Source organism: Lontra canadensis, unplaced genomic scaffold, assembly GCF_010015895.1.
Source record: "Lontra canadensis isolate GAN:19392208 unplaced genomic scaffold, GSC_riverotter_1.0 scaffold55, whole genome shotgun sequence".
NCBI lineage: Eukaryota > Metazoa > Chordata > Mammalia > Carnivora > Mustelidae > Lontra > Lontra canadensis.
Window position 1 is genome coordinate 3837100 of NW_022631049.1, and position 253997 is coordinate 4091096.

The 253997-nt window shown below is 41.2% G+C and overlaps 7 protein-coding genes and 1 non-coding gene across 19 annotated transcripts; 3 read left to right on the plus strand and 5 right to left on the minus strand.

Moving 5' to 3' along the window:
• Nucleotides 1–6930: 6930 nt before the first annotated feature.
• Nucleotides 6931–35359, minus strand: PPP1R36 (protein phosphatase 1 regulatory subunit 36). 4 transcript variants are annotated; one of them, XM_032875205.1, is made up of 11 exons: nt 35228–35359; nt 34387–34451; nt 22643–22729; nt 21983–22080; nt 21826–21892; nt 19488–19586; nt 16602–16736; nt 8831–8873; nt 8342–8520; nt 8060–8251; nt 6931–7491 (listed from the first exon to the last, which is right to left on the minus strand). In XM_032875205.1, the coding sequence occupies exons 1-11, from the start codon at nt 35318–35320 to the stop codon at nt 7305–7307; spliced, it is 1245 nt and encodes a 414-aa protein (XP_032731096.1). In that variant the 5' UTR covers nt 35321–35359; the 3' UTR covers nt 6931–7304. The 4 variants fall into 4 exon arrangements, with proteins under 4 accessions (XP_032731096.1, XP_032731097.1, XP_032731098.1 ...); XM_032875206.1 differs by lacking the exon at nt 22643–22729; XM_032875207.1 differs by lacking the exons at nt 22643–22729; nt 35228–35359 and adding an exon at nt 34869–35010.
• Nucleotides 35360–40769: 5410 nt separating this feature from the next.
• On the minus strand, nt 40770–43450 carry HSPA2 (heat shock protein family A (Hsp70) member 2). Its single transcript, XM_032875214.1, has one exon. It carries the CDS (start codon nt 43162–43164, stop codon nt 41257–41259), a length of 1908 nt encoding a protein of 635 aa, XP_032731105.1. The 5' UTR covers nt 43165–43450; the 3' UTR covers nt 40770–41256.
• A 5007-nt stretch (nt 43451–48457) lies between these two features.
• Nucleotides 48458–48526, plus strand: LOC116878151. Its single transcript, XR_004384783.1, has one exon. It is a non-coding gene; the product is annotated as a small nucleolar RNA SNORD2 (small nucleolar RNA).
• A 598-nt stretch (nt 48527–49124) lies between these two features.
• Nucleotides 49125–75992, minus strand: ZBTB1 (zinc finger and BTB domain containing 1). Of its 3 annotated transcripts, none has more exons than XM_032875213.1 (3): nt 75882–75992; nt 58253–60168; nt 49125–50999 (listed from the first exon to the last, which is right to left on the minus strand). In XM_032875213.1, the coding sequence occupies exons 2-3, from the start codon at nt 60148–60150 to the stop codon at nt 50963–50965; spliced, it is 1935 nt and encodes a 644-aa protein (XP_032731104.1). In that variant the 5' UTR covers nt 60151–60168; nt 75882–75992; the 3' UTR covers nt 49125–50962. The 3 variants fall into 3 exon arrangements, with proteins under 3 accessions (XP_032731104.1, XP_032731102.1, XP_032731101.1); XM_032875211.1 differs by lacking the exon at nt 49125–50999 and adding an exon at nt 73224–73302 and having other exon boundaries at nt 56650–60168; nt 75882–75966; XM_032875210.1 differs by lacking the exon at nt 49125–50999 and having other exon boundaries at nt 56650–60168.
• An 882-nt stretch (nt 75993–76874) lies between these two features.
• On the plus strand, nt 76875–96989 carry ZBTB25 (zinc finger and BTB domain containing 25). Of its 5 annotated transcripts, XM_032875216.1 has the most exons (4): nt 77047–77171; nt 77976–78124; nt 90802–90981; nt 93832–96989. In XM_032875216.1, exons 3-4 carry the CDS (start codon nt 90809–90811, stop codon nt 94964–94966), a joined length of 1308 nt encoding a protein of 435 aa, XP_032731107.1. In that variant the 5' UTR covers nt 77047–77171; nt 77976–78124; nt 90802–90808; the 3' UTR covers nt 94967–96989. The 5 variants fall into 5 exon arrangements, with proteins under 5 accessions (XP_032731110.1, XP_032731107.1, XP_032731108.1 ...); XM_032875219.1 differs by lacking the exons at nt 77047–77171; nt 77976–78124 and adding an exon at nt 76875–76897; XM_032875217.1 differs by lacking the exon at nt 77976–78124 and having other exon boundaries at nt 77060–77171.
• A 14352-nt stretch (nt 96990–111341) lies between these two features.
• Nucleotides 111342–117006, minus strand: AKAP5 (A-kinase anchoring protein 5). 2 transcript variants are annotated; one of them, XM_032875222.1, is made up of 2 exons: nt 116758–117006; nt 111342–113140 (listed from the first exon to the last, which is right to left on the minus strand). In XM_032875222.1, the coding sequence occupies exon 2, from the start codon at nt 112878–112880 to the stop codon at nt 111591–111593; it is 1290 nt and encodes a 429-aa protein (XP_032731113.1). In that variant the 5' UTR covers nt 112881–113140; nt 116758–117006; the 3' UTR covers nt 111342–111590. The 2 variants fall into 2 exon arrangements, with proteins under 2 accessions (XP_032731113.1, XP_032731111.1); XM_032875220.1 differs by lacking the exon at nt 116758–117006 and adding an exon at nt 115640–115798.
• A 3953-nt stretch (nt 117007–120959) lies between these two features.
• Nucleotides 120960–176603, minus strand: MTHFD1 (methylenetetrahydrofolate dehydrogenase, cyclohydrolase and formyltetrahydrofolate synthetase 1). The gene is made up of 28 exons (XM_032875209.1): nt 176436–176603; nt 162034–162118; nt 155035–155094; nt 154570–154623; nt 153610–153746; nt 153370–153470; nt 151251–151387; nt 150271–150382; nt 146233–146360; nt 145562–145659; nt 145220–145393; nt 144455–144591; nt 142445–142491; nt 141741–141848; nt 141530–141604; nt 139529–139631; nt 137232–137308; nt 136463–136603; nt 135186–135254; nt 134781–134892; nt 134540–134679; nt 131989–132030; nt 128989–129089; nt 127773–127950; nt 125188–125295; nt 124500–124652; nt 122432–122525; nt 120960–121211 (listed from the first exon to the last, which is right to left on the minus strand). The coding sequence occupies exons 1-27, from the start codon at nt 176474–176476 to the stop codon at nt 122436–122438; spliced, it is 2808 nt and encodes a 935-aa protein (XP_032731100.1). The 5' UTR covers nt 176477–176603; the 3' UTR covers nt 120960–121211; nt 122432–122435.
• A 121-nt stretch (nt 176604–176724) lies between these two features.
• Nucleotides 176725–230100, plus strand: LOC116878052 (golgin subfamily A member 6-like protein 22). 2 transcript variants are annotated; one of them, XM_032875224.1, is made up of 9 exons: nt 176725–176800; nt 191324–191449; nt 203593–203849; nt 213184–213319; nt 215237–215548; nt 216747–216947; nt 225544–225771; nt 226576–226794; nt 229774–230100. In XM_032875224.1, exons 1-9 carry the CDS (start codon nt 176726–176728, stop codon nt 229933–229935), a joined length of 1716 nt encoding a protein of 571 aa, XP_032731115.1. In that variant the 5' UTR covers nt 176725; the 3' UTR covers nt 229936–230100. The 2 variants fall into 2 exon arrangements, with proteins under 2 accessions (XP_032731115.1, XP_032731114.1); XM_032875223.1 differs by lacking the exons at nt 176725–176800; nt 216747–216947 and adding an exon at nt 181515–181561 and having other exon boundaries at nt 229774–230095.
• Nucleotides 230101–253997: the final 23897 nt, after the last annotated feature.

Here is a 253997-nt window from a genome sequence, read left to right on the forward strand (position 1 = left end):
GTGACATATTCATACCATAGAATACTACATGGCAATTAAAATCATATTTCAGATGAGTACTGGCTATCATAGGAGAATGTTCATCATACATTACATAGAAAGAAAGGAGGGTGCAGGCTACAGCTCACTGCGTGATCCGGTTTTTGTTTATACGTATTTGCACAGAAATGCCTGAAAGGGGATTCACAAAACACTAACGATGGTCAATTATTTTTTTCTTTTTGTGCTTTTCTAAGGTTTTTGTGTTTCTTTGTGTTTTCTAAGGTTTGTTTTTTACACCAAATAAGGTTTACCTATGTAAATGAGGGGGGAAGAGGGATGATGTCATTAAAAAGTATTTCTATCTCCAGAGGAGCCTGGGTAGCTCAGTGGGTTAGGCCTCTGCCTTCGGTTGGGTCATGGTCTCGGGGTCCTGGGATCGAGCCCCATGGGATTGAGCCCCATGTCGGGCTTTCTGCTCCGCGGGGAGCCTGTTTTCCCCCTCTCTATATGCCTGCCTCTCTACCAACTTGCGATCTCTCTCTCTCTCTGTCAAATAAATAAAATATTTTTAAAAATTAAAAAAAAAGAAGTATTTCTATCTTGATGAAGTCCCAATAGTTCATTTTTGCTTTTGTTTCCCTGGCCTTTGAGTGAAATAAGTCAATCAGAGAAAGGCAATAATCATATGGTTTCACTCATATGTGGAATATAAGAAACAGTGCAGAGGATCACAGGGGAAGGGAGGGAAAACAGAATGGAAGGAATCAGAGAGGGAGAAAAAACATGAAAGATTCAACTATAGGAAACAAACTGAGGGTTGCTGGAGGGGAGGTGGGTGAGAGGATGAGGTAACTGGGTGATGGGCATTAGGGAGGGCACGTGATGTGATGAGCACTGGCTATTATATGAAACTGATGAATTACTGACCTCTACATCTGAAACTAATGATGTCCTACATGTTGGCTAATTGAATCTAAATTAAAAATATATATATTTCTAAGAAGTATGGGTTGATATGGGGCATCCACAAACAGGCTTAAAACTTTGATTCTAAATAGCTCTGATGTTCTGACACTGGCCACCAAGGGCAGGAGAGGAGACCCTGACACTGGCCACCAAGGGCAGGAGAGGAGACCCCTGCAAAGGTCCTAGGCTTAGGTGGCCACTCTGTGTCAGGTTTCAGTGTGGCCTGACTTTGCAGGGTGAGGGCTGAGGCCCTTGGCCCCAGGGCATTCTCCTTTGGCTCTGCTGGGACAGCTAAGTTAGAGGCAGGCGAAGTAAAGGAGATGAGAACAAATCATTCGGTACAAGGAGGAGGACAGAGGCCAAGGTGCAAAGGAAGTGATCTAGGACACCAAGTCCCTTGACATGGCTCCCTTAGACTGCCTCGGGCATCACCCCCAGAGGGACAGCCACCAGCATGTGCCCAAACTCGGAGACAGAGAACAACTGTAGGAGCCTGCTTCCCGACACAGACTGCTCTGAGGACCATCTGCAAAGACTCCAGTTCACACTGTGCGCTCAGTTCCCACTTGCTTCCTGCAAACTGAAGCTGATTCATAGGCAGGAGGGGTGAATGAAAATGGGCCTGGAGTAGTCAAGTTTATTTTTTTTCTTGGAATGAAAATTAGCTGAGGGATCAGAATGCCATACATCAAGTCTGAAATAGGACAACAGGGTTGGGCAGGCTGAATCCCTCAACAGTGACGGTTCAAATGCTCTAGAACCCTGAAGCAGGGAGCCTTAAACAAAGACCAAAGAGAAAAGAGTTCTGCAGTCACCAGCAGAAGGTTAAGGTTAAGCAATAAGACCCCTTGTTTCCTGGAGAAGTTCTCACATCGCCAAACCAGCCCCATGGTTTAGCTCAACTGCATGAGGGCCCCTGGTTTCCAGATGTGAACCCTGTGAAAATCTCTAGAAGCATTCTCTGGTTTGTTCCACCCCATCTCGGCCTACCCAGACCCCTTCCATCTTCAAGAACCATCTCCATGCCCACCTCTCACCCCCTCGACCTGATAGGCTCCCTCCCTTTAGCCCCATTGCATTGTTTGCCCCCCCCTTTTAAAGATTATTTATTTATTTGAGAGAGACTGGGGGACCAGAGAGAGAGAGCACACAAGCAGGGGGATGGGCAGAGGGAGACACAGACCCTGCTGAACAGGGATCTCGAGGCAGGGCTTGATCCCAGGACCCTGGGATCATGACCTGAGCCTAGGACGCTTAACCAACTGAGCCACCCAGGTGTCCCTGCATTGTTTTTCTTGACTTCTGACATCTAGTGTCCTTTTAAAACCTGTATTTGTCTTATCCTTCCCTTATGCCCAGAGAGCAACCTGCATAAAGACTGCATGTTGTCCACATACCAGATTATTGCATAAGTATCTGCTGAACATTTTTTTAATCAACTTTTTGTTTTAAGACAATTTTAAATGTAAAAAAAAGGTTGCAAAGATAATATAGAGAATTCCTGTATACCTTACACCTAATTTCCCCTATTATCAACATCTTACATTGGTATGGTACATTTGCTACAATTAATGAGTCATATTGATACATTACTATTAACTACAATCCACACCTTATTAAGATTTCCCTAATTTCTTCCTAATGTCTTTTTTTCTATTTCAGGATCCTTTCTAGGATACTATATTACATTACATTTAGTGGTCATGTGGCAGTTTCTCAGAATTTCCCTTTTTTTTTTTAATTATAAAACTTATTCTTTTAAAGTGTACAATTCAGTGATAGTATAGTCACAATGTGTAACCATTAGCACTATCTAATGCACATTTTATCACCCCCCCAAAAGCAAATTATGTACCTGTTAGCACTCACACCCCATTCCTTCTTCCTCTCCACCTCTGGCAGCCATTAATCTACCTTGTCTTTATGGATTTCCCTATTTGGCCATCTCATACAATTGAAATCACAGAATATGTGGCCTTTTGTGCCTGGCTTCTTTCATTTAGCATAATGTTTTCAAGTTTGTTCACATTGTAGCATGAATTAGTACTTCATTCTTTTCTTACGGCTGGATAATATTCCATTGTGTGGCTATACCACATTTTGTTTATCCATTCATTAACTGTTGGATATTTGGGTTGTTCCATTTTTTTATCTATTATGAATAGTGTTTCTATGAATATTTGTGTACAAGTGTTTGTGTAAACATATGCTTTCAGTTCTCTTAGGTATATGTATAAAAGTGGAATTGCTAGGTCATAGGGTAAATCTATACTTAACTTTTTGAGAAATTGACAAATTTTTTTTCCAAAATGATTGCACCATTTACATTCCTACCAGCAATGTTGTGAACGTTCTGATTATTCTGCATCCTCATCAACACTTGTTCTTGTCTGTCTTTTGTTCATAACCACCCTAGTGGGTATGAAGTGGTATTTCATTGTGGTTTTGGTTTGCGTTTCTGTAATAACTAAAGATATTGAGCATCTTTTTATGTGCTTATGGCCAATTTTATATCTTCCTTGGAATAATATCTATTCATACTCTTTGCCCATTTAAAAATTTGATCATGCTTGATTTGAACATGCTTAATAGAATGAACACCAGGCTGGAAGAAGCAGAGAAATGAATTAATGGCTAGAAGACAGAGTAATGGAAAGTAACCAAGTTGAAAAAAGAGAAAAAAGAATTATGAAAAACAAGAACAGACTTGGGGAACCCAGTGACTCCATCAAATGTAATAACATTCATATTTTAGAAGTCCCAGAAGAAGAGAAAAAAAAGAGGACAGATAATTTATTTGAAGAAATAATAGTTGCAAACTTCCCAAATCTGGGGAAGGAAACAGATATCTGGATCCAGGAATCACTGAGAACTCTGAAGAAAATCAACAAAAGCAGATCCACACAAGACATATTGTAATTAAAATGGCAAGATATTCTGATAAAGAAAAAATGTTAATAGCAGCAAGACAAAAGAAGACAGTTATATACAAAGGAAACCCCATAAGGTTATGAGCAAATTTTTCAGCAAAAACTTTCCAAGCCAAAAATGAGGTATGATATATTCAAAGTGCTGAATGCAAAAAACCAGCAGCCAAGAATATTCTATCCAGCAAGGCTATCATTCAGAATGGGAGGAGAGATAAACAGTTTCACAAACAAACAAAAACTAAAGGAGTTCAACCACTAAACTAGCCCTGCAAAAAATATTAAAGGGGACTGTGAGAGGAAAGTAAAGATAAAAAATGACAGTCCGAAAGTAGGAAACACAAAAGCAGTAAAAATGAATATTTCTTTTTTTTTTAAGATTTTATTTATTTGACACACACAGAGAGAGATATCACGAGTAGGCAGAGAGGCAGGCAGAGAGAGAGGGGGAAGCAGGCTCACTCCTGAGCAGAGAGCCTGATGTGGGGCTCGATCCCAGGACCCCGAGATCATGACCTGAGCTGAAGACAAAGGCTTTAACCCACTGAGCAACCCAGGTACCCATCTTCTAATCTTAGTGGGTCATGATTCCTTATCTCAGCAACTTGAAAAGGCTTTGCTTCCAGCCTCAAGACTTCCATACTATGATGCTCACCTTTTGGTATTCATAACACTATATGGTCTCCTCTCATTGAGAGTAGGCTGAACCTTGTGACTTGCTTCTAAAGAACAGAACACATCAAACTGATGGAATGGCAGTTCTAATATTAGGTAAATGACTAACTTCTGTCTTGCACACTTTCTCTTCCTTCCTTACCTGTTCACTCTGACAAAGCCTACTGATACACTGTAAGCTACTGAGGCACAGGCTCATATAGCAGAGAACTGAAGAAGGCTTTGGGCCAATTGCTTATGAGGGGCTGAGGCCTTACTCCAACAGTCTATGAGGAACTTAATCCTGCCAACAACCACTTGAGTCATACTGAAAGCAGATGAAAACCCACTTGAGCCTTCAGATGACTCTACCCTGCGTTGACACATTGGCTGAAATCTTTTTGAGAGACCAGGAATTAGAACAGATTCAATCTAAGCTGCACGCAGATGCCTGATGCACAGGAACTATAAGACAATAAATGTTACTTACTCTTTTAAGTCACTGTTTTGGGGTAATTTGTTTCACAGCAATAGATTAACTAATACAGTTAGGAGTATTCCCCTCCTCACTTCCCACCACTCTACTCCCATGTGTCTTCAAGTCTCAGATTTATTTACTAATTTATTTATTATTTTTTAAGCATGGAGCCCAAATGCGCAGCTTGAAGTCACAACCCTGATATCAGGACCTGAGCTGAGACTGAGTCAGATACTTAATCAACTGAGCCACCCTGGTGCCCCCTATTATTTTTTTAATTTTTTAAAAACATATATTTTTTTTTAAGTAATTGCTACAACCAGCATGGGGCTCGAACTCACAACCCTGAGATTAAGAGTCAAAGGTTCCACCAACTGAGCCAGCCAGGCGCCCCTCAAGTCTCAAATTTAAATGTCACTTCCTGCGGGGTAAGCTCTCTTCCCCTGCCCATCCTGTACCAGCAAATCTCTGGTTTCACACTCTTGGTATTCTCTCCTCTTATGCAGACTTCATCACCCCTGCAATTAGTTCATTGTCACGATATTTGTTTCCTGTCTGTCACTCTCTAAGACTTGTCAGTTCCCAGAGCTGGCTATAGTTTTTCTACACTGAATTCCTAACATCAAACATGGTGCCCACCATAGAGTGGGGATATATTAAACTATAGAATGAAAAAAATGAACAAACAAATGAAGGAATTAGTAAATGAAGTATCCCAAGACCTCGCCATTCAGAAAGGAAGTAGGAAAAAGCCCAGTGTCCTGGTAAAGATGGTTACAAAAGTCTCATAATTCTCGGGCTTTATTTTTAAATATCAAAAAATGAAAACAAAAACAAAAAATAAAACCATGTCAACATATTCTAGATTTAAATTTGTTATGACAGAGTGCATTATAACCAAATTCTCTACATAAATTAAAAGATGAGAACTTTGAAGTTTTTTTTTTTTTTTTTTTTTTTTAAGATTCATTTATTTGAGAGAGAGACAGAGAGCACAAGCAGGGGGAGCAGCAGGCAGAGGGAGAAGCAGACTCCCTGTGGAACAGGGAGCCCGATATGGGACTGAACCCCAGCAACTTGGGATAACGAACTGAGCCACAGACAGCCATTTAACTGACAAAGCCACCAAGGCACCCCTCTTAGTGACTCTTAGTCATCACCACCTGCCAAATAACATCCAGCTCAGTCCCTAGTGGGACAGTCAGCTGTCTTTTCTAGCCTGCTCCTTAAACGCTCCCTCCGCAGGTACCATGATCTTGCCTTTCCTCAAGCAAATTTTTTCATCTCTGGGACTTTGCACGTGTTCTCCTCTGACTGGAATTCTCCCTTTAGTGCCATCCAATCCCCCCAAAGCCAAATTCAAGTTTGAACGCTCCCGGTCCCCCTAGAAGTGCTTGCTCTTCTGCTCTGTCCTCTTAGGGCACTTGGTTTTTACCTCTTTTATGGCCTCTAACATATTCAATATTGTCTTGTGAGCAGGTGTGTGTTTTGTTTATCTTCTCTACTACCCACATAGGAAGATATGGTCTCTGTCTTGGTGACCCCCTTTCCCTACATAACCGAGCACATGGCTTTGGATGGAGCAAAGGCTTAATACATGTTTGTCGTTAAATGAGTAAATGAAAGAATAAATAAAACATATGTGCTAAGGGGCACCCGGGTGGCTCAGTGGGTTAAAGCCTCTGCCTTCGGCTCAGGTCATGATCCCAGGGTCCTGGGATTGAGCTCCGCATCGGGCTCTCTGCTCAGCAGGAAGCCTGCTTCTCCCTCTCCCATTCCCCCTGTTTGTGCTCCCTCTCTCACTACGTCTCTCTCTGTCAAATTAAAAAAAAAAAATCTTTAAATGAATCAGATATACTTTATATCTCAATGTCAATAATAATAAAGCCACAGAAAAAGATTTCATTTTAAAAATATTTTAATTTCCTTTTTTATAAAATTTAGTTTTCGAATGTCCCAAACATCACCTCTCATATAGTAAAAATGAATGTAGGAACAAATAAACACAGAATGTTTCTTTACTAGTCCACTAGAATACTGGCTAAATGTCCTAATGTTACTCTAAACAGTCACACAGAAGCCAAGGAAGTAAATAAATAACACAGCAAACTAGTAAATATAGGAAAATGAGCTTTTCAAGAGGTTTCTGAGATTGTCTACTACTGAACTTTTAACAAAATAATTTGAACAATTAAAATTGTTTAATAATAATAAATATTAGTCCTATATAAAGTGATTAAATCAAAGTAGTTTACTTCAAATATGGGGACTGAATTACAGAAATGGAAGGTACCCGATCATTTAGGGAATGCTGTTTGAGACGACCGTGTTCTCAGAACTATGTTCAGTGTATCCTGGATCTTCATGTTATTTCTTTCTATCAGGGAAGAATGTTTCCCATCTGCTTTCGTGTTTTCTTCTGGTTCAAGGGGGAGAAGGGTATGGGGGTTGAACAGACATCGAGGCTCCCCCAAGATGCCAACTCTGTGAAAAGAATTATTGGTATAACTGAAGCGGTGAGACCAATGAATAAGGTGTATGGTTATGGTTGTGCCTGCGTGTGTGTGTTTGTGTGTATACACCAAAGCTACACACACACACACCCATATATATACATACACATATACATATACATATACATATACATATACACATAAATATATTTTTAAAGTTTTCCCCATTTCCATGAACCCCCATTGTGGTCTAAAGTATGAGTCCAAAATTTCAGCCCACAGTAAGATTTTGTAACTGGCCTTCCGACATTTCCCAGAGACGGTTCTTCTAATGAAGAAACCTCAGCCTTGTAAAGTCGGCTACCCCTTCCTCCGAATTAGAGCTATTTGAAGTCTAGCATAACTTTCTAGCAATGTTTTCTAGTCTATCTGGGTGTACCAAGAGTTGCTTGGGAAAGGAAATAGGTGGAGAGGTGGAGGGGTGGGTAAGAAGCCGGCTTTCATCTTTGTTCAACTTTCTGGACAAGGCATGGTGTCTGCCTTCTGGCCCAACCTAGGACATGCTGAGTCTCTCCTTTCCCTCTCCTTGAGCCACTTACGTTGGCATAGGCACAGACTCCAGATTTTCCATGTGCTCTTGTATCTGGGCTGGGAGTTTGATGCCTCCTTGATGATTCTTTTTCTCAAAGACATTCTGAGCTTTTTCTCTGAGAGATGGCAGCAGAGTAGACAGGACCGGAGAGCGCATGTTAATGGCTTTTTTAATCGCTGGACGTTTTGCCATCATTCTCCTGGGGGTAGGGGTGGGAGAGGAGACATTTAGGTTATATCATCCTGTTTCTAGAAATGTCCCTGAGCTTTGGGAAGTCACAAGGTCGTACCTGAATTGTACAAAAGTCATGCGTTTCTTTCCCCCTCCTGATTTTTCATCCTCGCGCTTCCTCCGAGGAATGTTGAACATATTGGTACGAAAGAGCCTCCCTATTTCTTCCTCAATCTCTGTGAAGTGTTGACGTCGGAAGACAATCCAAGCTACGTATGTACAGAAAGTATAAAAGGACTACAACAGAAAACAGACAAGAATCACTACCCACGGTGAAGACAGTAAAACTCCCACCTGTCTATGTAACATTGCTAAGCAGACGCAAACCCAGATGACCCCATTTCTCCGCATTCCTGAAAAGCTGTGGAAAATACACAGGTACTCACCTTTGCAGGAGGAAAACGAGACCAAAAATTTAAGATATAGCATACAGCTTGTTAGCATCCTTTTAAGAAAAGATATTCACTAAAAATAAGTGCCTGACAAATGGCTATTGGTTATTCATGGTTCATAGAAAGAGAAAAGTCCCAAAACATAAGTGACTCACCTCAAAGAATTTCCAGTCTTTTTGTGTATCTGATATTTTCTCCCTGCAATACAACAAATCACAACTATAGGTTGAGAAGGAAGCTCAGTCTTTCAGTGATCTAGGCAAGCCCCTATCTTCAAAGACCTCTTGGCAAGACCATTACCGTGGCCCCAAGGCTATTTAGCTACATAAATGCTGTCCAAAGGCATTGTGAGTCCCAACATCTTTTTCTTCAATTTCTTAGGTTATCCAGATCAAAACCCTTACCATGTTCGGTCAAAAGTTAATCAATATAAATTCAGGGGATGCCTGGGTAGCTCAGTGGGTTAAAGCCTCTGCCTTCGGCTCAGGTCATGATCCTAGCATCCTGGGATCGAGCCCCACATCGGGCTCTCTGCTCTGCAGGGAGCCTGCTTCCCCCTCAATCTCTGCCTGCCTCTCTGCCTACTTGTGATCTCTGTCTGTCAAATAAATAAATAAAATCTTTAAAAAATATATATATATATATATATATATATATGAATTCAGGATACACAAGCCAGCAGGAAATGTATTCTTATGAATGTTTTTGGTGATGTGAGAGCTGGGGAGAAAGGAGAGTGGGAAGGTGGTAAAGAGGTAACATGGGGTGTTAATCAGTAGGGAAACAGAACGAAGGGGAAGTCTAAAGCAGAGAAAAAGACAAAAATCAAACATCTTAATCCTAAAAAGATTTAAAAGATCTTAAAATCTGCAGTTGACTGGAGAAGGTACTAGATGCAATACATACGCTGAGCCACAGCTCTTAAAGGCAGGCATCTGCTCAGGAATCCTTGCAACACAAATTCAATGTTAAGGACACTGGACCGGCACAGGCACACTTACTGAACTTGGCCTCCACCTCCCCAACAGAGGCCATTCTAGTTCTGATCCCGGCCTGAGGAGAGCAGGCATGGCCTGCAGAGGACCTGAGAACTGATGGAAAAGGCTGTGCACCTGCAATCACTTGATCACTCAAGGGGCCAAGGCTAGACCCAGGCACTGCCAGGCTGATCCTGGACTTGCTTCTGGTTTTGCTTGGGACGACTCCCAGGACTGGCCCTTGCTATCAGGCTTTCAAGAACCTCCTGAACTCCAGTGGTCTGCGGAAGATGACCTAAACCCTCAGGGACTTCGTGATCTGTGTGGGCCCAAATTAGCCCTCCGTTCGGGGGACACACGGAAGCACTGGTTCAGTTTTTACTGGGGAGGATCCCTCTCCTCCTGCAGCCCCTGCATTCCTACACCGGTTTCCTCGTGCGCAAGTCTTCAACCAGGAAGTCAGGCCATCAGTACAGTGCGCATTTACTAAGTACGGACCATGTGCCAATACTGTGCTAAGCCCTTTACATGATCATATTTAGTCCTCCTAAGATCTCTATGATGTAGTCAGCATTATTATTCCCACTTTACAGCTGAAGAGACCAAAGCCCAAAGACATATGTAATTAGGGACAGAGTCTGTACCAAAACTCGGGCCTGTCAGCTCTCCACATCTGTCACTGTAACCAGAACTCTAGGGAAACAAGCTTTTCCTCTAGATGAGTCTGTGGATTGAACACACTCAACTACGGAGCCAGCAGAAGCTTTCAGGACAGGCCTCTGCGTCCTTCTGTCCTTCTGCGCCACCTGCAGCCTCCACCCGACAGGAGTGCTTATGTGCCCTTTCCACCCTTCCACGGCCTCTGCCAGTGGACACCGGACACCATGCAGACCTGCCAAGCTGAAGCAAATACCAACCAAACTCGGTTTTGGGAAGACTAAGCCAGCCTGCCTTCTGGGAGAAGACGGAGAGTAGCACTTAGGTTTCTGCAACTCAAACTGGCACCATGTCAGCGAGGTTTTGAAATGACAGAGGGCGCAGGAAACACGCACTTTCTCCTCTTTTTCTTTCTCCTTTTTTTCTTTAAGATTTTATTTATTTATTTGAGAGAGAGAAAGAGAGAATGAATGGTGGGGAGGGATAGAGGGAGAGGGAGAAGCAGGATCTCTGCAGAGCAGGGAGCCTGATATGGGGCTGGATTCCAGGATCCTGGGATCATGACCTGAGCCGAAATCAAGAGTCGGATACTAAATTGACTGAGCCACACAGGTGCCCCCCCCTTCTTTCTTTTTTTTTTTTTTTAAGTTTTATTTACAGAATCTCTATACCTAACGTAGGGCTTCAACTCATGACCCCGAGATCAAGAGTCACACGCTCTTCCAACTGAGCCAGCCAGGCATCTCCCGTCTCATTTTAAAGATTTTTTTTTTTTTTAATTTATTTGACAGATCACAAGTAGGCAGAGAGAGAGAGGAGGAGGAGGCAGGCTCCCTGCTGAGCAGAGAGCCCGATGCGGGACTCGATCCCAGGATCCTGAGATCATGACCTGAGCCGAAGGCAGAGGCTTTAACCACTGAGCCACCTGGGCGGAGAAGGTACTATGAACCTCTTCCCCTTCCCCTCAAGTTGCCATAAAACTGGGACTTCTTTCTCCCTTAAAGCCCAAAGCAAACTGATGGAGCCTACCGACAGAAATCAAGTACAGAAACAGGTTTCTTCTTACCATTCTGATTTAACTCCATATATAAACCTGAAATGAGCCCAAGAAATGGAGGCAGAGAAAGCACATTTGGGAACATCCTAGCTTAAATCAGCAAATTCATCTCTGGGTGACTTTTGGGTCAATTTTTCTTCTTTTTAATTTTACTTTATAATTTTTATATTAAGTACCTAATAATTATAAACTGACTATAAATTTTAAAATTTACTGAGCAAAATAACAAATTTAAACACTTCAAATCTTCTGCAAATTGAGTGAGACTTTATACAATAGCAAAATCCAATAGAAATATAATGCAAGCAGGGGCACCTGGGTGGCTTAGTTGTTAAGCATCTGCCTTTGGCTCAGGTCATGATCCCAGGGTCCTGGGATCAAGGCCCACACTGGGGAATCCCTGCTTAGCAGGAGGCCTGCTTCTCCCTCTCCCACCCCCCCCCCACTTGTGTTCCCTCTCTCGCTGTGTCTCTGTCAAATAAATAAGTTTGTTGTTTTTTTTTTTAAAAGAGATATAATGCAAGCCACAAATGTAATTTTAAAATTTCTAGTGGCCACGGTAAAAAGAACAGGTGAAATTAATTTTAATAATATACTTATTGTATGCAAACCCTGAAATATTAATATGTAATCAGCATTTTAGAATGATCAATGAGATATTTTGTTCAATTGTAACTTGTTTGTAAAGTGTATATTTTACATTTATAACACATTTAAATATGGACCAGCTACATTCCAAGTGCTCAACAGACACATGCAGCAAGCGGCTACCATGCTAATGCTAGTCAGCAAAAATGCTGTCCATTTTACCTGTGAGGACAAACTCTGAAGAAAAGGGGAGAAAGCCAGCCTGGCAGAAAACGCAGAGGTGTTCAGTGGCCTGTTATGATGCTTTCTTATTCCTTCTTGCTACCTTAAGACTCTCAGCTCTAAACTACAATGAGGAAAGTAACATATTTTTAGTCATTCCTGGGGGGGGGTGCGGGGAAGCTAGGCCAATGGCATCTCGAGGCCCTAAAGAAAAAAAAGTTTGTTCCCACTTACCCCCTGCTGCTTTTGGTGGTGGTGGGGGGGGAATCCAGTTTAAATGAAGGTCAAGGCCTACTCCGCACAAAGGAACAGAATATCAAAGGAATTTGTTTGGGGGAGGGGAAAGAGGCCTTACTGAACTGTGACTTGGAGGGTGGGGTGGGGAGTGGGGCTTAAGGATGATTTATAAACCCGAGCTTCAAAATATGCTCATCCCTATGCCAGACTCTCTGGTCATCCACCAGGCGACAGCTTGCACTGAGAGCAAAGGAAGAGGTAGAAATCCTAAGACAGAGGTGGGGTTGGAGCCATAAACAAAGAATAGATCTAATTCTACAGCGTATGCCATGAAGAGGTTTTCTTATCTATCCTGGCAAACACAGAGATCTTTTACTGAACACATTCATCAAAATCGTGCCAAAGCTTTTGCATTATCAGGATTTTACAGATGTATTTAGAATAGAAAAGCATGTCCTCCTACTTTTCGAGAAACATGAAAGCACTAAATTAACAGCCCCCAAATTGCTGGTTCTTCTGAAATATCTAATTTAACTCCGGAGACAAATAGCGTAAGGTGTCCTTGTCCAATATTAAGTATGTATATATCAAAAAGTCAGAAAATACACGAGAATTTTCTCAGGGGAATATTAGCTTATTCACACTAGAAGTGAAAGAATGATGTATTAAAATCAGGTAATCACTCCTAACTAGCAAAATAAACTGTCCTCACCTTCTAGATAAAAACAGCCAGAAGAACAATATAAACTCCATTCTAGGACATAATCAAGGCCCATGGCCAATTAACAACTTTTATTGGCAAAAAACATGCTGTAATCTGTTTTCCTTGATATCCTTTGTTGGGCTCAATGACCTGTATGGAATTTGTTCTGTGAGTAATGGGTGGTGAACTCTAAACTGATGCTTTTCTAAACTGCGATCCAATAGGCAGGAGAAAAGCAGGTGATGTTGCACACAACCACAAAAAAGACCAGCACCTCCTGGAGAGGAGCCAGTACTAAACCCAGGCAATTCATATCTTTCAAGCATAATGAGTTCTTTAAAAGTCTGTATAAAAATTACATTGTACCCAGGGGGGAAAAAAAAATATATATATATATATGTTTATAAAAAATAAAATTATAAAAAAAAAATTACATTGTAATAAAAATGTACTGTTAAAAGTATAATAATTTAAGTGTAGGCTCTATATCCAGAGAACTAAAAGATAAAATAAAATCTCTAACTATGATATTATTGTTCAGTTTGGGTTTTTTAGTCTCAAAATTAGTCTGTGCTGCACACGTGCTTTTATTTTTAATGTTTTTAAAGATTGATTTATTTATTTGTTTGTTTGAAAGAAAGAGTATGCACACATGAGTGGGAGGAAGGCACAGAGAGAGGGGGGAGAATTTTAAGCAGACTCCCCGCTGAGCCCAAGGCACTAAATCCCACAGACCCTAGATCATGACCTGAGCCAAAATCAAGAGTCCAACGACACTTGACCAGCAGAGTCACCCAGGTGTCCCTGCACACAGGCGTTTAAAGATTAAACATTAAGGGGCACCTGGCTGGTTCAGTTGGTAGAGCACGCACTCCTGGTAGCAGGGTTGTGAGTTTGAGCCCCACACTGGGTGTAAAGATTATTTAAAAATCTTTAAAAATTAAACATTAAATATTGCCAATACAATTATTTTTTTAGAGTAGGTCTTTTTCTGTTTTGTGTTTTTTTAGAGTAGGTTTTTTTCATTTTTAAATAAAGGTTCTACTTATTTATTTGAGAGAGAGAGCGTAAGAAAGCAAGAGAACAGGAGCAGTGGGGAGGGGTGGAGGGAGAGGGAGAAGGCGGCTCTCTGCTGAGCAGGGAGCCCAACACGGGACTCAGTCCCAGGACTCTGGGATCATGATCTGAGCTGAAGGCAGCTGCTTAACCAACGGGGGCCACCCAGGACCCCTACAGTGTGTTTTTTTAACCTTGCTGTGGACTGAATGTTTGTGTCTCCCTAGCCCCACCCCAAGTTCATATGTTGAAGCCTTAAAAACCACTATCATGGTAACATTTGGAGGTGGGGCCTTTGGGGGGGGCAATTAGGTTCAGATGAAGTCCTGAAAGTGGAGCCCTGTGATGGGATTAGTGTCCTTTTAAGAACAGAAAAAGAGATTGGGATTTTCTCTTTCATTCATGGAGAGACTCAGTGAGAAGGCAGCTGTCTACAAGCTCGGAAAAGGGCTCTCACCAGAACTGGACAATGCTGGCCTCCTGATCTCAGACGTCCAGGCTTCAAGACTATGAGAAAATAAAATTCTGCTGTTTAAGCCATTCAAGCCATTCAGGCTGTGGTAATTTGTTACAGCAGCCCAAGCTGACTAATTCAAACCTCAAATTCTAGTTTTTTCAATCTAAAGTGATACTTAGAAGAAATCAGAGTAATGTGAGAAAAATTTTTTTAATAGGGGAAGGGCAAGGGCAGAGGGAGAGAGAGAATCCCAAGCAGGCTCCATACCCAGCATGGAACCCAACCTGGGGCTGGATCTCACTACCCTGAGATCATGACCTGAGCCAAAATCAAGGTTAGGGCACTTAACTGACCAAGCCACCTAAGCACCCCTGAGAAAATGTAATTTTAAAGTGATTGAATAAGAAAATGTGAAGCTGATGATGAACTTGCATGTTATTGAACAGCATCAGAAACAAGGTAGAAATAGTCAAATTAACAAAGATTTTTAATATTTTCATAAAGTGTAAAAACATAAACATCAAAGGCAAGCAACAAACTAGAAAAACAAATGGCCAAGCTTTGTTATAGGACACATAAATTACACAAATACCCACTTTCCAGTTGATAGATGGTTAAAACTAAATGAGGCAGTAATTAATTTAACAATTAATAGTAATAGTAACAGGCAATAAATTATTTTATACAGAAAAATAGCACAGACCCCACAGTCATGAAAGATATTCAAAGTCAAATAAAGTATCTTTAAGCTTTTTCCTTTTTCTTTTTTTTTTTTTAAACTTTAAGCTATCAAAAATGTTAAACTAATAGAGCTAGGTGTGCTTATTGCTGATGGTGGTACAAAATGTTCTATACTCTTTGGAGAACAATCTGGCAGTATGCAACAAGAGCTAGAAAACTATTGATGCCTTCTAGGTAAATACATTCTGGGTTATAAGCCATAAGTAAAGAGCCCAAATAGACAAAGTAATTTATATGAAGATATCCGACGCAGAAACACCATAAAGCAGAAAAACTGAAATCACATAAGTTTGCACATAAGGAATGGTGAGGCAAACTGGTATGTCACACAGCAGAACACCTATAGTTGCTATTCAAAGTTGTAGGTGAGGTTCTGTAAGCAGAGTAACAGAATGAGGTACACAGAAAATGTAGAACATAATCTGTATTTTGAAAATGTGGGAATGCAGAGAGAAACCATGAATTCTGTTCTTTCCTATAAAGTTAAAAGTAAGAGTTCTAGCCATGGCCATGGTGTGGCTCTTGAGCCTGTTTTAAAAACCACTCAGAGAAGGGAATTGGGGAGGGGGCATTAAGGATCAGAGCTTTTTCTTGATGCCTCCAAATTCTCCTGTGATATGACTTTTTTTTTTTTTAAGATTTTATTTTTTAAGTAATCTCTACACCCAATGTGGGGCTTGAACTCACAACTCCAAGATCAAGATGTGCATGCTGTACTGACTGAGCCAGCCCAGTGTCCCACGAGATACTTAAATTTTAATTACAGTAATACATAAACTGTCAGTCTAAGGAAAAAATCATCTCCCCACAAACAAGGTCATCTTCTCTAATCCCCACCCTCCTAGCTTGTACCCATGGCTATCTATCGTTGCTGTAAAATGAGCAGCGGGAGGGCAGGAGACACACCCAGTGCCACCTTCAAAACCGGCCTACACCAGGCCTTCTGCCCCTGGCAGCCATGGGGCCCTGGTCAGCAACTGGAAGTCTTCCAGGTTGAGAGCAAGATGCCACTGAGCAAGTATACACTGTAGACTCTGGGACTCTTCCCAAACTCAGCTTTCCCAAACAAGACGGCACCTGTATTTGGGGCTGAGTGTCACCCGAGCCCAATTATTTTGTACAATCAAAAAGGAAACTTTCTCAAAGGCACCAAGAGTCAAAGTAAAGGGTCTTCCAGAGAGGACCACACAAGCAAGGAAGGATCTCAAAGAACTCGTAAGTGTGCACTTACTTTCCGCAGCACATGTGATGCTTATCAGGCATGGCCAAGCCCAGCACGAGCATGCAGTACTTCTGGGCCAAGTACTTCTGCGCCGCCTCTAATTTACTTATAACCAGTTCCATCTCTTTTTTCTCCACAAGGCCCCTGAGAAAGAAAATGATCATATGGGTTCATTTGGGCCAGAAGTATAAATTATTTTGAAAGAAATACACAAGTGAGTCAATGCATCTCACCTCCCCCTTTCATTTACTTGATTTTGAGCTAAGGGAGGGCCTCCAAGCCCTTTGACATTTATCATTATAATCAGTATCTCGAATTTTTGGTGAATTTTCACTTTTTTATAGATTCTTTATAGTATGTATCCTTAATCTTACATATAGGCCAACCTAATTTATACAGAATAGCTCAACTAACAAATTACCTACACTGGTTTCTGAGGCAGCGAGCAGCCCATTTCCCTGCTGTTTTGTTAAAAGAGCGATGGAAGTTCTCTCCCTCCAGCATCCCCTGGGTTCCTGATGTTGCTACTAAGTTTGAAGGCTCAATGTTCGACCTTCTCAACGCTTTCCTTCTCCCAGTTCTGTGTTTGCTGAGGAAGCATGTGTGGACCACTCCTCTGGGAACTTTGGCATCAATTATAATAACCTTACTTCCCTGTGAAAGCACTTGCCCAGTTCCAACTGAATTGCAAATGAAAATTTCCAAAAGACAACCTGTTCTTACGTTACAGCATGTCTGAAGCCTAAATAAGAGTTTTTGCGGTACAATATAGTAGGAAACTGTATTTCTTTTTTTTTTTAAGATTTTATTTATTATTTGACAGAGACAGAGATCATAAGTAGGCAGAGAGGCAGGCAGAGAGAGAAGGGGAAGCAGGCTCCCCGCTGAGCAGAGAGCCCGATGTGGGGCTCAATCCCAGGACCCCGGGATCATGACCCAAGCCGAAGGCAGAGGCTTTAACCCACTGAGCCACCCAGGCGCCCCGGAAACTATATTTCTAACAATACACTCCAATGATGGCTATTGAAAAGTGAAGTGTCTTAAATAACCTAAAGTTACTTAAGTCCAGATATCTCAATACAGTCTATATTTATTTTATATTTATTTTATTTATATTTATTTATTTTATTATATTTACTTTATAAGTAAACTGACTGACTACTGGAAGCCTGAAAGTGAAATGTTAGTCTAATTATTTTAGAATCCCACCATAGAGCCAATCATTTTAAGGCTTGGATTTTTCTGTCATTCTGTAACTGATTCCTTCTAAGAAAGTCTACCTTACACCACTGTGCTCTAATAGTTTTAGTGTATTTCAAAAACAACTAAGAAACATTTTTCTCTGTTGTCTATTCCTATAAATATAGAAATGAAACAAAGGTCTCTGCTAGATTAGCAGTAACCCTCAGAATTAGAAAACACCACATAAAATATAAGTTCATGTGCTGTCAAAGTCTCATCAGGTCTTTTTCGGGGACGGTAGGACTCCTCAAACCTTCTGAGCCTCCAGCTGGCTAAACCCTTTTGCTTGCCACCATTGAAACAGTTCATGAGGGGCTCCTGTGTGGCTTAGTCGTTAAGCATCTGCCTTTGGCACAGGTCATGATTCCACGGTCCTCGGATTGAGCCCTGGGATCAAGCCCCGCATCCAGCTTCCTACTCAGCCGGAAGCCTGCTTCTCCCTCACCCACTCCCCCGGCTTGTGTTCCGTTTCTCCCTGTGCCTCTGCCAAATAAATAAGTAAAGTTTAAAAAAACAAAAAAACCTCCTCATGATCTCTGGCTGCCCTGCTGTGAAGGCAGCCCTGAAATAATGCGGATGTGGTATATTATGATGGCTTCACTGCAGTAGCAGTGTCTGAATTATTTATCTGGTTCTTTATAAAACTGCTGTCCAGATACATTTATCTAACCATAAAATGTTTTTCGAACTTCTTGGTTGTACATACGGATTTTGCATTTCAAAAACATTCCACAGCAAGGAACTGATGACTCTGACAGCATTTCTAACAGCTAAATCATTGGGTTGGTTCCACATGTACTGGGGAGGGCAGCCTGGGCACTTGGAAAGTTCCATGGATTACAAAAGGTCACCAAGCCTGAGAGGCATTGTTCTGCTCTGAACTCTTGAGTTTCCAGATTCTTGCCCTGTACAGCTCTGAGCCACCTCTGCCTAAAGCAGTTAAATTCTTCCTATGTAGCCTAAGAAATCTTGTTTGCTTCTGTGATATGGAATATCATTTTGGTTGTATCTATAATTTTTTTTTAATTTTTAGTTTTTTTCACTAGATGCTTACAAAGGCCTAGCAAGAATCTCATAAGCATAAAAACCAGAGAACCAATATCTATATCTGCAGTGTCCAATATGACAGCCATGAGCCACATGTGGCTATTGTGCACTAACTGTGGTTAGTCTGAGCTGAGGTACATTGTAAGTGTAATACAGATATCAGATTTCAAAGACATACTACAAAAAAAAAAAAGGTAAAGTATGTCATCAGTAACTTTCTAATATTGACTACATGTTACAATGGCATTTTTGAGTCACTGCATTAAATAAAATACAGTATTAAAATTAAATAAAATGTATTTTATTAAAAATAAAATACATTTACTTTTATCTCTTACATTTTTAAATATAGCTACTGAAAAATTTTAAGTTACATACACGGCTCTCATTATATTTCTACTGGGCAGTGCTGGTCTATAGTATCTGGAATATTCTGTTGCTAGAAAAACACTTGAATTATTCAGTTAGTTTTAAGAACGGATGACCTCCTCCCATATAAGATGTTTTTGTATACCCCAAAACTTTAAATATTTCCATCATTTCTTTACCTTGGTTTTAACACTAGCAATAAAACAACTTTAAAGTGCACTACAAAATCCTACTTACACCATATAGCTTTTGGGTTTCTTCTCCAGGGAGATTTTTTCCAAGTAATGAGATAAATAGTACAACAATGCCATGAGGAAATTGTCAAGATTTTTATTCCTATGGGGATAGTAAAAAAAGAAGAAATGAATGCTAACATATTTATTTTTTCTTCAAATTTTTATTTAAATTCTAGTTAGTTAACATGTAGTATAAGCATATTTCAAACATAAAACTTATCCTAAGAATACATGGGCACACAACAGAAGAATACGCAGAAATACACATTATCACGCCTATCACACAACTAATTCACCATTTAAAATTCTATCCTATATACTACTGAAGATGTAAGAAATCTGATTTTTATGACCAAACGTTTTAGGGGAGGCGGGTCACACACTAAATTACAATTTTGCTTATCAACTAGTTTTAATTTTTAAGAAGTTTTCATTAATAATATTTTCCATTGTTTAAAAAAATGTACACATGTGTAAAGTAAAAAGTCCTCTCACTCCTTTGCTACCATACTCCTATCCTATTTCCAAATGACAGCCACTGCTAAGAGTGGAATGAATCCTTCTTGAACTTTTCAAAGCACAGACCATTACAGATAAAGCCCTCCCCCACCAACATACATACATATGCATGAATATATGCCTTAAAATTTTCTTTGGTAACGAAGAAGATAATGCTAAAGACACAAGTCTTTACAACTTGCTCTTGTCACTTAAACTGCTTAGCATGAACCTCCTTCCACAATACCATGTTTTGATTTTCCTCATTCTTTTAAAAGCTGGATAAAGTATTCTAAATCTCATAATTTATTTAACTAGTCCTCAATATGATGGATATGCAGGTCTTTTAAAAATATTACTGACATTGCTGCAGTAATTATCCTTATGGCCACATCTCTCAGTAACTTCCTAGGAGTGAAATTGCTAGGCATGGTATATATATGGTATACATATGAAATACGCTAGGGCATATTAAAGCTTCACAGTTTTGCTCTAGGAAAAGGTTACACTGATTCATGATCCCATCTCATCTGTTTTAAACCTAGAAGCCTTCTGGGGCGCCTGGGTGGCTCAGTGGGTTAAGCCTCTGCCTTCAGGTCAGGTCATGATCTCAGGGTCTTGGGATCGAGCCCCACATCAGGCTCTCTACTCAGCAGGGAGCCTGCTCCCCCCTACCACCTCTGCCTGCTGCTCTTCCTACTTGTGATCTCTCTCTCTCTGTCAAATAAATAAACAAAATAAAATTTTAAAAAAACCTAGAAGCCTTTGATTTCTTTCTAAACATTACAAGATTTTTGCTGCTTCCTTTCTAGCAAATGCAAATTTGCTAGAATTTGCTAGAATTCGGCACTCTTTCTTCAACTATACCTTGACAACCGGACGAAGATGAACACTGCAGATTTTTGTTCCACAACATTAGTAACTACCTGTCCTGGGTTGGGTTCTCCCAGAAACAGACTCTGAGACAAAGATGTGAGAGTTAAGTAGTTTACTTAGGAAGTGCCCACAGGAAACATCGGCATCAGGGTGGGGAAGCCGGACAAGAAAGGGAAGGAAGCCCACATAGCAAGCAGTGTTAACAAGTTCATTATCCCGGTAAACAGATGCAGTTCAGTCCTGTGGGGGGCTCTGGGAGACAGTGCAGAAAATTTCTCAGAGTTATCCCGACAGAAGGAAGCTGGGATATTTTGGTACCAACTCTCCATCTAGCACAACTCTGACTGAAGACTGCTTCTGGGACACTGACTCGCCAGTGCTCCCAGCTTGCCCTGTAGTCAGGCTGAGTGTGCTCCTGCTGCAGAATAAAGCTTCAGGCCCCACAAGCAGCCTTCGCTGAATGCTAAGGGAATGTGGGAGGGCTGCCAATCTTTGGGTACCCAGTTTTCATTGAGCACTGACAAGTATGGCGCCATGAGAAGCACTTTCCACGTACAGCCGGACAAAGACATAATTACTTCCGATTTTGTATCTGAGGAAACAGGCTTAGAAAGGTCAAGAAGCTCACCCAGAATCATGCACCTAGTACCTGCTCGGGCTCCAAACATGTGAGTGAGTTCACTTCAGTGAGTGAGTATACCCTCTAACCATTACAGAAATATAACATAGTCTTTATGGGACTTCAACAGCGTACTCTCCATACTCGCCCTGGGGCTTTCTTTTGGGCTCCTGTGACTTCTGGCTTTCTGTCTTTGGTCTCATCTCAGAGACTGACTCCTGAGGGCATGGCTGCATAAAGCCAGTCCCATGTCCTTTCTCCAGAATCATATTTGTCATCATTGATCAGTCAGAATTGCTCCAGATTAAAGATAAAAGGTCTAAAATGTCTCACAAGCATTACATACCTCATAAATGTTGTAAAAGAACAGATCCGCTGCATCTCAGTATCTTGCAGCAAAAACAAAGCAACAACTGAAAGGAGAGAAGATGAACAATTCAGAGAGGGACAAAGGGCTGTCACAGAGGTTCAGGATATGTGAAGATGCCGAGACAGTCACTCACATTTAGCATCATGTAGTGTCACGTTGCCCTGCTGACCTCGTTTCTCTAAGGCTTTAGGTGACTTATCCTCTCTTGAAACAAACTTTTTATCTGTCAACCTGTTTTGGAAGAGAACAGTCTCTAATGGTGGTCTGAAAGGTCTCAAGTTGTATTTAATTGATCCTGAGGTACACGAGGCTTTTACTATAAAGGAAGGAGAGCCTGAGTGTCAAAACCCCAAAATGGGTTTTGTTTAATGGAGGAGAATTCTGGAATGCATTTTATTAAACATTACATTTACCAGGAGAGGGGTAGGAGAAATGCACACTACCTGATATAAAATGTAAATACCAATTCCATCCAAAACAGATCATTTAAATCACCTATTACTCATCTGTTTAGACAATCTATTTATGGTGTAGCTACCATTTTCAGATTAAAAAAAAAAAGTAAAAATGTTGAAAATTTGCTATGAGCCAAATTATCACAGGGATATATCTGCAGGGACTACTGTAACATCTCCCACAATGGAAAAACAGTGCATGTTCTTTCCTTAATGGGTATCTATACACCAACCGCCGATAACGGAAATGATATTTTCTTAGAATTTGTGACAACTTGAGCCATTCTGCTGAGAGGAGCTATGAGCAGCGCTTGTGACCGTTGGGAAGACAGTTATACCTGTCTGAAGCGGGACCGTCAGTTTCAGCAAAGTGTATTGCTTTGCCTTTCTTTCCTTTCTCCTTGAGTTCCACTGCAGGTGTAAAACTGTAACAGAAGGGAGAAAATTAGGAATGTAACCTTTCCCCAGGAGGAAGACTGATCCTAGCAGGAAAGTAGCTCATGGAATCTCAGGACTCGCAGATGTTATGAGTGGCGCCTGAAGAGAATCTGAGCCACTGTAGATACTCGATTCACATATTTACATGTGGAACAACCATCTAGAAAAAGATGAACACTTTAGGCTTTATGTTCGGCCTCTACATATAAGCAGCCTCCAGAACACCACCATACACAAAACATTTCCATCCGAAAATGCTGTAGTAGCTTCACAAGAAAACAGAAAGCTCATGAGAAATCTGGAGAGATGGTTTTATTTATTGAACACTTGTTAACACACCAAGTGCTTTTAGGCACAATCTTACTCAATCACAGCGATTCTGTGAGGAAAATACTACTAGTGTGGCCACTTTTACACACGAAGAAACTGAATCTTAGAAAGAGATAAGTAATGTGACGAAGATCACTGAGGTCATGTCGGAGCCAGGATCCGGGTCTGGGATCTCTCACCGCAGAGCCATGCGTGTACCCACCAGGCAGTCCTGCCTCCTGAGCTGCCATCTCAGTCGTCACTGCTCTGGACTTTTTGACTATCTCACTGAAGGTTTCAGGACCCTTTATTTCACTCAGTCAAATAAACAACTCCGTTCTTAAACTCTAAGGTCACACAAACATTTACTAAGCAGTAACTGGGCTAAGAAGGGACCATGACTGAGCAACAAACACACAGATACTGAGGCCATACTCTGTCACACTTTGCTCTGACAGGAAAAGAAGATGGCATCTGTTCAAGTCCACACACAGCCTCTTGGGAATATCAGCAAATGCTTAATAGAAAAACCAAGAAAAACATTTTGAAGACCAGCAAAATGTGGTTCCTGCCTTTACAGAGAGTACATTTTCTGGGAGAATTGGGGTGTCTACCAAATACATTGGTTTGGAAGCCCAAAATGGATTATGATTTTCATAATCTGTTTCTGTCTGAAACAATGCCAGAATGATAACACGACCCAGAAGTTTAATCTGCCCACAGTTTCATGTCTCTCAGCTAAGCTTAAGTACAAGTGTAGTAACAGAAGCACATTCCCCCAGACTTTACTCATTCTCTAAAGATGGATATGAATCATGTCTACTCTCTTCTTCTCCTTGTCAACACAACAGTTTTGTGTATTTTAACAGTTGGCTGGTTTTGGTTTGTTTTTTTTTTGACACAACCGTTTTAAAACAACTTTCTTTGAAAATTTTCTGGGATTGATGTTACACAAAGTAATCATTTTAGAGAAATACTTTCCTGTGGGCATAGTAAAGCTAATCAGTTTGCCTCTTTCTTCCCCCAGGAGTTTTTGCCAACCTCCTAGCAGTATTCAGATTGCAGAATAGCTTAGCTCCCAAAAGCATGTACATCATGTCACCACAAGGGAATGACCTTTTGCATTTTTCTCCCCCCCCCCTTTTTTTTTAAGATTTTATTTATTTATTTGAAAGAGAGGCAGTGAGAGAGAGCATGAGCAAGGAGAAGGTCAGAAGGAGAAGCAGACTCCCCGTGGAGCTGGGAGCCTGACGCAGGACTCGATCCCGGGATTCCGGGATCATGACCTAAGCTGAAAGCAGTCGTCCAACCAACTGAGCCACACAGGCGTCCCTCCTTCTTTTTCTTTTTTTTTTTTTTTTAAAGATCATTGGCACCACGTTGATCAGTGGATGATTTCTAAGCTTTTCATTCTGATGCTCCCCTTATCGCTGGTGCCCAAGGACTGGGTATTTAGTGGGGGAGGGTATGCCGAAATATTGAGGGGGTGGGTGGGAAAAAAAAAGAAACGGATAAATACCAAATGTTGGTGGAGGCTACCACCAAAGAAAGAACTGGGGATTAGATGGGGCAGAGAGGTGAAATGGTGATAAAGAGGTCTATCTTCCAAACTGTATATTTTCATTTTATTTGAGTTTCTATTAGTAACAAGAATATATGGATTTATTTCCTGCATCACTAAGAAAAAGTTGACAGAGTTGACAGTGACACACAGAAAGCATTATATGGTTGATACGTTATATTGACAGACCATTTGGATAGCCTTTAACAAAATAATCTCCCAAACATCTAGACTTTTTTTTTTTTAAAGTAGTCTCCAACGCAAGGCTCAAACTCACAACCCTGAGACCAAGACCAGAGCTGAGATCAAGAGTCATATGCTTAAGTGACTGAGCCACCCATACGCCCCCCAGACATTTTCTAATGGCTCTCTGAAGATTCCTTTACATAGCCATCTTAAATAAGAACACAAAGTTGTTTTCACATTTCTCCTTGCATCACCAAACCCTTTGGCCACTTATAAGCCACTGGCTATTAACTTTCCTACCCCAGGCTAAGGAAGTCACAGGACACCAGCTCTCCCAGGATTTCTCTTCTCTAGAAGACAAGATAGATACACCCAATCTCAGTGACTGTCAACTGAAACTGCTATCTCCTACCCTTTTCTCAGTCCTATCCCTATAATTCAAAGTGTCTTGCCCTATTTGCCTGAGATGATCTGAGATGAGAGAGCCTTAAAATAAGACACTAAGTGCCTGTCCTTCGCCAGTAGTCTGACATTTACTGCTAAGCTTCTAGTCCTTATTCTCTGAACTTCGGACATGACTTCTCTACTTCACACTTGTTTGAGTGGCTCTTCCCTTGAGTCAAGTTCGCCTGGTGTCAAGTTCGCCTTGAGTCTCTAGCTCGCCTGGTGAGGATTCCTCCCTGCGAGTGCTCCACTGTAGCTCTACAGGCAGACTCCACTCGCAGTGCATCTGAAATCACTAGAAAGTGTCACTAGTAATAACTGAAAGCTGTCCTTAAAATCATACCTCTGATTGGCTCCCAACTATAGTCTGAGCTAGTTCTGTGCCCTCATGGGGTCTCCGCTATCTCCCCCTCCATCTGGCAACCCATTTAGAATCTGGGCCTTTCTCGGAGCACATTTTGTTACATTCCCAGTATTACAATACAATCATGTCATCTCCCTTTGCCCTGAAATAAATGAGGGAAAAGAATCATATTTTCCCCTAGAACCAACCCATCACTAAAATGCAGAAGGCTGGACCATTCTTGGCTTCCACACAAGTTAGAGCTCCTCAATGGTTATTAAAGTCTTCTCTCAGACCATGAGGAAAGACAAGAAGAGCTTGGGACTTTTGGCGGTAGTTTCCTAAACTATATGTCCTCAGGGGAGTCAACGACCTTGGCAAAGACTCAGGAGGGCTGCTGGTTCTCTCCCAGCTGTGAGGAGGGGCTTTTCTTAAAACAAGAAAGGGTAGGACAGCTGACACTGTGTCAGGGGGAAGCCTGCCTCATGAGCCAACCCAGAGGTGGCCTTTGAAGAAAGATATTCCCTCTTTAACAAATAAGAATTGGGCATGCATGCTGATGGATTATCCAACACCCTCATTTACTCCTCACAAAGCATTATTATTCCATTTCATGGATAAGAAAACTGATCTTCAGCAAGGCTAAGCAACTTGACAACCTAGTCAGTGAGAGACCTGGGATTTGAACACAGGTCTTCCCTCAAACTACCCTTCAAAGTCTCTTCTTTAATTGCCTATTAAGAAATAATGACGATCCTTTCCCACCCATTATTGTGTGTTCATTCCTGTGTGGAGGTTATGGGTATCTTGTATTCTGATACAGTTATCCCTCTCAGGCTATAATCTGCAAATGTAAGGCAAGATCCGCCTGTGACACAGGGAGCTAGGTCCTCTATGAAGGGTAGGCGTTCCAAGGTCACTCATTCAGGAAAGATGCCAAGACCTGCAAGGTTAGGAAGAGGAAAGGGATCATCTCTGAGCTCGAGAACACCTATAAGACTGCGAACTCCCATTTGCTAGTGGGTGTAAATGACGGCCTACCCTGTGCGAAAAAGACTAAAATCCCAGACAGGTTTCCCAGGGTCTGAAATTGACAGGTTAAAACCCTAATGCCCTTGAGATCAAGCTTTTACTTTGTGAAAGCAAATTATTTGGATTCATAATACTTCAAATTTTCTCCCCCACTGCTGACTGTTCTTTCTTTCGTCTCCTTCTAAAGCTCCTTTTCCTGGACATGTTCCCTAAATGAGAGCCTTTCTCAGGGTTCCATCTGGTTCCTCTTCTCACTTTCTCTGAGTGATTTCATCTACTCCACTAACATCGGTAACTGACAACTTTATAGTGAAGGTTCAATTCTTTCTGCAGACTTATAAGATTATACATCTGCCTACTGGACACCTTCCCTTGGCCATCCTACAGACAACCTCAAACTCAGTATGTCCAACACTGAATTCATTCCGCTTTAACCTGTACTCCCTACTACTCCTCCCTCTCAGCAAATGGGCACTGCCACCCACCAGTGGCCAAGCTGCAAAATAGTGTCATCCCTGATTTCTCTATCACCTGTGGCCCTTGAAGCCCACTGACACTTAATCCTTAAATACATCTCGAGTTTGTCTACTTCCCTCTCTTCCCATTGCCACCTTCTCGATTTTATCTACCATCACCTGTCAACACAATGTCTGCAGCTGCTTCTTACCTGATTTCCTGCCTCTGGCCTTGTTTCCCTCCAAACTAACTTCCACCCTGCAGCCAGAGTCTTTTTTTCTAAGATGCAGTTCCAAACCCAGTTTAGCTCTCTGTTTAAAACCTTTCAGTGGTGGGGCACCTGAGTGGCTCAGTTAAGCATCTGACTCTTGACTAGGCCCAGGTCATGATCTCAGGGTCCTGGGATCGAGCCCCATGTCAGACTCCATACTCAGTGGGAAGTTCCTTTTTCTTTTCTTTTGTAAGATTTTATTTATTTATTTGACAGAAAGAGAGATCACAAGTAGGCAGAGCAGCAAGCAGATGGGTTGGGGGGAAGCAGGCTCCCTGCTGAGCAGAGAGCCTGACATGGGACTTGATCCAGAACCCTGAGATCATGACCTGAGCCAAAGGCAGAGGCCCAACCCACTTAGCCACCCAGGCACCCCTCAGTGGGGAGTTTCTTAAGATTCTCTCTCCCTCTCCTTCTGCCCCTCCCCCCCACACACACACTCTCTTAAAGTATATCTTAAAAAAAATTTTTTTTAATGTTTTTAAATTTAAAAAAAAAAGCAAAACTTCAAGTGGCTCCCCTGTGCCTTCTGAATGAAGATCAGATTCCTCAGCATGGCATGGAAGACCTTTCATGATCTTACCCTGGTTTAAATCTTCTACTCACGCCTGCCTGGAACCCTGTATCCAGCCTCCTAAACTACCTGCAGTTTCAAATATGCCCTAGGTCCTCTGAGGACTGCGCCTTTACGCGTGTTAGGCCTTCTGCCTAGAATCCACTCTCTTCCTCCCCAACCAAATCTCTCTTTGCCTTTAAGTCTTGGCTTGGATATCACCTCCCCTGGGAAGCCTTCCCCGTACCCCCGTCTCCTGGGTTTCAGAAGACAGCCCCATCTGGGGACTGGGTCTAGGTACTTGGCTGAATGCAATCCTTGGCCCTAGCCCAGTGGCAGCAGTAGTTGATAGTAACTAATGAATGGGGCTTAGAGAGAGCAGCAATCTCAGGGGAAAGAGTTAGGGTCGTAGCACTACTACCAACAGACTCTTTCCAACAGGAGCCTGGAAGGGTCTGGTTTATTCTCAGTAAGAAGGGCAACACAGATACCCAGCCCACCCCAACCCCTTCCAACCACCCCAGTCCTCCTGTCCGTTTCACCTCCTTCCCACCACACTCATGGGCAAGGTGCTCCTATCTTTTCAGTGCTCTTGATCCCACTCCCCACTCCTTCTCTTCTGTTCCATCTCTTCTTTTCTCCAAAACAAACTTGAGAATTTTCCTACCTTGAAAACAAAACCAACAAAAATCCCCTTCCCTTAGAACTGGATCCCCAAAAGGCTACTATCTCTTTTTTTTCCTTCTTCACAGATACTCTCTCCACTCTCACCACTGGTAAGAGTACTCTATTTTTGCTAGGTTCTTGAATTTATCTCAGATGTTCTCTTCAAACTACTGTTACCTGATTTCTACCTTACTGGCTTCCTGCAATGGCTTCTCACCCAGATCCCCTCCAGCAATCCTAACTTATTAAATCCAAAGCCCTGTTTTTTCTATTTGCCTTACCTTCAACTCTCTTTAGCATGTGACACTGCTGACACTCCCCATTCCATCCTCTTATTTTCAAAGGCCTATGTGTCTCGGGGTTTTTTCTCTGACTCTCCTAATTATTCTTCCTCTTTGCTAGCTCCTCCTTCTTTGCCTGTCCACTATTCCTGGGAGCCACGTGAAAATATCCATGAAAACTTTAAGATCTGTACACTTGATTAAGAGACATATCAAACCAATTACAATGTATGGAAATTATCTGGATCCTGATTGGAAGAAACTTATAAAACACTGGACAATAGCAGATACCTGAGTACAAATTGAATATATGATGCTATAAAGAAATTACCATTTATATTTGTAATTATGTAAATAGTAAGTTTTTTTTAAGAGAGCACTTTTTTTTTAGATACATATTGAGATATTTATAATGAAATGATATGATGTCTGGGATTTGCTTAAAAATAATCAAGGGGTAGAGCAGATGGGGTGTGGATGAAGTTGATCTTAATTTGGTGACTGTTGATGCTATGTCAAGAGAATGCTGGAATTCATTATATCATTCTCCTACTTTTGTGTATGCTTGAAATCTTCCAGTATAAAAAGTTTTAAATATTTACAATTATTTTAAAAACTTCAATAATGCTGTTAAGAAAAAAACTAGCAAAAAACCAGACCTGCAAGGATTTTAGATATTGGAATTATCAGTCACAGGATATAAAATAAATGTGACCAGTATGTTAAAGACAAATAAAAATAAGGTGGTAACCCTTAACACTGGTGCACTAGTGCTTTTGGGGGTAGAACAATGGCGGAATCACTTTCAACTTTGTACATTTATGTATGTCTTTTCAATACATATGTACAACTTTGCAGTAAGAAAAAAGATACGGAAATGCAGAATGCAGTAAGTTAAAAGCATGTGTGTGTTTGTATACACATATATAGAAGATTTAGAAGGCTATAGAATAAAATGTTATTATGTTAACAGTTACTTTGGGCGTGGAACTGCAAAGATTTTTGTTTTTGTTTTTGTTTTGTTTTGTTTTGCTTACTGGTATTTTCTGATAAAGTAATATGACTTTTAAATGTTTTTTCAAAATTTTTAAAAGTACATATTTCCTAGGGTTCTGGCCTTTGTCATTTCATACCACGCTCTAATTCTGCTCAGGCCTCTCTCATGAGGGCCAAACTCCTTCCTACTGACCTGGGAGTCCTATGGGCAGGCACCTCAAATTCTGCACATCTACAAGTCAATTTGTTACCTTTTACCCCTTCAACAAACTTACTGACTCACCCGTTGTCCTTATCTCACTGGGCAATATCATTATCCAGTGACTGCAACATTTGTGCTTCCTCGTCCCCTCCTCTCACAGCCAGTCTCACCAACTACTGCCTCCTTCAGCAAGGCCAGATTTACCTCCCAGTACCTGTTCTCCCGCCAGTCTTCCTCAGGGCCCTAGTCCCATCCCCCTTGGATTGATGCCTAACTGTCTATCTCTCTAGTTTTTTTTTTTTTTTAAGATTTTCTTTTAATTTATTTGAGAGAGAGAGAGAGCACACACAGAGGGAGAGGAAGAGGGAGAAGCTGACTCCCTGCTAAGCAGGGAGCCTGATCCCCCTAGGACCCTGAGATCATGACCTGAGCCAAAGGCAGCTGCTTAACCCACTGAGCCACCCAGGTGCCCCTCTCCCCCTGGTTCTCATCTTGACCCTCCCGGGCTACTGTGGGAGAGGCTTTCTAGAGCACAGATGCAATCCCATCCTGCATGCTCAGTCAAGGTTCATGGAGCGAACTAAACAGAACCCGGTAGGAGTGCAGTGACTGAACAGGCTTTCCCTCTGTGCCTCCACTGCTCCTGCCTCTACCACCGGCTCCTCTCAACCTCCGCTGCCTCTGCCCTATACCATCACCAGCAACTGGAGTGGCATAAGTCTCTGAAACAGAGTTTATGGAAGGAAAAAAAAAAAAAAAAGCATGTTCCGCTCATGAGTCCTCTTACATTTTAATTTGTGATGGAATATGCTTAGACTCCAAAAGGGAATCAGTACCTGCATTTCCATCAAATCCAAACACTAATTCTGCTTAAAACATACAAAGGTCTGCTTTCCTCTTCCTTAGTACTGTCCTTAGCAGCAGGACTCCCAAGGGAATTCTGATACTCTGAGACCTGCCACGCTGAGCTGCTTAAACACAGAGCAGCTCCACCACAAACAGGCTGTCACCCATACACTCTTTTCCCTCTCTTTCCTAACGGCTCCCATTTCGTGTATTCCAGTCTGGAGTTCGCATGTTACTTGGTTTGGTTTTTTGCTTTTTAAAATTGCGCTATAATTTAACATGTAGTGAAGTACATGAATCTTAAGGGGCCAGTCTGATGAATTTTTTACTATGTACATACCCGTGTAACCACCACCCAGATCAATAATATAGTCCATTTCCAGCACTAAACCCTCCCCCACCCCGTCAGTTGATAAAGTCCCAAAGGTAACCACTATTCTGACCTCTATCATCATAGTTCTTTTCTGCCTGTTATTTTAAACTTTTATATAAATGGAATTATAAATTTACATTTTTGTGTCTGGCCTTTCAACATCATGTCATATAATCTACCTTTTAAATCATACCATCACACATACATCCTCCAAAATTAGTGGAAATCAATCAAGCCATTTTTAAAGAATAATTTGGTAATAAGCCAAAAGAAACTAATGAGTATTTTATGAGTAAGAAAGTCAGTATGGAATTGAAAATCTGTATATTTATTGGTAGGGTTGTACAGGAAACAGTGACACTTGGGGTGGGTTATCATTAAATTAGCACTGAATATTAGTTTGAAAAATACTGCAAATTAATTTCATTTACAAAGGTCAGTAAAAAAAAAAGCATGGTCCAACTTTCACCATTAGAAGAGAGAATTGAGTGGCACCTGGGTGGCTCAGTCGATTAAGCATCTGACTCTTCATTTTGGCTCAGGTCATGATCTCCGGGTTGTGAGATCGAGCCCTGCATGGGCTGTGCTGGACATGGAGCCTGCTTGAGATTCTCCCACTCCCTCTCCCTCTCCCTCTCTCCCTCCCCACATATGCCTGCTTTCTCTCTCTCTCTCTCAAAAACAAAAACAAAGGGGCGCCTGGGTGGCTCAGTGGGTTAAGCCTCTGCCTTCAGCTTGGGTCATGATCCCAGGGTCCTGGGATCGAGTCCCGCGTCGAGCTCTCTGCTCTGCAGGGAGCCTGCTTCCGCCTCTCTCTCTGCCTGCCTCTCTGCCTACTTGCGATCTCTGTCTGTTAAATAAATAAGTAAAAATATAAACAAAACAAAAAAGAGAGAGAGAGAGGGGATTGAGATAGTCTTTAAATATACATGAAGATTGAGAAATGAAAATGTTGGCACTTAAAATTTATATCCATATTTTCTGGTATTTTAACATATACTTTGACTTCTGTGATTATCTTGGCTGTCTAATCCCAAAGCTCTTCCTGTCTTTCTCACTGTTGATCTCACATTCACTGAATGTGACCTTTCAGGAGCTACACAACAGAATTTTCTGTGACACATCTGCAAACAAAAAACTGAAATGAATCACCACTTTGGAAATGACAAACTACTCAGAAATACTGAAACAAGTACTCTATGAAATATAAACTTTTGATTTTGACCCTAACATAATGCTTAGCCTTTAAACTGTTTGACAATTAATATTACTACATTTATAATATAACTATAAAGTACATCTGCTTAGCCTCTCCTGATCTCCAGCCCCATTTATCCAACAGCCTAAGAGACCATTTGGGAGCACGTCACAGTTAACCTCAAACACATCACCAGTTCTGTTATTCTGTATACTAGTGAAGGGCAACCCCAGCCATCCAATCAACGAGCCGGACATGGGGAATCAGCATGAGCACCTCTTTTCTCCCTCTCCCTTCACATCTTATCAATTCTGTCCAAAATCATGTCAGTTCAACCTCTGACGTATTTCTTAGTCCTGCACCCTTCTCTCTGTTCCTCCAAATACAAGACTTCATTTCGATTCATGGTTTTGTACCTGTATAGCTACCTGTAATCCTCCCACAACTAGCTTTTTAACTGGACCCCTGCCTCTGGCCTTCCTCTACTTGAATCTAGTTGGTTTATTGAAATACTCAGTAAACATCTAGCGAGGGTGTAAAGTTTTGTTTTGTAGACAGCTCCTGGTGACACAAAGCTGAGTAAGACAGTTCCTGCCACTGAGGGGCTTACGGTCTATAGGAGGAAGACACTGTATCTATGGTGGGAAGGGCTTTGGCATCAGACAAACCTGGTTCAAAATGTCAGTTTTGGTACTTACTGGCTGACTTTGGGTGGATCACTTAATTTCCCTGAGCCTTGTTTATTCATCTATAAAATGGAGGTATTAATTCTCACTTTCCACAGCTATTTAAGAATCACAAAACATGCAAATGTCTGGCACATGCTAGGTACACAGCAGACAGTGGCTAGTATGGTTTAGTTATGCACTTTTTTTTATTTTTTAAAGATTTTATTTATTTATTTGAGAGAGAGAGACAGAGATAGCAACAGAGAGCACAAGCCAGGAAGAGAGGGAGAAACAGGCTCTCTGACAAGCAGGGGGCCCGATGCAGGGCTCAGTGCAGGGGCTCGATATGGAACTCCATCCCAGGACCCCATCCCAGGACCCTGGGATCATAACCTGAGCAGAAGGCAGACTCTCAACCGACTAAGCCACCCACACATCCCAAGTTACTCACTTTTTCATACAGTCAGTATTTTCTCAATGGAGATTAAAATCAGTTTTTTCTAATTTAATAATTTTCCCTTGGAGAATTGACTGTCTATTGCACAGCAAGTATAATACAGTCTCATTAATGTAAAACTGTATTTCTGTAACTCCAAGAGGCAATTTTATAAAGTAGTTAAGAACGTGGGCTCTTGGGACACCTGGGTGGCTCAGCCCATTAAGCATTTGCCTTCAGCTATGGTCGTAATCCCAGGGTACTGGGATGGAGCCCGTTGGGCTCCCTGCTCTGCACACGGTCTACTTCTCTCTCTCCCTCTGCCCCTCCCCACTGCTCGTGCTCTCTCTCAAATATATAAAACCTTTAAAATATATATATATATGTATATATATATATATGTATCTATATATACATATATACACACACACATATATATATGGACTCTGAGTTAAACAGACTTAGATTTTAATCATCTTAGTCACCTGTGAGCTGTGTGATTTGGCCAAGTCACTTAGTTTTCTTTAAATTGTTTAACCCTTTGAGTTCAGTTTCTTCATCTGTAAAAGTGGATGAACACACAGCTTTTTCAAAGGGTAGGCAAACTGATTAGCACAGTGTGGGTACACAGGAAGCAGTTGATAAATGTTATTAGAAAGTGGTACCTGGAAGGCTGCTCCCCAAAATGGTTTTCTCTAGATGGTGGGATTTCAGCAGATTTTTATTTTGCTCATTATACTCCTGTGTATTGCTTGATGTTCTTTTTTACCCCAAGCACATGTAATTTTTATAAAAGCTATAATAAAGTTTTAATAAAATTTACCTTCTGAATTCAAGAGTTCTGGTTTCATCTTTCCAGTACCACATCCCCAGTCGCAATCCCAACTGCTATAAAATGAAATGTTGCAGCAAATATTAAAAATTCAGTTTACAGTACATACACGTCACAATGAACGTTTAACAATTCCCACTTGTTGCACTTTATTCAGTAAGGATGTAGATAGAGTCTTCAAGTGTCGTGTTGCGGGGGTTTTTTTGGTTTAACTGAAGCCAGGATTTTATCCTTTTTTGTGTTCAGGTGTAGTTTCAGTAGAAAAATGGAAGAGAAGAAGGAAGAGAAGGAAGGACATTTCAATTAGGCCCAAGGCTCATCAGAGCGATTTTCTGATGAACTGGGTCTCAGACCGCAATAAACCGACACCCAGGGAGCCTCCGCGGGGAAGAGGAGGTAAGACTCGCCCACAGAGGAGCGCGCTCTAACACCAACCCCGCCCTTCAGGGGATGTAGGCAAAGGACAAGCTTACCCTTTCAGCAGTGGGAGCTACCAAGCCGCCAGCCTTCGCAGGCCGGGGATCGCCCCCGGGGCGGGTCGGCTTTCCGCGCGGGAGGGCTATTGACTTTACAGCCAACCAATTCGAGGTGCTGAGGCGGAACTTTCACTAAACATCCAAATACCTCGGTAGGGAGCCAGAACTCAGTTCTGACCTTTGGCTGACTACACCTCTCTACGTCTCGGTTTTGTAGGCAAATAAGGCCACGTCCATCGGAGTGCCGCTCGCCTCGGGGGCTGAGGGCAGGTCGGCGGAGCCAAGGGCCGGGGACGGAACCGCGGGGCAGGCGTGCCCCGGCCTCGGGGGGTGGGAGCGACCAAGGCAGTACTCACCTCCGGCAGGGAAGCGGTCGGCCGGTCCCACCGCCTTCTCCGGGAGTAAAACTCCGGCACCGGATGCTTGTCCGCTCCCAGCCCCGCAAACATGGTCTCCCAGGGAACCGGCCGGCGCCGGCAACCGCGGCTCCAGGGTTGTCCCGGGGGGGCGGGGACCCGGCTTCCGCCGCGGGCGGCGCAGACAGCGCAGGCTGGCGGGTGGGCGCGCTGGCGAACCGCGGGGCTACGCACCCCGCGGCGGCAGACGGCTCCTCCCCGCTCCCAGACCCTCGGGGTTCCGTCCTCCTGAACTACCTCCGGGGGGCCTGTAGGCGTCTGCAGAGTGAAGCTGCCGGGGGGTTATTTCTGTAGAAGTCGATGTTTCATGTTCTTCCCACCGTGAAGTAAACTACTTAATTGGTTTTTGTTCTAAATTGTAATAACAAGTTTCAGTTCCATAGGGAAGATCCCTTTTTCCCAAAATATAATAGCGCTAAATTAATTTCAAATCCTGGTTGGGATTAGGTCGGTGGTGGGGAGGGGGGAGGGTCGGTGAGGTTTAGGGGAGGATGCGTGAGGAAAAAAAAGTTTTCGTAACTTGGTTCTGCTGCGTAACTTAGATGTGTTACCCAGGGCAAGACTACTTTGATCTCATGAAGATACCGAAATCAGGGGTTATGAGGTTTTTTATGGAGTAATGTGTGTAAAGCATCACCCTAAAGTACTCAAAATTAGTGTTGCTTAAAGCAAAGAAACTTGCTTTGTGTCAATGAGTATTCCATTATATTTTTACATTTATGCTTTTCACTTTTCAAATCCTTTGACTTTCTTGCAACTGACTTTCCTTGTCTTTTTCCAACACTGATGTCAGCAGTGCTAGATAACACTGCATGATTGAGAATGCCTGATATATTTTGCCTTTGTTATCCCCACAGCTTAGTTAGGTTAAGAGATGCTCAGTAAATATTAACTATATTCCCATCAATTTTAAAAAGATGGCAATGGCCATCTGGCTGCTTCCCCTTTCTGCACCCACCCCCCCCCCACTACCTAGTAACAAACAACCACTGGTTACAGTAGTATAAAACATCCGCTGGATTCATGTTCCACTGAGCCGACTGCTGTTCAGATGTATGGAAGCCCACCTATACACTGGCAGTGGGGCTTTGAGGCTGTGGCCTCAGGACCGACTGATTACATGAGATGACTCACTTGAAATAGGAGTTAAGAATATTTCAGTCACCAAGAGTTTTTCACCTCACAATGTATATAACTTGGGGTGAGGAGGACAGGGAAATTATGAGCTAATGCTCCATAAAGACCTGAGAAACACCAAAACTTCAGAACGAATCCATTTACCTCACCACCAATGTCCCGGAGACCACACTTCAGTCAACTTCTTCAGTTTATCCCAGTGAGTGAAGAAATGCTAATAGAAAACCAAAGATCTTTTTTCACCATTGTTGTCTAATGTACAAAACTAAGAAAGTAAGAGATGAGAACTGAAAACAATGATCTACATAAAAGTTACAGGACAAGTTATTTCACCTGTGCTAGAGGGACATATTTATAGGAAAACTTCGGTAGCTCTGAAGGGGCCATCTTATACTTCTATTATTATCAGACCCTAACAAAAAAGGGAATAAAAAAGATTGTTTTTATGGCTCTAAGTCATTATTTATTTTAAAAGTGACCTATTCATTTCTTAGGTGAGATTTTTTACCAGTTAGATTTTTTTAGATGACATCAGAATCTCATCATCTAAAATGGAAATATAATTTTACCTTTAAGAAAACAATTCATGGGGCACCTGGGTGGCTCAGTGGGTTAAGCCTCTGCCTTCGGCTCAGGTCATGATCTCAGGGTCCCGGGATTGAGTCCCGCATCGGGCTCTCTGCTTGGCAGCGAGCCTGCTTCCCTCTCTCTCTCTCTCTCTCTCTGCCTGCCTCTCTGTCTACTTGTGATCTCTCTCTGTCAAATAAATAAGTAAAAACAAATAAATAAATAAATAAAAAGAAAACAATTCATGATGTTATAAAGGAGGGATAAAGGTACTGTCTAAATATTTAATTTCAAGTGTCCTGTAATTTTTTTTTTTTTTTTGCCTAAGAATAACTTCTCAAGGTCATATAATTAAGAGCATATAACATAAAACTAAGTTGCTGGTCTCAGATTTTAGGCCCAAGACATTAACTGAATATAATATATGTTTATACTATGAAAACAGATTTTCAAAGTATTATAATTCTACTTTTAAAAAATAACATATTAAGAAAACGGCAATGTCAGTATTTGAATTATCAACTCCATTTATATAATCTCCACCTAATTATACTGAAAGAGGAAAGAGCCCAAGGCTTCTTGGCTTTTTGTTTGTTTGTTTTTTTTTTTAAGATTTTATTTATTTGACAGACAGAGATCACAAGTAGGCAGAGAGGCAGGCAGAAAGAGAGGAGGAAGCAGGCTCTCTGCTGAGCAGAGAGGCCAATGTGGGGCTCGATCCCAGGACCCTGGGATCATGACCTGAGCTGGAGGCAGAGGCTTTAACCCACTGAGCCACCCAGGCGCCCCTGATTTGTTTGTTCTAGAGGAAGGACATTTCAACACTATCACCCTATTAAATTTCAGCACTGCATATACCCTAAATTCCAAGGGCTATCTCTAAAGATCCATAATTTTTAAGGAATGTATAATTTTTCTGAATCTAATTGCAGTGCTTAAGGATAATCCTTCAAAACTCATTTCTATTTAGACATTATACCGAAGCAATTGAATATGCCTGTTGTTCCTTAACCGAAACATATATATTGCCTTAGCAATTGTCTTGTGATATATGGATTTGCAATTCTTTAAAACTTCAATTCCAGTGTTCAAAATCAAAGGGAACATGCCTCACAGCACAATTTTATAAACTACATTCAATTCATAGGTCAAGAAATTCTCATTAAGTCTCCTTGACATGTGCAGGTGATACATTAAGTATCCAATTATTCATGCTAAATTTAAAGATGTGAACAGCATTAATATCTCCTCATGGACAAATGTTAATGAATTACCACTATATACATCAAACTAATACCATAAAAAATTTAGAGTAAGCTTGTTTTGAAATTTCATGCATCTCAAATACTATGAACAACCTGTTAGGTCTTATTTTGGCAGGTGTTTGGATTTATTGCCTTAAAACAGAGACAACTATATTAGACATTTAGGTAAAATTTAAGTGCCCATTCTGAAAAATGTTCTTTTCTAATCCCTTAGCATTCTGTATGTATTGGGTTAGCTTTAGTCCAGACCACTAGGCCCTAGTGTAACATTACTTTCAAGTTCAAGTGATGTTAATTATTCCTTAAGCGGTAATTTAGCCTCATCCTAGTATCAAGTACTTTTTCCATTGTCATTTGACTACGTCTGATCTAGCATCTGTTAAGAAGGAGTTCCCAGGAGTTATCCAATTACCAGTTTCAACTGACCCCTGGAAACACTGAATGGCTACTTTGGTGGCTTTATCTTCACAAAATTCAGATCTAAATTTGAGAAAACAAAATTAAATTAAAAACACTCAAGAAGGCTAGGAGTTTTACAAATTAGTTTTCAGAATAACGGAAAATGAAGTATCTACATAAATTGATATTCCTGTTATAGCAAGTTACCAGAGGCCAGGCCATAGGATAGTCAAAGAGACTACCAGTGGTCATTTTTCTGAGTTTAGAAACTAATCTCTTCTGAACAAAGGTCTAAAATGAATCATACTAATACCAAATTGCACTTGCAGAAAGATTCCATTACATTTTGAAGTTAGAGCAAGAAATAAACACTTTCAACAAATAAAGGACTAATAAAAGGTTACTAGAGTGAGCATTGTCTTGGTAAAAATTCATGTTAAACATCACTCTAAAGCTAGTATTCACTGGATTCTGTTAATACTAAGGTAGTTTGTCAAGTATTTATGTGACATTAATTTATGTTAATTAAACAACCTTAATGATTCCTTGCTGGAAACTCTCTACCAAAGTGGCACTAGCACCAAAAAAACAGAGTTACCATTAGCTTTTCAGAGTGTAAAGAGCAATTACCTTAAAATTTTAAGTTTTGGAACGATTCAAAATTGCCTTTTTATCTCACTCCCACCCACCCAAATGACTCTGCTTAAAAAATAAAATACTTATGTATATAAGAGTCAGCTCTTGTGTGAGAGGGTCATTATAAAGCTCAGTATTTTTAGGCTAATTTGTTCTCTAGTCTTTATATCATTTCAAAAATTAACCTGTCTGCATGATACAGAAAGGTCCACTACTAAAAACATAGCATCTATAATGCACTGTTACCTTATGAACAATATGAAGCACATCTACATTGAATAGAGGGATCAAAATGTCCATATGTGGTGAAAACATTAGGCTAACTATGCATTTTCCAATCAGCTTTACTGAATTTCTCCCAAGTTCCCCTTAAAGAGAATAAATCAGACCAAAGTAGAAATGTCATTCCACTAAAAAATACAAATAGGAACCTCCTTCTCCTAAGGATGTGCATTTTAAAGCTTAAGCCCAGGACGTTCAACCCAAAAGTTTCCAGTATTCTTATCTGTAACAATTTCAAATCAGATACACAGGAAAATGGACAAGTTGTATATTACAAAATATTGGACTATCTTGCAAAATATTGGACTATCTTTGTCTTTTAGAAAAGAAAATCTGGGGCACCTGGATGGCACAGTTGGTTAAGTGGCTGACTCCCGGTTTCAGCTCCTGTCTGGTCTCAGAGTGATGAGACTGAATCCCACATCCCACATAGGGCTCTGTGCTCAGCACAGACTTCTTGGTTTGTCTCGCCCATTTGCCCCTCCTCCCCCCAAATAAATGTATCTTTAAAACAAATATTTAAAAAAGAAAAAGAAAAAAAAAACCAAAATCTATTCTAGTGATTTAAGGCAAGTATTGCAAAAGCATTGTGATTCTCAAATCAGGAAAAAAAAAAATCACTATCTCCCTTTATCCCCAAGTAATTGTAACTGTTGAAAACCTATCCTTATGGAATTTGGATAAGCTCAGAAGTTAAGCTGTTTCACTAGAGAATTAAAGTTAAAACAAGGTTGACTAAATTGGACTCTTAATATAAAGTGACTTTAAAGTTTGCCCTGCTGGCTCTTGTCGCAAGCACTGGCATGCCACAAAAACCAATTTGTTTCATACTGCGTCAGGCTATTTATTATCAGAGGACAACTCCCGCCCCAGCCTTTGTTAGTTTAGAAAAAGAATCATTTCATACTTAACCCCAGAATACGGCTTGCATTTTGCTGGAATATTCAGGTGGATTTTCACTTGGAACACTTAAACCAAGGCTTAGGAGTTTGGGTACACTGGCAGACCTGTCTGGTTTCTTTATTAAAAGAAGGAGGAAAGTTTACCCAGGTCTTCTCCTTTTAAAAGCTGTTGGCAATTCAAAGCAGGAAATCTCATCTGAGAATTAGACAAGACTGAGTTAGATACATTTTGCCTCATACTAATAACATGGGTAAAACTGTGAGAAGGGAAAATTGAAAACTCCAAGACTGTGATTTTGAGATCAATTTCAGCTTTACTTTAACTCTGTATTTATGCATTTGTTAGCAAAAAAAAAAAAAAAAAAAAAATGCCTGTCCTTAACATAACTGCAATGTTCATTTTAGTCTTAAAGTAGTACATAAAAATAAACAATTCAAGCTTCTATATATTTTATTGTTACCAAGCTTCCGCAGAACTTATGTGCAAACTTCAGGTTTCCCAGCTCAAACAAATCTCCATGCACAAACTAAGCTACTCAAAAATGCTCAAGTCAGCAAACCCCAAAACGCATTAAAGAGAAACCTCAAATAATGGTTTTAAAAATCAAACTTTAGAACTAACCTTTTATAATTAAACTAAGTTGTTGCAACTTTCCTTTCCCATGCATACACCTAGCAAAAGACTTCCAACAGATCTCATACTTGGCACAAAGGCATTTCAAAGAAACACAAACAAAAGAGAAAGAGAGAAAGGAAAAGAGGTTTACGCTGACTCGCAAGTTTAGTCCACTTCTTCGATGGTCGGTCCCCCGGAGGCTCCAGAACCGCCGCCGCCAGGGCCACCTTGGTAAAGTTTGCTGATGATGGGGTTGCACACTCTTTCGAGCTCTTTCTGCTTGTGTTCATACTCATCTTTCTCTGCCATCTGGTTTCGGTCGAGCCAGTTGATCACCTCCTGACACTTGTCGAGGATCTTGTTTTTGTCCTGCTCGCTAATCTTGCCCCTCAGTTTCTCGTCTTCCACCGTCTGCTTGATATTGTAGGTATAGGACTCCACCGCGTTTTTGGCAGCGACCCGGTCGCGATTGGCCTCATCTTCCGACTTGTACCGCTCTGCCTCCTGGACCATCCGGTCAATGTCGTCCTTGCTCAGACGACCCTTGTCGTTGGTAATGGTGATTTTGTTTTCTTTACCGGTGCTCTTGTCGGCGGCGGTGACGTTAAGGATGCCATTGGCGTCGATATCAAAGGTGACCTCGATCTGGGGGACCCCGCGGGGCGCCGGGGGAATCCCGGTCAGGTCGAACTTGCCCAGCAGGTTATTGTCCTTGGTCATGGCCCGTTCGCCCTCATACACCTGCACCAGCACGCTGCTCTGGTTGTCCGAGTAGGTGGTGAAGGTCTGCGTCTGCTTGGTAGGGATCGTGGTGTTCCTCTTGATGAGTGGGGTCATGACGCCGCCAGCCGTCTCAATGCCCAGCGACAACGGGGTCACGTCGAGCAGCAGCAGGTCCTGCACGTTCTCTGACTTGTCTCCGATGAGGATTGCCGCCTGCACCGCAGCTCCGTAGGCCACCGCCTCGTCGGGGTTGATGCTCTTGTTCAGCTCCTTGCCGTTGAAGAAATCCTGCAACAGCTTCTGGATCTTGGGGATTCGGGTGGAGCCGCCCACCAGCACGATCTCCTGGATCTGGCCCTTGTCCAGCTTGGCGTCACGCAGCGCCTTCTCCACCGGCTCCAGGGTTCCGCGGAAGAGGTCAGCGTTCAGCTCCTCGAAGCGAGCACGGGTGATGGACGTGTAGAAGTCCACGCCCTCGTATAGCGAGTCGATCTCGATGCTCGCCTGCGTAGACGAGCTCAAGGTGCGCTTGGCTCGCTCGCAGGCGGTGCGCAGTCGGCGCACTGCGCGCTTGTTGGGCCCAATGTCCTTCTTGTGCTTGCGCTTGAACTCCTCCGCCAGGTGGCTCACCATGCGGTTGTCGAAATCCTCGCCGCCCAGGTGGGTGTCGCCGGCCGTGGATTTCACCTCGAAGATGCCGTCCTCGATGGTCAGGATGGACACGTCGAAGGTGCCGCCGCCCAAGTCAAAGATGAGCACGTTCTTCTCGCCGCCAGCGCAGCCCTTCTTGTCCAGGCCGTAGGCAATGGCCGCCGCGGTGGGCTCGTTGATGATGCGCAGCACGTTGAGGCCCGTGATGGTGCCCGCGTCCTTGGTGGCCTGGCGCTGCGAGTCATTGAAATAGGCCGGGACCGTGATGACCGCGCTCTGCACCTTGCCGCCCAGGTAGGCTTCGGCGATCTCCTTCATCTTAGTGAGGACCATGGAGGAGATCTCCTCTGGGAAGAAGGTCTTGATCTCTCCCTTGTATTCCACCTGCACCTTGGGCTTCCCTCCCTCGCTCACCACCCGGAACGGCCAGTGTTTCATGTCCGACTGCACCGTGGCGTCCTCGAACTTCCGTCCGATCAGCCTCTTGGCGTCGAAGATGGTATTGGTGGGGTTCATGGCCACCTGGTTCTTGGCGGCGTCGCCGATGAGGCGCTCGGTGTCGGTGAAGGCCACGTAGCTGGGGGTGGTGCGGTTGCCCTGGTCGTTGGCGATGATCTCCACCTTGCCATGTTGGAAGACCCCCACGCACGAGTAGGTGGTGCCCAGGTCGATGCCGATAGCCGGGCCGCGGGCAGACATACTGACTGAAAGATAGGCAGGCGACGTTAGGCGACAGCACCTAGGACCGAAAATCTGCGGCGTCAACTAACGGTCGCCTCGCACCAGACACCGCGAGCACAAACACTATCTCCCGCTCCCCTCGCTTGGCTCCCCGCTCTTATAGCCGCCTCCCTGCCGCCTTCTGGAAACTCCCGGAGCCAATCCGCTCCCAGGACAGCCCGCCACAGGCTTGCCTGGGTCGGAGTGACCCGCCCGTAGCCCAACAGATTTCTAGCTGGGTGAGGGGCGGGACCCCGGCCGGTGCTCAGAGGCGAAGGGCGGCCGTTATGCAAATGAGGGTCCCCTCAAGTCTCCCTGGCAGCCTCCGACCACCCAGCCTCGCGCTCCGCCTGCAGCTAAGGGGCGTTAGGTTCGCGCCCCTCCGCCAGGTGTAAGCGCTTTAGCCCGATCTTTGCCTTTCCTAAGGCGGGATTCGTCAATGTCCGCTGGATTGGCAGAGAAGGCAACCAATGAGCAGCGCGGACTCCCAAGTGGGTGGGGAAGGAAAGGCTGGGGCGTGGTACAGGGAGGAGACGCGGAACGGGAGCTCGGAGAGGGGAACCACCTGAGCGGTTCGCTCAGTTCCTAAGGCCTTAAGTGCAGTTCAAAGCCGAGTGTCCCAACTAACCTAGCACGCAGGGGCGGGGCAGCTCCTTTGGAGTCGGCTGCTCGGAGGAAATAGGGCCAGAGCCAGCTTTTTTCCCTCCGCCCGCACCCTGCCAATGGAAGGAGCTGGATGGAGTTGGCTTTGCCTGGGCGTGAGGGCGGCTCCCCCGCAGGCGGGGACAAAAAGAAACGACTTTGAAGTTCCTGGTCGGCCTCCTGGAATTTTACTTAGCGTGCTTCGCTGCGTCTCTGTGGGTGTGAGCGCCTGATAAAAACTGCATGGCGGGCGGGGACCACAGGAGCCCGGGGGAGCGCCCAGAGAGGCGGGAGGTGTTTCCGCGCTGCGCGGACGGCCTGCAAAATTGGGAGACTGGGAAGCGACTGCGAGTCGTCCTCCCCGGGTTTAAACTTTCTCCACCTCGCTCTCCCTTTTCCCTGCTCGTCCTCCCACTCTAAGCTTCCTGATTTCGTCTCCCTGTTGTCTCCACTGCTTTCCTTATTTTCCGTTTCAGGTGCTTTATTCGCCGCTTTGAGTTCTTCACTGGAAAATCTAGAAATTAATCAAAACGTGCACGTTGAAGCGCCGTGAAATATGTCAGGCTCACGCCCCACACGGTTCTCTCATTCCCAGCCTGCGCTCACGCACTCGTGTTTATGACCGAGTCATGTTTTATGACCGAGTTCAACTGGATGGGATTATGTTAACTATGCTGAATTTAGGTCAAAGACATAAACCCTCAGAGTAAAAAGATGAAAAGGAGCGTAACGCATTCTATTACGTTTAAGAAGACCCTGAGAATAGGTCTGGAGGTAGTATCTGGCACCAGCTGATAGGGCTCCTGCAGGATGACAACAGCAAAATAGTTGTGACAAAAACAGCGATAACGCTTCACATTATGGGGGAAAGCTGGGGACATTCACTCAATGAGCTTTAACAGGTACCTATTATGTGAGCGTGAAAAGACAAACGGTCAGTTTTTACGAGGTTAAGACTCTGATAAAAAGATAAAGGTAATTTGAGAGGAGGGCTGTGGGAACACAAAGAAGGGGAACATCCAGACTGGGGAGAGTGTGTTGGTGAAGGCTTCCTGGAAACGAGGGCACAAGTGAGCCAGGCGCTGAAGTTTCCAGAGAAGAGGGGAGGAAAGACATTCTTTCTATGGATTGTAGCTTGAGCAAGGATACGAGCAGTGCGTGCGGAGGCAAATACAAGTCCTGTACAGAAGGTTAGTGTCACTGAGGGAGAAGGACACAAGCAAAAATTAGTCTCTTCAGGTGGACAGGATACACCTAAGAGCTTTAGGCGTCATGATTTTTTCCTGAGGCTATGGGAAGCGGGGGTACCCTTTTTTGAAGAAGGCTAATAATAATGTATGGCCTGTATCAGACTTTGTGTGAGACAGTGCTGGAGAAAAGTGGTTGTCTAAGAAACATACAAAGCTGTGTCCAAGAAGTAATGTTGACAGAATCCTGTAAAATCAATCAATAATTTAAGTTTCTTTTATCTAGTGTATGTCCTTTCTAATTTTTAAAAACACATTTGCTATTAATTTGTTAATCTCATTGGCTAAATAGTGTTGGTTTTAACCAGGATTCCCATCTCTTTTTCTGTGAATGAAGCTAAAGATAGGGCACTTGGGTGGCTCAGTCCTTTAAGCGTCTGACTTCTTTCTGCTCAGGTCAAGATCCCAGGGTCCTGGCTCCCTGCTCATCTAGAAACCTGCTTCTCCCTCTCCCTCTAATCCTCCCTGCTGCATGCGTATGGGTGCGTGGTGGTGGCTTGCTCTCTTTTTAAAGGTTTTATTTATTTGACAGAGAGAGGGGGAGAGCACAAACAGAGGGAGCAGTAAAGGGAGAGGGAGGAGCAGGCTCTCTGCTCAGAGCAAGAAGCCCAAAGCTGGGGCTCCATTGTAGGAGCCTAGGATCATGACCTAAGCCCAAGGCAGACACAACCATCTGAGCCACTCAAGCGCCTCAAAAAAAAAGACTTTAAAAAAAAAATTAAAAAAATTTGGACTAGGAAACCTTTTAAAGAAAATATTAGGGAAGCAAAGATAAAACCAAAAAGTTCTTATTAAAGTTGTCTTAAATTTTGAGTACAAATCTCTTGATTTTATTCTTGGAAATTTTGCTTTTTATGTAAAAAGGGAAGCGGGATTAGCCCACTGGAGAGAGCAATACGAATTCTTTGTAGAACTGATGATACAGTGTAATTTAGAGACAGGGTCTCAGCTACAACTGTGAAAGCAAACAGTGAGAAACAAACTCATCAGAACTCCTGTATTCAGACAGCCCTCACACACTTCAAGCAAAGCAAGATTCCATAAAAGCAAATATGCTAGTTCTTACAAATACTAAAACTACAGCTTCAGAACAGAGAGGTTTGTATAGTAACTGTGTACTAAATGTATAGTTACTACAAATCTTACCGTCTAACCACCACATTCATCTTTAACACTGCTTTCTGAACTCACCATAGCAATTTTATCTGCATTTTCATTACTTTTATATATACATATAAAATCTTTTTACCTAGTAAATTGATACTTCATACTTTTTGAAAAAAGTAAATTCTACCCCAAACATGTGGCTTGAACTCAGGACCGGGATCAAGTATCACATGCACTACCAACTGAACCAGCTAGGTGCCCCTGTATGTTTTATACTACATATGGTATCTGAGTTTTTCCCAAAAAGACAGTGTTTGCATTTTGATTTTATACGAAATAAACATTTGCAGCCCTAGAACACTGCCATATACTGACCATTCTTGGCATTTTTTTTAAAAAAGATTTTATTTATTTATTTGTCAGAGAGAGAGAGCACAGGCAGGCAGAGGAAGCGTGACAAGCAGGCTCCCTGCAGAGCAAGGAGTCAGATGGAGGACACTGGGATCATGACCTGAGCCTAAGGCAGCTGCTTAAATGACTGAGCCACCCAGGCGTCCCCATTCTTGGAATTTTTATATTGTTCCTTGTTTATTTTAATTTTTTTTTAAATTTGTTCTTTTCTTTTTGATGATTGTGGCTCATAATTCATTTAAAACACAGCCCATTAAAAATGATCAAATTAGCAAATTTATGATCAAATAATATTCATCAACACCAGCAATGGTGCAGCAAAAGAGGGAAATGCTACTGGTGGGAATATAAATTAGTACAGTCTTTCTGAAGGTCAATGTGACAACATTTTTTTCTTTACCTTAAATATAATCATACCGTTCATTTAGCATCAATCTTTGTGGGATTTATTCTAAGGAAATAATAGAACATATGGGTATATTATTTATAATAACAACAATAACAAAAGGGAAGTGGCTTAAATATCTGGCAATAGGACAATGATTACATAAAGCATAATACATTCCTATGATGAATTATTATGTGGCCATAACATTGTGAACAAGAACTTTTAATGACATAGGAAACGTTCCTGGTATAATTAAGTGGGAAAATAAGATATAAGACTTTTGTATCGTATTTTATATGTAGGACAATCTTTCATATATTGAGTGGATTCAAAACCTGGATTAAAATTGATTATTTCTAGATGGTAGGATTATCAGTATTTTTTCTAAATTTTCTTATACTTTTACAATGATTTTTAAAGCTTGACTATTAACATACAATTGAAACAAAGTTTGCTAATCTACTATTTACATAGAAATTACCACTGAAATCTCTTTGGCAGATTATAAATAGTAGGGTGTTTCAAAATACTTTTAAAATCCAAAGACTGAAGTTCCACACAGTCTGGAAGAAAAAAGAGCTTTAACATATGTCAAACCCTCTAATTAATCCCCAGTACCCAGAAAAGTACGTGGAACACAGTAGTGATTAACTAGCTCAGTGTTTATTAAAAGTGGCGTAGGCACATAATTTAACCAAAAAATTGGAAATAATAATTTCATTTTTTTCCTGTATAAGGGGAAAATTCTCTGCCTACCTCTTCTATTTCTGTATTAAATAATACTTAAGAGACCAAAAATTGAAACAAACTCAAATCTGAAAATACTTTTACTAGAGATAACCCAAGATGAGTAAAATGAAGTCTAAAACTACATGCCTGGGTAGTCAGGCCTACTGTAAGGGGACTGAGTAAGAATGAATTTTTCCAGAATTACTACGGAAAAAAATGTATGGATTTTCTGGAATTCTCTCAATTCCTACCCAGACACAACTTTTACAAAGGTTGTGGATTAAAAACAAGATAACAACAACAACGAAGGGTTGTGGATTGTTTTGAGGAAGCAGTGTTGGCCTGAGGAGAAGTTAAGTGGCAGCTGTAATTTGAGGACCTATGAGCAAACTGGAGTTGAAGATCTCTATAAATACTGCCAAGTTCTATTCTTTAGATGTACCCCGTTACGAAATATTTCTGCAGTCACCTGTCACTATGGGAAAAATTTCACCACTGTTTCTTTTCGTCTTGAAAAACTCAAGTCTTTAAAAATTACAGTGAAACTGTAGACACACAGTGGCCTGCAGGAGGACACTTCCTGGTAAGGAAGGCTAAGACCTGAACCTAGAAGAGGCTTTTCCAGAAGCCAATTTGTGAAAATAACACTAATTGTGCCTACTTCAGTTTTGCACAGCACCAACTTCGAGGATAGTCTTGTGGACTAGTCCAACCCAATATTGTTGTAATTGTTAATATTTACTAAATTCTGTGCAATTATCTCAATCATCTTTGGGAACTGGACTGAAATGAAGAAAATACTCTTTGCTGATCACTTTGGAGGGGGGCAACTTATTAAACTCTTAACCTGAAAATAAACAAAATGAATTATATTGAGAAGGAATTTATTTCTCTGAATAAGTTGTTATTTTGAAAAATAAACCCTCTGAAAGAAATAAATACTATGTCAGTGGATTTTTTTAATATATCTTTTTATATTGTGAGGAAACCTAATTAATTTGTTGCCATCTGTGTTTGTCATGAGATAGTACTTTTCTAATCATTCTACACAGAAGAAACCAGGATTTGGTAATAGGAATTTTAGTTAATTTGTTTTGTGCACTTAAAACAATTTTTCTTTCTTATTTTTAAGTAGGCTCCATACCGTAGTGTGGAGCCCAACATGGGGCTTGAACTCAAAAACCCTGAGATCAAAACCCCAGCTGAGATCAAGAGTGGAATACTTAACCAACTGAGCCATCCAGGTACCCCTGTTTTGTGTACTTCTTAAGTTGCTCAGGAACACCAAAATTCGCTGTATCAGATACTTTATTATTTTTGTATCAGAGAATGGAAGGAGTTGATAATAACTTTTCACACAATTTTGTAAAAGAGCCAGGTTGAAAAAAATACAGTATAAATAAAAGTAATATACATTCTGAACATAGAGGAGGAAATTTTATTAGGTAAAAGCAATGGATTGAAAAAATGTTAACAGAAATTTCCCATGTAACTCAGTAACTCCGTTTTATACTGATATACAGAAAATAATCACATTATAGAATGCACTTATATCACTTATAATTATTGTAATTCATTACATTTGTAGTTTAGTGTAGTCACAATTCAAGTCATGTTCCTTTTCTGAATCTGCTTCTACCAGTCAGTCAAAAATTATTAGTTGAATCTCAACTTATATTGATCTGGCACCTTTAATTATCAGTAATCTTTAATCTTGTCTGCTTCCTACTTTTTAGAAGTCTGCAGTTTTATATGGTTCCCAGAGATTAGCAATAGTTTTTAATTTTGTTTTTGTTTTTTAGAATGTAACACTTTTCTAAACTTATTTCTCTTGAAGCAGTTGAATTCATATGAATTTCAAGTCTTTAGTGGATTTCTCTGCTCCCTTCAGGCCCCTATACCCACTAATCACATTCTAACTAAATTTATCTATTTTTTTGCTAGTCTAATTAGTAGAATGAATATTCAAGTTATTATCCCACTTTATACCTAGAGATTTTAAATGACTTTACTTCTGCATATACTATTATGTATACTGTTAGATTTCTTTGTGTAACTCTTTATTAAAACATTTGAAGAAACAGGCATAAAAACAAAATAAGCATTTCTGAAAATATATAACATGATATTGCATAAGAAACAAAATAATAATGATGATGAATTGGATAGACAGTTAACCAAAAGTAAAACTACAAGTGTATTCACAGTAAGGAAATAATACGGCTATAAGACTCGTAAGGTTCGAGCATATACATATAAAACAAAATATCTGAAGCCAGGTTAAAATCTCATCAAACATTTCATTTCTAGTGAAAGGTTTTTTAAAACATAGCAATTATTGTTTCACTCAATACTTAGTTGAAATTTATCTTGAAATTTGAAAGCTGAGAAATATAATGGTATTATACATTAATACCAAGAATATATATTTAACAGAAACTCATTCTATGTTATTAGATTATATTGCTAAATTCAGAGGAAAATAATGTGTCTTAAGATCCATTCTTTTGGTTGTCTGTGTTTTATGAAAATCTACCACTATTGAAGTAATAACCATTTCTGTTTTTCCTTCAACTTAACAGGCTTAAAAAGGAACTTTGTTAATCTTAATAATCAAGTTTGTGATGGGTATATACAGTGAAAAAGAGGAAAGGCAAATGTTACATTACAGTGAGTAATAACTAGATTATCTTTCCTTGTTAAAATATTGGTCTCACTTTTTTTCCTCTGTACCCACATCTTTTTATTTATACTCTAAACTACAGATTTTGGGGTATAATTTTTTTAACTGTCTAACTATATTTCATAATATATAAACTGTGATTCAAATTATTTTGTTAGGATTATATGTGTTTACACAGATATGTTATTATCCTTTATAATATATTTATAGTAGCCTAGCAAGCCCTTTGATTTCAGAAGGGACCATGGAAGATAATTAGCATATAAATTTTCATTTTAGTGTAGCTTTAACCATTGATGTCATATGAATATTCTAGTTACTTTTCTTTTAGCAGATTTTCCACAAACACTAGGAGAGTCACCATGAATCAATTTTGTCACAGCAAAGTGATTCCAAAGTGATCTTTACTGAGTTTTCTTGGATCCTTGATACTGGAACTTTTGGGATTGATGAGGTTTGTCAGGAAGACAGAAAAGATGGTGTCACTTCAGATCTGATATTCCTGGGTCTGGACTTAAAGATTATCTGTTGAAGATTGATTCTTCCCCATGTCCTCTCCACATTCAGATCTCACTTCTCCAGAGGTTTAGAAGGCCCTATTTCACCACTGCCACACAGAAAAAGACAAAACTCAAGAAAAATAGTATTACAAGTTGACTGCTCTACAAGATGCAACATAATTCTTAGGTCAGAATTCTATGGCTTTTGGCACCAGGCCAGCACAACATCACTACAACAAAGAATGGGAATAAAAGCAGTTCCTGAGACTTAAGTTTATTTACTTTCTTCCTTAACATAACTCATTGTACCTTTCAAATATAAGGTGTTCTTATTACTAATATAATTCTTCACCTTTAGGGGCATTTTCTTTTTTCTTGCATGAGTCAAGCTAGAATGGGTAGGACACATGCCACATGAAAAGACAGGGGGCCAGCCAGGTAGAGGACAGTAGGGAGGAAGGAAGCAATTAAGAGTCTTCCCTCAAATCAAGTAATTTTACAATGTACTTTTTTTTTTTTTAAGTTTATCTGCTTAAATTATCTCTATGTCCAAGGTAGGCCTCGAACTCATGAGACTGAGATCAAACACCATATGCTCTACCAACTGAATCAGCCAGGTGCCCCACAATGTACTTCAACTTGTTAATGGAAAACCTCTGGTTGAAAGATCCAAGAAATTTAAAATTTCATGTTCTTTGTACTGAGTGCCTTCACCCATTAAGCTAACATTGTTTTCTTTAAATAGTAAATGTTGTACACTCTGCAAATGAAAATAAAGTATGCATTACACACATACCGAGGAGTTTTCCTTCCAGTTCCCAAGTTCATAACTCTCCTAAACTGCCCCTGTGATTCAGGGTAGAATTTTATTTTTTGCAACAACACTTTACCCTAATTTTTTTTTAAAAAGTGATTGTCTCTTAAAATATTTTGTCCCAGGGGCGCCTGGGTGGCTCAGTGGGTTAAAGCCTCTGCCTTCAGCTCAGGTCATGATCCCAGGGTCCTGGGATTGAGCCCCGCATCGGGCTCTCTACTCAGCGAGGAGCCTGCTTCCCCCTCTCTCTCCACCTGCCTCTCGGCCTATTAGTGATCTCTCTCTGTCAAATAAATAAAATCTTTAAAAAATATATTTTGTCCCACATTAGGGAATGCATAAGCATTTGAAAGAAAAGATGATTTTCATAATCTGGACAATTATATTTCTGTCATCTAAAAATGAGCTCTACTGATTCTGATTAGTATAAGCAATTGGTTTAAGTACAATAAAAACAAAATAATAACTTCTAAAATAATAGGCTGTCTACCTGACTGTATTCCTTTCTCAAATGGTAAGTACAGAGGATTATGCAAATTTTCTCACATAAAACTGTTAATATTCCTAATTCTGAAATGAAAGGTCTTTTACATATTTGTCATCCCCCTGGCTCTAGAGTTTCCTCTGCCTTCTTATTGAAATGGTGATCAGTATATTGGTACATTCAATTCAAAACCAAGTACTGGATTGCAGTTTTTACACCATCTTTTTTGTCAGCAAATGAGTAAGATAATGAGAAATTATAAAGGCTTCCTGCCCCCTAGTGATCTGTGGTAGATTTTGATAGGAAGGACGAACAATTCTGTCACTACCAAAGAACCTCAATGATTTGGTTCTCCTAAATAAAAGGAGACAAATAGCATTTAAGTTTCTAAATGCTAAACTCAACTAAGCATCTGAATATAAACATGTAAGTGGTATTAAATTCATTCAAAATTAGCATGAGTTCACATGCTGCTATTGTCATTTAGTTAGTAATTCATATTTACCAATACTCACAGACACAAAAATCCTTGCATTTTAAATGATTGCACCTTTGCCTTTTGCCAGCAGATAAATTTGTAGGTGGCTAAATTTCATCTGGTTTTAGTAGGAGACTCTACCCATGTTACCAAGTAATATGTCCTTGAGTTTGAGAAGGCAATGAAAGTGGGCCACCTAAGTGATTATATAGACATCATCTATGGAGTCTTCATTAACTTGTATTTCTCTTTTCACTTAAGAAATAACATTTGGAGATGGTAGAAAGACGACCATTAAAGTAGTAGATTTTAATACAGCGGTAGTAAAACCTGTTGTATAGATTTTAGAAATCAGGCAGTAGATGCATAAAGTTAAAATCAGATTGGGAGGGGGATTGTTTTCACTTAAAGCATTAAATATTCATTTTTTTAAAGTTTGCTGCTAGGTTAGGATGCATAAATGGCTGTCATTTCCTGACATCTTTCATTTCTTTTATGAGTAAGACTGTATAAGTTAACACAAAATATTTTTGGTAAATTGAATTATAAATAGCTAGAATAATTAACTTTTGTTTTTAGACAAACATATTACTCTATAAAATTTAATCAGTCACAATATGGCAATTAGGGATTTTATTTTGTTTTTTACCCAAAGAAATGAAAATCTTCTTACCCAAATCATCTGTTAAGACAAAAAGAGGAAACTGGTTCTTCTGGGGCCCTGATTATTTGGGGGAGTACTTTCAAATGATTTGAATTATTGAACTCATCAGTCTCATAACCAATAAAATGGTTATTGGTTGGAGATTAAAACTTAAAGATCAGGAATAGGGAAAACAGAAAGGAAAAAAGTCACAGAGGTAGAAATAGAGAAGTTGAATTCAAATTAATTTTTAATTGAGCACTTAACAATGGGCCCTCCAAAATGGTTGATAATACCACTAAAGGTTTAAGTTTAAATAAAAAAAATTAAACCATGTCAATATTATTTATTTCTAAAACATCATTCTAAGTGACCCATTCAAATAGTTTTGTTTCCAGCTAAACTATTTTCACATTATCCAACATGTTTACTAGGTACCCACTACCTTACCAGGCACAGCAGATCACAGATGATGAACATGGAGCACAGAGTTTCATAGGAGCTTGATCACATGTGTTCCTAGGCTGAAAAGGCCTTTCTTTGTACCTCTTGGGAGGTGAGGTATGTGGCTTAGTGATTTAAGTACGGCACGCAGAAATCAAATAGGGTTAGGTTCAAATTCCAGCTCTAGTGTTTAATTTCTGTGTGATCTTAGGAAAAACACTCCAGTCTCTCTGAACCTCAGTGCCCCATCTGGAAAATCAGAGTAATACTTACCTCATACAGCTGTGAGGTTAATTAACATTGTGTATTGTAAAGCACTTAGTGGAGCCTAAGGAGTAAATGGATGTCGGGATTACTCAGTGTGGGCTCTAGTAGGATGGACAGACCATGGGCTTCCAAATCTGGGCAGCAGCGTCAGACTCTTAACACCCGTAAGAACCCTATGTGATTCAGTTCACTGGCATGCATCCTGTCTCCCCCGTTCACTACACCTCAAGTATCAAGGAGATGGGGGGCCTTTCTCAAGGAGATGGCCCCACAGAGCTTTTAGGCATCCTGGAATCCTAGGCATTGTTTAGGTTGGGGGCCTGTACAACACTGGCATTTATCACCAAGAAGCACTTGTTACAAAGGAGATGGGGTGAGGAAAGATGAACTGATCAAGTAGATTAATGGAAAAAAATTTTAACTCATAAAACCCATTAGAAATTAAGAAATACACATTTCTTTATTTTCAACAATGTGTACACATACACATTCAGGTTTTTCTTTTGATTGATACTAATTTACCTCTTTGTTAACGATGGCAAAGTTTTAACTGCTAAACTGGTTCTTTTGGGGGGGATTTTCCAGAGATATATGAAATATGTGAAGTTCCTTAACTAGGAGTGTAGAGGAACAAGTATTGTTTAACCCCAGGAAGAAAGTTTCCAATCACCACCAGTCTCCCTTCCCCCTTTTTTTAGAATACAGAAGTTGGTGTATCATCTCGAGTATTTAGGCTCGTCCTTGCCATGTTCACAGCAATTGTTTTATTAGGCATTTTATAGCTATAATTTTTTTAACGTATATTATTTTAACCTATCAAATTGATCTCTAATCTCACCTAGACAATTCCAAGTGTTAATTTTTTTTATTCAACTTTAAATTTTGTTCACATTTTTGTTCACAACTACAATACTTAGATATGAATTTTCATGTCAGTCTTTTTCCTTTTAATGGATGCTCTGACTGCCCTAGCAAAGTCTGTCCTTATTTTAATTCCTTTGATTTTATAACTAGCCCCTGGAATACTTACTTACGTACTTTCTTCTAAGTTTTGTCCATATTCAAACTTCATACATTAAACATTAGCTCTGTATCATTTTATGCATGAGAGTCATTTCTCTGAATTATTTTTTACTTTAAAAATATGGGAGAGATTAAGACAAATTTCTGAGTCCTACTCCATTGCCACCTTATTGTGCTTTATTAATCTGAGATTTTGTCCTGTTACTAAAGAATTCTAAACCTCTGAGTTGCACTGTAACTGGTGACAAGCTTGTTAGGCTCTGACTCCCTTTCTCCAGGATTTCTTGGTGGAGAACAACAGGCCCTTTAAGCAAGACTCTGTAAGACATAAGATCCCACATCTATCTGTCTAGATTCTCTTTTCATTTTTGGATTTGGAGCCTAATTACATAAATTATGAAAGCAGGAGGAGAAGGCAGCTTTCACAGCTTTGGTTCATTGCCTTCACAGCATGGAAGGCAAAAAGCAAGCTCAAGGAGTTACAGCCCTGTAACCCCAGCAGAGAAAGGAAGTCGGAAGAAACTGGGCTGGAGAGAGGTGTCAGCCATTTTTCATTCCCCTTGAGAGGCAGGCAGCCTTTAAATGTACTCTCTACCTTCAGGAGGAAAATTTGTACAATACACTTACAGAAGCCTGTGCTGCCCTGTGGTTAGTTCCAAAACACCTCACAAGGTGTCCTGTGAAATATGAAACTGGGAGGAGACAACATGGTGAGGTGGGGCTTTGTGAAACCATAAACATCTTAGTTATGTAAAGTTAGATCACGTTCAATGTTTATCTATTTGCTTGCTAATTGTTGGTTGTTATCACGTCAAAACATAAATTAACCCCCCCTTTTCCTAATGGAACGTATAATCCTTTTTACAGGGTGGTAGTATTTAGAAAGAACCCTACTCTTTAACAGGGGGAGACCATTGCAATAGATTTTCATGAGGATTATGTAAAAAAGTGATTCCCCTAAAAATTATGTCTACCTAAGATACTATATAAACAGTTTGGAGATTTGGAGTGAGTTTATCTTCTCTCTCTACACAAGTCTCTGATGGTCTTTGGGTTTGTTAAAAACTTTTAGCAGGTTCCTATCAGTAGTAATGTATACACCGTATTTCATTTAAAGTTGCATTTCAGATTGAATTCCTTGATAAACTACTGTCTGCAAGGCTAAGATGAATCACTTTTCCTGCTTTTTGTGCTGTGTGGCTTTAAAAAAATGCCTTACTTCTCATTTAACTTTTAGGGTATTTCCCCCATCTCCATTTCCCATTATTTTGTTCTCATACCACACGCCTCCTATACTGTTCCTGTTCTTAACACCACAGTGCATCCCCACAAATCTCTGAGCTCACACTGTGCTCTATTACTTACTTCCCTTTCAACTAGATCTGTGTTAGTCAATATCTCTCAATTCTCTTGGCAATTTATTCTTTTATGCAAACTATAGAAAAATATGACTTGCATATCTTAAAAATTTGATGTAAACAAAAAGCAATGTTATGAAGTTACTGTTCATAATTACAAAATTATACTTCAAATACAGATGTTATTTAAAATCCCTTTCATTATGAGAAGGGTATTACAATGCAAGTAATTCACATTAAAAGGCATTCTATTCAATAGATGTGTTTATTGGTGGGGTCAGTTTTGCCAGTGTTTTAATTCACATGTAATTCATGTAGACCCTGTGGCAGCAACAGCTAATACTACTACTTTAAAAGTGATAAACTATTTCCACTTATATGCTCTGTGATTATTTTATAGTCCTCAAATTTTGTAGTTCTTTACAGAAAAAAAAAAAAGAGCACAGAGATAAACTGCAATTTGCCACAACACATTTCCTCCAAATCTTAGATAGTATAAAACACAAGACATTTTTTCCACACTCTATACTTTTATAGAACAACCAGATTTGTAATTGATTTCTTTATTTTATTTGATTTATCAATATACATGGCAGCTTTCTCAAATCTCAAAGTTCCAAAAGTATGTAATTTTAAAGGTGAAAAAAAAGTCATTTTTCTTTAGATGTCATATTTCTAGAGAGCTATTAAAGTCTATTTATAAACAAAAATAATTGATAAACTAACACACTTTAGAAATCAAAATATCTTAAATTATTTTAAGTGAATACAAGATATGTCTTTTTAATTAACTATCATAGTTAAATTTAATATCACAAAACAAAATGACTTGTCCTCACTAGTTTCTCAAGTGGGGTAAAGTCATTGGGTTTTACACTTAATATAAGTTTTAAATGTGATTATTAAATGATAATATCTTATCAATTATAGGAAATATTCATTTATAGGAATTTCCTTAGGTCCATCAGTTTTTAGGCCAAGTGTGAGCCCATGTCAACCTTCAAGTTTAGAGTCAATGCACCTAACCTGCCTAATAAAGCATGACAATTTAAGAATATGAATTTCACTGATAAAGGGGAATAAACAGTGGCTAAATCACTGTTCAACTTACAAAAAAAAAATGGGGATAAAAGTAGATGAGAGTTTCAAAAAACTAATTACTTAAAAAAAGTTTTTAAAATGAACATGAATGGCCAATGATACTGGATTTAAAACTTCACAGGATAACCTTAAAAAAAAAAAAATCCCACATAGAAATAGTAAAGTCATCACCTTATGATAAAAAAAAAAACAACAAAAAAAAAACTAAAGTTTAATAGTCATTGGAGGGGTAACAACCACTGGTAGTCTACATTGAAAAGTAATTTTAATCATAGCTAAAACAAACTAAAATCAAAGAATTCTATTAAGAAATAACAAAAATGATAAACATTTAATAACACCTAAGATGTAGATACTTAAGATCCTAAACAAAAATATTAAAGGTAAAAGGGCCTTGAAATTTTTTCCCAACAATCCATCTTATAAATTTCTAAATAGCTCATATCCTTTGCTTTGGTGTTTTTTGTCTGCTACCAACTAAACATTAGTACAGTAGAAAATCACTTATGTTCTTTTCAAATGCTTGGCATTATAATGTGATCTCATATCCTTCCTCAAATTAAACTTTGCTCCACATATTCCACATGTATACAGATGAACATCCATGTGCTGTTCCAACTGTTCATTATTTGGGAATATCTGAAAGCAGACCTGGCATATCGTCTCACCAGCAGATAAATGAGAAATCATATGCCGTACATGGTCATGTTTTCTGAAGTTTCCTTGATCACAAATGGAACAGACATACCTGGCCATGCCTTTGTGCATATCATTGTGCAGTCGCAACTGACGCTCTCTTAAAAACTGCTTTCCACATGTCTGACACACAAACTGTTTTTCCTTAGTATGAACAGTATAGTGTTCTCTTAAGTGACACCGCTGATAAAAGCCTTTTCCACACAGATTACAAAAATGCTTTCGCCTGTGATCTCTTTCGTTCTCTTCCATGATGGCACTCTTAAACACATCCTGGTCTAGGCAGCTAGACATATGTTCCATCACTAGATTTTCGGTCTCAAAACGCTGGCCACAATTAGGACATCGAAAAGGACAGGCGGAATGTTTGAACAACTGCTTTTTTTGGATACTGTTTATCTGGAAATGGCTGTCCCTAAAATCATCCAACATTTCCACAAACATATCTCTTATTTCTGACTGCTCGTCGGGATTCTCTTCCATGTCCATCTTCTCCTCCGCGTTGCCCAGCCCATTCATTGTCAGATCCTGGGGTTCCCCACATCTCTGAGCATGTTCCTGAAGCTGCCTCCCCTTAACGAGGATCTGTCCGCACTTGCCACACGCACAGATGTTTTCAATGTGTTTGGCTAAGTAATGAGATGACAGGTCCTCCTCGGTTATTGTGAGTCCGCAGAGCTCACAGGACGCGTTTTCGGGATCCTCTTGTACTGGACTGCTGTTGTTAGGGGGCCTCAGACTTTCTAAACCGCCTCTTTCATCAGCAGTTATCGACATCCGCGGTTTGAGAGATTTCCTACCACTTTTCTTAATACCGATATCCTCTTCGACGTAGTATCTATAAAAGGGCTCTTCGGGCTCATCTTCTAATTCGTCGTTGTCAGTGGACTCATTACAGTCTTTATCAGTCACTTTAATAATGTTAAAGTCTTTCAGTTCATCTGTGGGAATATCTTCGGGCTCCATCTTGATGATGATTCTTTTCCTCTCAGCAGCTCTGCTTTTGTCCTCGCCAGCTAGTTCAGACTCCACTGTGCTACTTTTTCGGCTTCCTGTGGTTGACGTCGAATCATCAGCAGCCTGGCTGGTGTCTCCTCTGTACTTGTCTGTCTGTGTGGAAAATGCTTTGGAAGACTCCTTTTCGCCAAATTCGGCTTTGACAGTGCCATCTTTTCCATCCCTAATGTCGACTATTCTGTGATAGGACCTTGTGTTCTGGTATGAATGTCTATTAGTACAGGTCAGCACATGCTCATCTAACAATTTTTCACAGCTAAAGCCAAACCCGCAACTATCACAGGTGAAACTCCGTCCAAAGCGCCGCGACACACGTTCCTTTGGAGTCGATAATTTGGACACAGAACTTTTTTTACATACATCAAATAGTGGTTCGGGAAAACTGCCTAGCTGTAAAGACTCGTCATCGGGCTCTCTGTTGTGTGGAGTATTTACTGTTGAACTTGGCTCCGCACACCACCGGTTGGCCTCACTGCCATTTCTAGCCACTGTGTCTTCATACATCCTCACCCCAAATATCATTTTGCTGTTCTGTTTGCTGGAAGCAGAGGATGAGCACTTTGAGCTCGAACAGTCTGCATCCTGTATGTCTTCTAAGCAGTCGGGAACGTTGTACAGCTGCAGGTAGTTCATTGCCACCTTAAACTGCTCAAAACTGGAGGGAGCCGTCATAATTTTTCCCAAGTACATAAACTGCAAAATGAGATCAAAACACTCGGCACTAATTTTCATGTTGCTGAGGTTCAGCTGTGCGGTACTGTGCTGATGGTTCATGAAAAACATTCTAAAATAGGAGCTACAGGCAGCCAGAACGGCTTTGTGCGCTTGGAAGTAAATGTCGTCGATGGCAATGCAGCAGTCACAGAGAAAACCCCACTCCCTCTGGTTGTTTAGCTGCTGGAGGACGTAGCTGCTGTGGCTGGGCTTTGCCATCTTCTATTACTGAGAGACCTATGTGACACAAGAATAGTAGAGTCAGACAAGATAGCTTTAGAAGAGGACCTGAAAAGGAGGGTCACTTTGATCCCACATTGGGACTTGGGCGATTTGGCTATCACAATAAAGAGATATATAAATAGCTCTTCATTCTAATGTAGCAGAACTCAGTAACAGACACCCAAATCATCTTTCAGACGTGAAGATGACGGTAGCCCAGCCATTTAGTCAAGCTTCTCATTTTGGTTTTAAGAAATAGAAGCTAAAGCATCCAAAGCAAAAACCATCATTTTGGTTTCATCACAACTCTTCAGGGGAAAATGTATGCTAAATGCGAAAGGAAAAAGTTTAAAAGTATTTGAAAGATCCAAACAGTGAAAGTAAATAAAATAGCAACTTAAAAGAAAAGTACATAACTGCAGAGTATTAAAAAGTCTCACAAAATTGCTACTAAGGAACTATTGTTCATTTTTTTAAAAAGATTATTTATTTATTTATTTATTTGACAGACAGAGATCACAAGTAGGCAGAGAGGCAGGCAGAGAGAAAGGGGGAAGCAAGCTCCCCGCTGAGCAGGGAGTCAGATGCCGGCCAATCAATCCCAGGACCTTGAGATCGATCATGACCTGAGCCGAAGGCAGAGGCTTTAACCCACTGAGCCACCCAGGCGCCCCAGTATCGCTCATTTTTTAAGGGTGATGAGTGTATTTTGGTTAAGAGTCCCTATCTTTTAGATATACATACTGACATATTGATAGATGAAATGATATAATCTAAAATACACTAGAAAATAACCTAGTGAGGTGGGTGTGGGGGCTACAGATGATACAAGATTGGCCATGTGCTGATAACTACTGAGTCTGGGAGACAGTTATAATTCTATTTTTGTATGTTTGAAAATTTCCATAGAAAAAATTCTATTTAAGATGCTTATTATATTGGGGTGTCTGGGTGGCTTAGTGGGTTAAACCTCTGCCTTCAGCTCAGGTCATGATCCTGGGGTCCTGGGATCGAGCCCTGCATCAGGCTCTCTGCCTGCCTCTCTGCCTACTTGTGTGCTCTCTCTGTCAAATAAATTTTAAAAATCTTAAATAAAAAATAAATAAAATAAAATGCTTATATTATATGGAAATGGCAACAAGTAAATAGGTTTGATCAATGCTCTTCCCTTGATTACTGGAGAAGCAATCAGTCTGTAAAATCAGAATATGTCTTATATTGCAGGGCAGGTACTTTAGGGAATAACAAAGCAGTGGATCCGTTAGGGAAAGAGGTGTCTATCCTCAAAAGGTAAATTTTTCCTCATTTTTTTAATTATTAAAAAAGAGTATACAAAGTAACATGTGCAAAAAATTCAAATATATAAAGTAAATAGAATAAAAACACACTTAGGTCACATACCTCTTCCCAGAGGTAACCTCTCCAAACACTCTGGATTGTGTATCTTCAGTTCTGTTTATATGTATCCATACAGAGTCAATAGATGATATTGAGTACCTACTCAATATCAAAATCATACAGCAAGAGCAAATGGAAGCCCAGGCACATAGTCTTTTCTCTTGCTGTATGATTTTTTTTTTTTAAGATTTTATTCATTTTTTTGAGAAAGAGAGCACAAGCAAGGGGAGCTACAGGCAGAGGGAAAGGGAGAAGGAGGCTCCCCGCAGAGCAGGGAGCCCAATGTTGGGCTAGATCCCAGGACCCTGGGATCGTGACCGGAGCAGAAAGCAGATGCTTAACCAACTGAGACACGCAGGCTTCCCCTAAATGGTATCATTTTATATATACCTTTCTGCAACTAGTTTTCTTCACTGAACATATGGTAGACACTATAAATATTATTAATGTAGTGAGTTGACTTTGGGAAAAGAAGAGGGAGAGAAAAACATTAAAAGCATTAGAAGCCCTATCCATTATATTATAAAACTAAAATAAGATCCAATTTTAGCCTCAATTTTTAATCTGTATATATAAAACTTCAGAATCTATCTTCTAGTTAAAAGTAAGTTCCTACACAATGTGAGCATAAAAAGAACATTTAACAAACTGTTCACAGAAATAAAATGTTCACTCTTCAGTCCCCAAACCCTTGAATCCCTACAGTGGTAATTAAGAGGTATCTACGCTTATTTCCACGTGCTTTTTATCTGTTCGCCACAGACTGTATGTGGATCACATACCCCTTCTCCCCACTACCTAAGGACCTATCCTACCTCCCTCTTCCTGTTCTTCCTAATGACAGAAAGTCGCATAGCCAGGGATGTGCCTCTAGTGAAAGGAAGGTAGCCTATAATGAGACCTACTGTCTTCTTAAAATTGCAACCATTATTACCACTTTTGTAAGGCAGGTCAAACATGTCACATAGGTACAATCTTTCAACGTTTTCAAGCTTCTATAAATCAGGTATCTGTACTCAATGCTCAGTATGTACCTAGATACAAAAGGCAATAATATGCACAAAGATATTCATCAATAATTTGAAATGCCTGGTAATAAGGGAGCTGTAAGTGAACCAAAGTAAATCAACCTTTATCAAGGTAAATCCACTACCTAAAATTCACGGTCACGTGGTCTTTCAAAATTATGTAAAACGAATCCAAACAACAACAAAATGAAAACACACACACACACACACACACACACACAAATGCTGACCCCAAGCCCATTTTTTTTTAAAGATTTATTTATTTATTTATTTGACAGAGATCACAAGTAGGCAGAGAGGCAGGCAGAGAGAGAGGAGGGGAAGCAGGCTCCCCGCTGAGCAGAGCCCGACACTGGGCTCGATCCCAAGACCGTGAGATCACGACCTGAGAAGGCGGCAGAGGCTTTAACCCACTAAGCCAAGCCACCCAGGCACCCCCAAGCCCATTTTATTTAAAAGGAGATTTCTAGGTCTATAGTCATTTTGTGTGACTCAGAGAGAACTTTAACGAGTAATAAAGAGAAAGAGGCAGAAGGATAGACATCTCAAAAAAATTTTTAGTAGTAAGAGTTGCTAAAAAATGAAACAAACTCTTTTGGAGAACAATGGATGCCCTGCATGGAAGATGGATGAAGAGTCGTTGAGGACAGTACAATAGAAGGAAAAGAACACAGGCTTTGGGGGCACCTGGGTGGCTCAGTCGTTAAATGTCTGCCTTTGGCTCAGGTCATGATTCCAGGGTCCTAGGATTGATCCCTGCATCGGGCTCCCTGCCCAGCAGGCTTCTCCCTCTCCCACTCCCTTTGCTTATGCTCCCTCTCTCACTGTCTCTCTCTGTCAAACAAATAAATAAAAATTAAAAATCTAAAAAAAAAAAAAGAACACAGGCTTTGGATCTGAGAGACCTAAGTTCCAATCTGCCTTTGCCACCTTATTTATCTTCACAGACCCCAAGTTTCCTGAATTGTCACAGTGGGAATAATAAAATGTCAAATACCATATCAAACATGAGGAGTCATAGAAGCAACGTGTAAAACTATACTTCCTGACATGTGATAACTAATGGAAGTTAGACTGGAAGTTGTTTATTCAAGCATCAGGAGCTACGTTTGATTAGATAACCTTAAAATTTCCTTCCAAATGGAGGAGTCTTGCAGAAGAAAGCCAGCAGCTAATCCATAAAGACTTTCAGGTTTTAAATCTCCTGTGCTTAAAATAATGATATAAAGAGCTTAAAAGTTCCAAGAACTCTTCTATTCTAAGCTAAATGGAAAGCAGTTTTATGGCCAGCCACCAAACCTGGCGCAAAGACATACACCACCACCATGACAGGCACCGCTACCACTGGAGCCATAGTTCAGTTCCGTTGATAAAAAGACAATCTGTGTATACATAGAACACGAACACAAGAGCACCAAGGGCATTTTCCTTGCAACAAACACGCACTGAGCACTTCGGGCGCCAGACACTGCATGAAGTACAGGGAATCGGCAACAGCCACAAGCATTCTGCAACCTCGAGGACACACCCCTGAGGGGAGTCTTGACTTCTTCTGCATTAGTGACTTCATTCAACATGTACGTATTCGGTAAAGTGCCTCCTTTGTGGAAGAAGGCATCATGCTCTGGTGACGAGAACCAAGGGCTCCGGGTCAGAAAGGCACGGGTGTGAATCCCACTGTCTTCAGCCATCTCTCTTCATCCCTGCCTTCCTCTCAGGGCTTGGGGTGGAACAAAATTCTGCTAACACTACTTCTACAGCTTCTAGGCTGCCCTGGACCTGTAGTGTCCTCAGTGGCATTGTGCAAACATCCACGTTCCAGTAAACCGGACTTTAAAAGGTGAAGTAACTTTTATTTTTTTAGATATTTATTTATTTATTTATTTGACAGAGAGAGAGAGAGAGAGAGAGATCACAAGTAGGTGGAGAGGCAGGCAGAGAGAGAGAGAAAGAGGAGGAAGCAGGCTTCCCGCTGAGCTAAGAGCCGGATGCAGGTGCAGGGCTCAATCCCAGGACCCTGGGATCATGACCTGAGCCGAAGGCAGAGGCTTTAACCCACTGAGCCACCCAGGAGCCTCAAGGTGGAATAACTTTTAATAGCAGTCCTACACCCAGTAGTCCCAACAACTTTGTTCTTGTTACACCTCACTCAGAAAAGCTTGGAGAGGGCCTAATAACACAAAACAAAACAAACCCCCAAAACACAGAAAAGAAAAAAAGAAAGAAAGCAAGGCACAGAACCAGGGGTGAGGGATCTGAATTCCTGTGAGACTTTTAGCTTGTTATCTCTTGAGAATAATTTTTGCATTAAAATTTTAAATATTCATTCACTTATTAAAAACAATTTCACTCCAGGTGCCTGGGTGGCTCAGTGGGTTAAGCCTCTGCCTTCGGCTCAGGTCATGATCCCCGGGTCCTGAGATCGAGCCCTGCATCTGGCTCTCAGCTCAGCAGGGAGCCTGGTTCCTTCCCCTCTCTGCCTGCCTCTCTGCCTGCTTGTGATCTCGCTCTCTCTGTCAAATAAATAAATAAACTCTTGAAGAAAGAAGGAAACAAAAAAACCAATTTCACTCAAATTCCAAAAGTTTTCTTTCAATTTTTTTATATTCTTAAATAGTTCTACCAAAAAACCTTAACTTTATCTTACAGTAAAGCTTGCAAATGTTTTAAGTAAAAGTACTGCTTATATTTTAGCTCTTGTTTTTATTTTAATTCCAGTAATATCCAGTGTTACACTAGTATATTCAAGTTAATATCCAGTGTTATACTAATTTCAGGTGTGCAATTTAGTGATTCAACACCTGCACACAATACCCAGTGCTCATCACAGGTTCCCTCCTTAATCCCCATTCCCTATTTAACCCATTCCCCCACAATGACCCCTCAGGTAACCATCAGTTTTTTCCCTAGCGTTGAGAGTCTTGTTTCTTGGTTTGCCTCTTTTTCTCCCTTTGCTCGCTTGTTTTGTGACCTTAAATTCCACATATGAATAAAATCTTCTAGCATTTGCTTTTCTGATTTATTTCGCTTAGAATATGCTCTCTAGCTCCATCCATGTCATTCCATGTGGCCAGATTCCATTCTTTTTCATGGTTGAATAATATTCCATTGTGTATATATAACACATCCTGCATCCTTTTTTGTTTTTTTTAGAAGATTTTATTTATTTATTTGACAGAAAGATCACAAGTAGGCAGAGAGGCAGGCAGAGAGAGAGGAGGAAGCAGGCTCCCTGCTGAACAGAGAGCCCTATGCGGGGCTGGATCCCAGGACCCTGGGATCATGACCTGAGCCGAAAGCAGAGGCTTTAACCCACTAAGCCACCCAGGCACCCTGATCCTGCATCCTCTTTATCCTTTTATCAGTCGATGGACACTTAGGCTGCTTCCACATCTTGGCTATCATAAGTAATGCTGCTATAATCACAGGGTTGCATATTTCTCTTTGAATCAGTGTTTCTGTATTCATTGATTAAACACCAAAAAGTACAACTGCTGGTACAGGGTAGCTCTATTTTTCACTTTTTTGAGGAACCTCCATACTGTTTCCCACAGTGGCTGCATCAGCTTGTATTCCCACCAACAGTACACGAGGGTGTAGTTGTTCTTGTCTTTATAACTGAAATATGTGACTGCTTTTGTGTTACTGGTGAAACAAGTTTATTACAGCTAGAAGTGAAGTACTTCAGGAGAGCAGGACTTCAAATGTGATCCAAAGCCAGGGTTCTAAGGCCAGAAGGGTATCTGTACTGTATGCATGCAGTTCTCCCAGAAGAGAAAGGAGTTAGGTGATACAAAACATTTTACACTGAATTTTTAAATTTTTAGTTTGAAAGTTTCATCTCATTCAAAGGCAGCTGCCAAGCACATTCAGCATATTAATTTAGATACCCACAGATGTTTAGAGAGATCTGATCTGGTCCAACATTCTTATTTCATAGAGGGGGCAAAGATCTAAGACTGTTAAATTGTGTATCAAGGAGGTAGTTAAGTGCAGTAAAGTAGGTACTAGGATTACAGGATGGCATTCTGACCACCTAGGTGGGTACCAACCACTTGGGGCTCTGTAATGTGCCCTCCTGCAAAGAACACTCAGCAGGGACGGGGCAGTCGTCCTCACAACAGGGTTTACTGGCGAGATGCTCTTGCACAAGCCACTACCCACATTTGAACTCTTATCTCTAATGCTGTTTTATCTGTATGGGTGCCTCCAGTCTTATTCAGTAGACGTGGTCCCTAAATTACAGCATGTAAGCTATTTCAGTAAATTTCTCACCGACACAGTAAGGTATCAGAAATACTTTTCCTTCATCACTATAAATCTCTTAAATTGGCAAAATCAGCTTTGCTGAAACTTTCTTTCTTTTGCCTCTGCCTTAGTCAAATGATAATTGAAGGGCCTATAAACGAGCATATAAACTGAATGAAGAAGTTACTTACAGTTACAATTTTGGACTGACTCCTTCTGTAAAGCAAATAATCTCTTTTCAGTGTGTGCCACAGACCAAGGAAGCTCCCCTGGGGACCACTGGCATAGCCTCGGTGAGAATCTCCAGCAGAGCCTAGCATTAGACTCTCACTTCAGTGCCCCAATCTCTGAACTACTAACAATTACCTCTGGATCTCCAAGGTCATTTAGGTATATATACAGTGATTTTCTCATACCTATTTGTGTCTTATGTGATTGGATATATGTATATGGATTTAATTTGAAGGTTACAGACTATCCTTTTAAAAAGCCTGCCTGAAGTGAAATGAAAGGATTTTCTTGTGTTAATAAATCAGAGTATCAGAATGTGTCAAACCCCTACAACATTCCTAACACTGCATAAAGCACTGTGGTAGAGGGTGGAGAAGGATGGTAAACATAGAGCTAATACCACATGAGAGATTAAATTTTGAACCAAGAAACAATTTGAGAATAATTAAGTATACCGAATAAAGTTCAGCAAGAGAGGGAAAAGAAAAAATCATGACTGTACTAGAACAGTAGGCTTTAGGAAGGATGTAGGATTTGAGTGAAGCCTTAATGAATGAATAGGATAGAGAAAAACAGAAGGCAAGGGGAAAGGCATTTCAGGTATCTGCATAAGTGTGTAGGTGTAAAGAATTGGGAGAGGGGTACACAGCAGCATAAACAAAAGTATGAAAATGTAATGGGAGGGAAAGCAGATATGCTTTACTGGACTGGTAAATGGAGGTTATAAAGGTAGAGTAAATGAAAACCATCATACAACAATAATGGGAATAGCCAGCATTTGTTAAGCCTTAATATCAATGGTCAGGCTCCAGTCTAAGCAGGTGTGTGTGTGTGTGTGTGTGTGTGTGTGTGTATAATGTGTATTGTATGCAATGTTATATAACTTCTGGAAGGCCACAGAGGACTTGGTGGGATTAGAACACAAGCAATATGACTCTTGAGCCTGACAATATGGCCTCAGTGATTTTTGTCACCTATAAAAATAAGGTCACGCTGGCGAAATTCTTCCCTAGAATACCATTTTCTAAAGTATATGGTCCAATGTCTAAGCTTAATTAAGTTCCTTAGGTTTTCTCTTTGAGATTTCCAGGAAGAACCAGTTTTGTAGGTGCTCCTAAAGATAAAAAGTTTCCCTTCAAGGCACTTAAATGACAGACACAAGGTTAAAAATTTTTTCACTTTTTAGAACAGGCATTCTGGCTGGTTATTAGACTGCAAATTCAGTACTTAGCACAGGAAGTTCTGAAATTATAATTGGGTTATGTTCCAAAACTTTATTTTTAAGTTAGTTATTTGGAACTTGAAACACATATTCCCATAGAAACAATGCTATAAATGGTGAGTCAGTTCTATGCTCACACCCTAAAATCTTTTAAAACCCTAATGTAGCTTTACATCAGTTCTACCAGTGCTACAGGGTGACTTTTACCATTTGTACTAACAGAGGTACCATACAGCAATGCCTACCTCACTGATCTCCAGGTATAAGGATGCGACTTAATGGCCTCTGTGCCCTGTGCCTAGCACACACTGCCCACACAGCTGGCCCCTGATGCATGCTTGTTCAAATGAAGTCTTAAAAAGAGCCCAGAAAGGGGCACCTGGGTGGCTCAGTGGGTTAAGCCTCTGCCTTCAGCTCAGGTCATGATCTCAGGGTCCTGGGATCGAGTCCCACATCGGGCTCTCTGCTCGGCAGGGAGCCTGCTTCCTCCTCTCTCTCTCTGCCTACTTGTGATCTCTGTCAAATAAATAAAATCTTAAAAAAAAAAAAAAAAAAAAGAGCCCAGGAAGCAGGCACCAATAGATCTGGATACAAACTCTACCACTTATTTAGCTATGAGGAAACATCTTTACCTCTCTAAACCTGCTTTTCTCATCAATAACGATAATCATACTCCTCCCAGGGTTCTCATATAAATTAGAGAGGACAATTTCTTCTTGTCTTTTTAGTCAAGCATAATACAATTTTCCTTAAGTATTAATGTCATCATTGTGAACACAGTTCATAGAATTTATAATGATCAATTTCAACCTGATTCTTTATAGATGAGAAAACAAACTGAGGCCCTAAGAGGTTCAGAGACATGATCAAGGTCACTTCCAGTTTTAGTGGCTGACAGCAAAGGCCCTTGGCTCCTCAATCCTGGTCCCTGAGTACAGAACCAACTGGCTGTCTGCTTTCTCCTCTGCATTGTGTTTTGCTGAAATACACGAGCTATTCAAATTGGCAAGGGCTGTTTGCACCTACACAAAATGGCCCGAGACTGCTGTACTTTGGGAGACTGTGGTTTGCTGGCTGGTTACTATTTTTATGCCTCCTTGCTCGTCAAGCCAACAGCGATCACTTCTGAAAGGGATGTTGATCTCCCGCTGCCCACTATTTCAATCTGTTATGGGTTATGAAATTAGACAAAAACTCACTGAAGCTGAATTTATATAATTTTCAGAGAGGACCTACGGAAGTCATCTATAAGATAAGACTTTAATTCCTGCACTTGGTTTCATCTATTTTAATTGCTAATAGGCAATGATCTGCTTTAGCCTTGCTTCTGGCCAGGGGACTGGATAAGCTGAGGTTGCTAACCGAGTAACTTCTGAGTGAGGTGTTACTACAGGTAAGCTGCTAGGTCTAGGAAATAAATTTATGCATACAGAAAGCAAAGTGAACACAGTGGCTTCTGGAATATTTCTCTCTCCCTCCAGGAGAAGAGAGGAGCATGTGGGTGGCTCAACTGCTTAAGCACTGGACTCTTGGTTTCACTTGGGTCATGATCTCGGGGTCCTGGGACTGGGCCCTGCATCAGGCTCTTTGCTCAGGATTCCACTCCAGGATTCTCTCCCTCTGCCCTTTTTTCCACTCATGCTCACACACAAGCGCTCTCTTAAATAAATACATACAAACATATAAACAAATTTTAAAGAAAAAAAATAGAAAAGTATTTAATCCAGGCAGTCTCTACATTTTGAGCTGTTCATCTTAAAGAGGCAACATGGCATCTTCTGACCACTAGAGGGCACCATGTGAACAGTAGGCTTCTCTCTGCAAAAAGCAGCTTTACCAGGAAGTCACTTTTTTGCACGTGGCATTGGTATTCTTGGTATTCTCAGGGTTCATTTTGTGGAACTTAGATCTATTCCAAAGTGCCTCTGTGACTTTGGGACCCACCTAAATCTGCTCCTCCCCCTGAATTCTCTGTCTCAGCTGGCACTGCCATGAACCAATCACCCAGGCTACTTGGGAGTCACCTGGGACTTCTCCCTCCCTTGTCACCAATTTTCCAGTATTTCTCAAATCTGCCCCACTATTCCATGCCTATCTTCCCTGCCCTCCTGAGGCCTCTAACATCACTCCCGAGTTATTACAACAGGCTCCTTAACTGGCTCCTCAAATCCATCCTTCACCCTCAAACAATTAATAAAGAATAAAAATAACAAAAATCAGACCATATCATTCTCCTTAAACCCTTCTATGGTTCCCTTCATGTATCCTCAGGGTAAAGGACAAACTTCTAAGCAAAGCATAGAAAGCCAACAGTGCCCACCCATCTAGTCTTATGTTTGGCTGCTTCTTGCTTCAAACTTCATGTTCAAGCAGCATGAAACTGCTTGCTCTCTCTACTCCAAACACCCCACCCCAAGCCCACCTTACTTAATGTACTTCTTATCTCCATTTTTATTCATGCCGACTGGTGCTTCTGCCTGAACCTCCCACATACCTAAGAATCAGTATATCACCTCCTCCAGAAAACCTGTAGTACCTCCCTCTCCCACTATTTTAGGTTTTGATATTACTCTGTATCATCTCCTTATTTTGCACTTATTTACACTATATTTTCATCATCAGAACAGTAACATAAAGTAGGTGTTAAAGCGCAGACTAACCAGATTGCCTGAGATCAAATTCTGGCTTTGCCACTTACTAGGTGTGTGACCTTGAGCAGGCTGCGTATGTAATTTGTGCCTCAATTCTCTCATCTGAGAATGGGGATTATGATCCTTCCTAGGGTGTAGAGTTATCACAAGGCAGTGGCTGTCAGGGAGAAAATGCTAAATAAGAGCTGGCTACTACCCTTATCTGTGTGTCTGTCTGTAGGTCTCACCACTAGATTATGAGCAACCTGAGGGCAAGGCTGTTAGCCTGTTTCTGTGCTATACAGTAAGCATTCAGTAAATGCCCCTAAAGAAGCAGCTGGTGAAGCAGCTCTAGGACAAGGGGAAATGCTACCCGGACTCCTTCCCTCAGCAGATACAGCTTTTTAATTTGTGGTTTTTTTTTTTTTTTTCCAGTTATAGCTACCTTTTTCTTGTTTAATTCCAACCAAAACCCTGAAAATTTCACTCTCTCATCTAATTAAAAGTCAACAAAATGAAACCAATAAAAAGAGTATCATAAAAAAGTGTGTTCATTCTAAGAAGCTTAACTCCATTTTTAAGCCTTAAATCTATTTAAGATTTAAGATCCGCTTCATCCCCAGGACCTACCACAGCAAAGCCTTCATGCTTTCATATATGCTATGCCATTCGCTTTGCTTAGAACCTTTTTGATGTCCAGCTCACTCTCTTTGGAAAGCACCCCCCCATCCCAGGATAATGCAGATGTCCCTCTTCTGTGCTTCCAAACAGCCCCTACCTACAACTATATGGTGACCAAAAAATGTATCATCCAAACTGAATGTTATGTCTATTACCACACTCTTGGCACGGATTATAATTATGTGGCTCCCCTGCTTTGCTGTAAGCTCCCTGAGATCAAGGCATTGTTTTAGTCATCACGGTGTCCCTGAGCCTTTAACAATGGCCTGGCATTTAGTTGGTATTTGATCAATTTTGAATGAATAAATGTTGAAATAGGCATTTTATCTTACTTATCAATTTCTTCCTTCCTTGTAATCTCTACATCCACCAAGGGGCTCAAAGTCACAACCCTGAGATCAAGAGTCACATGCTCCGCTGACTTGAGCCTGCCAGGCCCTCAATTTTTTGCATTATTTGCATTTTTGCGCTTAAATTTTTGCATTATTTCAATCATGGCAACTTTTACGTAGTCATCAAAAATTTACAAAGCAAGTTCCCATACCTTAAACAACTGGTTCTCACGACACTGAGATAGGTATTTTTATTATCCTCATTTTGTGAATAAGGCATTAAGTTCAGTGGTTGGTACTGAAGTGCTCATCTTGTAATCAGAAGATGGGACTCAAACTCTGGAGTCTTGATTCAGAACCCTGAGTTTCAGCTTTTATAAGCCAGACAACACTCTTCCTGGCAATGACTATTAACTGAAGTGCCGCTTTGGAACGTCCTGAGCCTCACAGTCACCCACTCTCACACAGCCCCACACGGCAGGCAGCACGCCATGCCCCTGCCCCATCTCCTCTTCCATCTGCTGACTCCCACAGCCCATTAGAGCAAGCCCTTCCCTAACACTAAAAGATGTCAAGTGGGGACAGAGCTCTTTAGTTACCTTGAAAAAAGGATTATGTGTAGCTCACGTAGATAAGAAATGAAAAATCCGACTGGTGATTTAATTCATTTTCCAACATTACTGGGAAAACAATTTTAAACTCAGAGCAGAGCAGTGTAAAAAAACCCATGTCCCCAACACTCAAATAATGTTGTGATTAAACTTCTATGTACTATTTTGGGGCTTCGTTTTCAGAACATCATCAACCACTTCACACTCATTCTGTAATTTGACTAAGATCTCTTGTAGTTCCCATACAAGCCACGATTTAAGTATAGTTAGAAATCTATCTTAAATATGTGCCGTGTCCTCCCATGCCACATCTACAAACTGCAGTCATTAATCCCCCTTCTTCGTTCTAATTCTCTTTCCTTGATGTTTGGCATGCTACCTCTAGATACTGATCAAGGAGAACCCTTCACACCATATCAATACAGGGATGTCTGGGCAGTGGTTTTCATGGCAAATATAGCCACTCCTTCCCTCCCATCTATGAAATTATTAAACTCTCTACAAATATGAAGCTTTTGGGGGTTTGATGTTGTTGTTTTTTAAAATGAGTTTGGCCAATATAAATCAACTCATCAGAGGCTGGATAGACATCATCATTAGCATGAAAAAGTTTGAGAACCAGACCACGGAGGTAAAGACTTCATAAGGACAAACTTAAAATAGCAACCCTGTTATATTTAAACACTCACGTCTGTTACTTGATCATAGAATTTTAAACCAGTCCAAGGCAAAACATTCCTTTTCTCCACCTAGTCAATTCTCACCAACCTGAATAGGGAATAGAGAACATAAGGCCATGAATCATCACAGGCCATCCTTAGGCAGGGTGAGGCATATACAACAGCACAGTTATGATCGAATGCTGCCTCTCCTTGTTTTAAACAAGGAATTATATTATTAACAGTTATCTCTGGAATGATTTTCATTTTTGTATTTTATGTACTCTAGTATAGGTTGAATTTTTACAAAAAAAACCATGGATTTTGTATTTCCATTTTGAGAAAAAAAATATACATGAATCACTTTTTAATTTGGTTCACATAAAAACATGTAAGACCAACAATGTCAATATTTCAGGGTAAAATATACTAGCACAAGGAAAAAAATATCACGAGAAAACATCCTGTAGAGACCAAAGTGACCTCAAGCAGGTGTTTTTCAAATACAATTTAATTTTTTGGGAAGACAACAGATTACAGCTTAACAATAAAAATCTATGGAAACTTTTCTGCCTTTGTATCCCAAATGGTTGTCTCCCCTTTGGGCCAGAAGGTTAATAGCTAAGGCTTATTAGCACTTTCCTGACTAGAAGAAGAGAGGCCTGAAAGCAGACACTTCTTTTTTCCTGCACATTAGGATAGGAATTGGTGCTAAAAAGAACACAGAGACACTCTTAATAAAAGCTCCATGAACTTATCTTCTCCAGAGCCTGGCGAAAGAGAATAAGGAAAGGAAACAGTACAAAAATTTAGCACTGTTCGGGTGCCTGGGTGGCCCAGTAGGTTAAAGCCTCTGCCTTCGGCTCAGGTCATGATCCCAGGGTTCTGGGATGGAGCCCTGCATCAGGCTCTCTGCTCAGTGGGGAGCCTGCTTCCCTCTCTCTCTGTCTCTGCCTGTCTCTCTGCCTACTTGTGATCTGTCAAATAAATAAAATCTTTAAAAAAAAAATTTAGCACTGTTAACATGAAATCAAAACACAAGGTCAAGAGCAAGTGGCTGAGACTGCACTCATGCCCCGCTAAGGTCCTGGTTAAATATGGTCTCTTTTTTCTCTGACAATGAGGCACCAGGACTCCCCCACAAACCACCCCCCTAAGTAGGCCATCCCACTGGAATGGGAAGAATAGAAAGGCTTCTGGAAAGGCGACTCAACCTGAGTTATTCTACACAGTGAAAATTTGGTCATGATGGAGAAATCTCTTAAAACGAATGTTAAGATGTTAAAGAAAAGTTCTACTGCAGACGGTCTTTATTGATCTTTGAAAATAGTTTCCCATCCACCAGGTTTCAATTTTCTCTAAGATGAGGAAGCCCCCATCCAGCGCCCAAACCCATTCAGTTATTATTGATACTTCATCAGATAGCCAGCAAGTGAATCAAAAATAAAGTTTTGAGGTTGTGATGGCCAGCCATCATTCAGGCTTCATCTTTCAGTATCCCAATTCTCTCCATCATATCCATTTGCACTGACAAAATTTCATGGACTCAAATTTCTTCGTTTCAAAGAAGGTAGTGATTGCTTTGAAGTTAACATGAGAACTGCATCCTTCACCATTTCTGCTCCAAAGTGCCTTGAACTTCGAACCATGAAACTGATTCTAAGTCTCCTCAAAAAGCCTGGAACCACTCCTCGGGTTCGAGAAAATCGTTCCTGCCGTGAGACAGTGAGACATACGGTATGGAACTACACTCAGGCCAACGGAGAATCTGCGCGTTACCTACCACGTTTAAGCTCGACTGGAGTTATTATTACACACATACAAACTGCCCTGCTGTCCCCCAGAAAACAAAGACTTTCATCGACATCTCCCCGACGCTTCCAATTTGGAGAAGGTCATGTTAACCTTTCAGATCCTACAGACGCGTTCGTTGATTAATTTACCTAAGACTGGGAAGGTGGCTGAGCTCAGACCCAAGCCTCCAAGTTTTAGCGGTTATGATTCCCGATCTACACCCAACGCATTTGCCGAACACTAACAAAACTTCTAGCAAGCGCCCACCACTGGAATCGAAAGCACTTTTTTCCCAGGAAACACATCTTTTCCACCGAAAATTCCCAAACCCGAGACCCACTACTTTTTACTGAACAAAAAGCGTGTGTGCCGGCAAGAGGGGGTGAAAAGAGCGTGGCAAGAATTTGCACGGCTCTTACGCCTCCTCCCTCGGAGCGCGCCCAAGTCTGCGGCCTCGGGCTCCGGGACACTTCCCCTCCCACCCGCGGAGGAGCCGCAGCTGTAAGTTGAGAGAAGCGGGCTCTGGGCACGTCAATCAACCGGGTCCTCCCGCCTCCCGTCTACACCTCCCCTCCCCCCCCCCCCCCCCCAAAAAAAAAAGACAGAGAAAGAAAGGGAAAAGAAGGTAACTAATTTGAGAACTAGTCTCCGCCGGGGCTTCGCCTCCGACCCAGGGAGGCCGCACGTCCCGGACGAGGCGCGCCGGCGAACGGCGGGATCGAGCAGGCGGCCCGGCAGCCGCCCGTCGCCGGGTCCTCGCGGCGCGTCCTCCGCGCCCTGGATCCCCGCACGGGTCGGCACCGCTCCGGCCCCGCACTCCGCCAGGCCCGCGGCCCGCGTCCTCCCGCCCGGGCCAAAGTTGCGCAAATAGCCCCACAACTGGCAGATACTCACCGACCGCAGCAGGAACCGGGGCTGCGGAGGTTTTAGGGAGTTTAAGGCAAATCAGCCGCGGGAAAGGCGGGCGGAGGCGAAGGGGCCGCGAGCTGCAGTGGCGGCGGCGCGCGGCGTTCGGGCTGGGCTGCGCGGAGAGGTTCTGGCTCTGCCAGGGACTGTGCTGCAACAAAGGACTTCCGCTGCCGCACAGCCGCGCCTGCCGCACCGCACTGAGCCGGCCCCGCTTACGCGGCGACTCCGGGTCTGCCCACCAGTTCGCTGCGGCGTCCGCCAGCCTTCCCCTCCCTCTCGCCCGCCCACCCACTCCGCCGCTGGCTGCTAGGGGCACCCGCGGTCGCCTGTTTGTTTGCAACAAGTTTCTGCGTCGGGCTCCGGGGAGGCTGGCGCAACCCGCACCGCGGGGGCCGGCGCGGCGGCGGCTTTACCACCCCTCTCGCCCCTCTCCCAAGGGTAGGCTTGGGACCTCCTCCTCCTCCTCCTGTTTGCACAGCTGGATGGGACTGGGCTCCTCCCGACTCTCCAAGGGCAGGATGCTGTTTTCCCACTCCGTCCAGATGTCAGACCCCTGCCCCGGAGGGCTCGGCAGCCGAGCCTTCCCTCTCAGTTCGTCCCTGACGTTGTGGGGGCGCCAGCACCCTTGCCCAGTCCCGTGCGCCGCCAGGCGGTCCGGGGTCGCCCATTCCCCGCGCTCCCCCCACTCTGCCTGCCATAGGCCTGTCCGCCTCTGGCCTTGAGTCACTTCCCCCGCCATGCCCCACCCCACCCAGCTCGCCTCCCCTCCCAGGCTCCAGCGGCTCAGCCTCCTTGGCCCCGCGCCCCCACCCCTCTCCCCGCGAACACGCGGGCGCATCCTTCCCCACCCCCACCCCCACCCCCGAAGTGAGGCACTGCTGTGCTTTTGCACGCCCTGGGGAAAGTCCCCGGGTCACGCGGTTGTGTGTGGGGAGCCTGTGACGCTCAAGCTCGTCTCCACGCTTCCGCCTACAGAGTCACGACTGAGGACCGTGGCGGAGGTACCCAGAGCGCGGGCCGACCCCCGCCTGGCCACTAGAGTAGGCGGGAGGGCGCGCACGTACGCACGCACGCACGCACACTTCAACCCCCGCGCCCCTCGTTCCCCGGCTACCAGGCGCGCGGTCACGTGGGCCATCGCGGGGCGGCCGGCGCGGGAAGCCGCGCGAGAGCGGGCCGCAGGGTGCGTGAGCCGGCGCCGCCGCGTGACGTGCGCGGCGCGGGAGCCGCCCCTCCCGCACGGAGGAGCCGGCTGGCCGCCGCGGCGGCGTCTGGGTAAGCGACGCGGCCCGGCCCCTGTGGGCTGCTCCGGGCTCAGTCCCTCCCGCCGCGAGCCGCCCCGGGCGGCGGCCTGCAGCTGCGCCGGTCGCGGGACAGATGCAAGTAGCTGGGGAGAGGGGTGTTTTGGTCCGTTTGACATGTCAATCAGGGCGCAGGAGGAAAATGGCAACCGCGAGTGAGCACTGGGCGGAGAATGCCCAGAGCCGCCTCTCGCTGCCCGCAGAAGGCGGCTAAGGGGGCCTGACCCCGCGCGGGAACCCCCGACGGGCCCGCGGCGTTCCCCGGGCGGCCGCGCGAACCCTTCTTGCAAGTGGGCGGGTCTCCTGGTGCAAGCTGAGAGACGCTGCGGCCACTGTCCTCTCCCTTCCCCACCCCCGTTTGTGATTACCCCGTTTCTAGGGCAGGAAGTTCCTCCTCCTCCATAATTCATTTCTTTCCTTTTTTTTTTTTTTTTTCAGATTATGTTAATCTCATTCTGAGTAAATCCAGTTTTTCTTTTTAAAGTTTGCCGGATCGTTCACTGCTTCCCTAGCACTCGTTATTTGGAGAAACGAAGCTACTTAGCACTTAGCGCTGTACTTGGAATTTGACAGCAGCTACCGTGTTTCATTCAGTAACGCCCATTTCCCCCCCGGAAATTACATTTCGCATTCAATCTCTTGAGACTCAAGGGTTTTTTTGACAAAACTGTTGATTCGCGCAGGATTTTGTCAAGTGTGTAAAGTACACTTTGGGATGACAGATTTTAAAGCTGAAAGGGGCCTTACAGGAAATCCAGTTCATCCCTCTGTTTTACAGATGAAGACACCAGGCCTAACGAACGTGTAGCTTGACTGAAGCCCTACACACCTTTTGAGTAACTGGACTCCAGGGCTCGGGGCCTTGGTTACCACACCAGGAGCGCAGTGCCAGTTTAACCCACTCACTGTAGAGACAGTCTGCCAGAGGTGATTATACTTGGCTTGATTCAGATTATTGAGAAACAAGGCTTGGCCGTTGTGTGTTGGCTCTGGTATTTTAAGTAATGGGGTTGGCATTATCTTTAGGTGGAATAGATTGCCTATGATGTATTTGGGGGCTCAAAGCCCATCTTCTCCAAAATTCAGCCCTATTCTCTGTAAGAATAACCAACATTTGCAGCACTGGTTACTTCCTTAGGTTAAGGCATCAAAATTCCTTGAGCAATCTAGGTATGTTTTGATTAAGAGTAAACTATCCAGTATCAGGAATCAGTTCCTTAAGAGGGTGCAGTATATGGGGATAGCACTTGGAATAGATTAGTTCTGATGGCTGGGAGGTTATCAGGAAAGAGTGGAACCTGGAAGGGATGGTCAGTAACAAAGCAGGGAGGGGCCTCAAATGACTTGCTCTACCTTTTTGCCCAGCCCTTCTCTGAATGTCTTATTTGGAGGTAATGGAGATGGATTCAGCTCCAGTTGTTGGCCGTTTATTGAGCACCTGCAGTGGCTAGCCACTTTCATAGATGAATTCTGAGTACTTGACAAAAAGGGAGGTGGTATTGTCTCTATGTTACAAACAAGGAAACAGAGATTTACCTGGCTTCTGCGATGCTGTCATTTGCAGTGGAATTCAAGGCTAGATCATTTATCTCCCAAGTCCAGTCAGTGCTCTTTTGCATTTTATCTTGCTACCACTTCAAGCCGGGAAAGGGATGAGAGAATCGCCTGTGGCTGATTTATTGGCGCCTGTGGTTGCCCAGAGAGGCTGAGCAGGACTTTCAGCGGCCCTCTTTGCCTTAGAAAATGGAGCTGTGTGCTTCCACCCTATCTCCTGAGGGGAATGCTCAGGAGCCAGGCTGTCTAGCTGGGGAGGAGGGGCCCAAGAGTCTTGGCTGTAAAATATCCTGGCAAGGGCAATGCTGGGAAGTGTTGCATAATGCCCTCCCCACCACTGAACCAAAGTGATTTATTTACTATGGCCCGTAGGTGGTGCTTGACCATCTTGTTAAAGAAAAACTTGTCCTTTTTTGTAATAAAAGCCCAAAACAGAGTTGGGGGGATTTATATTGTTGCAGGGTTTTTTCCTTGTCTTAAAAAAAACAGTGCAGGTGCTCTTATCTTGATAAGTTATAAAGTACTTCTACACCACTTCCTGTGCCCCCTTTCTGCTTATTTATTCCAAATTGCATGGGAACTTCCATCTTTTGAGAGAAAAATGCTAAGAAAAATACTATAATTTATAGTTACAGCACAGGTTATGGAGTTAGACCTAACTTTTGATCGACACTTTATACTCTCTCCTAGTTGTGTGTTCTAAGCCCATGCCATCTGTAAAGTAGATATAAAAATAACACATAGCCAAGGTGAGGACTAAAAGAATGTACATAGAGCACTTAGCACAAGGCCTTGCATGTAGTATTTACTCATTATAATCGTAACTATTTGAACTAGAACAGTGTTACTCCCTCTAGGATAGGAAAGGTATTACTACTTGAAGGTGCTTAGGGAGAATAGAGGAAAAGGAAAGTATTTGAAACAAACATCAGTTTCAGGATTAGTAATTGAATTTATTCACACATCTGCTTTCCCTTTGTTTGCAGGAATTTTTTTCTTTTTTTTCATCTTAACTGAAGAAAAAGTGTTTATATTATTGTAAGTTGTTTCTGAAAATTCTCTAAATTATTCCTTCCCTGTACATATCAATCATACGATGACTTTTTGTTCCTTGTGAAAAACTTGAGGCACTTTAAGCAAAGGGCTTCATTAAGCCATCTGGATAACGTGTTTGTGGACCATTCCGTGGCAAAGGAAGTATTGGTTCACCTATATTCAGAAGTTAAAATTAGTCTTGTTTGTACTGTATTCTAGGTCTGTACTCACATTGTCGTTATCCAGCTTCCCACTGTCCTTTGAGTACCTTATTTTTTTCTTTCAGAAATGCAGTCATTACTTTTTTTTTTTTTTTTTAAGAAGAATCATTTATTTTCCTTCACAGGGTTCTGATTTTTTTAAGGTTCACTAGCAATTTGCGCTCACCGGTGTTGGCACCCTTGTTTGCCTGGTGCTGTGGCTTTATCAGGCATCCCACATGTTGGTTAGATGGTTAGAGATGTAGTAGGCTGGCTTTGTCTGGCAACAGGCAGGCCCCAAACTAACGTTTCCCTGTTCCGTTAAAGGTTTCTAGAGCATAACTGCTCTTCCTGTGTCATCTACCACGTCTGCTTCTTACCCTCTTCTCTAATATTTTCAGTGATTTTCGTAAGCAGATGCTTAGAATTACTGCACATTTTATCTCAATATTCTCAGATTTGAGATTTCCATATCATCTTCAGATGTTATGAAAATAGGCATATTGGTGTATGAGAGTAAATACCTTTTTTTCCTTAATACTTTTTTAGGAGAAGTCTGAAAATGGTATGTTCCTCTTCTGCCCCCAGTGTCCAATTAACTAGTTTGAGAGCACTTTTGTTTCTCAGAATCTGGCTAATTTTTTGTTTAAATTTACAATTAGAATTACAATTGTTGATTTTTGTTCATTTAATGTAATTGGTACAATTCCCACATTTTGAGCATAGCTTGTAAAATTGCTTCTTTTTCTCTGTAATTCTACAGTGTGAAATATTCTCTTTATTTTCCTTGGTTTCCTTCTAACACAATGGTTCCTAACTGAGGCGTCATATTAGAACCACCATCCTTTTTAAAAAAGGATGTGAGGGGTGCCTGGGTGGCTCAGTGGGTTAAGCCTCTGCCTTCAGCTCGGGTCGTGATCTCGGGGTCCAGGGATTGAGCCCCGCGTTGGGCTCTCTGCTTAGTGGGGAGCCTGCTTCTCCCTCTCTCTCTCTGCCTGCCTCTCTGTCTACTTGTGATCTCTGTCTGTCAAATAAACAAATCTTTGAAAAAAATTTAAAAATAAAAATAAAAAAGGATGTGAGACTCACTCTCAGCAATTCTGTTTAGCTTGGTCTAGGGTAGGACACAGGCATCAGTCTGCATTGAAAGTTTTACAATACAGTCAGTGATAAGAGCTACTATTCCATGATAAAATGATCTCTGCAAACATTCTTTCTCTAGGTTATAAAATGTTATACCTCCATAATCCTGTGAAAGTATGATTAAAAAGTTAAAATCATTGTATAAAGTCTGTTATCATGTGGCACTTTGAATATTTCTTTTACCTTTGTATTTATAGCCATGAGTAAGTATCTCAAAAAAGGTGCACATATTCCTCTGCCAACTTTTCTGTCTCCTTCTCTTAATGATAATTTAATAATAAAGTCACAGTGGTTGGAACCACAGAGAAAATATCTAAGACTATTTATTTTCTACAGGAACAGTTGTCTTAGTCCTCTTGTCCCATTTTTATTAAAGATTCTACAGCCTGAGAGAATGAAAAGCTATGTATTCCAGGGCATGGTCTGGCTTCCATAGGTCTGAGAGTCCAGTCTAACTAATACAAAAGATTTTTTTTAATAAGTAAAAATCAAGAGATGTTAAATTTCAAGTTAACTTTGAATTAAACAAAAATGGATACTGGTATAAAGCTGTTGTAGTTTACTTAGTTTGAGCTAATCCAGAGTTACTGCAATTTAGTTAGTAAACAAGGTTTTGTAGTCTCTCTTAAATATTAATATGAATTCTATTATTATAGTATAAATATCACTTTGATAATAGATACAGCATTTTCAGATGAAGCACTCTTTCATTTTGGCTTTCGTATCTATAATAAAATGATAAATTATTTTTTGCATCTCCTCTCACATCTTAAAATTTCCACCCAAAATTCTTTTCTTTTAAGATTTTATTTATTTATTTGAGAGAGTGAGAGCATGAGCAGTGGGGAGAGGGAGAATCAGGCTCCCCGGTGAGCAGGGAGCCCTGACAGTGGAGTTCCATCCCAAGACCCCAGGATCATGACCTGAGCCTAAGGCAGATGTTTAACCAGTCTAGGTACCCACGTGCCCCTCCACCCAAAATTCTTAAATAAAACTTCTGAGATCTTTCTGTATGCATAGGAAGCTTTAGCTGTTCCACATACCAGAGAAAATAATACGGTCAAAGAAATGATGAACAAAGGCTACATGAAAAACCTAGCTAATAAATTTGCCAAGAAGGTTGTATTAGAAAATGTTTTTAATAACTTTGCGATGGATTGGCTCTATTGACAGATAAAATCTGATTGTGTTGCCTTAAAACATCAAAGGTCTGTTGTTATACAAAGAAGTTTGAGTGAACCTGTTATGTATCTAAGTTGTGGGTTTTTTTTTTTTTTCCTTTTAAGCATATCTGAATTTGTTTCATTTTATAAACTTGGAAAAAATTTCCCTTTATTCGCTTCAATATATTTGCAAAATCTGCCATCGGTATGTATGTTAAAAGTTACAGATGGGGATTTTGAAGAAAGGGGATGAGTTAAAAGTCAGACTCAAAATACTACCAGCACCATTATGGCTAGTTGTCTGACTTTGCGTACCTCTCCCACCTTCTCTGAGCCTTTGGTTCCTCAACCATAAAATGGAACTAATATCATATCTGCTCTATTACCTCATAGGATTTAAAAAAAGATAGCATAGGGCAGAGATTCTCAAAGTGTGGATCAAGGACCCCCCAGAGGTTCCTGAAACCTTTTCAGGATCTACAAGGGTCTTGCTTTTGAAAGGCCAAAATCTCTAAATATACTTGAATTAAAACAACTTGTGGCAACAGATTGAACACAGAAATAAAGAACCCAGCTGTATTTTTTAAAGCGTGGTATGAAAGAGTACTGTAAAATATAAAACAGTGCTACTCTTCCCACTTACAAAATATATGTGGTTATTTTTTAGAAAAAAAATGTTAAAATATAATGGGTTTATTATTATTTAAAATGAATTAAACATTTTTAAATGTCTCACTTTTTATATGGTAAATACTGATAAATACAACCCACATAAGCAACAGCTCTTTGCAGTCCCTAATGCTGCTCTTAAGAGTGTAAGTGGATCTTGAGGCCAGAACTTCTTAGAAGTGGTGAAGGGTAATAATAATGGCTGAGTAGTTCCTATCGGGACAGTTCTGAACTAGAAACTACATTTGACCCTTGAACAGCGTGGGGCTTAGGGCCACCAACCTCCCTGCACAGTCAAATATCTGCATTTAACTTGACGCCCACCCCCAGCCTCCCAAGCTTAACTACTAACAGCCTACTATTGACTGGAAGCCTTACTGATAGCATAAACAGTCAATTAATGTAATTCATATGTTACATGCTTTATATACTGTATTCTTAAAATAAGCTAGAAAAAAGAAAATGTTATTAAGAAAATCATAAGGGGCACCTGCCTGGCTCTGTAGAGCGTGTGGCTCTTGATCTCTGGGTGGTGAGTTCAAGCCCCATGTTGCGCCTAGAGCTTACTTAAAAAAAAAAAAAAGACAGGGAAAGGAAATCATAAGGAAGAGAAAATACGTGTATAGTACTGTACTGTGTTTATCCAAAAAAAATCTGCTTATAAGCGGTCCCATGCTGTTCAAACTGATGTGGTTCAAGGGTCAACTCTATAAACTTGAAAAAAAGCTTTAGAAACCACCGGATGGCGGTTGAAAGTGACAGAAATCAGGCAGAAACTGGAATGAAGTCTATGCTTGGAAGAATGGAAGAGCAGTGGATGATTTTTATGGCTTTTTCCTGAGAGAAGTCTCCAGTTGGTGATAGGAGGAGCTGGCCAAACTTAGGTTAATAATCCGTAATCTTACTTGCTTGAAGAAAAGAGGACAGAGTTCAGAGTGACCACACAGCTGGAAAGAAAAGGAAAATCCTAGAAAGGATGCTGGGGGAACCCCACATATTGAATCTCTTGCCAACCCCTAAACTTATACATATGTTGAGCTTTCATACAGCACACCAACAAGTAAAAAACTAAACCAAAAGAGAGGCAGGGTTTGAAGTTTAAGTCTAGCCAAGTTAATTGTAACAACAAAGCAAAACCATCAGTACTTTTTGGGAGAATATCACAGAAACTAGAGTCTTTACCACAGTAATCACAATGTCTAGGATATTGTCCAAAATGAAACAGGAAACTATCACCCTAATTAATGGAAATTAACTCCAAAATGACCCAGAGGTTGGGTTTGGCAGAGATGTAGAGCAGCTATTACAACTCTGCTTAAGAATGTAAAGCAAAATAAAGTGGTAATGTGTCAACAAATAGGAAATCTCAGCAGAGAAATAGACACTAAAAAGGAATGAGATAAAAATTTTAGACTAGAAATATAAGTGAAATTAAAAATTCACTGAATGATTTTAACAAAAATGACAGTGAACTTACAGCTTAATGGAAAGTATCTCACCTGAAAAAAAATATTTTAATCCCTTTATGCCTTAATTTTTTTTTAAAGATTTCATCTATCTATTTTAGAGAGAGAATCCCAAGCAGACTCTGCAAGGAGTGTGGAGCCCCACATGCGGCTTGATCCTGTGACCCCGAGATCACAATCTGAACAGAAACAAAGAGCCAGACACTGAACTGACTGAGCTGCTCAGGCACCCCTGAAACAGAAAAATTATTTGATGTGAAAGTTCTATATAAACTTCATCACTGTAGGGATGCCTAGAGGGAGCCAGCTGGGTGGCTCAGTCAGTTAAGCTTCTGCCTTCGGCTCAGGTCATGATCCCGGAGTCCTGGGATCGAGTCCTGTATCAGGCTCCCTGCTCTGTGGGGAGTCTGCTTCTCCTTCTGCCTATCGCTCCCCTGCTTGTGCTCTCTCTCTCTCAAATAAATAAAATCCTTTAACTTCATCACTATACATTAGCAGCAGGGATTTTTACTCTAGGTTTCTTTCAAGGTCTAAACTCAGCTCTTCCCTCAGCATGTGGACCGCCTTCATAATGTATGAATCAAAGCCATGGACAGAGTACTCTCCCATTCTCTCCTCACCTCAGCTGTCTCCTTGCCACGGTCAGAAATAAATCTCTCTCTTCTCTATGGCTGACTGCTACACTGTGCTTGTGTTCCTTCTGGCTTCTGGAGATGCCACCCCGCTTCAGCCTGGAAGTCTTCTCTGAGCGGAAGCTCCCTATCATCAGCGTCCTATCCTATCTGTACCTGCCCTTTATGGCCTCTGCCGTCTAACATTCCCTTGCAGTGAGATATTTTGCTCTTGATGTTTTCCCAGACTATTGTCAGAGGTCACCAGAAATCTCTTAGTCACCACGCTTGGGGTGTTTATAATAGGCCTCATCCCCATGTTTCTCTGCAGTACTTTCCACCAGAGGTGGACCACTCCCCACCCAGGTTCTTGCCTTTCCTTTACCTCCCCCCATTGCATCCCCCACTCAATGTTGATAAGTTTCCTTATTACTCTTATGTCTTTTCTGTGTTGTTTAATGGTTCATTTGTAGCTTTTTTCCCCCCCTCTTATTTCACTCAATAGTCCCATCCACTCCTGGTGGCTTCAGCTATGTAATTACAGAGGACCTCCTCTCCCTGTCTAGCCCTTTCCTGCATAGTGTCTCCATTGATCACTAAATATTTCTACTCAGATGCACTGGCGTGAACACCTTGAACTCACTGTGTCCAAAATGAATTTTTTCTTTTATGAAGCCAGTTTCTATGCCTCTTTGCTGGCATTCTGGAACATTGCCGTTACATGGATACCTACCACATGACAGTTACTCTGCGAATAGGACCTGAAGGGATGAATGAATTCTTCCAGTAACCCAAGCTGGAATTCTGAGACTTGACTTGGACTTTATCTTCTCTGTGGCTGACCACATCCAGTCTGGCTGCCAAACCATGTCAGTTGTATGTCTGGTATATCTCTTATATTCCTTCATTTCCACTACTGTCCCTTGGATATTGCAGTGGACTTCCTGCTGGTCTTTATTTCTCCATACCTTTCCCTTGCTAATCTTTTTCTGTGTCTTGCTACTAGAGTAACGCTGAGTCACAGGCATGATGATGATGATGATGATGATGATGGTGATGGTGATAATTGGTATTTACTGAACACTTATTGTGGGCCTGCCTCACTATTTCTATGTGTTTATATGCATTTTCTTATTAAATCCAAGTAACAGCCTGTGAAGTAGATACTGTAATTATCCATATTTTGTAAGTAAAACCAAGGACCAGAGAATTAAGCATCTTCTCGAGATCATACAGCTAAATGACAGAATTGGAATTTTATTCCAAGCTGTTTAATTCCAGAGCCCAAGCTGTAACTACTATGCTCTTCTCCCTCCTGCAAAAACGTCTTCACACCATTCATTACAAACACAACTGGAGTACCTTTCAGTTTTACATTCGGTACCTTGTGTGAGCTGACCACATCTCTTGTTACTCACTCACTTTTGTTTTTTCTGTGCCAAACTGAATTCTTCAGTGACCTATATATTCACACTCCTCCCTGTAATTTTATTCGTTCTCTTTTTTCCTGCCTGGAAAGCTATGTTCACCTTCTGCCTCTTCATCTAAATCCAGTTCAAATGGCTTATTTTTCACTGGGTTGCCTGATACTGATCTCCCCCTGACAGCATGTTCTCTGAACTGCTCTTATGACATTTATCACTTTTACTTTTTATCATAATTACCGTGTTTTATGTTTTGTCTCCCCTATTAGCCTGCAATCTTCTTTTAAAAAATTTTTAATTTAAATTCAATTTAATTAACATGTACTGTATTATTAGTTGCAGACGTAGAATTCAGTGTGTCATCAGTTGCATATAACGCCCAGTGCTCATTACTTCAAATACCCTCCTTAATGCCCATCACCCTGTTACCCCACCCACCCTCAGCAACCCTGTTTTTCCCCCATAGTTAAGAACCTCTCTTGGTTTGCCTCCGTCTCTATTTCCCTCTTATTTTATTTTTCCTTCCCTTCCGCTGTGTCCATCATTTTGTTTCTTAAATTCCACATATGAGTGAGATCATATGGTATTTGTCTTTCTCTGATTGACTTATTTCGCTTAGCATAATACTCTCTAGCTCCAACCACATCATTGCAAATAGCAAGATTTTATTCTCTTCCTGTGTTTTGGTAATTGCGGACATTGCTGCTATAAACATTGGGGTGCATATTAGCCTTCAGTCTTCTTAGTTGCAGCATGTATGTATTTTTCTTCTGTCCCTATGCTTTGTATAATGCATGCTTTCAAATAATTTTTCTTTATTAAATTTCTCTTCAAAAAATGTGTTCAGTAAGTGAAGAATTTAACTGTTACTCATAGACCATTAACCACAAGATTTTTGTATATGTGGCTTTTTAGTGTGCCCTGTCTCATTTCTATGTGGTTCAATAGTTCATTATACTAATGCACATATATATATATATATATATATACATATATATACATATATATGTGTATATATATATATATATATATAAAGCGTGTGTATGTGTATAGATAGATCTGGTGAAAATGTTTATGATCTGAGGGTTTTTTTTTTTTTCTTAAATAGTTCGTAAGGCTGGTTTAAACTACTTCAGTTTGAACCATTTCATTGAATCTAAGACACATGTTTTTCACATGGTGAAATCTCTAGCATACAGTTTTATTTTGTTTTTTAAATCTCTCTATAATAAATTGGTGGTGTTTTAGAATCCAGGTAATGCAGCAAATAGAAATAAACAGTGACTTTTAGTTAAATGGCCTTTTGGAACAATACTTAAAATTTGGAGTTTCGTTTATGTTCAGGTCTCTGTAGATTCTGATATTTTGTTCACTCTTATTTCATCATTGCTTAAAGCCTTTATAATGAGATGGTAAGGAGTAAGGGTTTGGTTTTGTTTTTTTTTTTGTTTTGTTTTGTTTTTTGGTTTTTGGTTTTTTTTTAAGATTTTATTTATTTATTCGACAGACAGAGATCACAAGTAGGCAGAGAGGCAGGCAGAGAGGAGGAAGCAGGCTCCCTGCTGAGCAGAGAGCCTGAGGTGGGGCTAGATCCCAGGACCCTGGGATCATGACCTGAGCCTAAGGCAGAGGCTTTAACCCACTGAGCCACCCAGGCACCCCAAGGGTTTTGTTTTTATTTATTTTTTAATTGGGGAGGTTTGGGAGAAGATTAATGTTTGAGTAAGTAGAATTTTAAAAAGTAATATATGAATAGAATTAAAAGCAAGTTTCAGGATTTCTAAAGTATTATTTATATAAAATTTTAAAACATGCAAAATAATACCATACCTCCTTAAGGGATACATACAGATGCAGTAAGAACATGATGATGTTACAAGACAGTCATAAACCCCAAAGTCTGGATGGTGATTACCTTTGGAGGCAAGGTAATGGGTAATTAAAATGAGGGAGAGATGGCTGGCTGGCTGTGTTTGTCTCCTTGGCTCTGTACCTATTTGTCTATCTGAAATAACTCATAATTTTTAAAAATGAGGGGAAAAGGAATACATGTTGGGATGTACTTGTGATGTTAAACTTGAGTAAAAATATTTAAGTTTGGGGTGCCTGGGTGGCTCAGTTGGTTAAGTGTCTGACTCCTGATTTCAGCTCAGGTCATGATCTCAGGGTTGTGAGATGGAGCCCTACATCAGGTTCCACGCTCAGCATGGAGTCTGCTTAAGATCCACTCCCTTTCCTGCTCCCCACCCCCAGCTCACTTGTGCTCTTTCTCTCTCTCAAAAAGAAAAAAAAAAAAAGATTTAAATTTAAACAGTACAATTCCCCCACCCTGCTCCCTTGTTTCCCTCCCAGAAGTAAACATTTTACTCGTTTCTTTGAACCTTTCCAAAGATGTGTACATAAACAAGACTATATTTCTGTATAAATTTCTCTGCCACCTTTAAAATAACCACTCCAGGGGCACCTGGGTATCTTAGTTGTTGGGCATCTGCCTTTAGTTCCGGTTGTGATCCCAGGGTCCTGGGATCCAGCCCCACATCAGGCTCCCTGCTTGATGGGAAGTCTGCTTCTCCCTCTCCCACTCCCCCTGCTTGTGTTCCCTCTTCTGCTGTCTCTCTTTCTGTCAAATAAATAAATAAATAAAATCTTTTAAAAATAAAATAACCACTGTACCCTCTTTTGCATAAATAGTAGTCTTCTCTGTACGATTTTATGCTTTGCATTTTTTACTTAATATATCTTGATACATCTTGATATCTTGATATCTTGGTATTTCATATCAGTACATTGAATATATAGTTTTAATAAAAATAGATTTAGCCTTATATCAATAATAATTACTTTTTTGTTTACCAATTATAGCCTAGACTTTATTCATTAATAAGTATGTGTTTATGTATTAGATTTGTGTAAGCAAATTAAGCAGCAGGAAATCTGGGTTTCTCCCTAATTCCTCTTTCCAGACATTCTTGCGGCTTCCTGAGGTATCTTGATGTAGAACCTGACCATTCCCTAGGCATCTCCAGTTTGTGGATCATGTTCTCTCTGGAAGGTGGAAAGGGAGGACATTTGGGTTCTGGAGCCCAGTGTCCAGGTTTGAATCCCCTGCTCTGCCACTTACTGGCAGTGTGACTTGAGTAAATTAGTTCTTTGTACTGATTCAGTTTCTTCATATGTAAATGCATTGACTATCCCTTTCTTGTATAGTCATATTGAGAACTAAATGAGTGAAAAGTGCCTGATACACAGGAGGCACTATAAGTGTTAGCTGGTTTTATTGTATTGATCACTCAGCTGTCTGCTGCCCAAGCTGTGGCCAATCTCCAGACAGGCAACCCCACAGTCTCATCACTGACCTCTTTAGACTTTGGTCTCTGGCTAGTGAGAAAACTTCATTCTCTTTTTTCAGAAGCTGCTCTTTTAGAGAAGGATCTCCCAGCTGGCCAGTGATGCCCTATATACCACAGCTGCCTTCTCCTTAAGGCACCGGGGCTGTCCGCACAGTTGGGGTTGAAGCAGAGCCTCCCATCTGCCCGGAATTCTTTGCACTCTTGATTGCCCTTGCTGCTCACACTAGACTTCTCTGCCAGAATTCTTCTGCATGTTTTTCCTCATATGTGATTTTTCTCAAGACCAGTGGTCCCACTCTCTATTGTTCCTTCAGGAGCCTCCATGCTTGTATGTGTCTGAATCCACTTAATATCAGGGTTTAGGCTCTTTCCATTGGGTCCCCGGGCCTCATATGTAAATCAGGGGATGTGGCTTGATAATCTTTTTTAAGGGCTCCTGGATATATTGTGACTGATATGTTTCCCAAACATATTATAAGATAGTTAGGAGGCCAATGTCCCCCGAGCACACAGAGGATCCCTACGGAGCAATGACTGCTCTAGGCCAGCCAGGGCAGTGGTCTGATATGAACAGTTATTGCTAACATTTGAGTAGCAGTTTCCATTACAAGGTGCTTTTCACATAACTTCACTCATACAGCTCTGAGGAAGGGGTCCATATCTCATTCCCATTTTCTCGTGAGGAAACAGGGCTAGAAACGTGGTCACATTGATTAAAAAAAAAAAAAAATGGACAGGCCTTCCTTTTGCTTCTGTGTCACTCATACCAAACTATCTTCTTACCAGATGAAAAAGACCATATGTTACAGTTTTAGCAGAATTGATATTTTTATAATGGGGGGTTTAATGTTAGCTAGGTTTGGGGTGAAATTAACAGTATTAAAAACTATTGAATAATCTCATTTAAATTTAGGTCTCTTTGTACTCTGTAGGTTTGTGTGAACTGTAGCTAATTTTGTTTAAAAAAAAAAAATTGTCCTTTTTCTCAGAGCCACAATGGACACGGCTAGCCATAGCCTTGTCCTTCTGCAGCAGCTGAACATGCAGCGAGAATTTGGTTTTCTGTGTGATTGCACAGTTGCCATTGGAGATGTTTACTTCAAAGCCCACAGAGCAGTGCTTGCTGCTTTTTCTAACTATTTCAAGATGATATTTATTCACCAAACAAGGTAAGGACATGGTTTTGTAAATCTGAAGTTTTTAATGTGATATAGCTAAGCCTTATTATAACATCATTTGGGGGACTCTTTATTATGGGGTCACCTTAAGAAAAAATACGTATTTTTTTGCACATCCAGTAATTCATCTCAGTATGTAGGATCCATGGTGGAAGGTAAAAATGAAAACAGTAGTATAGCTAAAATTTGTTGAAGGCTTATCCCATACACAAGCACTAAGTATTTACCTAATGTACATTCTACTATTATCCATACTATTTTAGAGAAAAGGAAACTGAGCCTGGGTCAAGGAATTGGCCCATCCAGGATTATACAGCTAGTAAGTGATCCTCTAATGCAGATCTGTGCTTGGATCTATTTTCTGACTCATTAGATAGATATCTTTTCTATAATACTTTCATAGCAAGGGTGTAATGTCATAATTCTACACACCTTATATTCCATATCACAGTTCAAAAGACATTTGTTTCAAATACTTTTTTCAGAAAGTGTTTTGGTTTTTTGAATGTGGGTTATCCCAGCACGACAGGTATGTAGGGAGTGGGCAGGGACGTCATGTCATACTCAGCTTCTGAGCTCTTAAAGAATAGCTTTAATCCTTCGTAGGTTGAAGGTGATAGAATTCTCTGTTGTTGTTTTTTTTTAAAGACCTTTCATGAAAAACTTAGAGGAGTCTAGCCTCAATTACACATTTTCATTTCCCTTCATCCTTTTAAATATTTGTTGGGTACTTACGTGTCAGCACTATGTTAGACCCCAGTAACAGGCTAGGATGCTCACTGTCCTCAAGGAGTTCATAGTTCAATAGAGAATACATGTAAAGAAGACAATCGCGATGTAATTGATCTGCCTGTGCCTCAGTTTCCTTCTCTGTCAAACACTGGCATAGTATGTAAACTTAACCAATGGTGTTGAGATTAAATGGATTAATAATATTAAAATGCTTAGAACAGAGCTTTGCTCTGTCAGCTACCGTTATCAATAATTAATGTGATACGTCTATAATAGAAGTGTTGTATAAGGTAGAGTGGAGTGTCAGTAGCCCTATTTTGAGGAGGTTGGAATAGGCTTTACAGAAGCCCCGGATCTTGAAGGATCAGGAGGAATTTTTTTCAGATATTGTAAAGGAATGCAAGAAGGAGCATTGCAGGCAGAGGGAAAAAGTGTATGAAAACATAGGCAGACATGAACTGGGCTAGTACATTCAGGAAACAGAGTAGACCAGAATGGTTGGAATGCATGGCACAAAGTGGGGAGGAGGTTGGAGTGGGAGATATGTTATGGGTAGTGTCAATGTAGAAACTGGATTAGAAACCGTGCCTTCACCTCAGTCTTGTCTAAGAGCTAGGAGTTGGTTCAGCTCCCAAAAACCTGTTCGTGTGCCAGGCACCATGCTAAACTAAATCCAAGAGATACAAAGGTGTCAGGCCTGGCTATGTGGTATCTCTGTTGAACAACTAAAAGTCCTCAGATAACAGCGCTGTGCTGATATATAAAACCCCTCCCATAGACCCTGGAAGTGGGTGGGTGAGAGCTAAGAGTGAAACCCGAGAGGGAATCCTGAGATATGGGGACTAAAGAAATGGCTTGCCAGCATGTGACACCCGGTGCATTCTGAAGCAGACAGGAACATTTGCTTCAGGGAAAGTAAGTCCATTGACTGGGACCGTTGTTTCTCCAACACTCCCCTCAGGTTCTCTTTATCCTAATTTTGCAGGGTATTTCCTGATTTCTTGTTATGCTGTTATTTCTATTATCTGAATTGTAGATTCATGTTTAAAAATTGAGCTTGGGTTATTTTGAAGTTTTTCAGTTGTACCTATATTCAGTTGTGATTTAAAGAGTAGATACATTACTATAGTTCGGAAGCCAAAATAAGGTTAGTGTAACTTAAGTTCCAAATATTACCAATTTTAATGGATTCTTTTAACATTTTAAATATTTTTTATTTTAGTAAAATATAGACAACATAAAATTTGCCATTTTAACCATTTTAATCATACAGTTCACTGGCATTAGGTACATTCACAGTGTTGTGTAACCATCACCACTTACATTTCCAAAACTTTGCATCACCCTAAACATCAACTCTGTACCCATTAAGCAATAACTCCCCATCTCCCCACCTCACCCCAAGCTCCTGGTAAACTCTAACCTACTTTCTGTCTCTCTGAATTTGCCTATCCTAGATAATTTTTATAAGGGACATCATACAAAATTTGTCCTTTTGTGTCTGGCTTATTTCACTTACCAAACGTTTTCCAGGTTCACCCATGCTGTAACATCATTCAGAACGTCATTCCTTTCTTTGGCTGAATAATTTGCCACTGTCTGTATATGCCACAATTCGCTTATCCATCCGTCTATTGATGGATGCTTGGGGTTGTTTCCACCGTTTGGCTAATGTGAATAATGCTGTGATGACCATTGGTGTCCAGGTGTCCGTTGGGTCCGTGTTTTCAGTTCTTTCAGTTGTGTATGCAAAAGACTGTTAGGTTCCTTAAGAGGAAGGTTTCTGTTTTCTTCATCAGGTTTCTCCTCCCTGGCACCTACTATAGTGCATACCACTTAGGAGTCACTAAATGTTGAACTAATCAGAATATCTGTGTGTGTTTCTTAACTTTAGCCAGTAGGTTGAATACATGAAGACTTGTTGCTGGGCCATAAAGCTGGTGTGCTATGAATGTTTAATTATCTGTTGCTATATTTCATCAAGGCAGATTGCTAAGTCTGAGCTTCTTAGGAAGAAATTGCATTAGCCTACAACTGTATGCTGCTAACTAAAAGGCCAGCTGGTCATTTTATCTTGTGTGGGTCTGTTTTTTGTTTTGTTTTTAACAGTGAATGCATAAAAATACAACCAACTGACATCCAGCCCGACATATTCAGCTATTTGTTGCACATTATGTACACGGGGAAAGGGCCAAAACAGATTGTGGATCATGGTCGTTTGGAGGAAGGGATTCGATTTCTTCACGCCGACTACCTTTCTCACATTGCAACAGAAATGAATCAAGTGTTCTCACCAGAGACTGTGCAGTCCTCAAATTTGTATGGCATTCAGATCTCAACGACACAAAAAACAGCTGTCAAACCAGGACTGGAGGTCAAAGAAGCTCCTTCCAACAACGGTGGCAACAGAGCTGCTGTCCAGGGTGACCACCCCCAGTTGCAGCTCTCTCTTGCTATTGGGCTGGATGATGGCACTGCAGAGCAGCAGAGGGCCCATCCTGCCACCCAGGCCTTGGAGGAGCACCAGAAGCCCCCAGTGTCCATCAAGCAGGAGAGATGTGACCCAGAATCTGTGATCTCCCAGAGCCACGCCTCACCCTCATCAGAGGGGACAGGTCCCACTTTCACCGAAAGCAGTATCAAAGTACACTTATGCCATTACTGTGGGGAACGTTTTGATTCCCGAGGTAACCTAAGGCAACATCTCCATACCCATGTGTCTGGATCCCTCCCGTTTGGTGTCCCTGCTTCCATTCTGGAAAGCAATGACCTTGGTGAAGTGCATCCACTTAATGAAAATAGTGAGGCTCTTGAATGCCGCAGGCTCAGCTCCTTCATTGTCAAGGAGAATGAGCAGGAGCCTGACCACTCAAACCAGGGGGCCACAGAGCCCCTGCAGATCAGTCAAGTGTCTTTGATCTCCAAAGACACAGAGCCAGTAGAATTAAACTGTAATTTTTCTTTTTCAAGGAAAAGAAAAATCAGCTGTTCCATTTGTGGTCATAAATTTCTCCGAAAAAGCCAATTGCTAGAACACATGTATACGCACAAAGGTAAATCGTACAGATATAACCGATGCCAAAGGTTTGGCAATGCGTTGGCCCAGAGGTTTCAGCCATATTGTGACAGCTGGTCTGATGTCCCCCTGAAAAGTTCTCGCTTGTCACAAGAACAGTTAGATTCATCTTGTGCCTTAGAGTCAGAGCTCCCACAAGAAAATGTGGACACTATCCTTGTGGAGTAGCAGTTTCTCCTTCACGACTTTTATATCCATTCTGAAAAAGAAAATTCACATGCATTTTTATTCATAAATTATTTTCCTCCTCAACTTCTTTTAACTTTTTTCCTTACCATTGATCCAGTTTTAAGGTTGTATATATTAGGTCTTCTTATTGTAAGATACATATGGCTATTAAAAGGTAACCTTCAAGTAGAGTTATGAACAATCATAAATCACAGTTCAGAAATCAGAAGTCAATGTAGGAACTATGGAACTTTAGAGTTAATATTTATAGAATTTTTAGGTTGTAGAATCAGTAAAACCGAGTTGAAAATGAAGTAAATGAAATATTTTTTAAAGAATATTCTAGACTATCAGTTTTGGCTAATTTTTCACATGAATACGCCACTATGAAGACTATTTAAAAATATTTTTGGCCATATAGGAAGTTAACGTTATTTTAATGCACAACTGTATGTTATAATGTATACAGATTTTGTTTTAAGGCATAGCTATAATAAATCAAAAGTAGCTTTAAAATCACTTTTTACTTATTAGCTCTGCAGCATCTTACATGGCTTTTTAAATTTTTTTTACATTGAACATACCTCATTTTTAATAAAAAATATTCTAGTGAAAAGAGAGGAAGGCAGAGGACTCAGACATTAAAATAAAGTCCTACAGAGAGAAATAGGAAGATACCTAGATAGATAAATGTAGAGACAGATTCAGATAGATCTACACTAACACCCAGTGTTGTTACCGTAATCTAGAGCATTCTTATAGACCGTAAGAATAATTTGAGATTTTTTTTTTATGACCAGAGATTTACATCAGTGTTAAAGAGGAAAATGATAAAATATAAATTACCTTTCTACTCTCAATGTCCGAGGATTTTCTCGGCTGCCCGAGTTGATGTTAATTTTCTAGGTATCACTTGAAAAAGTTGTTTTTTCAATGACACAGTTTTCATTTTTTCCTAATCCATAAAACTAGCAGTGGATACAGTCAGTGTCCTAGAACTATGTCTGAAATCCATGATAGCTTTTCCTTTGTGAATAAACTTAGGTCCCTTTTATAGCAGTGAAACCTAAAAAGCTATAACCTCGGAAAAATTAAAACTGATGGACTAAATGATAGATTCTCCTGCTTTCTGTGGCTGGGAGTAGCTGGTCAAACTTTTCCACAAAGGATAGATCTAAACTCTTTCTGAAACATTTAAATTTAAAAGATTAGATAATCCAGAATAACAAAAGAGAGAAGCTTTGAAACAGCCTCATCTTTTGGGTATGCTGCCCCGTTCAAAGCCTCATAGATATGTTAATAGATCTGGTTTGTGAAGCTTAGAAATTAAGTATATGCAGAAACTCTGAGCTCCTTTATGATGGTATCCTTCTGAGGACATCTCCTGACAGTGTCAGGGTTTAGTCAGAAGGGAGCTCAAAGACTAAGCTAGCTCATTCAAAGGGCACAAAGATTTTCTGTGGGTAAACAGTAAGGTTCTTAGGTCAGTTATGAAATGATAAGTTTTTCTTGAAAGCTGAATGAAGAAACCAGTGGGCATTGTTTAAGGTAGTTGAGTTTCTGCCTCAGACAAACGACTAAGGCTTCCTGGGGTCAAGACTGAGATGTGTTGCTGCTGACACAGGATCAGTTATACTGGGAGTGGTTAAAAACAAATGTGTTGCTCCTTGGGGTCAGAACTTCATTTAATCTTTAGTCATTCAAGCAATTTATTCAAATTTACACTTCCCTCAATGATTCCGTCTCATAAGATGAACACAAATATTAACATTGATTTCATGTATTTTAGACTATATATTCCCTAGCCGCCTTCAAGTAAAATTTTACTTTTCTCAGGAAAACAATTTTTCTGATTTCTTTCTTCTCTGTTCTTACCTTCTTGCCCAGTCGTTGGTCCTTAACACAAGAAATGTGTAGCTAAAGGGTGGATTTAGGGTATGTATGAGTTGAGGAATAGAGCAGCAGTGTAGGGCAGGGTCTAGAGAAATTCTAAGAGTTTTGCTATGGCTGATTAGCCATGGCAGACAACATTCATTCAAAGCTGAAATATATCTCCATGTGTTGGGTGTTAAGAACATAATGGTTAACTGTATTTTTATTCTCATTCATATAGTTCCTTTTGATATTAGAAATTCAAAGCAAATGTTCTTTCTTTAGCCTTTTTTTTTTTTTTAAGATTTTATTTTTTAGAGAGAGAGAGAGAGGGAGCATGAGTGGAGGGAGGGTCAGAGGAAGAGGGACTATCAAACTCCATGCTGAGCAGAGAGCCCGACGTGGGGTTCCATCCCAGGACCCTGGGATCATGACCTGAGCAGAAAGCAAATGCTTAACCGACTGAGCCACCCAGGTGCCCCTTTCCTTAGTCTTCATAATAGTCTCTCTGTTTTAGGAAGTGGAAAAATGTTAACTCCATTTTATAGAAAAATAGTCCCAAGAGGTGGGTTCCAGAGAACCAGTGAATAGTGCTGTGGGGACTGACCCCAGTTTAATTTTTTTCATCATTTGACAGACCTATTTTTAAAATAACTATGATTAATGAATGCTATGCCCTGAGTGTATTTTTTTAAGACATGATTCCTTACTAAGAAAATCTTACTTTGTATAAAAAAGGTTCTTGCAGCTAAAATCTTTAGTTTTGACCATGTCATCTGCAAAATGGAGCTATAATTTTAACCATATAGTACAGTTTGCATAATGATTACCAAGCTCTTCAAACAGGAAATGCTATATGCACCTTAATCAGTATATTAGGCAAATACTAAACAGACATTTTCTTCTTGGATCATCTTAGAATTTTCCCTTCTTTCCAGATACTCCATATAGTTGTCTTCTGAAGAAAAACAGACTTGTTTCAGTATTTGTTGCTATTAGTATATTGTCACAACTCTAGAACTCCTAAGTGCAGTCTGCCTTATACAAAAAGACAAAATTTCTTGATTTATGTCTCTTGAGATCATTATTTCATGCTCTGTTTTTCTGATTTCCCATTTGTAAAGTGGTTTTAAGTAATACCTACCTCACAGGCGTGTTGTGAGGATTTGTATTAAAATTTTGTTAAGTTTGGGGCTCAGTCAGTTAAGTGTCCCACTCTTGATTTTAGCTCAGGTTATGATCTCTGGGTCTTGAGATAAAGTCACATGTTGGGCTCTGTGCTGGGCATGGAACCTGCTTAAGATTCTCTCCCTATCCCTCTGCCCCTCTATACCCTTCTCTAACAACAACAACAACAACAACAACAACAACAACAACAACAACAACAAAGTGTTAAGTTCTCTTGGTTATTCTTAACAAAAAGCAACCATATAAAGAAAACTACATTTGTTCTATAGCTAAACTTAATAACTTCAGGATTCCAACCTGTAAACTCTAGAATATCATAGAACAGTCATTTATTATTTAATACTTAATAATTAATTGACACAATTCTTATTTTTTAGAAATATTTTGGAAACAGTAATGTTGCTGGAATTTCTTTTCTACTGTAGTTTAACTGTCAGTACTTCTCTTTAGCCTTTAGGAAGAAGGATATTAGTTCTTTGGCATTATAGGGAATAAACCCTGCCAATTTCAGCCTCATGGAAAGTTCCCCCAAACATATTCTTTACATATAGGAAAAGGAACAAAAGCAATGGAGAAAATATCATTTTCATTACTTTGATGTAGATCATCTAAAAAGTAAATGGGGACAAGAAATAAGAGTGGGGGGTGCCTGGGTGGCTCAGTGGGTTAAAGCCTCTGCCTTCAGCTCAGGTCATGATCCCAGGGTCCTGGGATCGAGGCCTGCATCGGGCTCTCTGCTCCGCGGGGAGCCTGCTTTCTCCTCTCTCTCTCTCTGCTTGTCTCTCTGCCTACTTGTGATCTCTGTCTCTCAAATAAATAAATAAAATCTTTAAAAAAAAAAAAAAAAGAAAGAAGAGTAGGGATAATAACATAGTAATTCATAATTGGAAGTAATTCCTAACAGAAAGGCCTCACTTTAAACAGAAGGAAATACATATTAATCATGGAAAAAGAGAGTCTGGAAAATGGTACAATTCCATTGATGTTTATCTGCACAGGCCAATTCTTACTGTTGTAACCCAGATCCTTGACAAGTGTGTCATTTTTTAGTAGTAATTGAGGTAAATAAGCCACATGAAGAATTTTTATAATGTAATTTGTGTCTTTGTACGTTTGAAACTAAATGTAGTTCTGTGGTATTTTATTATAATTAATTTTTGAATTCCTAAGAGTGAAATCTAGAACTGATCATTCTCTGCTGTACTTCCATGTTTGTATGGTTGGACTTTTTGAAAACTGGTAAGATTATACAGTCCCAAGTCTGGATGTCTTAAATGCAAGGAATCACAGACTGATGTTTGTCTTTGAGACCTGGAAGAATCCGTTGTTTCCGTGTGTACCTGTGCCACACTCGGTTACTTAGGAGACACCGCTCCAACACACTGGACATGAGCTGCCACCAACTCTTCTGTCTGGTGCCAAATAAAGTCAATTAGTCAGACTAGATCAGATAGCAACTTAAACTCGTTTCAGAGAAACTGGATTTCAAAAACGTGTGCAATAAAAAAGACCCAGTGAAGAAATCTTCCAAGAACAAGTAACACATGGCGAATCCGGGAGACTCTGGTGAACAGTGCGTGTTGTATGGCTGAGCTCTTCCACCTTATGGACTTTGAGTTTGCTTCAGAAACATTATTTTAGAAAGTTTAGTATCCTCTATTTGGAATGAAAGCAGTGAATTTCATGTATTTTATCATGACAAATAAATTAATGTGACTTGATCATAAAACCTTTTTTTAGTCCCACTTACAGACTGTGTTCTCATTTTGCAGCGGGGTCTGCCCAATGTTGTCATCCTAGCACTGGGGTCAGTATGTCTCTGTGCCAGGTAACATCTTGGACGAATGAGGCAAAAATGCATCACTGAGCCCCATTCTTATCAACGGTAGTGTGAATAGAAAATTGGTGTCCTACTCAAGTGCCTTCCAATTGCCATCTCTGGAAAGAAAGGTAACTTTTAGCCACTGCCCAGTAGTTCCCTGCTTTGCTTTCTTCCTTCTTCCCTATTTACTGTATTTTCTCTAGTAATGTAATCAACAACAGTGGTTCTTAGCCGGCGTATGTTCGTGTTCTACAGAGAAACAGAACCAGCGGTTATTATGTACAGAGAGAGAGAGGGTGATTGATGAGAGAATTGGCCCACACAAATCTGAGGCTGAGATGTCCCAAGATCTACAGCTGGCAAGCTGGAGACCCAGGAGAGCCGATGGTGTAATTCCAGTCTAAAAGCCAGTAGGCTCAAGTCCCACAAGGCCAGGAGAAGACTGATGTTCCAGCTTAACGGGCAGGAGAAATTCCCTTTGATCTCCGAGGGTCAGCCTTTTGTTCTATCTAGGCCTGCTGCTGACTGGATGAGAGGCACTCACTTTAGGGAGGGCAATCTGCTTTCCTCAGTCTACAGATTCAAATGTTTATCTCATCCAAAAACACCTTCCCATTCATGTCCAGAATGTTTATCCAAATATCTGAGCACCTGTGGCCAGGTGACACTTAACTAGACACACGGTGATCCCTCTCACTGTGGGGACATTTTGTAACAGAGCTGTTTTCAGTTGTCACAACTGGGTGGGGTGTGGGGAACGTTGCTGTTGGCATCCAGTGGGTAGAGCCTAGGGTTGCTACTAAGAATCTCCCAGTGCAGGAGACAACCGCCCCCGTCCCCACCCACAATAAAGAATTATCCAGCCCAAAACATAAGTAGTGCTAAAGTTCACGAGTCCTGGTCCAAAAGCTTAAAATAAGTTTTGTGATGGTTGTCAAGGACTAAGGAGTACTTACAGAGTATGAGATGTGTTAGTTCAGAGTTAAACTCTATTGGTATTATCTTCTATCCTAGCTCTTAAAAAATCTTTAAAAAAGGATTAAAAATCAGCCATATTAAACAGTAAGGCAGTTTTAGATCTATTCACATAATGTTTGAATTTAACAACTGTGTCTCTCACAAGGTCTCTTTGAAATTAAAATGTGATTGTAGGTTGTAATTTGTGTATATTTTTAATTTGGCCAAAAGGTGGCACCAATGTATCTTTTAAAAATCTATTTTACGTTATGCTCAAATTTCGCGTCGCTGTTTAATTCACTATTTATTTAGTACTTAGCTACTCCTGAATCTTGTTTTATTTTGTGATGACTAACAAGACTTTTTTTCTAGAATTCCATAATGTGTCGGGCACCTCTTTGTTTTGACATCCCTCTTTTTCTTTTTAAGATATTTATTATTTATTTATTTATTTATTTATTTATTTATTTATTTATTTGAAGGAGAGAGAAAGTGTACCCATGAGCGGGGCGGGGGGGAGCAGGGGGGGCGGGGTGCAGAGGGAGAAGTAGACTCCCCGCTGAGCGGGGAGCCCAGTGTGGGACTCCATCTCAGGACTGTGGGATCATGACCTGAGCAGAAGGTGGACACTTAACTGACTGAGTCACCCACCCAAAGGGGGATGCCCGTTGACATCCCTCTTTGATCAAGAAGCTTCCAATTTACATGTAAATATTATTTTTAAAATATAACATTTGTTGTGGTTGTTACATGAAGCATTTCTAAGCATTCTTTGCAAGTGTTTAACAGTAAGACCCTGGAATTTTAGTCCCCATCTCTTCATTTGCTCTTTTAATGAGACATCAAACTGTTTTTGGTGTCCTCCCTGATCAAGAGATAAATCCAGGGACATTTGAATAAATATTCCCTTGTTTCTTGCCTCCTGTTTCCTTTCTTCATGTTCACAACCTGTGAGGTTGGCCTATATATTATTTTCTGGAATTTCTTTTTCAACTGTAGGTCAATAACTGACTGTCTAAGCTGGCAGGGTTTTTTGTTTTAAGTAATCTCTGTACCCAAGGTGGGGCTCAAACTCATGACCCTAAGATCAAGAGTCACATGCTCTTCTGAGTCAGCCAGGTGCGCCTAAATTGGTATCCTTTATACTTTTTTTCCTTCACCTCCTGCCAACAAGTTCCATTTTCTGAGAAAGTTGAGACCTTCTTTGATAGCGTTCTTTTGCCTTCAACTCTTCTTGCCTTCCAGTACTGAGTGAATGTGGTGTGCCTCTTTTTCACCATCATTTCTGGTTGCAATATTATTACTCTAGAACTTCGTACCTAATCACCAAATGCTTTTCTTAAATTCATTTTATAGCTGAGTAGCCAATTTGGAGAATGAGCCCGTCTCCTCTCACATAAGTTATCATCCATTGCTTATACAATGTTGAAACTTTTTTCATTGAAACAACTTAGTGATGTTGTCTCAAAACAATAGAAATAAAATATCTTCCCTTAAACTATTGGAATGTCCTTCCCTGCTGTGGTGTCCTTCCCTGCCAGAAATCTGAAGGAATAGTAGTACTCTGGGAAATGTCTGCACAGCCAAATTGGTCCTTGCTCTCCTGGGGACTGGGAGAGAGGCTTGTGTGGGAAAGAAGCCTGAGAAGGAGACCCTCATCAGCTCTAGTTGTTACTCCTTGTCTGGTCTGAATTTCTGGACCATCCATGTTAGATTTGTGTGGACCGAATAGGCCCTGGCAGAATGAGGTCTTGTGAATTTAGTTTTGCCACATTTTTCTGTAGTGAGAGCCTTATGGTACTTAGTTCAAACCATATGTAGGAAAATACCTAATTAAAAAAGGGTGTCTTTTGGTAACTGGCATTTGTTCGAAGTGCCTTGTAGGGAGGAACATCTAAAGAACCTACAGTGGTTCTTTAGAAGAAGGATATAACATTTGCAAAGGTAAGAGAGAAGGTTTTAAAATGCAGGCCAGTGGGGTACCTGAGTGACTCTATTGGTTAAATGTCCAACTCTTGATTTCAGCTCAAGTCACGATCTCAGGGTCTTGAGATTAAGCTCGAGCTCCACGTTGGGGTCCCCACTTAGTGGGGAGTCTGCTTGAGATTCTGTCTCCTGCTCCCTTTGCCCCCACCTCTACACTGTGTGCATGTGCTCTCTCCTCTCTCTCTCTAATAAATACATCTTTAGGGGCGCCTGGGTGGCTCAGTGGGTTAAAGCCTCTGCCTTCGGCTCAGGTCATGATCCCAGGGTTCTGGGATCGAGCCCCACATCGGGCTCTCTGCTCAGCGGGGGGCCTGCTTCCTCCTCTCTCTGACTGCCTCTCTGCCTGCTTGTAATCTCTGTCTGTTAAATAAATAAAAAATAAAAAAAAAAATCTTTAAAAAAAAATACATCTTTAAAAAAAAAAACATAAAAAAATAAAATGCAGACTAGAGATTTCAGCAGAGTCTCCAAGTTTCTTTTTCTTTCTTTCTTTCTTTTTTTTTTTTACCAGACCAGTTCTCATTTTGCAACACTGCCCTTCTTTCACATATGTGCAAAGTCTGGTGCTATAAGCTCAGTGGTTCCTGTCTTCTCTTTCCATCACAATCTTTTAAAGTGTGGGAGGAAAGGCATATAAATGGAAGCCTCCTTTTTTTTATTTTAAACATCTCCTGTTTCACTGTTAACACCACCACAGTTTTGCATCTCTCTCAAACTGGCGGCTATATTCAGAGCCACCACGGATGGCCATGCAGATTACGCAAAATAAACACTAGGGGGCGCTACTCCCTACATGAAGACTTCTGTAGTATGGCTGTCCAGTTTGCACAGCGCTGCATGGCGGCCTTGCTTTTTCTTCCTGGTTCAAATGCCGAGTTTAAGAAGCCCTTATTTTAAATTTCTGCAGCAAGTAGCAGTTTTCACCGATGCCATGAGCAAATTAAAATACACATATGGTATAGAGAAAATTAAATAAGAAAAAATACTCCCTAGGTGACACAACTATATTGTGCAGGATTCTGCACAAAAAGAGGTGGGTTTTACCGTATATAAATTATACCTTAGTGGAAACAAAAAAAAGGTTAGGATGACCTAGATATAAAAAAGCCTTAGAGTTTAATGAACCGTAATGACTATCATTCACTACTAAACCTCCACAGGTCAGAAAAAACACATCAGCCAGACATCAGGGGTATAGAAGAAACCCATAAAACTCAAAAGATAATTCTAAGTAAATTCACTCTGAAATCAGTGAAATTGCTGATAAAGTTGTTTGTGACACACCTGGATAAAAGATCAGAAAGTTAGTTTGACTTTTTTCACTTGAACTGAGTGGTGACCAATTGTTTTGGCTTTCTGTACATCTCAGCCTTACCCAGAGTACAAGGACAGTTCTAACTATTTTTTTCAGTATTTTATTTATTTGAGAGAGAGAGAGACCATGAATAGGGGCAGAGGAAGAGGGAGAAGCAGACTTTCTGCTGAGCAGAGAGCCCCACGCAGTGCTCCATCCCAGGACCCTGGGATCATGACCTGAACAGAAGGCAGACTCTTAACCCACTGCTCCTCTAACTAGTTTGCAATCGGGAGGATGGAAATACTCTGGTTTTGGATGATATCTTTTTTTTTTTTTTTAAAGATTTTATTTATTTATTTGACAGAGATCACAAGTAGGCAGAAAGGCAGGCAGAGAGAGAGAGGGGGATGCAGGCTCCCTGCTCAGCAGAGAGCCTGATGCGGGGCTCGATCCCAAGACCCTGGGGTCATAACCTGAGCTGAAGGCAGAGGCTTTAACCCACTGAGCCACCCAGGCGCCCCTGGTTTTGGATGATATCTTTAAAGAGAGGCAATATATTGTAAGTCTTTATGCCACAAACGGCTGCTCTACATGGAACCTCTGCATGGTAATTTCTGTATGAGGATATGCGATTGATCTGAGCATGCACGCCTGTAGCTACATTAGTTATGACTGACTAATCACAGACGTGGTCTGGAGACCCCACTTGTCGCCATACTGACTAGACCTTCCTGTGTCCTGAAGGTACAGATGTCACAGTAGGGATTTGGGAATAAAAGCTTCAAGAACGGGACACCTGAGTGGCTCAGGTGGTGAAGCTTCTGCCTTTGGCTCAGACCAAACCCACCTCAGGTTCCCCGCTCGGCAGGAAGCCTGCTTCTCCCTCTCCCACTCCCCCTGCTTGTTTCCTCTCTTGCTGTGTCCCTCTCTGTCAAATAAATAAAACCTTTTTATTTTTAAGATTTTTTTTTTTAAGTTTGACAGAGAAAGAGAGATCACAAGTAGGCAGAGAGGCAGGCAGAGTGAGGGGGGGCGGAAGCAGGCTCCCTGCTGAGCAGAGAGCCCGAGGGGCTCGATCCCAGGACCCTGATGTGGGGCTCGATCCCAGGACCCTGAGATCATGACCTGAGCTGAAGGCAGAGGCTTAACCCATTGAGCCACCCAGGTGCCCCTAAATGAAATCTTAATAAAAAGCTTCACGGACAAATACATAAATGATGGCACCTGCTTGGGGGTCACCCTGTGCTCCCCATCTCCAGGAGAGCAGAAGCAGAAGTTCTGGGTTTTATGGCCACAGGACAGCTGTGAAAGGCTGAATCTCTCCTCCATAACTGCACTGTAACAAACAATCAAGGCTGAGAGTCCTATTGGAGTTTAGCCACAAAACAAGTCATAGGAAAAGTGCATCATGTCTTACTAATGTGCAGAAACTGCTGGACCCCGCTACCACTGCTGTTATGATGAGTTGGAATTGCCAGAGACAATTTTTAGTTTGGGATTTTTCTAGGCTGGGGGCCACCACACCACCCTCCACTTACTTAGGTTTTCCTTAACTGTTCATGGCACCTGTGCCCAGCTTCGCTGAGGATTTTCTGCAGATGTGTAGTGTCACCTGCCATGTACAAACACACATAATCTTCCTCCATTTATGACAGGGTTATGTCCTAATAAAGCCATTGCATATTGAAAATATCGTAAGTTGAAAATGCATTTAAGACACTTAACTCACCAAGCATCATAGCTTAGCCTGCCTACTTTAAATATAGCTCAGAACACTTACCTTAGCCTATTCTGGGAATAGTCATCTAACACGAAGCCTATTTCGTAATAAGGAATTGACTATTTCATGTAATTTATTGAATACTGTCCTGAAAGTGAAGAACAGAAGGGTTGTATGGGTACAGAATGTGTATCGTTTTAAGTGTATCGTTTTCTGACCCTCGTGCTCCGTGGTTGGGTGGGAGCTGTCACGGCAGAGCATCATGCCACAAGGGGTTAGTCTGCGGAAGCGCAAAACCCCAAATTCCAAGTATAGTTTCTACTGAAAGCATATGCTTTCACACGATCATAAAATCAAAAAGTCATTAGCTGAACATTGGTAAGTTGGGGACTGATTGCAGTCACTCTTTCCTAAGCTCAGAAAATTCAACACCCCCCACCCTGGTGTTCTCAAGCTTTTGGGGAAAAAAAAAAGTAGGTGCTCACAAAGCGGTCAGGGACTCCAGACTTCAGCAGTTATGGTGGGTCTAAAGGATTAGCATAATTGCCTATGAGGACAAATTTTGCAAAAGGTAGTGTTATCTATTAGAAAGATGTGATTTAATAAGAATTTTAAAACTCTGCAAGATGTGTGCTCCCTTCGGCAGCACATATACTAAAAAAACTCTGCAAGATGTGAAATATTAAATAAGCTTATGTACAGAGTTTGTGCATTAGTAAGACAGTTTGCTTTGGAACAAGTTTTAGTTTTAGGACCCTATCCAGTTTATTTTCTTTTTTAAGTCACCTCTACACCCAGCATGGCACAAACTCACAACCCTGAGATCAAAAGCCGCATGCTCGACTGACTGAGCACCCCAGACACGATCAACTTGCCATTGGTCCCAAGATTTGGAAAGTACATTCTTTTGTAGAGTCCAATTATTACCATTGCACTGTGCCACAGGAAAAACAGGGTTGTCAATGTTAGGGGCATAAAATCAGTGTCTTCATAAACAGAGAACTTTTGAAACACCCAGCTTTAGCAGACAAGATCTGAATAATTTAAGCACTTTCATATGAAGATTGCTTATTTGGAAAGCCATCAAGTAATATTGCTAACAATTCATAGGTTACTATAATGTAGAAAAGACAACTACCAGCATAGCAAGAGATGATGAAAACAAGGACATGTCTGTCAAATTTATAGATGGCATCACAGTCAGATACACCCTTTAGATGGATAGATAGTTCACTGAAATTGAATTCAAGTTCGAGGTGTTTGTGTTTCTCTCTGCTGGAGGTGGGCTCTCTTAGGCTTGCTTGTCTTTGTAAAGTCTGTCTAGCACCCAAACAGCAGAGCAGAACTCTTGGTAGTGCTAACTCAACAGTTCCATCAGTGTGACCTTTATACTCTGAGGAAATAAACATAATATACCACCTTTCTCTTAGACGATGTAAAATAAAATAAACATGAGCCACTATAACATTTATTCTGTATTAAGAGTCATACATATATTAATTCAGGTTGAAATCTTTTTCTACAGAGTATTTCTTAAATATTAGCATCTGATCCACAGTCATAGAGTACTGATTTTAACAAGAAATTACAAAATGGAATTTTTTACTTTCATAATAGCTCATCCACTTAACATTTTTATAGACAAAGAACTACTATAAATATGTAACATAATGCAGGCTTTTTTCTGCACCTGTTCACAAATCATAGTGAATATAACCGTTTAACTATTTAGAAATGGAATGCTTTCAAACTGTCCCTGTATTTAGATGACCAAACTTCCCCTCACTAGACGAATTAATCACATTCTCTTTATTCTCTCCTCTATGGCACTCATGATGCTGCCTTGCTTGTGGCTCCTAACCTTAATCCCTGTCCTAGTTCCTCTGGTTGCCGTTTCCTAGTTTGAGCTCTTGGAGGGCTGGGAGCCTGTCTCCTTTACAGTGTTGGGCATATGTTATACCCAACACATGTTGAACCAAACTGAATTTAATCAGGACATCTAAATTTTATGTAGCTTCCTTCTGTTTAATTTTTTGTAACTAAATAAGGATTACAAGAACCTTTTTCAAAAATACCACAAAATGTACTATTGACTGAAATTCTGAATTCTGTATAATAAGAAACTTTATGTTACATGATAAAACCTCATAGGAATTTGAACCTAAAGAACCTGAAACCATAAACAAGGACTCTTAAGAAAATGTACAAATGGCAGGCAGAAAAGTCAACCCCTGACGTAGTGAGTATCAGTTGAAATTAGAAGACTTTACATATCTGAATAAAGTTAACATTAAAAGGATCTTTGCAAACAATGGACTCTAAAGCCTAACAATTATTTTAAAAATTCTGCTGTAGGACCCTCCCCCACCCCCTGCAAATTAACTCTTTAACTATAAAAAATAAGGCAACTTGAAGTGAAACGTTGATAAAGTGAACTCTGGATTGCATGCAGAAGCCAGATTTGACTGGTGCCCTCCCATGACCCCCGTCTTTAATGACCTTTAGCAGTATGGCTTTTCACAGGCGCTGGTAAAATAAGTTAATCTCTCAGAAATAAATCTGATGGTTTCTCAGATTCCACTAAATAGTAGACCAATTAAGATCATCACAAACTTCATGCTGTCAAATGCATTACCTTGAAAGAAAATTATGCAGACAGCTTTTCTGAAGAATCCCATTTGTGCCACATACTTATTATTCTTTGAGGTGGAGGTGGTGGCAGGGAACATAATTTCTGTTTGAAAGTTCTTTTGTTTTCTGCTACCTTTACTTAAATGTTACCCAGTACTATTTTTATATCCTATAAAGTACTTTGAGAAAATGTTAAGTGACTAGTGCTACATAAAATAGAAGAGGGTTTTCATATTCACTGGGTTGTAAAGCAAAGTGAATAACACTTGGCTCTTAAAAGGGCGAAGATAATACGCTGAAAAAATTAACAAGTATCCAATAAACCAACCCACCTTGTAAAATGCTGAGTTCAAAGGGAAACTGAATCCCAGCGAATTAATAAAATGTTCATTATAAGCAACATTTATCACAGCAAATTTAAATGAAAATTAATGCGGTATTATTAAACTGCCTTTTAAATGATCATTTTAATCATGTCAAATGGGGATGAACTGAATAGGGACCTATTTATATTCACTTAATGTCTGGCATATAAGGTCCAATTGCTTAAAATAAATACTATTGAAATGAAACATATTTTATAAGAGACTTCCAAGTTATTGGATCCCTGCTTGCTTCTGTAACAAAACAATCTGGATCACCTTAGAATTCATGTGAATAGGATTTGGCCGTGTGGCAGGTATATTCGGACTGAGACCAATTAATTTCTGGATTCTTTTTTCAGACTGAAATCCTATTTATTTAATTCACCAGATACTTTCAATAGAAAAGATTAAGGAGGAACCACTTAAAAATGAATACAGGTAGGGTACACACGTTATCACAAAAAACAATTGGTTATACTATACGTTCTAACCAAAAATATGTATCAAACCACAGTGGGGGAAAAAAAAGTAGAAACCCAGGACCAGAGAAAGTGTTCTTATCTTAACAAAAATAACTAATTACACATATTTATCTCATAACTCTTTTTAAAACTCCCAAATATGCATAAGCTTTCCAAAATATTTGCAATCACTGGTAAGTGCTATACTTGTTCATTCATGAGAGATTACTGAAAAACTTAACAACGCACATATATTGGCTTGAGCCATTCTTGCAATAAATGAAGACAGGATTCCTTAAAACACTGTAAAATGCACGAACTTTGGTCAGATTTTTAAAAAATTTTCACTTTTAAATATATTTGCTGGTAGCCATCCAAGTCCATTAGCACCACATACAGTGAATGAAAAAGTATTTTTAGGGAGAATGACTTAGCAGTCTTCTTTTTATGTTTGAAAATTATACTACTAAAAGAAATTCATTTCTTGGGTCATATGTTTTGAAAACCCACTTTTGTGTTGCTAAATTGAAGGATTTTTGTGGGTTTCTCCTCCCAAGGTTATAGGCATGAAGGTAGAAAAGTCTGGGGGAATAATTTTGCACTTCAGCAAAGAATCTTGCTAATAATATCCATTATTTGGTTCAGTTCCAAAGTCAGATTAGGTTTTTCTGCCAGAGGTCTCAAGATGTACTCACAGCAAGAAACAAAGAAGGTTCTACAGGACAAATCAGCACATACTTTCTATATGTAATCCATAAATAATGCAAGAAGTCACCGGGTCATTTACAATCATCTAATGTAAACTCTTTTCTCCAACAATGGACAAATCCTCTTTAACAAATGCCTTGCAACTCGAGTGGAAAGCTCTTTATACTTCATCTACTGTCAGAGTCATGCTATCCCTCAGTTTAGACAATGGGGACTATACAATTTGGACCTTTACCTGTGAGGTAGGGAAGTGTGTTATAGTATTATGGCCATTTCACACAAGGAAAGATTGAAATGGAATTACTGTTTTCAAAAAATATGGCAATCATTGATGAGATCGATGATTTAAATAACCAGATAAAATGCAAATAAGCCCTTCTCGTCGTTACATTAAGTTCTTTTTTGTTTGTTTGTTTTTGGTAAGGGATTAACTGGATTGAACATACTGATGAAAAAGTTATTTATCAAAATCCATGTAAAATGTAGGTTACTGGTGTCTGTTGTCACATAGGCACAATGAAAGAATACTGACATTTAAAATACAATGTGCTTTAACAATAATTTTTCACTTTCTATTCAACCATGAACTTGGCTCATTCTTGGTCAAAAGTGAATAGTATTTTCACTAAGTTGTTATGATTTCCTGGGACTTTTACTGCCAGGCTGGCTATGAATTCCCTCTTTGGGGAGAGGTGGATGAAAAAGGTCTCTAAGAGAAGCAGTCCTGCAAGATGAATCCTATGTTATCTGTGATCGTATTTTACTTGGGCAATTTGCCTTCTCCTGGATGGAAAACAGCATTTCACTCTTCCTGTTTTTGCTGTTGCTGTTGTTTAGTTTTTTGGGTTTTGTCTCTAACTTTTCAGCAGATGACCCCATGCAGAAATGGATGTGAGGCAGAAAGACGGAGAGGGAAAATGCACGGCCCATTTCCACACATTTACACTTGGTAATTATTTGCCTATTTGAAATAAATTATGAATGGCTTTGTACGGTATCTAAGCAAGACAAGAAAAACACTCATGTTTGATTCAAATATGCACATTCTGCTGAAATTAGGAAAAGGCAATATTTTTTTTGAGGTAAGACTACTGCCTATGAGTATAACAACTATAAAATCACACATTCACAAAAATAGCTCACCTTATTCACCATTTTAAACATAAAAGTGCACTGTAAAAAAATTTTTTTTGAAAATCCAATGTGATATTAACCTATACACAGGATTAAACTATCAAAAGGAAACCAGGCTTTGTGACATCAGAGAATATTAAAGAGTTTCTGGCATACCATAAGTGCTCAATAAATACAGCTTCCTCCTCCTAAGCACCCCAACTTCCACATGTCATTTTAGCTATGTCATTTAGCTATGTCCCCGTATGTCACTTCCATTGTGATCCGTACTAACTTCCTCCAAAATCCAGAAGTGACTGCACTTCCGTGGCAGGAGAGTTTTACATACTTAATTCTTTAGCACTTCCGGGCTGGAACTGTACCTGTAAATTCCACAGATGATAACCTCTCATTTGTAACTGAATACGAAATGCCACAAATATGCAAAATAATTTAGCAGGAAGCTTTTTTTTTTTTTTTCCCTCCCATGATCTGGAAATTAAGTCACTGTAGAAGATTGTTCATTTTATTATCATCAGAGGCCATTTCATTAACCAGCTGTTCTATAGACAATTGGATAGCATTCTTGACAAGAGAAGAAGCTGTTTCTATTAAGAGTGTTTCGTATTGTTCTGAAGTTCTACCCTCAAAACCACTATCATTAGCAAAAACCCCCACTTGCTCATTTTCAATTGAAATTAAGAATTGCTTAGGGACATTTTTAGATTTCTTAACATCAAATTCACTGATTTCAGTGTCTGTAATAATAATAGCAATTGGCTCTATTCTTTTGCTTTCTTCTGGTTTGGGTTCTTCTGCAGTGACCTCATTTTCTCTCAGCTCTGATTCCTGGCTCAATTCAGTATCTTTTGGCTCACTCTCTTTGGCTACAATCTCTCTACTTTCGTCCTCTTCCCAATTTGGTCCACTTTCTAGGATCTTGCTTCCGGCATCTTCCACAATTTGCTGATCTGGGATTGTGGGTGAGGGAGGAACCTCAGAAACCACTGGAGGCTGATGTTCTGTTTCAGAAGTTTCAAGTGGGCCTGCTTGCTGGGGTTGAATACTTTGTTTTTCGTCCATCGTTTCTGTATCTCTTTCAAGGATTAGTGTTCCTGGGTGAATGGCAGAGTGCCCCGTATTTAACCCAAGTTCGACTGAGATCACTTTTTCTCCAGCTGTAGTTGTGCTGTTGCTCACATCTGGTTCGCAGACCTCATCACCCCCCCTCCCGGAGCTGTCGTTACTTACACCCCGGGGCAACTCGGTTTTTGTTGCCTGCTCATCTGATTGGGCTGCAGCTTTTGTATCCACGTGTTCAGCCTCTTCCTGGACTCTGATGCTGCAGTCGGAGTCTTCTATAATCTTGGAATGATTACTTCTTTTCTCTCCTTTTGAGAATTTTATGCAGGGAATCTTAAGTCCAGATTTGGCCTTTTTCTTAGAAAGATCAGCATCCTCAGCACGGATTTCAGGTTGCACTTTAGCCTCAAAGGGCTTTTGCTGCTTTGAAGATTCTGACCTTTTCCTGCGTGTGACAAGACGTTTGATTGAGGCCCAGGCCCCCCCTGGGGGCTGTGGCTGATCGGAAGCTCCTGCTTCTGGGGGACGCGTTCCTGCCGTACCAGCAGCTTCAGAGCTAGCTCTGGGCTTCATTGTTTTGGTTGCTTTCTTTCTTCTCTTGAAGCAAAGCATTGATGATCTTCCCTCCTGCCTCTCATCTTGAGGACTAACTTCTGTGGGTCTCTTCTCATCCCTGCTTTCAACGTGAATTTCAGAAACCGTGGTTTCCATTTTTACATCACATTTGTTCTTTCTCTAGAAAACTATATTCTCTCTTCCTTAGCAGCCTTTATGACAAAAAGGTGGGCAAAAATATACTAAGTAAAATTTCTTCCAGATGTATTCACTCTTTTTGTTTTACTCCATACAGTTGTTTTAGGTGGTTTCTTCAATGTACAATTCCTAGTTTCTCTCTTACTTGTAATTTCTCTCGTTAATTTCTTCATGAAAGCCCTTTACTGGATAGATTATTGTTTTATTTAAGGACCAACCTGATGAGAGAAAAAAGAGTGTATTTTATTTCACCATCGGCCTACTGTTTCCTACAGAAAGATTTCAGTTGAATGTATATTGTTCTACCAAGAACGTTTCCCATCTAATAATCTACTGAAATGACTGCAGAATAAAAAATATAAAAAAGATTACAATGTGAGTCTACTTTGCTCTGATCTCTTTGTTAAAACGTCAACTTGGATTACTTGCAAATCCAATATCAATCCTTTTGTTGTGCTGTCTTTATGGATGTTTATGGTTCAAATCCGAGTTAACAAACAGAGGACAGTAACAAAACAACGAAAGGCAAAGTGGTAAGAGAGCTAGGGCGATTTTTATTACATGCAAATTCTGCAGCTGCAAAGGATCTTAAAGATCATTCAAGTCCAGCAAGATGAAGAAAATGAACTCCAGAGTGGGTAGTTGCGTTGCCGAAAGCCATTACAGTTAGATAAGGTCACAGCCAGAGTTAGAACAGAAGACTCTGACTTTCCAATGTTCTCTCCATTATACCATAAGGTTTCTGTTCTAAAAATGTATGTTCCATCAGAGAGGTGCTACTTTTCATACACACTCTTGGGAAATTTAACATCACTGTCATTCTCCCCTCTTAAATTTAGTTGTATAATTTTGACATTTTTTCAGCTATTTTGACAGCGAAGTATCTACTGTTCAAATGTTTTCCATGAGCACATAGTCGAAGGCCAGTAAGAGTGAATGATAATAATAGCTGACATTTACTGAGCAACTCCTGTGCATTAGGATATGCTAGACACTTTTACGTACATCTCTAGTCTTCCCCACATTATAAAATGAGTAGGTGGTGGTATCACTCTCTACAGAGGAAGAAACTGAGGCACAGAGAGTTAAACAACCTGACTGAGATTATACAACTAGTAGGTAACAGATCAGATTGAACTGGATTGCCTGTTTCTGAAGCCCAGACTCGGAAAGTAGGCATTAGAGTTTTATCAGAAAATGAATTGTTTGGAGATACTAATCTGCACTAGATTCACTAGTCAAAAAATTTTTTAATTGTTTTCTTTAACCACAAGGCAGCCCGTCAACTCATAATTGAACCAAGACTAGACTGAATTCTTGCTATTTTAAAATAAAGCTTTTGAAATGCTCTATATTTTGTTTTCTGGGTTCTGGAACTAATTTGAAAGCCAAATATAATTGATAAGCTATGCAAATGGCAAACTGATTAGTTATATATAAACGTAAAATTGATCCACAGAATAGTATGACAGCACCAAAGAACACAGATGTGAGGTGATGATCTAACAAAAACCATATTAATTTTTGTTGATGTATATCCTAAAATAAGCGAGGGGACTCTTTCCCTGTACTGTTTTTGTGTACCTCCTTCAGCGCTGAAGGTGTATTTGGTTAGCTCTTGATTCGATGAACCACAAAAGGGACTGGAACTCAGGAAATCAGCTTATGATCTAAGTAAATATTCCCTTAGGTTGGCAGTTACAGACGCTATGCCCCGACAGAAAGACAAAGTCATCCTAGAACAGCGATGGACCTAAAATGTGAACACTGTAAAGTGTCCGTCCTCACACAATGCTTCCATAAGCCAAGTCTTCTCACGTCTTGGAGTTCTCAGCACCTGACAGTTTTAACCAACCGGAGGATGTACGACAGAAAGAGTGAAATTAGATCATGTTTAAGATGGTACTATTTGAGGTTAACCTGGGTCGCCCAGAGACCACTGCCTGAGAAGCTCACTTGAACGTCTGTTACGGTAGAAATCAAACAAACACGCAAACAAAAACGTAAGTGAAATGGGGAAAATACAGTCTGTAAACATTAAAACTTTGCAGAACGTTAGCGTGCAAACGATGCTCTTAACCTGCAGGGTACTTTCATTGTCGCGGTAATCTCGAAGTCCCTGTTGTCATTTCCTGACAGAGTCGCATGTCTAACGCCACTTTTCCCCTTGAGCAGAGAAGCCCGGAGGCCAAGAGCAAACCCTTAGGGAGGATCGGGAGGATCGGGAGGAAAGCTGTGACTCTCTCCCAGGGCCAGGCGCGGGCCACCAAGCCGCCACCCGGAGGAAGGAGCCTCCTTCCGAAGACTGGATGCGCCTGGCGGCAGGAACCGGAGCGCAGGACCAAGTACTCGAAAAGGAAAGTGCCGGGGGCGTGGAACAGAGCGCGGCTTCAGGCTATCTGCACAGTTATAATGGCCAGGAACCCCAAATCCAGTTCCCGCAAATGAGGTAAGGAAGGAAAAGCGGTCCCCGCCACCCCTGCTGCCAGCATGAGCTGTAAAGCGAAGAGGGTGAGTGGGCACCGCTGACGAGGGTCGCGGGGCTGGAGGTTCCGGCAGACAAACGACCCCTGCCGGTTCCTACTCAGGCCTCCTTGGCGGCAAGGACTGCGGGTGTCCAGGGGGACCTTCATCCCACCCCGCCGCGCAGGCGGCCAGCGGACCGGACCCCAGCCCCGGCCCCGCTCCTCGCCACTCCCTCGCCCTCCTTCACTTACCGACTGCGCCGGGGTTCCTGGCGACCCTGCTGCCGACGTCGGGGGCTGGGGGATGTCCGCTGGCGGCGCCAGGCGCCCAGGCAGCCCGGGAAGCCCGGGTCCCACCAGCAGCAAGCAGCCCTCTGCTGCAGGAGCGCAGCCGGCGGCGCCCCCTCCCCAGAGCGCGGGGAGCGACAGCCTGCGGCTCCAATGCGCGCGGGGCGGGCGGGCGCGGGGCGGGGCCAGGGCGCGGGGCGGGGGCGCGGGTGCGCACGCTGGGGCTCAGTCTGCAAAAGCGGCTCGCCCCGCGGCGTGGGAGCGCACCTGGCACTCCTGGCCCCCGCGCGGGCCCCCGCGGCGCACCACGTGCAGCACGGGCAGCGGACCATCCAGAGGGGGAGGGGGCAGATGGGATGCAGACAAGGGCAGGGAACCCCGCATTTTCTGAGATGCAAAGTAGCAAAATTTGGTTTTAATTTAGGGGCACTTCCATTTAAGTCCCCCGCCCTTCCAACACGCCGAGTCTTCAAAGACACGGCAGATATTACATTTGAAAGGTAGGGTTAAAAACTGTGCAGGGTAAAAACTCATTTGGGGAAAAAATTACATATATGAATTGAAACAGGAAAAAAAACTTTCCTCGGAGTGGCTTTGGGTGTAATGGTGTTATTATGGTTCACTGCCAAATACTCTCAGAGACCCAAGACCCCAGACCCTTGTCTCCCTAGTCTAGGCGGCAGTTAGAGGTGATCCGATGTGTGGGGGAGGAGGTCAGACGGGCACAGAAACCCAGCCACATCCATCTTTTATATTTTATGTATTTCCAATGTCTGCTTAATCTTGTCTCTCTCAGTTAAGGGGGCGAGGTGGGGGGTGCAGGAGATGGCTTCCCTCACAATTCCAGTTCCAGTCAGAGCAAAGGGCACAGGAAGCATTTACCCTCTAGCCTGACTGGATGGCCAGGCTGCGTATTTTCATACATTTCCTGGGTATTTATCTTATTGTTAAACAAGTTGCTAGCTGTACTGAAAAGCACTGCAAGCATTTATTTCATTTGTACACATACGGCGTAGGTTTCATTAACCAATGAAAGGCATTGCTGTGAGGGCTTAGGTGACATGCTTCAGGTTTAATATTACCTACGGAGGCATTCCTGGGAATTCCAGCTGTGAGGTCCTCCCCAGGATTGGGTTGTACCGTGTTGGGTTGCAGGGTTGGCTCCTCCCAGTATACCATCCAGATGAAGAACCTATTAAGGTGGAGGAAAGAATTACTGAAAAGCAGTTGTACTTACTGCCTTTCTTTGATAGGATCATGATCTTCAGGGAAGTAGATCTGTTATCTGCTTTTGGATGTTTTCCAGGAAGATACTGTATCTCTGTTAAGATTCTGAAGCTGTTGCTTAGACTTAAGAAACTTTAGGACACAATAGCAATACTGAATCTAAGTTGTCAGGGTCTTAAATTTACAGGTAAAATGAGAGACAAGAGCTGTAAAACAGGAAAACCCCCAACCATCTTCCTTAGTTGTAATTAGAATTCAGTCTATCTTTGTGCAGTCAGCAAATACCAGTCTGTGAAAATGTCATTTATATCCCCAGATGGATGGCTAACCTTGCTTACTGACACTTTGGGACTTCAAACAAGCCAAAAGAAATCCATGCCACTCATAACTGAGATGCTATTACTTACTGAGATCCAAGCTTTCCCAAATCTATCAGATCTAGGTGTTTTCAACAATTTCAAGCAAAAATTAGATGAGCTTATCCAAATGAGAACAGGGTAAAACAGGTGTCTTATTAGGAAGGAATTGGAATTGAGACAAGGGATAGGTCAAAACAATAAAGGCCCCTTAAATGACTTGTAGATCTTATTCCAGTATTCTTTAAAAAAAGCGATGGGGGGGTACTAATGAAAGGGAACTGAAGGGCGGTAAGAGGTAAAAGGTTGATTTTGTATTTGAAGGGAATTCTTTTCAGTTATTTTTCAAATAACTCATCCCCAACCTACACACACACACACACACACACACACACACAGAATAGAGTACTATAAATGAAATACTGCACTGATTTTTCTTTAGGATATGACTAGAATCTGATGCCATATCTGAGTTTTAAGAAATATATCCAGTGTTTCGTGCATGAAAGAAATCTGTCATCCCTGAACTCACTTAAGTGACAGTAAGCTATTACCCATATCACTGTCTGCTACTCCATTAGTAGCTTCTGATTATATAATGAGAAGCAGGCTATAAATATATTTCTCCAATCTGATGAGAAATTATTCTACCTACAGCATATCTTGTTAATATCACCAGACACACAACGCTGATAGAATAGCTTGCATGTTTATCCGAACTCCTATTTATCTGATCTCAACTGATCATAGCCTTTCTCCCACCCTGGTCCCCATCTACCCATGGCCGGGGCCTGTAGCTACCAAAAATGATTTATAACTCCTTAGGAATAATTCTTACACCTTAGAAACCTTCTGGGAATAAGACCTCTATCCCCTTCCCTGGTATACCATTAGATGAACCTGTGGCTCATTCTCTGGTATTTTGATCTGTTTCTAGGCACCATCAAGGTTGTACCAGTGAACACAAACAGTAGTTCTGTTGTAATCCGTTTTGCTTGACAGCGCACAAATGCTGCCTCTTCTGAATTAAGAGTATACGTACATCTTCAGTGCATGGCAACAGCCTCCGAAGCACAGAAGAGAGGGTCCAATCTGTTCATCCGTAACATCGCAAAATATGGGGTGGGAAAGCATCAGCGGCCCAGAGCAGGCTTAGGAACAGTCAACTGGAAGGGCTCCTAGGCCCAAGGCAAAGGTACTGGACCTTGTCAGGCAACACACTCTAATATGTACCCCAAGCACTAATGCTTTTTGTAGGTCTTGAATTCACGTCTTCAATTAGCCTGCAGTTATTTTTTGAATCCTACATGCCATCTCTTCCTCACTTTTATTTTTTTTATGTCATCTCTACCCTCAACGTGGGGCTCGAACTCCTGGTCCTGAGACCAAGAGTCACATGCTCCACCAACCGAGGCAGTCAGGTGCCCCTCTTTACCACTTTTTAAAAAAAATTTTTTTAAAGAGTTATTTATTTATTTGACAGAGATCACAAGTAGGCAGAGAGGCAGGCAGAGAGAGAGAGGGGGAAGCAAGCTCCCTGCTGAGCAGAGAGCCCAGTGGCAGAGCTTGATCCCAGGACCCTGAGATCATGACCTGAGTAGAAAGAAGGCAAAGGCTTTATCACACACAGAAGAATCAGTGCCACAAAACCCATGCTATCACTAATTGCTCAGCAGCATTCCTCCTCAGGCCTTCCCTCTGCTTCTGCTACCTTCTATTATCCCTTCCTTCTGGAGGGAAGTGAAATGGGCATAGCTCTCCACCTGTCACGAACGGGAAGTTCATTTCTGTGCCGCCTGGCCAGGGCAGCTCTCATAGGCTGAATGATGGTAAAGAGCACAGGCTTTAAAATCAGAGGTCTTTACCAAGTTCATCTGGTACGCAACAGCAGTGCAATTTTGAAGTTTGCCTTTCTGTAAAATGGAGATACAAACCTAGTTTGCAACTTTGTCTTTCTGTAATTTATCTCTACTTCTAACCAAAGGGCAGCTCTCATTCTGAAGCTAAAGGTCACTTTTGAGCAATTCCACTGCTAACAATTTATCCAACAGATGGTTCTACACAAATCACACGGATATGTAAGAGAATATGCCTCACTCTCACTTGTAATAGCAAAACCCATGGAACAGTGATAAGTGTCCATCAACAGAGGACTGTTTAGATACTACACAGCCCTAACAAACAAGGTGAATCTCAAACAACTGATGTAGTAAGATCTCCCAGATATACTGGCAGGTGGAAAAAGCAACTTGTACCATTTGAATTTTTACTAAAGACATACTTTACTGTTACTTAGGGAAATTCTTACATTAGTGATAGTACATTCATTCCAAGCAATATCTGGTAAAAACAATTTGCATTCCTTATTAGGGCTTTATCATCTTTGGCTTATAAAACTCCACTCATCCTCTCGAACCAATTGTGTTCACTATTCTTACTGGTCTTAAGGCTGTAAACCCACATGGCTTTTGGGGATATGAAGAAGCCTCAATCCTTTAAGATGATCTTTAAGTCACTGTGTCTGAAAATAGACTGCTTTCTTCCCTTCCTTACAAAATGAATTCCCAGCAAGTCCCATTCTAGATGAGGTCTTATAGGATATTTAAAAAAAAAAAAACCATCAAAAACAGTGCAGACTGGGCCCGCGTGATGCTTTGGAACAGAACTGATGACACCTCCATGTACCATGTGCCTGGCACTGTGCAAAGTGTGGTGAAGCTGGGGCTCTGCACACGACTCCTTTGTCATTTGTCCCCAAAGCACTGCCATCGCTTCTTTGGACGGCAAAACTGACTGTATTACAACACTGATATGAACCTGGGGAATTAAAGATAGTAAAACCAAGGACACCAGGAAAGACACTGCTCTGCCAATGCCAGCAGCATTTACACTGGCCTCAGTGGGGACACAACATCTTCTGGAAAGATCCAACACAGGAAGACAAGGGGGAAGGAGGAAAGAGTAGGAGAGGAAGAACCAAGATAGACGCTGAAGAGGAGGAAGAGAAGGGAAAACACATTCCAGAGGGAGGGGTGGAGCCCAGGCACAGCTCAATCAGTATTTGCTCAATCAACAGAGCAGGTAGGGTTCACTACAGAGCTTTATGACCGTCCTTCCTGAGAACTTAAAAATAAATGGTGCTAAAGCTGTGACAGAAATGGGAATTCCAAGGAAGTTCAGGACAAAAACCTGTATGAGCAATACTTTCAGGTTAAAAAAGGAATAGAGAAAGCTGTATGATAAAAAGGTGCATTCTCTATACCCTGCTTCCCCCTCAAGCCTATCAGGCAGTCTCCTCATGATGTGTCCTCCCAGCAATCTGCAAGCATGCACCATTCACCCCTTTAAACACAACAGTGTTGGGACACCTGGGTGGCTCAGTCGTTAAGCGTCTGCCTTCCGCTCAGGTCATGATCCCAGGGTCCTGGGATTGAGTCCTATATGGGGCTCCCCATTCAGTGGGGAGCCTGCTTCTCCCTCTCCATCTGCCCCTCCTCCTGCTTGTGTTCTCTCATGCTCTCTCTCTCTCTGACAAATAAATAAAGGCCTTTACAAAAATAAAAAAACAAACACAACAGTGTCATAAAGTACGTTTTGCAACTTGCATCTTTGGTCCTGGGCTCTGCCAGCAAATGGGTCCCCCAGGACGGCAGATACTGCAGCACGGTCTGTGATTGCTAGAATTTATATTTAAACATCCAGATCGCAAAATCATTTCCTTTTATTCTGTGGAACTTCAATCAAGTAGACTTGTGCATGATTTATGTTAGTTGATACATGATGGTGGGAATTAAGACTGAAGATAAGGCTACTGGGGAAATGCCTGCTCTTGATTTCCGAGGATCTTCCGACCAGGGGCTGCCTTCTCTCGACTTCCCCACACTTCCTAACCAACAGTCAGCTTCAGTGGACACGAGCCAAATGTTCGCGGCAGCTTCTTAGAGAGGGGCAATCTAGAAGGAAAAAGAGACAAGAAGTAAACGTTCCTCTAGTTCCTCTGCCCTTCCATGCCGTGGCACTCCTGTCTGGCACCGCCAAAGCTGTTGTTTCCAGCCTTCCCACAGCCACCTCTGTAGGGCTGGCCCGAGGCCTGAGAGCAACACATGGCTCTCGCATTCTGGCCAGGCCAGGCCTGAGCGAGACGGACACTCCCTGTGTCACAGAAGCCCTCCCGGAGGAAAGACAGGGCAGCAAGCACACCATCTCATCTCTGTAAGCAGTTACTTCTCTCAGCAGCCCATCCTTACGGTTGCTTAGAAGAGGACTTGTTTGCTTCCACCTGGACCTTTTACTTTTTTAAACAATGTGAGAGCTTCAGTTTTGCATTACCTTTGATACCCTTGTCTTTTCTAGCACTTCTCAATTCCTCCCTCCTAGACTTGTCCTCTAGGTCCCTTGCAGCTGTCAGGATTCTCCTTTGTGATTGCCCAGATCAGGATTCAGTTTCCTGAAAACCATGGCTTCCTTTTTCTTGGTTTATTCCCCATTTTGCCAGAGTTTACTGCTAAATACCTTCCTAGGAACGGAGGTGGGGCAGCAAACCTGCACGTGTCTGAAAGCCTCTGGACAGATACAGTGGGGTGTGAGTGCAGGTGCCAAGTCAGCTCAGAGACGATTCCTCCACTGTTGAAAAGCCCCTAACTCTGGTAAGAAGACAGCTGTTCACTCTAATTCCCATTTTCTTATAGATGAGATACTTTTTCTTTTCTAGAAAAGGCTTTTTAGAATTGTATCTTTAATGTTTTTGAAATTTCAACAGGATGTGTCTAGGGAAGGCTCATTCATTGTGATGAATACTTAGGGACCTTTTACTTAAGACTCCAAGTATTCCTGGGCTGGTCCTATTTCCTCCTCTTTTCTACTTTCTGGGACATTTACTCTACTCCTGCCTGCTATCTACTCAAAGTACACAGACCTTCAGCCCAGCCTCCGTGGCAGTCCCTCCAGAGTTTACTAGCGGCTTTCTCCCCTCCACTGTTCCCGAACAAGCCACGCTCTTCCAAAACTGTGCAGTATTTCCTCCACTGGTCACTGCCAACTCTCCCCTCAGTGATGTTTGGAAGGAAAAGTTTCAAAAGCATTCAAATTTGCATTCAGAGCTTTTGCTGGAGTCCGATAATTCATAAATATACCTCAAAGCCAAAAAGCAAAACTCTTACCAGTAACAACTCACCTGTCTAGAACAACCCGTTCACCTGTTCAGTTTTGGGGTCCAAATCAATATCATAGAAACAGGGCCGCGTGGGGAGTCCAGGCATTGTGCTCATCTAGGAGATGTGAAATAGCATGAGAAATAAAGTGACCTTCATTTTCAACTTCTCTTCAGATAAAAAGCCCGAGGCACAAAGATAGAATATTATTTTATAGTTGTCAATAAGGTGGTAGTCTTCTTGTTACATGCTGAAAAACATATCACGGATCCTGTTATGACCCCCCAAGAGAAACTCGCGTGTCCTCCAGCATGCCGAATGCCAGGCTTGCCTGTCATCTTCCGCGCTGACAGTGGTAACAAGAAATAGCAGGAGACACCTTCATAGTGTCTAGGGTAGGGGCTGGGGGCGCTGAGGAGGCACCTCCTCCCCTCTCATGAGACCAAAAGGAGGTATGGGGCTTCTCTGCTTTTTTAATACTGTTTTGACGAGTTTCATGTCGATGCCTCTATTATTTTGTTTTAGCAACACTTCGGGGCTGGTGTCCTTTAACTAGGGCGAGACATTTTCGTACAAGGTCTAGATAGCTTTATAATCACTATGCTTACTGGTCCAGAGTGGCCTTCTAAAACTGAGGGTGTTAAGGCCTACAGATTACATTTGTACTTCTTTTCTCAAGAATAGGCTTTGACAAGTATCTACTTAGCTGCAGATCCATAAGGCTTGTAAGTAAAACCTTAGTCCACTTTCACCTGTAACAGTGTCTTGTATAACGAATACATACAAGTCCCCAATCAGATCCAGACACAAGAAGAACTGAAGCTCAACTTCTACAACTGAACTGTAACTTACCAGAACATTCTACAGGGATCTGATATTTGTCTCTATTTGTGAACTCTGAACTCTGTAAGCAACTGTTGGGTGTGGGAACAAGAAGGGGGAAGGAAGGGATTGTTCCTTAGACCTGGCAGAGAAGCCTGAAGAGGACTTTAAAGATACTGGGCATGTGCCCACTGACATAGACACACATGTGAATGGCAGTAGAAAACTCTAAAGATGGCTCCCAAAACTGACTGGATTTTCAGTATTTTTGCTCTTTCCCAAAGAGGATTTTTCCCGCCGGTGAACACTGGCACTTGTCTGACCACTGCTGTTATGGGATGATCCTGCCCCACGCTGAGAGCTGAGGGAAGCAGGGCACAATTCTGTAATAACTTGCCCAAGCCCAGAATGAGCAGTGAGAACTGGATGTGGCTTTCACATTACACACATTTGGCTCTGTAATGCCACCTCCTACCACTTTCTTGCTATCCTGAGTGACACAGCTCCAAGAGGAGATTTATCAGCTTCTTTTACATTGTCAGCTGGCTGTTTGCTCGGTGAGTTCTGTACTGCAGGTTAAGTATAAGCTGCAGGTGTAGGACATGGGCAGATCAAAGCGTTCGGGAAGCCAGGCACGGGGCAGTGTTAACCTGGGATGGTCAGCTGCGCCCTTCCGCACCCTGTCCCCCCCTGCCAACAGGACTCCTGACCAGGACTCTCTTTCCCTGTGTATACAATTCGTAAGATAAAGCAGCATTAGGTACCGAATTCATCTTGAAGTGGAAATAAGCAACCTTGCTTGTCACATCTACGGAGTTCATTTGCATTTTAAGGGGGAAATTCTTTCCTCAGAAACAATAAATTCCCAATGAGTTTCAGGCCTAAGCTCCAGGCTTGTCAAGAAGACCTGGGAGGGGTGGACCCTCTGTCAGTACTTCAAAGGATGCTTGGCAGGACTGAGTTCATCTGTGAAAGGTGCCCAGTGAAGGTCAGCTGTGATTATACATTAGCACTGCCACAGACGATCGATGAGGCCTGTCCTGGATTCAGTCAATGTCACACCGCCCCTGGGAAACAGAACTGTTATTCATGATAAGCTGTTATGGCTTTATCCTTGAACTGATGCCTGGATGGTCCACAGCAAGGGAGTTAATCTACGGGGCCTGACTCCAGCTTGCTGCTCAGTGAGGACTCTGCTCAGCTTTCCGTGACCAATGTCAGACGAGAAACCCAGACGAACCACCCCCTCTGCATGTAGCATTCACTTACCGTCCCCACCAAGGGGTACAGAAAACCGGCCCCGACGCTGGCGCGGATGTCACGGATGGGCAAGACAAAGCCCGTGGGTACACCCTTCTGCTCTGGGTTATGAGACAAGGACAAGTGTGTTTTGGCCATGCAGATGGGCAGGTCCCCAAAGCCCTGAGAAGGGAAAAAGCAAGACCAATGAAAGGCTGACAGTGCAACAAAGCATACCTGGGGATGGTGATGATACAGATTCTTCCATTTATTTAAAATACCCAATGCCCTTTATACCCATCTGGACCTTACTGCCCCGGGCTTAGTTATCATAGATCCAAAAAAAAAAAAAAAAAATCAAAACCTCTGTTGGGTGAGAGAGGCAAGTGCCACAACCATATTCTAAAAGTGAGTATTGTATTTTCACCTACATAACCATTAAAAATGATAGTTTGGAGCAGACATGAGAAAACAACTGAAGGCACGTTCTTAATATTTGAGGAAGACACTTCCTACTTCTTCATGGCTTTTCCGCACATTCATCTATACCACCTCTGAGTAGATAAAGGCCTGGACCACCTCATCCAAACTCAGTGTTCAGAGGGGAAAGGGCTACCACTGAGAGAAGTGAGGCAGTGGCACCCTGCAGGGCTGGGAGAACTTGGGGGCTCTGACTCCAGGCCACTGTAAAGAAGTGAATGAACCACCAAATATCTACCTGTTTTGTGTAGACTTCAGCTTTGTGTTGAGCTTCGGGAAGCAATTCAATGTCGTCAGCCCCATAGATCTTCTGTGCAATGATCCTGATTTTATCCTCGACTGGGAGCTAACAGTCAGGGAAGAGAAGGGAGATGCCATGACTGGGTGCACACAATGACGGTGAACTGGGACACAGCCACATTCCAGGTCGGAGTTCCCAAAAGGCTGAGAAGATGTTCTTACACACACACAGACACACACACACACATACACACAAACACACACGCATGCACACGCACACACATATTTAAAGATTTTATTTGTTGGAGAGAGAGAGAAAGCACACACACAAGAAGTGGCAGGCAGAGGGAGAAGCAGGTTCCCCGCTGAGCTGGAAGCCCAATGTGGGGGCTCGATCCCAGGACCCTGGGATCATACCTGAGCCCAAGGCAGACGCTTAACCAGCTGAGCCCCCCAGGCGCCCCTACACACACATAAAAATATGCAAATAGCCCGAGGTATATTTGGGTTAGCAACATTTTCTTTTAATACCGAGCTTCAGATATTATGAGTGGAAAATGTCCCACAGAGGTATAGTTACTGTGTGTTGTGTGTGTGTATGTGTGTGTGTGTACAGACACACACATGCGTACATATTCAGGATGTCCTTAGGTACACCACTGACAGTACTACCGATTACCCACGAATGATTATTTCTTCATAAATAAAAACAAATGTTCTGTGGCTGGAGAGGAGATTCACGTCAAACCAGACCTGGGGTACTACTGATGAAGGAAGACCTCCAATATCAATCCAATAACCCCCACTTTGTACATGAGAGGCAGAGCCTATTTTTAACACAACATTTTGATTGCATATGGCTGTTGCTTAGAAATAGTCCTAAAAAACAAATCATCTACCTATTAAAAAAAACAACACTCCAGTGATTTCCATGATGCTCACGCACCAGGAGTGCTGAGGAAGGCTATGAAGCAGAAAGCACCCTGGATGGAGGTCGGGGGTGGGGGGATCCCACCCTGTGAGCGCCTCCACCCTATGGCGCTGCTCCGCCGGGGCACTGGGAAGCGCGGCCTCCAGCATAGGGAGACACTGCCTGAGGGAAATGGGAAGGAACGCCGCTCGGATGAGCAAAGTACCGAAATCTGGCAACATGTCTGCCTCCATGCTCCCCAGCAACTAAGGCCAGGAGGACATCCGGGGCAAGGGTTGTTTTCTGTAAGGAGCAATAATCTATAAAGATAAAAATCCCTTCTGAGCTGAACAGTGATAATTTATGAAGAGGCTTTGGATAATGGACAAAAATAAAGTGTCTATTCAGCCATGGTTTTATCAAGACGCGACAGAGACTGCTTTCACGCGCATCTTATTCCTGGAGCTTCATAAATGCCAAGGCACACTCAGAACTTCTGAAGCAGCAGTACTTTTGTTGAGGGGTGACTGAAGACCAAGAGATGCGAAAGAAGACAAAAAGTGGCAGCCTCCTGTCTGTCGCAACAGAGAAAAATTCCGAGTAAAAATGAGAGATTCAAGTCCTCATCATGCCACCTCCCCGGGGCCTGCTGCTGGCCTTCCAGGACTGGGGCTCCTAACTCAGGCACCGGGGACAGGGCTTAGAGAGAGCCCCGAACAATGCTTTCATTGCATTTGTGTGCAGATGTGTGTTTAGGGCATTTCCTAAAAATATGATTGGTTGAACAGATATTCAAACCAGCCTATAAAACTAAAGCTCAGTAAGAAAATGTCAAGGTCAATAGGACAACGTTGACCAAATGTCAGGGTATTTTATCTGCAATGTTAATTCAAGAATACTGGGGTTTCCTCCCTTTTAATGGCTGATTTTTAAAGTCTATGCTTATCTTTTAGAAACCATGCCAAGAACCAGTCGAGAAAATATAAGCAGAATTATATACCACCTCCATCCTACGTTCCTAATGAAGATTCCAGTTGTTGTGGGCATACTTACTTAATGTCCAACCACGTCCTGAAATACAGGGGCAGAGAACTGAAAACAAAATACAACTCTACAGTAAGAACCACCTCTCTCTGAACTAACTTTATGAGACCACAGAAGAAGCAGTGCTGCTTAGAGTTACTCAGTGATGCAAAGAATGCTGAGCCCTGCCGGGGTGCTCTGGCTTTACACCCAAGAGCTTCTCTGAACTTGAGGCAGCCCTGAACCAGGAAGTGAGCTGAGGAGCACAGGGCTTTCCCGTTACTGGGAAGTGGTCAGCAAACTTTTCTGAGCTTTCTGTGGCCCCTTGCCAATTTGCCACAACATGGCTGGTGACCTGGGTTCAAGGCTGTAGTGAATTACGTTCCTGGTCCTCCATTTAACCCTTTCTTCTGCCAGCAAAGGGAAGGTACTGTGAGTCTTTTCAAAAGTCAAGCCGGGAGCCAACCTCCCAGCCAGTTCTTGCAGGGACCCACTCTGTAAGTAAGCAGCCCGGGCTGTGCTGGTATAACTCACCGACGTGGGGATCAAACCCACGGGGCTGAAGGTGCTAAACACAGGCTCCAAAGAGAGGCAACCACACAGAAACCTCATAGTGCTTTTTTGTTTCTTCCATACAGAATGTAACTCACCTTGAGGTCATAAAGGAGCTGAAAGCTGCTGGGCGCCTGAGATGCTCTCTGGACGGCTTGAGCTAGGGCTAAGGCACCCTTGCCCCCTTCTGCCCAGTGCGTGCATTTCACAGCATCAAAAGCCCCATGTTCTTTGGCAAGGCGGCTGACAAGGTCCAGCTCGGCCTCTGAATCGGTCCTGGAAAGGCAGAGATTCATGTTAAGGCACTGAGGACGGTGGGAGAGGACAAGCTTGGTCTTGTGTTTGCCATGAAAACTCTAGCGAGTTACTCAGTGATGAATGGAAACGAATCAAGTAATACTGACTGGGTTCAACTCCTGGCTCCACCAGTGACGACATGGTGACCCCTGGCTAGTTATTTAATCCTCATGTGCTTTGGACTCCACATGGTAAAATGGGAATAACCACGGTACTTACTTCCCTGGGACGTCATGAGGCTTAGATGACAGAAATAGGTGGAACACTCGAACACTCCAGGCCCACCACAGCAATCAATAAACACTAGCTATGGGGCGCCTGGGTGGCTCAGTGGGTTGAGCCTCTGCCTTCAGCTCAGGTCATGGTCTCAGGGTCCTGGGATCGAGCCCCGCATCGGGCTCTCTGCTCAGCGGGGAGCCTGCTTCCCCCTCCCCCTCTGCCTACTTGTGATCTCTGTCAAATAAATAAGATCTTTGAAAAAATAAAAATAAAATAAACACTAGCTTGCTAAAATTGTTCTCTCCCGTTCTGCTGTGATTTGGCCATCAGAGCAAGACTAAAACCAGCACTCCAATACCTAAACCACCTCCACAAGGTCTCTCTTGCATGAACCCTTCTAGCTCAGCATGTTCAACTCTTTGTCAAGACAATGCCCCACTAGACGTACTGAAGTAAGGGAACGCTGCAGGGCTATGACCTCCTGTTAGCATCACAGGCTTCTAGAGCGCAAAAGAGAACACTTCACGTCTGTGTGTCCTTCTGTGGAGAAGGGGACCCGCAGGAGCCACAGCTGACCCTGGGCCCTCCGTGGGAGAAGTGACGAGTTGGCTGTGGCATCTGTGGAGCCCCTCCCCCCGCAGGCTCTTGTCAGGAGCTCCCAGATCAGAGACTTCATAACCAATACCAGTAACGGAAGAACAGAACAGAGTTACCCGTGCGGCTGTACAGTTAGTGCCAGGGGATGGTTTCTGGCTCTTTCTCACAGTCCCCCCCTTGACTTCTACTCTTTGTACTTACTTGAATGCATTCACCGCCACTACCACTGGAACTCCGAACATTCTGGCGTTTTCGATTTGTTTCCTTAAGTTACTGAAGCCTTTCTCAACCAGCTCCAGATTCTGTAAGAACAACGGGGAAGCGTCCATGAGGGCAGTGGCAGGTTCTTCTTAAAAGGGAACGCGTCTCCTGAAGCCAGAAGCTGCTTCCCGTGGGAACAAGCCCACGACAGGTCTGCCCACACCCTTTCTCACAGGGTGGGGAGGGGGCGCCATGGCGCCCTTGCCCTGTGCCAGCCTGCTAAGCTGGAGTGGAGCGAGGCTTGTTTCCTGGCTGAACGGCAGGCACGAGAGCTGGTATAATTGCTCTCGCCAAACCACATCTTGCCAGCACATTTGCCGTCTGCTGGGAATTAGCTGCTCTTAAGTAAATGATACTGACAACCTTGTGTTTGTAGATTTTATGTACTCATGGTACAATGGCATAAGCTGACTCTACTTGGGGGCGCACAGACCCTTCCGTCAGAAGACAGCGCCCAGCACAGCGCCTGGTGTCCATTACACACCCACCAAAGTGCTCTCGGAAAATAGAAAGTGATCAGGGATGCTTTCAATGGCTCTAAGGAACTTGACCATGAGCCATCAGTGGGGACAAAGAAAACAGGATAAATGCCACCTTTAAGAACCAAATACTGTGACATTTAGAGGAAAGTGATTAAGGAAACATACTTTTAAATACGTTAAATGTTAATGGCAGTGTTGCTCGCAGCCTTGGAAAACTGCAAACACAAACCTCCTTCAATGGGGGACGGGCCAGGGAATTATGACATACACAGTCAATAAATACGTACCATGTAGGCGTTACGAGAGTGAAAAAAGTCTGTTTTAACACGGAACCTAGCAAAGATATACTAAAGTGTACTGAAGTTGCAAAAACGATGGACAGCTTAATTAATTCTATTTTTGGACAAATATAAAAAAACATGAATATATTCATGAAATATTTTACATGTTGAAAAATATGTACCAAACTGTTCAGGGGACTCAAATCATGTATTATATCTTTAAATTGTTTAACTTTTTTTTTTTTTAAATACAAAAAGGATGTTACTATTATAAGCTTAAAAATACACTAAATCTTTTAAGATAAAAATTTAATAGTCTTCTGTAAAAATAAATACACTGGATTATGAGCAAACCCCAGCAGTAAAACACCCCTTGGTCTGTGGATTCAATAAAACAGCAGGAAAAGGGGATAAGATAAAGGCAGAAAACAACTAAGATTATTAACGCGACTTACGCTTTTTCCCCTTTAATAGATGACAACTAAAATTAGGACTTAATTGATATTCTAAAGAGCCCTGCTGATTCTTTTTTTTTTAAAGACTGACTTTATTTACATTATGTAAAAACTATCCCATTCATATATTAGAGTGTATACTTTTAACTCTATATGCTCCTAGAATGGAGATTTTATAGATTTAATGACCACTAATTAATGTAGAATTTAGATTTAACCTCAGTGCTAAAATAAATGTCTTCCTGGTATCATATATCTTTGTCTCACTCTTTCCATCGGAAAACGTTAACATTTGTTGCTTGACTTGAAGCCTTATTCATCTCTTTTGCTCTCTTTGAGGAACTCTCTTGTTCTTTTTTCTCTGTGAGCCCTGCTAATTCTTTACCTCTAGTCACATGAAAACCAATTAATATGTAAGACTGATTGAGAACAGTTTTTAAAAAGGAGAATTTCTTAAATGAAGACGCCAGCTGGGCTGGTTAGGGGCAGTCACTCTAATTAGACACAGGAAAGGCTGTGGGGTGGCAGGAGGGCCAGAACTGTGAATTCCCCTCCTACGCGTGAATCAGACAAATGACCATAAAAGGCAAATCATATCTCAGAAGACAGGCAGACTCAAGGCACCAACAATTCTTTTCTAGCTGCTTCTGAAATACCTCATTTAGGGCTTGAACAGTGGCAGTGTACTGCCTGACAATTTAAGTCTCCCCCAAAAGAAAGAAAAATGGAACGGTGGCAGCAGCTGACCTCTCCATCTCATGTGAGGGTCCGTCTCTCACAAAACCACCCCAAACAGCCTCTACCGATGTTTGAGAGGAAATGATCCAAATAGGAAAAGACTCAAGCTCCCAGTTCTTTGTCCTCCTTAACTGCTATCAACCTAATCAGCTTAGGGAAACTTTACCTAACAAAATAACTGGGATCCTGACCCGCATACTGGCCCTTTAACATGGATTTGAATCTACGGATGAAAAGACATTTAAAAAAAAAGTTCCAGGGCACCTGGGTGGCTCAGTGGGTTAAAGCCTCGGTCTTCGGCTCAGCTCATGATCTCAGGGTCCTGGGATCGAGACCCACATTAGGTTCTCTGCTCAGCGGGAAGCCTGCTTACCCCTCTCCGCCTGCCTCTCTGTCTACTTATGAGCTCTGTCAACAAAGTAAGTAAAAATCTTAAAAAAAGAAAAAAGTTCCTAATTTGCTTCACACTCAGATGATGTTTGGTAATGAAGCAGCCCATGCAGGGAAGACAGTGGAAGGAAAGGTCATTAGTGTAGGGCAGGGTTTCTTAACCTCAGGACTCCTGACATTTGGGGCCAAATTTTATCCGTTGTGGGGGCCAAATTTTATCCGTTGTGGGGGCCATCCTGTGGGCTGTAGGGTGTTGAGCAACATCCCTGGCCTTTACTCAGCACCAGAAGCACTCCCTACCTGAAGTCAAAACGATCGCACATGTCTCTAGACACTGCCAAATGTCCCGACTGAGAACCAACCACACTGGTCTAGCCCTAATGGCTTCACGGGCAGCCTCTGTGGGGTGGCTGTTTCCTAAACGCTTCTTCCAACTTCATCCACAGCAGTTCTTCAGTACGCTGCAGGCTTTTGGGCTCCCTTACCCTGGCAGCCATATGCCCACCCCCTCATTTCTGAACAGATTGGGCTGAGTAATGCTGATTTGGGGTGGGGTGCTCTTTAGGGCAAGGGATTAGAAATGACCGAAGTTACCTCCTCTGTGTAAGCCTTGGGGAGAGGCAGTCCGGCAGTAACCTGGAAGGAAAGGAAGCAAAGTCAGACGCATTTTCTACGTACAATCCCATTTTAGCTTAAAATGATGCCCTGCCAGGTGTAGAAGGCCAGAAGTTGTACCCTGGGGCAGTCGGGGGGAGGGCGGTTATAGCAGGATAAGGTGGTTTCCCACCCAAAGGATTTAGGGTTATCTGACCAACCCTACTGCACACAATCAAAAATGACTGCTTTGAGCAGAGTGGGAGACGTCTGTGGCCTGAACAAAGGAGGTGAGGACAGATCTGTTAAGGTGGTGGGGAAAGGGATGTGTTCTAGGCGGGGGCGAGAACCGCAGCGAGTGAAGCACACAGCAGCGGGGGTGGAAGTCAAGGGGCTTGTGGGAAAAAGGCATTGGTCAGCCCTGCAAAGGCCACCTGGAAATGGCCACCAGTGGAGTCTGTGACGAGCCCTGCAATGGGTTCCTGAGCTGGTCCGTGGAGCCAGCCCACGCCTTCGTGGAGCTGAACGGGGGAGCATGAGCAGTGCAAACACGAGGGACACAACACAGGACTTTCTCCTTCCATCAGGGTATATGGACAGAGTCAGAATACTGAAGCAGTGAGTTCACTGTTACAGAGATGCCTGGTGGCTTGGCCCAGCTGCACCTACAGGGACGAGCGTTAAGGTGATGGTGCCAATTCCAGGGACTTCACAGTGCACAGCATCTCAGCTCGGTCTGCTCCCATTCCTTGGAGATAATGGTGCTCTGACTCCAAAAGGGGCCACGACGGGGGTGGGGGGAAAGGGGGTGGGCAGGGACCTGAGCCGCCATGTTCTGGGTTTTACATGCAGCTCCCTGAGGGAGCAAGAGCAGTAGGGCTGGCTCCTGGACAGAGTTTTCTGTGGGATGCTCTCCTCTCAGTGCTGCCCATGTTAAGTGTCTGGCACTATTTTTCAGACCCTGAGATTAGGAGGAAAGAAGGTGCAATGGTGTTAAGGCATTCACAGAGAAAACATGTAGGTTATACCTGGGGATAAAAGGGGAGTCCATCCTGCACGCCTGGGCTAGGAATGCTTTTGGTGCCTTGTGGACAACTGAGACTGGAGAGGTATGCTGGGTTGTTTATGGCAGTGGTTCTCACAGTGCCGTCTGGGGACCTAATCCTTTCATGGGTCCATGAGGTCAAGACTATTTCCACAATAATTCCAAGATATCAAGTGATTCTTTCCACTCTCTCAGGGGAGTGTACAATGGACTTTTAAAAAAATACATGTGACATGTAATCCCATGGAGAAGATGAGAGTCCAGTGGTCTCCAACTAGGCCAGATCCTGAAGATATCTGAACAATGTACAATGCTTATATTGTGTTTGGGAAAATCGAACTTTTCATTAAAAAAAAAATTTTATATATATATATATATATATATATATATATATATATATATATGAAATAAAGAAATAAAATTTGGGAGGCATCTGGATGGCTCAATTAGTTGAATGTCTGACTTTGGCTTGGCACCCTGGAAGCAAGCCTTGTGTCTGGCTCCATGCTCAGCAGGAAGCCTGCTTGTTCCTCTCCCTCTGCTCTTTCCGAGTTTGTGCTCTTGCTCTCTCAAATAATTAAAAATTCTTAAAATATATATATATAAATATATATAATTTTTTTTACTATTTAACTCAGCTTCAATTCCTAATACAGTAAATATCACAGATACAATCCACCGAGACAAAAGTTCTTGCAGGTCCTCAATAATTTTGAGAGTGTAAAGAAGTTCTGAGGCTAAAACACTTGAGAACTTCTATGTTAGTGTAGTGATCAGGGGTTTCCCTAAGAAACACTGATTTTAAGTGAAGGAGGTCTTATTTCTCAAGTTGCAAGACTGGCTTGTGGAATTTAGTAGGGCTAGGAATTTAATACTTCTTCAAGTAATTTCTGAAAAGTATCACTATGTCTTCATGTGCAGGTGCTGAAAAAAGGTATTACAATAATAGGATAAAAAGTGCAATTTCTAACCAGTAGGAATTCAGGAAAACACAAGTTCAGGTCAGAGTTGAAGATAAACTAGTCCTGACCTAGTTTCTCTCCATTACCCCAAGGCCGTCCAGGGCATATCTACCTTTCTCCTTCTCCTCCCTCCTAGGCTGGGCTAGTCTCACCCAGCAAGCGCCTTTCAAGAAGGGGCTGACCTCTGTCTCTGCTCTACGGTTCAGCTGGCTGGCTGTCAGTGTCACTATTTAGAGGGAAAAAGGGACTTACTTAAAAAGAACAGTCTGAACATAAAGGAGTTTTCTGTGCATCTGGCCAAGCACATGTCCTTGGTTTAGATATCAGATGGGAAAGTCCCTCAGAAAGATTGGCTGTGAAGCCAATTTCTATGATCGATAAGGTGGCCGGTACAAGAGCTGTGGAAACATCTCTTGCCTCTGGCACCCTATTAATCACGAGGACAAGAGCAGCTGAATAATGAAAGAGGGACAAGTCATCCCGACTTCCTTTTAGCCTTCAGAACACCGCTGAGAATCAGATTCTTTGAACTCTCAGTCCTCACCGTGGGGCCACCTCCGTGCATCTTAAGAGCCCTGACCGTGGCCACAAGCACCACCACGTGAGGGCGGAGACCAGAATACCGGCACTTGATGTTAAAGAACTTTTCCATTCCAATGTCTGCTCCAAATCCTGCTTCAGTCACTGTAAGTGAGGAGAAAAGCGACTGTAAAAAGGCCATCCCAACTCCCTTGATGTTAAAATAAAACACCCAGTTTATTCACAGATTTTGCAAAAATACTCACCCACAAACCCTTCAGGGCCAACAAGCTTGAGGGCAATCCGGTCTGCAATGATGGAGGAATTCCCATGTGCAATGTTGGCAAACGGTCCAGCATGAACAAATACTGGAGTGCCCTGCGGAAACGAGATGGCATGGGCCACGCTGCCGATCCTGCTTCCAAATGTGATCACGTGGTCAAGGGTATGAAAGTTAGTTTGAATCCAAAAGACCAAGTCTTCCCGGAATAAAAATACAAAGCCACCTCTTTTGTATTTCAGGAACATCCCAAACACAACAGTGAGAAAGAACGCAAGCAAAGACATGAGCAGGCAGAGAATTCTCTGACCCCCCAAAAGAAGTGTGCTTTATAACCACACTGCTGTGACACAGAAGACCGATTCGGGAAGGGAGGAGTTGCTCTGCTCACCTCTAATGTCTGCATGAGATTGGGCTTGATTGCATCCTTCATGAGCACTGTCAATGCACCACTCACCCCCTATAAAACAGAGGCAAGACACGTTTCCCAGCAGCAAAAAACCCCAACTGTATGAACCAAAACTGAGCATTCTTAGATCTTCCCTCTTCAGCCATTTGCACCAATTAGTACTTTCACCTAACTAGACCATCCATTGACTTATTTTTTTCTGGATATACTATGAGGCTGTCACTTATTTTTAGCAGGAAGAATACAAAGAATGAAAATGACATTCACATGTAATTTGTGGAAAAACATTTAACTCTGGAAACAAGCATCCCAATCAAGCACTGTTGCTGATTGATGAGGGAATCCATTTTAAACTAGTTTATAGCACAGAAATGCTAGCTCTTAGAGAACTGAATTATTCGTAACTTTGATGTCTGGGCAGAAGTGATTGAAAACCAAATTCAGGGTGTGTCTTCCAAAGCTGAAACTGAAGATGTACCCTGGAGTTCAATACACACTCTTACGTATCAGGTCCCTCTTTAAAGCCATCCAACCAGAGTTGAATGAACTGGTGACAAAGTAGGAAGATAAAGCCATGGATCCCACCTATATTCACTTGCGGTGAGTTTCTAAGTTTCTGGTTTGGGTGTAAAAATTCAAAATGATTTCATTTCTTACACATATTGACTGTAAGAACAGGAAATTAGTATTTTCTCCCTTTTCTGAATTCAGCTGACAGACTGCTAATCACAGGCCAAAGCGGCTTTCAGAAAATTAACCTGTACGATGATCTCATTCTAAACCTTGTATTACCACACGGACAGTTCAGAAATAACCTTGAAGTGGAGAACTAGCCAGGAGGGCCATCCGAAAACCGACAAAGAGCTGTTCCCAACATGGTTATTAGCATGGAGATGGTGAGCAACGAGCCTCAAGCAAAGACGCCAGGGAGGCCTGTCCCGGGGAGAGGCCAGGGTGTGACTCCAGCCTCAGGGGCTAAGGACCTCACTGGGACATATGACGTTCTCTGCAAACTGAGGTCATACACACGCTTTCAGAGATACTCACAGGGTGAATCTGTTGCTCAAACCATCTGAAACTCGTGGTCTGTTACTGCAGCACCTAATTACTCGCTATGAGGTACTTTTTGGAAATTTCGTAATTCCCTTGTAAGCAGCAAAATCACAGAGAATTCATCAGTAACTGCTGGGATACTCAAGCAATAGACGCAGAGGCATCACCAAGCCTCTATGTCCCCACAGAGACCCCCGGGTACCCACCAGATCTTCAGTACTGATGGGCTCCCCTTTCTTGCTGGATGCCACCACCATTCTGCTCAGTCTCTCTCTCATGTCTTCTAGCGAACTGGTGAGAGCCAGCACAGCCATGATTTCACTGGCCACAGAGATATCAAACTGGGCCTGTGGGCCGGGAAAAGACACAACAGGGAATACCACATGAAACCAAAAGAGTTGTAAAAGCAACACTTGTTTGCATCCGAGGCTTATTACATAAATAGCTTCAAAGGACAGGACAGCACAACAGTACCCAAAGAATTTAATGAAAATAACTCTCCAGTAAAAAATTTGTCATCAGTGATTCCCAGACCTTGAGTCGCCCATTTTTAAAAATAAATGTTCCAGTAGCGCCAACAATCTCTGCTGAAGGAAGCTTATAATCCTGTGGTGATGGTTTCCCTAACACACAAGGAAACCACACAGAAGCTCTTACACTGAAGAGACACGTTGTAAATGGCCACAAAAAAAAGAGAGGCAGTTTTAATCCATTTATGTGCAAGGATATTCACCCGGGGGCTCACCACCTCCAGGAAAAAGTGCTGGGGGAAAAACACACAGGTGACACATGGGATTTATTGCAAAAGCTGTCAGGAGCGCTCAATGCCACACACCTACTCACTTCCATTTTAAAAGGGAAAAGGCAGAGCAGCACCTGGCGGTATCAGTCGTACGGGAGAGGACGGAGGAGGACAGAAGCAGCAAGGATCTGCTTCACAGGAATAATTCATTTAGAGAGGAACAAATAAGCTACCGTCCGTGTGTGCCCTTTCTCCGTTGGAGCCTGTCCGATGGTGATCTTTCTCAAGAATCTATCGTTGGTATCCAATACTGCAGCAGAAAGAGAAGACACAGAACAGTTTTTAGTAACAGGGCCATAAAGTTAAGGCCAGCCAGTTTTAAAACAATTCCAACTTAATGACCGCCTGGTAACATTTGATTTCAGAGATGATGGCGAAGCTAGAATATGAGAGCAAGTTAAGAAATGATGCTCACATACCATAAATGAACAGGAGTTATTTTTAAAGAAGGTTATGTTTATTTATTTTTATTTATTTTTTTTGTTTTAAAGAAGATCTTATTTTTAAGTCATCTCTACCCCCAATATGGGGCTCAAACTCATGACCCATGACCCATGACCAAAAGTCACATGCTCTACTGACCTGAGCCAGACAGACGCCCCCAAAGAAGGGTATTTTTAAGAAATGGGGAGTGGCTTGGTTTTATTCTGTCTAGAGAATTCAAACCATCCAGGAGAAATCTAGTATCTATTTTTAAAGCCCATCGTACGTGAAAAGGAAAAAAGAGCAGGCCAGTTTTTTAAAAGGCCAAGGTTATTGTTTTGTGGGATAACTCACTGACCTTACATCATCCTGAGAGACAAAAGAGCCATAAATGCAGGACAAAGCAAATGCTTTCTGAAGCATGCTAGATTATCTGCTCTTCCCTTCAGCACACTTAGAAGAAGTAATTTCCATTCTGATGACAGAGTATCCAGCCAATTGCATACTCTTAGAAAACACGCCAAAGATCAACCCACTAACTAATCTTCATTTCACCTTTCAGGAATAATCACTATTAACATTTTAGTGCATTCCCAATTTCATATTTTTTGTAATGACATGCCAAACAATCATAAAACACAAAACGAACAACAACAAACCAGTTCGCACTTTAATGGGTCAAATGGGAGAGGCATTTTTAAAGTACTTGAAAAACATGGAAAATTGCTTTCCACAGACTGCAATAATTTAAACTCTGAAAGCAGTGTCTCACGCAGTGTCTTGTGTAGTGTGCATGCACGCATGCACAAGCACTCACACACACACACACATCCCACTTGATAAGCGAAGGATGTAATATGCTGTTGGAGCCTCTTCTTATTTTCAAAAACTAGGTCAAATTCTTTGTACTTAATTTCTCAAGATAAAGTAGCCAGTCAGTAGGTGTGAACCCTTTTTTCCTTTGTTTCCTTCTACTTTTCTAGAAAGCATGACTTAGACATAAAGCAAAGGGAAAGTGAAAATGTACCATTTGTCTAAAGCTACTGAAGCAAAGGAAGAAAAAAATATCAGGGTGGTTTTAGATATTAAGGGAGTCATCTCTAAAATGCCATTAGCAGGATGCCTGGGTGGCTCAGTCGGTTAAGCGTCTGCCTTCGGCTCAGGTCATGATCCCAGAATCCTGGGATGGAGTCCCACATCGGGCTCCCTGCTCAGCAGAGTCTGCTTCTCCCTCCCCCTCCTGTTTGTGCTCACTATCTCGCTCTCTCTGTCAAATAAATAAATAAATAAAATCTTAAAAAAAATTTTAAAAATGCCATTAGCTAGCAATAGTTACTGAGCCAATGAAAATCATAGAAACAGTCAATACATTTGCCATTAGGTGCATTCTGAGTGACTGGACAAAAATTCCTTCTCAGCAGTGACCCAGGGCAGAGAGATGCACTGTTGGTACCAAAGAAAATGCTAAGCCATGTGGACGGCACGCAGGGAATCATCACATAGCAGTGAAGCCACGCAAATCACTCACTGAACTGCCAACTGTTTAAACCTTGAAGGCTACCTACTTCGTTACAGGAGTTTAATAAAATGATGTAAAAATGAGTAGGCAAGCTACAGAGCGACAAGAAAAAGCAAGTCACTTTATGCCAGATAAGAGTTCTGAGAGAAAAGAGCAATATGATTCAAGAAGTGATAAAACATAATTTCTTTACTTCATGACACCAAAACTTTCTGCATAAAATGAAACTTGCAAAATGTTATTTCTGGTGTAGGCATGAACTTCCTTGAAACCACCCTCACTCCAATCAACACTGAAAAGTCAGCAAAATGTCCAACGAACCCAATGAAAGGAGGTTTGATTACAGCTAATAAGGAAAAAGACTGATGCGGGTGGCCAAAAAAACAAATGGGTCACCATCTTGGTCATGCCTTAACTGTGAAAACACCAACACCTGAGCTCCTGGACCTCACACTTGAATAACCCACGTGGGCAGCGTGGGGTGTGCAAACAATGGAAGCAAATAGGGCATCTATACTGCACGGGTACCTCTTTGCCAAGTTATGGTTTCTGGGTCAATGTCCAATCTTGCAAATCTGTTTATCTCGTCATCGGTCAGCGTGGTAGGGTCGGTTTTTTTGATGCCTAGTCTCTGAAGAGGCAGGAAAATTACAACATGAAATAAGACAAAACAAATAAAAGCATGATAATTTTTTTGAAAGGTTTTTTTTTTTTTTTTTTTTTTTTTTGAGGTGGGGAGAGGGGCAGAGGGTGAAGGAGAAAGAGAAACCCAAGCCCACTGAGCACAGAGCCCGACGGAGGCCTCGATCTCACAACCCTGAGATCCCGACTGGAGCCGAAACCAAGACTGAGATACTTAACTAAATGAACCACCCAAGCATGTAAATTTTTTAAAAAATGCATTTTCTATCTCCAGATGGGGTGCCTTCTAGGAAATACAGACTGTGTTAGAGTCAGAAGGGAAAACTATAATATCTCCGGCTGCAGTTTTATTTCCTCCTCACACGCAGACAAAGGTATTATGAACATATTTATTCCTCTAACTGAGCACCAGAGGCAATTCCCTAAACCAGCCCTAAATAAGCATAACGACCGACAAGTGGTCACCAAACCCAAACATCCTGGAAGGATAAAGCAAAGTGCAAGGCTTTTTCAATCAGACAACTGAGAAGCCTAATTCAAACGAAATAGGAGGAAAGGGAAAAATCGATGTAAATCACTTTTCCAGGCTTTTTAATATACACTACGTTTTCACTGTCTTCTGACTGTTCCAAAAGGCACAACAGAGGTTTGTCTCTTCTTCCTCACAGACTTGGAAATTTTATTTACTTACAGTGTATATGCAGGTCACATCCTGAAATGGAAAGTGCCTATAAAATGTATTTTTTTTTTCCTAAAGTGTGGTAGATCTGAGTGGGCTCCAGCAAGTACTGTTCTTCCCACAGTTCCTTTTTATACTGTGCGGACTTTGTTTTAAAATCTCAGATGTGTTTTCAGAGCCCTCATTGGCTCATCAAACTGGTCTCACCGGCCTAGTACAGGATGTTGTTTAGAGAGTTAGCAAAACTCTCAGTCGCTAGGCTGAGAGTCCGCTGTTGACCGCATACCCTGACTGAGCGCACCGGGCGAGACGGGGAGAGCTCAGAGGATGCCTGGGGACCCAGGAAAGGTTCTAGTTCCAACCTGGTGTGGGGTACTGTGGCCCCGGGCAAGTCCCTTGATTTCAAATCCTAGAGCTTTTTAAAGGATCAGACAGGTTTAAAAGCAGACAGATTTAGTCCAGTACCTCCCCATATCTGACAGAAAGTTCCATCATCAAAGGTGAGATTAGAAGTTGCCTGCTCTGGCACCTGGGTGGCTCAGTGGGTTAAGCGTCTGCCTTCGGCTCAGGTCATGATCCCAGGGTCCTGGGATGGAGCTCCTGCACAGGGCTCCCTGCTCAGCAGGGAGTCTGCTTCTCCATCTGCCCCTTCCCCTGTTCATGCACTTGCTCATGAACTCTATTTCACAAAAATAAATAAAATCTTCTAAATAATAATAATAAATAAAAAAATTCACATTTTTGTATGAACACAATTTCACATTTCTCTTGGATAAATACCTAGGCATAGGATTTCTGGGTCATACGGTACAGTGTATGTTTGATGACTATATATTTGTAACAAATTCAAATAAACTATGGAAGTAACTGCTCTTACTTAAGATCCCACTGCTGGGAAGAGCAGGTACTCAAACTCCAGGATGCTGGCAACTGTACTCCTATCCACGCTATAAAGGACATATCAGTCTTCATCCTAACGGAGGGCAGGCTGTCGGTGCTCTCCTTATTCCAGGACTAAACACTTATAATTTATAGATGAATGAGAACCTCTACCACCAATCTTTGCTAGGTGTATCATGACCAGAAAACTATGATTATAGATGTAACTTGATCCAAAATAGATTACCCCAAGGAGATTTTCATTTCCTTATCTTTTATCAATCACCCAATTTCATACAAGATCAAAAACGAAGAAGGGAAAATCTTACCTGTAACCTTCGGATCTGAATATCAGAGAACTTTCTCACTCCATTTACTGAAGGCACCAAACGATTGAAGAGAGCCTTAAAGAAAGGGAGGAAAAGGGCTTCTCAATGGGAGGAAACGCCTTTCTACCTGCAACACCAGCCCCCGAGGGGCCAACATTAATTCGGGTGCTTTAACCCTTTCAAAAGTGTCCCTGAGGCCCCAGCAGTCTACCTTGTCTGTCTGTGTCTGTTCATGGAACATCCGGGCATCGATGGCCGCGGCGACAAGGTTATTCGCGGCAGTGATGGCGTGGATGTCACCGGTGAGATGGAGATTAAACTGTAACAGAGGCCACATCAGTCTTTCAACTTCTCTGTATCTTTCTAGCTATCAGCATTTTGCAACCCAATCAATCCCCATGTTAAAAGCCCACGGAAAACTGATGGCAACAGAGCTGGTGAACAAACACCCAACACAAATAGCTCCTGAAGACATAAATTACAGACTCTCTCTCCTCAGGAGAAAGTGGTGTTTTCCTTAAGGGACACGTCCCATAACCACCACAGCACCAGCATCAACAGCAACCCTGGCCTACTGAGGACAGGCTCATGCCCTTTCAACTGTGAGCAGAAGGTTCCCATTTCTGTAGTTACCACCCTGAATTTGCTCTGCATTGGTTCTTCCCACTCTCACGCTTCATTTGATCTCTCACTGAAAATTATTGTTCCCACTGAAAGCCAGACCTTGAAGTCCCTGCCATGTCAAAAAACCAAGCTGTCTCACAAGTCTGCGTATTAAGATGTTTTCCCCTTGAGAGTTACTTCTGATGAGAAACCAGTCATCTGTCCACTGAGAGCTCTACAGAAGAAGGTTAATCTCTGGAAGGAAAAACTATCTTAAAGGGTCCGATTCAAACCAAATTCCAGACACTTTACCTCTTCCATGGGAATGACCTGGGAGTAGCCTCCTCCTGCAGCGCCACCTACAGGACAGGTCAAGGGTGAGGACTAGTGTTAAGTGTGCTTCGGCCACAAATTAAATCAAATCAAAGCAAATTGGTTTCTGTCACTGCTCTGCTTATCATGTATTTCCTTCTTTCAACCACTCGGACTGCTTTGAGCCAGGGTCTTTTAGTTTTCTTTGACCAGGTTAAAACACTTGATCCTGTTCACACAGGATAGTCTCTGTTGAAATTTGGGTCTAAATGACAAAACCATGAACACATACATACCTACTCATTATCTTTAGAAACAGATTCCCCTCGATTCATAACATTTGTTGAACGACCCAGCCTACAGTTACATAAAGGCAACCTTGTTCAATTTCCTCCTCTCATAAATGCTACTCTGGCATTTTTAAAAAAGGAATGTTTAAAATATACACACCAAACACAAACACAGAGACTGCAATTCTTCCTAAACAGGAGACATATGTTAGAAAGCAGCTTAACTGCTACCTTTTGCTGGACTGTTTGGATTATTAACAGAAGACCAGACAAAAATGTTCTGGTTGGGGCACCTGGGTGGCTCAGTGGGTTAAAGCCTCTGCCTTCAGCTCAGGTCATGATCTCAGGGACCTGGGATCGAGCCCCGCATCAGGATCTCTGCTCAGGGGGGGAGCCTGCTTCCCTTCCTCTCTCTCTGCCTGCCTCTCTGCCTACTTGTGATCTCGGTCTGCCAAATAAATAAATAAAATCTTAAAAAAAATATTCTGGTTATGAGGCTATCAGTATGATAAAATGTCAATGTGGGGTTTTTTGTGAGGCAGAGACCCTGCAATAAAAATGGGACAATTCATGATGACAGGAAAAACAGAATGCTGGGTTCAATTAGCAGAACGAGTGAAAGGTTCATTCTGAAGTTGAAAGAGGGTTGTTAAGCTCAAAAGCAGAGCTAAGTCAGTATAAAATATATTAATATAGGCAGAAGAAGGGCAAAGGTGTTTGCTGTGTAGTAATCACTAGAACAAACGGAACATGTGATACTGGCACCAAACAAATGAGAAAGCTAACTCTAAAAACTGATAATTAATAAAAATAATCTTAATTAAAAGGGCATATTGGCAGTACCTCAGCTATCAAAAACTAAAAGTGAAGAATGTTTAGTGATGTCATGGCCTTACGTAATCAAAAGAAACCCCGTGGGGCACCTGGGGGGCTCAGTCACTTAAGCGTCTATCTCTGGCTCAGGTCATGAGCTCAGGGTCCTGGGATCGAGCCCCACCGCAGGTTGCCGGCTTAGCGGGGAGTCCACTTCTCCTTCTCCCTCTGCCCCTCCCCCTGCTTGTGCTCTGTCTCCATCTCTCTCTCAGATAAACAAATAAATAAATAAATAAATCTTTAAAAAAAAATAAGAGGGAGAAGAAACACTGTGCTGGCCGTACTGGGAAAGCTCTTGAAATAGACGTGACACTCACTCTGGCTCTTAATCAGAGTGCCTTTGACTAAGTTACCTCGGAAGTCCCAGTTGCTGCTACTGAGAAAATGGTGATACCAGTAATAATAGCATATTAGAAGATAATATAAAATCCACAAACTGCTTAGCACAAAACACGGCACAAAGCCTATATACTCAATAAGGGTAGGTTTTTCTTATTCCCAAAAGGGAAAAACATCTGTAGCATTTATCTTTGTCTCTAGAAAGTCAGCATGATGAGCAGTATGATGAGCTATGATTACCTTTATTGTTACTGTGACAGTTGACTCTTAGTCATATAAAATCACCCCAGCTATATCGTAACCCCCACCAGGGAACCCCTGTGCAGAGTCAAATACTGACAGCAAGAGCTGGGATGATTGTGACCAGCGGAGGGGGGTGTGTGTGTCAGGACATTCCTGATGTCTAAATGAGTGAAGGCTCCAAAGGCACTCATGGGTTGAGTGGGCCAGGGAGGATGGAAGCAGAAGCAGTGCCCTCTGGCCACCCAAAGTCTAGTCCTAGTAATACCTTTTATTCCAAAGGTGGGGCCCTGAGAAGGCTGTCGCACACATGCAAAGACGTTCTGAGACAGATGGGCGCCAAGGGCTTGCACCAGCCCAATGGTGGTCGTGCTCTTCCCTTCTCCCAGGGGCGTTGGGGTGATCCTTCAAGATGAAAGCAAGAGAGGAAAATTAAATTAATATGAATTAAATTTATGCGAATCACTAAGTCAGACCTAACAAATCCTAGAGAATGACTCTTAATCTGAATGGTAACAAAGACGAAAGACCCGAAAAGAATCTTTCCCAAGAGTCTTAGTTGAAGTTTCCGGAACATGGTAATTTTTAAAATGATTGATGTATTTGAGCTCTTCTCACTGTGAGCAGGAAATACATTTTATCTTGTAGAGAAGCACTGCTTTAACTTTAATATCTCAATTTAATCTCAAAAACTAGTTTTTGTATGTACCTCAGCCAAACAATAAAAATAAATGCTCAATACATCTAAAGAATTAATGAATTTGGGGTTTAAAAAAAAAAAGTCAGCTTTTAAAACTCAACTCTTTCACCTACTAGATGGATAACCCTGACAAATATTCTCTTCTCCAAAGGGCTATAATCTACTCTGAATTACCTCACAGGGATGCTATAAGAATCGAATGAGACTTAACACACGTGAAAATGCTAAAACCAAGCGAAACAAAGCTTGACACACATATGGTGAGAGTAAATGTAACCTTCGTTAATGACAATCAGGATGACGGCTCGATGAACGAAGGAAGAACGTCCCTACCCAGTCACCACCACGTATTTCCCGTCAGGTTGGTGCTTCAGGCGCTCCAGTGCGGACAGCAGAACCTTGGCCTTTGTCTCACCATACAATTCGACCTCCTCAGACAGCAGACCAATTTCCCGAGCAAGGCTGCCAATGGGCTTCGGCTTGCAAGATCGTGATATGTCAATGTCACTTAAAAGAAATACAGGAAAAAAAAATACAGAAAACATGTATCAATCTTTAACTCACTGAATTTAATCAACCCCCTCCTAGGAACACTTCTCCCCGACCCCTGACGCCGCTTATCAGCTAACCACAGATAATCCACAAAGTTTTAAACCAGCAAAATTTTATTTTTACCTTGGAACAGGAACCTTGAGGTTAAGGTTGTTATACTGAATCCTCCACTTTCCTGGCTTAAATTTCTCCAAGAAACGCTCTGCGCTCTCTACCGTGCTCTAAACGAAATGTCACAAACGGAACTTAAAAGAAGTGATTATTTTAACCTCCACCCCAATCCCAAGTCCCAGGTCATTCCAGTTTAACCACAAAATGAACGGCTTTATGATCCACCTATAAACACGCTTCAACCCTAAGCAAGAACCTACAAGCATGTACAGTGCCCTGGGCTGCCGGCCTCACACCCCCACAGCTGATGTGCGTATTAAGGGCAAGCAAGACAAACTTTTTCTGAGGTTCTTCTACTCCCAAGTAAATTCGTGTTGTGCCATCCTTACCTTCCTCTATTAATATGACTGCTTCCCTATCTCTGTTCTAACAGTCCCTTTTTTTTCCCGTTGATAGATTTGCATCCTTACTTCTGATTAAGTTTCTACTTGGGGAAAAAAACAGTAATTTGAATTCCGTCAGCTTTTTACAACTATTACAGAAACTTTTTTTATGGAGGTCTGACTGAACTATAACGTTAGTTTCAGATATATGACACGACAATTCACTATCTGTATACACTGCGAAATGATACCACGGTGAGTCCAGTTACCCTCAGTAGAGAAACTTTAATTCACACGCACCTGCATCAGCATTGCCACGGTCATGGGCCCCACGCCGCCAGGAACTGGAGTGATGAAACCTGCCCTCTCTTTGGCCTCCTTGTAGGCCACATCACCCACCACTTTTTTCCCATTTGGTTTTGTATCATCTAGTCAAGGGGGAAAAAAAAATCAAAGCAAGTCTCAGAATTGTAATTCTGGTGTTTATTTCCAAGTTAAGTGATCAATTATCATAGCTTGTGCCAAAAACTGAGTAGAGTTCAGGGTGTGTAGTCCCATCAGGGCTCGAGCACCTATTCGACTTCAAAGCGATAAGATGACAGGTGTTCGTTATCTTTGAGGTAGAAACTCATTTTACCTGTAAAAATTCACAAGGTGCTTAAGTGGTTTTTCAGGACCAGGAGAATCCTTTTGCAGTCAGGTGGCAAATAAAATACCAAGTGTTTTTTATTCTTAAAACCAACTACCCAGTATATAATGAGCGCCTTTTAAAATGTTAATTTGCTGAGGCCTACAAAGGAATTTTTTGGGTGCACAAAGCTCCAACTATGCCACAGCTGCCAGATACCGTTTCTACAGCAACTGTCAGCATTTTGTAAGCTCCATGCGTGAGCTGGAGGAACAATTCAACATCCAATTCCAAAGACAAGCAGCTACTTAAATGTATGCAAAAGGCAAAGAATATAATTACACTTCCCTTAAAAGGATACAAGAACAACTACAAATCTTACCAGCAAAGAATAGCTATTCAAGAGAACAAAACCCAGTGATGCATCACTGCTCACTCAAAGTACATCCTACACTTGGCTTCAGGGCACTTCCGAGAGGGGCTGGGGGACAGGACCAGCCTTGCAGCTCTAAGGCTCCCCAGGCAGGATCTCAGAGGATCTTAGCCATTTCACCACTTGTCTTTGAGCGGATCCCCTCAAGTGAGAGAGCCAACATTAGGGTATGGCCAAAGAGTCAGACTCAAGAGACCGAAGTTCTAGAATCAGCTCTTCTACTAACTGCCAGTCCTCAGCCCCTGGGAGCTCCTTACTGATCGGAAGCCCAAAGACGACAAGAAGGACTCACACTACCTATTTCCCAAGCTTGCAAAGAATCAAGTGAAAGATCGTGTGGATGTGTGAAACTGGAAAAGCATTCTCTAAACATAAAGGTTTCTCTTCTCATCCTAGAGACAGAAGATACTTTCTAAATGTACTTTAAGGAGCTAACGAATACAGCTCCTTGGGGTAGTGTCAGGTTTCTAGAAGCAGAACACTTCCTCTCAGAACCCCTGAGTTGCTTTGAAACACCGAGGAGCTATGGCTAAGGGTCTGCCCTTCGTGCAGGTCTCAAGAGGCTAACACAGACATGAGCTTAAAATACGTTGCACCCCTCTGTATTTGTGGTAGTGATTTTAGTATCTCCACATATAGGAGACATATCAGTTACCATGCAACTAACTGCCGCACAAAGGGGGCTGTTTTGCTCCTTAAACAAACACTATCATGGTCGACTGGAATGCCCGCTGGTAGGTGTCCAGTGTTTCATGTCAAGTATGATGTCGTCAACAGAAAAAGCGACAATTCTCAATCGAGGTGTATGGCTTCAGTAACCAACCAACATTCTGATTATCTAGCCCAGCCCCAGCCCAGCCCTAGCCCAGCCCCAGAATTCCGCTTTCATGGGAACTCCAGCTACAGAGTCCCATCACTGAGTTACAGACCAGTGGGTGCACTAGAAGAACCAACAATTCTTTTTTGCAAGTGCTTTTTCAAGGCACCATGTTCTGTGACTGGACCACATCTTGACTCATATTAAATTTGATTATTTAAATCATTCTCCTGGCCCCCTCATGGATAACATCCTAAGTCATTTACCAGATTAAGAATGAATTAAAGGGGCGCCTGGGTGGCTCAGTGGGTTAAAGCCTCTCTGCCTTCAGCTCAGGTCATGATTCCCAGGGTCCTGGGATCGAGCCCTGCATCGGGCTCTCTGCTCCGCAGGGAGCCTGCTTCACCCTCTCTTTCTGCCGGCCTCTCCGCCTACTTGTGATCTCTGTCTGTCAAATAAATAAATAAAATCTTAAAAAAAAAAAAGGAATGAATTAAAGTATATATTCTTTTTTTTCGAGGGAAAAAAAAGGAATACTTTTAAGATTCAAGTGCAGAGCAGAAGTACTGGCCAGAGAAACACGTCAAAGTGTTCTTCCTACTTGGCTTACTAAAGACAACTGGAGAAGGAGATGATAATATCCAGCCTTATCAAAAGTTACTTGTTTATATACCTCTACAGCTGACCAGATACTGATTAGGTCTTATTTATATTTCACCATCTATGTGAAGAATAAATGTGAAGAGGATGGTGAGTTTAATGTTTAAGTGAACATTTTATACCTCTCTGTAAGACTCAAGGTTCCCATCCAGGCTTTTTTCTTCTCTCCCTCAAATCTAGTCCAAAAAAAAAAAAAAAAAACCCCAAAAAACAAAAAACCAAAAGCAGAAATATGATACAGAAGATGCAGGTTTTAAACAGAATGAGCCTGAATGTCGTATCACAAGTACTCAAAGTAAGGAGTTGTAGGAGAGCATTTTCTTTATCACCCATTAGATAATTACACTATAAGAAAATGAGTGATCAATTATGAGCTACTGTCTTAAAAGCATGGTAGAAAGAGTGGGAGGGAGGTTAAAACTGCTGAAGGCTTGACAGTGACTAATATCCCTGGCAGCTTAGTGTCTATGCTCCAAGTCTCAGACGGGAAGGGAGAAAAAACACTCTTCTAGCTCTAAGTCCTTTGACAATTCAACAGGTGTTGAGTGCCGGCACTTAGAAGGCAGAAAGCCAGACCTGCTGGAGCAGAGACCACGCCCCATGGGGGAGGACCGCACAGGATGCCCCCTGCAATGAAAGAGACACCCAGTTCTCCAGGAAAGAAGGGAGGGAGAGCAGGAGATTATTCCTTACTGAAGAGAAATCAGACCAGGTTTAGAAAGAAGAAGGGGCATTCTGGGCAGAGAGGTGGGAAGAGAGGGGTTAAAATTGAAGATCAAAGTCAGGCTTTATCTGATCACGGAGCCCACGTGGCACCTGATGCACAGAAACGGTTGTCGGACTGAAGACTCTCTTTTCTCGAATCTGCGAGGCACGTATACAAGGATTCACTGTATCAGCCTGTGAAATTTTATGTTTGAGAATTTCACGATGAAGCAACAGCCTACTGCACGGAGGACTCGGGTGTAGACGCCGCCAAGGACAAACAAGGCATGTGCAGAGAAGGGCACGGGGTCCACTTTGCAACCATTCAAGACAGGGGTTCACCAAGTGGTGTGAGAACAAAGGCCCAGAGGCGGCTGCAGCTAGTGTGGGCTAAGCAGTTTGACAAGCGGCGTGGGAGGAAAACGCTCCACATGCAGACCCACGAACACGGCAAGAACATGCAGATGGCTGTGAGTGGGAGTCAGCAGGCGGCAGGAGATCAGTAAGTGATTCGCAGCCGCGCATCCACCTGAGAGGGCAGCACTCCCCGGGGACATCCGTGACAGAAGAAAGGAAAAACCTTCTGGTATTTAAAAACTGATCAGATTATAGGGACTGACTGGGAGGCAAGGAGAGTGGGCCGGCTTGACTGTCGCTGCCTAGAAGAGCCTGGGTCCAACGTCTTCATTGTAATGCCCTCCTAGAAGACTCTTGGTGAAGTGAGCCCCTCTCCTGGAATTACACAGCACCCCGTAAAGACACTATATCTTAAATACATTCATCTTTTGTTAAAAATAAAGGAGGATCTGTACGCGAAGGGTGAGTGAGATCTGCCCCTCCCACCCTCTCCTCCGACAAAGTCACTCTGGGAAAGGCACAGCACAGTGGCTAAAATCCTGAGCTCTGCTGTCCTGCTGGCCATGATGCTATCTACCAACTATCTGCACCACAGGCAGGACACCTGCTCTGAGCCTGAGCTCTTCACGCCGGAAATGGGACAAGGGGTTCTCCCCGTAGGCTTCATTCAATGACACAGATGTTGCTCTCCGCCCACCCCACCCTCAGAAACGACCTTCATTCTCCAGCAGCACTCACCGGGGACATAATTGATCCCGCAGTCGATGACTATTGCCCCAGGTTTGATCCACTCCCCTTTGACCATTTCCGGCTGACCAGTTGCAACCACCAGGATGTCACCTTTATTTACCTAGGGAAAGAAGGTTTTGACTTCAGAAATTACATGGTGGAACAATAAAACCAAAACCAAAAACAACAATCAGGAAGTGGAGCAGACTAAGCTTTGCATGACACTGTTCACCGTCACCAGCTGCTCTATGCAGGCCGCACACCATCTCTGCCGGCCCTTCATGGGCGGTGCTTGTTCCCACACATGATGAAATGCTCCCCGGTACTAGACATCTTCCTGAGTGGGGAATGTGATGAAAACATGCAGGGACAGGAGGGGCATGGGCTCGGAGCCGGAGGCCTGGCTCTGAATTACATGATGCTGGGAGGGCTCCCTCTCCTACGGGGTACCGGGACCAGCACCTCACACAGAACGCCGCTTGGGGAGAATTAAAAGAGAAGGTGCGCTATCAACACAGACAGGTATAGGTGAGGATTCCTGGGCTTAGGAATCCAATGCAGGGTCAAGAACAAGAAGCGACGGATGTCACAGGACCGCTGTCCATAGGCCTCTCTGGAGCACCTCCGCCTGAGGTCACCACTCTGTTGCACACCTGCGATCTGGCTGCTGGGCTCCACCCCCGTTTCTATATTGCTCATCCCTATCAACCACCATGCAGGCTGCTACAAAAACAGTATGATCAGAACACCAGCTACATGACGGGCAGGTCTTGTAACTGGAATTTGTTTCTTTGTCATGTAAGATGAGACAAGAAACCAGAAAATGGCCACAGGGGTTCAGTGAAATACTGAATGAGGTAAAGGACATGGTAGTGTTTGGCACTTAAACGTCAGCTGTTTCCATCATGTAAGAAGACCTACCACACACGTGCACATGCACGCGCGCGCACACACACACAAACTCTCCCACGGCTCTCTGGCCCCCTGACCTCTTCGCCTAGATTGGCAGTCTTGGAGTGGCAGGTGGTCACCGTGGCATGGTTCCACAGAAGCAAGTCATGCATGGGGGCACCGACTATCTTACTGCGCCCGACCACCACCGCGTGCCTTCCAGCGATCTGCACCCCTGAAAGAAGACCAGGCTGAGTCAGAGCATTGGCAGAAGCTGCCCTCTTCACATGCCACTTAAATGGGAAAACACAGAACAAGCGCACAAAAATGTGTTCTTAGCATCAAACAGAAATCTTCCTAAAAACATCCCTTCCTTGGCAATAATGCTCTCAACTCTAGGATTTCAATGACGAGTTGGGACTTGTACTGTGTCCTTCTTGCTTGCTGTGGGTTTTCGGGAGCAGCTGAAGCCAAGATCCATTCATTGAGTCATAGGGAGTGGGAAGAAAACCTACACTCAAAGTAAAAAGAAATCCTGACATACGGCTAAATGGCCATATGGAAGAAGACAGTAGATTTACTTACGTGGGAAAAATAGTTATAACAAATAGGGGGCATGTGATGGGCTGGAGGGAAGCAAAGGCAATTAGATGAGATCAGTAAGTCTTTCCAGCTCTGCTAAGTTTATTTATGCTGTTCCTCATCCACATTTCTCCTTTGGCATAGGGCCTGAGCCACAGGGCTATTTGCAGGGAAGTGATAAAGGGGAACTTTAAATGTAGCAGAAAGATTTCTTTTGTTTACTCAGCATCTATTCTTTGAGCACTATCACAATATCCTTGTCAGGACTGACATATTCTATTTAAGAGATGGTTTGGGTGCTCACCCACATTTCTGCCCCTGACCTATGAGGCTCTAGGCTGGAACTTCTCTGGGCCATCAAGGAGAGCCCAAGGAGCCACCACACAGAAGCAAGCAGGGGTAAGATCCTGAAGACCTGAGCCCCTCTACCCAGTCCAGTTGAAGTGAACTCTTGCTTAAGGTGGGTTGTGTTTATTTTATTTTTAATTTTTAAAGATTTATTTATTCATGTGTGAGAGAGAGAGAGAGAGAGAGCATGAGCAGGGGGAGGGACAAAGGGAGAAGGAGAAAATCCCAAGCAGACCCCATGCTGAGCACGGAGCCCAACACAGTGCTTGAACCATGACCCTGAGCCCATGAGCCAAGCAGAAACCAAGAGTTGGACACTCAACTGCCTGAACCACCCAGGCACCCCAAGGTGGGTTGTGTTTAAACTGTGCTTCTTGTATAACATTAATTTATTTTAAAAAGGTAAGCTTCTACATAATGTTAACATGATGAACGCCTAGAAGTAAAGCCCGTAAAGTGTGAAGTGTTCAAAAGGTACCTTACTCTACACGTCTTATGATTCAGCAAAGAACTTGAAGCTGCATTAGGGGAAATAGCTTCACTATTAATAAAAGTGGGAAGCCTACAGCTGCTGTGGCTCAGGGGATTTGTTTCTATCAAGTTGTAATACAGTTTGCTAAATATGCTGGAGTATAAATTTAGTTGTAGGACTGAACGGTAATAACTGTCCCCAGGCTTACAGCCTGACCTTTTCTTCCAACCACAGAAAACGTTCATTTACATTGGCCAACACCTTCCACTTAAAACTTCTGATCCACTTCCTTTAAATAGGACACATTTCCTTGTAAAAAATAACCTCTGCAAAAAGTGTTCATGATGAAATTAAAATACCAAGATGTTGACTAGGTAATGGGGTAGCATGGCCAACTGTTCAAGAGATCTGTTTCCAGCCATCTGTCGAGTCCTCAAACTATTATGAAGGCTCAGGGCCCACTTGGGGGGTTGGGACTTTTCCTTTTGTCTGAATCCTTATTATTCGATGTTATTTTTTCATAAAAAATAAATTTCTTTGAAGTAAAATAACCCTGAGTTCAAATCTTGCCTCTGCTACCTATTGGACAAGTTATGCATCTCTCTGAGACTGTTTTCTCAAGCTGTTGAGCAGTAATAGTACCTAGTTCATAGAGCTGTTGAGAAAATTGAGAATTTAGGTAAAGCTCCCAATTGACAGGTCCTTGACCCAATCAAGTCCCTTTATTTAGGGTCCACAGGGTACCTCCTCCTTGCCTCCATGTGTCAAGACCAAGCCCAAGAAATGGTGCTTTGTTTTCATTCATTTGTCTTTACCTGTCTCCTTGATGAGTTCCAAGCATCCTTTAGGCGTACAAGGGATGAAACAGTCATTTAGGTCACCTCTAGCAAGTTTTCCAGCACTGATGCTAGTTAACCTAAGTCAATGAAAGCAATGAAAGGGGAAAAGAAAGTAAGTAGATGTCTCTGCTTTTTAGATGCACATATGGTTTGTTCCCAAAACTGAAATATAATTGGAATTGTGCAACATGACATGGAGAGCCAAGGCTCACTCACCCATCCACATCCTTTTCAGGTACAATCGCATTGACCACCGCTTCAGTGTTAATGGGGTTCTCTGAATCTAAAGGCAGCTGCACTATGAAACCATGTACAGTGAGGTCTTCATTCAGTGACGTAACGTACTTCAACACCTAAAAGTAGTACCGCACACCATTTGTATGTTAGAAACCAAAAAGATGGAGAAATGCTTTTCAGTCGCTCCATCTTCCCCCAGGAAGCTCCCCTTGAACCCAAGAGCAACTCTAACACCAGATGTAATCTTCAGGGTCTGGTAAGAAATTCATCAAAAGAGCTAATAAGAACTTCAACAGTAATACCCATGTTACTCATGCCAATCAGGAGTTCTGTGAAGACAGGAATGTTCCATCACGCACATTTATCATACAGTAGTGGTGAAGGAATACTTGAAATGTGGCTAGCACAACCAAGGAACTGAATTCTACACTGCATTTCATTTTAATGACATGGCCCCCAGGGGCTAGTAGCTACCCCACTGGACGACACAGATGTAGGACATTTTCATGACCTCAGAAAGTTCTTTTCCTCACCTGCTCCTTCACTGTTACTCCCTCCACCCTCCAGAAACCACAGTTCCAACTTTAATCGCTGATATCTGTTCAGCCTATTCTTGAACACCACAGAAATGGAATACGTATTGGTTTCTAAAAGGCAAACAGCTACAGGCCCAGGATCAGTTTTTAGCGAACACTGCAGGGGGTCTGAAGCACATGACACCGCAAGCAGGCATGGAGTACAAAGCCGCCATGCCCTAGGACGGCACCATTTACTCCGCAGGTGTTTGCAAAGATTTTCTGAAGGCAGAGTCAGTCTCTGAAGAAAGAAATTCCTCGAGGTCCTTCCTATGGCAAGTGTACCAACCCCTAAAATTCCGCTAACCCCAAATCCAGAGAGGATCCAGCACTTTAGCTGCCCTCTTATCAATCTGTCGCTCACCTCAGATTCTGTGGCCGTTCTTGGTAACTTAATGTGTGTGGCTTTGATCCCAATCTGCAAAAACGGACGTTTAAAACAGGTAAGTGGCAAGAGAATGTGAGGCATGGGCCCAATTCTTTTAACCACGATGACTGAATCAAATCTGGGGGCCTTAGTCACCATTTCAGCCTCGTATGTTCTGAAGAACCAGTCTCTCGTTTTGACCCATTCACCCTTTACTTGCTCACTGTCACCTCTGCACTCAAGCAATTTTGAGTCCACCGTCCCTGCTTCTTGGGAAGTCTAGGGATCACTGATTAGAGACATCCGAGTGCAAACCAGAGACTGCAGCGTAAGTCCACATTTCTATCTTGCAAAACTGAGAAACTCAGGTCTGGGCAGTGACAGTTTTACAAGGAGGGGTGTAAAGGGCAAGGTGTCACCGACTAGAGCTGGGGTGGGGGTGACAGATGTTCCGGGCTTTACCTCTTCAGCAGCCTTCAGCTTCACATTTATATAAAGATTAGAATCATCTCTGTCGCCAACCTAGAATAATAAATACATGCAAATCAGATGATCAAAGAAAGGCAAAGTGTACAGAAACGCTTCTGAAATTTTAGTTTTGATAAAAGGAGTGTTTAATCATGAGACTCCTGTTGCAGAGAACTTTACAGGAGAATGGAGAATGTTGGGGCAGGATGGAGACAGCAACATAGGTGGTGTTACCAATCCTTCCCCAAACATGACCCACCCAACTGCCACTGAAGAAAAGCCTCAAGAAAAAAAAAAAAACTAGGGGACATCTGCATCTGCCTTTGAAACTGAGCATAGGTGCCACAGGCCTTCCTGAAACACGCGGAACTTGCCGACCTTTGAGCTGACATACCCGAACAGAGCAGAGAGGGCTGAACTGTCATCAGGCAAGAAAAACACCACGGCCATGGGAGCCCGGAAAACCCAAAGGGTATATTCTGCACTCCCTCCCCCCTCCCCAGGGGCAGTGGAAAGTTCTCTTGCCCAGCTACACAGAGAAGAGAAATCAGCTGGGGTGGAACTAATTCTAGCTTACACAGAAGAGACACCTCTACAAGGCAAAGGGCAGTCCGCGGCCCCCAAGGCAGAGAGGAAGGCAAGGCGTCCACTGAACCACTATGCTACATCTCACTATGGTGTTCCCCCGGTTTCTTTCATCATGAGCATATATTTATAATTTTTGGCATGTAACCATCGATCTGTAAAACTTTATTTTACAGATATTTTTTCCATGTTCCAGTGACTGACAAAAATTTCGTTTCTCCTAAAACTGCAGAGGGGAAAAACAGTAGGCCCACTGATACGACAGACAACCGACGCATGACTCCTCTTAACAGGACAACCACAACCACAGACAAAGAGCTGGCCTTAGGAACGGAGTATTTCCAGTCCTTGTCACGTTGCTGCTGTCAGTGGAAGCTCTCCTGAAGGTCACAGAACCCTGCCTTGCACTGACCCTCAGCTGTCCTTTGTACAGATAGTTCTCAGTTTTGCTTGTGCTCATCTGAATTTCAAGTCAGAAGAACCCACCGAGGGGAATTTTATTTTTTGTGGGTTACATGCAGCTCCGTGCAGTAGCTGCCTCCTGTGGGGTAATTGCTAGAATTTTGGAGCCTCTCACGTTTGTTCCTTGGTCATTTCCTACATGTGCTCCTTGCTGGGACCACCCAGCCCTCCGGGATTCAGTCATCACATTTGAGAAGCCCTGGGATTCTTAGATCTGAGTGGAAGAGGAGGCGGTTCCCCATACAACAGTATTGTTCTTCACATTTTCGTTAATATTTATAACTATAATGAGTTATCTAAACTTAACTCTGAGATTAAACGGTTTGACTGCTCACCTCCGGTCTGTTTTAAACCACAACTTCTCTGTTCTATAGTTTATCTTCCTACATCCCCCCAGGTAGCTGAAATGCAACCTGAAGTCACTTTCCCAGAAAAGGTATGTGGGTTATTTTATTTTATTTTATTTTATTTTTTGAGTCTATGCTATCTGGAAATATCATTCTGTTGTTTTTGCCCTTGACAGGATTCACTTGGCTGAATCTGGAGTCACAACATTTTCCTTCAGAGATGCTATCTTCGGCATCTAGTGTGACAGAAGAGAAGTCTCAAGTCTTTTGTTGTGGTTCTTTAATAGGTAACTTGTTTTCTGGCTACAGGTTTCTAAAAGAATTTTTCTAAAACTCCAAAACCAGGGGTACCTAGCTGGCTCAGCTGGTAGAGCATGCAATTCTTGATCTTGGGGTTGTAAATCTGAGCCCCACATCAGGTGCAGAGATTATTTAAAAACAGAATCTTAAAAAAAAAAAAAAAAAAACCCATAAATTTCAAAGCTACCACCAGTTTTAAGAAAGAAAATGTAGGGACGCCTGGGTGGCTCAGTGGGTTGAGCCGCTGCCTTCGGCTCAAGTCATGATCCCAGGGTTCTGGGATCGAGTCCCGCATCGGGCTCTCTGCTCAGTGGGGAGCCTGCTTCCCTCTCTCTCTCTCTCTGCCTGCCTCTGTCTACTGTGATCTCTCTCTGTCAAATAAATAAAATAAAATCTTTAAAAAAAAAAAAAAAAAAAAAAAGAAAGAAAATGTAACAGTTATAAACATATATCAAAGTTTTATTATAATCCTAACGCAAAGGAAAAGACCTCTTAAAAGCCAACCCAAAGGCTCTCAGTATGGACATTTTATTTAAAAAAATTTTTTTTTTTAAATTTTTACAATTTATTTACTTGAGAGAGAGAAAGAGAGAGACCAGAGAAGAAGCAGACTCCCCACTGAGCAGAGAACCTGATGCAGCGCTAGATCCCAGGACCCAAAGATCATAACCTGAGCCAAAGGCAGATGCTTAACCGACTGAGCCACCCAGGTACCACAGTATGGACATTTTGTAGCCGAAAATGGTTATGCAATCATTGATAGCCTAGGGACTAGATGCAGAAAGAATGTTTAGTTGAGAACAGTAGATTCTTGACTGACAGTCAAGTGAGTAGGTGGAAGACTGGTTTCTGAGAACAAATCTTAATCCTATCAATTTATCAAGAAAATCACTGAAACATTTTATCAGTAATGCTAATTTCTTCCTCTAAAAAGGTGAATTACATTATTCTAAAAAGGTCCCTTCCCTGAACAAGCTAGGGACTTCTTTTTTTTTTAAGACAGAGGAAGGGAGGGGGAGAAGGAGAATCTTTTTTTTTTTTTTTTTAAGATTTTATTTATTTATTTGACAGACAGAGATCACAAGTAGGCAGAGAGGCAGGCAGAGATAGAGAGGGAAGCAGGCTTCCCGCTGAGCAGAGAGCCCGATGTGGGGCTTGATCCCAGGACCCTGAGATCATGACCTGAGCCAAAGGCAGAGGCTTTAACCCACTGAGCCACCCAGGCGCCTCAGAAGGAGAGAGAATCTTAAGCAGACTCCATTCTTGGAGCAGACCCCAATGCGGAGCTTGATTCCATGACCCTGATATCATGACCTGAACCAAAATCAAGAGTTAGACGCTTAACCAACTAAGCCACCCAGGTGCCTCAGGACTTTTTTTTTTTTTTTTTGACACGAAGAATCTACATACCATTTCTGTACAGGGTCAGAGTACATATTTTAGCTTTTGGGGGCCATATACTCTCTCATATATTCTTCTGCTTCATTCCTACCCTTTCCAACCTGGGCAGCATTTGGATATGGACCACAATTTACTTATCCCTGGCTTTTTTGTTGTTTGTTTGTTTTTAATCTTATTTATTTTATTCTGAGAGAAAGAGAGTGAGTGAGTATGAGCAGGGAAAGGGAGAGAGGCAGGGGGAAGGGACAGACCCTGTACATATTGTCATCCGTTCTGTAAAGGACAGGGTGGGTGTGGTTAGATGGATTATGACCAGTCCTTCAGTTGTAGCTGAAAAGACAGACAGGAAGTGTCCAGATCAGAAGCCTAAAACCTGTAAGCAGGTGACTGTAGTGGCCCCAGAGGGTGGAAGAAATAGAAACTGAAAGGAGGGAAGAGATTCCCAGAGTTTATGAGAGGCAAAATCAACAGCATAATATTTCCCTACATCTAAGGGACTGAAGGAGAGAAATTATAAAGAGAAGGGCTTGGCTTTCTGGTTGAATGTGTGGGAAGATGGTGTCAGTCACCAGCAGGGAGAAAACAAGAGGTCTGAGGCAGCAGGGATGTGATTACAACATAACGTGTAGGCCTTGCATCATGGAAAGATGTTGACTCTGGTACTAAAGTGTAAGATTACAATATTCTACCACTGTTTTATTGGCAAGGACACAGAAGACAAGCTGCAGAACAGTGTTTATGTAATGAAAACACTTGCAATCAACAAATTTAAAATACAAGTTTGGAAGTCAATCTTATAAACAGGAAAAAAAAAATCATAATATTGCTAAAACTGGAATTTTAAAAAATCCTTTCTGAAACCTTCTGAAAGGTTTACAGAAATAAAGTTCTTGCCTACCACATTTACTCTTTCTACAACAAACAATTCTCAAGAATAAACCAAGAAATAACTGGTCTCCCAGATGTACCACGTGAACGCCCACTAAATACCCCTTTGATTCTCATTAATTTGCAAAAAAAGGAAAAAACCCACCACAGCAGAGAACACACCAGGCAGAACCACAGGCTTTTGTGCTTTTCTTCTCAGCTAAGGCCTCTTAGATAATGAACAGCAATGGGGGAAAATATTTAAGAACTATTCACTCTGATATTCTCGATGAACACAGTACAGAAACTCAGCAAGGGATTAAACTGATAGCATGTAGACACACAGAAATGTGAAGTGAGGAAGCAGGCGTCTCTGAAGGGCATTTCAAGTGAAAGTTATCAGTCTCCTGTCATCCAAATCAACCCTTCAAATGTGCATCTGTCCATCTGTTCATACAACAGACATTTGTTGAATGCCTCCTACAGGATGAATCAGGGGCTCAGGGAAGAAACCCTGGAAAGGGGCCTGAATCAGGAAGGATTCTCCCAGGCAGCTGGAAGAACTAGGTGAGCTCACTTAGGGAAAGAACAGGTGGAAAAGAGGCTGGGGGCATTCAAATGGTTTGGGTATCAGGAAAATGAGGAACAGTAAGCAAAGGAGATTAGAGAAGGAAGGGAAATGAGAGATGTCCTAAAAACCGAGTCTAGAATTCAGAAGAAACCCAGGTTTAGAAGCTACTGACCTAGAGCTGGTACTGAGAGCCAAGTTAAACTGCCAGATTTGGGGCAGTGGTTCCCAAAGCGTGGTTCACACACTCTGGGGGGGGGGGGTACTCCAAAACCCCTTCAGAAGCTCTGTGAGTGCCAGACTGCTTTATCATGATACTACGACGTCATCTGCCTTTTTCACTGTAGGACTGACATCTGTATTGACAATGCATAGGTTAGCAGTGGGTAAGACTGCCAGGAACACAGCAGAAATCAAGGCAGTGGCACCAAACTATACTAGTCACACCACACACACTCAGTGAAAACAGATGCCAATTTCACTTGGAAGTGCTCTCGATGGGGGTGCCTGGGTGGCTCGACGTGGGGCTCCCTGCTCAGCGGGGAGTCTGCTTCTCCCTTTCCCTTTGCCCTTTTGTGCTCGTGATCGCTCTCACTCTCTCTCAAATAAATAAATAAAATCTTTAAAAAAAAGTGCTCTTGGGGCACCTGGGTGGCTCAGTGGGTTAAGCTTCTGCCTTCGGCTCAGGTCATGGTCTCAGAGTCCTGGGATCCAGCCCCGCATGGGGCTCTCTGCTCAGCAGGGAGCCTGCTTCCCCTTCTCTCTCTGCCTGCCTCTCTGCCTACTTGTGATCTCTTTCTCTCTGACAAATAAATAAATAAAATCTTTGGAAAAAAAAGTGCTCTTGATGAAGCAGTAAAAATTATTCATTTTATGGGGGTGCCTGGGTGGCTCAGTGGGTTGAAGCCTCTGCCTTCGGCTCGGGTCATGATCCTGGGGTCCTGGGATTGAGCCCCGCATCGGGCTCTCTGCTCCGCAGGGAGCCTGCTTCCTCCTCTCTCTCTGCCTGCCTCTCTGCCTATTTGTGATCCCTGTCTGTCAAATAAATAAATAAATAAAATCTAAAAAAAAAAAATTATTCATTTTATGAAACTTGAGTCCTTGCGTACATGTCTTTTTAATAACCTGTGTCGAGAACTGGGAAGCATTCGTGAAGCACTTGTGTCCCACACAGAGGGTTGTCACCAGGAAAAGCCTGTGCTTTTTGCCCTTGCAAGCAAAACTGTTGCATTTTTAAACAGAACGCTATCTTTAATTGAAAACACCAACAGTGATTATTCACGCTTGAGTACTGGCAAATATTTTCTCAAAACTGGACAAAGTGAGCCCACGACTTCAAGGAAAACAGCTAACAGTATTTGCGGCCAATGGTAAAATCTGTGCTGTCGAGTGAAAATCAAAAATTTTTTTATCCACTCCTGGGAGCTTGATAAACTTCTCAGTAATTAAGAGACTTTTTCCTGATGAGTTTGTTGGCAATATTAATGCTTGTGATTTTCTTTATATTGCATAATGAAATGTGTTAACATCTGGAAGAGCTGCATAATTCAGTGAACCATGATTTTCCAAATGAGAGATGAAGGACAAAACAAACCAAGCATGGGTAAACAGCCCTTCCAACTGCAACAGAATACAACAGATACCTATGTAACCGAGGAGGAACGTTCACCTGCACACTTTCCGATTCCACACTGCGATTAACCTGTAAAAACTTTTACAGGGTCCTGTTGTAGTAACAAAGAAAAACAGCCACACTTCTCTGCGAAGACAACTGAAAACACCCTTCCCTTTTATAACTATACATTTATAGGAAACCAGATTTTCTTCATTTATTTCACTCAAGCCAGCATGTGACAAAAGGCTTAAGGCAGCAGCAGATGGGAATCCAGCTGTCTTCTATTAAGCCGATAATAATAAAAAAATTTTGCGTTTTTGCAAAAATGCAAACTAATGTCCCTCTTCTCACTAAATTTTGTTTCTCAAAAGTTATTTTTTCTCCTAAGAATGTTACTTATGCTAACATGTAATAAACTTACTACCGGCATTTTTAAATGTATAAATCTTTAAAAACTTATGTTAATTTCAAATACGGTAAATATCAATGGGTAAATCCATATAGACAAAAGCTCTTTAAGGTCCTAAATTCTGAAAAGTGTAAGCGGTGCTGAGACCAAAGGTCTTAAATTCTGAAAAGTGTAAGCGGTGCTGAGACCAAAGGTCTTAAATTCTGAAAAGTGTAAGCGATGCTGAGACCAAAGGGCAAGAGACACTGCACTAGGGAAAAGGAGCCCAGACAGAAGAGCGGACAGCCAGGACACACCGACATCTATAGGCTGAGCTGAAGAAGGGTGGCCTAAAAAGACAGGACGAGGTTTTGCAGAAAACCAACAAAACAAAAGGACCGTTGTGGTACTGAGAGGTCTGGAGAGGAAGATATTAGTGGAAATGATACGATCACAATACCTGTAAAATTGCCAGGCCTGGTGTAAAACCAGGAAGTTGCTCCTTCATCTGAGAGACTTGGTTCTTCAGTCTCTCCCTTATTTGCCTAGAAGAAAAGGAAAGGTTGGAATTAACATCAAAGGTTTCAAGCACAAGTAAGCCATGTGGATTATTACATGCATTTCTCTCTTAAATTCAAAACACCTTCACTGAATAGACTTTATGTGATACAATATGTACCATGAACTTCCCGTCCATTCTCCAGGACTCAAGTAGACATGGGTCTTTTCTAACTCCTGATGACACTGACTGGGGCCTATGAGGTATGGGGAATTATTCATTTAAAACATTTTAATTATCAGAGAAAGAGAATTATCATATGATCTCACTCATATGTAGAATTTAAGAAACAAGGCAGAGGATCACAGGATAAGAGAGGGAAAAATTAAAGAAGACAAAACCAGAGAGGGAGACAGACCATAAGAGACTCCTAATCATAGGAAACAAACTGAGGGTTGCTGGAGGGGCGGGGGGCAGGAGGGATGGGGTAACTGGGTGATGGACGGGGGGGACAGTATGTGTTGCAATGAGCACTGGGTATCATGTAAGACTGATGAATCACAGACTTGTACCCCTGAAACAAATAATACATTATATGTTAATTAACTGAATTTATATATATATATATAAAAACATTTTAGTTGATGGCATTCAAAATCACACCATGAACAAATAGAAAATTGAACCAGTACTTCTGGAAGGCTGCCAATCCTCATCTTTTTCAGCATTTCCTCTCTCCAGGTGCTATATGAAAAAACTTTGCAGGGAAGAACTAGATCTCACACCCGCTCAACTTTCCCTGGTAAGATGATCTCAGGGCATTCACATAAGGCTGAATCATAATCAACGAATCCCACTCCAAAGCCAGTATGAACTTAAAAACTGTATTCTAATTAGCAAGAGAATTTTCCTCACAAAAGAATTTAACGCAAGGTAAAAAGTATAACCTCTCATGAAACATGAAATTTCTCAACAATACAACAGGACATCAAGTACATTCAATTGCTCCCATAAGTAAACATTCAAAATAGTCCAACTTTGCCCAGTTATGATATAGTCACGAACTTGAACAGGCTCTGTCTCTGGTGAAGGAGCCCTTTTGTCATTTGCCTTTCTTCATCTTAACCATCTCTGACATAGAACTATATAGGGACATTAGCAAACATCTCTTCCCTCTTTCTAATGTGGTTACTTCCAGATCCAGTTCCAAACCACTGACATAAATAGGCACAAACAGATTATTTGGATTAGCCTCATCAACATTAAGAATGTTGAATGATACAAGAAGTCATACTTAAGAGTTCAAAACTGTATTTCTAGCTAGTGACCTTATTTTTAAAAATCAATTGCATCAATTATCTTATACAATAATACAGTTCAAAAGAATGAATAGACTGTTAGGAGTTTCTTTCACTGGGATTTGACCTGAACAGAGGCCACAGTTCTGCTCTGACATAAGAGAACAGGAAATACTGGAGCCGCCATGTTTTCACCGGCCTGCCACTGAAAGGGCCCAGCAGTCCTAGTCTTGGCTGCTTCCCTGGGTGACTGGACAGAGTGCTGGGCTACTCCCAGCTGAACTGAGAACAGACTGTAAGGGGAACGGTGAGAACAGGGACACAAGCAAGAAGTTATTCAAACTGCAAAGGGCTAGACACAGGTTCCTACTGGCTCTTCCTTAACCCTCCCAACCCAAACAAAATTCACTGGGTGGGGAGGCAGACTTGGGGAACAACCACCTCTAGGCAGAATGTAAGACAGTAGTAAGGAACAGCAGCAGTAACGGCTCCATACAGGTATCCCCTGCTTTTCAACATTTCAGATTTCTCCACTTCACTTTTCAGAAATGAATCCAGAGGATTTTTGAGCTTTTTAAAAAAGATTTTATTTAAGAGAGAGTGTAAATGAGAAAGTGAGCAAGCACAAGTGGGAGTGGGAGGGAGGGGCAGAGGAAGAGGGAGAAGCAGACTCCCCACTGAGTTGGGAGCCCAACATGGGGCTTGATCCTGGGACTCCAGGATCGTGACCTGAGCCGAAGGCAGCCACCAAACAACTGAGCCACCCAGGTGCCCCCAGAAGATATTCACTTTTATGAAAAAAAGGAAAAAACAAAAATGGCATTCAGTATTTGTTCTGCAGCAAGCCCTTACAGAGGCACTACTTGGCTCCTTCCTGTGGAATTCAGCATCTCAGCCTCGAGCCCCTATAGCTCTGAACTGTGTCCGTGAGCATCTGTGCTTTTACCTCGATTTATTTTGTGCATCTATTAGTGAGATGTGTCCTAAGATATCGGAAAAGCCTAAGAGAGGTTTTTTTTGAGCCTGGAAATGCTCAAAAACTTTCCGTATGAGCTAATGGTAACAATGTCTTCGTTTTGTGCCACTTTGGTGTGTGAAAGTTTTCATTGGAATGCTGTACTTTCAAACTGTCAGGGAAATCTGTATCTGAGATTCTCAGTAATGTTGGACACCGAGGGAAGAGAGGGTTTCCTTTTCCCAAAGATGCAGAAATGGGCTCTGGGCAGTCCTGGGGCTTTCTGTGAGCCAACGGGAGAGTAAAACAGCAAGTACAAAAGGCCCTGAACGGAAGAATGAGGTCCAAGGAGAAGCAGTAACTAAATGAGATAGACTGAGGTAGCCTGTCTTTTATTGTATATGTGATGGGAAGCCTGAGAGGACTTGAAACAGGGTTGACATGATAGGACTTAGGATTTCTAAAGGATTATTCTTGGTTGCTGACATGATAGGATTTAACATTTCTGGAGGATTACTCCTGGCTGAATTGGGAAGAGACGATCAGGAGAAAGGTGAGAATCAGGAACACCGGCAAGAAGTTATTCAAATTGCAAAAATCCAGGCCAGAGGTGATGGTGGCTTGGACTACTGTATGGTATGCTGGCAAGAAGTGGTTGGATTCCAGATGTATTAACATGAAGCACAGAGAAAATGCCAGGGCTGCAGATGACTCTGACGTTGGGGTGGGGGTGTAAAATAGAGTGGGAAGAACTGACGACCACAAGTATTTTAAGTCACAGGGCAGATTCCATACTGATACTGTGAATTTATCCACCAAATCTTATAAGGGTTCTAGAATAATGGCCATCTGAGACCTGAAGAAAGGAGTCTAGAGACAACTAAAAATAATACTTTTACCCAGCAGGTAGCAAGCTATATCTAGTACTACACGGTGGTATAGGTGGAAAATATTTCAGCCCAGTAGGTTAAGAGCAAACAAGAAAATGTTCTGTATCTTCTTGTCTTTTTTTTTTTTTTTTTTAAGATGTATTTATTCATTTGAGAGAGTGTCTGTGTGAGCAGGGGAAGGGGGAGAGGGAGAATTTCAAGCAGACTCCCTGCATGGAGCTTAGTTCCACGACCCCAAGATTATGACCTGAGCTGAAACCAAGAGTCGACACTTAACCCTCTGAGCCACTCAGGTTTTGTGTTTTCTGTGCTATAATGTAAAATAGGTCCATGTATGCAAATTTTTTCCTAAAAAAGGTAATAGATTGAAATCAGTTACACTGAATCCCTTAAACTTTTTCTAAGAAGCAGGACTATTTTTGAAGTTGCATTAGTAGGGATATTCTTTTAACTAGAAAGATTTGTTTAAAAGTGAATGTTTTAGGCCTCTTCATAAGACATGATCAGAATAGCAATGAGACATTTTAAAATACACATAAACCACAATCAAGAAGAATTAGACAGCTCAGAACACTAAAGTAATAGGCAAAAAGTTTTCTGCTCAAGCACGGGGGAAAAAAAAAAATCAAGGCAGTTGAATTAGGTTTCCAAGGTCCCTTCGAAATCCCCCCCCACCCCCCCCACCCCCCACCCCCGTCTTGGTTTTCTGGGCTGGCCACTAACTGAAGAACCTTGAAATGAAAAGTATAAGAAAAGCCAAGTGTCACGCATGCCTGAGGCTAAGAAAATGTAGAAGACCTCTGTGGAGAGAAAAGTTAACCTTCTCTCCCTCCCTCATCTACCTTTCTTTTAGTAGTGTAATGAGTTAAATGGATGGAAACTCTTCAGTTTTTACAGTTCCTTATTTCCAGACAGTTAAAATGCTAGAGCAACTGCTGAATCACTGAAACCTGAATCAACAGAAACTTCCTTGAGTTGCAGAGGCCTTGATTTCTAGCCACGGCCCATGAGTCACACTATCCTGGTAAAGATTCTGGGGCAAAGTGAGGCAGAAATAGGCACTTGGAAAGACGCCCTTGATCCCTGAATAGTAGACCTCCCAATGCCAGCCTGCATGAACATTCTCTAAAACCGAAGGGAAGACACATCTCAATCTCAATGTAGGAGAAACCCGTACTAGAGAACCAGTGAATGTGGTGAGACAAAGTAGCAGTAAACCATTACAGTCTCTGGTCCTGTTAGACTGATACTAGTAAAATAATCATAGCCAATTAGATGTACACAAATACAGACGCAGTTTTAACTAAGTCGCTACTGGCATCTAGTGGGTAGAGGCCAGAGACGCAACTAAATATCCTACAGTGCACAGGGCAGCGATGATCGAGCCCACATGTTAACCTCACCCAAGGTTGAGAAGCGCGGCTATGGGCCAATAAAAGGCAATGTTTGGGGTTATCTTTTTTTTTTCCTAAGGGGCGAAAATTAAGGTAGAAATCACTTCTATTTTAACCTGTCAAAATGTGTTTATATCTCTACAGCCAAGAGTCATGTGCATCACTCCTGGTTTTCCTCAAGTCAACTTCCAGCACATACCGCTGTAAAAGAGCCTAATCAATAGAAGTCAAAGGTACACATCCCTACAGAATTACATCACCCCCAAAGAGTCCTAATACCCCTACAGAGTCACCCAGATCTCTTTTGCCCAAAGTCTCGTACAATTATTCCTGGCAAAGTCCATTACAAATTACAACTCGTTCTTTAACACGATGGTTCGTTTCCAAATTTTGGACATTTTATGACTGAGGAAAAAAGCGTGGCTGAAATCTAACCCAATAGGGACATTTCAACAGAAGCTACAGGTAAAAAGAGGAGGCAGTAGGAAATTTCTGACTTAGAAATCTACAAGATGAAAATAAAAGCTGCCTAAGTTAACACTGAAATGTAGCACAAGCTTAGAGTCATTCCCAAATGATTCTCAAAGGTACATAGAGTAATAAGCTTTTTGTAACTGATGAGAGAAAAAGGAAGGACATTCATCTTTGGTATGTAGGGCTTTTCTTTTATTTTTTTAAGATTGTATTTCTTTGACAGGCAGAGAGGCAGGCTGAGAGAGAGAGGGGGAAGGAGGCTCCCTGCTGAGCAGAGAGCCTGATGCGGGGCTCCATCCCAGCTGGGATTATGACCTGAGCCTAAGGCTTTAACCCACTGAGCCATCCAGGCGCCCCTGGTATGTAGGGCTTTTCTAAAGAACACAAATGTCTTTTGCTTCTCCCCCTGCAAGGAGTAGATGATTGTTTTAAGATTTTAACAGTGTAGTACAACACAAATGTTTTATTTGCTTTATTTTCATGTTGTTCATTTGTTGTTTTATTTCATTTGTCCTTAACAACTTTTATACTGCTAAAAAATACTTCAAATTTAAAAAACAACCACCACCATGTAGTTCCTTGTAAAATCCATTGTGACTGTGAGGCCACCTAGTGTTCCAAGAAATACATATATTTCAAATTCCTAGTTAAGTCAAATTTAAAGACTGAATTACCTTCTTTCAGAAACTGATTGTTTTCACTGCTACATGACATAATAGTAACAGCTCCATTATATCAGTATACAGAACAGTCAACTAATACTAGTACTTTCCCTCATTATGTTGAAGAATATTTAAAGTAAGAATTATTATAATTAATGCAAATATATACTAAGCTTGACAGGTACCCTCAAATATATATTTGAGGGCACCTGGGTGGCTCAGTGGTTAAAGCCTCTGCCTTCGGCTCAGGTCATGATCCCAGGGTCCTGGGATCGAGTCCCGCATCGGGCTCTCTGCTCAGCAGGGAGCCTGCCTCCTCCTCCTCTCTCTCTCTGCCTGCCTCTCTGCCTACTTGTGATCTGTCTGTCAAATAAATTAAAAAAAAAAAAATTTAAAAAAAAATTTAAAATATATATTTGAAAGCTTAATGTGAATCTATTTTATGCCCCAATAAAAATTTATAATGTAAAATTCTTCCACCCAGTTCTCTCAAACACTCTCAAAGACCTAAGGATGGTTAAGTTGCTGGATATTCATGACTGGAAAACGGCTAAATGGTATAAAATTCTAATGAATCTTCTGATTCCCAGTGGGTGTACAGGTCATCCATATACATAATCATAAAATAACTACTTAATATGAGTTTCTAGATCAGGGTTTATCAGTTTCAGCACTACTGGCCTTTGGGCTAGATATTCTTTGTTGGGGGGCTCCTCTGTGCATTGTAGGGTGCTTGGTAGGAACACCCCTGGCTTGTGCTTCTTGATGCCACTAGCACACAGCCACTCCCCATATGACAACCAAAAATGTGTCTCCAGACACATCCAAACGCGCCCTGAGGTGGAGAAAAGGGCAAATCTGGCCCCATTTGAGAACAACTTACCTAGAAGGAACACATGGAGCTGGGAAACTCGGTTGAACTGGTCAAGATAGGCTTCATAAAAGGTAGGAATTTAGAAATGGATTGAAAGTGCATTAGAGAGGGGGGAAAAAAGGGCATTAGAGAGAGGTCAGAAAGAGAAAAAGCACTGCCAGAGTTCAGGGGGAACACAACCAGGTGTGGTAGGATTCCTGAACAATGCGGTTCCACCTCCCTCCCCCTCACATGTGAGTGGGGCAGCTTCCACTCTGATTCCACAAATTTGCGACAGAAAGAATAGAGAGTACAGCATTGGTAAACTTTTCATCTCCTTTCAAAATATCAGGCATCCAGATTTGGGGGTATGAGGACACACATAAATGTGTTGGGAAGCCATCCAATTTTTAAAAATAACTCTGTAAACCCGATAAAACCTCTTTTTGGCCTCTAGGCCACCCTTTGGTAAGCATTAGTTGGTGGCAAGAGTTATGAGACCTCACAGCTGATGGCCCCAAATATGAGGATCTGTGAGAACCCAACACCCAGAATTAGTCTATTAACCACAGGTGTGGCCATCAGAGCTGATGGTGGTCCCAAGCAGGCCTCTGGATCATCATCCTAGGGGAATGTGGAAAGGTGGCAGACAGGGGCCTCCACTTGGAGGAGAAGAGTAGACTAAGAGCTCTGAGAAAAGCCTCACAAAGACCTGAGCTTTCTGCTTTTAGACAAGGCTAAAGGAAAATCTTGGGTAAAAGGGGCTTAGGTCTAAAAGGCTGCTTACTAAATAAAGAGGGTCTAGTACTTGGGCACCAAAATGAAAGATCGTTTATCATGTTAAGTTAGTGAAGACAGGGGCACCTGGGTGGCTCAGTGGGTTAAAGCCTTTGCCTTCAGCTTGAGTCATGGTCTCAGGGTCCTGGGATAGAGCCCCGAATCGGGCTTTCTGCTCGGCAGGGAGCCTGCTTCCTCCCTCTCTCTCTGCCTGCGTCTCTGCCTACTTGTGATCTGTCTGTCAAACAAATAAATAAAATCTTAAAAAAAAAAAAAAAAGTCAGTGAAGATAAATTTCTTAACAGGCTTTGGCAAAACCTTTTACCAAAAAACCCCCTATTTCCTGGGACTTCTCAAGCACCAGCAACTCAAAGCTGTACCTCGCTGCCCAGGCTCCAGCGGAAGAGTTTTTTATCAAGGGGGTAAAGAAAACCCTAGCTCACAATGCAAGGTTTGACTTGTCTCCAACCTTGACAATGACTTTCTGAATAGAGGCAGTTTGGAAGCCTTCCAAACAGATTAATCAGTCCATTCAACTCCTAACAGGAAGAGCCAATCCAGTGGATACAAGCTTGCAATTCCTTTGAGCAAGCAAGTGACAAGCCCTTGGCAAGGCAGGAGAATGCCACATGGAGCCCCAGCCACCAGCCTTATAACTCCTGGTCACATTAGTCCTCTGGCCAAAGTTTCAGAAACTGCAAAATGGAGGGCGAGGTGGCCGGGATGGCTGAGGGATTCGGCCTGTGGAACCGTTAGCCACTCACTCCTTCAAGTTCATGGATTTACAGGGTGCCAGGGACGCCTTATGGGAAAGTAGCAGGGGGAGCAAAGTGCAGGGCACAGGATGCTTGGGGCTTTCTGCACGATGGATCAGATGTCAGAGAATCCAGTCCCAACAGCATTAGCACACAGGCTTGTTCCCAGGGCCTGACATGACACACCCCTTTAATCCTGTCTACAACCCCAGGATATAAACAAGGCTATTGCCACCCACACAGCATGGAGGAGGAGAGTGAGGCTGAGTGACTGGCCCTGGCCACACAAGGCCTTAATCTCTATGCTGCCCAGCCCCTACCAGGGTCAACAGAAGGAGAAGGAGCCTTTGCAGGGACCCTCCTCCGTGTTCCTGAAAATGGAGATACATAGGGGCCACTCACCCCTACTCAAAGTCCCACTGTCCCAATCCCAAGCTGCCTGATGCCAACCTTCCTGATGGATGAGGACACTTATTCTTGACCACATCCTCAGGCACCATGGCTAGTGCCATGGTCACAGCAGTCAGCTGCCAGCCCCAGACTCTGCCAGGGAGAACTAGACTCCAGAGCCTGGCTGCGTGGACTATTTACAACCTCGCAGAGGGTTCCTCCTGCTCCCCTGCCAGGCTCCCAGACTCAGGCCAGCCTGGGCATTCAAGGTTCAAGATAACTTCTGAAAGGCCTGCTCTTTGGATCTCACTATTTTTATTTATTTTATATTATTTTTATTAATTTGGATCTCAAATTTTTTTAAGCACAAAAGGGTCTATGGGTATCTTATCTATAGAACAAAAAAAGCTTATCAACAAAAATTTAAAACAAAAAAAAGCTTATCAACATTTAGTAGCCCTTCCCTGCTAATTCTGTTTCCAGAAAGAGTTCTTCTGACCCTGGAGCTAAATGTATAGCCATGGTTCCATTTTTATCTGTGACCAGCAGAATAAATTCTAATTTTAAGGTTCAAGGTTATAAGCCAACTGCCAAAGATACAGCCTGAATAAATACAAACACGACTTGTTTATTCAACAGGTACTTCCTAAGCACCAATTCATTAAAACTTAACTATGTGCCAGGGACTGCTCTGAATGCTGTATGACTCATTTAATTTCAACAACCTTATGAATTAGGTGCCATTACTTCTCCAACATACAGAGGAGAAAACTAAGGCACAAAGAGGTAAACTAAGTTACCCAGGGACACCCAGAGGGGGCAGCACTGTATCTAGCTCTAGGGTTACTGCCCACAGGGAGCTCACAGATTTACCCAACCTACAAAAACTAGTAAGAGCACCTTCTCTCGCAGGCCTGACAAGCAGAAACCCCCCGTCTCTTCACAACCAGTCTTTCCAGAAAGAAGACTTGACCAAGAAAAAATGCCACCAATGGAGGGCTCCAGTGTAGCTAACAAAGTGAACCACAGGGCAAACAAATCACACAAGATTCAGTAGGCCCCACTTTGAAAAGAACACATAGGTAAGAAATGTAATTTCTAGCCTAAAAACCAATTCAGGGTGGTTCTTCCATCTAATTTCCACATCTCTGAATAATCTCACTTTTTAAGAAGTTATTTATTTATTTATTTATTTATTTATTTGACAGAGAGAGGGAGGGAGAAAGCGCTGGCACAAGCAGGAGGAGCGTTAGAGGGAGAGGGAGAAGCAGGCTACCCACCCACCATGCAAGGCAGAGTGTGACAGGGGCCTAGATCCCAGGACTCCGGGATCATGACCTGAACCAAAGGCAGGTGCCCAACCGACTGAGCCACTCAGGCATCCCCCAACCCCACCTTTGAATAACCTCTGAAAGGACATCTCTGTTAAGCCAGCGTGGGCTCTCACCACAAATGACAGGGTATTTCACTCAGTTCCTCTTCTCAGTCTGCTTCTCTGGGGCCATCACTGTTGACCCCAAGGCAGCCATTTAATAACCAGTGAGGTCAAAGGTCCATCACACAAGCTGTGTTTTTGGTCAGGAACTCCCTTCCCCATTACCCTGGGAGGCCCACAGTGCCACCACCTTCAACTATTTGTCCCAAAGTCATCTTTCCAGTAAGTATGAGCTTAATTCCCACATTTAAAATTAAAATTCCCCCATGCTTCAGAAATCTCTATTCCTTTCCTTTGCTCTGGTTTTCCCTTTGGCACTTCTCATCACTTCACATTTTTGTACTTATTTTATTGTCACTATCTACCCAAGAGGACGCAAACTCCAAAAATAGGGATTTAGGCTATTTTATTCACTACCACAGTTCCTATGCTCTGAAGAGTGCTTGCACACAGAAGGCATACATATATTTGTTGAAAAAGTGAATAAATATCCAAGAATGACACACACTTGCCTCTAACCTTCAGATCTCTCCCAAATGTTAAACTTAAGACTGCAGCATTGGAACTCCCCTCAAGGGAGAAAAGGGGTGTTCCTTCTAAAGGGAGATAATTGGGCAACTAGATTTCCCACAGAGTCGAACAGGCAGAGATGGAATCTGGAATGATGAACTCTGTCTAGTCCTGGCTCCAAGTAAGATATAAAAGAAGAATAATGAAAATAGACCAAACTCAAGGAAGGCCTTTTTCAGCAGAGTGGGAAACATGGCCGTGAAAGGAAGACTGCTGTAAAGATTAGCTTACGAAATTCCTTCTCACAAAAGAGGGCCACCTCTGCCACTGACCAGCCTAGTGACCTTTGGCTAAATCATATCGCTTTCAGCGGCAGGATGGGATGGATTGAGTGGACTGGGTTTTGGGGAAAGTCTGACTGACTGTAGAACTCATGGCCTGCCCATTCTTTCTCCCTCCAAGTAAGAGATTTTACAGTTCAAACACTGTAACAGGGAAAAGATTGCACAGGGCCCTTGAAGGCTTGCAAATTTATCCCTGGAGAGAACCAGGAGTTGCCGGCAACCAAGAAAGCTAACCTGCAAACTTGGAGAAGAGGGGACCCCTTCCCTGGACTCCAGGATCCTGGATGCCATGGAAGACGTTCACTTACCTTTCCTCTCAAGAGTGTCCCTGACCTAGTAAAAGAGGACAGGTGGGGACACCCTCCCAGAGCCTCCACATAGGAGTCCAGCCTACTCAAGCTATAAGAAGTGCCTTCTTATGCAGATTCCCCCAGAGCCATAGCCCCAGTCAGGAGCCTGTTGCAGCCTCAGCACAAGCTGCTGGGGGATTCCATGACCCCATGAGCCAAGAAAGCTGTTCCTCTTCCAAAGCTCCCACCTTCTGAGGAACCGTGACTAGTACCAGCTTCTGGAGTCCAGCTCTCCATGAAGGTCAAGGGCCCAAGGTTTGGCAGTCTCCAGCCATCTTATTAACACATGAAAGAAAGATCTTCAGTTAAGTACAAAGAGACCTTAGGCTGACATTGTTTTAGTAGGAACTGATTACCAGAGGGTAATGTGAAAAGTAAGCCCAGTCAACTCTGAGCAGGCTGGATAGAGGGACCCTTTCAGTACCTGAACAGTCTTTTCTAGAAAATGCTTTCAATCCTTATAACCAAATCACTACCATACTTTGATGAAGAGAACTAGATTTATATCTAAGGTTTTAAATAAGCGGTTCTCAACTTTCAGGATGCATCAGAATCAAAGAAATGAGCTTTTTTAGAAGACTTAGAGAATATTTGAACTCAGTGGCTTATTGCTAGCAATTCCAATTACCAGTCTAGTGTGGACACCCAGGCACTGATATTTTTCACAAGTACCCTATAAGACTAAATTGGCAAAACTATCTTGGAAAAGACTGGCAATTTCTACTAAAACCAATCATACATATTTGTCCTACTACTCTACAATTCTACTCTTAATACGTAACCAACAGAAATGTGTGTATGTTCCACCAAAAGACATGTAAAAGAAGGCTCATGGGACACGTGGGTGGCTTAGTCATGATCTTGGGGTCTTGGGATCAAGCCCTGTGATGGGCTCCCAGCTCAGCAGGGAGTCTGCTTCTCCCTCTCCCTCTGCCCTTCCCCCGCTTGTGCTTTCTCTCACGTAAATAAAATCTTAAAAAAAAAAAAGTTCATAGCAGTTACAACTCATACCACCAAAAACTAGAAACTAAGTGTCCGTGGATGAGTAAATAGTGGCAAATTCATACAGTAGAATACAATACAGCAATGAGAGTAAATGAACTACAACTACATGCAACATAAAGTAATCTCAGAAACACAATGTTAATTCAAAGAAGCCAGACACTGAAGTCTTTATACAGTACAATGCCATTTATATAAAGTTCAAAGACAGGCACCATTAATCTACAGTGTCAGAAGTCAGGATATTGATTACCTTTGTGGGGGGTGGTGACTGGAGGGTATAGGAAGGAGGGCTTCTGGGATGCCAATGACACGTCTTGATCTGGGTGCTAGTTACTCGGTAAGTTCAGTTGCAAAAAAATTCATTGAGTTATATATTCATAGTTAAATAAAAAGAAATAAGAACTAAAAGCTCCCTGAGTGACTTTGAGTTCATGTTGAGAACCACTGAAATTGACCTCAAGGCAGCTATCACTGTCAAAAAGATAATCAATCATCCATGTATACATTAACTTAATCATTAACATCACTAACATGTATTGAACACTTATCATGTGCCAGAACAATTCTAAATCCTTTCAGCTAAAAATTAATTCAATTCTCCTAACAACTCAATAGCCCAGATATTATTTTTATTATATCTGAGGAAGTTTTGGTATAGACAGGTTAACTAAATTGCTTAAAGCCACACAACCACTAAGGAGTGAAAGGTTTCTAGGTGTTTGGGATAGAGATATAAACAGGACAATGCATGTATTTGCCTTTATGGAGCAAACAGACATATTTAACTTTCTCTCCACTCAACAAAAACGTATCCATTGCCCACCTATTCTCAGTGGCCTGCCAGGAAACAAGCCTGAATTATTTCTTCAGTCTTTTTATTTATTTTTATTTTTAAAAGATTTTCCTTATTTATTTACAGAAAGAGAAACAGCAAGAGAGGGAACACAAGCAGGCGGAATGGGAGGACAGGCTTCCTGCAGAGCAGGGACCCCGATGCAGAACTCGATCCCAGCACCTGGGATCATGACCCAAGCCAAAGGCAGACACTTAACGTCTGAGCCACCCAGATGCCCCTTCTTTTTTTTAAAAAGAAGACTTTATCAGAAAAGCCACAGGTAAAGGGAGTAGGTTTGACTATAAGCAAACAAAAAGCAAAGGCAAGCAGAAACAGTGCAGTTTAGCACAGCACAAGCTGAAAAGCAGTCAGATGTTAAGTATTGTGATTTCTAGTCTAAATGTCTGGAGTTCCTCTTTACCTACAGGAAACCATTTACTGTATATCTCACCTTCTTTGTCCACTATCTCTACCTTCCAGGCAAAATCATTTTGCCCCAGGGTGGGTTTCACCAACAACGACTCCTTAACACACTCAAAGACCCTTATAGAGTTGGCAAGTTCACAGGGCAATTACTGTTGCCAACTACAGCAACTACTAAGTAACTGATGAGGTCAAAGATCCCAAGATCAACTTCCAGGAGTTACACAAGATATAGCCTTCCCTCTTCTACTCTGGTATTTCTCCACCAGTCACCTCCCAGACAAAAAGCAGCAGGGTGTACTTCCTGGGAGTGTTTGGCAATCATATCCACTAGCTAAACTTTTTGGATTTCCTGTAGGAGGTCAAATGCAATAGGGAATAGTCTCAGGACTCAAGAGCCAAACTTGAAACTAACTCTAGGGCCCGGAGGGAGACAAGGTTTTTAGAAGAGCATGAAATTGAAGGAAAAGAAGTTTACTAGATTCCACTTAGCAAATGACTCAGGTGTAGTGGAAAAAGCCAGCGCTGGAAGTAGTCCCTCCATCACTTATCAGCCTTATGAACTTGTCAAGTTTTTTCACCTCATTAATCTGTCTCCTCACCGCTGAATTATAGGGTGAGGGGGTAAACTGAATTAATGAGTTCGGACTATGGCGCTTCAGACAGTCCCAACCACACTCTTCTGGCAGAAAGCCGTCAGCAGCTGCACTTTAGGGAACACACTCGGGCCGATTAAGAATGCTAGTCCAAAACACAATAGCCAGCGAGCCCAGGCACCGGGCAACCCTTCTAGAAACTCGGACTGTGCCCAAGGCCCCATTCTTTGACCGCTGGGGACCGATCTCCAGGTGTGACGAGTTCAATACTATGTCCTCCCTCCCCACCCGGCTGGCCTTACTCTTGCGCTACGTGTGTACCTCCAGCAAAAAAATGGGAACGTGGGGACCTGCACACTATGCTCAGAACCCTCGCCTGCAGCCCAACATGCCCTAACAACAATGACAGGTGCTTACGCGGAGACCACCTTCCCGTTCAGGATTTCCGCCGGTGCCATGGCCTTTATTAGTCCGCTGCCCACGATGGACACCGCCAAAACTGAGGCTCCACTAGCTCCACCCGCGCGCGGGACAACCGAACCCACGTGTTTAGGGACTACCCCGGAGATGCTGCTTCTGCGCCTGCGCTCCTCCCACCCCCGCCCCCCCCCCCCCCCCCCCCCGCCGATGCGCGTGCGCAGTCCGGAAGGACAGAAAGGCCTAATGTAGCGAAAAGCGGTGATCGGGAAGTCCGGTGCTTCGGAAAGATGAAGGAACTCGGTGATGAGTGGCTGGCGGAAATGATTGCTGGTGGAAGAAGCCCTTTCGGATTGCGTCTTCATGTAGGGCGGGGAACTCGCAGAAGAGGGGTCAGTTTCGATCCCAGCCCTTCCTGGGCGGAGCAGCGGGCGGAGCCCGAGGGGCGATCTCGCGGGAGAACGGTTTGGCGCGCGCGGGAGCGAGGCTGGTACGTCTGGGCTGGCTTGGGCTCACCAAGGTGTCGCCCCGGGGGTAGAGGGCGCGGCTTCCCAGGAAAATATCTGGGCAGGCTCCCGCGCGCAGTACGTGGTGGGGCTCAGGGCTGGCCCGCAGGAATGAAACCCGCAGGCCGTGAGGCGGCTTCCCTTCTGGCGTTCCTGCCCCCGATGCTGTCAAACTGGTGTGGGACCCGCACCTCTATTTTGAGTCCCGGGGTCCGGATACCTCCCGTCACGGGTTTAAAATCTCAAGTGACGCCCGCTCGGCCGGGGTCGGAGCCAGCGCTCTGTTTTAGGCCCCTCTGAGCTGAAGCGCAGTGTGGCTCCAAATGCCCGGGGTGACCTCGGGGTGGGTCCGTGCGGGGAGGGACGTCAGCTCCGCGAGCCTAGATTTTGTCAGCTCCCGGCGCAGATCTGGGGTTGGAGAGGACGCGGGCCTTAAAACCCACGAGCCACCAGCCAAGGCACACGCTCCCTCCCCGCAGGCGTCCACTCTGCTCCACTAAACAAGCTGCGTTCTTAATGTGCTCACGGTACAGTCGTGACCCTGGAGAGCTCTGAAGTAAAGTTGTACGCGGCACTTTGTTTCTTTCCCCTGTGTTATTGACAGAATTAATATAAAGTATGCAAGTTTGAGATTTGGTACACATTATGAAATAATTTAAATAAGGTTAGTTAACATCTCCATTCTTTCACATGATTACAATAGCATTGTGTGTGGCCATAACATTTAAGATTTTTTTTTTTTTTTTTAAGCAGTGATTGTCAACCTGGGATGATTTTGTCCTCTAGGGGACATGTGGCCATGTCTGGGGACTTTTGTGGTGGTTATTAATAATAATTTGTGGGTCAGTGTGATTGGCATCTGGTGAGTAGAGGCCAGAGATGCTGTTAAATGTCCTACAATGCATAGCACCCCCCAACCCAGAATTATCTAGTCTAAAATGTTAATTGTGTTGAGGTTGAGAGGCTCTGCTTTTTTTTTTTTTAAATTTATTTATTTATTTGACAGACAGAGATCACAAGTAGGCAGAGAGGCAGGCAGAGAGGAGGGGAAACAGGCTCCCCACTGAGCAGAGAACCCAATGTGGGGCCTGATCTCAGGACTCTAGAATCATGACCTGAGCTGAAGGCAGAGGCTTTAACCCACTGAGCCACCCAGGTACCCCTAAGATCTGCTCTCCTAACTATTGTTATAGTCGCCATGCTGAACATTAGATCCCCAGAATTTATTCATCTTATACCTGGAAGTTTATACCCGTTAACTAACATCCTTACTCCCTGGCAATCACCATTCTATTCTATGTATATGAAGTGGGCTTTTTAAAATTCCACATGTAGGTATCTTACGGTATTTATCTTTCTCTTACTTCATTTAGCATGTGACCTCGAGGTCCATGTTATCCTAAAAGGCAGGATTTCCTTTTTTATAGTTGAATAATCTTGTGGGTGTGTGGGTAAGATCGTGTATCACAGTCTCTATCTATTCTTCCTTCCATGGTACAGGTTGTTTACATATATTGGCTACTGTAAATTGAGGGGGCAGACATCTCTTTGAGAGCGATTTTGTTCAGGTCACTTTGGATTTGACCAAATACAGTTTCTTTTATAAACCATTTTTTGGGGTGCCATGTTTCACTAATGGAAGTGCTCATCTTTTCAACTTTATTCTCTTTTGGGAGGTTGGGGAAACTTTTGGTAGGTGCTTTTGCCTTATTTTAAATTCTGAAGATATTTAGTAGCTTTATGTGTGAAATTAGAGAATCTCTTTTTTGTTTATTAACAGTTTTATTGAGATAATTTATATGCCATAAAATCTAATTTAAATGTACAACTGAATGATTTTTACTATATTTACCGACTTGTACAACCACCACCATAGTAGAATTAAAGAATTTTTGGTGAGTTTTTTTTCTGGTAATTTGCACAAGTGGACATACTAGAAATACAACTTAATCAACTAATCTTCAATAAAACAGGAAAGAATATCCAATGGAAAAAAAGACAGCCTCTTCAACAAATGGTGTTGAGAAATTGGACAGCTACATGCAGAAGATGAAACTGGGCCATTTCCTGACACCACACACAAAAATAGACTCAAAATGGATAAAAGACCTCAATGTGAGACAGGAATCCATCAAAATCCTAGAGGATAACACAGGCAGCAACCTCACTGACCTTGGCTGCTGCAACTTCTTGCTAGACACTTCTCCAAAGGCAAGGGAAACAAAGGCAAAAATGAACTACTGGGACTTCATCAAGATCAAAAGCTTTTGCGCAGCAAAGGAAACAGTCAACAAAACCAAAGACAACAGATAGAATGGGAGAAGATATTTGCAGATGACATATCAGATAAAGGGCTAGTTTCTAAAATCTAGAAAGAACTTACCAAACTCAACACCAAAGAACAAATAATCCAATCAAGAAATGGGCAGAAGAGGGCACCTGGGCGGCTTAGTTGGTTAAGCAACTGCCTTCGGCTCAAGTCATAATCCTGGAGTAGCAAGATCAAGTCCCGCATTGGGCTCCCAGCTCCATGCGGAATCTGCTTCTCCCTTTGACCTTCTCCTCTCTCATGCTCTCTCTCACTCTCTCTCTCTCTCTCAAATAAATAAATAAAATCTTTAAAAGAAAAAAAAAAGAAATGGGCAGAAGACATGAACAGACATTTCTCCAAAGAAGACATCCAAATGACCAATAGACACATGAAAAAATGCTCAACATCACTCATCATCATGGAAATTCAAACCAAAACCACAGTGAGATACCACCTCACACCAGTTAGAATGGCTAATATTAACAAGTCAGGAAATAACAGATGTTGGTGAGGATATGGTGAAAGGGGGACCCTCCTACACAGTTGGTGGGAATGCAAGCTGGTGCAGCCACTCTGGAAAACAATATGGAGGTTCCTCAAAAAGTTGAAAATAGAGCTACCCTATAACCCAGCAATTGCACTCCTGGGTATTTATCCCAAAGATACAAATGTAGTGATCCAAAGGGGCACCTGCACCCCAATGTTTATAGCAGCAATGTCCACAATAGCCAAACTATGGAAAGAGTCTAGATGTCTATGGACAGATGAATGATAAAGAAGATATGGTATATATATACAATGAAGTACTACTCAGCCGTCAAGAAATATGAAATCTTGCCATTTTCATTGAGGTGGTTGAATCTAGAGGGCATTATATGAAGTGAAATAAGTCAATCAGAGAAAGAAAATTACATGCTCTCATTCATATGTGGAATTTAAAACATGAAAAAAAAAGTCAATAGGGGAAGGGAAGAAAAAATAAAGCAAGATGAAATCAGAGGGGCAAACCATAAGAGACTCTTAGTCATGGGAAACAAACTGAGTGTTGCTGGAGGGGAGGGAGTTGGAGGGATGGGGTAACTGGGTAATGGACATTAAGGAGGGCATGTGATATAATGAGCACTTGGTATTATTAAGACTGATGAATAATTGACCTTTACCTCTGAAACCAATAATACATTATATGTTAGTTAACTGAATTGATAGCTTACATTAGCAGAAAAAAAGCACAACTTAATAATGCATGATATAGTGATATAACTTGATACGAGGACCTCTGAACACATACCCTTATATCATGTTTGACCAGAACAAGTAAAATTAAGCGAAAAATTGAATCAAGTGTTCCTGGTAAACTGCAGGTAGTGAAACTTCTGTGGCTTATAGTACCAAATAGATACTGACTATTTCAGCTGTCTTGTTTGCTGAGGAAGGTGGCAAACCCCCAATTTACAGCTGGAGAGATAGACTGAAGGATACCTTGCCCAAACTATATGGCTGTGCCTGGGATAGGCCCCACACCTTCCTTTGTCTCTAAATATATTGCCTTGCCAGCTCAACAGCCTGGTTTTCAATAGTAATAATGTCTTTGTATGACTTGTATAGTTCATTCACTCATTGAGCAAATAGTTACTGAGTGGCTGCTGTGCTAACAACAAAATTTACTGCTCAAGGTGCTAGAGATACCATAGCAAAACAACCAAGTTTCTGCCCCCAGCTAATATTCTGGTAAGTGAAACAATGATCAATTAAATAAACATATAATTTTAGATGTTGAGACATGTCATTTTTTAAAAATAGGCAAGCTAAGAGGATGGGTAATGACAGTAAGAGGCAGGAGAGTACCGTTTGAGAAATGTGATGAGAAAACTGGGGGGCAGATTGAAAACCAGAGTCCAATGTGTTATGGGGAAATCTGCAAAGGCATGCAGCTTTAAAAGACAGGTAAAAAAAAGTATTTTATGGGAAAAGGGGTAATTCAAATATATTGCAGATTGGTCAAATCAGGTAAAGACTGAGAATCTTTTCACCGAGAAGAGAAAGACAGAATATTTTTTTCAGAATATTTTTATTCAAATGATCTTATTGGCAGTTGCTTGAATAAAAAGTATATCCTTTTTGCAGGATCTCCATTTTTTACAAACTTATTGAGGGTAATTTCATAATATCTATCAGAAGCTTAAATGTATTTTTTTCAAGTAGGTTCCACACCCAGCCTGGAGCCCAATGTGGGGATTGAACTCATCACCCTGAGATCAGGACCTAAGCTGAGATCAAGAGTCAGACGCTTAACCAACTGAGCCACCCAGGTACCCCAAATATATGCTTTTTTTGACCTTCTAATTCCACTTTTAGGAATTTATCCTAGAGTGATATTTATGCTTTTAAACAAAGATATATGTACGAAAGTGTTCCTCACAGTGTTGATTTCAATAGTAAAAAAATCTCCATCGAGATGGATACAGTTGTTAAAGAAGGGATAGATAGGTAATAGATGTGTATAGATGTATAGGAGAGTTTTCATACATTGTTAAGTGATAAAAACAGGTTATCCAGTAAAATGTATAATATGGTTTAATTTATGTTAATACATGTAAAGGAGGTTTTCTTTTGACTACATTATCAAAGGTTGACTGCTTATTTACCTGATAACTGTGATACTAGCCTATTTTATTCACAACACTTACCACTTTGTAAAATGATTTTATTTATATACTTGTTTGCTTTTTCCACCAGATTGTAAGCTTTGTAATACATTTTCTGTCTTGTTCATTCTTATACTCCTGCTGCTCAGGGATATAAATTTTAGAATCTTTTTTAGGGGAAAAAAGAATATTTATTTTCCTACTTTAGTTATTAACTATTACTCTCATTCCAACGAATATCACTTCTTGCTGCCTCGTTCTTATCATTTATAAATGAAGATAGTGGATGGGGACCCCTGTTGTCTCATTCGGTTAAGCGTCTGCCTTTTGCTCAGGTCATGATCCCAGGGTCCTGGGATCAAGCCCCACATCGGGCTCCTTGCTCAGCGGGGAGCTGCTTCTCCCTCTGCCTGCTGCTCCCCCTGCTTGTGCTCCCCCTCTCTCTCTCACAAATAAATAAATAAAATCTTTAAAAATATATATAAATGAAGATAGTGGAACAGTCATCCTTAACCCTAAAGTCGCATTAAAATTACCTGTGTAGATTTAAAAAGAAAAGATTATGTGTAGCCTCCAGTGTAGACCAATTTCCAGTCAGAACTTGGGGTGGAATCAGGGTATTGGTATTTTTTAAAGCTTCCTTTGAGACTCTTAATGTTCAGGCAGAGTTGAGAACCACTAGATTATATGTATGAAGTATAATCCTAAGGATTCTGGTATCAAGAATACATAATAGGGACACACTTTCTCTAGAGTAAAAGTATTTTCCAAGAATTAGAATATCAGTGTTTCAGACAAATCACCTTTTGCTTTAGGAATAGCAGATTGAACCAATCATTTGCTCCTCTCAAAGTACTTCTCCCTTTAAGAGGTGTAGGTATTGGAATAAAAAAATTTAACCTATTTCAAGAAATTCACAAAGGAAAGACCCCAAATTTCACATTTACTGGAAGGGTTTCTTTCAGTGGGATCACTTTCTTAAGAGTTCTCAAGTTTACTAATGCTGGATGAAAACCACTTCACGTTTTCACTTCATTCATTAGGGAAATAACCATAGGCCTTTCTGCATCACTTTGGGAGGACTTTTCCTTCCTTGGACCTCTGTGATGCGTTTACCTAGAAACAGCTTCTTTGTTGTGCAAACATTCCACTGGCAAATTATGCAAGGCAGCCACTCCTACAGGACAGTTCAGGTTTCTTCTAGGAAGTGAACTTTGATTTGGAATTTTTTCTCTTGTGCCTGATATGGTAAAAATTTATGGTTTTTACTTTCTAAAGCATAGTGAAGTACAGCATACTATACCTTTTTAATTTGAGGTATCAATAAATCTTATGAGCACATAGAAAACATAGAATAGTCATGTGCAAACCTACCACCACAGAATAACTGTGTCATATTGCTGTATTTTATTTACTTTAGTCTCCTAATTTTTATTATATAAGGTTAATTTGGGAAAACAGTACTATTATCCATAGAAATTAACTTTGTTAACTTTGTATTATCCATAGAAGTTATCCATAGAAGTTAACTTTGTATTAAGGTTTTTCATTTCCATATTATCCATAGAAGTTAACTTTGTATTAAGGTTTTTCATTTCCTGTTGGGTCCTTTAGTTGTTTAATGTGTTATTTTTTGTGCCTACTCTGGGATGATAGAAATAAACCAGGAGGGGGTGAGGGGTGGGGCGAGCCTGGTGGTGGGTATTATGGAGGGCACGTATTGCATGGAGCACTGGGTGTGGTGCATAGACAATGAATTTTGGAATATTGAAAAAAATAAAATAAAATAAAATAAAATAAAAAAGAAATAAACCAGGCATAGATCCTGCTCTTAGGTACCTTTAATGTAGTAGAAGAGATAAGATTTTTACATAATACAATATTGAATGAGATAACACTTGAAATATAGGTCATACCCTACAAGAGTTAGAGAAAGAGGGCAATTACCCTCACCTTGCAGAAATCAAGGAATGAGGTGGTGTTTCAACTGATATTGAAGGATTTATATGTTTGTGCTTCTAGAGATAGAGTTTGTCCCACATAATAGCCTATTTTTTTAGAGATGATATGGGTGAAACTCATTAAGTAAATTTGTTTTTAATAGAGCATAAGATTCATAAAATACGAAGGAAATAAAAGTAAAGAATAGAATTCTTTTTTTTTTTTTAAAGATTTTATTTATTTATTTGACAGAGAGAGATCACAAGTAGACAGAGAGGCAGGCAGAGAGAGAGAGAGAAGCAGGCTCCCTGCTGAGCAGAGAGCCCGATGCAGGACTCGATCCCAGGACCCTGAGATCATGACCTGAGCCGAAGGCAGCTGCTTAACCCACTGAGCCACCCAGGCGCCCAAAGAACAGAATTCTTAGGAAGTCTTTGATCTCCACTATCATTCTCATTCCAGGACTGAGGAGCAGTTTGTTGTCCCTTTTCATTCACCAAAACTTAAGTTGTTTTCTTTATTCTCTTCTTTTGTTCTTAGAAAAGGAATTAATGCAGTAATTACTTTTAGGTATTAAATAATGAAAATGAGGAAAAGATTAAAGTCTCATTAGAGATATTTATACTCTGTTTATTTATTTTTGAAGATTTTATTTTTAAGTAATCTCCACACCCAGCGTGGGGCTCAAACTCACAACCCCGAGATCAAGAGTCATATGCTCTACCGACTGAGCCAGTGGGGTCCCCCAGAGATATTTGTTCTTTAATAATTGCCTTTAATATCAGTAAAAGGAAATAATACAGGAATTCCAAAATGTATTTCAGGGTTAATGAGTAAAATCAGGCTTTCATGCTTTCTGTTCCATGTTATTCAAATCGCACCGTCTTAATTTTTTTTCCTCTGAAAATTCCTGTATTCTAAGAAAGTTCAATTTTCTGGATACCAACTAGCAAAGGAAACACATACCCTACTTACATGTAGCCCTTCTAGTCCTCAGTTTCTAAATCTGCTTTCTCATTCCCCTTCCTGATACATCCCCTGATCTTTAAAAAGAAATCTCAAATTTTTTGTATGTTTTTTCTGTTACCTAATAAACACATGGAAGATGGCTTTCCTCTTTTTCTTTACTTTAGAAGAGAAAGATAATGTATGAAATTGAACTGGGTAAGGAATATGGATTTAAGGCAGTAGTGAAGTTCTTGGGAAACTGAATATATAAAAATTATAATATAAAGTTACATTTTGCATTCCTCTGAGCAGAAAGAACACTATGAGCTATCAGACGCTACATTATTAACTCATGTTAGACTTATCTTTTGGCTGAATCTCAAGAGATATAGTTAGGGTTCCTGATAGAGAAATTGAAAATGAAAGATATTTGCTAGTCAGGTGTGCATACATATGATTAATAAATAGCATCTAAGTATGATATGAGTGCATATATGTACATTAGCAGGCTGTTTCAACCAGTTACAATTTAAACAGTGGTTTGATACTATCTTTAGAAACTAGATCTGCCTTGTCTCCAAGCAACAGGTTCAACAGGCAGCTCCTTCTGAAGTCTGGTTAAGCTGCGAGGATCTGAAGTGGAACCTTCCTGAAGACATTGCTATTGATGCTGGGCATACCTCAGCATCAGTTCCTGGCTGCTCTATACCTGCTCTCCTTGGAAGCACCTTGGATCACCATTACTACATCTGTTTCATGCTTCTTTTATCGCCAGCATGTCAGGCCCTTTCCAGTTGTAAACCACTCAAACGGAAAGGCACCTGGCTGGCTGGGTTGGTAGGGCATGTGTCTCTTGATCTCATGGTCATGAGTTCCAGCCCCATATTGGGTGTAGAAATTACTTAAAAATAAAATCTTAAAAAAGAGAGAGAGATAAAACCCCACTGATAACAGTTAAAGACTGTTTTGTAACTTTTGATCACATCCCCAGTTTTGGGGATGGGTAATATAAAAAATTTAACAAGTAGGATCAGACATTAACCAGTAAGAATCTTTGCCATTCTTAGCACTGGGGCAGGCCCTGGAGTCCCTGCTGTTGAGCATTAGGCATCTTGGTTACTAGACTGAAAGGGGGTGAGTGCACCCAGGGACTGAGGTGGTAAGAGATGGAGGTGTTAAGGCAGCTGCTATTATAAACATCTACGAAGTGTTATTTGACAATCTTGGACACCCCCCCCCCAACTTTTTTTTTTCCTTTTCATAGATAACTATTCTGAACTAAGTATATAACCTTTATGTTCTTACATATATGTGGATACTTCTGTTTTGGACATTTAAAAAATTACATAAATGGTATTCTAGACTTTCTGCTATGCTATTTACATTCAATCTTATGTTTTTGAAAGTTATACTTTTTGATTCACATAACTTTGTGCACATGAACTGCTGCATAGAATTTCATTACAAGTTAATATATCACAATTTTTATATATTTTTTCTTATATTAATAAGCTGCAGTGAGTATTCTTATACAGCATGCCTCCTTGTCCATATCTTCTAAATATGAAATTAAAAAAATTTCAAGCTGTATTTGAAAGAGTTATCTATAAAAAATAAATTACAGGGTGACTTTCTTATTTTTATAAATTCAAAGCCTAATTGGATATAATAGTTAATACTTTTATTATTGGTATTTTAAATCTTAATGATATTGCAAAAAATAATGGATATTTTCTGTACATGCCTTTCTTACAGAATGCTGAAAGCTAAATATGCACTGAAGTATTAAGAGGAAATAAAAAGAAATACTATCAAATACAATTATTAAAAAAAGTTGTAGTGAGGGGCACCTGGGTGGCCCAGTGGGTTAAGCCTCTGCCTTTGGCTCAGGTCATGATCTCAGGGTCCTGGGATCAAGCACTGCATCAGGCTCTCTGCTTAACGGGGAGCCTGCCTCCCCCTCTCTCTCTGCCTGCCTCTCTGCCTACTTGTGATCTCGCTCTCTGTCAGATAAATAAATAAAATCTTTAAAGAAAATAAAACTAAAAAATAAAAAAAAAATTGTAGTGATATTGCAATGTACTAAATAAGACACCTAGCACTGTTTAATCAATGTACTCCTGTGTTAGATCTCAGGTATGCTGTCAAGTTAGTCATGTTAGTTCATAGTACATTACCGTCTTTCTGTGCAAGGTTGCTCTTCTTTTTTTTTCCCCCATCTCCATTTCTAACTCCTTTCAATCTGATATGTTTGATGTATGTTTGACTCTATATTCATCTTTCAAAAGTATGTGTTTTTGCGTATGAATTTATTTTTTTAAATTATGTCACACTTAGAAAATTATAAAATGTATACACACAGATTAGATAATAAGAAAAATACCTGTGAACCTGCCTCCTATTTTCATAGAATGTTGCAGCACCTGAGACAGACTTCCTGTGTGTCTCTTCCTAACTGAATCCCTTTGCTGCCACCTCAAATTCAAAACCGTAGATATTTTATTTTTATTTTTATTTAAAATTTGTTTTACATAAAATGTTGGAGCCCAATGTGGGCCTTGAACTCATGACCTTGAGATCAAGACCTGAGCTGAGATCAAGAGTTGGACACTTAAATAGTAGATATTTTGAATTTTGTGTTAATCATTCCTTGTTTTCCTTCCTAGTTTAATACCCATATATGTATCCCTAATTAAAATTATTTTTATCCATTTTGAAAGGCTACTTGAATAGAATTATACTGCTTTTATTCTTTTGTTACTTCTTTTGCTTTATGAAATTTGTGTTGATGTATGTGATTAATAATAATTTTCATCATTGTGTAGTATTTTTTGTATGAATATACCACAAGTTATTTATCTATTAAACGCTTATCTGATATGTGAGTTTTCAGTTGTTTGCTTTTTAAATAATGTTGATAATCTTTGCTTTTAACTGGAAAGTTTAGTCCATTTACATTTATTGATATTACTATTTGGATAGATCTCCGTCATTACATTATGCATATTCTATTGTCTCATTATTTTTCTGTTTCCTTTTCCTTCCTCTTATCATGCCAAAAACTGATTATATTTTTATTTTGTTGTTTGTATTGATTTTTATTCCATTTTTTCCTTCTCTACTATTTTAGAAATTATATGCTATATGACTCCTGTTTTAGTAATTATATTAGCTGTTTTAACATGTATAATTAACAAAGCTAACTGAAATTTTTATGTTACTCCTGAGAAATTGGGAGATTTTATAGTGCTTTAAATTATTTTTCTCCTCTCAATGCATTTTTTTTTTTTTTTTTGGTCTTGTATTGGTTCTATTCTTTATTTTCAAACATAAATCAGATTTTTTAAAATTAAGGCTTGTTTAAATATACCCACATTTTTACTATTATTTTTTGTCCACTATTTTTTTTTAAAGATTTTATTTATTTATTTGACAGACAGAGATCACAAGTAGGCAGAGAGGCAGGCAAAGAGAGAGAGGAGGAAGCAGCCTCCCTGCTGAGCAGAGAGCCCTATGCGGGGCTGGATCCCAGGACTCTGGGATCATGACCTGAGCCGAAGGCATAGGCTTTAACCCACTGAGTCACCCAGGCACCCCTGTCCACTATTCTTGCTTGTATTTCAGACTTTGTGAGTTAATTTTCTATGTGAAATCTATCCTTTATAATTTTCTTAAATGAGGGCATATGGTAAATTCAGTTTTTGTTTGCCAAAATGTCTTTATGCTATATTAAAACATAATATCATTCAGAATAAAATTCTAACTGCCAGTTATATCCTTGAAGAAACACTACTATTTTATGCACTATTACAAAATATATGGGGTGCCTGGGTGGCTCAGTGGGTTAAAGCCTCTGCCTTCAGCTCAGGTCATGATCTCAGGGTCCTGGGATCGAGCCCTGCATCAGGCTCTCTGCTAGGCAGGGATCCTGATTCCCCCCTCTCTCTGCCTGCCTCTCTGCCTACTTGTGATCTCTGTCAAATAAATAAATAAAATATTAAAAAATCTTGCCAGCTAACTTATCCATAGTATGAAGTGATACCAACTTTAAGATGCATCCCAGTTAAGGAAACCTGAGTGACTCATTTGGTTAAGCATTTGACTTGTGATACTGGCTCAGGTCATGATCTCAGGGTCGTGAGATTGAGCCCTGTTGGGCTCCATGCTTAACAAGGACTCTGCTTGAGATTCTTTCTCTCCCTCTGCCCCTAACCCCTTTTCCTCTCTCTCAAGTAAATAAATAAATCTTAATTAAAAAAAAAAAAAAGTTGCATCCCAACTGCAGAGATGAGAAAACTTGGGTCTCAAAATCAATGAAAGATGATATATTTTTCTTCGGCATTACGGCTATCCTTTTGCTGTTTTCTAGCTTCTTTGTTATTAAGAAGCCACTCACCAGTCCAACAGCTATTTCTTTGTAATCATCTGTCCTTTCTATTATCTGCTTTTTAGATAATTCTTTGCTATTCTGCAATTTCATTATGAGTGTATAGGTAAGGAATTCTTTTTATTTACTCTTCTTGGGATTTGCTAGACCACTTTATTGATATCTTTCAACAATTCTGTAAAATTCTCAGGCATTATGTCTTCTAATATTGACTCTGCCCATTCTCTAAGTTATAAATTTCTTGGACTCCATATAGACATGTGATAGACAACCTCATGTTGTTCTCTGTGTGTTCAAACTCTCTCTTACATTTACCACTTATTTTTTCCTATATGCTGTCCTCTTGATAATTCCTTCATATAAATCCATTCATTCATGGGTGCTGAGTGGCTCAGTCATTAAGTGTCTGCCTTCGACTCAGGTCATGATCCCAGGATTCTGGGATCGAGCCCCACATCGGGCTCCCTGCTAGGCAGGAAGCCTGCTTCTCCCTCTTCCACTTCCCCTGCTTGTGTTCCCTCTCCAGCTGTGCCTCTCTCTGTCAAATAAATAAATAAAATTTTTAAAAAATCCATTCATTCTTCAGCTAGGTCTAATTTGCTTTTTAATGTGTCCATTCAATTTTTGAATTAAAATTATTATACTTTTCATTTCTGGAATCTTACTCAGTTGTTTTTTCCAACATGTTTATTCTTTGTGGTCTTGTGACTTATTTATATTTTCAAAATTCTCTTTTTAAAAAAATTTTTATTAAGGACTTTTAAAATTGTATTTTTATTTCATATTATTATTATTATTTTTTTTTTTTTTTTTTGAGAGAGAGAGAGTATGTGCAAGCTGGGGGAGTGAACGGCAGAAGGAGAGGGAGAGAAAGAATGTTATGTAGGCTCCATGTTCCACAAGAGCCCAACACAGGGCTCCATCTCATGACTCTGAAATCATGACTTGAGCCAGGATTGAGTTGGATACTTACCTGACTGATCCACACAGGCACCCCAAAGATTTTATTTTTAAGTAATCTCTACACCCAACCTGAGGCTTGAACTCACAATGTCAAGATCAAGAGTTGCACTCTCCACCTACTAAGCTAGCCAGGCACCCCTCTTTTATTTCTTTAAATAGTTAAACATAGTTATTTTGTATTTTCTTGTGCAGTTCTATTTCCTACTATCTTGGTAAGCATAAAATTCTAAAACCCGATAACTTTAGAAAAATATATTTTGTTCCTTCAGTACATTAAGCACCATGTGATACATTTATACACTTTTAAGAGATTTATGTTAATACATTTTTCTTGGTTTTATTTGAATCATACAAACTTTGTTCTTTTTTTTTTTTAAAGATTTTATTTATTTATTTGGTAGACAGAGATCACAAGTAGGCAGAGAGGCAGACAGAGAGGGGAAGCAGGCTCCCCGCTGAGCAGAGAGCCCAATGTGGGGCTCGATCCCAGGACCCTGAGATCATGACCTGAGCCAAAGGCAGAGGCTTTACCCCACTGAGCCACCCAGGCGCCCCATACAAACTTTGTTCTTAACAAAAGTTACTTAACAAAAGTGTTAACAAGTACATTTTGCATACCCTTTTGACAATACGAGGAGATACTGTATTACAGGTAAATACACCCAAATCTTTACCTTCAATATAGATATGGAAGGAACACAAAATTGTTGATTTACTAAAATCAGATTTTAAAAAATTAATTTGTATAATAATATAGTGCACAGGAATTGATTTGTAGCCAAAAGTAAAACAAATACTGGTATATATTTCATCAGTGGCCTTCTAATATTTCAAGTTTCTTATAAAGGTTTTATTGGATATGAGTTAAAATTTCCCCAGATATCTTATATGTGTTTTCTTGATTTCCATACTCTTAGAAATTATATTTATTCAGATGTGCTTTATTTAAGGTCTTATAAATTATCAGGTAGCAATTTTTTAAAAAAAAATGTAAAGTAGTATTTTAGGTCAACATGTTACTTGTTATTTTCCTGAGACCCATTGCATTGGTTACCATAGCAACTCAAAATAAATATTTTAAAGTTGTATTCTGTTTAAAGCTGCTTATTTGAGCTTGTGTGGGTTAGAACACTGTTGGTTTTCATCAGTAGGGTACATGTTTAGTTAATTTTTATTTCTCTTTGTAGGCTTGTTTTGATCCACCTGTTGTGGTTCCCACCAAGAACCCAGTGATGTACAACAAAAGGGCAGCTGACCCAGTCCATCCTGACCTTACTGGTTTGTTGGTGAAAAACAAGAATCTTTTAGCTGAGGTATATGGATTATCTGAAAATAAAATGCCAAGGGAAATTATGTCCTCTGCAAAAGTAGGAAGAGAAACATTCTGATAAGGGTTCAAAGTATTATCTTAACTCAGTTTTGCTTTTTTCTCAATATTGAACTGCCTTATCACGGAGAAGCACTAATTTAGACCCAAGTCTGTCTTTTGCTAGATAAATTCTCTTGAGTATCATATGTATTTAAGTGCTTTTGAGGTGACTGCTAAATGCTGTATTGTTAAAATAGTGTTTAGGAACTGCCATGCTCAAAATTTATGTAAAAATAATAAATTATATGTTTTAAGCATTTTTTAGTGGAAAGGTTGATTTCCTATTTAAAACATAGCACTGGGGCACCTGGGTGGCTCAGTGGGTTAAAGCCTCTGCCTTCAGCTCAGATCATGATTCCGGGGTCCTGGGATGGAGTTCCGTGTCGGGCTCTCTGCTCGGCAGGGAGCCTGCTTCCCATTCTCTCTGCCTGCCTCTCTGCCTACTTGTGATCCCTGTCTGTCAAATGAATAAATAAAATCTTTAAAAAAAAAATAGCACCAAATGTCAAATACCCACTAGTCTTATGTAATACTTGATGAAACGGGAGTGTGGGTGGCTCAGTCCTTTAAGCGTCTACCTTCCACTCAGGTTATGATCCTGGGGTCCTGGGATGGATCCCCACATCCAGCTCTTTGTTTGGTGGGAAGCCTGCTTCTCCCTCTGCCTGTTGCTTCTTCTCCTCCTCTTCCTCTTCCTCCCAGATTTATTGCCATATAATTGCCATATAACATTAAGTTTGAGACGTACAATGTGATGTTTTGATATACATATATTTTACTAAATAATGACCACAATAATGTTAATTAATACTTCCATCACCTCACATAATGACTGTGTGTGTGTGTGTGTGTGTGGTGAGAAGGTTGGTTTCTTCTGAGACCTCTTTTTTTGGCTTATAAATGGCCATCTATTCTCTGTGTCTATATATATATAGACAAAAACATATTTCTTTCAGTTTTATTTATTCTAATATTTTCCTTCCTTTAGCATAGAGGTGAATGAGCTTAAATTTAAATGGGGTTTATAAGTCAATCCATTTTATAATACTGGAAATATTTCTTAATTTGTCTTTTTTTTTTTCCCTAGAAAAATGTAATGCCAATACCTGAAAACTAAAGCAGTTTTAGTATGGGTTGCATCAATGCTCTTGTCCACAGTATAACTTCCTACTAATATTTACTAAGTTTGGGATTTTTGATCATTCAGATTTGGATTAGATTAAGGTTTTTTTTGGTCTGTGCTTAATTCATAAAGATGCGTTTTAAACCAAATCGTCGAAAAAGATCACAAGTTTTAAACCTTGTCTAAATGTAAACTATTTTTAAGAATTTTGAAGTACTTTTTATTTTTTTTAAGATTTTATTTATTTGAGAGAGAGAGAGAGAGCATGAGCAAGGGGGAGAGGCAGACGGAGAGGGAGGAGCAGACTCCCTGCTCAGCAGGGAGCCGGATGCCAGGCCTCAACCCAGGACCTGGAGATCATGACCTGAGCCAAAGGCAGACTCTAAAAGGACCGAACCACCCAGGTGCCCTCAAAGTACTTTTAAAAAGTATTTCTCTACATGTACATAAATCATTTGGTAACTATAAATGTTTTTAACCTATTTATCAAAGCAGAAATATAAAAGGCTCTACGCGGTCTCACTTTGACTTCGTTTTAGATGGTATATATAAATAAAAGAATCTAGTAATTTCAACAGAATACCTTCAGCATAAGTCATTTTTCTCTTTTCCAATAACCTATTATTTAATCCACAGGAACACAATTGTCTTGATAAGGAAGTTTTTCTGCTCACTGTATGAATCTAAAATTTTTTGTTATAATCAACTTACTTCTTTGTTGGACATACAAAAATAATTATCCTGTGCTTCTGCCCAATAATGGAGAAACAGGAACAAGAGGGACTATATTTAAGAAAAGCCAGATATAGATGTGGTAAATATTAAAGTGTTCAGTTGGTGATTGTGTTGTCTATTTTAGGCACTATGACATTGAACTAAAACTCTTACATAGTGCTGGATAGGCTGCTATAGGAATAAATAGGAGTTAAACAACTTGTAAAAAAAAAAAATGTTACTGAGGGGGAGGAGTCAAGATGGCGGAGAAGTAGCAGCTGAGACTACTTCAGGTTGCGGGAGATCAGCTAGATAGCTTATCTAAAGATTGCAAACACCTACAAATCCAACGGGAGATCGAAGAGAAGAAGAACAGCAATGCTAGAAACAGAAAAACAACCACTTTCTGAAAGGTAGGACTGGCGGAGAAGTGAATCCAAAGGGACGGGAAGATAGACCGCGGGGGGAGGGGCCGGCTCCCGGCAAGCGGCGGAGCAATGGAGCACAAAATCAGGACTTTTAAAAGTCTGTTCCGCTGAGGGACATCGCTCCAGAGGCTTAACTGGGGTGTTAAGTTGAGTGGCTCACTTAACCTGAGCCAGTGTGGCCTCAGGTCCCACAGGGTCACAGAAGGATTGGGGTGTCTGAGTGTCGCAGAGCTCGCAGGTATTAGAACGGGGAAGCTGGCTACAGAGACGGAGCCGAGGAGTGAGCTCACAGCTCGGGCTTACCTTGAACCGGTCGCAGGCTCGGTGAGCTCGGCACGCGGCTGGAGGCCAGGCAGACGGGAGTAATTGGGCGCTGTTCTCTGAGGGCGCACTGAGGAGTGGGGCCCCAGACTCTCGGCTCCTCCGGGCTAGAGACTGGGAGGCCGCCATCTTCATTCCCGTCCTCCGGAACTCTACGGAAAGTGCTCAGGGAACAACAGCTCCTGAAAGCAAACCTGAGCGGATTACTCAGCCCGGCCCCTGGTAAGGGCGGTGCAACTCCGCCTGGGGCAAAGACACTTGAGAATCACTACAACAGGCCCCTCCCCCAGAAGATCGACAAGAAACCCAGCCAGGACCAAGTTCACTTACGAGGAGTGCAGTTTCAATACCAAGGAGAGCAGCGGAATTCCAGAGGAGGAGAAAGCAAAGCACGGAACTCATGGCTTTCTCCCCATGATTCTTTAGCCTTGCAGTTAATTTAATTTTTTTTTCTTTTTCAATTTTTTTTCTCTTCTTCTGCTAAATTTTTTTTAACTTTTACCCTTTTCTTTATTAACGTTTTTTAACTAGTTTATCTAATATATATATATGTTTTTCCTTTTTATATTTTTTTCATTATTGGTTTTCTTTTTTTATTTGTTTTTTCTTTTTTCTTTTTTTTTTTTCTTTCTGAACCTCTTTTTATCCCCTTCCCCCCCCCCCCCCCCGATTTGGGATCTCTTCTGATTTGGCTAAAGCATATTTTCCTGGGGTTGTTGCCACCCTTTTAGTATTTTACTTACTCCTTCATATACTCTTATCTGGACAAAATGACAAGGCGGAAAAATTCACCACAAAAAAAAGAACAAGAGGCAGTACCAAAGGCTAGGGACCTAATCAATACAGACATTGGTAATATGTCAGATCTAGAGTTCAGAATGACGATTCTCAAGGTTCTAGCTGGGCTCGAAAAAGGCATGGAAGATATTAGAGAAACCCTCTCGGGAGATATAAAAGCCCTTTCTGGAGAAATAAAAGAACTAAAATCTAATCAAGTTGAAATAAAAAAAGCTATTAATGAGGTGCAATAAAAAATGGAGGCTCTCACTGCTAGGATAAATGAGGCAGAAGAAAGAATTAGCGATATAGAAGACCAAATGACAGAGAATAAGGAAGCTGAACAAAAGAGGGACAAACAACTACTGGACCACGAGGGCAGAATTCGAGAGATAAGTGACACCATAAGACGAAACAACATTAGAATAATTGGGATTCCAGAAAGGGGAGCAGAAGGTATATTGGAGAGAATTATTGGAGAGAATTTCCCCAATATGGCAAAGGGAACAAGCATCAAAATCCAGGAGGTTCAGAGAACCCCCCTCAAAATCAATAAGAATAGGTCCACACCCCGTCACCTAATCGTCAAATTTACAAGTCTTAGTGACAAAGAGAAAATCCTGAAAGCAGCCCGGGAGAAGAAGTCTGTAACATACAATGGTAAAAATATTAGATTGGCAGCAGACTTATCCACAGAGACCTGGCAGGCCAGAAAGAGCTGGCATGATATATTCAGAGTACTAAACGAGAAAAACATGCAGCCAAGAATACTATATCCAGCTAGGCTATCATTGAAAATAGAAGGAGAGATTAAAAGCTTCCAGGACAAACAAAAACTGAATTTGCAAACACCAAGCCAGCTCTACAGGAAATATTGAAAGGGGTCCTCTAAGCAAAGAGAGACCCTAAAAGTAGTAGATCAGAAGGGAACAGAAACAATATACAATAACACTCACCTTACAGGCAATACAATGGCACTAAATTCATATCTCTCAATAGTTACCCTGAATGTTAATGGGCTAAATGCCCCAATCAAAGACACAGGGTATCAGAATGGATAAAAAAACAAAACCCATCTATATGTTGCCTACAAGAAACTCATTTTAAACCTGAAGACACCTTCAGATTTAAAGTGAGGGGGTGGAAAAGAATTTACCATGCTAATGGACATCAGAAGAAAGCAGGAGTGGCAATCCTTCTATCAGATCACTTAGATTTTAAACCAAAGACTATAATAAGAGATGAAGAAGGACACTATATCATACTCAAAGGATCTGTCCAACAAGAAGATCTAACAATTGTAAATATCTATGCCCCTAACGTGGGAGCAGCCAACTATATAAACCAATTAATAACAAAATCAAAGAAACACATCGACAACAATACAATAATAGTAGGGGACTTTAACACTCCCCTCACTGAAATGGACAGATCATCTAAGCAAAAGGTCAACAAGGAAATAAAGGCCTTAAATGACACACTGGACCAGATGGATATCACAGATATATTCAGAACATTTCATCCCAAAGCAACAGAATACACATTCTTCTCTAGTGCACATGGAACATTCTCCAGAATAGATCACATCCTCGGTCCTAAATCAGGTCTCAACCGGTATCAAAAGATTGGAATCATTCCCTGCATATTTTCAGACCACAATGCTCTGAAGCTAGAACTCAATCACAAGAGGAAATGTGGAAAGAACCCAAATACACGGCGACTAAACAGCATCCTTCTAAAGAATGAATGGGTCAACCAGGAAATTAAAGAAGAATTGAAAAAATTCATGGAAACAAATGATAATGAAAATACAACGGTTCAAAATCTGTGGGACACAACAAAGGCAGTCCTGAGAGGAAAATATATAGCGGTACAAGCCTTTCTCAAGAAACAAGAAAGGTCTCAGGTACACAACCTAACCCTACACCTAAAGGAGCTGGAGAAAGAACAAGAAAAAAACCCTAAACCCAGCAGGAGAAGAGAAATCATAAAGATCAGAGCAGAAATCAATGAAATAGAAACCAAAAAAACAATAGAACAAATCAACGAAACTAGGAGCTTGTTCTTTGAAAGAATTAATAAGATTGATAAGCCCCTGCCCGACTTATCAAAAAGAAAAGAGAAAGGACCCAAATAAATAAAATCATGAATGAAAGAGGAGAGATCACAACACCAAAGAAATACAGACAATTATAAGAACATATTATGAGCAACTCTATGCCAACAAATTTGACAATCTGGAACAAATGGATGCATTCCTAGAGACATATAAACTACCACAACTGAACCAGGAAGAAATAGAAAGCCTGAACAGACCCATAACCAGTAAGGAGATTGATGAAACAGTCATCAAAAATCTCCAAACAAACAAAAGCCCAGGGCCAGATGGCTTCCCGGGGGAATTCTACCAAACATTTAAAGAAGAACTAATTCCTGTTCTCCTGAGACTGTTCCAAAAAATAGAAATGGAAGGAAAACTTCCAAACTCATTTTATGAGGCCAGCATCACCTTGATCCCCAAACCAGACAAGGATCCCATCAAAAAAGAGAACTACAGACCAATATCCTTGATGAACACAGATGCAAAAATTCTCACCAAAATACTAGCCAATAGGATTCAACAGTACATTAAAAGGATTATTCACCACGACCAAGTGGGATTTATTCCAGGGCTGCAAGGTTGGTTCAACATCCGCAAATCAATCAATGTGATAGAACACATTAATAAAAGAAAGAACAGGAACCATATGATATTCTCAATAGATGCTGAAAAAGCATTTGACAAAGTACAGCATCCCTTCCTGATCAAAACTCTTCAAAGTGTAGGGATAGAGGGCACATACCTCAATATTATCAAAGCCATCTATGAAAAACCCATCGCAAATATCATTCTCAATGGAGAAAAACTGAAAGCTTTTCCGCTAAGGTCAGGAACACGGCAGGGATGTCCGTTATCACCACTGCTATTCAACATAGTACTAGAAGTCCTAGCCTCAGCAATCAGACAACAAAAAGAAATTAAAGGCATCCAAATTGGCAAAGAAGAAGTCAAACTATCACTCTTCGCAGATGATAGGATACTATATGTGGAAAACCCAAAAGACTCCACTCCAAAACTGCTAGAACTTGTACAGGAATTCAGTAAAGTATCAGGATATAAAATCAATGCACAGAAATCAGTCGCATTTCTCTACACCAACAACAAGACAGAAGAAAGAGAAATTAAGGAGCCCATCCCATTTACAATTGCACCCAAAACTATAAGATACCTAGGAATAAACCTAACCAAAGAGACTAAGAATCTATACACAGAAAACTATAAAGTACTCATGAAAGAAATTGAGAAAGACACAAAGAAATGGAAAAATGTTCCATGCTCCTGGATTGGAAGAATAAATATTGTGAAAATGTCTATGCTACCTAAAGCAATCTACACATTTAATGCAATTCCTATCAAAGTACCATCCATTTTTTTCAAAGAAATGGAACAAATAATCCTAAAATTTATATGGAACCAGAAAAGACCGCGAATAGCCAAAGGAATATTGAAAAAGAAAGCCAAAGTTGGTGGCATCACAATTCCGGACTTCAAGCTCTATTACAAAGCTGTCATCATCAAGACAGCATGGTACTGGCACAAAAACAGACACATAGATCAATGGAACAGAATAGAGAGCCCAGAAATAGACCCTCAACTCTATGGTCAACTAAACTTCGACAAAGCAGGAAAGAATGTCCAATGGAAAAAAGACAGCCTCTTCAATAAATGGTGTTGGGAAAATTGGACAGCCACATGCAGAAAAATGAAATTGGATCATTTCCTTACACCACACACGAAAATAGACTCAAAATGGATGAAGGACCTCAATGTGAGAAAGGAATCCATCAATATCCTTGAGGAGAACACAGGCAGCAACCTCTTTGACCTCAGCCGCAGCAACATCTTCCTAGGGACATCGCCAAAGGCAAGGGAAGCAAGGGCAAAAATGAACTATTGGGATTTTATCAAGATCAAAAGCTTTTGCACAGCAAAGGAAACAGTTCACAAAACCAAAAGACAACTGACAGAATGGGAGAAGATATTTGCAAACGACATATCAGATAAAGGGCTAGTGTCCAAAATCTATAAAGAACTTAGCAAACTCAACACCCAAAGAACAAATAATCCAATCAAGAAATGGGCAGAAGACATGAACAGACATTTCTGCAAAGAAGACATCCAGATGGCCAACAGACACATGAAAAAGTGCTCCATATCACTCGGCGTCAGGGAAATACAAATCAAAACCACAATGAGATACCACCTCACACCAGTCAGAATGGCTAAAATTAACAAGTCCGGAAATGACAGATGCTGGCGAGGATGCGGAGAAAGGGGAACCCTCCTACACTGTTGGTGGGAATGTAAGCTGGTGCAACCACTCTGGAAAACAGCATGGAGGTTCCTTAAAATGTTGAAAATAGAACTACCCTATGACCCAGCAATTGCACTGCTGGGTATTTACCCTAAAGATACAAACGTAGTGATCCGAAGGGGCACGTGCACCCGAATGTTTATAGCAGCAATGTCTACAATAGCCAAACTATAGAAAGAACCTAGATGTCCATCAACAGAGGAATGGATAAAGAAGATGTGGTATATATATACAATGGAATACTATGCAGCCATCAAAAGAAATGAAATCTTGCCATTTGCGACAACGTGGATGGAACTAGAGGGTATCATGCTTAGCGAAATAAGTCAATCAGAGAAAGACAACTATCATATATGATCTCCCTGATATGAGGGAGAGGAGATGCAACATGGGGGGTTAATGTGGTAGGAGAAGAGTAAATGAAACAAGTTGGGATTGGGAGGGAGACAAACCATAAGTGACTCTTAATCTCACAAAACAAACTGAGGGTTGCTGGGCAGAGGGGGGTTGGGAGGGGGGGGTTATGGACATTGGGTAGGGTATGTGCTATGGTGAGTGCTGTGAAGTTTGTAAATGTGGAGATTCACAGACCTGTACCCCTGGGGGGGGAAAAATATATATATATATATGTATATATATATTTATAAAAAATAAAATTATAAAAAAAAAGAAGATTGGTCTGAAAAATGGAATTTAAAAGCAGTCTAAATGATGAAGTCAGTGCAACCCTGGAGACTGGCTGGCCATGAAGTGTTCATTCAATTCCAGACTCTTGTTCACCCTGGGAAGCTTTACAAAATATAAGATGCATTTAAAAAACCCATGCATTCATTTACATCTTCTGTGATCATTTAAAGAACCCCTCCCCCCAATATAGAATTTGTTACATCCAGTTTAGCACAGTTCCTTAATATCCACACAAGGAATACCTCCATGAAAGAGAAAAAGAACCTCCAAAGAAAACTGGAAAGAAGTAATTAGGGAGGGAGAGAAAATGGAGTTTCATGAATGCCAAGGATTCACTGCAGAAAGCACAAACCACCTTAAATATTTCAAACCGAAAATGATTTAATGCAGAGGATTATGTATACAAAGTGATTGGAAGGTCTGGGTGCGGGAGCTGGGGCCAGATGGATGAATGAGTTCAAGGACACACATTGTGAGTGAGATCCTGAGGTCAGGAAGTTGTGCTACTGCCTCTGAGACTTTATTTTATTTACTTATTTTTATTTTTTAAAGATTTTATTTATTCATTAGAGAGAGAGAGAGGATGAACAGGGGGAGAGGCAGAGGTGAAGCAGACTCCCTACTGAGCCAGGAGCCTGACACAGGCCAGCCCCAGGACCCTGAGATCATGATCCCAGCCATGACCATAGCTGAAGTCAGATGCCTTAACCCACTCAGGTTAAGGTGTCTGACTGAGCCAGACACCCTCCTCCTGAGCCTTTATTGCATAGGCACAACTGCTTCTCAACCTCCACAAAGATGTTAGCTAAGTAATGCCTTTTTCTCTGCTTCTGACCCTGCTTACCAGTGGAATTAGTAGTGGGAAAATGGCCTCCCCTCTATTCTAAATTTCATGGAAACGATATCTCTTTGGGCCAGCTCAATGTACACATAGCATGGCTCTCAAAGTGTAGTTTCCCACACCAGCAACATGAACATCACCTGGGATCTTGGTAGAAATACAAATTCTCAGACCCCATGCCAAACTAGGAACTCTGGACGTAGGCCTATCAATCTGTTTTTTAATGAGCCTTCAGGTGATTCTGATGCATTGCTGAAGTTTGAGAATCATTGGCCTAGAGAATCCTGGCCCCTATAAGGGCACTGGAAACAAAGTTTTATTTCTAGTTCTGCAGAATAAGAAGACATCATAGGGGTGGGAATGAATACCAAGTGCCAGTGACCATATCCAGAAAAGGGCATGGCTGATGGTGTCAAATGCTTCAGTGACATGTGGAATATGGTGACAACTGGAAAGAAATTAATGAATCTGTTAAGGGACCACTGGTGACTTGAGAGAAGAATTTCCAAGGTGGAGAATGAGGGATGAAAATGGAATGATACAAAAATGGAATTATAGTAAATGAAGAGTGAGCACAGGTGATTCTTACTGTGTGTGTGGCTGGGCAATGAAGAAGAGAAGTGGGCTTTAGCTTGAGCCCAAATCTTTCCCTTCATCTTCATGACCTTGTCTGTGCCCTCTACCACCTCTTCTCCATTTCAGATATCTCAGTCACTTCTGCAGCTAATTAGGGAAGTTTGTGGAGTGCCTTTTATATGACATAATTTCAAGTTCCCAGGGAGCATGGACTTCAGTTTAGTGTGTACCTGCAATTTAGTTGTATGTTTTCAATTTAGTCTATTATATTTTTGTGTGTGACAGACACTATGTAGGTCCTTGATATATGTTATTTTTATTCCTTACCAGCACAATGTGAGGTGGGTAAGAAAATTTAACTGACTTGCCTATGGCCACAGGTTGTCTTGTTTCTCCAGATTTTGAGATCTTTCTGTTCTTCCATACTTTTGTATAAACCTTATGGCCTCACTGAGGTATGTATTTTTAGTGGTGATATAATAAAAAAAAATATAAAGGTATGTTTTGAGAACATATGACATTCATTTTATTGTTTTAATTTCACAGAATCTTTTAGAATTAGAGCACATTTTATACACACACTGAACTGAAAACTTAGTTTCCCATGGCCTGTGCTATTAGGAACTATACCATTTGTCATTAATGTAAAATTTTTCCATAATTAAATATTCCTTACCCTTTTCTGGTTATAAAGCTAATGATTTTTTATAATGTCAAATCAAGTTTTCCCCCTTTCCCCCTCTTTTATAAGTTTACCAGGATCATACACAGCCTACTTAGAAATTTGAATAAATTAGGTTAAATTAAATGTTAATTGACCCCTGAATGTTAGCAGTACCTCGATTTTCTTTATCTACTGAACTTTCTTCACTCAATCAGATAGAAGAGCAGAGACTTTTTTTTTAAGTTTTTATTTATTTATTTGACAGAGAGATAGAAAGAGCCAGAGAGCATAAACAAAAGGAATGGCTGAGGGAGAAGCAGGCTCCCCACAGAGCAGGGAGCCTGGTGCAGGGCTTGATCTGAGGACCCTGGGATCATGACCTGAGCCAAACTCAGCCACTTAACTGACTGAGCCACCCAGATGTCCCTGGTCTTTTTCAGTTAGCAGCTTGTGGCTCTGTACTCTTGCTTCGCCTCTCACAGGTCATCACTCTTCATAACTTTAGGATCTTTTCTTTCCTTTGTTTGCTTTTAAAATATAGTCAATTTAAGCTTCATTCTTTCTCTTCACTCTCCTATCCAACCATTTCTCTGATCACGAAAGACAAGGCCAGGAAACAAGTGGAATCTCTTTAGGAGAAAGGCCTCTGAATCCATTCCTCATCACAACCAGCATAAAGCAAACATTTATGACCAAAGCATTAAGTATTTCTTTTCTGTTAGGAATTATAGAATTATTATTGGTATAATTTACTCTTATAACAAGATTTGAACAACTTTAATGTTGATGAGAATGAAATAACTTATTCCAAACCGTACGTGTCATTTTGATATGATTTTTTTAATTACACTGCTTTGGTTTTTATTTATTTATTTTTGATAAGTTTATGTATTTAAGTAAATCAACATGGGGCTCAAACTCATGACCCTGAGATCAAGAGTTGCACCCAACTGAGCCAACCAGGCACCTCCTGAAATAATTTTTAAAATATATGTAACATTGGAATATGCTGTTAGGAAATTCGAGATTCTTCATTTTATTGTATAATAATGTATAATAAGGACACCTGGGCGGCTTAGTCAACTGAGTGGCTGACTCTTGATTTTGGCTCATGTCATGATCTCTCAGAGACCAGGGATCGAGTACTGAGTCCGGCCCTGCGCTCAGGATTATCTCTCTCCTTCTCCCTTTGCCCCAAGCCCCACTTGCTCACTCTATCTCTGTAAAATAAATGAGTAAGTCTTTTTAAAAAATGATGTATAGGGGCGCCTAGGTGGCTCAGTGGTTAAGGCCTCTGCCTTTGGCTCGGGTCATGGTCTCGGGGTCCTGGGATCAAGCCCCACATTGGGCTCTCTGCTCGGAGGGCAGCCTGCTTCCTCCTCTCTCTCTCTCTCTGCCTGCCTCTCTGCCTGCTTGTGATCGCTGTCTGTCAAATAAATTTTAAAAAATCTTAAAAAAAAGATGTATAAATTAAATACACATAATGATTTAAAGTCATGAATTTTCTAAAACCAAAATTATGATTTCCCCTTTCTCATTAGCTAAGAAATCTTCAAAACAAGCTCCTCATAAAAGAAACATCATTGCAAGAGATGAAGAACGTGCTAGAAAGTTATAAAGAAAATAATGTGCAACAGTCTTTCCAGATAATGTCCCTGAAAGATGATATCAAGGATCTAGAGGAACTTATTGCTTCTCTAACCAGAATTAAATCTTTGAAAAACACCAATATTCAGAATCTTGAAAGAAGCAACTGGGATCTAACTGAAAGAATTATAGAACTAGAAAACCATCTAAGGTAGGAAATTTTCTAGTTGTTTTTTTTTTCAAGCATGTCATTTGTCATAAGCTTGAAAAGAGTATATAAACTCTATATTCCTGATTGATCATGGAATTTTTAAACTTAGTAACATTTCCTATAATACCTGACTCAAAATTACTATGTGTAAAAAGACACATATATTATTGAAATATAATTCACATATTAAAATTCACTCTTTTAGTCAGTTGTACTTCATTTAAAAAGAAAAGAAAAAATTCACCTCTTTATAGTACACAATTTGGTAGTTTTTAGTATATTCAAAAGGTTGTGCAGTCATTACCACTATTCAATTCCAGAACATTTCATCACCCTCTAAAGAAACCCCACATCTATTAGCAATTACCCTGTATCACTCTCTCTAGTCTCTGACAACCACTCATCTACATCCTTTCTCTCTGAGTTGCCTTTTCTGGACATTTCACATGAATGCCATCATACAGTATTATGGCCTCTGTGTCTCCCTTATTTCACGTAGTGCAATATTTTTAAGATTAACCTATGTTGAACCATAAATCTGTGTACTCCACTCCTTTTTATGGCTGAAAATAATATTCTGTTGTATGAATATACCACAATTTCCTTATGCATTCATCAGTTAATGGACATTGGGTTGTTTCCCCTTTTTGGAGGGGCTTTATGAATAATGCTGCTGTGATGATTCTTGTGTGAGTTTTTATGTGACTGTGTACTTCATTTCTCTTAAGGATATGCCTTGGAAGTAGAAGGCTGGGTCATAAAGTAACTCTAATTTACTTTTGAGGAATTTCCAGACTATTTTCCAAGGTAGCTGCACCATTTTACATTCCCACTAGTAATGTACGAGCATTCCAATTGCTCCACATCCTCACCAACACTTGTTACCATTCATCTTTATGATAGCTATTCTAGTGGATATGAATTTGCATCTCATTGTGACTTTAATTTCTATTTCCAAAAGATTAAAGAGTTGAGCGTTTTTTCATGTGCTTATTGGCCATTTGTGTATCTTCTTTGTAGAAATAGAAATATCTACTCAAATCCTTTGCCCAGTTTTATTTTATTTTATTTTTTTTTTATTTTTATTTTTTTTTATTTTTTTTATTTTTTTTAAAGATTTTATTTATTTATTTGCCAGAGAGAGAGAGGGAGAGCGAGCACAGGCAGACAGAATGGCAGGCAGAGGCAGAGGGAGAAGCAGGCTCCCCGCCGAGCAAGGAGCCCGATGTGGGACTCGATCCCAGGACGCTGGGATCATGACCTGAGCCGAAGGCAGCTGCTCAACCAACTGAGCCACCCAGGCGTCCCAGTTTTATTTTATTTTTTAATTTTAAATTTATTTTTAAATTTTTTAAAAAGATTTTATTTATTTTTTTGACAGAGAGTGAGAAAGCACAAGCAGGGAGAGTAGCAGAGAGAGAGGAAGAAGCAGGCTCTGCTGAGCAGGGAGGCCAATGCGGGACTCAATCCCAGGGCCCTGGGATCATGACCTAATGAAGTCAGATGCTTAACCATCTGAGCCACCCAGGCGCCCCTGTTTAATTTTTAAATTTTGAATTCAATTAATTAACTTAATATATGAATTAATAAATATAACATATTACTAGTTAATAAATTAATTACTAGTTTAAGTTTATTAATTATTGATTAATGACTAGTTTTATTAATAAATTATTACTAGTTAATTAATACATATATCACTAGTAAATATAGTATATTACTAGTTTACTAGGTAGAGGTCAGTGATTCATTAATCTTATATAATACCCAGTGCTCATTACATCATGTGTCCTCCTTAATGTCTATCACCCAGTTACCCCACCCCTGACCCCCCTTCCCTCCAGCAATCCTCAGTTTGTTTGCTGAGATTAAGAGTCTCTTATGGTTTGTCTCCCTCTCTGATTTCATCTTGTTTTATTTTTTCCTCTCTTCCCCTATGATCTTTTGTTTTGTTTCTTAAATTCCACGTATGAGTGAGATCATATGATGATTATCTTTCTCTGATTGACTTATTTTGCTTCACCTAATGCCCTCTAGTTCTATCCACGTCATTAAAAATGGCAAGATTTCATTTTTGATGGCTGAGTAGTACTCCATTGTATATACACCACATCTTCTTTATCCATTCATCTGTCAGTGGACACCTGGGGTCTTTTCATAGTTTGGCTATTGTGGACATTGCTGCTATAAACATTGGGGTGCAGGTGTCCCTTTGGATCACTACATTTGTATCTTTGGGGTAAATACCCAGTAGTGCAATTGCTAGGTCATAGGGTAGCTCTATTTTTACCTTTTTGAGGAACCTCCATATTGTTTTTCAGAGTGACTGTATCAGCTTGCATTCCCACCAGCCATGTAAGAGGATTTCCCTTTCTCTGCATCCTTGCCAACATTCATTGTTTCCTGAGTTGTTATTTTAGCCATTCTGACTGGTGTGAGGTGGTATCTCACTGTGGTTTATGATTTGTATTTCCCTGATGCCAAGGGATGTTGAACATTTTTTCATGTGTTTGTTGGTCATTTGGATGTCTTCTTTGCAGAAATGTCTGTTCATGTCTTCTGCCCATTTCCTGATTGGATTATTTGTTCTTTGGGTGTTGAGTTTGATAAGTTCTTTCTAGATTTTAGAAACTAGCCCTTTATCTGATATATCATCTGCAAATATCATTTCCCAATCCATCTGTTGTCTTTTGGTTTTGTTGACTTTTTCCTTTGCTGTGCAAAAGATTTTGATTTTGATGCAGTCCCAGTAGTTCATTTTTGCCTTTGTTTCCCTTGCCTTTGGAGAAGTGTCTAGCAAGAAGTTGCAGTAGCCAAGGTCAGTGAGGTTGCTGCCTGTGTTATCCTCTAGGATTTTGATGGATTCCTGTCTCACATTGAGGTCTTTTATCCATTTTGAGTCTATTTTCGTGTGTGGTGTAAGGAAATGGTCTACTTTCATTCTTCTGCATGTGGCTGTCCAATTTTCCCAACACCATTTGTTGAAGAGACTTTTTTTCCCTTGGATATTCTTTCCTGCTTTGTCGAAGTTTAGTTGACCATAGAGTTGAGGGGCCATTTCTGGGTATTTTATTCTGTTCCATTAATCTATGTGTCTGTTTTTGTGCCAGTACTGTACTGTCTTGATGATTACAACTTTGTAATAGAGCTTGAAGTCTGAAATTGTGATGCCACCAGCTTTGGTTTGTTTTTTTCCCCCCCAACATTCCTTTAGCTATTTGGGGTCTTTTCTGGTTCCATGCATATTTTAGGATTATTTGTTACAACTCTGTGAAAAAAGTTGATGGTATTTTGGTAGGGATTGTATTGAATGTATAGATTGCTTTAGGTAGCTTAGAGATTTTAACAATATTTGCTCTTCCAATCCATGAGCATGGAACATTTCACACTATTGTGGTCAGAAAAGATGCATAATATGATTTCAGGCTTCTTAAATTTATTGAGACTTGTTTCAAAGCATGATGTGTGATCTGTCCTGTAGAATGTTCCATGGACACTTGAAAAGAATGTGTATTCTATTGTTTTGGATGGAATGTTTTTTATATATCTGTTAAGTCCATCTGATCTAATATATCATCCAATGACACTGTTTCCCTATTGATTTTTCTGCATGGATGATCTATCCACTGATATAACTGGTGTGTTAAAGTCCCCTACTATTGTAGTATTACTGTCAGTTTCTCCCTTTATGTCTGTTAACATTTGCTTTATGTATTTAAATGTTCCAATTTTGGGTGACTAGATATTTACAGTTGTTATATACTTCTGTTGAATTGACTCCTTTATCATTATGTAATGCTCTTCTTTGTCTCTTGTTACAGTCTTTGTTTTTTTTTTTTTTTTTAAGATTTTATTTATTTATTTGACAGATAGAGATCACAGGTAGGCAGAGAGGCAGGCAGAGAGAGAGAGGAGGAAGCAGGCTCCCTGCTGAGCAGAGAGCCCGATGCGGGGCTCGATCCCAGGACCCTGGGACCATGACCCGAGCCAAAGGCAGAGGCCTTAACCCACTGAGCCACTCAGGCGCCCTCAGTCTTTGTTTTAAAGTCTGTTTTGTCTGTTATAAATATTGCTATTCTGGCTTTGCTTTTTTTTTTTTTTTTTTTTAAATTTCTATCTGCATGGTGTATCTTTCTCCATCCTTTCACTTCCAGGCTATTTGAGTCTTTAGCTCTGGCCTGAGTCTCTTATAGCCGTATATAGATGGCGTGTGTGTGTGTGTGTGTGTGTTTTAAATCTGTTCTGCCACACTTGTCTTTTGTTTAGAGCATTTTAGAACATTTACATGTTCTAAAGTAATTATTGATAGGTATCTACTTATTTTCATTTTGTTGTTTTCTGCTTATTTTTGTAGTTATTCTATCTTCTCACATTATCTTTCCTTGTGACTGATGACTTTCTGTAGTGTTATGCCTGAATACTTTCTATTTTTTGTGTATCTATCATGGGTTTGGGGTTTGGGGATACTTTAAGGTTTATATGTAGGACCTAAATAAATAGCAGCTGATACTAAGTTGATTTAAGTTTGAACATATTCTAAAAGAACTTTTTTTTTAAACTCTCTCCTCCATGTCTTATGTATATGCTGTGATATATTTTATATCATGTTTTTCTTACTTCTAATTATGGCCTTTTCTTTTTCACTGAAACAAGTCCCTTTAACATTTCTTTTTTTTTTAATATTTTATTTATATATCTGACAGAGAAAGCTCACAAGTAGGCAGAGAGGCAGGCAGCAGGGTGGGGGGGTGGGGCAGAAACAGGCTCCCCACTGAACAGAGAGCCCAATGTGGGGCTTGATCCCATGACCCAAGCCAAAGGTAGAGGCTTTTACCCACTAAGCCACCCAGGTGCCCCTCCCTTTAACATTTCTTGTAACACTGCTTTGGTGGTGATGAACTCCATTAATTATCATTTGTCTGGGAAACTCTTTACCTCTCCTTCAATTCTGAATGATAAACTTGCTAGGTAGAATACTTTGGGTTGTAGGTGTTTTCTTTTCAGCTCTTTGCCACATTTTTCCAGCTTGCAGAGTTTCTGCTGAAAAATCAGCTGAGAGCCTCATGGGATTTCTCTTGCATGTAACTAATTGCTTCTCTCATGCTGCTTTTAAAATTCTCTCTTTATCACTAATCTTTGACATTTAATTATTATGTGTTGGTGATTTGGGCCTCCTTGATTTCATCTTGTTTGGAGCTCTCCATGCTTCCTGAACTTAGATGTCTGTTCCTTCCCCAGGTTAGGGAATTCTTATTATTCCTTTTTTTTTTTTTTAAGATTTTATTTATTTATTTGAAAGAGAGAGTGTGTGTGAGCAAGCATAAGCAGGGGGAGCTGCAGAGGGAGAGGGAGAAGCAGGCTCCCCACTGAGCAGGGAGTCCAATGCAGGGCTCGATCCCAGGACCCTAGGATCCTGACCTAACCAAAAGGCTGATGCTCAACCAACTGAGCCACCCAGGCACCCCTCAGATGTTATTGCTTCAAATAACTTTTCTTTCCCTTTCTCACTTCTCTTCCTGGAACCCCTATAATACATATTGTTTGCTTGATGTTGTCCAAGAGATCCCTTACCTATCCTCTTTTTAAAAAAATTTCTTTTTTCTTTTTGCTATTCAGCTAGGGTTCTTTCCATTACCTTGTCTTCCAGATTACTGATACATTCTTCTGCATTCTTTAATCTACTGACGATTCACTCTCGTGTAGTTTTCATTTGTTATTGTACTCTTCAATTCTGATTGGTTCTCTTCTATATTTTCTCTTTGTTGAAGTTCTCACTGAGTCTACTCTTCTTTTCAACATGGTGAGCATCTTTTTTTTTTTTTTATGGTGAGCATCTTTATGATCATTACTTTAAACTCTCTATCCAGGCATAGTGTTTATCTCCATTTCATTTAGTTCTTTTTCTGGTGTTTTATCTTGCTCACTCATTCAGGGGATACTCCTCTGTCTTCCCATTTTGCTGGACTGTCTGTTTCTATGAATTATGGAGGACAACTACTTCTCCTAAACTTGAAGGAATGGTCTTGTGTAATGTCGTCATCTGTGTATACTGTGTGTGCCTGGTGACTTTGTCTAGCTGGCTGGAGCTGTGTCTGGCATGGGCTGAGGTTCCCAGTGCCCTCTGTGCTAAGGCTACCCTGGTGGGATGGCTGGAGCTGAGGTGAGTATGGACCTGGGTGGTCCCAGGATTCTGTGCACACAGTGTACCAGCAGAATGACTGAAGCTGAATAGAGTACAAACCAGTGGGTCCTGGGGCTCTTCATGCAGATTGCCCTGGCAGGACAGCTAAAGCTTAAGTGGGCACAGGCTGGTAGGATCCCTGGTTCTCTGTGCAGAAGGCCCCCTGGCAGGATAGCTGAAACTGAAGTGGGTACAAACAGGACATCTTAGGTAACCCTGTGTAGAGGGTGCCCTGGCAGAACAGCTAGAGCCAAGGTGGGGCCTAGACCAGGGGATTCTGGGGTGCTGCACGGGGCTACCCTGGGAGGTCAGCTGAAGCAGAAGTGGTTGAAAGCTGGGATGTCCTGGTGTATTCAGTGCAGAGGGTGCCCTGTTGGGGTGATTAGAATGGAGGCTGGCATGGGCCAGGGTTGTCCGAGGATGCTCTGTACAGGAGGCCCCATGGTGGTGTGGCTGGAGCGGAGGTGGGGTGAGGGCTTAGGAGTCCCAGAGTGCCCCATGCAGGAGGTGTCCTGGCAGGGCAGCTGGAGGTGAGGTGAGCATGGGTTGGGTGTTCCCAGGTTGTTCCTTGTAGGAGGTACCATGGCAAGACAGCTAGAGCTGAAGCAGGCATTAGCTAGGAGGTCCCAGAGTGCTCTGTGTTGGGAGTATCCTAGTAAGCTCTCTGGGGCTGAAGTGGTGTGGGCCAGGAATTTTCTAGGTGCTTTATGCACCTTTATGTATCACCTTCATATGATGGCTAGAGCTCTAGCAATTGCTGGACGAGAGGTGTCCCAGTGTTTGCCATGCTGGGACTACCTTTGTGTGAAAGCTGTGTTTGGTGTGGGCCAGGGGTCTGGGGCTCACTGAGGTGGTAGGCTGGCTATGGTGCCTGGAGCTTGTTCACTAGTGTGGTCTTCATCCATATTATCAAGGTGGTTGGAGAATGTAAATATGGTGCTCACCAGCCCCTTCAACGTGGAGAGAGTTCTAGCAGCTCCCCCTGCTGTTTTTCAGAGTTCTAGGACTGGCTCTTTTATCTTAGTTCCTCTTTTAAACTTGGCTTTTCTGTGGCTTTTCTGTGCCCAGAGTTATCTGGGGCTAGTGTGGGCCAGGAGCATGGGGTTTGCTGGTGTGACAGGCTGGCCATGGTGCCTGACCCCGTCCTATCTGCACCATCAAGATGGAAGGGGAATGTAAACCCTGGTGCCCCCAGCCCCTCCACCCAGAGACAGCTCCACCTGTTCCCTCACGTCCCATCAAGATTCTAGACCTAGCTCCTTTACACACGGTGGTTGTTCCTTCATGCCCTAGGGCATCTGAGGCTGGTATGGGCCAGGCACCCAGTGCTCGCTGAGGCAGCAGGTCAATCACAGCATCTGGAACCCTGCTCCCATCCGCATCACCAAGGTGGAGGGAGAGCACAAACTATGCCACCTGCTAGCCTCTCTGACCTATAGAGAGTTCCAGTAGCTCCCTCACCCTGGGCAGGGTTCCAAGGCTAGTTCCTCCACATTCCAGTTGCTTTTCTGACCTCCAGCTATCCCTCCAGGCCCCAGGGCATCTGCGGCTGGTGTGGGCCAGTGACCCAGAGCTTGCTGATATATCAGTCAAGGCGTCTCTATCTCTCCTGCCTCTCCACGTGGTCTTCCCATCTTCTGTTGTGCAAAAACTGCTCTATCAGCCCTCAACTCCCCCTCAGGCAGAATACGTAGAGATGTAGGTCTGGTGCCTTCGTGGAGGAGGTGAGCCCAAGGTCTTCCCATTTCACCATCTTGGAATTGGACATCTTCTACTGTTTGTTTTAATGCATTTCTTCTGACAATTTTTCCATTTTTTTTTTCTGAAACTATATTATTTCATTTTCATCTTTTTTTGAGTGGCTTTTTTTAAACTGAGTATAGAATTCTGGCTAATATTTTTTCTTATAGCACTCTAAGATGTCATCTGATTATCTTCTGATTTCTATAGTTTCCGTTGAAAAGTTAGTCATAAGTTTCATTGCTGTACCTTTGAAGGGAATAATGCGTGCTTTTTGTTGTTGTTGGTAGCAATTTGACTATGATATGTCTTGGTGTGGTTTTCTTTGTATCTATCCTGCTTAGGGTTTACAGAATTTATGGAATCTATCAATTATAATTGTCTTTCATCAGGTTTGGAATCTTGGGAATTATTTTTTCAAATATTGTTTTTGTCCCACTGTGTCTTTACTTTACTTTAGGGTTATAGTTAGAGGTGTGTTAGACCTTTTGCATGTGTCCTGCATGTCTTTAATATAACCTTTTGAGGTAAAATTTTCTATTTGGATGATATGAATAATTTCTTTTGAACTGACTCAAATGCAGTAATTCTGTAAGCTATAATTACTAGACAGAAGAGGAAAAAAACCTCAAAAACATAGAAGATAGATTGAAATTTTAACTTAGCTATAGGTATGGGGTAGAAAATATTACCAATACCTATCAATTAGTAATCAAAACAAAAACCAAATAATTAGCTATTTGTATATTTGATTAAAAAAAAAACTTTTACATATGCTATTCTCTATTGCTGCATCATTATTCTAATTCCCTTTTCTCTCACCAAATCCCAGTAGAAGAGCCCATCAGGTATTATTAAAATAGGAGTGCTTGTATCCCTCTGGAACCTCCTGATCATCACAGTGTTACCAATAGTGTCAGGCAAGATATTCATGCTCAAATTTCCCATGAAAAGGATGGTTTAAAAATTGACCTTCCCCAGGGGAACTACTAGAGGATTTACCACTGGATTGTTTTTCTCTCCGTTTCTCTGTCATTTCTAGTCTCTCCCTAAAAATAGTTGAGTAACTATTAGCTCTTCTCACAGTAAGTACATTTCTACTTGTTACACTTATTTAATATATTTTAAGTGGGGATTATTTCTTTTAATTATTATTTTTATTTTTTAAAGATTTTATTTATTTGACAGAGACACAGCGAGAGAGGGAGCACAAGCAGTGGGAGAGGGAGAAGCAGGCTTCCCACCGAACAGGGAGCCCGATGCCGGGCTCGATCCCAGGACCCTGGGATCATGACCTCAGCCACAGGCAGACGCTTAACCGACTGAGCCACCCAGGCGCCCCTCTTTTAATTATTTTTAATTGAAGTTTGAAAATTGAGTTGGTTTGTTGTTACCTATTGCTATCTTACACAGAGTACATCTGTTTGAAAGAGAAAAGGCAGAACGAAAAGCAGGCCTTTTGGAGAAAAAGTTAGCAGGTACTGATGGATTCATCCCTTACATGAATATAAAAGGACACGAAGATTCCTTGGTTAGCTTCATGATGAAGGTGAAAATAAATTTTGATTGACTTTTAAAGAAACGGGATTTGTATTACTCTGTGTTAGTCCAAGAGATAACTGGCAAATATTGAGTAGCTTTTTGATCTGCTTCTTATGGAGGATCAGAGAAAGCTGCGCTATGTGGTTGACTGAAAGCCTTTCTGAATACAGAGAGAAGACAGAGGGTAGACCTAAGGTCTCTGAGACTGCAGAACAGAACCGAGCTGAGACAGAACTGGGAGGAGGAGTGGTAGTTAGAGAATGAAGTGTTGGGGTTTTACCTTTTGGGTGTGGGTTACTTCCTGCTGCTGACAACATCTGGGTTTTGGGCTCTAAATGTAAGGGTTGAGGAGAGGTGTAGGCAAAAGTCATTCAAACAAAGGCACAGGGATCACGAAGCTAAATTGGTGGAGCATCTATATTGGACCTTGAAATCTAGAACTGTGGAACGAGTTGGGTTTGGAAGGAAGAGACAAGCCTTGTCCTTAGTTGCAATTCACAGGATGAGCAGAGCTTTTATAGAAGAATGTTGGAGGATGGGATCTACTCTATTGTCAAGGAAGTGGTGAAAGTTTATTTTGAAATCCTTAGACTTTAAGTTTATTATATAACTTAAATATAAGACAAGGTCCATTATAATCCAATTAATGTGATCTGACATTTAAAAAAATTCCATTAAAAAAAATTCAGCAACTACTTTTAAAGTAGTTTAAAGCAATTCCAGTTTTTTTTTTTTTTTTTTTTTAAAGATTTTATTTATTTATTTGACAGAGAGATCACAAGCAGGCAGAGAGGCAGGCAGAGAGAGAGGAGGAAGCAGGCTCCCTGCTGAGCAGAGAGCCCGATGCGGGGCTCGATCCCAGGACTCCGAGATCATGACCTGAGCCGAAGGCAGCGGCTTAACCCACTGAGCCACCCAGGCGCCCCAGCAATTCCAGTTTTTAATTGCCCCCTCAAGTAATTCACAGTAACACTTCCCATTTTTTTTCACTTCTCTCATTAATCTGTCACATTCTTAAAAACCTCTCCCAAACTAATATTCCTGCAACCCTGACCGTTACTCCCATTGCCCTTTTAATCTACCTCTTCTAGCCTTTTAGTGATGCAAACCTATCATTAATTCAAAAATTCTAGCTCTCTTTCTATTTCTCAGTTTCACATGACAAAAAGCCCAGAAACAGAACCCATTTACTTAGCTTCCAGAGTTGAAGGTGTCAAGAAAGTGGAAAGAAGTTTAGAATTTATAAGGTAGAATATTCCCATGGGAGATTGGGAAAGAAATACAAGTATCATCATCCCTTGCCACCCCCCTCCCCGCCCAAGGCTATTTACAATGGAAGCAGGATGATTAGAGGAGCACAAGGGAATCGTTGGGGGAAAGAAGTGGAACTTATTTTGTTTATACCTTTACATCATCAAAGTGGTTATTACTAAATGATGTTCTATAACCATAATGAAGTCTTTATGGAAATATCCATTTCTCTCCCAACTTTTCACTTAACTGTCTTAACATTCATTGATAATCCTAGCCCGAATCAGTTATTTTATTAGAAGCAAAATGATGATTTTAAAATTTCTGTCATTCTTTCTATATTTATTAGCTCAAAATAGTCTGTAAAGAGTATAACTTCATTAACTGAGGCTGTTTGGTCAGCTGTTTCTCCAAGCTCAATTTCCTATGTTCTCAAACCAGTTTCTCCATATGATCATTCTGATACCTCTTTGATGTTCTAGTTTGCTCTTTTGAGTATGCCCTTGTCTCTCTTATGACTCCATAACACTTTATTTCTTCTGAGGGCCTTGCTCCTCAAATTTTTTATTGTGACTATGTATCAAAAAAGGAAGTAAATTTATATTTCAAAAAAGGAATTAAAATCATATTAAGTTCCAAATGGGAAGTTTAACATGTGTGTTGGCATATTTAGGATAAAGGTGAAGATATCCTGACCAAGAACTCTGAAAGAGACATTTTTCATTCTGAAGGACCAAAAGATGGGCAGAAAATTTGGGATAAGTGTCAAGAAGATTCAATCCATAAGGAAAAACAAAAATATGAGTTGGACAGACCTCCACATTCATTCAGCTGGGAAACCAAAAGTGCACGATCCCACTACCAGAAATTCCTCAGTCAGTTGGCTACTCTTCTGAGCAACAATGTTGTCCCCATACCAGCTACCGAGGAGGCTGTGAAACAGAGGATTCAGGAAATTGGTGCAAAAGAACAATCTTGGAAGTCTGTAAGTGTATTGACAGATAAGTCATTCTTTCAAATTTGTTACTTTTAACGTGTCAATTTTGATATTAGCTGATTTAGTAAATTCTGTGGCTCTGAATTTTAACTTTGATTTTATTTTTACTACTACAGTGATAAAAGGAAAAAATGATGCCCATTATTACAGCAGAGGTAGTGTAGTGTTTTTATTAAGAGCAGAGAGCCCAGGTATGAATCCCAGCTCAGCCATTACCAGCTGTGTGCTCTTGGACAGATTGCTTATTCTCTCTGGGCCTCAGTTTCATTTGTAAAATTTGGTGGGATGGTGTGGGGCTGAGGACTGCAAGGGCATAGCTCCTATCTCACAGAGTGGTAAGGGTTAAATGGATTAATACATGATAAATGCTTAGTACAGCTCAGGGTAAGCTCAGTGAATCCTGGCTTAAAAATAGTGGTATGGTGGTATGGTGAAGATAATGTGTCCATCATGCCTAAATACTGCTCAGGCCAGCCAGTGCAGTAAATCCATTTTCAGGTCATTCTTTGAATGTATTGGCCAACTCTATGAAAAGACTGAACGAGCAGGTTTCAGTGGCTCTATCTCCTTGTCATGTTGAGTACCATCTAATGAGTACCATCAATTGAGTACCATCTAATGCCCCTTCACTTAAAATTCAAACGAAGATAGGTATTGCTTAGGTTAAATGTGTTCAAAAAATCTGCTGCCCTCTGTTTATTGTAGAGTTCCAATATTTTCTTTCACTTTTTGCTTAAAATTCATTATACAATTTTATTTCTCAGTGCTCACTAAAATGTCTCATTTTATATAACAGACCTGTCCATTTCTTTTTATAAAACCAGCTGATATTTGTCGCATCTTAAATCTTCCCTACTCACCTAGTTAGTAACATAACATCACTACAGTGTCGGTGTCGGTAGAACTTGCACATAGTTTTTTTTTTTTTTTTTAAGATTTTATTTATTTATTTGACAGACAGAGATCACAAGTAGGCAGAGAGGCAGGCAGAGAGAGAGAGGAGGAAGCAGGCTCCCCGCTGAGCAGAGAGCTCGATGCAGGGCTCCATCCCAGGACACTGGGATCATGACCTGAGCCAAAGGCAGAGGCTTAACCCACTGAGCCACCCAGGCGCCCTTGCACATAGTTTTGAAATGAAATAGAAATTGTGGGCCCTCGGGAGTTTTTGCTCTCCTTCTCCCCACAGAGGACTGAAGTCCTACAGCAGGAAGTTCTGACGCTCACTCAGCGCCTGGAGCAGCTGCAGCGTCACACTGAAGAAGCCGCTGGAGAATCATCCCCAATGCAAGACAGGTGTAGGGAACAAAAAGGACCTTGGAAACATCTGGAAGGAAAAACTGCTGTTAATTACTTTTTTCAAGAGAGTTTAGCCTTGGACAGGAATAAAGTAAGACTTTCCTGGATAAGGCATTTCTCTGACAATGAAAATGATCAGATTTTGTTATATTATCTAATGTTGATTTGATATTAGATATTATGAATGCTGTTAGTGCTATTTATACTTAATACGGGAAAAGAGAGGAAAATTTGCTACAAATCTTTAAACCTTCTGCTTTTATAAAAAAGCTTCTCTTTGTTCCATACCTCTCATTTCTCTAATACACACATATTCCATATTCATTTGGAGGACAGTTGTTAGTGTATTTCTTAATGTACTTTAAAAAGGGGATTGGAAGCAAAGGAGCTCCAAGAAATGATTGTACAGGTAGAACATAAGGGACTGTGTCAGCAAGATACGAGGAGTATCAAGGAGGGACCAGCGATGTTATTCCTCAGTAATTACTATGTAGACCAGTACCTTCTCTACTCTCCACTTCTCTGTGTCTGTAAGGAAGACATGAAAGCATCAGTTCTATGATTATTCATTTCCCTGCAAACATTTTAAAACGCTATTTTAGATTTTAAGAATATTCAGTTAACACACGCTTTCTACAACTCTTGAAACCAAGTTAAAAGGTTTGAGGAAAGAATAATTTTCCTCAACTTTCTTTCTGCCTATTTTCCCTCAGTAACCAGTAGTGTATATATCTTCTACAACTATTGCCATGGTTATGGAAATATACAAGTACATATATGTGGGTGGTGGTATTTTTATAAAACTGGGACTATACTAGTCAAATATTCTTCTTACATAGTGAAAAGTTAAGTACCTCATGGTTTTTTCTTAGGTGAAAAGATAAAGGTTTAACTCATTCCTTTAACAATTTTTTTTTTTAGATTTTATTTATTTATTTGACAGACAGAGATCACAAGTAGGCAGAGAGGCAGGCAGAGAGAGAGAGAGGAGGAAGCAGACTCCCTGCTGACGGTAGAGCCTGATGTGGGGCTCAATCCCAGGACCCGGGGATCATGACCTGAGCTGAAGGCAGAGGCTTTAACCCACTGAGCCACACAGGCACCCCCCCTTTTTTTTTAATTCTTTTTTTTTTTTAAGATTTAATTTATTTATTTCACAGAGAGAGAGAGATCACAAGTAGGCAGAGAGGCAGGCAGAGAGAGGGAGAAGCAGGCTCCCTGCTGAGCAGAGAGCCCAATGCAGGGCTCGATCCCAGGACCCTGAGATCATGACCTGACCTGAAGGCAGAGGCTTAACCCACTGAGCCACCCAGGCGCCCTACCTCATAGCTCAAAGCTACCTTAATAGCTGCAGAGTGGTCCACAGAGTTTATAGAACTTACTTATTTGATCAGTTCCCAATTGATGGACTATCAAAATATTTCCACCTTTTATACCACTGCTAATAATGGAGCAGTAAATAGACTTATACATATATCTTTCCACATTGGTGCCTTCTGCCCCTATGAGACTGAGTTCTACATGTGAAATTGTAGGATCACAGTGTATGAGTATTTTAAATTTCAATAGCTACTGCCAAAATACTACTTCCAAAAGGCGGAAGGAATTTACTTTCCGAATAGAAATATAGGAGTAGCTCTTTCTTTTCATAGTCTAGCCAGCATTGGAGATGTCGTTTTTTTTTTTTTTTAAAGACTTCATTTTGACAGAGACACAGCCAGAGAAGCGGGGGGAGTGGGAGAGGGAAGAGCAGACTTCCCGCTGGGCAGGGAGCCCAATGTGGGGCTCAATCCCAGGACCCTGGGAATATGACCTGAAGGAAGGCAGATGCTTAACTGACTGAGCCACCCATGCACCCCGAGATGTCATTCTTTTAGAGACGCAGAGAGAGGGAGAGAGAGAGAGAGTTGAGTTAAAATAGTGCAGTTTTAACATTTCCCTGATTACTAACTAGTAAGGTTGAGTGCCACCTCCCTTTTTAAATGTTGGTTTCTTTTTTTTCTTTCTTTCTTTCTTTTTTTTTTTTTTAAATGTTGGTTTCTTAGATTCCTTTGCCTCTGTACTCCTCACAGTTTGGAACCTCAGATGCAGAGTTAATCAAACTCTGTGGTTCCTAACACATTATCTTGGGCCGTGGAAGGGCTTTCTCTTATTTATTATTATTTATTCCATTTAAGTCCATTTTTCCATTCCCTCTTCCAAAGTTCAATCTGGGGTGCCTGGGTGGCTCAGGCAGTTAAATATCCTACTCTTAATCTCAGCTCAGGACTTGATCTCAGGGTTGTGAGTTCAAGCCCTGCACAGCATGGAGCCAACTTGAAGCAAAAACAAAGGAGATCAATCTAATGTGTTTAACGTGTATCTTTTTGTTTATACAGTTAACCCTTGAACAGTGTGGGGGTGAGTGTCATTAACACCCTCCCCATGTAGTCAAAAATCCCCATGTGTAAGTTTTGATTCTCCCCCAAACTTAATTACTAACAGCCTACTGTTGATAATATAGTCAATTATCAGCCTTGCTGATAACATAGTCAATTAACACATATTCTGTATGCCATATTTATATATACTGTATTCTTAAAGTAAGCTAGAGAAAAGAAAATGTTAAGAAAAATCATAAAATGCAGTGACAGTACTGTACTCTATTTCTCAAAAAAATAAGTGGACTGGTATAGTTCACACCCATGTTGTTCATGGGTCAGTAGTATGTTCTTTTAAATATAATTTTAATATGTTATTAATTTATCATTAATATAATTATATTATAATAACTCAGCATTGTATCTTTAAGATAGACTTAGTGAGGGGCGCCTGGGTGGCTCAGTGGGTTACAGCCTCTACCTTTGGCTCACGTCATGATCCCAGGTTCCTGGGATTGAGCCCCAAGTCGGGCCCTCTGCTCGGCAGGGAGCCTGCTTCCCTCTCTCTCTCCCTGCCTCTCTGCCTACTTGTGATCTCAGTCTGTCAAATAAATAAATAAAATCTTTAAAAAAAAGACAGACTTAGTGATGCTATGTGTTCATCTAGTTCACTGCTTATATTACATGGAGTTCTACGGGATGCTTATCTGCCATGCTCTGCCTATCCACTCCTTGGTGATGAATGCCTTGGTTACCTTTGTCTTTCTGCCACCACAAACACTGCTACCAGCATCTTTGTACAAGTTGCCCTATAGGCCTGTCAGAGAATCTTAGGGGTGTTTGCTCAAGACTGGAATTGGTGGCTCATTGTGTTAGGATTATACATATACTTAATTTGATTAAGTGATTAATTTGATAAAGCCAGTCAGCTCTCACAGAATGATAGTCCTACCAGTAATACATGAGGGTTCTTGAATCTCCACGTTCTTGTAATTTCTTAGCATTAACCAGCTTCCTGATATTTTTCCATTTCATTGGGTATGAAATGATTGCGAATTTAATATGCATTTCTCTCAATATTTTTTTTAAAGATTTTATTTATTTATTTGACAGACAGAAATCACAAGCAGGCAGAGAGGCAGACAGAGAGGGAGGGGGAAGCAGGCTCCCCACCAAGCAGGGAGCTAGATGTGGGGCTCGATCCCAGGAAACCTGGGACCATGACCCGAACTGAAGGCAGAGGCTTTAACTCACTGAGCCACCCAGGCGCCCCCATTTCTCTCAATATTAATGAGTTGAAGCATTTCCTTTTTGATTTTTAGTCTTTAGGCTTTTTAGTATTTGCCTGTTTGTTTCCTTTACCTGTTTTCCTATTTGGGTTCCAGCCTATTCTTGTTAATTTCCAAAACTGTGTGCATGTCTTCTTCACCCTGTTCAGACCCTTACACTCCATGGCAGGTCACCTCCCCATGTGGGCTCTCCTCTCACCCCAGTCAGGCTCTAAGTCCCTCTGCAGAGCACCCCTCCCCTGTGCCCACTTTTATTGCCCTGCTTGGGCCACATTCTGGAGCCTACTTTGTTCTGCCCACTTAATGGCTTTAGGGCTGAATTGTCCAGAGAGGAAAAGAAAGGAAAGGAAGAATAAAAAGAGAGTAAGAGTAACTAGTTTATGTTTAACTTTTTAAACATCCTGATAAATATACTTATTTTAATCATAATTTTCTGTCAAGAGGTACTTTAGCTTTGTTTCACAAATATTGACAAACTATTGGTCAAGTTTAGAGACTGAACAACATTTGAACCAGTATTTTCCTTATTTTTCATTTTAAATATAGTAACACATTTTAAAGTTTCCAGATGTATGAGATTTTAAAAATTTTGTATTTTATTACAACATGCTGGAAGTATATGATCCTTGAGTATTTACTGAGACTTCTTACATGGCTGAATACTTGGTTGATTTTTGTAGCTGTTCCATGTGTGTTTATAAGAATGTGTTCTCTGTTGGGTATAAAGTTCCATATATAGCTAGTGCTAAAGCATATTATTCATATGGTTCAAATTGTCAGTATCTCTGATTATTTTTATATCCTTGATTCTGGGAAAGGGATCCTAATTCTCTAAGGATAATTTTTTGTTCATCCAAGTAACTTTGCAGTTCTGTCATTTTATTCTTTAGAGATTACTGGAGCATGTGCACTCATGACAATCTTTGGCTATCTTGTTCTTTTAAGCACTATAAAACAGTCTCTTTCTTGTGCTTTATAAAATGTTACCTTAAATTCTCCATTTTCAGAAATTATGGTTACTAGTGCAATGATCTTTTGGTTCGTGTTTGCTTGATATGTATTTTTATCCTTTTATTTTTTGCCTTTCTCCATCTTTGTCATTAAAGACAGTATGTGGTTGTATTTTTAAAAAATCAAATTAGGGAGTTATCCAATTGGTGAATTTAACATATTTATCTTTATTGCAATTACTATATTAGTATGTGATTGTCCTAACTTATTTCATGATTTCCAAATATTTTACTTTTCTTTTGATGGGGGTGTCTTCTTTCTTGGTTTCTATTAAGATAGATAGAATTTTTTTCTCCTGGTTTTAAAATTGTATGTTCTATTTTTATTCTTATGTTGTTTGTTCTTTAACTAAGAACCATACTTTCTTTTACCTAATATTTATAGGAATACCTTGCCCCTTTGATTGTTGACCTCAGTCCCCAGTTGTGCTGAGAATCTCTAAACTTTTAATTTTTGCATTGCTTTTTGTTTTCTTTTTGTTTCCTTTTACTTGGTTCTAGTTATTTTTAGACAACCACTAAACTTGACCAAGGTATTTGATACTTTGTAGGGTCCATGGTGTTATTTAAAGTTTATAGTATTGAATTAGACATGATGAAAAAACATGCAAGAACAGCGAGAGATCAGTTTTTACCACAATATGAAATTTACTGGAGAGATCAACTGCTCACACACGATTAGTGTCACAGATAGTCCCAACACTTGAACTTACTGCAATAGCAACAGGAGGTAGCTACAAAATTATTATAGTAGTACAGTATGTAGTACAGTTAATTTTATGCAATTATTCATTTAACACTGCATTTTCATGTTTGTTTCTATTTCTCTTGAATGAGGATGGTATTATGTATGACCTATGGTACTCGTGTAATTTTTGATAAATTTTAACTTTTTGTAATAGATTTGTGAAAACTTATGATAGCAAATGATAAAATATACTAGTTTCTATATATATGTATGTATTTATGACATACCTAACCTTTTCTTAATTTTTCTGATATCTGTAGGCTATGTGGTTCATCTATGAGTTTTTTCAAATTCTTGCAAATCTTCACAAGTTTTCTCAATATATTTACTGAAAAAAAATCTGTGTATAAGTGGACCCATCATACAGTTCCGAACCTGTGTCATTCAAGGGTCAACTCTACACACACACACATACATACACACACACACCCTTGAATGGTCTTGTTTCTCTGGAGAACCCTAATGCACTTTGCTTTTTAAAATTTTCATTTTATTTTAATTTTTAAAATTTTTAAAGATTTTTTTTTAAGTACTCTCTACACCTAACATGGGACTCAAACTTACAACCCCAAGATCAAGAGTCTACTGACTGAGCCAGCCAGGTGCCCCTGCTTTTTTTTTTTTTTTTTAATAGTTTATATCCTATTGTCCTTTTATCCTGCCTTCTTAAAGAGTTTTCAGTCTGATATTTCTTTTTCTTTAAGATTTTATTTATTTATTTGACACAGAGAGAGATCACAAGTAGGCAGAGGGAGAGAGGGGGAAGCAGGCTTCCCGCTGAGCAGAGAACCTGATGCGGGGCTTTATCCCAGGACCCCGAGATTAGGACCTGAGCTGAAAGCAGAGGCTTAACCCATTGAGCCACCCAGGTGCGCCTCAGTTGGATACTTCAACTCACTCAAATTTGTTCCTTAAACTGAGATTTTATCCATCTTTTTATCTCATCTACTATGTTGCTCATTTCAGCTCGTACATTTATCATATCTAATATTTTTACTTAGTTGTTTTACTTTATAATTTCTTGATCAGTTAATGTCATCTCTTCTCTCCTGAGTACCTACAACTCTGAGTAAAGGTAAAGTTATAATTTTTACACGAAACTGAAAGTGATCAGAAAAAATAAAGCCTTGTCCTAAATTTCATTTAGTGACAGATGAAGAATTAATACAACAGAATACATTTTTGAAAGGATTTTATTTATTTATTTGAGAGAGAGAGAGAGTACATGAGCTGGGCTGGGGGTGGGGTGTGGGAAGGGCAAAGGAAGAAGCAGACTCCCTGCTGAGGACATCATGGGGGGGCAGGGGTGCTCCATCCCAGGACCCTGGGATCATGACCTGAGCAGAAGGCAGACACTTAAGTGACTGAGCCACCCAGGTGCACCCACCAACAGAATACTTTTAAAGGAACAACAGAGGACAGAAATAGAGTAGGTTAATGATACCACTATGTGAGTGTAATTATTCAATGGAAATTTTATACCTGTCAGAGTGGCAATTCGTACATGCAATTTACAATTTACTCCGTCAGCTTTGTAATATAATTCTTAACAAATTAAAAATATTCTTTTTGAATATCTATTTCAAAATGTATATTTAAGATAGATTAATATACCTTTTTCCTACTATTACAGGTATCTGTAGTTTAAATATTTATAGTATTAGTGATTGGTAATTTTTGATAATTTGGCACATCTTCTTTTTCCCTATAGCAGATTTTATTTTATATACTCTAATAGGATTTTATACTTTTCTTCATGTAAGTCCTATAAGTCCTTCCTACAAGTCCTTCTTGTAAAATTTATCCCTAGGTCTTTTATAGATTTTCTGTTCATTGTTAATAACATATTTTCCCCATTTTTATTTGAAATGGCTCTTACTAATATAAATAAAAACATTTGATATGTTTTGTTGTTTTTTTAAAGCTTTATTTATCTTGCACACATGCGCAAACTTGGGGGAAGGGCAGAGGGAGAGGGAGAAAGAGAATCTCAAGCCAACTCCCTTGAGTGCAGAGCCCAGTGCAGGGCCCTGAAATCAAGACCTGAGCTGAAATCAAGAGTCTGAGGCTTAACCAGGTGCCCCACATTTCATATGTATATATTTTTATTAATTACCTACCATTTTACTGAATTCACTTATTAATCCAATAGTTTTCTTAACTAGGGTTTTTTGAGTTTTCCAGACATGATTGCATATTATTGTTTTCTAGAAAATACTGTGCTTCTATTAGATTTTCAACTTATTGCCAATGAGTTATAAAATATTCTTTTAGAATTATTTTCATACTTTCTATATGTATGAATTCTGCATATTTCTCCTTCCTAATGTTAAGTGTTTTTACTTTCTCTCTTTCTTCCTTTTAAAAAAATATTTTATTTATTTGAGAGAGAGAGAGAGCACACACAGCAGGGGGGCAGAAGGAGAGGGAGGACAGACTCCCTGCTGAACAGGGAGCCTGATGCTGGGATGGAGCCCCAGACCCTGAGATCATGACCTGAGCCAAAGGCAGACGCTTAACCGACTGAGCCACCCAGGCGCCCCCTTTATCTTTTTCTTCTTCTTGTCTCCAGGCTTGCTTAGGGGCATGTATTTTATTTTTCCAAAGAATAAGTGGTTCTCTTTAAATATAAATTTTACTAGCTTTTGATCTATATATAGTGAAAATATACAGTATTTTAATGAAATTTGCATACCTTCTTTTTTTTTTGCTGGTAATAACTTCATAAAGTACAGATTATTAGAAAGAATATAATTAAAATCACCAATAATCCTACCACTATGAGATAACCAGTGTTAACTTATAGGCATAGTTTTTCTTAATCCTGCTTCTTCCATTTAGTTGTATCACTAGTATTTTCTCTTAATAAATATTTTTGTAACTTGACTTTTAGGGAGGGTATAATCAATCATATGTAATTTAATTATACTTTTTTGGACATTTGCATTGTTTCTATTTTTCATGTTATAAATAATGTAAATATCTTTGTGTCTGAATCTTTAAATATTCGTTTCCTTATAATACATTGCTAGAAAAGTTGATACAATCTATGTTACCATCAGGTGTTTATAAAATTGTTAGCACTGAGCCATCAATTTTATTGCCATATTTTATTTTCCAGATTATTTTAATAATGCATATCTATGGCAAAAAAAAATATTTTAAGTAAGCAAGTATTACTGTCCGCTGCTTATTAGCCTAGAGTAGATCTGGTATGCTAATGTGGAACACCACCTTAAAGCACAACTTCTTTATTTCAATACTGTTGATTTCTGCAAAGGAAAACTCTGGGACTAAGAATTTGTGGACAGACGAGCATGACAAGATGTCCAGACAGCTAGAAAAAGATAATGAGCAACAAACATTATTGAATATTCAGCAGAATTTACAGATTGCTACAACTCAGAGACTAGAGGAGAAGATTCAGAAACTTCAGAAACAGCTCAGTGATTTGAAATTGTCGAATAAAAGTATGAAAATTCAACTTACAAGAGTAAATGTCCTTAAAGTAAGTAAAGTGAGGCTTTCAAAAATTCTCTTCAGCTTTGATCTGCTACTATTTCAGCTGCATGTTTCTTATGAATTTTTAAAAGATTAACATTAAAATTATTTTATATGCACACATGAGTACATATAATATGAAAGCATATTGGATAATAAAATTAGATGCATAGACATCTACCACTTATCTTAAAAACCAGGGTATTGTCAACCCCACTGAAACCCTCATCTATTCTTTTCCCTACTTCTCAAAGTTAACTGGTATTCTAAATGTTAGAATTCTAGAGTCCTTGCTCTTTCCATCTTATTTTGGTCTTTCTTATTGGGGTAATAGTTAAGTTTTATTCATTTTTGGAGACTCCTCTTTGGATCTTCTCCATATCAAGCTTCACTTGTAGTATTTCAAACATATGTTTTATGCCTTAAAACAAAGGTGCACTAAATACTTCCAAAAGTGGTGTTTTTTGGCATTTTACCAGCAACGTTTATCTTAACTGCAAAGCCAGTTATTTTCTCTATTTCTGATTTTGGTTAGCAGAGGCAGTACAACTTTTGAGGACATGAATACTCATTAAACTTCTTTAAATCTCAAGTGCCTAGTTTATAAAAGTGCTCAGTGACTGTTATTGATGAGTATGATGATTGAGACATGTCTTCTTAATTCATAAATTGTGGAATTTTCTTTCTTTTCCATATATCAGAGCCTTAAAAAAAGAAGAAAAGAAGTGTGGGTTATATCACACATCTTGTCTTTTACTTAAAAAAGATCTAATTAGTCATATCCTTTTCCCCCAAACTTATACCCTCACAGGACAAAACAATCGAAAAGCTCAGGCAATCTTTAACACAAGTTGAAGCAATGAAAGGGAAAGCAGTTATGAAAACAGACAATTTGAAAACTACATTACACTCTGCCAAGCAAAAGGCAAGAGGGGACAAAGAGAAGGTCCATCAGCTGTTAGATGCTGTCACTTCTGAGCCCTGCACAGCAAAGAGCACTCTTGATAAAGTACCAGGACAACAACAAGAGGTTTGTTTTGTTCATTATTATATTAAGAGTCTTTAAAGTGATTAACACCACTGTCACCTTAGACTCTTATCTAATCCAGACAAAAAGGAGTTTGTTGGCTTATGGACTCAAAGGTGAGTTAAGCAACCAGACCTCAGCAAGAGCGGCACTTGGGCTTCAGGATTAGCACCTGGAACCTTCTAAAGCTTTCTCACCCTCTCTTCCTGGCTCTGTGTGTGTGTCAGCTTGCTTTATGTTTAGAGATTCTGGGACAGGGGAGAGAGTCCCCAGAAAGGGTCTAAGAAAGCCCAGCTTAGATCAAATGCCTATTCCTGGTGAATCCACAGTAGCAAGGGATGGCATAAATGATTATCTTCACTTAGGTTTGCATATACATCCTCTGACCAATGGCGAGAGGAAAAAGATGTCCAAGAATGGAAGTTCAGGGGAAACCATGTGTCTGGGGCTGAGTCACCTTCTAGGAAAAGAGGGTAGTGCTTCTAAATTTGCCTAGATTCTCACAACATTTATAAAGCAGGTGTTGTAAGAGAATTTTTAAAAAGATTTATTTATTTTAGAAAGAAAGAGAGAGAATGAGTGGAAGGAACTGAGGCAGAGGCAGAGGAAGAGAGAACCTCAAGCAGACCCTGCTCTGAGCTTGGAGCCCTGTTTGGGACTCGAGATCACATCCCTGAGATCAGGACCTGAGCTGAAACCAAGCTGCCCCTTAAAAGAATTTTTAAAAGGCTAACTGATAATTTGGGGCTACTGTGGAATTATATGCTACATCTCTTATTAGTAGCTTAAGAAATATGTAGTTTAACCAATTACCTTAAAAGATTCTTGAAACATAAAATCATATTATTTTTGTTTTTTTTCTCTTTTTAAATTTCTGCAAATTTATATTCTTGTTTTTACTCTTCTCAATATATCCTTTCTATATTTTCAGTCAGATCTCCTCTTCTTTGGCTACTCTGTAGTTCACTCTTTACTTCTGAGTTCACTTTGTTTTATTCTTGCCTGAGTTCAACCACCACATCTCCCTCATCTGTAAGGCATATTGGATATCATTTTTTGGTCCATTTGTATTCTGAATTACAACATTTCTCATTCAAAATAGAGGCCTCCTCTCCCTGCCCCATATCTGCAAATCCTTGTTTGAAATTTTTTTTAAAAAAAGATTTTATTTATTTAGTTGTGAGACAGAGACAGTACGCACATGTGGGTGGGGTAGTAGGAGCAGAAGGAGAGGGACAAGCAGACTCCATGCTGAGCACCAAACCTGTGGAGGGTTCAATCCCAGAAATCAAAATCAGATATTTAACCAACTGAGTCACCCAGGCACCCCTGAAATTTAATCCATATCAGGTATTGTGTCAAACATGTCTCTTTTGCTCCGTGGCAGTTTTCTGGGGAGAAGTATTTTCATCACCTGACTAGTTTGGATAATGCTATTTTCTATTTAAAGAAATTTGGACGGATATTATTTGCCTTTTATCTATTCATGTTAAAACCCTTTTAATTGGGGTGCCTGGGTGGCTCAGTTGGTTGATTGTCTGCCTTTGACTTGGGTCATGATTGTGGAGTCCTGGAACTGAGTCCTGGGATCGAGCCCTGTATGGTCTCCCTGCTCAGTGGGGAGTCTGCCTCTCACTCTCCCTCCTCCTGCTCCCTTTTTCCCTCAAATAATTAAGTAAAATCTATAAAAATAAAATAAAATACTTTTAATTGCCCTGATCTCTCAATTTCAGGTGTTTCACTTTAGGGTAGTTACAGGGCAGGGTTTACTTGCTTGGTTTTGTTTTTTGTTTTTGTTTTTTTTGTTTTTTTTTTTTTAACTCAATACTACCCTCTTGTGTTGCCACAGTGAGGTGCAGTTCTCCAGTCTTCCGTCAAGCCCTATATATATATATACACACACACACATATATATTTATTTATTTATTTATTTTTCCCAGCAAGCCTTTTATGTTGGGGTGAGAAGTTATATGATGCCTGCTTCTGCAGTACTCTTGTTTATAGAAGTCCCTGACTTTCCACTGTTTGATTTTTTTCTTTTCCTTTATCTCCTATCTTCCAAGGAACATCTCACCAAGTATCTCCCTCTTCCCTCAGAAAGCTTGTCCTTCAGAACTGCCATTTTGGGGAGTGCCTGCGTGGCTCAGTTGGTTAAGCGTCAGACTCTTGGTTTCCGCTCCGGTCATGATGTCATGGTCACGGGCTGGAGCCCCACTTCGGGCTCTGTGCTGGGTGTGGAGTTGGCTTCAGATTCCCTCTCCCCGGGCCCCTTCACCCAGCTCCTTTGTGGGCACGAGCTCTCTCCCTAAAAATAAAAAAATAAAATCTTTAAAAAACAAAAAAAAAGACTGCCATTTTTGGTCTCATGTGCTTCTAAGCCCTTTTCTTTTTCTTTCCACTTGCCAGTTTTCTGACCCACCAGGTCTTAGACTTCTCAATATTTCCCCATTTCTGCGTGGTCCTATGTCCGGGACACCACTGGAAACCAGCTGCATCCTCCAGTGTGGGCTCAGGAGCTGCCTCTGCTGGTTTAGGATATTTATTTCCCCACTTATACACAAACTGAATTCTGTGATATTCTCTACTTATTGCTTTAGATATGATTTGTGGGTGGTTATAACTGCTTTCCTTAGAAGATCACTATGGTTTTTGGAGGAGGAGTGGAGAGATATGCTTAGCGGACTACTATGACCATATAGCAAATCCAAAGTCCAAAAAGGAATTTCCTTAGGGATGAAAAACAAGCAATAGTAAAATTAAGTTTAGTCTATAAAGTGTAAAAATAAAATCTTAAAATGAAAAGGACATTTTAAATAAAGAGTTCTTGTAATATTTATAGCTTAAAATATGATTTGAATGTAGAATGTTACATGTCATAAAGAAATGTTTAATAAAACTACATTTCTGATACCAATTTCATTGTACACAATAAGGTGGCCAAAACTAATGATATATCTTATGTTGTTGGTGGTTTTTCTGTAGCTTTCCGATTTTCGAGAAACTATTATGAAGATGTTGGGATTTAACATGAGAACAGCTGACAAGGAAATCATCAATCACCTAAGGCTTATTATACAGGATTATGAAGCATCTAACAAATCAAAGATTGCTTCTGATTGTGAGACTGGACAGTTTAATGAATAAAAAAGTTCTTTCTTCATTGCTGCCAGCAAGAGCACAGAAGATATAGATATCTCCTCCAGCCTCTTGAATTGGCTACATAATGAATAAAATGCATTGGGAATTTTTCACTTGAAAAATATTCTTCTTTGATATTTGGCAGTTAACTTTTCTTTGTCATTATCTTGTTCTATATGTTTATTTATGGTCTAGTCTATGTTGTTACTTATATATCTAATTATATATTATTAACTGTATTTTAAACAGGGTATTAATCAGAACTTGTGTTCTCACTGGGAATATTTATATTTATAGTTAACAGACTATTTCTAAAATGAAAAGTCCAGAATAATTATTTTAAAGTCAGCTGATTGGTAACCTTAACTCCCTTTTGCCATGTAGCCTAAAATACAGGTTCCAGAGATCAGGACATAGACCTTTTTGGGGAGCCATCATTCTGCTGACCATAGCTCACATCTACCCAAATTGAATACACATATATACCTACCTAATAGAAATGTGTATATAGGGGACGCTTGAGTGGCTGAGTTTGTTAAGCCTCTGACTCTTGATTTTGGCTCAAGTCGTGATCTCAGGGTCATGGGATTGAACCCCATGTTGGGCTCTGCAGTGTCATGGGACTGAACCCCATGTTGGGCTCTGCAGTGAGCCAGAGTCTCCTGCCCTCCCCCTGCCCCTCCACATCTGCTCACGCTCTCTCTAACATAAATAAATCTTTAAAATAAAATAAACTATAAAAAAGAGAAATGTGTATATAAATTCTACAAAAAGGTATTTATAAAAGTGTTTATGGCAGCATTGTTCATAATTGCCTCAAACTGGAAACTGTCCAAATGACCAAAAGTAGAGTTAACTATGACAACCAGATCCATCGGTTAAGCAATCAGATCTCCTTCACTTGTGGGACAGGGAGAGGTCACCTGGAATGAGGAATTTTCTTAGCGGCCAAACCATAAAGTGACTCCAGGTCTAACACTGGGGATATGACAAATAGAGGACAATGAGTTTGAAAGGAAATGGTAACTTTATGGGGCTCCACTTAGCATGCAATAACCAGTGGCTTGTAAAGAGAACTTAGTTCTTGTCGCACATCTGTTGTTGACCATCCTCCAATTTTAAAATAAACCTCAAAATCAGGAAATGTGGCCTGGATTTCTGTTTTGTGGCTCTGGGGTTTCAGGCAGCCCCAACTGCCCTAGCTGGAACATTTTTCGGGTCAGATTAATGGAGCTTGTTGCTCCAGGACAGGAGCCAGCAGGCACAGCCACTAGACACTTTCTGTCGGGAACCGTTGCCTCAAACGCAAGGTGCCATTTTCAGACTTGAAAGGCTGAGATCAATTTTCTCCCTCCTCACCTATCTGGAGCGTCCCCTTTGGCAAAAGTGGAACCATTAGGACCTGTACAACCTACTGTAAAGCCTCGCCTGCGGCCCAACACACCCTAGCGACGAGGGCGGCTGTTTATAGAAGACCACGTAGCGGGGCAGATTCCCGTTCGAGACGCTACGACGGACGCGGCCAAACTGCAGGTGCGACCCCAGGCGGCGCACTGCAGCCGAGCCACGGCGACCGTTCAGCGAGTCGGCGCTACTGCGCCTGCGCCCAGTCGAAACCGCGGCAACCGACGCCGACGGCTGAAGGGAGCGGAAAAGACACGGGGGGAGCTTGGTGGTGACTCGCTGGCAGAAGTGATTGGCTGGTGGAAGACCCGTCTCAGATCGCGCCTCCATGCGGGGCGGGGAACCCGCCGAGGGGGAGGTCGGAGCTCGAGCGTCCAGCGCAGCGGGGGGGAGGGGGGCGGTGTCGCGGGAGAACTGTCGCGCGGGCGCGGGGCGGGTTTTCCGGGCTCCCCGGGACGCCGGCGGCCTACGCGGTCGGGTCGGAGCGCGCTGGGCTCACCCGGGAGCGTTCTGGCGGGGCTTCCGCGCGGGCGTGCTGTGGGTGGCGCTCACAGCCGGGAGTTGGAGGGCTCAGGTGGCGCCGGTAACCGTTTTTAAAAGTCTCCGGTGACGCCTTCTTGGCCAGGGTCGGAGCCAGCGCGCTGTTTTAGGCCCCTCTGAGCTGGAGCGCCGTGTGGCTCCCAAGTGCCCGGGGTGACCTCGGGGTGGGTCCATGCGGGGAGGGACGTCAGCTCTGCAAGCCTAGATTTTGTCAGCTCCCCGCGCAGATCTGGGGTTGGAGAGGACGCGGGCCTTAAGTAAACTAGACGCTAAGTGAGCAGCAAGGAGGGACGCTCTCTCCCGCAGGCGTCCACTCTGCATAGTGAGATGGGGCAGGGGCGATGCTTGTGAGGACGGACACTGCAGGCTTCGGAGTATGATGCATTCTTTCCTGGAGGAACCTGCCTTATTTCTTACTGCGTTCAGCTCAGTTACCCCATTACCTTTCTGAAGATTGGCTGTTCAGGTCACTTTGGACTCGACCAAATGTCGGTGTTTCTTTCATAAACCATTTTTTAGGATGATCTAATCGATAGCAGAGCTTACTTATTTGAACTCGATTCTTTATTTGGGGGTTTTATTAACGGCAATTGGGATGTGGCTTACATAGCATAAAGTTCACCTGTTTTAAGTGTACAATGAATGATTATTAGCATATTTACATAGTTGTACAACCATCACTATAATGGAATTAAGGACTGGTGATTTTCCTGGTAATTGCTTTTATTATTCTCAGGTTTGCACAAGTGGGCATTTAAAGGTACAGTGTAACATAGGAGACTCTGAAGATGTACACTCAAGTTCTTATACATGAGTAGATGAAATTAGAATTGAAGCATATCTTTTCCTAGATGTTGCAGTGATGAAACTTGTGTATTGCAATCCAAAGAGTTACTGTATCAACGGTCTCATTTTTTTAAGAGTATGGCATAAATCCCATTTTACAGATGAGGAAATTGATTTTGAAGGATAAATTGCCTAAAGCATCATAGCGGTGCCTAGACTAAGCCCCTGTCCTAGATTCTTTATCTCCAAATTTATTGCCTTTGCCACTTCAGCCTGATTTTCAATTAAATGTATGTATGACCTGTACAACTCATTCATTTATTGAGCAGATAATTATTGAGTGATCAGTATGCCAGCAACAACATAAAACTGCTCTACATGCTAGAGATACTGTAGTGAACCAGCTAAATTCCTACCCTCAGTTAATATTCTGGTAGAGTACACAATGATCAATTAAAGAAACACTAATATTAGATATTGAGACATGGCATTTTTTAAAAAGGCAAACTAAGAGTACAGGGAATGGAAAATTTCATCAAAATTGATATAGTTTTAGAAGAAAGATATTAGCATATGGATATGAAAGATAACTGCTACAGCCTGAAATTTGTCCCCTGCCCACATTCAAATATTGAAGCTTTGTAATGGTATTTGGAGGCGGGACTGTTGGGAGGTGATTAGGTTTAGATGAGGTCTCAAGGGTGGGACCCTTGTGATGGGATTAGTGTTCTTAGAAGAGGAAGACAGACCTGAGCTCTCTTCTCTCTGCCACTTGAGGGCATTGCAACCCGTGAAACAGGTGCTTACCAGGAACTGAATGGACTGGCACCTTGAAGATGGAATTCCCAGCCTCCAGAACTGGGAGAAATAAATGTTTGGTGTTTAAGCTACAGTTAAGCTAAGTTAGTCTTGAAGCAGACTTTCCACTGAGTGGGGAGCCTACATGGGCCTCTCCCACAACCCATGAGATCATGACTTGAGCTGAAACCAAGAGTTGGATGCTCGATGTACTGAGCCACCCAGGTGCCCCCACCACAAGTTGTTTCCTACTGTTTCCTTCAAAGGGTGGTGGCAAATATCCCTGCTCTTGAGTGTGCGCTGGACTTAGTGACTTGCTTTTACTAAGTAGAACATGGCAGAAGTGGAGGGATGTCGGTAGATCATGAAGGCATCATGACTTCTCCTTGCTCCCTCTCTTGGATCATTCATTTGGGTAAACCAGCTGCCCTTTCATGAGGACACAGCGAGCAGTGCTTTGGAAAGTCCTGTCTGGCAAGGAACAGAGGCCTGCTCCCAACAGCCAGTGAGGAACTTGGGCCTTGTGCAGTTTTGTTAGCCCCAGGTAAGCCTTCAGATGATTGCATCTCCAGGTGACAGCTTGGCAGCCATATCACAGGAGATACTAACAGGATCACTCAGTAAAGCACTCTCAAAATCCTGTCAGGTAATACATGTTTGTTGTTTTAAGTCATTACGTTTTGAGGGTAATATCATAAGTGGCAATAAATAACCAATTCTTTGTAAATGTTATATTCTCTTGTTTTCTCCTGCTAATAACTATTAGCTTCATTCCTGAGAAAATCAGTTAATTTTCTTTGCCTTTGTTTTATCATATATAAAATAGTTGGACAGTCCTTCTCAACTTTGTTTCCACATTAGAATTATCTGGGCAGCTTCTAAAATACATATGCTAGTCCCACCCTTAGATCAGTTAAGAGAAATCAGAACTCAGGGAGGGCCCAGTTCTGGAGTTCTTTTAAAAGAACTTTTTTAGGGGCACCTGGGTGGCTCAGTGGTTAAAGCCTCTGCCTTCGGCTCAGGTCATGATCGGCAGGGAGCCTGCTTCTCTCTGCCTGCCTCTCTGCCTCATTGTGATCTCTATCTGATAAATAAATAAAATCTTAAAAAAAATTAAAAATGGAAAAGTGGACACTGGGTCACCTACTGATAAAAAGAAAAAAAATGAACTTTTTAAAAGTTCTCTTTGAGATTCTAATATGCAGGCTGGTGTGAAGACTTCTAGATGATCTTTGAGCTTTCTCCTGTTGTTTCTGTTATGACTAATACGTAATTGGGACTTATTTTCATTGCTATAAAAGCATTTCCCTGGGATTTTTGAGTTATGTAATCTGCCTTAGGAATAGACAATGGGATTCTTTTTTTTTTTTTTTTAAGATTTTATTTATTTATTTGACAGATAGAGATCACAAGTAGGCAGAGAGGCAGGCAGAGAGAGAGAGAGAGAGGAGGAAGCAGGCTTCCTGCTAAGCAGAGAGCCGGATGTGGGGCTCGATTCCAGGACCCTGGGATCATGACCTGAGCTGAAGGCAGAGGCTTTAACCCACTGAGCCACCCAGGCCCCTCAGGTAATACTTCTTATCTCATGGTCTACTTTGTCTAATATTAACATAGGTAAGCCACATTTCTTTCAGTTGGTGTTTGCATGGCAATTCCCCCCACTTTTTCTTCAACTATTCTGTATTGTTATATTTAAAGCACATCTATCATAAACAGCATATAATTGAGCTTTGTGTTTTTAAAGACTTTTATTTATTTATTTGACAGAGAGAGAGATCACAAGTAGGCAGAGAGGCAGGCAGAGAGAGAGAGAGGAGGAAGCAGGCTCCCTGCTGAGCAGAGAGCCCGATGCGGGACTCGATCCCAGGATCCTGGGATCATGACCTGAGCCGAAGGCAGAGGCTTTAACCCACTGAGCCACCCAGGCGCCCAAGCTTTGTGTTTTTAAATTCAGTCTTATAAATTGGAATGTTTAGGCTTTGATTTTTAAAGTAAATTCTGATAAAGTTGGATTTAAGTCTACCATATTGCTGTTTATTGTCCATTTTCCCCATCTGTTCTTTGTTCCTATGATGGTTAATTTTATGGGCCAAGTTGATTGAGCCACAATGCCCAGATATTTGGTTGGATATTACTTGAGATGTTTCTGTGAGGGTGTTTTTGGATGAAATTAACATTTAAAGTGGTGGACTTTGAGTAAAGCAGATTGCTTTCCATAATGTGGGTGGGCCTCGTTTACTCGGGGTGAAGGCCTTTCAGAACAAAAACTGACCTCCCCTGTCTGAAAGGGAATTCTGCCGACAGATCACCTTGAGAATTGAATTGTAGCATTGGCTTTTCCCTGGGTCCCCAGCCTGCTGGTCTACCCCACAGATTTTTAGAATTGCAAGGCTCTATAATTGCATAGAACCAATTTCTTAAAATCTTCTCCTACATATATACACACATCCTACTCATTCTGTTTCTCTGAAGAACCCTAAAGTAGTTTCTTAATTTTCCCTTTATCACTTACTTTGAATTGAGTATTTTTATTTTATGATTGTATTTTCTTTTTATGTTTTAATAATATACTTCTGTTATGTTTAGTGATTACCCTAGACCTAGAGACGTACTTGACTTACAACAACTTAAAGTTAATACTTTTATAATTTCTACTCCTTTTAAGAAGTTTATTTTTTCATTTTAAATACCCCACACCTACTGTACTATTATTATAATGTACTTTTACAGATTTAATAAATCCCACAAGACATTATTATTGTTGTTGTTCTTAAGTGCCAGTGCTTATATTTCTGTTTCTCTACACATTTTTATTTACTGGTGGTCTTTATTCCTACCTAGCATTGTGTGTTCCTGAATGGGCTAATTTTCCATCAACCTGAAGAATTTCATTTAGTATTTCTTACAGCATAGTTCTTACAGCAGTGGATCCCTTCAGTTTTTGTTTTTCCTGAAAACTTCCTTATTTAATCTTAATTTTTTGAATGGTGTTTTCTTTTTTTTAAATTTTTTATTTTTTATTAACATATCACAGCACTCACCATAGCACATACCTTTTCCAAGTTTTTTTTTTAAGATTTATTTATTTGTTTGAGAGAGAGAGTAGAAGGTAGGGGCAGGGGGAGAGAAGAGAATTTTAAGCAGACTTCATGCTGAGCACAGAGCCCAACATGGGGCTCAATCTCACGAGATCAGGACCCGAGTCAAAACCAAGATTTGGACACTTAACCAACTGTACTACCCAGGGGCCCTGAATGGTATTTTCACTGGGTGTAGAACCCTAGGATAATAGGCTTTCCCATAATACATTAAAGATGTTAGTCTGTTATTTTCTGACTGCTTTAGTTTGTGTTAAAAGTCAGTCCTCAGGGGGTGCCTGGGCGTAGCAGTTGGTTAAGCATCTGACTCTTGGTTTCAGCTCAGGTCGTGATCTCAGGATCCTGGCACCAAGCCCCACATCAAGCCCTGAGTCCAGCCCCATGTCCAGCCCCCAGTCAGGCTCCACAGTTGGAGTAGAGTCTGCTTGAGATTCTCTTCTCCCTTTACGCCTTCTCCCATGCACTCTCGCTGTCTCTCTAAAATAAGTAAAATCTTAAAAAAAAAAAAAAAGTCCTCAGTCTTGTTGTTGCATCTTTTTTTTTTTAACTAAGATTTTTATTTATTTATTTTGAGAGAGAGAGAGTATGTGGGCCAGGGTAGGGGTAGAAGCAAAAGGAGAGAGAATCTCAAGCAGACTCCATGCTAAGCATGGAGCCTGATGCAGCGCTCGAATCTAGAATCCACAATCATGAGACCATGACCTGAGCTGAAATCAGCTGTTGGTGGCTTACCTGACTGAGCCATGCAGGTGCCCCTTACTGTTGCATCTGTGAAGGTAATTTGTCTTTTTCTACCCCGTGGTTGCTTGTAAGTTTTTCTCTGTCTTTTAACTGTAAAACAACTTGACTATAACGTGCCTTGGTATGGTTTTATTTATCCTTATATTGCTTAAGATTTGCAGAGTTGATCAAATCTGTGGGTTGATGCCTGTCATCAGGTTCAGCAATTTTTTTAGTCATCATTTCTTCAATCCTGTTCTTCCTCTTTCTTTTATTCTGACACTCCAGTTATAGATATGTTAGATCTTTTGAGTGTCTGCCATGTGTCTCGAAAGCCTTTTTTTTTTTTTTAATTAATTTTTTCTCTCTATGCTTCAATTGCGTTGTGTATTTTGACTTGACTTCAAGTCTGTCAATCCTGGTGGCTGTGCTTCTAAGACAAGAGAGGACAGAAAACATGGAAATAGGACTGAAACTGTAAACAGGCTTCAGAATAAGGAGATGTTACCATTCCCTGCCATTCCCTTTGGTATTCAAAGCAGCATGGAAACATAATTTGCTGTGTATCTAAGCTATTTATATATATGATGACGAAGCAAGTTTTACATATGTCATTTTTAAAATCACAATGTAGTATTTTCAACTCCTTTCTCCTTCCTCCAATCCAATTAACGAATCCCCTTTAGGAATTCTTGTGATAGATGCACTTTAGTCCATGGGCAATGTCCTGACCATCACAACATTATCCTAGTATTTAAGCAGACACTTCTACCCACATGTTCTGTTAAAAGCCTGGTTTCTGAAATGACATTCCTCATGGGAATATTTGTATGACCAAACAACCATTTTCTAATTTTCTTTTTTTTTTTTCTTTAAGATTTCATTTATTTATTTGACAGAGAGAGATCACAAGTCGGCAGAGAGGTAGGCAGAGAGAGAGGAGGAAGCAGGCTCTCCGCTGAGCAGAGAGCCTGATGCGGGCCTCTATCCCAGGACCCTGAGACCATGACCTGAGCTGAAGGCAGAGGCTTAACCCACTGAGCCACCCAGGCGCCCCCATTTTCTAATTTTCATTAGAAATCCATGTCTGTCTCTCCCCTTCTCTTTATATATGATTTTTTTTATTATTTAAGTGATATTTGAAAGTTATTTGAATTCTTTTACCCTTGATACAGGGTAACTCTGAAAGAGAAAAGGCAAGACTGAAAAGAAACCATTCTAGATCTGTTGGCAGATGTGAACAGATTCACCCCTTATATGAATACGAAAAGAGAAGAAGATACCACTGCAGCCTGTAGAAGCTGAGAAGGGCAAGGGAATAAATTCTCCCCTAGAACTTTGGGAAGGATTTCTGTTGACACCTTGATTATAGTTTGGTAGACTTGTATAGGACTTCTAACCTACATAACTGTAAGATAATAAGTTTATATTGTTTTAAGCCACTGAATTTGTGGTAATTTGTTACAGCAGTGATAGGAAACTAGTACCCCAGCCTTCCTCCATTTATCCCTGCAACCACACATATTTTTAGATTACAAGGACATGTAGTTGCATATAATGTCCCACTGGAAATGACTCAAAACGTCCTGCGTGATATTGCCTGGTTGTTTGATTTACCTTTTTGATAAACAATAACAGGTTTATATTTTCTTTTCTTCTTTTTTCTTTCTTTCTTTTCTTTTCTTTCTTTCTTTCTTTTTTTTTAAGATAGAAGAGGGCACTTGGCCAGCTCAGTAGAGCATGTGACTCTTGATCTCTGGGTTGTAAGTTCAAGCCCCACACTAGGCATACAGCTTCTTAATTAAAAAGTAAAAAATACAAAAGAAATTACCATGAACATTTCCTGATGAAGCTAAGAACAAGGTTTTGTGCGTTGTTTTTTTTTTAAGATTTTATTTATTGATTTGACAGAGAGACACAGTGAGAGAGTGAATACAATCAGGGGGAGTGGGAGAGGGAGAAGGAGGCTTCCCACCAAATAGGGAGCCTGATGTGGGGCTTGATCCCAAGACCCTGGGATCATGACCTGAGCCGAAGGCAGATGCTTAACGACTGAGCCACCCTGGTGACCCAGGTAAGAACAAGTTTTGATTGATTTTTGAAGAAATAGGATTTTTATTCCCTTGTGTTAACTCTGAGAGATGATTGGCAAATGTTGAGTGGTTCGTTGGTCCTCTTCTTAATGGAGGATTAAAATAAAAAGTTAGGCATAGTCGACTGGAATCCTATCTACCTTTACGATATATGAAGAGAATATGCAAGCAGGGCCTGAAGGTCTGTGCGATACTGAAGAGAAGGTATAGGGGAATAGGACTGTGAGAGCTGAGAGCTGAGGCAGTGGCTAGAGAAGGAACTACTGGAGTTTTAGATTTCTGGCGTGGAGCAATGCCTGCTGATGACCAAAGCCCAGGTGGTTTCTGGATCTTCGTGTGAGAGGCTGAAGTGGAATAGAGACACTTATAGCTGGGAAACTGGTCCTCAAGAATAAATAAAGTTCCCTGATTTGTAGCATTTGTTGATTTTTGTTGTGTAAATCCTGCGCCGGGCTGATGTCGTTACCAACATGTTATTGAATGAGGAACTAGAAAGAGATAGGAGCAATTAGCTTGCAGAAGCTGGAATGAACTGGCTTCAACAACTCATCACTGAATATAGGTGAAGGTCCCTGCAATTAAATAGGCATACCAATCACAAAGCTGTATTGTTGGATGGCCATCTACTGTGGCTTTTGAAATCTCCGATTATGGCATGAATTTGGTATAGAAGAGGAATGAGAACGAGGTTCCTAAATCTTCATTGAGTGAATAAGAGTTGGAGATTGGTCAGTTGGTAAGAATTCGTAAGAAGACTAGGTTGTACAGAAGCCTGGGGTCTGTCAGAGTGGCAGGGAGGGATATTGTCAAGGATGTAGTAGAAATGTTATTCAAATACCTTCAATTAACTTTCGTAGCTGGTCTGTGTAATCTGTATGTCAAGCTCTGCATGATCCAATTTATGTGTTATAAGCGAGTAATTCAGGAATCAAAAGTAGTTCATAGTAATTCCAATCAAGCAACAAAGAATCCAATATTCATGATTCAAAATAACACCTTCCATTTTTTTCTCACTGTATCTCTCACATTATAAAACCTCTTTCCCTCTCGTTAAAAGAAAATTTGCCATAATTTACTGATCTAGTAGGCTTTTATTCACTAATTCATGAATTGGGGAACATCCAATCTAGCAGAAAAGTTCACCAAGGAGCTATACAAAAAAGACCAACTTTTGATCTTTTGTAGGAAAAAAAAAAAGACTTATAGGCACAAGGAAGCAGGCACAGAGAGATCATACTAGGTAAAAGCAGATTGGTTTTGCAAGGTTACTTTCCTTATATGGAGCAGAGAGGTGGTTCAGAGCCTTTGCTCTGAACAGGTAACACGTGTTGACCAGGGAACTGTGGATTAGTTGCCTAGGCCTCCCCTTTTCTGGGAGAACCTAGCACAGACATTTAGTTAAGCGGTGCCTAGGTGGCTCAGTTGGGGAAGCATCTGACTCTTGATCTCAGTATCAACATGTGGGGCTCAGTGGAGGGCTCCATGAAGGCCTTGAACTCAAGGGCTTGAACTTGAGACCAAGACCTGAGTTGAGATCAAGAGTCAGACACCTAACTGACCAAACCACCCAGGCACCCTATCACAAACTCTTTTGTTGAAAAGATCTAAATAATAAAATACCTAAATAATAAAAGATTGATACTTTTGAGAAGAAACTTTTACTATGTTATCTAAGAGTTGACAAAGGAGTAAAGAACAGATTCAAAATGAAGGGAAAATCTGGGCAGGCATTCTAGGGGAAAGCCATTTTTAAGCTCCTTTGCACTGAGGGCATTTGCTTTGCCTAGACAAAGAGATCTTTGAGTGCCCTATGGGATAAAGGTGGCAGAAAAGAGGGCCCAGACCCTTTAAAAGATGGAGTTTTTGTCAAAAGATCCTCCCCAAACTCAGCTTGGTTGACCCAGAAATAGAACAGTGCTTACCTAGGGCTGTAATGGCAGCCCAGGTTTTAATGAAGTACCAGACAGTCCAGTGGGTCTGGCAAGGGTGGGAGACAGTGGAAGCAAAAGGGGAGTGAGAGAAGAGTAGACTTTTTGACAGATTTGCCTTGAGTAGGGTGGGTTTGAGAAGCTTTCTTTCCTGGCTGGGTAGCCAGAGAGAGTGGGCTTTTTCTTGGGAGACTTTTGGCATGTGCCCATTGATATTTTTGGATTGGGGACTTTCCCTGTGCTCAGGCCTGGATATGCTGCAGGCAAACAAAGTCCCAGGGAACTCGATGCCCAAGGTCGCTAGCCAGTTTGTCTTTTCTTCAGCTTTTGGTCTTCTGTCAATTGCTTTATGGACTTTTTCCAGGTTTATTTGTTTGTTTTGTGATTAGCAGGAGGAATAGGGTGGCATGTGCTTATTTCATCTTGTCAGGACTAGAAACAATTCAATAAATTTTATATTTACTCCATATTATATATTGCAATTTTGTCATTGTCCCAGTAATGTTTTTTATAGCATTATTTTATTTCTCATATAAGATCCGGTCCAGCATGATGAATTGCATTTAGTTCCATGTCTAATTTCTTTTCTTTTCTTTTTTTTAAGAATTTATTTTATTTATTTGACAGAGAGAGATCACAAGCAGATGGTGAGGCAGGCAGAGAGAGAGAGAGAAAGGGAGAGAAGCAGGCTCCCCGCTGAGTAGAGAGCCCGATGCGGGACTCGATCCCAGGACCCTGAGATCGTGACCTGAGCCAAAGGCAGCAGCTTAACCCACTGAGCCACCCAGGTGCCCCCTCCATGTCTAATTTCTATCTATAATAATTTCTCAGCCTTTCATTTGTCTTTAAAGATACTAAACTTCTGGGGTTCCTGGATGGCTCAGTTGGTTAAGCATCTGACTTCTGCTCAGGTCAAGATCTCAGGGTTCTGAGGTCAAGCCCCATGTCAGGCTCCCTGCTCTGCTTCTCCTTCTCCTTCTCCTTCTGCTCCTCTCCCCGCTTGTGCTCTTTCTCTCTCTTTTAAATAAACCAAATCTTTAAAAATATATAAAGATACTAAGCCTTCTGAAAAATAAAGGCCAGTTGTTTTTTTAGAATGTCTCTCATTTGGGTTTGTCTGATATTGTTTCCTCATGATTAGATTCAGGTTATGAATTTTTTTTTAGATATTATTTATTTATTTGACAGAGAGAGACAATGAGAGAGGAAATACAAGCAGGGGGAAGGGGAAAGGGAGAAGCAGGCTTCCTGCAGAGCAGAGAGCCTGATGTGGGGCTCGATCCCAGGACCCTGGGATCATGACCTGACCGGGAGGAAGATGCTTAACCAACTGAGCCACCCAGGTGCCCTAGGTTATGAGTTTTTTGAGTGGAATACAACACAATACAATACAAACACGATGGTGTTTTGTCCTTCTCAGGTTATCATATCCAGAGGCACATGATATCTGTTTGCCTGACTGATTGATTGTAGATTCCACACACAACATGGGGCTTGAACTTAAACCTCTTCTGACTGAGCAACTGAACCAGCCAGGCGCCTCTGTTTGCCTCTTATTTTGGTCACTTGCTTAAGGTATTGTATTCCTCTGGTGTATAGGTATTGTTTTTCCTTTCACAGTTAATGAGTATATTGTTGGGGTGCCTGGTTGGCTTAGTCAGAAGAGCATGTGACTCTTGGGGTCATGAGTTTGAGCTCCATGTTGGGGATAGAAATTACTGTAAATAAATAAATAAATAAATAAATAAATAAATAAAAGCATTTAAAAAAGTATACTATGAAGAGAAACTTTGATGCTAAGTATTTTGTTTCTTATCAAACTTGGCCCATACCCCATGCATCCATAGATGATTCCTGAATCAGATTTTATTATGGTGGTTGTAAAATGAGGATTTCCTAACTCCATCGTTACCTCTAATACTGGCTATCTACCACAAGAAGGAAAGAATTTCCCCTTTTTGAAATCAACTTTAGAAATTATCTCTTGACTTCCAGCCATGGCAGAAGATCTAGGTGACCCACCCTAGTCCTCCATCTCCTTTTCCCCATCTTCCCAATAAGGTTATAATTATTCTTAGTTCCTCCATTAGTTATTGTTGTGACTTAAATTAATATACTGACAGTTTTTCTTCTTCTCTCAACTATTTCTGATATCTCTTGATCTTTGGATTAGTGAAATGAGGGTCTTGTTGTCCTTGACTTGTCCTTTAGTTCCCTTTCCTTATCCTACTTCCTGACTTTTGTCATGCACACTTCTTTCACGTTACAGAGGCTGTTATTTACATGATGTCGTATAACCTTTGTTAACTTACTGTGAGCTTATCCAGTTTCCCATCAACTTTCCACTTCATGGCTTCCTCATTCATTGATGATCCTTACCTGAATTAATTATTTCATGAGAAGAGGGAAAACACTGATACTTAAAATTATAGTATTTGTTGGGGTGCTTGGGTGGCTCAGTCAGTTAAGCGTCCACCTTCGGCTCAGGTCATGATCTCGGGATCCTGGGATTGAGCTCCCTGCTCGGGTGGGGGGGTGTGTGTGTGCTTCTCTCTCACTCATTCTCTCTCTCTCAAATAAATAAATAAAATCTTTTTTAAAAAAATAAATGTTTAAAATTATGGTATTTGTTCTGCACTTACTAGCTGCCAAACTCTATTTTTCTGACCATTCTAATTGTTATAAAGCACAGCTTCAGTATTTTCACTCATGCTTCTAATGGCTGCCCATTGTCTCACAAATTAAGTTCCAATGCCTCAGGCCTTTCTGATTATATTTTCCACCCTTATTTATCTCTCTTATTCCTCTAGATAATCTATGATTCTGGAAAGAGTTCTTGTGTTCCTCAAAAGTTCCCCCTCACCCTTACTTCTCCATCTTTGTTCTTGCCTTTCCTTCTATCTAGATTTTTCTCAGTTCTGTGGAAATTTTTTCCAAGGTGTTTACAGTGGCCTCAGGGTGGCCTACAGGGTCTTACACACTAGGGTTCCATTTCCTGGGACCTCTATATCCAATTGCTTTTTTTCTGTCTCTCATTCTAGTCATACAGTTTCTCAAAGACACCATTCATACTTCCACATCAGGCCTTTGCATTTGCTGTTCCCCCTTCCTATGGCACTCCAGATACCTGCATGGCTCACTGTCATCAGCTCTTTCAAGGATTTGCTCAAATGTCTCTTTCTTGGTGAGACCTTTCCTGATCACTCTCTTTGAAATTGTAGCATCTCCCTCAGTCTCCCTGTATTCATTCTCCCCCTTCCCTGTTTTATTTTTCTCCATAGTATTTATCTCTGCCAAATGTATATTATGTGATTTATTGATTTCATTTATTTTCTGTCCCATCCTTACCCTCTGCTAAATAGAAATTCCATAAGGACAGAGATTTTATCTATTTTGTTCACTGCTGAATCCTTACAGCTAGAATGATGTTTGAAATTTAGCCGACATTCAATAAATATGTTCAAGTATTAAAATAAATTTGTGGAATGAATGAATGATCAAACCTGCACTGTGGTGAATTTGTTTGTTGCTGAATGAATGAATCCTCATTTTAAAAGCCGTCTTAAATACACACATCTCCCCTTTAGGAAATTTTTGGGGGCACAAAATTTCATATCTTTCTTGCCAATATGTATTCATTTTATTTCCTTTTCTTGCTTTATTGCATTGGCTAAATCTGTCAGCACTGTGTTGATAAGGATGATGAGCATAGATGTGCCTTGGTGGCTCAGCCAGTGAAGTACCTGCCTTCGGCTCAGGTCGTGATCCTGGGGTCCGGGGATTGAGTCCCATGTCAGGCTCCCTGCTCAGTGGGGATTCTGCTTCTCCTTCTCCCTCTTCCCCCTTCCACCATGTGAGGGCCCAGCCAGGATTTCCCCATCTCCACGACTGTAAGAAATAAATTTATGTTGTTACCCAATCTGTGGTATTTTGTAATAGCAACTCAAATGAATTAAGACAACAATAATCCCTTAAAATTTTTTAAGCTGTTGCATTTATGACCAGCTGACTTCTGTTTCAAGTCTGGGATACTTGGGGCATCAAAGAAGATCCAAGCAACTAACCACCATATTGTTGCGCAGGTCCCTGGCTGGTCTGCTTTCTTCTTTCAACTTTCAGAGTCATCTTGCACTTGTTTTATATATAGTGTCCAGTGTTTTTAGTTGTACTGAAGTAGCAGGAAAAATAGGGAAAAGTAAATCTACTCTATGTTGCCAAAGTACAAGTCCCCATCTTCAATTTTTGCTGAAAGTATGTGGCTTATGTCTTGCTAAGGTATTGTGGCCAAATCATTTTTTTTTGACAAGATAAAATATTCCTATTACTGTAAGATCATTTTTGTCCATTTGATATACCTTAATTACATTCAGTGGCCTGAGATGCTTGGTGAATACAACCTCTGAATACATGTAAATATTTTAAGTTTTGACTTAGAGCAGACTACTCCTATTATAGCCACAGATTTACCCCAATTTCATTTGTGAGCAGATATTTGTACATAAAAGTTTACTTGACAAATAAAATATGGTAGTTTAATTCTTCAAAGGCAGTTTACAGGCAGATCTGTTTTGGGGTAATTATAGATGTTTCAAACCTGTATTTGATTTCACGGACCAATGTATAAGCAGAAGAGAAACACTGCCAGCAGGGAGTATAAATCTACATTCAAATAACTTAATGATTAAATTATGCCTTCAACTCTTACTGACAAGAATATCAAATCCATTTCTCATAGTTAAATTGCTTGGCTCAGTAATCTGAAATAAATGGTCTGAGATTGTGAGTTTACATTTTAAAATCCTTTCAATTTAGTCAGAGGGAGTGGCCACATCTCTCTCTCTCTCTCTCTCTCTCACACACACACACACACACACACACACACACACACACACCTTTTCTATGGAAAAAGTATGGCTATTCTGCCTAAGAAAAATTCCATGTTCTAATTTTGTTAATAAATTTCCCCATGTTGTTCACAAAGCTTTATAGCATAAACAATGAATTCCCCTGCACCAAGGATTAGTACCTATTGCACAGCACAGGTGTGAGACCTCTTGATGTCGCCAATGTCAATCATTGATTGTATCATTGTGCAATGGTGAGGTGAGGATGTAAAACTAGGGAAGAAATGTAGGCTTTTAAAATGTGAAGCAAAATTGTTCTGGGATTCTACTGGGAATCACACATTAAGTTTCGAAATGTCAAGAGGCCCAGATATGAATTTAAGCTAAAGTTTTATAAAGTAATATTAAGTTCTCCTCTTAATGCATTTTCATATAGTTTTCTTTAGTATACCTTAACACTCCCTAAGCCCGTAGAGCTCCACAGTTACTTAAAAATCACTCCCTAAGTCAATATCCTTTCTCTGTAATTTTTAGTATCCTCCAATCTCCTAAGCACAGCTGCAAGTTGAAATGATTTTGGAGAACTGTGAACAAAAATCTAATTAAAAAATGGCTTTATTTTATGTTAGGTAACTGACAGAGAATGACCAGGAACATGGATGTGGGAGTAGGTCAGACAGATTGAATTGTTAAGTATTTTGAACGCACTGTAAATGAGATTTTGAAATCAATATGCCATTTTTCTTGCATCTAATAAGAACTTTTAAGGAGAAAGGCAAGATGGAAAGATGTAATACTGCTTTGGTTTAGCTGCTAAAGCAAATGGAAGCTCTGGGGCACCTGGTGGCTCAGTGGGTTAAGCCTCTGCCTTCAGCTCAGGTCATGATCTCAAGGTCCTGGGATCGAGCCCCACATCAGGCTCCCTGCTCAGCGGGGAGACTGCTGCCCCCTCCCCCTCTGCCTGCCTCTCTCTATTTGTGATCTCTCTCTTTCTCTGTCAAATAAATAAATAAAATCTTTTTTTTAAAAAAGAAAGCAAATGGAAGTTCTGTATGTAAAAGTTTCCCAGGATCTCTTGAAAAAGGCAAACTACACTCCTATATAACCTTGTCTTTAGAAACTGTGTTTATAATTGCATATGAAATAATTGTACGTTATATACTATTGCAATAGACATGGTGCTGATTTGCATCTTCAAACACCTTCCTCACTTTTTATTGTTGTTTTAGGGTTGCAGTGGGTTTTTCTATAACAGTGCTTTGTGTTTTTAACGTTTATTCTTTTAGGGGCACCTGGGTGGTTCAGATGGTTAAGGCTCCAACTCTTGATTCCCACTTGGGTCATGATCTCAGGGTCCTGGGACTGAGCCCTGCTGCGGGATCCATGTGCTCAGTGCAGAGTCTGCTTGAGATTCTTTCTCTCCCCTCTCCCTCTGCACCCCCCACTGCTCTCACACACACGTGCACACATGCACTCTCAAATAAATAAAATCTTTAAAAACAGTTTATTTTTTTAGTAATCTCTATACCCAACATGAGGTTCAAACTCATAACCCCATGTTCGAGAGTCACATGCTCTTCCAACTGAGCCAGCCAGGTGTTCCCCCTAACGGGTCTTGGCTGGGCGCAAACCTACCAGGGTTTCTCCATCCTTTATTATACTGCATTTAAATACAGGAATCCAAAGCAGCCCTGAGTCAATCTCATGGAACTGGTATACTAAGTGTAGCAGGTGCATTTGGTTCCTTACCTAACAGCCATTTCCCTCTTTTTTTTTTTTTTTTTTTTTTTTTCTGCTAGAGCCCCATGTGTGTTTGGGTTCCACTCTTTCTTTGCCATCCTTTGCTTGGAGAAGAGAGAAATCCTGGTAGGTTGAAACTAGGTAAGACCCTTACCCTTAGCCAGTGATTGGTCTAGAGGTATGACTATCAACCAGTTTGGCCAAGGAGACATGAGAAATTATGCAGGAGGAACTTCTGGAAAGGTTTTCCTTGCTTTCAAAAAAGACCCAGGAAGGAGGTAATCCTCTTTTCTTCTGCACATTGAGGCTGAATGTGACCCTTGAACGACTCTAGCTGTCTAGACTCTAGAAGGAAGTGGGTCACACCAAGGACTGCCGAAGATGGAAAGGACAGACTTAATGACAATATTGAGCTTCTGAATTTGGAATGCAGTTTGGTGCGGCCCTACACCCAGACTTGTTGATGAGATGTTACATGTCCTTCTGTGTAGGCCCCTTGAGTCAAGATTCTTTATAACTTATAACTGAAAAAGTCTTGTTAAAATCATATTATGTCAAGGACCCTTGGCTGTGGAATGTCTTCCACTTAGATAACATACTCTTTTAAGCAGTGATGTGTATTAATTCATTTTTGCATTCTGGAGGGAATGTAGAAATGCCAGATTATTCTTTTACCCATTGCGGTGAAAGAAAAAAGAATTTGGCAATAATAGCTACCATTCACTGAATATCTACTGCATATGAGGCACTGTGCCAAATGCTTTAGGTCTATTATCGCATTTAATTCTCACAAAATGCCTGGGTATTATCGCCACCATTTTTAATTTTTTTTACAAGTAAGGAGACTGAAGCTCAGGAATTTTAAGCCACTTGTGCAATATGAAATGAAACACTAGTAAGAGGTAGAAAGGCATTGAACAGAAGTCTCTTTTTTTTCCTTTTGATAAAACTTGTGCTCCTAATTTGTCTGATTCCCTTTTATTAGGCATTATGTACTAGTGATTAAGGATGATAAAAAAAAATAATGTCAAAAGTGCTTTGTAGCTTTGGAAAATTATCAGGACTTTCTACTCAGGAGAAAAAAAGTGAATGTGGAAGGACTACCGAAAGCAGGCTTCTAAGTGTGCAGTTGCTCTCATTTCCAAGTGGCAAGAAGGAGAGGTGATAGAGATGGAGTCAGAGGGTGATGGTTAAGGAGTCCAGGCTCCAAGCCAGCCTGCCCGGGCTGCTTCCCTAAGTGTGCCCACAGTGCATGGGCTATCGGGCTGGAGAACTGGGATTCGGTGGAACCGTGCTGTTCCTGCCGGTGAGAACGGGATGCCTGGCTCACTTAGTCAGGGGAGCATGTGACTCTTGATCTTGTGGTTGTTGGTTTGAGCCCCACGAAACTTACAAAAAATAAAACCCTTTAAAAAAAAAAAAAAGTGAAAGGGGAGAATCAAGTAGAGGGAGGCATCTAAATTGAATTTTCTCCTCGAAGTAAAGGGAGTTACAGGTTGGTGGGGGCGGGGTATAGTATAGGCCCCAGGGATGATCTAGCCAAGATTTCCATTCAGAATTCTTTCTAAGAGAGAAATAGACGCTCTCAGCCCATGAATTCCATGAAATAACCTGATTAATTCATCAGTGTCTTTCAGGATGGCAGTGTCAAGCACCCTAGAGCCATTCAAATTTCTGTTCAAGTTCTGAAACAAATGCTGGACCATGATATACGAGAAATAGCTGAACATCCATGTACGTTTCTTCATGTTGCCCGTTTCCATCTCTGTCTCCACAAAATATACTGGGAATGGGGGTAGACTTGCAGATTCTAGCAATAGTACCAAAGGCCAGAGGGATCTGAAGTCTCAGAAAGGAGCTGGAAGTAAATGAAATAAACTGGTCAGAGAGAGAAGTGGTCCACAACCCCAGTGTCTTCCCCAGGTAGAGGTCGGATGTAGCTTGTTCCTAGAAGATGGAGTTTTTCCTAAGCCTGAGAGTTCCAGTGCCCTTCCTGACTCCCTGTCTCATGGATTTCAGGCTTGCTTAGCCAGCCCGCATGATCGCTTAAGCCCATTCCTTGCAACAGATCTCTGGTTCTGATTCTGAATGCTGGTTGACGCACAGTGATGAAGAGAAATGAGAAGCTAGAAAAGAAGAAAATATTTTATGCCTGAAGAAATAAAGGTAAGAATGACAGAAGATTTCTCATCAAAATACACACTTGAGAAGCTAGGTGTACAACATCCTTGAAGTAACAGCAACAAAGAATTGTCAACGTAAAAATTACAAATATTACAAGTACAAATACCTTTCGGAAACGAAGGTAAAACAAGTATGTTCCAGATGTACAAAAGTTAAAAGAATGAATCACCAGCAGATCTGCAGTGTAAAAAAATAGAAATAGTTTTTAAAAATAGACTTTTAATTTTTAAAGTAGTTTTAAGTTCATAGGAAAATTGCACAGGAAGTAGAGTTATGTTATACCTCCTCCCCGGCCCCAGTTTCTCCTGTAATTGACATTTTGCGTCAGTGTGATATGCTCATTATTATAAACCTATACTGACAGATTTTATATCAATGTCCGTAGTTAGGGTTTACCCTTTGTGTTGTACTCGTCTATGGATTTCGACAAATGCACATTCATGTATCCCCGATTACAGTGTTACACAGGATGGTTTCACTGCCCTAAAAATGCTCTGTGCTCCCCCTCTTCTCCCTGAACCCCTGACAACCACTGATCTTTATACCACCTCCATAGTTTTGCCTTTTCCAGAATGTTGTATGGTTGTAAGCTAATAGTATGTAGATTTTTCAGACTGGTTTCTTCCACTTAGAAATACACATTTAAGGTTCTTCCATATCTTTTTTGTGGCTAAATAGTTCATTTCTTTGTGGCTTTTTTTTTAATGGTAATTTTAAAAAGGATTTTATTTTTAAGTACTCTCTACACCCAACACGGGGCTCGAACTCAGAACCCTGAGATCAAGAGTCACATGCTTTATCTACTGAGCCAGTCAGGCATCCCTCATTTCTTTGAAATGTAAGTTTTTCAGGCAGAAGGAAAAGGATACCAGATGGAAATCTGTATCTTTGCTGGAAACACCAGAAATACTAACTACATGGGTAAATAGACATGATTTTTCAATTCAAATCTCTTCTAAAGATAACGGGCCTTTTAAACAAACAATAAAACATAGTATGGTGTTTATAACGTGAAGCTGAAAATCCCAAAGAACACAGAAGAAAAGGAAAAAATTCCCAAAGAATTCATGGGGCAAAGAGAAAACAAACAGCAACTCATTTCAAGATGAGAGTATTACCTTGATATCAAAACTAGACAAAGATGTGCCAAGAAAAGAAAACCACAGATCAGTTGCCAAGAAAAGTGTAGCAAATCAAATCTAATGGTATGGAGGGGCACCTGGCTGGCACAGTTGGCCAAGCACCCAGCTCGGAGTTGCAGCTCAGGTTAGAATCTCAGGGTTGTGAGATCGCCCCATGTAATTTTAATTTTTCCAGTTTAATGCCATAAACTACTCTTTGCAGTAAATATGAGGAGCCCCTCGTGTGACAAAGAGGCATCTGTGAAGATGAACAAGTTGCAAAAAGACTGGCTGTCTTCCTAGCCCGCCTCAGTCCTCAGTGCTGGAGGATGCCTGAGATGCCACCCTTAGAACCTTATTTTAAGGTCTCAGTCCTTCTCTGTCTCAGTGTCCTGCATTTCAAGAGATTTGATTTTGGGAAAGGAGCAGAGAAGGCCTACATCTCCAGTGGAACAGGGCAGAAGAAACACAAAACATGGGGAAGCTGAGATAAGAGACACGGGGAGGCAGGAAGGAGAGGAGGGGAAATGGGAAGGAGAGGAGGGGAGATGAGATGGTGATGAGGGGAGGTGGAAGGAGACGAGGGGGGAAGGGAGGTAGGAGGGAAATGAAGAGAGGTGGAAGAGATGAGGGGAGGTGGGAGGGAGATGGGGTGAGACTAAATGGAGGTGAGAGGAAGTGGGAGGGAGATGAGGAAATGGAGGATGCAGTTGGGAGATGCAATAAGGAGAAAAATGTCTAACTGCTCCTTCTGTCATTTTGCCTAGGGCTGCCGGAAAGAAGGGGAGCATTTTATTTCATCTTATTTTATTTTAAATTTTTATTTAAGTTCTAGTTAGTTAACATACAGCATAGTATTGTTGCAGGAGTAGAATTCAGTGATTTGTCACTACATACAACTCCCCGTGGTCTTCATGAGTCCCCTTCTTAGTACTCGTAACCCATTTAGCCCAACACCCCCCACCTCCCTCCATCAGTCCTCAGTTTGTTCTCGATCATTGAGTCTATTATGGTTGTTTTCATCTTATTGTATTTTTCCTTCCCTTCTCCTATGTTCATCTGTTTTGTTGCTTAGATTCCACATATGAATGAAATCATAGGCTATTTGTCTTTCTCTGGCCGACTTACCTCACTTAGCATAATACCCTCTAGGTCCATCCATGTTGTTGCAAACAGCAAGATTTTATTCTTTTTTATGGCTGAGTAATATTCCATTATATATATGTGTGTATATGTATATGTATATCTATATCTATATCTATATCTCACATCTTGTTTTTTTTAAAGATTTTATTTATTTGAGAGAGAGAAAGCCAGTGAGCACAAAGGCAGGAGGAGGGCAGGTGCTTAACCCACTGAGCCACCCAGGCGCCCCTACACCGTATCTTCTTTTTTTTTTTTTTAAAGATTTTATTTATTTATTTGACAGAGAGAGATCACAAAGCAGGCAGAGAGGCAGGCAGAGAGAGAGGAGGAAGCAGGCTCCCCGCTGAGCAGAGAGCCCGACGCGGGGCTCGATCCCAGGACCCTGAGATCACGACCCGAGCCGAAGGCAGCGGCCTAACCCACTGAGCCACCCAGGCGCCCCTACACCGTATCTTCTTGATCCATTCATCGGTCAGTGGACATTCGGGCTCTCTCCATAGTTTGCCTATTGTTGACAGTGCTGCTGTAAAGATCAGGGTGCATGTAGCCCTTCAAATCTGTATTTTTGTATCCTTTGAGTAAATACATAGTAGTGCAATTGCTGAATTTTACGGTTGTTCTATTTGTAAGTTTTTGAAGAATGTCCATGTTCTTCTCCAGAGCGGCTGCACCAGGTTGCATTCCCACCAGCACTGCAAGAGGGTTGGGAAGGGGCATATTTTAGAAGTCAGGTTTGGCAGTGAGAGGGAGTGAGGGTTTCGTTGAACAGCTCAGAGGAGACCCTGTGTATGCTGATGCTTCAAAACATGAGCTGTGGAATGAGACAGATGGGCTCAAGTCCATCTGACATTTTTGAGCTATTTGACCTTGGGCAAGCCATTAACCTATGTGAGTCTTGGTCTTCTCATCTGTAAAATTGAGCACCATACTTGGACCTAGTTTATGGATTATTGCAAGGACTAGGGAGGTGCCATCCAGTATTTGCTAGTGTGACTAGGATACTGTAAGTAAATTACAGTTATTGGATAATTTACTCTTCTCTGTAGACCAAGAACAAGTAATCTGAATAGATTCCATAAATTGTCTTTAACCTAGACTCAGCCAAGCCTATTTCTGTTCTTACGCTGAGGCATTCCAACCCTAGAAAATAGGTCTTTGAAGGAAGAAAGTTACTGAAAAGGGGTCTGGCTCTAGTCTAGTTGAGACTTCCTGCAATCTTGCCCCACATTGCCATTGGAATGATCCTTTATTTTATTATTTTTAAAAAAGATTTTTGAATTTATTTTAGAGAGAAACATAGAGAGCCTGTGAAAGTGAGGGGAAGGGAAGAGGGAGAGAATCCTCAGGCAGACTCCCTGCTGAGCATAATTCAAGACCCATGAGATCATGACCTGAGCTGAAACCAAGATGCAGACACTCAACCAACTAAGCCACCCAGGAGCCCCTGGAATGATCCTTTAAAATGTGAATCTACTTTTTACTTTCCTGTTAAAGTCTTTGAATGGCTTGTTGCCTACAGAATAAGGTGAAAGCTCTTTAGCTTGGCATAGAAGGTCCTCATTGACCTGGTCTCTAATGAGCTTTCCTGCTTCCACGTCTTCTCCCCATCCAGTCAGAGTATATGCCTCTTCCCATGCTCGCTAGCACACTGCGCATGCTTCTATCC

What these genes read in the sequence shown, in the direction of transcription:
- ZBTB25 (XM_032875219.1), top strand. Translation starts at nt 90,809, where the DNA reads ATGGACACGGCTAGCCATAGCCTTGTCCTTCTGCAGCAGCTGAACATG. An exon ending in ATATTTATTCACCAAACAAG is followed by an intron (nt 90,982 to 93,831) that starts GTAAGGACATGG and finishes TGTTTTTAACAG; the next exon opens with TGAATGCATAAAAATACAAC.
- PPP1R36 (XM_032875205.1), bottom strand. Translation starts at nt 35,320, where the DNA reads ATGTTTGCGGGGCTGGGAGCGGACAAGCATCCGGTGCCGGAGTTTTAC. An exon ending in CATCACATGTGCTGCGGAAA is followed by an intron (nt 8,874 to 16,601) that starts GTAAGTGCACAC and finishes GTTGTATTGCAG; the next exon opens with GGAGAAAATATCAGATACAC. An exon ending in GAGTCTGTGCCTATGCCAAC is followed by an intron (nt 7,492 to 8,059) that starts GTAAGTGGCTCA and finishes TTCTTTTCACAG; the next exon opens with AGTTGGCATCTTGGGGGAGC.
- HSPA2 (XM_032875214.1), bottom strand. Translation starts at nt 43,164, where the DNA reads ATGTCTGCCCGCGGCCCGGCTATCGGCATCGACCTGGGCACCACCTAC.
- ZBTB1 (XM_032875210.1), bottom strand. Translation starts at nt 60,150, where the DNA reads ATGGCAAAGCCCAGCCACAGCAGCTACGTCCTCCAGCAGCTAAACAAC.
- MTHFD1 (XM_032875209.1), bottom strand. Translation starts at nt 176,476, where the DNA reads ATGGCACCGGCGGAAATCCTGAACGGGAAGGTGGTCTCCGC. An exon ending in CTGCCAATCTAGGCGAAGAG is followed by an intron (nt 150,383 to 151,250) that starts GTCAGGGGGCCA and finishes TTCTTTCCCTAG; the next exon opens with GTAAATAAAGGTGACATCCT. An exon ending in AAATACGTGGTGGTGACTGG is followed by an intron (nt 144,592 to 145,219) that starts GTAGGGACGTTC and finishes TTCATCTTGAAG; the next exon opens with GATCACCCCAACGCCCCTGG.
- LOC116878052 (XM_032875224.1), top strand. Translation starts at nt 176,726, where the DNA reads ATGAAGGAACTCGGTGATGAGTGGCTGGCGGAAATGATTGCTGGTGGA. An exon ending in ACAAGAATCTTTTAGCTGAG is followed by an intron (nt 191,450 to 203,592) that starts GTATATGGATTA and finishes CTTTCTCATTAG; the next exon opens with CTAAGAAATCTTCAAAACAA. An exon ending in TGGTTAGCTTCATGATGAAG is followed by an intron (nt 213,320 to 215,236) that starts GTGAAAATAAAT and finishes TGGCATATTTAG; the next exon opens with GATAAAGGTGAAGATATCCT.
- AKAP5 (XM_032875222.1), bottom strand. Translation starts at nt 112,880, where the DNA reads ATGGAAACCACGGTTTCTGAAATTCACGTTGAAAGCAGGGATGAGAAG.